The following is a 269,217-nucleotide window of genomic DNA, read 5'->3' as shown; positions in this document are numbered from 1 at the left end:
ATCAGTTAATAATTAAACGAATCAAAAAATCAAATAACTCTCCATCAAGCCCGCTACATATCACACATATGCTCATTTTACGCCCCTCTGTAGTAGTGTTATGTGCCCCCCACAGCTGAGGTGGCAAGCCTTAACGCCCTCTCGGATCTCACACTATAAGACCATCCGTAGTGGCGACTTTTTGGTGGCGTTTTGGTGCCATAATGCCTTGGAACACCACCCCAAGCATTATGAGTGGCGTTTTGAAACTTGCGATGGCCAGCGTTTTAAGGAGATTTGTGTGAGAGATAGAAAGAGTGTAGGAATAAAATAATGATTGCATTAGAGTTATGGTCATTTTTCCACTATACTTGGTTTTTGCAAAATTTAAAATGTGGTCCATTTATAAGTATACAAAGAAAGTACATATTTTAAAAAGCATTTTTTTCCTTTAAAATTGTTTTATCTCTTACCCAATTATTACAAAATTGATTTGAATATATTCATATAAGGGAGGGTTATCCTAAAAATAAGTTGTTTCATAAGAAGACTAGGAATATATCATAGTCATTGGATCATGTTAATCAATGGTTGAGATTTAAAACTACAAATAACCGACATAGTTTCCTAGAATTGTTCTTTTATCATCATTTGTAATGTCAAATGTCAAAATTATGTTGGTTCTTACCATTCTTAGGAAACTCCTTATTTTTATTTGAACTCTTTTCTATTCATATATACATATATATATATATATGATGAGCATCATTACAGAACTGTTAAATTATTTAAGAACTTGAAGAAATCATTAAATACTAACGTTTTTTATAAAATTCTTTATATGTTAATTTTATTTGAGTGTAGTTTTATCATTTTGTATATCTATATTTACGATTGCAATTTTGAAAATTTGTGTTTTATACATATCTATGTTTGATTTTACACATGTAAATTTGTTAGTACATAACTTTTACACATATGTAAACTAGTGATTAAATGTAATAAATATTTTTTATATAAAATATGATAAAACTACTCTTAAATAATGTTAATATATAAAAAAATTTAAAAAATATTTGGTTGTTTGGAGTTCCTAAGAGTTCTTAACTTTTTTAGAGTTCTTAAATGATACCAACACTATATATATATATATATATATATATATATATATATATATATATATATATATATATATATATTAGAGGGTGAGGATCCTAAAAGAACATTTTAAAAATTGAGAACTTTAAGAACCATTTTAGCAAAAAAAAAATATAAAACAAAAAAAACAAAAATTTTTAAAAAGTAAAAAAACCAAAAATATTTATTTTCAGCCCGGTTTCATAACAAAACAAAACACAACTTAATTATAAACATAAGCATATTTTTGTTTAATCTCAATTTACATAATGTACACATATGTAAATTATCATTTATCTTAATAGTGCATATGTGTATAAAGAATAACTTGTATAAAATTAAAAATATTTATTTTATATATATATATATGTATGTATAATTTTGCTAAACCGATATTTATTTTAAAAAAAATTATTTTTTTATGAAATCGGGATGAAAAATAATTTTTTTTTTGGTTTTATTACTTTTTTTATTTTAGCTTTTTTTGTTTTATAATTTTTTAAAAAAAATTTTATAATCCAAAATGATTCTCAAAATTCTCAATTTAAAATAATTCTTACATGATCACATTCATATATATATATATATATATGTGGAAAATGATTTTGAAACCTCAAGTTATCTTGAGAACCTTTGAAATCCAAATGAGTGGTGTAGAAGCTATTCATATATGCAATCTTTTCTTTATTCATAAACATGCCATTAGGGTATTATTGATATTTCAATTATTTGATCCAACTCATCTTACATATGAAGTTATCCTGGCAAGTTACGTTTCTTACATTTATTGTTATTGCAAAACACGTAAAGTATGTAAACATGGATAAAACATGTAAAACAACCAGAATGTAAAGCATGCAAAAGATGTAAACGATGTAACATATATAAAACATGTCTAATTATATAATTTTACCCAGACCCGTTACATTTCTTACATTTATTGGTTGTTGTAAAACATGTAAACATGCGCAAAACATGCAAAACACGTCTTATTATATAAAGGTGGAGAGAGAAAGTAATGCACAAATCACAAAGCTGCGTTTTGCAGTGTTTTGTCCTCTTCCCTCACAATTACATTCCATTATACCCCTTGCAATAAAATAAAACTAAAATGTATCCTCCAATGTTCAAATTCAAAAAAATGATCTCAACCATCCTACCTTAAATCTATGGTTAGAGAGTGGGTTTTAAGAGTTCTCGTGTTAGTGTAGGGTTTCATGTCTTCCTTATATATATTATATATATGGACAAGGTCAAGAGAAAACTCAAAAAAATAGGAAACTCTTCATTTTACATGTAAAAAATAATATGAAGCCGATTTCACATGTAAAAAATTAGGACGGTTGAAATGCCTTTCAATTTTAAATTCTTTTTTTAAAGGTTTTAATTGAGTATAACAGTTTGAGGAAATTGAGTTTTAGATTTAGTTTCGGTATTGTTACGCATTTAATTGACTCCAACTAAAAACGGGAACGCATCGTCCCCGCAACATCCGTGGTATTGTTTATTTAGATTCGGTACCGTTACAAACATAACTAATAACGAAATAATTTTTATGTTTACTTCTGGTACGATAACGAACCTAATCATTACCGACCGAATGTGTGTCGACTCGACAATGCAACGCCCGTGTTTGTTTTGCTTTTTTTTTATATGTCAATTTTTCGAAATTATCTTTCAGGTTTAGTTCCAGTGTTGTGGCGAACCTATAGATACCGACCGAATTTTCGTTACAACATTTGTAATTTGCCGACCGAATAATCGTCTTTTTACTTATACTATTTTTGTATCATACACTATACGTTTACTAATTTATTTTTCTATCAGATACCGACAAAATATGTGTCTCTTTCATTATAAGTTGTACGTGTGCCGACACTATTTTGGGCGTTCACATTACACATATACCTTTTTAATTTAGTGTATGCGGCGTGACGAACATAACTAGTTATACTAAATAACAAAGTAATATACAGAGGAATGAATACCATTCCTTTAAATAAATATTTCGTCGAACCTTTCTTTTGTCGCCTACTCCCATGTCACTTTCACCAAAAAGATCCAATATCCATCTCTCTCGTACACAGCACAAACAAAGGGACCTATATGCACTATACACTGCAGCGATGTATTTCGCTTGTGGTAACCACTAACCATCACATAATTAAGAATCATCAGTTGGAGTACCTAATGCATCATAAAGTTGATGTGATACAAATGAATAGTTTGTGCTTCATCTTGTGGTTGAGAAATTATGATTTGTGTTTTTTTTCTTTTTGGTTAATCCTAATTTGCGTGTCCACCTACTCATGGTCATACGTCTAATTAAGTCCTTACCAAGAATAGTTATAATTGTCACACCTCAAATTAGAACTTAACGTGTGATCAATAGGTGATACATGTTTTGTAAATGAAGAGGTAGGTCCCAGCAGAGCCCAGTTGGACCCGCAAGACTCACCTTGAACAGGGACGTCTGCGCAACGACCAACTGCTCCCGCAGGACCCACCATGCTCAAAGAACCTTACGCGCAGTACGCCGACTGTACCCGCAGGGAAAGCCTCCCAATGGTGAAGTACCCCGCCTGTTCCCGCAGTTGCGGATACAAGCCATCAGGGAAGGCTACCCGCACTAACAGCAAGGCTACACGCACAAGGCACTAGCTACTTCAGTAGTCACATGAAGGAATGAGCAAGGCGGGAATTCTCCCGCCTAAATGAGCCAGTCCGTATGCTTCTGGAAGATCTTTTGTACTATACCTACTAAGGTATGGGCAGAAGACGATTTGACCAGAACAGCCCGTGAACCAATTACAGGGTGACAGCTCACCGACAACAGTACGAGGAGGAGCACCCTCTAGTACTGTTTGTCACTATTAGCCGCTGCCTACTCACCAACCCTTACAATGGGACGTGCGCAGCCTACAGTTGGTGGAACAGTGCGTAGCCAGCAGTAAAGGAACAGTGTACAGCCGACCTTGTTACTGTTGGCCGTAGCCTATCCACCAACTAGCATGGCCTGTGCGTAGTCCACTGTTGGTAGAACAGGAATACTATTCAGCCGGCTGTAACTTCTAGGAAACCTACCTTCGGCTATAAATACTCCAACACCTTGGAATGGTAAGGACATCATCTGATATCTCAATCTTATCTAGCAATCTCTTAATATACACTTATATTCAGAGCAATCTAGTCTGATTCTCACGCCGGAGGGTGGTCACAAGGAGGAACCCCCCCCCCCTTCTCAGTGACGAGCTTACGGTGTCTGTTTTGCAGGTCCCCTGAAGAACAACCTTCTCTGCTGGACCTCATCCTCGTGGGAAACATTACTTAACCCCCAGATTATCTATAATCTGCCCGTGGGTTCACTTAGTGTTTCTTCATTGGCGCCATCCGTGCATAAAAGCTAGAACTAATTTAGTTTTTTCAAAATTTCTGAAGAAATGGTTAACGTTACTCCGGTCCCAAGGCCAGTAACCGACCAAGAAACCCCGGTAACCACAACCCCAGCAACTGGGGGGAACACCGGCGGTTATACAAATCTTACGAACACTACCCCGACTACCCAAGCCGGGGCAAGTGCAGTAAATATTCCACTGGGGTTCACTGATGCCCAGTTGGAAAAACGAACGAGGGTCCCTCGCCAAACACTAGATCAAGTGAAGGCATGGGCCGAAGCACGTCAGAGAGAGTTCCAAGCTGAATTGGATGAACGCTTGAGTTCAGTTCAACAGGCTGACGAATTCGGCAGTACTCGCCAACATCTCAATATGAACAGCGAGTGCGAGTACTCAGACGACGAAAGGGAAGAATCCGATACCGACGCAAACCCTCGCCATAAGGCGAAAGGGAAGCGTAAGGAAACGGACTTCCAGCCGAAAAGGAATTTTGGGGAAGCTTTTAAACCAACGAATGCGGAGAGAAACCCGCGTGACTTCTCCAAAACCTTTAGGCCAACTGCTACAAATGCAGGAAAGTCAAAGTTCGCAAGGGACATTGCGGAAGCAATCGCCCCGAGAAGTGCCAAACAAATGTCCAACATTGGCACTTATGATGGTCTATCCGACCCAGACGACCACTTGAACAGATTCATTGCGGGGGCAACCGTCAGTAACTGGACGGAACCCACGTGGTGTTATATGTTCCAGATGACTCTGGTTGGAGCGGCCAGGGCATGGTTCGATCGTTTACCGGTCCACCACATATATGACTGGGCGGACTTTCAGAACAAGTTCAGCCAGCACTTCAGCCAACAGAGGAAATATACTGAAGAACAGTGGACGATCCTCAACTGCGTTAGAGAGGAGGATGAATCTTTACTAGACTTCATCACCCGCTTCAACTCCAAAAAGCTAAGTCTCGGCAACATAAGTGAAGATCTTGTTCGCGCCGCTTTCATCCAAGGCGCCGAATACCCAGAGCTTATCCGCACATTGACGGGTAAGGATGGCATGCCATCAACATGGGATGCCATCATGACGGCGGCCAAGCGCTTTGCCGAGACGGAGAAGCAACTGGGAAGGGATCTTCCCCAGAGTACACACCTCTACACGCAGAGGACAAGAGAGAACAATGTTCGGATCGCCCGGCAGAACAAAAAGAGGAAGCTAGGTATCTGGCAGTCAAGGGTAAACTTTGACACCTCATCCCGCTCTAACCCTCTTGTTAGCGGAAGAAATCACACACACCCTTCAAGCCAAAAGCACCGGTGGACGTCACTCACCAAAAGCGTCACGGAGATATTTGCCACTGAAAAGCTACCGTGGCCAAAAGCTCCAATGATCCGGCAGCGACCTAATGCGGATCAGAGCAAATCCTGTGACTTCCACGGGACAAAAGGTCATGGTACGGAAGAGTGTACATCCTTGAAGGATATTGTTGAAGCATTCGTCAAGGATGGAAGACTGGCACACCTGGTGGCATCAATCAAGAAGGGAGGACGGAACGACAACCGGTACCGAGGCAACGGACGAAAGCCCGTTGACATCAGCATCAACATGGTTCATGGTAATATCAGAGGAAGAAAAAGGCGAACGATAGAACCATGTGCGTGGAAGGAAGCTGAGGTGCGCTTCCCGCGAGTGCCAGGAGGACCCAGCGAAGAAGGCCCTATCGTCATCAAAAGCCAGCTGGGGCACTACATCACCTCCCGCACTCTTGCTGACAACGGCGCCTCGTCAACGGTGATGTACAGGCAGTTCTTCGACAAGCTAGATGACGAAGACAAGGAACGCCTGGAAACGATCTGCGCCTCGATGGAAGAGTTTGATGGCAGCACAAACACCCCCCTGGGTATCCTATCTTTCCCCGTCACTCTTACGGATGGGAAACACTCCCGCACAGAAGATGTGGACTTTGTCGTGATGAGGAAGCCACACCACACATACGACATTCTCTTCGGGAGAGACGGGATGGCAAGATTCAACGCCGTGGTATCCTCAGTCCACGGCATGATGGGATGGCCAACAGCTGAGGGTGTAGCGATGATCACCGGCATTCCCCAGGTATGCATCGCATCTGTCTCATCTAAACCCAAACCAAAGATGGCTAAACCAACCATCACCGAACCAGAAAGATGGGCCTTCAACGGCAAGTACCCGGACCAGGCCGTCTCCATTGGCCCAACAATTGTTGATCCCACACGCACCTTACTCAAGCGCTTATTACAAAAGAACGCTGGCATCTTCGCGTGGACACCAGCTGACATGACTGGTGTACCCCGAAGTAAGGCAGAGCATAAGCTCAAATGCGATCCGGCTGTTACGCCGATCGTACAAAATGCGCAGAGTAATGGGGCCAGAACAAACTAACGCGTGTAGAACCCAAGTCAAGGAACTCCTTGACGCAGGCATCGTACGCGTTAGTAGATATCAAACTTGGGTTGCAAATCCCGTTATGGTACCGAGGAATAACAAACAATGGCGCATGTGCATAGATTTCAAAGACTTGAACAAAGCATGCCCCAAAGATTGTTATCCGTTACCTGAAATTGATCTTAAGGTGGACTCGTTGGCACCATTCCGCCTTAAATGCTTCCTGGACGCGTATAAGGGGTACCATCAAATCCACATGGTCGTTGATGATCAGGACAAAACCGCTTTTCGGACGCCCGATGGCACATTTTGTTACCAAATGATGCCATTCGGACTTAAGAATGCTGGGTCCACATACCAACGCCTGATGGACAACCAGTTTCATGCCCAAATTGGGAGGAACTTGGAAGTCTACATGGTTGACTTGGTCATCAAAAGCCCTGACCCAGAAGCGATGTTGAAAGACATCGAAGAAACTTTCAACACGCTCAGGAAGATAAACATGAAGCTCAACCCGAGCAAGTGTGCCTTTGGAATGGAAGAAGGGAAGTTCTTGGGGGTCATCGTCACTAAAGATGGCTTCAGAGCGAACCCTGAAAAGGTCGAAGCCATTATCAAAATGGAATCACCTACTACCATCAAACAGGCTCAGACACTGAATGGACGACTAGTGGCACTTAATCGCTTTTTGGCAAACCACGCGGATAAGTCATTTCCCTTCGTGTCAACATTGAGAAACTGTTTAAAGAAAACGCACTTCCGCTGGACACCAGAAGCGGAAGCAGCTTTTCAGGAGATTCGGTCACGCTTGATCGAACTCCCAACGCTGACAGCACCAAAAGCGGGAGAGGAGTTAATCCTATACCTTTCCGCAACTGATAGAGCAACCGGGGTAGTCCTGCTAGTAGAACGAAAAGGCATCCAGATGCCAATCTATTATGTCAGCCGTATCCTAACAGACGTAGAAACCCGGTACTCTACCCTCGAAAAATTAGTCTTAGCACTTATACACGCTTCACGCAGGCTAAGACGATATTTCCAGGGTCACCCAATCACCATTCTCTCCAACTTCAAACTTGCAAACATTCTAGGCAAACCCGAGTTATCGGGACGCCTAGCCAAATGGGCAATTGAGTTGGGGGAATACGCGATAAAGTATAAGCCAAGACCAGCCATAAAAGGCCAGGTTCTGGCCGACTTTATTGCAGAAGTGCCTGTATCGCGGGAAAAAGAGTGCCAGGAAGAGGCTCAACCCTCTCCAGCACAAGACATCAATGATGTCTGGCGACTCTACACTGATGGAGCAGCCAGTAACGAGGGTTCAGGCGCAGGGCTGAAACTAACCAACCCAGCGGGCCAAGAATACACTTACGCTATTCGACTGGATTTTCCAAGTACGAATAACGAAGCCGAGTATGAGGCATTCTTGGCTGGGCTGAGAATTGCGCGTAAGATGGGAGTGAAAAACTTGGAAGCCCACGTGGATTCCATGTTAGTAGCCAATCAAATCAACGGGACGTACACGGCCGTGAACGACACAATGGCCCTGTACCTCGCACAAGAAAAATCCCTTATGCGCGATTTCAACGACTGCAAAGTCATACACGTCAAGCGAAGTGAAAACAAATCTGCGGATGCGTTAAGCAAGCTTGCATCATTAGCCTTCACCCACTTAGGAAAGGATATCCGCATTGAACTCCTCGAGACACCTTCGGTCCCGCACAAGGAAATTTGTGTCATCCAAACCGGCACGGAAACGTGGATGACACCAATAATAAAATACCTTGCGGCAGGTACACTTCCAGAGTCAAAAACACAGGCAAGAAAACTACGCTGTAAAGCACTGAATTATCAACTCATCGATGACATCCTTTACAGACGTAACTTTCTTGGCCCACTCTTAAGATGCGTGGACAACCAAGATGCTGACTACCTTCTGAGGGAAGTACACGAAGGCATCTGTGGAGTACACGCAGGTCCCCGCGCTGTTGTAGCTAAGCTAAACAACGCGGGATACTTTTGGCCGGGGATGCATACGGATGCGCTGGCATACATCAGAAAATGCAGGTCTTGCCAGCTTTACGCACCCAACACGCACCGCCCGAAGAATGAACTTGTTCCAGTCACTTCTTCATGGCCATTTCAGAAGTGGGCCATCGATGTGACAGGCCCATTTCCTACAGCAGCAGGAAATGTTCAGTTCCTAGTGGTAGCCATCGACTACTTCACCAAGTGGATAGAAGCAAAACCTTTAGCCCAAACAACCGCGAAACATATCAAAAAATTTATTTGGGAATTTATTATTTGTCGTTTTGGACTTCCACAAAATTTGGTGAGCGATAACGGCACCAACTTTGCTGACAAGAAGCTACAACAGTGGCTGAAAGAACTTCAAATCACCCACACCTTTACCTCAGTGGCACACCCGCAAGGTAATGGTGAGGTGGAAAGAGCAAATAAGAGCATCTTCGAAGGCATAAAGAAAAGACTCTTGGAACACAGATCCGGCTGGGTGGACGAGCTTCCGCACGTCCTTTGGGCAAACAGAACGCTGAAGAAGGCCAGTACGGGAGAAACCCCGTTCAGTCTCACTTACGGCACTGAAGCCATGGTCCCGGTTGAAATTGGTCTACCCTCACCAAGGGTCTTGATTCAGCCAGAAGACAATGATGCGGAAAGACGGTTGGATCTTATGCTAACCGAGGAACGCAGAGACTTAGCCGCAGTGCGTGAAGAGAACTACAAACGACAAATGCAAAAGTACTACAACACGCGGGTAAAACTCTGCAACTTCAACATAGGAGACTACATACTGCGTAACAACGAGGCTTCAAACCAAGAGCGCCCGGGAAAGCTGGCCCCGGTCTGGGAAGGGCCATACATTATCAAAGAAGTCCTGGGAAAGGGCGCATACCGGCTCGAAAGGCTCGATGGCACTCCCATCCCAAGAACATGGAATGGAGCTCAATTACGCAAATGTTATATGTAGATCAATTCCAAATTTGTAAAGAAAAGGCCTAGAGCCACTTCTAATGGAAATGATTCTCCTTTCACAATGTGTTGATAGCCTTACCTTTATACTTATGAACTTCCCACACTGGTGCCGGTATTCACCGCATAAATGGGGGAAGAAGTAAGTCGTTACGTGTGGAAGGCGGCAAAACCCGCATAAACACAACGCTAAAAATAAGGAAAACCTGCACGCAGGTCAGATGTAAGTAAAGTTTAGCCATCCTTGTAAGTGCAAGTGACGGTCTTACTCGCACAATCACGAGCAAGGAAGCAAAACTTCAACCTATCATCTACCACGTTCAAAGGTTAACTTATTCTGAACACTTAGAAAATTTCAAAGGAAAAGATGAGGAAAACTTCCCCGCAGGTCAGATATAAGTAAAGTTAAGCCATCCTACTAAGTGTAAGTGATGGTCATACCCGCACAATCATGAAAGAGGAAGCGAAACAAACTTATAATTTACCACGTTAAAAAGTTAACTTATCTAAGTACTAAATAAATTACTAAGTTAGATCAAAACATGCGTAAAATAAACAAGGCAAAGAACAAACACAATCTTTATTTCATCAAATTCAAATATTACAAAGATAGCTATACAAAAGCAAAAATCTACGCTAATGGTGGAAAGGGATCTTCAGAATCAAGCTTCAGGACCACTTCCACTTGGACCCGCTCCATCAGTAACGCGTGGTGGTTCAAGGAAGGCTTTAAGAATAGCTAGCCCATCATTAGCAGCAGCGACTTCGTTCACCTTCTCCACCACAGGATGCGGGAAGGCGGCATACTGGTTCACTGCTTGGTCGTAAATAGCTTCAGTATCCACATCGTACAAAGGGAAGTTGGAAGGCGGGATGCCTTTCTCAACGAACCCTAGACCAAGCAGGAAGCCGGCATTTTCCCCATCCTCATGAGAAGCGTTGAGGGCTGCGCTCATAGCATCGTCATAAGACGTCTCTGAAAAGACCCGATGCACAACCTACAAAGAAAAAAAATATATACAAGTATCAGAACCTTTTCTATTTACAAAGGAAAGCGTAAAGACACGAAAAGCTTACCCGAGACAACGCTTCTCGAAGAAGCCATTCCTTGGCTACCAGAGCTTCTTGGAGGGCGGCTTGAGCTTGGGTACAGGCGCGTTCGGCTTCACTTTTATTAAGGTTGGCAAGCAACACTTCCTTTGCAGCAGCCTCTTCGACGCCCTTTAGCTTCCGCTCAGTGTGGTCAAGCACGCCCCTCTGGTCCAGGATCTCTTGGAGCTTCTTCGCGTCCTCCATCGCCAAAGCATCATGAGCCTGCTAGAGAGCCTCTAATTTGGCTTTAAGCACTTCATTCTCCACGCGTAGAGGCTCGGCAACAGCTTCAGCCTTGGTGGCCCTTTCAGTTGCGTTCCTAGCAGTCTCCTTAGCCAGCCGAAGCTGTTCATTAACAGCTTGGGCAGCCTTGGAGCGAGCCTCGAGACGGGCCTGAACCTCAACTTCAAGGGCCTTGAACGCCTTCTCCTTCTCCACAGCCGCGGCGGAGAGCCTCCTATTCTCCTCCCGGACAGCCCGCGCCTGAGCTACTTCCTGAATGCGAGCTGCTTTTAACTTGTCGTTTTCACGACAAAGCAGCTCGACGCGCGGCTGCATCCGGGCCAGGAGAACCCGAAGCTCATTGCTTAGCCTACCCTCCTGGTAGCTAGCCATGGCTTCCCCCAACGCACCACTTGGAGCAGCGTGACGAGCCCACTCCACGCACTCCACAGGGGTGCGAAGGGTTGTTCCTCGGCGAATGTTCCATCGTGGAACATACACTTCATTGGAATCCGACACTGCAAAAAACAAAGAGCAGTTAGGAAAAGATGATTGAAAAATATAAAATAGGCCAAAAGAACCCTACGCACCTGTAGGGTCAATAACAGGCCGATAGCCGCCGAACCCATCACCTGAACCCAAGGGAAATCCATCCAAGAGGTCAGGCAGATGGGAAGGTGGCAGAGGTTGGCGATACGCCCCATGCATACCTGAAGGATCGGCCGTCGTTGCCAATGACGGAGGAGGCATGGTAGCGGCCGCCGCGGTCGCCGCTGCGGAATCCGCAGCAATAGAAACCGCCGGCTCGGTGAAAGATGCTGTAAAAATAGCACTCACAGCCGGCGGTGACGTCATCACATCTGGAACAGTCGGCTCAGAGTGAGCAACTGAACCAGCGGAAGCAGGCGCAGGCGCCTGGGTCGTCGCCTCAGGTAGGCTGACCAAGCCTACCGTCATTGGCGGAGAGGTACCCCTCTGCGCTCCACCCTGGAATGCGTCAACATCCACGCCTGCGTAAAGAAGATAAGTATTAATGATGGAACACTATGAAGTTAAAAGATAAAGGAAGTTTGTACTTACGGGTTTTCTTGAGCCTAAAGGTACGGAGAGGCGGGGACGAACCCGATGGAGCCGGCCTCTTTGCGCCGCTCACCGTCGTCTTCTTGGGCTCTCCGGAGGTGACAGTCGCAGCCTCCGGAGCGGTGGTCTTATCACCACCGGGATTCCCCGCCTCCTCTTCGCTCTCGGTCTCCGAATCAGACCGAGGCGCCGGATCGGCAGTGGAGGCCACCTTCTCCTTCCCCTTCCCGCCGGCAGCCTTCTTCTTCCGCACCAACGGAGGACCATCTACGGATTCCTCATCAGAACATACGATTAAAGGAATTCCAGCAGAGGTTTCAACATTGAAGGGTCGAGGGTCGAATAGCGCCTTACCTGGCCGCCTGGCGCTCAGGATCTCATGGCCTAGCGGGTAGACCTCCACGAACCGATCCGCCGTTTGTTCTAGGATAGGCAACTCGTTCTCGTCTAGAGCGCGAGTACCCATCCGAGGGGGACCGTCAGCCTCCCGTGGGTTCAGGAGCGACTGTAAGTCGTTCCCCTCTGAAATAAACAGGAAAAAAGTTAGAAGAAATTCAGAATCAACAAAAAGAAACAAAGCATACCGTAAGGGACAGAGTTCGAACCGTATTCGAGGACGATCGGAATCTTTCGCGCATCAGCCTCCTTCCACACCCGGCTCATCCCCAGCATCACCATCCCGGACTCCGCAAACCGGTAAACCGGAGATTGGACTCGGGATATCTTCGAAAACCATTCCGCCTCCTCGTAGTTGGAGGCGTGAAGGCTGGGAAGTGCTTGCCCGTTCTTGAATTTCATGGCAATGGGGATGGCGCGAGCGGATATGAAGAAGAACTCCCGCTTCCACGAGCGAAGACTGCGCTCGGTCGCGCAGATCTTTAAACCCTTAATCCGGGTTATCAATGTATACCACCCCTGGATGCACCTCCAAGTGTAGAAGGTCATCAGGCGGTCAACATAAGGCTCAATGCCCAGAATCCGGCACACCCACTCGAAGTGCCGAATCTTGGCAATCGCCATCGGGTGCACCTCGGTCAGGTGCACACCGTGCCTCTCAAGGACACGGTAAACAAACTTTGTCAATGGGAACCTATGATTCCCATAAACAAAGAATGCAGCATAAACCCCGATCTTGCCTCTGGGGGCATCATACACCGTCTGGTGGGGTTCAGGAAACTCAGGCTCGAGAGACTCGAGCATGAACTTCCTGACGATGTACTGATACAGATCGCCAGGCAGAGCACACTGGCACTCGCCAGCAGTACTCTTGTCATCGACTGTAGATTCGAGATCACGAGACATCTTGCAAAAAGAGAGAAGAAAACGATTTCAAGAGAATGCTCGACTGAAAGATGAGTATTCGCCGGAAATCGTTCTTAAGATGAAGAGAAGAAGTGAAAGTGTGAATTACAGAGAACCCTCTCCCCCTTTATATACTAATCGCAATTAATGCGATGAATTTAATGCGGAGGAGAGAGAAATCGAAGGTGCAATGAAACTATGACACGTGGCAAAAAGCAAGCTGGCAACAGCTGTTGAAAGGACGTGTACCATTAATTTCGCGGCCACGCGCCCGAAAACTCGCGCCCACGCGCCTGAAAAAGCGTGTGGAATGACCATGTACTGTCACGTCACCATAACTTCCTGCACGTCCTGACACAGTCAGAAGAAACCGTCGCACGACGTTTCAGAGGTTTGGACTGTTCTTATCCTTTCACCAACTCTTCGAATTTCAAAAAAATTCAAAAAAAGATTCAAAAGTAGGCGGGAAAATACCCCTTACCTTGGTAACCAAGTAACCATAAGACGGGTGCGGATACAGTGTCAAGGCAAAACCCTTCACATACTTAGCACCCGCAGGGAATTGGCACCAGGAATACCTTGGCAACCAAGTAACCATAAGACGGGTGCGGGTACAGTGTCAAGGCAAAACCCTTCACATACTTAGCACCCGCAGGGAATTGATGCCAGGAATACCTTGGAAGTAAAGTAACCATAAGACGAGTGCGGGTACAGTGTCAAGGCAAAACCCTTCACATACTTGGCACTCTGCAGGGAATTCAAACCAAGAAGGATCTTCTGGGCCATGCCTGCGGAAACGGGAATAACATCCCCGCGTAACGGGAACGTCGAGAACTATATTGTTTGAAACTCCAAGATGGAATTGGTAGTTTTAGCATAGTTGATCAGTATGTTGAAAACTACCAAAACCCTATGGAGAATCCACACAAGTGGGACTCAACGCTCCTGACTTGCGAGGAGGTTACAAACCTACCCGCTTCATACCCAAAGATCAAGCAGAAAAGTCGGGAATTTCTGCGTGACATCAGGAAAACCGCGGGAAGAATCACCACGGAAAACCTAAAAACTAAACCCTTTTCAAAACCCCTTGCTAAGTCCAAAAGTTCACCTCACTTATTAATAGTTCATGAGAAAAACATTGGACTGGGGGGACTTGAAGAGGTAGGTCCCAGCAGAGCCCAGTTGGACCCGCAAGACTCACCTTGAACAGGGACGTCTGCGCAACGACCAACTGCTCCCGCAGGATCCACCATGCTCAAAGAACCTTACGCGCAGTACGCCGGCTGTACCCGCAGGGAAAGCCTCCCAATGGTGAAGTACCCCGCCTGTTCCCGCAGTTGCGGATACAAGCCATCAGGGAAGGCTACCCGCACTAACAGCAAGGCTACACGCACAAGGCACTAGCTACTTCAGTAGTCACATGAAGGAATGAGCAAGGCGGGAATTCTCCCGCCTAAATGAGCCAGTCCGTATGCTTCTGGAAGATCTTTTGTACTATACCTACTAAGGTATGGGCAGAAGACGATTTGACCAGAACAGCCCGTGAACCAATTACAGGGTGACAGCTCACCGACAACAGTACGAGGAGGAGCACCCTCTAGTACTGTTTGTCACTATTAGCCGCTGCCTACTCACCAACCCTTACAATGGGACGTGCGCAGCCTACAGTTGGTGGAACAGTGCGTAGCCAGCAGTAAAGGAACAGTGTACAGCCGACCTTGTTACTGTTGGTCGTAGCCTATCCACCAACCAGCATGGCCTGTGCGTAGTCCACTGTTGGTAGAACAGGAATACTATTCAGCCGGCTGTAACTTCTAGGAAACCTACCTTCGGCTATAAATACTCCAACACCTTGGAATGGTAAGGACATCATCTGATATCTCAATCTTATCTAGCAATCTCTTAATATACATTTATATTCAGAGCAATCTAGTCTGATTCTCACGCCGGAGGGTGGTCACAAGGAGGAACCCCCCCCCCTTCTCAGTGACGAGCTTACGGTGTCTGTTTTGCAGGTCCCCTGAAGAACAACCTTCTCTGCTGGACCTCATCCTCGTGGGAAACATTACTTAACCCCCAGATTATCTATAATCTGCACGTGGGTTCACTTAGTGTTTCTTCAGTAAATATATCAGAGTCTAAGGTTGTAAAGTGAAAATTATGATTAAAATATTAATATATTCAAAAAGACGGGAATTAAACACCCGTTAGTTTGATACAAAACGTTTGAACATAGAAACCATAATTTACATTATTTTAGTATCAAAAACCTTCATCTAAGCCATCAGATCGTCTAATGGCTATCCTCCATCCCCAAACGTTTACTCATGATTACCTGTAAAACAGTTATAAAATACGTTAGCAACACCTGTTGATGAACACATTGACACAAAATATTTTATTACTTAATTATCCCCTCAAGAAATAACTTAGGTCTCGGCTCAACGTGGCTTAGGAAATACTCAAGTTCCGATATCTGAATAATAATTACAAACTCCAGCTCAACTCGAAACCGCTCAGCAAACACCGCGAGATTACTTAGCTACTACCAATATACACAAGACAATCCCCACTCGGATGTTACCTAGGTCCGGCCCAACGTGGCGGAGGCATTATCAAGCGTGGTGCGGTGTGCCCACCGTCTAACCACATATGAAAGGATCCAGACAAAAGTATACGATAGACTGAGGGTCTGCGATTACTTTTGTTTATAACGCTTTAGGGATACATAATCCCATGTAAACATTTAAATGACTCGATTTATAAAGTTGTAAAGAGTTTGGACGTATTCACCTTTGTTATAATCAATGTGTCTCACTGATGTGTGCTTCTTCTTGTTACCTCGAACCTATAGTACGAGAATAACCTTTTATAAATACTAGATCAACGATCTAACTTTAGACCTTCAGTCTATTTACAAACCATTGCCTTGATAATCATTTATCTTTTATAAAATACTTGGACATTTTGTCCAAAAGGTTTCATCATTTAAACATTACGTCTCTTCTTCATGAAAAAACGTATACTATAAGTTTCTTCTTTCTTTAGAACATTATAAAATCTTTATAATTATAAAGAAATAATATTTTATCTATACCCTCGTCTTATGAAAACTATGTTTCACTTATTAATTAATCAAGGTATACATTATACTCCTAACTAGGGTATAAGCCATATATAATAAAATAATCATGTACAACCCCTGCCTTATATGACTATAAGAAATGCCTAAGCTTGACGCGGGCAACACTTCTTCTTGTCAGTGGGTAATTGAGGAAACAAACGAACAAAGCTTCAACACTTGCACGTACTTCGAGAAAAGAACTCGTTGGAACGTCGGGATCGTTGCACGTATTTCGAGGTAATGTATGAGAGTAAAGTGTGATGGTATGACTGGAGCCTCAACCCATGGTTGCCTATTTATAAACAGAAAAAGTGTCTCTTCGCGTAGCGCGAAGGACCCCTTAACCGCCATTGAAATCTTTTGCCCTTCGTGTCGTGCGAAGTAAACCTATAGGTCTGATGTGTCAGCTACTAGGCTTACCACGTGTCGTCACCTGGCACAGTTACTTCATGACTACTTTGCATAGCGTGAAGTTGTTCTTGGTGATTCCTTCTCGTCTCGCGAAATGACCAAATTCCAGAATTTTTTATTTTAGTTCCTTGACTTTGATAACTTGTCATTTCTTAGTCTTGCACCCATTTTTTCAAAAATACTAAGGCGGCTCTCAAGTGGCTCAGGGCGATGCGAGCGTGCAAAGTGCGCCACCAAAGCGCCACATTGCGTTCAGAGCTCGTGCGCGTCGAGTGCTTTGCATCATTTGCTAGGACCACTTGGTGCATGCTACGCATATATTTTTCGAGATATTACATAATTGTTGGTCGAGAAAGAAAGAACACCAGGAGGTGAAACCAACTATTATTGATAAACGATTATGCTTAATATATAGTAAGTATACAAGCTTGAGACCGTCTATTATACGATTAATTGATGAAAAACATAATATATTAATTCTTTTTTTGAGATATTACATAATTGTTGGTCGAGAAAGAAAGAACACCAGGAGGTGAAACCAACTATTATTGATAAACGATTATGCTTAATATATAGTAAGTAGACAAGCTTGAGACTGTCTATTACACGATTAATTGATGAAAAACATAATATATTAATTCTTAAACTAATAAACAGAAACAAAATTGTATTTGTATCAAGTGCCACCTTTTTGGCCCATTTTGTGCCCATGTGGCACTAATATTGTTTGATTTTTCAATTCAATCTTATATATACTAACCTCTCTATGTAGTGTCTTTTTCTATGTCGTGTATGTTTTGAACTTTATTATTTTTAACGTATTTTTAGTGGTTTAAATAAATGTTAACTGATTTACCCCTCATCCTTTCCCTAATCCATCGATCAAAAGTTTGCTTCACTAGTTGTCTTCCTAAATGGTATGGATCATCAAACAATTAGGACTGACAATTTAGACACGAATACACGACACGAACCTACATGACTTCAATATGTATCAGGTATGGTCTTAACTGGTTTCGTTTACTAATCAAGTAAACACGAATCGACTTGTTAATTTTCGAGTCTAAACATGTAAAATACTCGTTTACTTGTTAATTACCCGTTATTACCTGATTAGATTTTGTTATAAATAAAAAATATATAATAATATAATATTTTATATACCCTAAATAGTTAACCCTAAACTTTTTTACCAAACAATTGAACACGGCGCACATCATTCCAATCCAACATCAAGCAGACATCTCACAAACCCTTCTCTGATTTCTCTCTCCGAATCACCGGTAGTTCATTGGTTTCCCTCCACATCTCCGGTAGTCTCAACCCTTCAATTCTACGGTCTACCTCTCCACATCTCCGATTCTCCGACAGTTCGGCCTCCTTACAATTACAGCGGTGCTACGGGTATTAACATATTTGTGTCTTATAATGTAGACCTACTATTAACATGATCGTGTTGGGGTTTGGGATGCAGGTACACGATAAGTTTTCCTAGCACGACAAAGGAGCGGGTAGGTTCGTCGCCTAGCGCAACACCGCACATCCTCGATTTCTTATCACTCTCGTCGCGTAGCACGACAGGTTTGATTTTGATTTGTCGCGTTTTATTCAACTGATTCAACCTTGTTCTTGATATTCGGGTCCCGTTCTAATTCCGCGATTGTCCAAACCGAGATGTTAAATTCTTGAAGTTTTAATGATTCGTTAAAGCTGTGGAAATAAAGTTTGAAGATTTTGGAAATAAAGTTTGGAAATAAACGTGTTTGAAGTTCGTCTTTGTAGATTTTGGAGTTTCACGACCAAGTTTAAGACGCATGTTTTAATGTGTTTATGTAGATTTCATGAGCTTTCGGTGAAGAACAACAAGAATAAAAGGTGTTCATATGTGTGTTGAAGCTACAAATAGCCCTACATGGCTTGTTTCAGTTGAGTGTGTAAAAGAGTAGAGACATGTGATGTTAGCTTGTCACAGCCCCCGACCCCAATACCCTGAGAGGGAAGCCGTGAACATTGATTGGTGGTATCGGTGTTTATTAAATTATTTTGTAACGGAATATTTCATCAGAAGCGTAGTTAGGAAAAATGATCAGAGATATAAAAACACCATGATTATTATTATGATAAACCGGGAATTTACTCCTTTTTTAATACAAACATAAGTTTTATAGGGTTAAACCCTAATTTACAAAACACGTTTCTTTATTCTGGTGACAAACCACTTATTTAAGATGAAAGCCCGCAGACATCATTCCTTTGTATCTAACAAATCACCTGAAACATGTTTAAAATATTTGATCAGCAAGAAATACTGGTGAGTACATTCATTTGTAAATAACACATTTTACAGTTACAACATTAAGATGTTTTTACATCTGCCTACTTACAAATTACCGAAAGGTACTTGTCACTCGACGTATCTATGACTGTGGTCATATTACTTATTGGCTAACACTTGTCCAATAAGTAACGTGTAATAGCCTAGTAGGCAAGCATTGTATACAAAACCCCACAATAACAGTAGTAACCATTCCGTAAGTCTACATAGACTTAATCACTGTAATGTATTTAAAATACTTTAAAAATATAATTGAAAATATTTAGAACATTTGCCATGAGTTTTATAGGTTTTGAAATTATCATGACAATGTCGGAAAAATAGTGGTCTCATGCAAATGTGAGTTGTACAAAAACTCGAATGTCTCACCTTGCAAGTTTATAATTAAAGAACGTCTCTTGGTATTAAGCACCTAGGATAAACACAATGTAGTATACCTAGATTAGGATAAAACCAATAATAATAACGATAATCACGAGAGTAGAAACTTTACACGATGGCATAATGTCATACCTTAACTTGCAGAGCTTTCGGATTCGTGTATATTTCTTTTGATCGGATAGGGTATCATTACGACACGGTATTGTACTCTTAATATGTATTAATATATGTGTATGAAATTTCAGAGAGAAAGAAGAAGTTTGAGCAAGGAAATGAAGTCCCGTTGCCAACCTATTTATAGCAGATTTTGGACCTCGTCGCGATACGCGATGGCCATACACAACAGGCATCTCGTATCGCGAAGAATCTCGTAGCTACGCTGAGTCAGCCCTAGTCCTGCTACGTGGCACGCCACGTGGCAGGCGACGTGTCCCGTCTGAGTAACCTCCACGTCGTGATACGCGATGGGTTACCTTAATAGGCCATCGCGTATCGCTACGCCGCAATACTTATCGGATAATTTGCACGTCATCGCGGTGCGCGATGAGGCGATGCAAAGTGCGCCATCAAAGCGCAACATTGCGCCCATCGCACTTCGCCCGTGCTCGTGCCCCTGCCCGTGCGCGTTCTTGTGCTTCGCACCCTCCGCTAGGACCACTGGGTGTGATATGTCTTACAAGAACATTAACATATGAATTTTCTTTCTTATAAAGTGCTCACTAGTTTTGTAATTTAGCGATATGGGACAAGAACTTACAAACCTATTTATACTATGGTGGTACCTTCTCCATTTCTTTCCTTCGCTAATGTGGGATGGAATTTCCTTCACTTATCTCTTTATTCTTTATTTGTGGTTTGTTATATGGCTTTTCGGCGGAGGGTGGTCGGTGACCTTGCTCGAACGGTTGGGAAGGAAAGAAGTTCGGCAACCATCGTACTCTGTGGTCCATGATAGTGTAGGTTGTAAGAGATGGGTGTAGAAAGAATGGTGTGGCGGTGTTGATGTTAAAGAAGGAGAAGGCGGCGACCTTTGGACGTTGATGGAAGGTTCTCGTATTTTTCGGCAAGAAGGTGATGTTATCGGAGCTCTTTTTCCGGTAAACTATTTTCCAACGGGATTCCACAACCTTTAATGTGCCTTCAAGCTTATCTCTTAACGGTTTAAGAACTCGAGCCAGCTCGACAACTTCTAGTGTTGTCTGTTGTTGAAGAATTTTTGGCCAGTGAGAGGTTTCAAGAAAGAAGATGATTTCTTTAATCTACTCCCGTCGCGTAGCTTGAGGGGTTTACTTTTGATTCGTCGCATAGCGCGGCGGATCTTAAACTTCATTTTTTTCATTTTAAGCCTTTTAACTTGTATATTTGCTAGATTTAGCCCGAAACTTTAGGGATGTTACATAACTGAACTTTAAAATAATTTCTCCTTTTCTACACTTAAACGTTAATAGAATTATCATACAACAATTGAAGTTTTATTAGTTTATTTTTTTAACACAAACAAAGATAATTTTTTTTTACTATTAATATGTTTCAATATTTCTTTTTTAAATTCATTTTTGTTTATAACATATTTTTAATTACAGCTAAATTTTAACTCTAGACATGTTTATTTATCCACATTGCTTTCTTATTATAATATCATTTATGTTAAAGCTTACGCACATATTTATTAATCCATCAATATACCGATTAACAATACATCCTCACCATGCGACAAAAGCTTACGACCCCGTCGCGAAGCATGTGCGAGCGCCAATTCTATTACAAATAAACGTACAATGAAAACAAAAATATAAATATGAAATTATATATGCAATAATGGAAGATAGATGATTGGTAAGATCATGATTTTAATAGCATCCTACTTGGGACACTCAGACACCCGCTAATACGTCGCATAAGTATACGGGGCGTATAGGATACAGTCAAACATAGGATTAAAAAAGTCAGTCCTAGGTTGTCAGGTCATATCATATAAGCCTCGTTTAGTGCTATACGGGGCATACTGATCCACTTTGAATTATTGAGCATCGGACTCTTCCTCCATTCTCTTTGTTATATATCTCAAAACATACACACACATCTCACATACACCTGAGAAGCAAAAATAAAAAAATGGATTGGTACAGCCATTTATTTCTAGAATCGAACGAGGAAGAGCCGGGATACGCGCATAATGATCAGCGTAGCACGCCGGGTTACCAGATTTGAACCAGGTTTCGGTGCGTATTTATTTAGTATAAATTCATTAGTTGCTTTTTTAACAAATATATATTACCGTTACGTTTTTCAGGAGTATTTCGGTTACGAGATATTCAGCCTGAACAGTTTTACATTTGTTAGGAGTATTTCAGTTACAATAGCCCGTCATCGTACCAGTTACCAGTTGACGGGTCGTATTATGGAAGTCATTCTTCTTCTTCGTACCACTTACCATTACAAGTACCAAATGACGAAGATAATTATGATTTACGTACGCGATCCACCATATGTGTTGTTTAAGTTTTTATTATTTTTTTTTGAACATGTTTTATAAATGAGCTTATAACTATTTTAGATTTTTGAGTCCCGTAAGGAGTTGGAGGATTGGGCCAATAAGAGAGGACATGAGCATGGGTGTGTTATTGTGGTCCGACGGTCAAGGAAAAACGGTGTGGACCTTGCATGCAATCATGGAGGGGAACCGAAGCTGAAGGCCATTGTCACGCATATCAGTACTATAAAAAAGTGTTGTCCATTTAAACTCCTGGGGAGGCACGACGCAACAAGTAATTTTTGGAGGCTTTAAGTAGTAAACGAGACACACAACCACGATCCCGTTGTTTTTGAGGAGGGGTAGGCGCAGCTCAAGAAAATGACCAACGCTGAACTTGATTTGGTTGCGACGTTAAACAGGAACAGCTAGAGGCCCTGTTAAATTCAAACAGTCGTACGTGAGCAGTTTCCCAGTTGCAAATGTAAAATCAAGAACATATACAAGGCCTTGAGTAATATTAAATCATGAGAAAATTGGCAATACCCCCATGAAGGTAGTTGAAAACATTCCTAGTTTTACTATATAAAACTTGTGTTTATTATATTTATTGAAGTTTTACTAAATCCGATGCATGTACTGGAAAACTTTTTCCATAACAATGGTTTCGTGTTACATACGAGGGAGAATTCTTCAACCGACAAGACGGAGGATATTTTCTTCTGTCGTAATAAGTCGCATAAAATTTGGCATGCATCCCCCAAGGTGTTGTTGATTGACACGACGTAAAACACCAACATGTACAAGTAGTCGTTGGTTCAATTTGTTGGTGTGACGTCGACATCAAAGTCATTATGTGTCGCCCATGCATTTATAATTAGGGAACGAGAGAAGAACTTCACATGGGCCTTGAAGAACTTCACCATCGACTATAATTACCGAAAGATGGAACGTCAATTAAACAACACAACAGACACGATGAGTCTTTCATACGTATACAATTACTAATAGTCTAGATAGGTCATTCTAAGCGGTATCTGCGCATCCGACAGATGACCACGCGTTATAACACGGTCATCTATTGGCAGTTTTTAGACGATTATGCCACCCGGGATCGGACGACCGATTACATCGGTGATGTTATGCTTTGGAGTCGAGGTTTTATTGTTTCCCACATTGCGCACCGTCAGCTCACAGTGGAGGTTGACTCTTTGTTACGTGTCAAGTATCTATAAATGTTTTTATTTAATTATATTGTATAATATTATATTATATAAAATTATATATTAATATATTATATCGTTTAATATTATATTATATTGTTTCATGACGTGCTCGACAGGTACGAAGGAGATCCCGATTATGCGGACAGTCGTAGTGCGGAGATTTCTTTTCGCATATTCGGGCACGATATTCACCTCTCTATGAAAGAGTTCGTCATGGTGCTCGTTCTATACACGGAGGCGGAATTACAACTTCCAATTTGCACTGCGTACACTAGTTACCGGATGCCGACTTGTGGATCTGGTGGAGCACAATTAGTGATCATGCTTTCAGGCCTAGGGCTACTAAAGCGAAGGTCTCCGACATTAGGGACCCGTTGCACACGTACGTGAACATGTGTATATTATATTATATTATATTATATTATATTATATTATATTATATTATATTATATTATATTATATTATATTATATTATATTATACATGTACCTTCATAGGCTGATTGCGACGTCTGTTACGGGGCATGGTTATGGCGAGGAGCACTGCAGCCTCCGTAACCTATTTTTATTGTGGTGTCTGCTGATCGGCACGCCCTGCAACCTCGCTCAGGGGGTTTGCAGATTACTTTGTCGGATACTATCGATGGCAGTCGCAAGGGTCCTTGCTAGGTGGCACGTACATCACCCAAATTGCGATTTCCTTGGGGTACGGAGAACAGGTAGTTGCTTTACGTATCCCGGGGAACCCCCCGTGCCCGCTGGATTGTAGGCGTTGCTCGATCATGCATATTGTTCAGGAATTTGAGGGATCCAACGGGGCGTACGACCGTCTCGTGACTGGGTTTGGGCACACGCTCTTTCGCCTTGGTGCCTTTAGTCCTCCTTCCCCGCTTGTGGCAACAGAGGTGCAGATTTTCTACCATCTAGTCGACGAAGGTGTTACATCGGAGGCGGCGCGGATGATGGTGGGGACGCGACTCCTGATTTGGACGCACATGAGGTACGTTCATCATATTATCGTTTAGGGTTACTTTTATTTCGTCTAATTACTAAACATTTTGTTATTGTTTTGATATTAGCCACCGTCACAGCACGTTCCCCGCACATACCGCACCTTGCTTTTGGATACCAGCACGGACACCTTGTCACAACACATTGAGCAGGAGATGTTACAGATGCAATAGGGGATGCTACATATGCAGCGTCAACAGACCTGCGTCGTTAGTTATTTGGGCACAACACATTGAGCAGGAGATGTTACAGATGCAGTAGGGGATGCTACATATGTAGCGTCAACAGACCTGGGTCGTTAGTTATTTGGGCGCCACTCAGCGTGAGCGTGGTCAGATGTACACAGTACCCCTAGTTTTGGCCACAAGGCCAGGATGTTGGGAGTCAAACGCGGACAAGGTGACGACGTGGACGCCAGTCAGAGATCGGGCGTTAGACGCAGGGGCGACAACTATGGCGATGTTCATGATGCGGAGTTTAGGGGCGACGACACCGAAGATGTTTTGGATGAGGCGTTTAGATAGATTTTTATACTGTGTTTTATTTGTACGAGCTCATTGTTTTGTATAAACTACATGTTTTGGTGTTATACGTGTTTATTGTTTTCAACGAACTCCTAGAAATTGAGTTGATTGTTAATAACTGCTATTTAAGGTATATTAATAATAAACCGAAAACCTAAAACAAAAAAGAAATCTTTTTTTAAAAAGTTATTATATAAAAAAGCAAAAAGATGGAAAGGAAAACAAACCAAATAAAAGAAGAAAAAAACATAATAAGATAAAAAATAAAAGAAAAGAAAAGAAAAATAAGGGTTTTACTTTAAAAAATCATATACGCCATGTAGACGTATATAAAGGTTTTTTTAGCAAAACCTCCTATTTCTTTAGAAAATCCTTTTAATATGACTATTCAAAGATATTTTGAGCAAGACTATTTTTCAAAACCTATTCTCTTCTGTGATAATATTTTATATCAGTACGGTATATATCAATCATAGTAAACATGGATATATTTGGTTTTTTCAATTTTTAGTTAATAACTCTCTTCAATTCCTTCAATTCCTTTATTCAGGAAATTAGGGAGTGGACAATGATAAATCCGCCAAAAAAATATTCAGTGATGAAAGTGTCACCAAACAAAGTAAATAGGTGGTTGTTTGATGGTATGGTGTTTACCCTTTTAAAATAGAGATTGGTGGATTAAAATCATTCCAAAAGTAAGGTTAGACAATTTTAGATAGAAAAAATTTTGATATTCAAAAAAAGTGAAGTACATAGCTCGAAAATGTAATGAAAAAAAAACAGTTATATATACACATGTATTATAAATATTTACTTTATTATACAATTTTCATTAGTATAACTTTTTTTAACGGCAAAAAATCCCACATGTAAACCTATTCTTTTGGGGTCATGTTCAAGGTAAATTCCTCGAACGCCGTGAGATTGTACCCCTTGATGCTCAAGAATCGGATGAAATTCATAAATCGTTGCCTATGCCGGGTTTGAATATGGGATTAAAGCTATGATTCATCCTACCCATATATCTTTTGAACCAGCCCAAGTGAGAATCAAATCTTTGACTTCACTTAAGAAGGGCCGACCTTTACCACTAGACCAAATTCTCATGATCATTTTCATTATCAATAAATATTAGGTTTATATAAAACTTCGATTATATATTAGGTTTATATATTATTATTTTTTATTATAAGTAAAATTTTAGGAGAAAATTCTCAAAAATGCCCTTTTGAAGAGAGAGAGAAAAAAGGCCTAAAAATTCTCAACTTTTTTAAATTGACTCAAGTACTTTGAACTGAGGAGATACATTGAAAATATAACCAACGAAATTGATGAACCATTTAAAAGTTGACACGTGGCAAGAATCTGACAAGTCCGACCGTATTTTTGAAAATATTGAGGGTGCCGTCCAAATTTTTTCTTTAAATCTTTTTGGTAAAAAACAGTCTCTCCAGATGATTTTGTTATGTTACTAGCATGATCCGTTTAAATTCTATTTTTTTTTTTGAGAAAATAGTTTTTTAAATTTCGTTTGACGTACAAGACGCATTTTATATGAATTTGATCCCCTAGATGAGAGTTTACATGCATTGTTTAAATAGAAAGTTACAAAAGTATTTAAAAATGTGGATAAACCTTACATTATTTAATTACTACCATGCATGTATATTTTACTCGTGTATCACCTTTTCTAGACTCACGGTTTTAAAAGGCATATAAGCAATAGATCTGATAAATACGCGAAAAAAAATCTACATTTGTAGAAGAGTGAATTATTTGCAAACACTAAATAAAATGCGAATCATCTTTTTAGTACTATAGCGTTAACAAAAAAACAAATCAACAATAAATGATACACAAATCAAATTCTATATGCAGAAGAGTGAATTGTTTGCCCCTTAAATAATATTATATATTATTTTTAAATTTCACACTTTTTCTAACTTAACTCCTAGATCAGATTCATATCTATAATATTTTGATAACTCGATCATATAAAATTGTTTTAGTTCAAACACAAAAATATGAAAAAAAAAATGAACGCTAGACAACTTGAAATACCAAATTACCACAATTAACATTTTACAACAACCCGTTTATTTTTCTAACTTAACTCCTAGATCAGATTCGTATTTTTGAAAATTTGTTCTAAGGAGATCAAATTCATTTAAAATGCGTCTTGGCAGACGAAAATTAAAAAGCTCTTTTATCAAGAAAAATAGAATTTGAACGGACCAGGTAAGAAACATAAAAAACCCGTCTGGAGAGACTGCTTTTTACCTAAAAGATTTAAAGAAATAATTTGGACGACACCCCAAAATTTTCAAAAATACGGTTGGACTTGTCAGATTTTTACCACGTGTCAGCTTTTAAATGGTTCATCAATCTCGTCGGTTATATTTACAATGTGTCACCTCAGTATAAATTACTTAGGTTATTTTGGAAAAGTTAGGAATTTTTGAGCTTTTTTTATTTTCTCTCTTCAAAAAAGCCTTTTTGAGAATTTTCCCCAAATTTTAATGATAAAACTTCTTAATGATAAAATTATCTTATGCGTCAAGTGTGTACTCACCTCTTAGTTCGTACATGTATACAAGTTCACCTCTTATAAGTCTCTTAATTATCTAGAAATTAAATCTGGATGAGTATCCCATCGCAGACCCAAATTTCTTTTTTTTTTATTTTTGATGTTCAGATTTCTATAATTCGACTTGATAATTTTGGGTTTGGGTTGGCCGCGTCACTAAGTTTTGATGTAAAGTTGTAAACCTCCAAATCCCCAAATTAGCACCTTCTAATATCAAGTAGTTTTCTAGTGAAAGAAAAGTAATATTAATTGACCATTATATATTTTAATTTTGATCATTTCAGTTTTTTTTTCACATAAAAATTGACCTTAATTTGTGTCCAATTCCAACAATATAATCTTTGTCTAAGAAAAATAACAAGTTATTGGACTTGAAAATCTTATTTTTAATAATCTTATAATCCAGAGCATACGTTAGCAAATCCTAATTAAATTTGGGGAAAAGTTAGCGTACAAATGAAATTAACTTGTTAATTGTGATAATCAAGTAGAGTAATTGTGTAATTACTCTATGATGTGATTACATAATTAATGTACTTGTATATATAATTACTCTACTTTATTCTCACAATTAGCACGTTAATTTTTATTTGTATTTGATAAAAACTTTTTATTAATTTTTTTAATTATGTCCAAATACAAGGTATTTGATGGATTGAAACTTCCAAGCAAGAAAAGACCAAAAGTTACAAACCCTAAAAGTCACACACACATAAATAAGTATTGACAAGTTATATCAAACAAATGACACTTGAAGGTGACTATTGGTATCATCACAAGGTCACTTTAAGTTGTTGCTAAAGATGGAAAGTAATTCATCCCCTAGTATATATGCTCCAATAATCAAATCATACCTAAGTTCAGATGAATCTTTTGTGTGCAAGAGTACTAACTAGGTAGTGGAAATTGAAGTGACCAAAAAAGTACTACTGAATATATAATTACTGAGTTACAACTTAGATGATGTTTGCAAGAATCAAATTCTTTTGGCACTACAGTACAAATCAATTCATCTAAAGCAAAAACTGAAATGAAAGCACTTATTAGTTAGGGTTTATGATCAATGGTGTGATTGTGATCCACAATGTCATAGTACACATACATAAGGGCCTCCAATATATATAGTCATACTTATCTCTATGTTTGAAAGCAACCCTAGAAACAATCCCATGTGGTCCTTCCTGTAAGTGGTCATAATGCCAGTCTAAAAGAAAATGACAGCGTGAGTTAGGGCTTTCTACTCTACAGATAGAGATAGAGAGAGAATGAATGGTAGTGTACATTTATAGGTTTAGGCGGCATGTAAATATGGAAAGTAAATAGTAGTGTTTCACATGACTTTGAACGTTTTGGTCCTTTACAAATTTCAAAATATTTGTACCAGTATATATAAAATAATAGTAATACACAACAACTTAATTAGGGTTCCAAATTAAAATTTGATCAAATGGTAATGCATGATTAATTTCATGTGTTTTCATTTCATGATGACCGATAATTATTGTATGTATTTTAACTTTTAAGTCAGATTAAAATGAAATATAAAGAAAAAGGGAAAAGCAATAGAATGTATTGTAAAGAAATTTGTTTCATTAATATAATTATAATATATGATTTCCTGTGATGGATATTTGTCCTTTTTTCTGGGCTTGAAAACACTAACTCATCCAACCGGTTTTGGTTATTATAAACCTAACCTAAAAATTACTTGTTTTTTTAAATAATAAAAACAAAGAAAAAACAAAACAATTTTAATTACTAAAATGTATAAAGCAGATATTGAAAAATATTTTATTTGTAGATGTATAATTATCGTGCTATTCATTGTTGTTGCGTCGTCGATCATCGTATTTATATGCCGGCTCTGGAGCCTTCGTCTCCAGTTTTTGGTTTCACCACTTGCAATGTTTTGACAGATGAGCTCCCAAGGTGGAGTTGACGTGGCTTTACGGAACATTATATATACAAATTTTGCAACAAGTATATTGTTACCTTTGAAAAGAGAGACAAATTAAACTTTGTGAATATTTTGGGGTTTCTTGGTTTCGAGTTGAGTATCAAAACATTGTTTCCGTTTGTCATTGGATTTGCAAAAGGCAGATAAGTGATGTAATCAAACCTAAACATTCGATACCTATTTATATACTAAAATGATAAAAAGGGGTAAAATCTAATTTTAACGTTACTGGTTAATTGGTTAGTAACCTGTTAAAAATAACCGGTTAGTAATCGGTTAAAGCTCAAAAATGTATAACCGGTTCCTAACCATCGGTTTAATTAAATCGTTTACTAACCGATTTCTTCAATACTAGTTATTAACCCACTAATCGGTTTCGGTTTCAGATTGGTTTCGTTTAACCGGTTAGGAATTGCACCTCTACTTACGTTACAACCACATATGATCCAATCATAAGACCCGCTATAAACATTACAGCCAAATATTATTCACGTTACAACCAATTATGACCCCATAACTAAGACCCGACATTTAACTGTTTCCTATCTACTACTACTTATAAGAAAAGTCATCACTAACTAAAAATTTTTGTGTAAGTCTGTAAACTTTAAGTAATATATGTAAAATATATATAATGTTTTGGGTTAATCGAGTTGTGTCCGTGTTAACCCGTGAATACATGAGCTACATGTTCAACATGAAATGCAACTTTTAATATATGTCTCAGTCCAGTTTGACCTGTAAATACGAATTGTTTAGCACTCTTAGTACTGTCCATCAACCATTTTGAACTCTATTTGAAAAAGAGAAATTTGTATATATGTAGGTTAATTAAAATGTTCTAGGTTTGTGATCTTTGTGTATCCTGCCAATTAAGTAGCGTGCCTTCAGAATTAGCATGCAATCAGATTATATATATGCTGACGAACTATAGTGACATTCTGCTTGACCTTGTACCTTTGTTCTATAAGTCTATTTCTCATATAGGTAATGAATGTACTTTCTTGACCCGGCCAGTAATTTGATGTATTTATTTTGTCTTCTTTGATACGAAAAAGAAAATATTATGGGTGGCTAAAGGCCACAAACTATTCAACAACAGAAAAACAGTATGTAGGCAACCGTTTTTGTTTGGGCTTTTTTTTTCAACTAATAACCATGTGATTTACATTAAACTATTTAAATTACATTGAAATTGGAGGCACACAAGCAACAAGTTGTGCCGCTAATCTCCTTTTGGATTGCAAAACCAAGTCTTTTATAAACTACATTAGTTGATCTTAGAATCTTAAGTCATGACATTGCTATGCATAATGCGTTGAACTCGGTTAAGTAGTTCCACAACCTCAAACGCGTGGAACCCATAAGTATCAAATGCAAAAAGAATAAACATGTGTTGGTTGTCGATACATATTTTCTCGTGTTTGATCACTTTGCATGAAATGGCTTATAAGACAGCCTAGCCCACCATGTACACACTACTCTCCAAACCTATAAGATAAAAAACTCCTTTTGTAAATACAATAACTTAACGTCAATAAAATATCATTTTCTATTTAAAAAAATATAGATAATCAATAAACACTAGTAGAAAAAGGATTCTTAAAACAGATGCTATTTCTTTTTTGATGCGGTTCACCCCTAAAACCGCGTCTAAAAAGGTTTCTTAACATCTACAAAAATCTATTACGCAAAAGACCCGCGTCTAAAGCTATAAAACCGCGTCAAATAATATGGAATCTTTTTTTAGCCATGGTTTTTATACAAACCGCGTCAAAAACTCTCCTTTATAATTGTCAATAAGTACACTACAACAATGACAACACATATTTTATATAGAACTTAACTAAATTATATTTACTAACATATTTTCTAATTTAAAGTTGCTTAAGATTTTTCGTTTTTAAAATTCATAGTTATGTATATACTTTAATGATTTTTAATGCATAAATTTTGGATTATACATTCCAAATCTAATAAAAGTCAGAAATCTTAAAATTTTTGGTTTATTATGTAGAAAGAAATATATATTTCATAAAACAAATAATATAAATCCTATGTGAAATAAAGAGGCGGTAAACAATCGATTGGTACATAAGTAGGTCAAAACTATCAGTCCCAGTTATTCGAATAGGACCGGTTCCCAGGTCATATATAAGAATATCATTAAATGGGTACAGTTTGGGTCATGTCTCGTGAGTGTGATCCATTTGCTCTTTATATGAACATGATTAAGAATAGGGCCGGTTCCAGGTCATAAGAATATCATTAAGACCCGAACCTATAAAACCCGGTTATTTATAAAAGGGTTGGTTTGCCTTATAACACACGAAACGAGCCCATATAGGTAAATATTACAGAAAAAGTTCGGATATAATTTTATAACTTCAAATGTTGTATTTAAATAGGTTTTTAAATATTTATTAATTGTAAAATTTTGTTTATCATTATTTATATATTATGAATTCATAAGGTATATTATTATGTATATTATTAAATTCCACAATCTCGCTAGTGACATGACCCAACTAAGTGTGATCAATCCCATAGTTTGAGGGGTGCTACTCCATTCACCAATCATTTTTTTGTGTTTTTCTTTTCTTTTAATCTAACGCTTTTAGTATTATTCAAATAAAGTTTTCTATAGACCGTGTATTACATATAGGGGTAAGCAAACTGGCAGACCTACGAGACTTGATCCGAACCCGTTTAGTTGTATCCTTAGAATCCGAAAACCAGCCTTATTATAAATAATTGGGCCTGATCAGATTGGCTCTCACGGGTTTCATGAGTCTTACTCGGTTTTTGCTCACCCCTAATCACACAAGTTTCTACTAATATATTTTATAATATAAACTTCCTTTAACTTTAAATGATTATGTTATGGATAAAATTTAGATTATAGTTGTTTCATAGATTGACCGTCTATATTATAAAGTTATTGATTTAATGCATTTTGGTGTAGCTGAAAATTGTCTTTTGTAAAATTCTGGATTTAGTGCATTTTGGTTAATTGTGTTATCTTTTATGGATTAATTTGATTGTTAAAAATGAGCGGTTTAGATAGATTTGGGAGGCTAAATTCAGGATTTGGCGTCATAATTGCAAATCATATATGCTCATTTGACGCGGTTTGAGAGCGCGGCTAAAAATATTTTTTAGAAAGGTGAGGTTCTCATTTGCCACGGGTAAGGGGTATTTGACGCGGTTTAAAAGCGTAGCTAAAAATGATTTTCTAGAAAATTAGAGTGGAGCATTTGACGGGGTTTTTGAAGCATTTGACGGGGTTTCCAAAACCGCGTCTAAAAATAAATTAGCTTTTGAGGCCCTATATTTTGACGCGGTTAAAAACCGCGTCTAAAGCTATTTTTCACCGCATCTAAAGCTATTTTTTGTACTAGTGAAAGTCTTGCTAATATATATTTTTTACTGAATCATTTAATTGTGGTTTAGTGATAGGAGGCCTGAGTTTTAATTGAAACTCAAGTTTGATTCTCACTTGTGTTATTTTTATGGATATTGACGGTGAAGGATTTGAATTAGATCTTGTGCAAAGGTTATAAATTTCACCCGGGTTTAAGTCTCACCGTGTGTCACTGTTAAGTGGCAACCTAAGGTATGGTTTCATAGGGAAATGCCCAAGCCAAAATCTAAAACCAGCATGAGTCTGGTTAAGACAACATAGTATGGCAGAGTGTGTTAACAGAGTTCTCCAAATTTAAAGAACACAATAGCCTGAGCACAAAAAAAAGTCGTTCAAAAAAATAAAAATTCTACTGGGTCGGTTTTTCTTGCTCAGCCATCTTTCAACTTAAAGTCAGATCTTTAGAGTTGGGTCGAGTTACAATATTACATAATAAAATTGATACGAACCCAGTGGGTCATGTTGGGTCAAAGCAAGCCCAATTGGAGCTGAATGGAGGGAAATTAAATGGAGGAAAATGTTTGAAGTTGTAAGAGATGGAGGTTAACCCACGATGTTAGGAGTGGTGGTTTCATGTCATAAGTGTTCCCACCTCAGTTTAGTTTAAGTTATTGTTTTTCTGCACTTTGTTTGTATGTCGATGTTTATGTTTATCAGATTTGGGTTCTTGAAGAAACACTAAATGACCCCGGCAGATTAAGGATAATCTGGGGGTTAAGTAAATGTTTCCCACGAGGGTTAGGTCCAGCAAAGATGGTTATTCTTCTCGACCTGCAAAACAGACACCTTGAGCTCGTCACTGAGAAGGGGGGTTCCTCCTTGTGACCACCCTCCGGCGTGAGAATCAGACTAGATTGCTCTGAATATAAGTGTATATAGAGAGAAATAGCTAGAGAAGATAAGATGATCATACCGTTCTAAGGTGTTGGAGTATTTATAGCCGAATGTAGGTTTCCAAGCAGGTATGGCCAGCTGTATATAATATTCATTTTCCACCAACCACGGGCTACGTTCGTGCCACGATGGGAGTTGGTGGGTAGGCAGCGGCTGATAGTGACATTTTGTACTGGAGCGTGCTCCTCCTCGTACTATTGTCGGTGAGCTGTCACCCTGTGATTGGTTCATGGGCTGCTTTTGTCAGATCTTGTTTATTTGTCCATACCTTGGTAGGTATAGTACAAAAGATCTTCTAGAAGCGTACGGACTGGCTCTTTTGGGCGGGAATATTCCCGCCCTGCTCATTCCTTCAGGTGACATTGCTGAAGTATAGTTAGTGCGGGTAGCCTTCCTTCTTGGCTTGTACCCACAGCTACGGGAACAGGCAGGGTACTGTACCAAGGGAGGCTTTCCTGCGGGAACAGCTGGCTTACTGCGTGTAAGGTCTTCATCTCTGAGCATGGTGGGTCATGCGGATCAAGTTGGTCTTTGCGCAGACGTACCTCTTCAAGGTGTGTCTTGCGGGTCCAACTAGTCTTTGCAGGGACCTACCTCTTCAGTTCTAAACCTTTGTTATTTGGAGATCACCCATTCTCGAAATTGGGTACTATCTGTACTTGTTTCAGTTTAATCAAAGAATCTAATTTTGAAGTTCTATCAAAAATATTATATCATGAATCATGATATACATAGGAAGACCAAGACAAAATGAGAATTTTTGGCAATTCTTAGGGAAATGCCATCTTTTTTTAAGACAAAATGATCTTTTAATTTATCAAAATATCTTTAAAATTCATTTGAAGAAAACTAGCTCACCGTCCTCCTCATTCTCATTTTTATATTTACACAAAAATCACTATATCTTTCTTTTTTGATCAATTAAATTAAATTATATTTTGTTTGTAATGTTATCACTATTTTTTCTTTCTATCCTATATTCACAAGCACTTTTAAAATTATTAAACATTTAATGGGAATGAATAGTGTTTTTCCAAATATTCAAATAAGCATGCAGACCCACTCACTCATGTATATATTGGGAGGCTACTATGAATTCTCTAATGAAATATGAAAAGGGGGAAAAAAATGGACAATGCCTAGAAAAATGAATTGAAAAAGAAGATTTGGTGACGTTGGCATTAGCTATTCAGACATTCTTTTTGCTACTTAGACTCCCTTTTTTACACATTTTCTCTCTTGCACACACCTCTTTAACTGTTAAACCAGTTTTAAATCGAAGCGAACCAACTTTGACCAGCTCTATCTGCCAAATTCCTAAACTGGTTTCTAAACATAACCGATTTGAGTCAAACCAGTTTGAACCATGGTTTAACCAAACCAATTTGGTTTCAACAACGGTTCGGTTTAGGGAAAAAATCGATTTTGTACACCTCTACTCGGTACCGGCCGGTAACGATAACAAAAATATCAATCCCGATTTTCCCAAAAACTTAGTACCAGTATCGAAAGTATCGGTTCAGCACGCTTAAACGGTTGGATACTTCAATTACTTAAACAACATCCTCGAAAGTGAAAGCGAGACCTCGTGCTTGTAAACCAAGCCTATCTATGGTGAAAATTTTTAAAGGAAGCCTTATATCCCCTAAAAGGAAAAGTCTTGTCTACGATCCTCTACAGACAAAGGGATCAAAATTATAAAACGCAAGTCGAACATAAGATTTGAACTTCCAAAACAACCAAATAAAGTTTTAAAAACAAAAGTTTCTAAATGGAATACTTCCCAAGATCCAAAATGCATACAATACATCAAGAAGATAATATCTAATTCAACCTCTGAGCAGCTTCCTTGGCCAAAACTCTCTCTTTGGCCTTCGTCTTCGCCTGAGATTTGGAACCCATTATCCCACCGCCCCACTTCTTTCTATACTCCTCATACTTGTCATTAAAGTTGGCCTAAAATACCAAGAAAAGATGTTAAACTCGACAATCAAACAAGAAATTGTTTTTAAAAAAAATATAAAAACATTGGATAAAACAAAAAATCAAACCTTGATAGCATCCAAGATTCTGCTAAACTCCATTTTGTCTTCGTTTTTAACTGTGGTCAAGCACAGAGCTGATGCTGTTTTCTGATGAACAATCTGATACATGCAAAGAAAATGCCAAAACATAATAATGAAAGTCATATACCATATACTGTTTTCAGAAAATAATAAAATGCGTAAATAGCCTTGTAAACAAAAGAGCATGTTTGTGGTCATTTGCTCAACTTAACCAAACACACAATTGAACAAAGATGGTAGAACAAACGGAGTTTTCTTGTATGCGTTAGTTCGCTAAAAAAATGATAGTGTATGTCTGTTCACATTCATTCATTATGAGTAAAAAAGAAAAATTATCGAATAACTAAATAATTAAACACAAATAAATAAACATAACAGAACTTAAAAACAAATAAAAGTGTGAACTACAATGTTCATTTAACTCTAATAAAAAACCATCAGTTAAACAAACAAAGTTTTCATGTTCGCGTCCATTTTTTAAGAAAATAAATGTGTTCGTGTTTGTTTGTCTTCGTTCATTAATTGTAATACTTAATGAACACAAACAAACATGCCATAGTAAAAACATTTAAAAAAAGACTTAAAATCACCATATAAGGCCTAAAAATGTGAGTAGAAAAATGTTTTAAATAAACAATTGATCACGTTAAAACAACTAAACCACCAAAATTAAATTTTGACTAGTTTTAAATCAAGAAACTTACAGCTCCAAGACGAGATTTTCCCTTAACAATGCAGTATGGGATTTCCATCTTTCTGCACAATGCAAGAAGCCAGACAACCAACTCAATGGGATCAACATCATGAGCAATAATAACCAATTGTGCCTTGTTCTGAATGGAAGTAAATAAAACTTAAAAAAATTGCCAACAACACAGTATACAGTATGTTTTAACTTAGTTTATCAAAAAGTATGATAGTTAACCTGCTCAATGAGATATGTGACATGATTAAGACCATACCTCACAACAATAGGCTTCTTTGTTTCTACAGTCTTTCCTTCAGATTCAGCCTTGGCCTTGTTCACGAGGCGCTCCTTCTTAGCAGCCTTATCCTCAGGCCTGTACTTAAGCAGCATCTTGAACAAGTTGGTTGCTACATATTCAAAAACAGATATATCACATAGCAATTCAATAACTAGCCACTTGTAAATATAAACTAAGGGTGTGTTTGGGATTCCTTATTTGTTGTGAAAAGGCCTTTTTGTAATAAGTTAAAAAGGTCTTATGACTTTTTAACAAGGAGTTTCCAAAAAAGTATTTGGATTAACAAGGAGTTTACATCTACAATATTGTAGCCCACAAACACTAACTACTTGATGTAAATCAAAAAATAAGTTTGAATGTGTTTGTAACATGTTATTATATTGTAACTTGTAATCGAAAGAAACTAACTCTTATAGATATCATGTTGCATATTCCAAAAAGCAGTTTTACAAAGCAAGAAATACACCTAGCTTGTTGCTAATAAACAACTTTCAAACATTTTCAAGCATCTAATGTCTCTGAAGACAAGTTAAACCAGTGTTGTAAATTTCAAGACTGATCGGCAATTATTTGCAAATCGGAACTTGACAACAAAATTAAATCTGGCCATATTCCAGCAACTTGCAGCAGTTTCTAGCCAATTTTAGGTTATTCAATATATATAGATATAAATGTGTATATAAATAAAAACTACATATAAAAATGTTTATGTATACATATACAATGTTACATAGATAATTGTATATATATATTTAAAAATAACAAGTATAGTAAAAATCCAATCAAACTAAATCACTAGTCAAACTCTAATTCACTACTACCTACATAAGCTCATTTTACAAATTTGAATCCATGTATCATGTTTAAATATAAAGCTATAAATCACTTACTAACCACCATAAAACTATCAAAGTGTAATAATAATAATAATTAGAACAAATACCTAGATTCTTATCAAGGTCTTAGTGAACTGGTTCAAAGCCGGTGGAACCTTCAACCTCTGCTTCAAAATCCTCCTCTTCCTCTGAATCCGGACAACTTGCGGCCATCGGACGAACCTGTGGACGTCCTTCTTTGGCGGCAATGCTCCACCGATTCCAAACTGCTTCGGCCTCTTCTCGAACAACGGGTTCACTACCTTCTCCTAATTTAATCAATCAAATTTAATAAATCATAAACATATTCTAAACATAAAGTTTAATAATAATAATAATAATAATAATAATAATAATAATAATAATTGTACCGTCTTCTTCTTTGTTGCCACTGCCTTTCCTCCCTTCTTTGGAGCCTTCAGTTATGATAAAATTATATGAGCAATTGGAATTTTGTTTATAAATTTATTATGAAATTGAGAGATTGAATTTGGACTCACCATTTCTGCAGCTGAAGATCTAGAGAGACGACGGCGGTGATGAAAATGGTTTTGTGTTTATAAAAAGGAAGAGGCTAGGTTCATAAGTTTTAGGGGGTGTTCGGTACATAGGATTGGGGGGCGAGAAATGGAAATGAAAACAATTCTCTTGTTTGTTTACGAAAGAAAGAGGTGAGAAATGGAAATAAACCATTTCCATTTCCCTGATTTCTTTTCTCTAAAAAAAGCGGAGAAATCATTTCTCTAGGGTTTCATTTCTCACTTCCGTTCTCTTCCTTTTCACTTCTATCACCAGCTTCCTCCTTCAGAGCACCGCAACCCAAAACAAGGTATGGTTCAAATTTCCGATTAACAGATCCATAAGCATTCAATCTATATATATCAGCTTCCTTTTCACTTTATTATTATTAATCGTACGAACTGGGTTTTGAGATGTTGAGTTCTGTGTAGTTTGTCTGTGCTTGCTGTATCAAGTAGGTTTTTCTTCCATCTGTGTGTACCCACCGCTTTCCCACAAAACCTTAATCATAATCAGAAATGCTCTTTTTCTCTCCCTCTATGTGCGATGTGATGGTCGTTTGTCGCCCCCGTTTGCCTACTGTTGTCGGGTTCAATTTCTGAACCCTAGGTGACGGTGGTGTGGTGGCCTGGTTAGGGTTTCTGATGTAAAGCCCCGTGACTGACGGTTGTGGGTCTTGTTTGCTGTTTGTTAAACCCTCATGGTGGCTAGCGGCCATGTTCAACAATTCAGAGGGTTGGTTAATTATTTAGGGGATTCGTTGAAGAAAGAAACTGGGGTTGATTTGAAAGATGCAAGTTCTAAGGTTTATGGGTTTATGGGTGAGTTTCAAGATTCTGTATTGAAGTCTCAAGCTGAATTCAAGAATTGGAATGAATGGGAGCGTTGGAAGGTAGTTGTAATCCTAAATTGTGCTTAAACAGTGTTGTAGAAATCGCTAGGCGCTAGTCGGGCGGTGGGATAGGGACTAGTGATTAATCAGGATTAATAGATATTAGTCAAGATTGATCGGATTGGAATATATATTTAAATTTGTGTAAAATTTTCAATTTTGACCGATTTTGGACAAATGGGGATTAATCGGCGCCTAGTCGGGGTATTTATAACATTGTGCTTAAATGAGTTTATTGGTGTTCGGGGTTACCCACATTTGGGAAATATGTTGTCTTTTTGCAGGATGTTAATAATTGGGATCCCACAGATTAGTTGAAATTAGGTCATGTTTACATTTTAAAGTTTGATTGGATAATTTCAGGAAGTTAAAGATAAGATAAGCGGATTATCCCCACAGATGTTTGAAGATTTCGTTAAGCCCTTCCAAATAAATCCAGATGACGTACGTGTTATATATTTTTAAGTTAAAATATTAATAATATCAATTCAGTAGTTTGTGAAATGTAGTTGACGGGTTTGGTTTGTTTGTTTTTACAGGAAGGACCGATACCTCACAATGAACGTTTGAGATACCAACCACTCGATGTTTACCCTGCACCTCTTCATAGATGTTGACCAACAAAAAGTCAAATTTGTATCACCAAAGGAACATGCTTTTCTATTTTTTGTTTTCTTATATTTATTGTATTTTTGACCGATAAACAGCTAGAATGATCACAAATGTTTTCAAGAAAATTACATCAATACCAAAAGTTGTTATCACCAAATATGCATATTAATCAGATTTCTGGTAGGCTAGAGTTTGCTAGAAGGTACCCCGGTGGGTGCAGCTCGAGAACGTTTTTCCACAATTCTAGAAAGCGTTTTCACTTCCTCTTTTCGCCCTGGTCTCGGCTTTTATTTCATCTGACCCGAGTTTTCTCATGCCAGCAATGTCATTTATCGGCCCAGGCGCAATCCCGTTGACTCGTATGTCATAATCAGTACCCCATTCCAATGCCAGATTCCTTGTAATAGCATCTACTGCAGCCTATAATATTACACATTAAAGAAACATACATACATGAATGTATATAAACATAATGTTTACTTAAATTTAGAATCTTTTTGTATAACCTTAGCAGCAGCTACATGAATTTGGTACCAACCAGCTGTGTAATGCAGAGTAGCACTGATATTCAATATTATTCCACCACTCTCATCTGAGCTTCTTCCAGGTCCTCCTTTCTTCAGATACTTGACTGCTTCATGGCACATAGTAAACGTACCTATTGTTCAAGTAATGTCACCACCACTCTCATCTGACTGTTTTTTATTTTTTAATAAATATTTGTTATGAAAAAAATACTTGTGCTAATGATAAAGTTGATATAATTCTCTGTTTATTTTCTATGTACCAAACAAGAGAAATGATTCTCAACTATATTTCTCTACTGAAATCTCTGTACTACCAAACAGAACAGTCAATTCTCATTCTCCAGACCAATTCCCTTTCTCTGCAATTCCATTTCTCTATTCCATTTCTCTATAATTCCATTCTCTGTACCAAACACCCCCTTAGGGTTTCGAGTTCTGGGCCGGGTGTTAAGAGGGTTTGCAGTTTTCTTGGGCCCAGAAAGCCCGTTTAAAGTTAAGATGATTATGTTTGTTTGGGTGGCATGAACTAAAATATTATATTGTATCAACAGTTTTAACACCATTGCGTAGGCTTGTTTAGATTTTAGATACTCTAGTTCGGTAGTTCACGCTTGAGCTTAGCTCGTTTTCAAGCTTAAGTTGGACTCGTAAAGAGCGTTGGGGATTTGAGTTTTGTGAGGGTTGAATAATCTGAGGGTCGTGGAATATTTTCGTATCGAAATAATTTGGTATTTTCAAGAACTTTCAGTCGGATTAAACTCATACCTCTGACAAGAACGAGTTCATGTATTCATGTGAGTTTCATATACCAAAGCGACAAACCACGAGCATCTAGAGACGACCAGATAACCCTTAACTTTATGTATATTGTTGGCGACTTTTGCATGTTACCTTCCTATTGCCATTGTCTTTCTATGATTATGATTTTATTGGAAGTTTACAAACGTTATATGTTACTACTACTTTTCATGCTGCATCATTTTGGTTGTTTATATTCATGCTATATAGTTGCACTCTATGTTACTGATACCATTTTCATGTTCACATGGTTTCTTTAAAAGCAACCTCTCTATCCCATGTGATAATGGTCAGCCTACATCCAACCATCTTCAAACCTTACCAATTGCTTTGCTAAATATGGAATTTTACTGTGTGTGATTGTTGTTGTAACCACCCTTGGTAGTTATAAAACCTCCATAGCTACTATTAGTAGTTATCAAAAAGCCGTAAATACCGGTAGTAGTAGCAGTAGTAGAACCTCTATAACTACTACTGATGGTGTTGCATCATGCCTGCACTACCAGAAATTGAAACAATCATGATCAGATGTGCAATATGCATCTCTTACCTTGTATCACTGTATATTCTAATTTCTCATTTGGTCTTAAGTGAATCCCTAGTTGCCCAAAATAGCTTCATGGCACTAAAATCACCAACATTCATCCCTCATTTTAGTGTAATCCTTGTTCACTTAAATAGACATGTACAAAAAATATACTTATGCATAAATGAAATATCATGACAACTAAATTTCATCATATTATATTACACATTCCACGTATTCAAATATGAAGGTGTCACTATGGATTGAACCTTTGTTATTCGAAGTGAATACATGAAGATAGTATACACAAAAGTTTACATACTTATATATTCTTTCTTGACACTATCTTTTACTAACCTTGTGTCCCTTTCTTTCCAATGAGTACATAGAAGCCGAGTCGCAAGCTTCATTGAAGCGGCTAAATTTTATACATATAGGTAGTTCTTTTACTCTTACACAGGCATATGCAATTTTCAAAAGAACTATTGAGAGGTTAAACTTCAACCTTCTCAACTTAAAGGTCTAATTGTCCAAACTTGTGCCTTGGAATGATGTTAATAATGTGTTCCGATATTTAGATGTTCAGTTTTTCATAGTTAATTCAACACCTGATTTCATATTAGTTGGGAATTGAATCTCTTAACATGAACAATTTTAGGGGAACAATGACCTTATCCTTATAGCCGACTTGTGCATAAGTTACTACCTAACGATTTGGTGAGATGATCGGTTAAGTTATGTTGAGTTTGTTGGATATATGTGCCCAAGGCACAACATACAATGACATTGTTAATGACATATGATCCCGAAGGGTCACACACTAAGCATCATTATCAAGAATATGTGTAGATTAAATTTATAAATTACAACCTCGCTTAAAGTATATGACGAAATCATTGTAAATATAAATGATGTAGATATGTATTATGTTCATTATTTATATATTAACTATTAACATATCAATTTGGATTCATATTTGGCTTTACCGAGCTAAAAATATATATAGGGTGACATGTTATTAGGAATAAGCATATTTCATTATCACATATTGCTACTAATATATATCTGGTTCACAATAAACCAAATAAGTTACAAAACAAAATGATAACACACTAAACATATACTAGAAGATAGTACAAGAAATGAATCATTAAACAGCACCATATCTCACCTTTTATGCATTCTTATCCGTGAATGAGATGGTGATGCAGATTTTTTGCTGCCAAAATATTGACTTTACACCACATGTAGTCAAGTAATAAGTATGTCCAAAGATAAATAGGTATGGATATAATATCCCTGTAGTTAAATGTTAGATAAGGTAAAAGTATCTAGATCATTGTACACTTTTAGCCAAGGCAACTTCACTATCACATCTGAGAGATATAGGTGATATCGGTTTAGGCCACAATGGAATTTCATAAATAAGATTTCTTAACCACTCGGCTTTTTTACCAGTTGCTACTAATGCCACAAACTTGGATTTCATTGTTGAATCAGTAATGCAAGTTTGTTTCTTTTATGCCCAAGATATAACACCTCCCCAAAAATGAATATGCATCCACTTGTGGAAGTGTGATCTTTGGTAGTTCCATAACTTGATGTCGGTACGCGTGTAACCAATGCTAGACGTGTAAACCCGCGTTGGTAGTGTGGTGGTACACATGTAACCGGACACCGGATACGCCGGGCACATAATGCAGCAGCACCGGAACCATACCAATATTCTTCAATAAAACGTATCAGAGTTGGATCACAACGGTGTTGGAGCACAAGTGTCAGAAGGTAACGGTGCCAGACCAACCAAATTCATTAAGAATGAGATTAAAGTTATAATTCCAACAAATTTTGTACATCAAACACATCTTGGTGTAAAGTTCAAATTCCAATTTCATTCTATTATGCGAACCACTCGCACCATAAGTGTTAACGAAAATACTTGATGAGGTGTTGGCATAATACACGGAAATATCATATAATCTACTCATTAGCTTCCTATCAACACAAACACTATACTTATCATACTCTCAAAGCCTGAAAAAGGATGTGAGAAGACTAATCACACCAATGGTATCATATTTTATTGTCCGAATGACATTGAACTATTAGAAGCATACATAACAAACATATTAAAAAATGTTATATTCCAGTAGGCAACAAATAAAGACTATCCTACTAACTTGTCAACCATACAAGCTCACTTATCAAGGTTACGAAAATTGCGTGTTTGAATATGTAAGGAATGTGACATGCATCTAAAAAATAAGTAACCACGAGCCATTACACAAGCCACTAAAAGAAAAGATCGAGCCATTTTAACCACAGGCTGGACCCGGGCCTTTCGACCCTCCATATCATACATTCCACAAACGTTTTCAAAATAACCGTTCAGCGACACAAAACAAGATTCGTCCACAATAATTAGCCCACTCTAGTACTCGAATCAAAATACAAAGTTAGTGAACTTGCTACAACTACAATCCATGGTCAACTCACGCCTTCTTTGGTCTTCCTCTTCCTTTCTTAGCCGGTGCAGCACCACCACCATTCTTGCTGGCGGCAGGTTGGCAGCCCCGCCCACCGCCTCTGCCTGAAGCCTTCCCGCCCCTTTTACTCGTCTTTTCAGCAACACCGTTAGCTTCCGAATCACTATCATCATTATTATCTTCTTGACTTTCCACTTCATCTTCTGAATCAGAAGGTTCTTTGGTTTTCTTTCGCTTGCTGGGTGTTTTTGCAGCAGCCGCCTTTTTGTTGGTTTTTTTGGCAGATGGCGGTTTAGTGCTAGGTTGTTCAACCGCTTCTCCAGTAGCTTTTGCATCATAAATTTCAAGCTGTAAACAGCCAAGGATCAATGGCTTAGATATTATCATATACAAATACGATTACAAAATAAATTAAATAATTATCTTTCTTATATTACACGGTTGAAGTAACTCTCTTATTTTACCCAAGGGTGTTAAATGTGTCATGTTCATCGAATATGTTCACGACATGCAACTAAAATTTTATTTTATTCTACCTTTGCATATTTATTCTCTAATAATACAAATTTACCAACCAAAAATGTGACTGAATATAAAATAGTTACAATCAAAACATTAAACATGCTTTTAAATAGTAAACTGGTCAAGGGGTTACCTGATCAAGCTGATCACCAACATTTGTCCGATCAATTACCACCAACGAATGTGCAAAACCACACGCCACACTACAAAACAACACAATAAATAAAATCACATAATAAAAAAACAATACGCGTTTTTTACACACGTTCTGAAAATGATCATGTGATCCTAACAAACCTTATAACATGCATGCCTTCAAGCGAATCTACCTTCTTCGGTATTGAAGAAGATCTACAGCACAAAAAGCAATATTAACCAACTAGAAGACAAAAAAACACACACAATGAAACCTTAAAACAATGTAACATACTTCTGTTGGTTGGGCCCGTATCCAAGTTCACCCGATTGAGCAGGCCCCCAACTTATACACGAGCTATCTGCACCAACAAAATGGTGCATACTGCCTGAATCCATGCACCGTATATTCCAACCGCTAAAACACAAAAAACAATAATAATCTTAAAGTTGTCATGTCATCAAAACAGTTTAAGAGATGCATTAAACTCAAACCTGAGATCCATGAGCGGTTTGGGGTACATCCAGTCATCACCGGAGTTCTTAATCTTGCCCCACATGTACATCTGTCCTGCACCTGAAATTACAAATTTGCCCCTCACAAGTCACAATCCAAATATTTTGTTCCTGATATTATCTGTTTAATATTTATATTGAGAAGGCATTTGTTTCTTACCAGCAGTAATAGAAGAACTGACAGAACCAGCAGAAACAACTGCACTGGGAGGTACAAGGTTATGTTTTGTGAAAACATCAAGACGACGAGGGCTAAATTCGTCTTTTTGCTCTCTATGTCCAAGCCTGTTATTAAGATAAGAAAAAATAACTTTACTTCAAATTAGGGGTGTGCATGGGGGTGTTTTTGGGCTCAAGTCCACAAGAAACAAAAATCCAGTTTTTGAGATTTTAAAAACCATGCAGTTCAGTTTTTTTGGTTTCGGTTTTTCCAGGTTTACCATTTGGGCTTGAAATTTTTGGACTGAGAAAAATGACTCAAAACAAGGAACATGGGCTTAATATTTTGGGCCGATCTATTTTTGTTAAATAATAAACAATTGTATTATACATTTGGGCTAAAATATTTGGGTAACACTAATTATTAAATTATTATAATTATCAATTGCTTATAAATCAAGATGTAAATATTGAAATTCATAATTTTCCAGGTTGGTTTAACTACATGCAAAAACAAAACCGAGCCGGAAGTCTATTCTGTTCGGCAACAGATTGGTTTTCGGTTTCAGGCACACCCCTACTAAAAATACTACCCAAACAGACTTAAGATAAATGTAAAACGGAACAGGGCCCGTTCAACCAGTTTATCTAAACGAGTCAAACAGGTTGGTGGTTTGTAAATTTGTTGTAATCGAACTGTAAATGAGTTAGTCGACTTGTTTAAGTAAACAGGTTGCCAAGTTAACCGGTCAACCAAACCACGAACCGTTTAAGTGTATGTAAGCACTAAATATATACTTTGGACAGCTTTCAACCTGATTAGCCAGTTTCCTTATATCTAACTTATTTTAATTACGACTCATTTGACTCATTAAAAACAAACCATGACTCGAATCGACCTGTTGACAGTTAGAAAGTACCAACCTTCCGTATCCACCAAAGCCCCACCTACAACAATTCATAAAGCAAATGTTTAATATAAAGATCCACATAAATTATCTAAAACTTATTTTGTCAACATATGACAGCAATTGTGCAAGATAACTTACGTGTACACGTAGCCCTTCGAGTCCACAGCAACTAAACACAACCATATTAGATACAAAAGAATCATAATATAAATTATTATAAAAATATAAACAAGATTCATAGAGATAAATATAAACCAGTATGATTTGATCCGCAAGCCACTTTTACTATAGTTTCATTAGCAAAAGAAGCTATGGCTTTGGGCTGAGGTTGCGCTTCGTAAGCAAGCTTCACGGAGCCCTCTTTTGTATTATACTGAAAATTAAAAAAAATAATATACATCATAAATTTATGATGTCAATATATCATAATTAATATAGTATACAATGTAAAATAAATAATGCCACAGAGATAGCTTTTATAAACAAACGAACACGAACATGCTCTGTTCGTGTTCGTTCGGTTCGTTTACAAGCCTACTAAGTATACCTCATTGTCAGTTCCATGTCCAAGTTGACCGTACTGTGGAAGTCCAGCAGTTCTACAAATTAACATACCACAAAATGACAAACTAAATTATATTGTAAAAGAAAATGTGTTAACTATAGTGTTGACCATACAGTATCGAAGCGCCTTCAACAGAAGTCAACCAAACGGTAAAATCAGCTCCACATGCAACATTTGTGACTTCAGCTACTAAACAGCATACTGGGTTTGCCTCAACTTCTGCAAAAGAGAAATTGATTGTGTTTTTAATCGTCAAAACTATTTAAGCACTCAACAATTAAAATAATTAGTGAACTCACCATTTTTTACTGAGCCTGTACCGAGTTGACCGTGTTTATTCCAACCAAAAGATAAAGAGAGACCATCTTCGGTTGCTACAACCGTATGGGATTTCCCACTCCCGGCTTTTACAATTTTGTACCTGAAATTTTGTACCCAAAATACCAAATTAAATATAATGGGTTTAATGAGATGCTACATGCAATCTTGATGATAATCAAGACCATTTAGTGGTCAAGTGATTGGTTTTTGGATGGTGAATTAAGCACTATCTAATACAACCCATTGTTTTTTCTGATTTCGATTATTCAATATTACACAAATCAGTTTTTAAAAAGTGAATAAAAACTCACGAAGCAAGTGCTGAGACTACAGTTGGCTCATCACGCCTCATTCGATCTCCATGTCCAAGCTGACCCTTCTGCAAACACACAATAATATTCGCTTGATTTCTATAGAATGCAGTTTAGTAGTAGTTCAGAATTAATAAAAACTGAATCTTGATACAGCAATTTAACTTACATCATTGCGACCCCAAGTATAGCAACGTCCATCAACACCCAATGCCACGCAATGACAAGACGCTACACCAAAACATTTCAAAAACATTAAACCGAGGCCCGCTATACAAACACAGCTAATGTGCTATAAGGCACCATTTTGTTATATGGGTCATATGGCAGTGCGAAAAGTGGTCAAACGGCTTGTGTTGATGGTCACAGGGCCCGAATGATGGGACTAAAAAATTCATATGAAGTCCAAATCATAGGATGTGTATAACTTTTTGACTAATAACGAAATTACTCATATAACCACCAATAAGTCGCATTTATGACCTTTTCGCCTAATCATTATGCCCGTATGACATCACCCAAGCCCATATAACTTCATACTTGCCGCGTGTGATGTCAAACAGTTCCACGTCGTCACTTCAAACAAGCCCGTGTCACTCCCTTAAGTAAGTCACACAGCTGTATGACCTCTTTTTGCCTAATCGTTATGGCCATGTGACATCATCCAGGCCCGTGTGACATCGTCCAAGCCCATATATCTTCATATGGGCCACGTGACGTCAAATGAGCCCATGTGGTGTCAAATTGGCCCGTGTGACTTCAACAGGCCCACGTGACGTCAAATCGGCTCGTGGGACTTCAAACAGGCCCACATGACGTCAAATGGGCCCGTGTTACTTCAAATGGGCCCACGTGACATCAAATGTGCTCGCTTGACGTCAGGCAGGCCCGTGTCACTTCATTAAGTCACACGGACAAACAGCCTCAGTTTCGCCTAACCACACAGCCCGTATGACACAATGGCTAAAAAAACTCATCTTAGTCAGCAAACATATAGCATACCCACATCACATAACCCTCAAAAACACTCAAACAGAATCACTCATGAAGGTGCAAAACAACTACTTATTAATGAGCAAGAAGACTGACTGACTGACTGACTAACCAGAACCAGCAGCCACATAACGAATATCAACTCCGACGAGTGGCCGGAGCCTTGTGGGAGAAACCAAGCTCCATTCCGATAACCCCTTCTGCCGGCCAACGGCATCCCACGCCGTCGTACCACAAAACAACAACTCTCCACCTTTCGCCTCCTCCTTGTCTTTCTTCTCAGCAGCCGCCGCAGTTGTCATCTCCGATTAAACTGATAATAATGTTACTGAAACCCTAATTTTTTATAAAGAAAATGGGGTGTGTGTGACTGGTATTAATAAGGAAGGGTATGTTGGTTTTCCAATGCCATTTTCATTTTGTTTTATTATCTTTTTTTTGTTGTGTGCAGGATTTCCCTCCTTTTTTTAAATAAGGTTTTGGATTATTATGCTTCCTCAGGTTATTTCTTGTTTTGCATTTGGGTTGCTATGGCCCACTATTTTCCCTCTTTGAATATATCTTCTTTTCAACTCTTTTTGAGTTTTTGTATACATTTGAAGAAATAAAATAGGTTACTTGATTTTATATCTTGTGTTTTCTTTCAACTAAGAATATAGTATAGTTCATTTAAGCTCATGGAAGGGGCCTACGGGCTGCGAGACTGAGAATGATAGAAAAGAAACACTATGCGCACTCTCCCTTAGTCACGCATGACGGGTGGTAGTGAGAGTGGTCGTGTGGTCTTTTGATCTCTCAACCAATCATTTTTTACTTTTGTTAATTTCCTTTTGTTATTAAATAAAATTAAATGATGGAGAATGAGGTATAGTATGGGTTGAATGACAGAGAAAAAGTTAAGATAGCATTGACATGGTAAATGATGAAGAATGAGATGAATAAACCATGACATGTGGTTTAATGTCTAAATCATGTTTGTGTTGGCAGATTGTCTATAAAAGCAGACCAAACTTATTTTATTGTGTTAACACTTTTTGTCACAGCCCCCGACCCCTATACCCTGGGAGGAAAGCCGTGAACATTGATTGGTGGTATCGGTGTTTATTAAATTATTTTGCAGCGTAAAGTTTCATCAGAACTGTAGTTAGGAAAATGATCAGAGTTATAAAAACATCATGATCATTATTATGATAAACCGGGAATTTAATCCCTTTTGATACAAACATAAGTTTTATAGAGTTAAACCCTTATTGGGTTAAACCCAATAATCATAACGATAATCACGAGAGTAGAAACTTTACACGATGGCACAATGTCTTACCTTAACAGGCAGAGCTTTCGGATTCGTGTATATTTCTTTCGATCGGATAGGATATCGTTACGATACTCGAGCATTATACTATTAATATATAATTATATGTGTGTGTGAGAATTTAGAGAGAACAAAGCTTTTGGTGCAAAGAATGAACGTCCCATTCTCAACCTATTTATAGCTGATTTCGGACCTCATCGCGGTACGCGATGGCCATACACAACGGCCGTCGCGTATCGCGAAGAATCTCGTAGCTATGTCGAGCACGTGGCAGGCTACGTGTCATATGCGTAACCTCCACGTCGCGGTACGCGATGGGTAGTCTAAACCCGTCGCGTATCGCGATTGAAGGATTTTTATTTTTTTATTTTTTTAAAAATCTTAATTCCCAACAAAAACACTAAGGCGGCCCTTAATGCGAAATGCGAAGTGCAAAGTGCGCCATCAAAGCGCTACATTGCGCCCATCGCACTTCGCCCGAGCCTGTGTGCGTTCGGGGTGCGAACCGCTAGGACCACTGGGTGTGATATGTCTTATAAGAACATTAACATGGAAATTTTCTTTCTTATAAAGTGTTCACTAGTTTTATAATCCAGCGATGTGGGACAACGAACTTACAAACCTATTTATACTATGGTGGTTCCTTCTCCATTTCTTTCCTCCACCAATGTGGGATGGAATTTCCTTCACTTATCTCTTTATTCTTTATGTGTGTTATAAATATATATTATGGTGGTTATCAATACCTAATATAGATTAGGCTTATTGTCCAAGTTATCTTCTCTTTTTATACATCTTATTATACCTCATTGTAATATACATCTTATTAATATCTTATTAATGAAATCTCTCTCTTTCTCTCTACATCTCTTTCTCATCTTATTTAGCTATTAGGCTAGTTTTACAACACGAATTGTTTATGGAGTTGGATTGCACATCATAAGGTAAGTCGATATTGTTTTTTTAATATATTATCTTTATTATTCCAATACAATTATGAATTATACATAGCTCAATAAATCAAATTATTTACATTAACTATTTGAATATAAATAAATAAATATCGCATGACGGCAATCGGTTTTGTGGGTAATCTCTAATGGTCGACTTTCATTGTTGGCTCTATTTTGTTATTCTCCAGATCCTAACCAAATAGTGGAAACTTATATATTTGAATATCATGATAACTACTAAGGAAAATTATAATAATCTCAGTTTATGATGTTCCTATTTTTTGTTTGAATTCATAAAAGAATGATTATAACTGTAAATAAATATTATTTGATGTTTTCTAATACTATCTTATATATTTTTAAATGAATTATATATGGACATGATATCTCAAATAATGTTATATTTCAAATGCATTACGTAGGGCTAAATCCCTGATATGTAGAAGATGACCCTGTGGTTTAGAAGGCTTTATTCCAATATTTTTATAAAACTACTAATATATTTAGTTTATTTACAATATAATTTTATATTAACTTACTTCCAGCCAATATTGGGTAGTGGTGTAAATTATATTGGAACTAATTAATGAAGTTATGTATATTGTCGAATTGAAAGTTTGTATTGAATTTTCAAACAAGTGAACATCATTGGAAATAATTATGAATAACAATTGATCTACAGTCTTACATTGATTTCATTGAAAATCATACCTGTTATTATAGTTGTGTAGTGTGGATGTATTATATGATATTCACTTTGTATATAATCATATATTAAGAATGATGATATTACGTAAATATATTATTTGAGAACACTGTTAGTAAGTATTTGTCAAATAACGTAATCCTTTAATTTAACACTATCACATATAGTATAATAGAATGTATAATACATGGAGATTTAGTCTATGTTTATTCATGCATATATATATATAATTAACTGGAAAGGTTATTATTGTTATACTTATCACTTATGGGAAAAAATATTCTAATATATATACTTAATCGCTAATGTGTTTAAAGAACTCGTGTGCAAAATTTATTATTGAATTTTCTTTTACTATGAATGACACATTTTATTAGTATATCTGTTTAAACATCACTCGAATAGCATTTTGTTTATTTCAATAGTGGAATATTGGGTTTGAATAGTGGAATATTGGGTTTACCTTCGTTATGAAATTTATTCAAGATTTGGGATTTTATAAATCATTACTACAGAGAAGGAATTTATTTGATTACATGTTGAAACATTATCCTATTTGACGAAGATATATGATTTTGTTTAATAGTAGAGTAAATTGTTATAAGATATATTATGATTGATGATTGATATAATGCTAAATGTTTATGTTTCTCATGTATATTTTATTTAATATTTTAATAGTTTTTATTAGTTTTTAGTCGAGATTTGTATACTACTAACGTTTCTATGTTTCGTAGGTTCCGGGATTTGATCGTGATTAAAAACGGCGAAAAACGAGCCGAAACGGAGATCCGGAACGCGTCAGGAAGAACCAGAACAGAGAACCGGTCGGACCGGGCCGGTCAGACCGGCCCCCATGGAGAAGCACGCCGCGCCGCGCGAAGGGGGAAGGCCAAATGCCCTCCGCGCGGCGCCTAGGCAACACTGGGCTTAATTAATTTCGTTTTCGCTTAATGTCGGGCCTTGTTTTGGTTATTTAAACACATTTAACTTAAACCTGACAGAACCTGAAAGCCACCAGCCGATTTTGGGAGTTCTTGGAGCATATTTTCGAGTCTCGTGGTGATTTTGAAGGCAAGATGACAGCCGGTGAAGAGCTACACATTTACGTTTGAAGTTTTACGGGTTTTATCGCCTTTAATCATTCGTTCTTTAGATTTTCACCATGTTTTCGTTATTATTCGTTTTGTTTGATTTAGACTTTATGATGCTAGGCTAAACTTATAAACTACCTAGGTCGTGATGAACCTTAGTTCGGTTTGATTTTATTTGGATTTTTGTTTCGTTATGGATTTTATGTTCTAAGTAAACGGTTGAGTTTGATTTAATTGATGCGTTTGATTGCTTGGTTTTGTTTACTTGGATTTATTGTTTCACATTGCCCTTGTTGATTGTTTCATAAGATGGGGTTTTGTTAGGTCATTTACTGTGTGTTCTTGACTAGTTTGTGATTAATATCGATTAAAATCATAGAAACAATAAAATCAAGTAAATAGATAAAAGTGAGCTGTCAGCCTAGAAAGTTGTAAGGTGATAGGTTGTTGATAGATCTTTGCTTGTCGGGATTGCTAGATTTAGTTCTTCGTAAGGAGTCCGTCTAGGTTTGATTGTCAGCTTAGTCTATTAAGTTAATCGAGTCTGTTTTGCTATCTTTTGAATTCCGCGCTGTAAGGTAGGTTTTCGTCATAAAAGATACTTAGACATAAGCGATTAAATAACCGTAAGAAAGTTTAATATAAAACTGGCGAGTCTTAAAACTTGTTAGAAATTCATAGGCGTCTTCTTGAAGCTCAAGGGTCATGTTCGGGTTTTCTATCAAGGGTCTATTTTATGATCCTAGTTCCATAACTTGAGTTTTCCATTTAATTAATAACCGTAACTTTGGGGATTCTGGCCTGGGTAGTTATCTTTGTCATCTGAATTAATCCAAGTTTTCTTAATCGTTTATTAGTTAAATTAATTAGATTAAGGTTTATTAATTAATTAATAAGTAATGATTATGTTTTATTATTATTATAATAATTAGGGTTATGTTTTAGTATTTTATTATTTGTTTTATTATTAGTTAACTAAAGTAATCATAAGTTAATTATTATTAAGTCTTAATTATTAGTATTAAATTCCCTCTCAAATATTATTAATAAATAGTCGTGTCTTGTAGTTGAGCTAATTTGCTAATTTCGTAATTTAATGAGTCTCGTGGGTTCGATATTCGGACTTACTTAGCTGTACTAGAGTCGACCGGTTCACTTGCCGGTTAGTAGTTTAAGTTAAGCTTAAGGGTCTAGAGTATTACTTAGTGTTTAGATTAGTATAATTTTAGTTAATAATTATTTGACTACTTTTAGCACATCAATGATACCCTAATATGTTGATACACAAGTTATATATTCTTGTTTATAAATGATGAAAAATGCTATTTCATAAAGGTTTATTAACTTTGTTTTATATGATGACATGCATGTCATATCGCTATGTTTTTATGTATACTTGTATGTGATTATTAATTTTTGTAGATGGTATCCAAAAACAACTTAATTAAAATTGTGTATTATTATACAACTCTCATAAAAGAGTATAGGTATGTATTGATATAACACTCAAAGTGTCATACCTCATTATCTATTGAAGGTTATAACATTTAGAACTAATGAATTATAAATGAATTGGTCATTATCTACTTCTGAATTATTATGTAAAAAGAAGCTTAAGTATGGTGTATAGACGGAGAAAGATTTCAATTTGACATGCCTAAAATATACTCCTGAAGTTGCAATATTATTAAAAGAGTAAGCGAGGTTTGAGGAAAATTTATATACGCATGTCTAACAAAAGAATAAAAACCATGAAATTTTTCTGGTTTACTTTATTCTCTAAAGTGAATGTGATTATATAATGAACATCGTATATATCATGATCAAGAACATGATTGAGAAAAATCTCTTTTATGATGCTTATGAGATCCGCCATAGGAATTTGTAAACATAGTCATGCTAATAATGAGATCGACCACCATAAGTGGCAAATGGATTGATCATATATGAGAACAAAATGTGGAGATACAAAAGTGAAACCGCATGATCGCTTGAAACGATAATAAAAGGTTCTCTTACATTTTATGTATTGTATTAAAGAAGCATATAATACATATACGATCATAAACGTGAAGTTTGTGACAATCGTCAATTTCAGGTTAACTCCGTTAACCCAACTCCGTCAATTCAAACTTAAGATCATTGAATCTATAACGCACACTTCATTACATTTAAACTAGGGTTTAAATGACGCTTAACACTTACTACATGTGTAGTCTTTCGGGATTTGCACCGAAACGCAAACGAGTTGACGCAAACGATTGATGAATAAACGAAAAACGTCAAAACAGTAATTATGTGATAATTATGTGTTAGACTTATGTGTTATGTGATAACATGGTTATAAACGTTAACTCAAGATGTAAACTAGTTATTTAAGTTAGAAAAACAACAATTGATAGTGGAGGGACTTGAGTGTAACTTATTATTATTATAAATATATCCTTAATAACTAAACCCTAACCTATTCTCTTTTCCCCACAAGTCCCGATCGGAACCCAAGCACCCCTCCCCTTGGCTGCCGTCGCCTTCACACACACATACAACCCTCAATCCAAGCTTTTGATTGAAGAATTATGTGCTAGGAAGGTATAATTGATTATCCTATGCATCCTTTATACTTGATTTTGATGTTTGTTGGGTTAATCACAAACCCTAGCTGCCGATTTCATGAGTGTACGTAGTTAATAGGATTGTTGTTGATTAACTGATGATTTGATAACTAGATTGAATGTTGTTACATGTTAATTGTTATGTCTTTGATTTGAGTTCAAACGAAAACCCTAATCATGTATGTAATGTGTAATTGATGTGCATGGATGGTGTTTATGGAGTCTAGAGTGTTATATGAATGCATGATAGTTCATAGATTGTTAATATGTTGAGTTTGGATGCAAACAGTTTCTGGACAGAATGTGTTAGTGATGTTAAAGTGACTGTAACGAGGTGTAAAGGTAAAAATTGGTTGAGATTATTGGTACTACAGTAAACTAGGTTGAGTCTAGTTTCTATAGAGTATAAATTTGTAATTTTTGGACAAGTAAAGGTTAACTTTTATGATTTTACAAAAACGTTGTGCAAAGCTGAGCTGTTAGACCTGCTGTTAGGTTGTTTTGTAAATGTTATATCTCATGAACTACGAGACCAATTGGGTTGGTTCCTCTTCTGGAAGTTGACTTATTGAGTTAGGAACCTAACCCAAGTGGTCTTGCATTTATTGAATTTTTCGTTTAACGGGAATTGCAAATAACATTCGGTTGCGCATGAATTTGATTGTTATGAGTTTGCTGTAATGATTTGATGATTGTGAGAAAACTATGTGGAATAAAAATATAATAAAATATGTTCTGGAAACCTAAGACATATATGCTTCTGTGATGATTTTTGGTAAATTAATTTAGATGCTATGATCGGTGGAATAGTACAATCTTTTAAGTAGAATTTATGTCTCGGTGAAACTAGCTGCTGAGTTTTGTGAAAATGCATGAAACATGATACTTGCCACATAATTGCTATGTTTTGACCAAAATACCCTTGCGGGGAATAATTGCTAATTGATTGTCATAATTTGACCAAATTGCCCTTATGGGGAATAATGGCTAGTTAATTGTCATGATTTGACCAAAATGCCCTTACGGGGAGTAATTGCTAGTGATGTACTTTATGAATACATGACATGTATATGATTGCTTGCACATGTAATGTGTCACAAATACACTTGTTAAAGTCACACACGATTCACAAACGAAACACGAAACATGTTATGTGCATAGGTATTATGTGCCGGGTCTAGAGACTCGATAATATTCCGACACTTAGAAAAATCTCTTTGTTGTTTTAGAACGCTAGAGAGAGTTTTTCTGTGACGCGCATCTTGGTGATTTAATTTGGGAATTTCTTTGCAAACAGTGAGTTTCACTTACCCCTTTTAAATTGTTTTAAACGCTTTTCACTTGGGGGAGATAACATACTCCGATAAACGCATTTAAGATTTCGTTAGTAAATTATATATCACTTGTGAAGGCTAAGTGGCAACCGAACCAATTGAAGTCCTACACATCGAACCGGTTAATATTTGGAATAGCGAGTCACTGTTGAGTAGTACTACTGGGTTTGACAAACCCCACCCAACGCTAAATTCGACTGGAGGTCGAGCGGGTGTAATTTTGGCTAACACGTACCATGGTCTGGATGACCTGGTGACAAGGCACTTGATAAACAGTCAGCTTCGGTGTCGAACACTTAGTAATACTTGCTTTATAGGCTAGCTACCTATATATATATAATTGACATAACACTATCTGGTAACGCAAAACGCTGTAACGCAAAACGCTGTAACGCAAAACGCTGTAACGCAAAACACTGTAATGCAAAACGCTTAACGCAAAACGCTGAACGCAAACGCTAAACGCTTTATTTTTATATAAACTTGTGAACTCACCAACCTTGTGTTGACACTTTTAGTATGTTATTCTCAGGTAGCCGAGGCGGGCGCGCGGTTTAGGAACATGCATTGCTTGAAACGTTTTTAATTATGCAAAACTTATTTTAAACTATTATCATTGGGTTTTAAGTCGTCCTGCGTGACGTAACATTGTTTGCTATGGTTTTACGCTTCCGCATTTAATTACTCGTAAACGTTTTCATGGTTTTTGAAACTTTATTTTATGGTTTGATTATAACTGATGATTCTGATCCTGTTAGTTCACACCCTCTGATTGTAAAACTCCGTTAGTGGATTTTGAGGGTGTGACAAAGTTTATGGATCATGATTATATAATGGCATGGCCGGTTAGATCACACCGAGTCAATGATGTGAAATTTGTTGAGGAACTAAAAGATTCTTCCTAATAAACATGTAATATTGCTCTCAAGGGAAATCATTTAGTTACCAACTGAAGGAGGGTGTGAATCCCTAGATGTTATAGAATTTAGAAAAGCATACACATATCCTAACATGATACCATTTAGTGTTTTGAAAATCGATGCATCGTCTAAATGGTTACCAAGATCGCAACTTCATGTTTGCATGATATATGGCTTAGCTATAAGATAGCAAACATATTATTCCATATTGGTATATTTACATTCCGTTATAATAATGAATTTGATTCCCAAGTTAATAATGATCATTGGAATAAGTGTTAAACTTCATAACAGATTATGTTCTTACATAAATTATTTTGATAAAGACGATTACTCTACGTCTGTAATTGGTTGCAAAGGCAATTATCACGAGAGCAAATGTTCATATTTGTATTTGAGTGCATATGATTTTACATGTCTTTAAACTAATTCACATCAAGCCAATAAGTTATAATAATTACTTCCCATTTAAGTTGGTTTTTGGTCAGGAAACAATTATTTATCATCTAATATTTGGTGTGTGTTATATATTGAAATTAATCCACCACAACACACAAAGATGAGACCACACATGAAGTTGGGAATTTATGTCGGGTATTAAATTTTATCTATGATTAAATACTTAGAGCCATTAGTGAGATATTTGTTTATGGCTCATCGGTTTTCACTTTAGTGAATCAACATTCCCAACAATAAGGGGAGATATAAAGCAGTTGGAAAACAAATTTAGTTGGAATGAATTATCACTGATCCTCAAACTAAATTATATGAACTAAAAGTTCAAAGGATAATTCATGTATAAAGATTAACGAATCATCTACCAGACGATTCACTGACCAAAAGAGAGTGTCCAACTAAGACACCTATACGAACTGCTAATGCTCCAATTAATAAATGTCCCAAAAGGACAAACACGTATTGATAATAAGTCTAATGCACGCTTGTAGCGTGGCAGATTGATCCGTTCCAAAGGTAAAAATTCCTCGAAAATTGGAGCAAGTAATAAAGATGGTCAAGTCGAGGTGCAGTAAAAGGTCTCTTGAATGAGATTAGACATGATGGTTCTTAAAGAACTTTAGGTACCTGAAAACAAAGAACTCTCAATAAATTATTGTATCATGTCTATAAATATATATGGAATCGAAATAAAGTCGACGTCGTTATACTTTCATTTATATATATAATTAGCGCTTGAAATGATGATGAGGATCAAGATTCTAAATCTGCATATGAAAAATGATTGGCCAAAGCGAAAAGACGCAAGCAGGGCATAGTTGAATTCTCTAAATAACGAAAAGTTTTGGACTGGCAGTCCGTACAACTAAAGTTGTAAAATATGTTAGATACAAACGGGTATTGTATATAAATTATGAAAATTCATCAAGTGATATAAGGCAAAATCGATGCAAGACCCATGATTAATTACGAGGAGACACATTCTCTAATGGTGGAAGCAATGACTTTCCGATAACTAAACAGTCTGGTAATATAAAGAGAGAATTGATATGCGTCCAATAAATATTGTTATTCAGTTGACGCTGAAAGTTTACAAGAAAATCTATGAAGGATTTGAGTTATCAAATCATGTAAAGTAAGTTCTCGAGAACATAATAATTGTTGTGTATAGAGTCGTATTTGAATACTTTACGATTATTGAATATGTTGAACATAAATGGAACTCCTGAAGAGTTTCCTAAGGCAGTTGTATACTTGAAAGGTTGATTGATACATCTTAATGATGGAATTCTTGTGCATCAATAAGCATACACATAGAAGAGAATGCACATGATGAGTACAATATCTCAATAAATAAAGAAATTGTACAATATGGAATTTTGATATGTGACATAAAATTATGTGTTAATGAGCAAGTTTATGCAACAAAAATTATGAAAAAGTGAATGCGTATGCATAAATTGTCAAGTTGACAAGAATGATGGATTCGTGAATGTATGGATTTATGCTTATTACGTATGGACTAAATTATTCGAATTGACTTTTGCACAAATCAAGAGATATTTTGATAAATAGGGAGATAAGTTGGATATAATTAGTCATACTTTTATCAAAATTTAACTCTTAAAATGTCATTATAATCACAATTTACAATGATGTACATATCACCAAGAGAAACTTATGAGCTTTTAAAGAGAAAATTCTTTTTGAAAGAACTTGACACAGTGTGATTATTGTTCGACTTATAGTTTGAGTATATGTGTAATTATATGCTTATATATCCATCAAATTGCATCTAGAAAATGTTGAGACATTTTACCATGGACAAATTTAATCCTTTTAGCATGTTAAAGGATGTCTAACAATGACTCTATATCATTGTCTATCTGAATATGAATATTATTGGTTCGGAAATACCATAATTAAATACATATGTGCATTATGTTGTTAGCTATATTATTATTTTCTTTATTTATATTTATCAGCATGGGTCCTGCTATGAGACATCAGAATGGGTTAAAACATATATTTTAGGTATGAAAATATGTGTTTATATTTTACTAACCCATCAAAACAAGTTTGGTTAGTCTTGTTGATGCAGAGAAACACAATAGGATCATAGTGTTTACCTGATGAAGCAATAGAAGTTTTTACGTGTAGATCATACAACATCATTCAGCTTAAGGATTCAAATGTCAACGAACGAAGACGCAAATGATTGACTACAAAGTTTTGAGCAACTTTCATAGAAGATCGATATTTACCAATTTGACATATTTATAAATCAGGGGGAGACAATACTCGCTGCACTCTTTTTCCCTTAGCTATGGTTTTCTCCCACTGGGTTTTCCTAGTAAGGTTTTTAACGAGGCAACATCAACATGCGTATTAAGTTGATAACCAAGGGGGAGTGTTATAAATATATATTATTGTGGTTATCAATACTTAATATAGATTAGGCTTATTGTCCAAGTTATCTTCTCTTTGTATACATCTTATTATACCTCATTGTAATATACACCTTATTAATGAAATCTCTCCCTTTTTCCCTACATCTCTTTCTCATCTTATTTAGCTATTAGGCTAGTTTTACAACAATTTGTGGTTTGTTATACTTTTGTTTCATTTGTGCCACGGAGATTTGTATCCACCTTTGTTTTTGTTTTTACCCTTTTCACCTTGGAGGTTTCTTTATGTTCTCTTTTATACACGTCTAATGGCACGTGTTTGACATTTGGGTATTTGTAGGGGTTTTACTATTTTCCATCGTTCGTTTTTATTCTTTTCCGTCACCCCCTCACATTGTTATGATGCTTGTTAATCTTGGTACATTTATTTGCTCTGCATATGATTAGGGGTTGAATTTAATATTTTCACCGCGTTTTTACAATATTTGAAGTTAGGGTGATTCCTTAACCCCCTGGTGGTACACGCTAAATCCAAATCTTGATTCCTTGATTCATCGTAAGCATAATCTACCTCTTCAATATCATCTTCCTCGTAAAGTGGCAATTTTCACCTTTGTGGCCCAACTCTTCAGTCCTCACAATCTTCACATACATCAAATTTAACTCCCGCCTTACCTACATCGTTTTTCCCTTTCTTGTTTATTAGCATCAATAACTCCCATTCCATTGATGTTAACATTTAATTGGTCTCATGCTCAGTTGTTGACTTTGAAATCGAATGTTTTGTTCTTCTTTAAGCTAATGCTTTTAGTTTGGAACTCTGACTCAATTGTTCCAATAAATCCCAATTTTCTTTGATTTTTAATTTGGTTTTAATGAGCTAATGACTTTGTTAAACTCTTTTCGCAACTTATAAAAGTAAATGCAAATAGGCAACGAGTTTAAGGATACAGACGACCCGGTTGATTTATAAAGGTTCAAATGAACGTTAACTAATAAACTCTATGCCCTCTCCCCAATCCCCTTATTGAAAGTTTTCTTCGTTATTCGTCTCCCTAAACGTTAAGCATCGCTAATACAGTTGTCTCACTTTTCAAATGAAGTGATCTCCTTATTCATTAAACACACCAAGTGCTTAGATTTATAATTATCCTAATTTCCCACTATGCCAAGATAGTGAATTTTCTTTTAATCTCTAATCAATCTACATCAAGATAGAGTTCCTAACCCAATAAAAAATAACACTATATCAAGATAATGTGTTCCCTTCTCAAATCATCAATAAAAATGATGATTCCTCATTTGTCAAATCACTAGAGCAACCTATAGTCATGACCTCTCAAAATACAAGTGTACACAGTAATGTTAAACTTATCAAAGGACTGATGGCCATAAACCAAACAACTAATTGTTCAAACATTTTTTGTTCTCTCCATTATGGTTAACACGAACTTGTAACATCCCGAAATTTCCTATAATAATATGTAATGCATTATTTAATTATGGCGTGATAGTTTACTCGGATTAATAGAGAAATAATAAAGAATTAATAAAATAATAAAGATAGAATCTTAAGTAGGTAATTTAATGGAATAAGTCACTACAACAAAACGGGCTTTTTAGGACCTTTTGTGTGGAACGCTTGTAAATAGGGTCCTAAAATCTATTTAATAGGACAAATGAACATTTAGGGTTCTTTTACAATGTACGCCACATAACCGGTGTCATAAAAATTTATTTAATAGGATGAATAATTCTTTGGGGTCGTATTATCATATAACTTAACAAGACACTTAAAATCTATATCCTAATAAAGTAACCTATAAGACATGTAGTTGTTGGTGTCTCATTATATAGTAATGTAATAGGACACTTGATCACTGGAGGTCTTATTATAACATAAGTTAATTGGACATTTGTAGTTAAGTCATAAATGTTCGGTGTTATAGGACCCTTTATAGTCGATGTCATATAAGAACATAACTTAATAGGACATTTTACACTATGGTCTTATCACTTTAACCTTTATAAGACGCTTAATTATTGTGGTGTTATTATAATACACCTTAATAGGACATTTGATATTTGAGTCATAAAACATCATGTATATACATATTGTGTTTCTTAAATATATATATATATATATATGTGTGTATATTTTAAAAAAATCCGGGCCTATCGGGGTGTCGGGCCGGGGTCCGTCGACCACCCGCCCCTATGTGTTATCATATATCCAAACAAAACTTTTTTTTATCAAACATTTACAAATATATATAAATCTTACAAATAAATCGGGATCGACATAAACAGGAGCACAACATATTCTCATTTACAATTTTCAGTGTGTATTCCTATAATACTATTGTTTGACAGAAAAAAAAACAAATAACAAAAATTGTAATATTATATATTATATGGCCAGAGAAGAATGAGGGAGATTATAACTGTTTTTTCCTTACATCTCATCCTTAGAAAATCACTGAAACAAAATCAAACGCTCCTAGCCATAGATGATCACTTAAATGGCAGCTAATTGAGCAGTTTAGGTGGTTCCACTAGTGACATTCTTGTAGGTTCCCAGCCGGGTCTACATAGGCATATCTCGTAACACGAGGGTGCGAAATCCCCACGTAATACGATACGAGTGTAAGATAAGCAATACGTTAAATGAGTATGTAAACACACGAGATAATACTTGAGAACTAGATGTATTTCTATTGCCAACACGTGATGCACAAGATCACCAAAACACGTTCTGTCAAAAAACTTTTTCAAACAAGCCGAAGTTGAGGTTTAAATAGATCTCGACAACTTCGCCTAACATTATAAGTTCGCCTACATCCTAAGCGAACATGTAATACAATATTCAACACTAAACAAACTAAAACGATTACAGACACAGACAAAACACAAGATACTGAACTACTGACATCATGCACCAACAGACTCCCCCTTGGCAGTAGCTTCATATCTCTATCTTCTTTCTCGTGTCTTTTAATCCAAAAATCTCGTACCCATCGTCTTCAAGCATGAATGCCCTGTCTCACACAGACAGAGACCACCCTCTGGTACTTCTTTGCTTCATCCTTCCACGCAGGAATATAGAAAATATTCTTATCATTAAGTACTTGCAAATTAGCTTGAGACAAATTAACCAAGTGCATGGGATCATACACTCTCAGAATCTCTTGTTCATCTTCATATTTCATGACAGCTTCAGCAGTCTGGCAGTCAACGTACCACCACTTGAGATCCTTTAACACATTCTTGGGCATCATCTTCATCGGAACCTCTTTCAAGCAACGAATTGGCTTATACTTCATTACCATCCAGAGCTTACCAACAACCCTCATACCTCGATCCTTGTCATCGACTAGCTGAAGCTTTAGTAACTCAAACTTTTTCCTCTTTGATACTCTCATTCCACTAACTTACTTTCAATCTCTATCTGATCCCGGATTTTCTCGATCTCACTAACCGTCATCACATCATCAACTAACTCATCCTCATCATTTCCCAACTCATCCTCTTCATCTACAACCACTGACTCATCACCTGCACCGCCTGACGGACCAGCACACTCCCCCTGGGATGTGGAGGCTCCAAGAGTTTGTTCAGTTCTTGACCAGCTCACCACCTACATCTTTCGATACATTGGGATCATTGTCTCTGTCTTGTCTTATCTTTGTTCTCAGCTCATCACGTTTGCAGCTACTCTCCCCCTGAGATGCCAAGTACTTATCCATTACTGCTCGGCAACAAAACGTTCCAGAGCCAGATTTGAACAAAGATGATTCTTAGATAAATTTCGCCGGGGGTTCTAAGAGTGAAAGTTTGACCGATTTTGACTCTTGTCTTCCTTTTATACTTTATGAAAAACCCAATACTTTATTTTATACACAACTAAGATAAACAAATAAAATAGTATAAAATAGAAAGACGTAAAATAACATTGACGGGATCAAACTTCAGTCTTGACGAAATCCTGCATGTTTTTGAAAAGATTCGAACAGGAATCATACTGATTAAGCGGCTGTCACTCAGATTCATGTTCAGCGGTATTATGACATAAAGAGGCAGGTTGTAGGCAGGTATAAAACTTAGTATAGTTTTCATCGCTTCAGTGATACTTATTAGGTTCAATTAAGCTCAAAATTTAGATGGACATCACATGAGAGATTGTGATGCCTCCTATCTATTCTCAAAGCGTATTTGGCTTTCCCCAAGTCACCCCGAGTTGACTTCGACCCGTAGTGTCTGATTAATCTATGAGCACACGTCTATCATCGGAGCCTTCTTCCCGTTTTTTCTTATACTTAGAAAATATTCTTTCTTGCCTCTTTCTTGATATTTATAACGAGACTAGCTTCAAATGCTCAACTATAATAATTTTTTATTTTTTTTTGAGTTAAAGACCGTAATATACCTGCAAGTCCCGAATCTGGATCACATAATACTATCTTCTTGGGAATCAGACCACTCACGGGCCCGTGTATGACTGGGTAATCACTTTTCTGCCTATTATTCGAAAAGATGTATATGGAGACATACACAACTCAGAATGATTCTCCACATTAAATCGACAAGATTTAGTTTGTATCACTTCTACTTTTACGCACCATAGAAAGCTACCATTACATACAATGACTGTTCGAGAGTCTTTTAGGCCTAATTACTTCACCAGTTAAGCACACAAAATCAGTTTATCTATCACTTTCCAAGGTTGGATCAATTTTCTTTTAAACACCGTATTGAAACTTCTTACGAAGTTATAGACTTGAAAAATTATAATCTCCCCCAAAAAAAATTTAAAAATTCTAGCGCCCCGATCAAGTCAAAGTCTTTAGGTAAACGGCTATCCTGAAGATCCAATGGATCAGCCGGACCGACCACATACAAGTATGTGTCCTTCTAACTAAGTATGAACGACTAATTTTAAGCGAAAGAATAAAAACCCATCATAAACCGCCCCAGTCGCTTTCAGTCATCTGGTTAATGGCTATCCTTATAATCTACACGTAGAAGTAAGGACCAAACATATCCTTGGATATGTCCTTCAAACTTGAGCAACCGACATAATTTTAAGCGATAATGATGTTGTTTTTTTGTTTTTTTTAATAATAATAAAAATAGAGAAAACACGGTTACTCGGGATTGATCATCCCATTAAGCTCAACAAGATTTTGAAAACGGGATCGGTCAAACGCTTTAGTAAAAAGATCGGCAAAATTATCAAAAGATTCAACCTTCTTAAGCACAAATAATTTCTTCTCAGCACAATCCACGATTTGTCTTTTATCTTCACCCTTTGAGTTATGCGTGAAACCTTCTTCTTCGTCAATCAACATCTGAGTATCCATCCTTTCTTCCATATCAATGCCTGTAAACCTCCCTCCTCTCCCTCCTTCAAAACTTATTCTTTTTCCTTGAACAACTTTCCAATCACGTAACAATTTCTTGTTACCAGACATGTGCCGGGAATAGCCACTGTCAACAACCCACATATTGTTTACAGCCCTGTTTGACTGTTCCTGCACAATTAAAGAGATAGATTAAAATCTGGGGACCCAAGACCTTCTGGTCTTGGGTTGAGTAAACCTGTTATCCGGTATCCAGTACCTTGATTGCCCAAAGTCAGTTTGAGGATAGTTTCTGTAAGTTCTGAATGGAAAACTTCTAGAGGACTGGCTATGAGGCCATCCAAACCTTCGTGAATTAACTGAATTATAATTGTTGGTTTGGTAGTTTACTGGGAAAAAACGAGACTGATTTCTTTGAAACCTTGGATTAGTCCAATGATTGAAATTTGGTGTGTTCACATTCTTACCAGCATCATAATTAGTATTCGTCTTATTCTCAGTTTTCGGAGGCCTCATACTTCTAAATTTTCTCTGTTTCAGAGGACAATCAGCGACAATGTGTCCTACTTTGTTGCATCTGGAACAACTTATGTTTTGAACTTTCGTCTCAACAGTTGTTGCAGATGTCGAGGTTGCGTTACTGCCCGTTTGTCTAACATATGGTGAGACAAACGGATTTAGGGAAGATTTCTTTTCATTAGGCTTATATTCCTCCCTACATTTTAGTAACACAACCTTTTCTTCTATCTCATCAGATTCAGAAGGCTTGTCTGAATTTGATGAGACGGAACTAGAGACAGATCCAGTGACATTAGAAGTTGTCTTACTTGTTTCACTTTCATCAACTTCGGTTTCTTTAGCAGAAACTTTTATTGGAACTGTCTGACTAATTTCAACATTCTCAGATTGCTGATTACTAGGATTAAATGTATAATTATTGTTGTACGGTGGTGGAACTTCAGAGTAACCAATTCCCCCTTTGATAATCGGGGAACGTTGAACACTTACGATGTGATCTAACATCGCAGAAGAATTTCTAAATTGTTCAATTTTTCTGTTCAGTTCCACAACTTTTACCTGGTAATCAGCTATATGTTTATCTTTTTTCGGCAATTAGTTTGGTCTTTTCTTCTAACACTTCATAACTAAGATCAATCACTTGTATTTTTTCAGTTAGAGCGGCTTTAAGACTTCTGATATCCTTTTCACTAGCTTTTATTTTTACCGAGTAACTGTTTTCTTTAGTTTTAGAATAGTGATGATCTTCTTTTAAGTTTTTAAATTGAGTATCCAAACTAACAAACTGATCAGTTAAAGTTTTCAATTGATCAGACAGGTTTTCACATTGTTCACAATGAAGTTCAGAACTTACCTCAGAGAGCTGATCGTTCACTTCTGTCATGTACGCTTGATCTTCTCCCATTTCTTTGTCACCTCCTCCAGTTTCGATGTTTACCAGATTTGCCTGTTTGAACACCTCCTCTACTTGTATATTCCAGTTGTATCCACCGTTTTGTTGAGATACCATAGCCTTGTTTTCACTTCCACCCCCATTGTGTTGAGTAGGTCTGTTTTGGCTTCGTTCGACTCTCTCATTTGTACACTCTTTAGCAAAGTGACCATTTTGTTGACAGTTATAACAACGAACTTTTGACTTATCTAACCCCGGTCTTTCTCCAACGAACTTTCTACTAGTTTCTTCATAAATCTCTTTACCCTTCTTACTATCATAGCCATCTGCCACTGCAGATCCATTTATTCAAGATCATCAGCATCGATCTGATCATAGTCTTCATCCAAAGTTGCAGGGTCGACTATTTTTCCTTTGATGTAGTTCTCATAAGATGCAATGAAGGAGGCATAAAGAGCAAACTGTTGTTCAGCTGATTTCACACTCATAGGCATCTGTGAGTAGTTCTTGCTAGAAGCATTGGTTGAGAAATTACCAGATGTGGTTTGAGGTTTTGAGGAACTACTACATCCTGCTACAAAACATACGTCACTATCCATATTGAGAATCACATGACCATCTGGAGTGGAGTTTGGTTCCCCCTTTGAGTAGTAGGCATTGGATTCTGTTTTTGAACTTGAGTTTGAAGTGACCTTAGCACCATACATTCCTGAATCATGAACCTGATCAGTAGATGTCTCTTTTCGAGCAATGTTAAGTTCAAAATTCCGTAACTTATTTACCACTGTCTCCATATCAATCTTCTCAAAGTCCTTATCTTCTCTCATCAGAAATGTGTACATCTCCCATTTTGGTGGGAGAGCATCAAGAAGCTTTTCCACTATCTCTTCTTCCTTGTATTCAATGGAGTAGTTATTTAGCTCGGTCATCAGATGATAATATCGTGTGATTATGTCATAAAGTGATTCGTTTTTCAGATACTTGAATACGGAGAATTGAGTTTTCAGCAGCTTTGTCTTGGAGGTACGTATCCCAACATTTCCTTCATATCTATTCTCTAGTTGTTCCCATAGTTCTCTAGCAGTTTTGTATTTTTTGAAAGTATGGAGAATCTCTTGTGGAAGTGCCATTGTTATAGCTGCATGCGCTTTACTTTCTGCCTCATACATTTTCTTTTCATTATCTTCCATCTTACTGTACTTCTTAATCTGTTCACGACCCTCAAACAAGGACGTTGGAGGAATGTACTTGTCTTGAATGCAAACCCACATCTTTGCGTCTTGATACTTCACATACTGTTCAAATCTATCTTTCCACGCAACGAAATCGGTACCCTTAAGCAGTTTCGGAGCTTTAGTTGCTGAACCGGCTTCAACCTCCATCTTTACCAGCTCTGTGATGTTTATTGAAGTCATAGTTGAAAGAATGGTGATTCAAGAGTCAAAAACAGAATTATGTGAACAGCAATGGCGGAGTTATGACAACTTCGCTTGTCCCCTAACTTCGCTTGGACCTTAACTTCGCTTAAACCCTACGTTCTGTGACGGCAAGTTCGCCCAAAGAACAAAGGTTTTTTTTGCAGGTTTGGTTAGGTTGATTGCGAGGGACGCGAGGGTGATTTGGGGGTTTATTTGATGAGGGAAGAGGGGCAAAAGACAAAAACGAGGTATATCAACGTAGACTCGTTCCACGAATAGTCAAACGGAACGATCTTAACACCCGTGTGATAATCCCGAACCACACAATCACGAGCAAAATGCTCTGATACCAATTGTAGGTTCCCAGCCGGATCTACACAGGAGTATTTCGTAACACGAGGGTGCGGAATTCCCACGTAATACGATACGAGTGTAAGATAAGCAATACGTTAAATGAGTATGTAAACACACGAGATAATACTTGAGAACTGGATGTATTTCTATTGCCAACACGTGATGCACAAGACCACTAAAACACGTTCTGTCAAAAAACTTTTCAAACAAGCCGGAGTTGAGGTTTAAATAGACCTCGACAACTTCGCCTAACATGCTAGGCGAAGTTGTCATAACTTCGCTACATCCATAAGTTCGCCTATATCCTAAGCGAACATGTAAAACAATATTCAACACTAAACAAACTAAAATGATTACAGACACAGACAAAACACAAGATACTGAACTACTGACATCATGAACCAACAATTCTCTTTCATACGCTCCCGCCTTTCTCTCATCCATCCTATTTATACTTCTTCTCTGAACTCTAATCATATACGCTCCCCACATCGATCTGTGTTTTCAAGAGAACAAGAGAGAAAGCTTTCCTCTCATTCAAATGGTTTCTGTTCAGCGATTCCATCTTCGTCACCGTCATTTATGTTATCGTTGTCCCTAGAACAACATCGTAGCTTGCATAAATATTCAAGGTAGCAGGGCCGGCCCATAGGGGTGGCGGGGTGGTCGATGACCACAAGCCCGACACCCCGTTAGGCAAATTTTTTTTTTAAATTATATTTATATTTATTAAAAACAATATGTATATTTAATGTTTAAACTTAATTACATGACCACTAGATTGGTCTAGTGGAAAAACGGTATTACTCTCAACCAAAAGGTTATGAGTTCAAATCTCATTTCAGACATGTTTAATCATATTTTTATACAAAAAACTTTTACACAACCCAAATTATAACCAAGTAAACCTCTATAAAAATTTAATTGTTTAAACCAACAAAATACTCCATCTAAATCTAGGCCTAAAAAAATTTCGCCTTTCACCCAAATTTTTTTTTCTCGGAGCCAGGCCTGCAACGTAACCAGCGCTTGCTTCATCTTGGTCCATGTTTTCTTCGATGTGTTGAAACGGGTGTTTACATATATAATTGTTGTTAATCGATTTGACCCTAATTACCATGTGAAGGTTCGATTGTTGGCGGTATCTTTTTTGGCTGGTCTAATTAATTTCCAGTTGAAAGTTCGATTATTTTTACGGTGAAGCAATCTGAGGATGTGAAAGAATTGCAAGTAAGTTCCAGTTTGTCAAAGATTAAAAGGTTCCTTTGTATGCTTATTATATATGCTAATTAAATTAACCGGTATACACTTCTATTAAATTTATATTAAATGGTGAATTAAGCAATTTGAGGAGACGTGTTAAACACAAGTATGTTCAAATTCCTCTAAATTATATGTTTCCTTTGTTTGATTATATATATTCTAGACTAAACTTATATTTTTTCTTTCAACAACCATTTAATATCAGGAACTTGAAGAAGCATTGGAGTTGAGCCTAGCTTCTAAATATATGTCTAAAAGTACACAATTAATTTTGAGGAAACATTGAAATTGCAGGTAAGTTCACTTTTGTTAATAATCATCTGAATACTAATTCATTGTCTGTACTAAATTTCATATTACTTTCATAATTTAAGAAAATCGAAGATGCACCTGGTTCCAAGTTGGCGATTCAATAATGCAATTTTATGAGACACGTCTCTTGTAGAACTTGATATAAGTTTTATAATGTTATTAATTGATTTAATATGTACCCTTTTATTCCATTATTGGTATGGATTGAACGAGATCCAAAGCCAGTAATAGCAATGGTAATTTACTAATTTTAGTTGTTTGTGCTTCTCAATATTACTAATATGTTCACTTTCATGTCATTTGGATTAAACACACTACTCAATTTTAGTTGTTTGTGCTTCTCAATCTTAATAATTAGATTCGCAGTTGAGTTTTATTCATAGCTTGAGTCATAAAAGTAGAGTTGTTGAGTTTTAGTCATAATTTATAGTATTTTCTAACTCAAAAGACTAATTCATCATTCGTGTATTTTTAGTTTTTATGTTAATTACAACGTGCCAGTCGGGTTCATATTTAGTTGAAATAAGAATGATCATTATTCATAAGTTTATCAATAACACTTATCTATTCTATAGATTCCTGCACATTAAGCATAGAAAACATAGGATGATCAACATTTAACACCATCCGTTAAGATGATTACTTACACAACTTAACTTTAGTATAGCAGAATCCAAAATGTAAAATATATATTTTTTTTTGCAGGTCAAGTTTTGAGAAAGAAATTTTGAGCTAATAAAGTTAAAAAGGGTAATTTGGTCAAATTGCAATAGTTAATTAAAGGGAAGTTTTTGGTTTGGTTCAAAAATTGATTACCGAACATTTACAGGTTTGGTTAATTTTGCCTAACATATTCAGTTGTTGATTTGGATTAAATCAAAGTATGTGTTTCCATTGAAAGTTCAAATTCGTAACTTTCAAAGCAGATTACTTTTTAAGTGATAAGGGCAGTTTTGGGGATTAATTCTAATTTAAAGTTGTAAGTGCTACACTTTAACTTAATATAACTGTCGTGGAACTACAGTTTCGTTTTTAATACACAACGGGCATTCTTGGTATTTGCACAAGTCACAACCTATTACGGGCTCAATTTGCTGAGGCGTTTCGATTGAGGGGCTGCATGTCTACCAGATTACGAGTTGATGCTCAAAACGAGACAATTTATACGACCAGGGGTAGTTTCGGTATTATTAAAAGTTTGGTGTCATAATTTGAATGACAGACAACTAACATGTTAATGAGATTGTTTCGGTCATAGGCTTTGCTAACATTTCCGTTTCGGGATACTTTTGTACGGGCTAATAGAAGTTTTTTGAGGATTAAACGTTTGGTATGAATTTTTTTGGTAATTATATATACTAGACTGTTAGGTTGATATGACTTTTATTTCCTTATTTTAAAATTTTGGGTTAAGCTCTATACTGTCTGCACTCTTTAATATTTGGTGTTTTTGTTTTGCAGGGTTTTTTTAAGGGGCACTATGCTGATTGCAGGTTCAAGTAATTGATTTTAAGGTTGCAGTGGAGATTAATACGTACGACAGAAGCTCATAATAAGGTTAGTTGTTTATGCATTTGTTTCATAACTTTCATCGTCTTATTATAAGGTCAGGGTCTAGGTTTAAGTGTATGTTTCCTTTAGTACGTTGCTGTGGTTTAATAATTGTTATGGAAAATAATAATCACTATAGTATCACCATAGTATAACTAAATAGTAGCTCGATGTTATAAGGGTGTTGTTTTTGTTTACATAAAATTAATTAATGTAATTGCATATTCAAGTCCCTCATTTTGTTGTATTTGTTAAACTTGTGATACAAATAATTTTAATAACATGGAATAATGCTTATACATGGATGACTTATTTGTAGGTAGTCCGTGAGGATTGAGGACGTACGCATGATGACTCGGGATTTTATGGTGCTGGTTTCTTTTTTATTGCTTTTATTTTTTTTGTTGAATGTTACAATAGTTTTTGTTGGATAATGCTATAACTTATTTATGTTTTGTTTTTTTGTTATAATGAAGTTTTATTTCTTTCAATATTTAGATGTCCATAACCGTATAGTAAAATTGTGTGTGCGGTCATTTAAAAAAATAGTTGTATAATATGATTTGTTAGGACTTCTAATTTTTATCCTAAAAGTTAGAACGTTGTAAATGTGTCACATATGTTTTTTTAGGACGTTTAAGTTGTTCATAGATATATTATGTGACCAAAAAATTAAAATAATAAGTGATATATTTGAAACTGAAGCTTCTGATTTAGTTTCATAATCTTGTTTGGGATATTATGACCCTTTTCTTGGTACTATAATGTTTCATCATCAGGGTCATATAAATTAATTTTTAAGGACGCTTGTATGTGTATCAAAAGTTTACAATTAGGTAAGAACATGTCAAAACATAGTAAAGTGTCCTAATATGTTTTTATTGGGACGTTTTTTGGGTTGTTAATAGATATATTATGCGACCATAAAATTGGTTTCATAATCTTATTTAGGATATCAGGACGCTTTTTGAGTTCCGAGACTTATTACGACCCCTTTACATTAAACGTTTTTCTCGTTGGTCCTATTAAATTAAAGGTCCTATAAAATAGCATTTTATGACGCTTTTGTGCGTACTAAAAAACCCTTCTTGTTGTAGTGAGTATGGACCAAAAAGGAAAGATGGTATTAGGTCCATGGGCTTAAGGGAGTATAAATACCCTTTAAACCCTAATCATTTCCATTTTTATCCATCTCTGAACCATAGCCTCCCTACACACTCAAAACACACACACAAACCTCCATACACGGCCACAATCGATAAAGAAGATCCAAGACCGAGACCAAGCTATATCTTGTTAGATCCTTGATATACTAGCGATATACAAGATTATTGTCCATAACCGAAGCTAATCGTAGCCTATAAACATCAAAAAGGTATGTCCTTTACATATAAAGGTTACATTTTTATGAACGGTTTGTTATGAAACTTAAACATAGAGTAGATCGGGTCTAGATAAATCATAAAGTTGCAAACTTTATGATTAAAATGGACTTAACGAACCTATGGTTACGAACGGCTCATAAGAAACCCTGGATCTAGTTTTGAACGTTTTACCATAAATGTTCAAGCTTTATGGTTACACGGGTCAAGTTTTGGCCGAAAATTGTGACATCTGCCCCGATCCGACCCGACCCAGGTACCCGTTTCTCTGACCCGATCTCTTTCTTTTATGATCTAGTATTTATTTATACTTATATTTTACTTTTAATAATAATAATATATTTTCCTTCCCGCCTCTTTCTCTCTCTTTCTTTCCGCCGTCCCGTCCCTCTTCCTTCTCTCTTTCCGCCTTCTTTTCCCTCTTGTCGCCATCCCGCCCTTACGCCTTGTTTCCCTCTTTTTCTTCTAACTCTTTGCTTGTCCTTTGTTCCTTCCCGCTTAAGGTTGTCTGCGCAGCTCCACGCGCCAGACCCCTTACAAGGAATCCTGCGTGAAGACCACCTGTTTCAGCGTTACGCGAGACGAACTCTTCTCGCAGCGCGCTAAGAATTGTAATTCTTCTCGCAGCGCGCTAAGAACGGTAGTTCTTCCCGCGACGCGCTAAGGATTGTAGTTCTTCTCGCAGCGCGCTAAGAATCGTAGTTCATCCCTCGACGATCGAAGAATTATAGTTCTTCCCGCGGCGCGCTAGGAATTTTAGTTTCTCTCGCGGCGCGCTAAGAAATGTGATTCTTCCCGCGGCGCGCTTAGAAATGTAGTTCTTTCCGCGACGCGTTAAGGTTGGTTCTGTCTGCCTTCGCGCTCGCGCTCTCTTGACCTTCTGTGTCTGCCTTCGCGCTCGAGCCTTCTCGCGCTAAACCCTTTGAGTTTTCTTCTGTTTAAATCTAGCCGTTTGCTTTTGTGTTGTCTTATCTTTTGAGCCGTTGACCTAATCTGCTTTATGTCTGAAAAGTTACTTTCGGCGCAGCATGCGCACCAACCCCATTGGTTGGCAGAAAAAGTGACTGACATTATCTTTTGAGATCTGCTTTTTCCATGCTTGACCAGTACCTTTAACTGACCTGCCCATGCCTTTTTACTGTTCCCTGTCAGCTTTTTCTCTTTTTCCCTGCTGCCATATCTTTTGATATCTTTTGCTTTTGGAATCTTTTACTTTTTGAGATCTTTTCCCCTTTTTCTAGGGATTGTGTTCCCTAGGGTTTCTCTATAAATAATAGTATTATTTTTCCTAACACTACACACACAAACACTTAATTTAACCTCCTCCTTGCTCTCTCTGCCGCCTCCCTCTCTGCCTCCGTCTTCCTTTCTATTCTGCCCTGCTTTCCGGTAATATATATATTATATATAATAATTTACTTATGCAAACTTATAATCAAGACTTAAAACAGATCATTAAAACAATAATCTTATTTATAGGTTAACTTGTGCTTGTTTAAAGTTGGTTCTTGCTTTATCTTACACCGCATCGTTTATCAAGTGAGTAATCTCGTACCTAATCCCTTTTTGCTTTTAATGTTTTGGGATGTTCATGTGTTCATACAAACTTAGAGTCTTAAACTGTTTATGAACTTTAGTCGCGCAGTATCCCATGTGTTGAGGACGTAGACTTGGCTGTTTATTTGTATGTGTGGATCATTAACCGTCTTGTCGGTCTATTCCGCAGTTCTCATGGTACCATTAGATGAACACGGGAGAACTATCGTTTATGATTTTCTCTTTTGTTTACACATGCACAGTTTGTCTTGTTTGTGAGCTCAATTGTGAGCACTGGCAGTCTTATGAATCTTAGAGTTGGTCCCGATCAGATTACACCCTTGTTGAAAACCAGACATACACATGTTGCGCGCAGATTTATTGTTATCTATGTATTGTATTAAACTTGATTTCTCACCAACACGCAAGTGTTTGACGTTTATTTTAACACATGTTCAGGTTTGCAGTAGCTGTTTTGGAGTCCGAGGACACGTAGAACGTTTTTACTTTTGGACCTAGATTAAAATGTATCAAAACAAGTTTTTGCTGTTCGAATATTATGATTTATAATATATTGATTTATGATGATTTATGTTATCTTGTTTACTTTGCGCGTGCGCGAATGAATGTATTTATTAAATATTGACACCCAATAGTGTCACGAGTAATGAAACAATATGTGGCGCCCCGATGTATAATCCGCCTTTGGTCGGGGTGTTACAAAAATGGTTAAGGAAATGTGTATGGGTTAATACCGAACCATAATAAAGTGTTAAGGTCATGAAATATGATAAAAACGGTGGTAAATGGACCTAAACTGCCCAACTCATTCGGTTACAAATGGCTTAATCGATTACACTGGCCACATTCGATTACAATGGTTTGGTTTGCATACAAGAAGCCAGTCGATTACAATGATGTGACTCGATTACAATGACCAGTAGATTACAATGATGTTACTAGATTACAATGTATCATTAGCTTACAATCTATCATTAGATTATAATCAATGCATTAGATTACAATCTATCATTAGTTTACAGTTCATGAATTAGATTACAATGTGATCAGAATACAAATGTATTATAATCATATACCATTCGAATACAAAGGTATTCTAATACAAGTGGAATGCAAATACAAATGTATTCTAATCACATGCCATTAGAATACAAATGTATGCTAACAAAAATGTATTCTAATACCATTCGAATACAAGGTATTCAAATACAATGCTATTATAATAGACCAGACTTAACCATTTATGGTGAAACATAAATAATATGATTAGAACGAGTATTGATACATGTGATTAATATACAGTTAGCAGAGCTCAGTTAAATAAAAGAATAACACTGAACGGAGAACGTAACAGGATCCAAGTGAGTTTCTAGCTCCATTTCCTTGTTATGTTTTCGGGGCTGTGTGCATACTCAATGTGAAATGTTAATACACTTACCTTAAGTGGTAAGTGTATGCCATATATGTTTATGTGCTATATACTATACTGAGATTATGGATGAATGTTTGTCGATGCGTGAATGATCTTCGGATGTTGTACGTATCGCCAGGAAGGTGATTATAATTGTATGTATGGTATATGGAAGCAAGTCTATGAATGGGATGCGGGCCCCATGTCTGATAGAGTAAGTTAGGATGGCAAATTCCTCTAACTTCTATTGGACATTGACGTGAGGTCGAAGACTCACTCAAAAATAAACCGATTACAACTATTAGATAGTGATAAGCGGGTATCGAACACAGGGAGTTTGTGGAAAATGCGTTACTAAGTAGCAATAAAATTTAACTATATTAAACTAAGTGCAGAAAATAAATTCAATGATTTGGTTGATTGATTTGATTCACGAAAATAACTAAAACAATTAAACGAGTTTTCAAACAATAAGAGAAACAATGCTCTCTCCCGATTTCAGGTTTCCAATGTTGATTAAGTTAACGCTTATTTGTGGAATGAACTACACGAATATAGTTTTGTGAAAATGCAATTGATTGTGATAAAAGAGGACTAAGTACTTGGATTACAAAAACGCAAGGTTGTCACACAAAAATCAGTTTAGTATTATTAACCCTAATTCTCTTCTACTAAATCTCGATTGCCTATGGCACCAAGAACGGATAGTCAAGAACACGAGTTTAAATCATACTAACAATTACAATACAAACTCACAATCACCATAGCAATATATTCATAAGATCAAAAGATTATCCCACAAATAACATAAGCAACAAGTAATCCAAATGAAAACCTTACAATTCGGGAGAGAACATAAAGATGATTAGCCACACGTAGTTTGATTCAACATCACATCAATTAGGGTAATCATTCACATCACAAACCCAAACTAATGATAAGAATTACCAAAGTATTGTTCTTGCTCTCAAAAAGTCGCCCCTAGCTTGTTTGGAATGAAAGATATCTCAAAAGACAGCCCAAACACGAGTAATAAACAAAGAAAATTCGGCAGTTACGACCCGCACCGTGGCCCACGGTCTACACCGTGGGTCACAGTGGATTTCTGGAAAAACTGAACCGTGGCCCACGGTTGGACCGTGAGCCACGGTGAGCTCCACGGCCACCGTACCAGCCACGGTACGGTGGCTTTTGTTTCATTATGTGTTTTGGACCGTGGCCCACGATATAAACCGTGGGCCACGGTGGACTTCCACCGCGCCTTCTCGTTTTCACTTCTTTCGCGTCTCCGGTTCCTTAGGCTTATTCGTTATACACCATAATCGCTCCGGAACCTCCTTTGTACCTACAATTCATCAATAATACCATAGTCATCTAATTCCACCAAATAAACCAATACAAAACATGATAATTACGGCTTTAAATCAATTAAGGGTTGTCCCATGGACCACCCGTCACATTACCACACTTAATCATTGCTTGCCCTCAAGCAACATCTCGACACAAAACTTTCTTTTCCATTCAACTTGTATCCACCAATCTTACCACAAAACTGGTTCAGTTAAGGTCCCAAGTCATACCTTATTTCCTTATTTTTATCGGGTGCACTAGTTCACTTGATAACCCACCAAATAACTTGATGTTACAATTTAAAACTATGGAACCGTCCAAACGAGTGTACTTTGTTTCCGGTTAGGGCACATGACGTGTGTGAATATATATATATAAAAATTTAAGTAAAAGTTCCACACAAATCGGGTTTTAAAATAGGTTTTCACCTACAACTAAACCACACACGAAAGACAAGTGTACCTATCGTTTGTAATAAATGTCGGTAAGAACCGAGTATCAATCCATGGACACGACAACTTTCTAGTACTAAATCTCTGTAAATGACCAACCGAACAAATAAATCTTGATTTGAATATTTAACTAATTAAACTAGCATACAATGAAAATAAGCAAGTAAAAACACAAGAATATAATCCAACAAACTACCTAGACATGAATCCACTCTACTAATATGATAAAATAGCAATAATATGGTAAAATATCATGAATCTAAACATACATACTAGATTACAATAAAGCAACCTAATACTAGCAAATAATCATCATGATGGGTTTTCAATCAAGAGATAAACATAGACTAACTTGTTTGTCAAAACAACAAAGTTTCATAATCAAAGGAAAGCTAGCATGAACAACATTCTAACCACCTAAGATTACACTAAAGTAGCCAAATTCATGAAATTAATATAAACTTATGAAACTTTAACTAGCAAGTCATCACCAAGTCAAGAATCATAACAACACTCATCAATTTTCCAATACTAAGTGTAGGGTTTCATATTCATCAATAATTATATAACCAAGTTAATTTTTACTAGTCATTCCTAACTTAGTAATGTAAACAAAGATTTCATGAACATTCAAAGTTTATAAACAAACATCTAGAACATAGTTTTCCAACATGAATGCCTAAACATTTGCAAAACTAACAAGGTTATGTAACATAACAAGCATGAACTCAATCAATATCAACTTATAAATTCAACCATATTCTTGAAAGAAAACCACTTTACCAAAATAATGCATAGATAATATATCACATTAATAAGAGTTTCAACATTGTATAGATAGCAAAAGTAATTAGCCCATAAGGCGTAATACAACTACAATCAAACTAGAAATAAGCTTACAAAACATGTTCAAGAACAATAGGAAGTAAACTAAGATCAAAGAAGGATTAAAGAATGGAATGATGGATCTTGAGGATGGTGGAAGCCTTCAAACTCTTAAGGAACACAAAACATAATTTTTAAGAGTTGAGAGAGAATCACCAAGGCTCCACACCCTCAAATGAAGTGAAAACAAGTGTTTATAAGCTTCTGGTCAAAGTGCATGGTCATGCACAAAAAGTGCATGGTTGTGCACTATTTTGGGTAAGTCAAAGTTTCACTTTCGGCGGCTCAGAGTTGCAGGTTCCAAAAAAGTGCACCGTCATGCACTAAAAGTGCATGGTCGTGCATTACCGGCACTAGCTAGTGCACTTTCAAAGTTGATGTGTCTTGTTCTCGGCATCGGATAGTGCACGGGCTCGTGCACTCGGAAGAGCATGATGGTGCACAAAAGTGCATGATGGTGCAGTTTCACTTTTGGCACGACAGTAGATTAAGTTGCACTTCTCCGGTGGTCGGTGGTTGTATAATTAAGTTGCACTTCGGATAAAGGAATATGTCATCGCTAGAAATTGAAATCGAAATCTAAGGAAGTTTGTAATCGATAAATTAAATAGCACCGACGAATTAAATTTAGGTTTAATTACAAATTTGCCATCGTGTGAAATTGAAATTCGAAATTGTTAACTTAGAAATATCACGTATATAATATACAATAAACCATTATTATACCATAATCAAAACATACATACATAGGCATAAAACCACGTATTTCTTAAATTAATCTACATCGACTACAATAAGTAACATTATCTTTGGTCCCTTAATAATTTCATTCATATCAAACAAACACGATTTCCGAGCCGACTCATCAATCCGAGTCACAACACACAAAAGAAACACAAATCCACCGAGTCAAAACAAACACAAAACCATCAATCGAGTCTACTCCATCTAACCAATCACAACCGTCCATTTTACCTCCAACCAATCAAAACCAACCTCACGGATCACCAATTCCACTTTCACCGAAGTCGTTGAGAACACAAAATCCACGTCTTCCCGTGTATATATATACCCACTCATTATTATTCTACTTTTGCGAAATCCGAAACCCTAATCCCCAATTTTTCTGTAAGTTCATCGTGTCTGTTCTTTAATCAATCGTTCGTTAATCGGTATCTACAAATCTGTTGATTTTACCTTCTAATCGTTATTATTTTGATTTAGTTACAGTTTTGTTGATTTGAATCGCAATGGCTCGTACCAAGCAGACTGCTCGTAAGTCCACCGGTGGAAAGGCTCCTAGGAAGCAGCTTGCCACCAAGGCTGCCCGGAAATCAGCTCCGACCACCGGAGGAGTCAAGAAGCCCCATCGTTACCGTCCTGGAACTGTTGCTCTCCGGTGAGTTTTTTAATTTGCCCTAATTTGATTATAGTTTCGTTATTTAACGTCAATTTTAATTCTATTTTAGTTTATTTATCAATTTACGTTTGATTATTTCAATACTAGTTCCTAATCGGTTAACTTGTTTACAACATGAACTTAAACTCTTTGAAATTTATTATTTAATATTTAATTATCGTTTGATTATAAAAATATTCTGAAGAAAACATCTACACTGACAAATCAACATTAATAATTTTAAAGAAAACGGGTTTTAAATTTAAATAAACTAATAAATAATACTTACTATTTTATAGGGGAAATTTAATGTACAAATTGTGCGAATCAAGGAGCTTAATTATGCTACACTATATTGTTTATATAGTTAAAACTATGTTGTATATGTTATTACGCTAATAGATTCACACGGTTAGCCAGTTAATTTAGTTTGTATTTGATCTAAAGCTTCATTTTATAAATATTTATAAAGAGATCTATTATTAATTTTATGTTTTGAACATATGAATGAATGGGTCTTTTAAATATTATTTGGATGTTTTGGGTTTAGTTTAATGTAATTTGGGTTTCCGTTTAGGATCTTTTCACAAACACATAGCTAATTTGAAATTGGTAGTTGTGTTTATTAAAACATAAACTTTAAGCTCTAGTTTTGTTGATAATCTGTTTTTAAAAACAAAATTGTTTGAAAATGCAGTGAGATCCGTAAGTACCAGAAGAGTACCGAATTGCTGATCCGCAAGTTGCCGTTCCAGAGGCTTGTTCGTGAAATTGCTCAAGACTTCAAGGTTTCTATTCAACTTATTGAATTGAAATTATCGATTTATTGTCAGTTTATAATGTTTTTTAAAGCTAATTTTCTTATTGTTTTGGTGTAGACTGATCTGAGGTTCCAGAGTCACGCTGTGCTGGCTCTTCAGGAGGCTGCAGAGGCTTACTTGGTTGGTTTGTTTGAGGATACCAACTTGTGTGCTATTCATGCCAAGCGGGTTACCATCATGCCCAAGGACATCCAGTTGGCAAGGCGTATCCGTGGGGAGCGTGCTTAGTTTGTTGTTAGGATCACATGTTTTAGTATTCGTATTGTGGACTTGTTTTGTTCTTTTGATGTTTGGGGATGAAACTGTAATGTGAACCCTTTTGTTTTGGGACGTGGTTTGTAAATTTGCTACAGTTTAAATGTGGTATGCAGTGATTTAGCTTTCGTATTCATGGTCTTTGTTAATTTTGTTGATTGTTTTACTAATTGTTTTTCTGTAAACATTTTGATCAAAAGAGAATGCTACTTGTTCTTAACCACTCGATACCTAAACCCTCTTTTGATTTTGAAGCGACAACTGTTTTCTCACCACTGATAGGCCCCGAAGTTAATAGGAACTTTTTACGGTTAGATAATCAGGCTTCGAAGATGTCAACCATGTCTTGTCTTGCGTATTTGAAGGGGGTTGCTACCTGAAGCAATGGATTATGCCCAACTAAATTTCTATTTTGGTTGGATTGCATTCCAAGTCCAAAGAGAGAATCTTAGACTGGAGGCTGAATGGAAATTTCCGTAGCAATCTTGCACAGATATTTGAAACCGGCCATGACCATTCATGATTAGTATCGTCGTTGGCATAGAATCACTTGTATTTCCACAATCCGTTTGTCATCACAAGAACAGGAAAAAGGATCCCCTTGGCGCACCCTTCTTTTGAGATTAAATTCTTGAGTCATAGGGCTTTCACTAGAATAGACGGCCCTGGAGGAAGAAAGGTTCCCTTGAATCCAATTTTGCGATTTATATGGGAAGTTCGCGTGAGAGATTGGAATAGAAGAATTTAAACAGTCAAAAAGTTTTTTCAAAATCAACCTTTAATTTTGTGCAATAAGAACAAGAGAAATATATTAAAACCCAAAGAGAACGCCACCAACAGGAAGCTAGAAAACAGTTGTAAACAACCACAAAAGAAGAAAAAGTAAAAAGGACAATAAAAGGAACTGTCTCTCAAGCCACAATACATGAAAACGGGGAGTTAACCCAAACCGACCAAGAAGTTTATCATTGAGCTCGTAATTCCTTTCGAGTTCTTCAACCATGAAGTCGGTGGAGAGAGACCGAGTTATAAAAATCATCTTGTTCCTTTTCTTCCAAATAAACCCTTTGCCTTCCAAATAAGCCACAATGAAATCAACTTAGGGGGTGTTTGGCTAAGCTTATTTTTTTTTTGCTTATTGCTTTTTAGAGGGGCAAAATGTCCAAAATGCCCCTTTAAAAAGCAAAAAAACTTTAATTTGGTGCTTTTAGTTGCTTTTGGAGAGGTATTTTGAACATTTTACCCATCCAAAACACAATAAGCAAAAAAAATAAGTTCAGCCAAACACCCTCTTAACACCATATTATCATTGCCCTCAATCTAACAAGGACAAAACACTAAGGCTAAGAGTAATGAGGCTTGGTTGAGCCCTAAGTGAGCCATGCAAAACCCGACACGTAGGCGTTGACACGTGGCACAGGATCAAGCCCCTCAACCATGCCCCAGAGGGTGTAGTGGTCCAGGTGATCAGGGCTTGATCCAGTTATTTATTTATTTATTTTAAATATTAATTTTAATATTAATATTCTTCTTCTTCACCCTCAGCGAAACATACACACAGATCACACCACCACCGATCACCGGACCACCACCACCTATCACCGGACCACCAGACCACCACCACCAGCACAGATCACACCACCACCACCACATATCACACTCCTCTCTCTCTCTAAAAACATACACACACTCCTCTCTCTTGCACCCCGCGGTTCTAGCTACGGGGGCCAACCGCGCCTTGGCTCACCTGAGGGGTGTAGCGGTGTTCGCGAACCACGTAGGCGGCCGCGCCCCCCGTTCAGCCTCCACTACCCTCAGTCTAACCAGACTTCCTTTTGATAAAATAGGTATTATTCAGGATTAAAATAATAAAACTCATATGGTCGTTTCCTGTTGGATAAAACTAATAAATAAAAAAAAAAAAAGAAAATCTCATATGGTTGTCAGACAACACGTTTTTTTAGATAAATAATACAAATAAAAGAATAAAAAGAAAAAGATCTGGCATCTTGTTGGCAGGAAAGACAATTGATTAAGCTGGTATTGTCTGTCTAGGGAGATCAGATTGACATCTCAATAACAAAACCTCACATCCATTCAATTCAATTGAAAACCCTAAATCAATCAATCAATCAATCAACCAACAATGTCTTCAACGTTCTCCGGCGACGAAACTGCTCCATTCTTCGGCTTCCTCGGCGCCGCTGCCGCCCTAGTCTTCTCCTGTAACTCAAATCCCCATATTATTATTATTATTATTATTATTATTCCATCTGATTATTAAAATCTACTACATGTAACTAGGTATGGGTGCTGCTTACGGTACGGCCAAAAGTGGCGTTGGAGTGGCGTCCATGGGAGTCATGCGGCCGGAGCTGGTCATGAAGTCGATTGTGCCCGTGGTTATGGCCGGAGTGTTGGGGATTTACGGTCTCATTATTGCTGTGATCATTAGTACTGGAATTAACCCTAAGGCCAAGTCTTATTATCTGTTTGATGGATATGCTCATCTGTCTTCGGGTCTTGCTTGCGGTTTAGCTGGTCTTTCGGCTGGTATGGCCATTGGAATCGTTGGTGATGCTGGTGTTAGGTATGGTTATATTGTGACAATAAGCTTAAACGTTATCGGTTATTGTTTGTGGGTTCGGTTTGATTTTACCGGAATTTGAGTTGTTTGATCAGTGAAAGAAAGATTAATATGTTTAGTTGTTTACGCTGATTGATAGATTAGAGTCTAAAAAAACTATATTTGCAAAACCGAAGGGAGCTAGCTAGCTTGGTGTTAGCTAACTAAGTTACATGTACTGCTTTAAGTTCTCTTAGGCGTTGCTAATCTTGTATAATACCTTAATTATTTGGGATCATATATGCTTAGAGACCATAGTAGTCAAAGACACAAGACGCAACAAAGCACACACCCGAGTCAAAAGGACACAATGATAGACAAGAAGATAGATGTTGCATAAAAGGCATAGAAATTGTAGAAAGATATGCAAAGGTTATCTTAATTGCATACCGCTATTACTACTCTTTGATTCTAGATAAATACATAGAACTTAAGTACTAAACTTTATGCATAAAATGGTGCATAACTGCAACATAAATGTAAGAAGAACACCTTATAATAGATTAATAGCTTCATAGTTCACTTGATATTGATTGAAGCAAACCCTGTGATTCAGAGCTGAAAACATGTATGTCCAATTGTTTGGTAAATCCCAACACACTAGTCACTTTAAGCTGCAAGAAAAACAGAAGATAAGTGACAGTTTAGAACTATAACACTAAAAAGGTGGGAAATTTAACAGTTTTGATCTTCCAGTTACATTTGTATGTTGTACTTACTAAATAATCATATCACTAAATTTAATATTGAATTTTTGTTGAACTAGGTCTCATTTTTCTTTCTTTTTTTTTTTTTAATTGGGAACCTGCAAAGTATGATCTTCATTCTCTCCCATAAAAATGCCCTACAATGTACCAATCTTGAATTGAGTTTAAGATTTGGATGCACAAATGTTCCTTAGCATTAGAAATTTAGCCCAACATATTATACATGCAATAAAGCCTAAAGTGTTTCAAGACTGAAACTCTGAAAGAGAAGTAAGGTGATATTCTATATTTGTATCATTGGTGATAAAAGACAGACGTTAGCATGTTGCATCTTTTATTGTTTTGCTCTTGAATTGACATGATGAGTGAGTCATGGGGTTGGGCAACAGGTCAAAACAGTGGTGTGGGATTGAAACATGTAGTTTTCTTGTACAAGTTGAAACAGGTCTGGTCGGATTCGGTTGGCCTGCTAACACTTCTCTATCAATTCAAAAAAATATTATAAATACCTAATGCATGTTATGAGCATATAAACAATATTATAGTATCAATAATCTAAATCTTTGAATAAAACAATTTAGGAGGTTTTATGCATTAAAGACGGACTTTGGATTCAGCCTGATTGATCTTTCTCTTTACCTACCATTTTTTATCTGACATATTTGAGTCGTGATAAAACACAACCCAAATCTGGTCATTCATGAGCAGATGGATTGAACTTGTCATCTCTAATTATATATTTCATGAGATTTATTGTTTCTTTTCTTGCTAAACATGGGAGTCTGATTAATCTGAATGTAATTGTGTTGTAAATACAGGGCCAATGCACAACAACCAAAACTTTTTGTTGGAATGATTTTGATTCTCATTTTTGCTGAAGCTTTGGCTCTCTACGGTCTTATTGTTGGCATTATTCTTTCTTCTCGAGCTGGTCAATCCAGAGCGGATTAGAAGAATCGATTGTGGGTCCTACGAGTGCGTTAAAGTAATCACTATTTATCTCCTCTGGTTAAGAGGCATGGTTTGTTCTACCTTTCTTTTGTGTAGGTGGTAGACTAGATTCTAGTATCTCTTCAATAAAATTCTGTTTTATGCTATTATTATTTGCAAATATGGTTTGTGTCATTTCAAGATATGGAAATCACGGGTTGTGATTTATTTATTCTGTATAACTTAACAATAACAGATCTTCCGAGTGGTTAAGTTTTGATTGTTATGTTTATGGATATTGTTGGTGTGTAATCCTTTTTTGTCGAGTTTGGTTGGGGTATGAGTTTATTACATGACACGAAATTAACACAAAATTTTCAGGTTTTGGTTAACTGATCAAGTGTAAATGGGTATTCTAGTATCTCAGGTTGACCCATTTAGCTTCTTATTTTCTTTATATTTTTAAAAATGTCATTTTTTACAGTATTTATGTTAAAAATATAAGTATTAAAAAAGAAATAGACAATTAGTTTTATAATTTAAGAGTAGTTTTATATGCATTTGCTTTTTTTTTTTGTTTTGTTTTGAAATTTTAGAGTACTAACATGCAGAAGCTAAATAATAATATGTATTCGTGTGAAATGGGTTGCGTTTGTGTCAGGGAGTGAAATTTGTGTCGAGTTTAGGTTCACATGTCTGATATATGATATGATTAAGTTGACTTATATGCACCGACTAGTATTGAAAACTATTTGAGATATAAGATAGTAAGTTGATGCCTGGAGAGAGAACACCAAATAAACGTAAGACCATGGGGTATGGTTCACGCATGTTCATGTTCATTAGGGGTGCTGGGGTGGCACACATGACACCATTGGAAAATCATGTCGCTGCCTCCTTGGTCGCTAGTGACCGGATGCACACAAGGGCCATCATGGAGCTCATTCCTATATTTCTCATTTTGTGACCCCACCACCCACAATCTCACCCAATCATATATTTTTTTCTTTCCTTATTTTTATATATTTTTTGTATTTAATTGATATAAATAAATCAATTGGTGCTGAATGATGGAGAATGACTCATAACATTGGTTGAGTGGTGGAGTTGAATTAGGGATGGAACATTTTCAGTACCGGTACCGTCCCTGTACCGTTACAGATTCCGTACCGATTTGGTACTGTCGGTACCGAATCAGTACCAAGTTTTTTAGTTTTCCGTACCGATATTTCCTGAATTTTTCAAGAAATGCCGGTACCGGTACCGAATATTTTGAATTTCGGGTGCGGCTTACGATACGGCCAAGAGTGGCGTTGGAGTGGCATCCATGGGAGTCACGAGGCCAGAGCTGGTCATGAAGTCGATTGTGCCGGTGGTTATGGCCGAAGTCTTGGGGATTTACGGTCTCATTATTGCTGTCATTATTAGTACTGGGATTAACCCTAAGGCCAAGTCTTATTACCTGTTTGATGGGTATGCTCACCTGTCTTTGGGTCTTGCTTGCGGTTTAGCTGGTCTTTCGGCCGGTATGGCGATTGGGATCGTGGGCGATGCTGGTGTTAGGTATGGCTATATTGTTTCAAATGGTTAAAGATTAGGTTCTGCATAATTGCTTGGTTTAGAATATTTAAGCTGATAAGCTATTGTTTTGTGGATCGGTTTGCTTTACCGAGCATTTTAGTTAGTTTGATCGGTGCAACACAACAACCATCTTTGCAAAACAGAAGGCAGCTAACTTGGATGTACTACTTTAAGTTCTCTTAGGCATTGTTTATCTTGTATGATACCTTAAATTTTAGGGACCCTATATGCATAGAGGCCATATTAGTCGAAGTCACAAGATGCTAAAAAGCACACACCCAAGGGCCGAGACAAAAGAACACAATGTTAGCAAAGAAAATACAAGTTGTATAAGAGCCAAGATGCATACAGTTTTTTAAAAGATATGGCAAGGTTATCTTAATTTCATAGCACTACCCTTAAATCCTGGATAAATACATAGAACTGAAGTACTTAACTTTATGCCTAAAACGATACATAACTCATAACTGCAACATGAATGCAAGAGAACCCTTTATGATAGCTTCATAGTGCACTTGATATTGATTGAAGCAATTCTTTGATCCATAGCTGAAAAACGTGCATGTTTGGTAAATCCCCAACACAATGGTCACTTTAACATTTAAGCAAAACAAAAGATAAGTGACAATTTAGAACCATAACACTAAAAAGGAGTGAAATTTAACAGTTTCAATCTTTCAGTTACATTTGTATGTTTTACTTATTAAATAATTATAACACTAAATCTAATATTGAACTTTTGTTTTTTGGCCTCTCTGATGAACTATGGTACCATGTAACCAAAAGACATTTGTTTATTGTTATATATTCTGAAGGAATGCACCCCCTAAATATTTTATCTAATATCTGAGCAAGAAGCCTCCACTTTTATTTGTTTGAAAATGCACCATTTTTTGAACTTAACTTTTGTAGGTTATATCAAAGTTTTTTCTAACGACAAAATATAACATCATTCCACCAAAAAACTAGAAAGCAGCTACAAACACAACAAAATACACCAACAAAGCCAATCAAAGATCAAAAGAAAAAACTCCGATTAATAAAACACCGAGCACACTAAGCAAAAAAAAATATATAGTTGGAAACGAACAGGCCCTCAAAATAGAACCGAGTTGATTATCCAGCTTTGGCTGGATGGTAAAGACTCTTGCCTTTGAGAGTGAAGAATATGGTTCAAACTTTGGCATAAGAGTAGATTTTTTTGGAGTGGTTTAATAGCAGAAGTATGAATAGATGTGTGTGTGCGTCGTCGTTAAAAAAGAACTTGTTTACAAAATGGTCGTTTGGTCATTTTATATGAATCTAAAATGATTCGCTATTTTTGAAAAACCACATAGACCAACTGTGTCATCATCATCATCATCGTACTCAGTATATCCCACCAATAGCAATGTTATGGTAGGGTCTGAGGAGGGTAAGATGTAGACAACCTTACGTCTACCCCATAGGGATAGAGAGGCTGCTTCCGATGAGACCCCCGGCTCGATAGTAGTTTTGCATCAAGCCTTGGACATAAGGCACATAGCACTCAATCATCGGGACACCGGCTGATTGGTGCATGTGCCCTTGTCTTTCGGCTATCAACGCCACCACATGATGCCTGATTAACCTTCCCCCACTTTTAACGTTATTTTCACGAGATTAGTAAAATAACGTCAAAATTAGTGCAATTTTACTTTTGCCCACCCGAAAGTTCACATATATATACATTATATGCGTGCACCACCAGCAGGGCATACATAGACCAACTGTGTAATTAACTCAAACTTTAGGTGATGGAAAGAAATGTAAAAAACAAACAGTTTAAAGTCTATAATAATAATAAGTAGTTTTAGGGATGAGTTTTGGTACGACGGCATTCCTTTCCTTGTCTGCTGCGCTCAGGGCTTTGCTGTTGCAAGGTATTGATTGTTTTAAAATTTTAATAAAAATCGGACTATCAGAGAGAGATCGATTCTCCTAAAATGCCTACTAACTGTTAATTTATTGTTTGTTCATACAAGTTTACGATTTTTTTTTCTTTTCACGCTTGATTGTGTTCAAGTTCTTAGCTTTATGGGTCTTTTTATCCTTTTTAATTAATTGGCAGGTTGTATGATTATTTAGACCATGTGTAGTGGTAAAGCTCCATATGCGCCACGTGGCGCCCAGTCAGAGTTATGGTTTTGTACAAAAAAAACAAGTGTAGTCATAACTTGGAGGGGGGCGGTGTTTCCAGAGTTATAAAGCCTCCATAACTTGGAGGGGGGCGGTGTTTCCAGAGTTATAAGACCATGTGTAGTGGTGGCTTTGCCACCTGCGTTTTGAGCCATAACGCGGGGGGTACACCGCCCCCCCCCCTGCGTTATGTTGAAGCCAAATTTCCAAGCGTTTTATATACAACGCTGAAAACACAAGGAAAACACAAGGGTATAACTCTGGAAACACCGCCCCCCTCCAAGTTATGCCAACTTTATGACTACACTTGTTTTTTATACAAAACCATAACTCTGACTGGGCGTCACGTGGCGCATAACCCCTGGATGTGGAGCTTTACGACTACACATGGTCTAAAGCCTTGAAGACCGCGTTGTATCTAAAACGCACAAAAAACAAACTTCAACATAACGCAGGGGGGGGGGGGCGGTGTACCCCCCGCGTTATAGGCCATAACGTCTGGCACAACGTGCCACTACACCTGGTCTTAGGATGAAAAAAAATCGAGTTGGGTAAAAAAAATATGGTAAGGGAACTAATTATTGAGATTCAACACCCATTTGAACATAAAAGCATCAAGCTTTGTTTTTTAGTTTACTGATAAGCTTAGTTGTTTTTATTTTCAGATGGAGCAGAAGCATGTTTGTGCTTCCATATGTGATCAATTACCAACCTATCTGCAAACCATCCTTGGTTGGCAGATCACAACTTCGAAGACAAAGACGACAACAGAAACCATATTGTCTACACCACACGTGACCCACCATTTGAATCCAGGTGTCGAATTCCTTCGAATCTAGGGAGGCGTATCCGGGGGTGTTTCTATGGGTGGGTGATTCTCTCCAACCATCCACATAATGACATGTGGTCTCTTTGGAACCCCATGACTTCTAAGATCATACGTCTCCCCCGCTTAATTACGGATAAGAATCGAGGTTCGGATATTATCCAAGAGTTCTGTTTGTCGTCCCCTCTGGCTAATCCAGGATCAATTCTCATGGTAACTGCTGAAAAACACACCATTATTTTTTGTCGGCTGGACTGTAAAAGAAAGAGGTCAAAATGGGTGGAGATGTCGTATGCTAAACATGTGAGGAGCATAATGGGTTGCGATGGTTTCTTATTCAGCCTAACTTGTTACAACGACAAAGTATATGCATTGAGTAAAGGGTCTGGTCATGTTTGGGTCATACACATTGATATTGTGGTCGTGGATGGAGAAATTGTGATAAGTCTATTGCCGTATATAAAGGTCCCGTCTTCTTACGTGTATGGTTGTCTGACAGGCACTCCTTTTCTGATAGGATGTTGTACAGAATTGTTCTACGTTGTTTTTCGTAATAATAGGGTGGGCAATGTGGAAAAGACAACAATTGCTGGTGTGCTTGTGTTTAAACTGGACATGGATAATTTAAGATGGGAGAAAATGGAAGATCTCAAAGATGTTGCATTCTTTCTAGATTTTGCTCATGATTACTCTGCGTTTTACAGCCCCTCAGGGTTGGGGGGTTATGTACACTTTCTTGACGAATATGGCAAAGTAATACACTCATACGACTTCAAGAATAAAACCATAGCCTTATCTTCCATGTCCGAACACAGGTATTGCTTTTAATTCAAGAAAAGTGGGAAGTGCTATGTTTTTTTATAGATAGATCGATCATTTGTTGTGTAGGTTACATGGAGAAATTAAGTCTCAACAAGAGGATGGTGGAGGAAATGAGGTGGCAAGGGTTGATAAAGAGATTATGGAGTCACGCCTTCTCAACGTTCCGTTCGATGTTTTGAAGACGATTATGGAGTTTTGTGTTGGCGTCGAATACCTCAACTTCCGTGCTACATGCAAACAATGCCAATTAGCAGCACCTATGATCCAATGGAGTAAGGGAGGGAGATTGCAGACATACTCATTACTTTCACCATGGTTGATGGTGTTACACAAAGATAGAGGTGAAATCTCTTTTACTGAATCGTTTGGTGTCAGGTACTTTATAAACACACCTCGAGAATTGATTGGTGATGTGGTAATATATTCTTCCGTGTGTGGTTGGTTGCTTATACGTAGACGTGAAGGACCCCTGATGTTCTTTAACCCCTTCACAAATTGTATCCGTGAGCTTTCCACCCGTGCCCTGTCTAAACAACTATTGTTTATCGGCACCACCTACTTCTTCCGATTGTATGGTTATTGGATTTACAACACGTGGCAAATGGCCTGTTTACGTCCACTTTGTAGCTCGAGAACCATCTTGGCGTAGATTCCAACTAAACTATAGTGGTGATGACACTCACTCCTTTCATTTTGCAACACACTATACCGGAAATCTGTATGCTTTATATTACAATGGAGGACTAGGTTTCATAGATACGGACAACCAAGACTACACTTGGCATAAATGCCCAAGTAGTTACGAATCTCCCAAACAATATTTTTTAATAAAATGTGATCAACGACTTCTACTAGTCACGATGGGTGAGTTTGGAGAATGTGTTGAGATATTCGAGATGAACGATTCGAGACATTGGAAGAAAACAGAGAGTTTAGGAAGGCATGCGATTTATATTTGTGGTAAGGCATGCCTTTGCATCGAAGCCAAAACGGCAGAAATGGCAAACAAGATTTACTTTCCACGCATACATTCAAAGAACAGGAAGATAGTGTTTTATTCTCTTGAAATAAGAAGGTATCACACTTCTAGTATGGAAGAAAGTTTTGGGGATTTCATGGGAACAGAACATCATCTCGACCCGCATGTGTGGATCGGACCAAGTTGGTCCTAAGTCACCATGTTTTTTTTAATTATTTAATAACATCTTAAGTAAATTTATTTGTAAGGTCTTACTATTTGATTTTAGTCACAAATAAGAAAACTGCTGCTCGGAGATGGAAATGCAATAAGTAGTAGTTAAGTGTTTGAATTTTAGAATGTTGTATATTATATGCATAGTGCACTAATATCTATTAAATACCAGCTTAAGTAAATATATTTGTCAACCCTAACCCAACCCCTTTTCAACTTACCCGTTGGCCTAAGTGATATCATGCTTGATATTCAAGAAATGGTGAAGCCACGGATGATGAAAAAGATGATGGGCTTTCATACCCTTTAAGCTATGAGGTGCTGAACAAAGGTATTTCTAACATTTATTTATTATTACCTTTTTTATAGTTTGTGTTTTATATATTTATTTTTGGGCATAGCTTGGCTTAAATAAGAAGCTAAATTTACCCGGTGAAATTGCAACCTTTTTGACCTGTTCTCATTTTATCTAATATGTTTTTTGACACGACCGGTTTCAAATAACTGGCCCAGTTCACTTTCGAGTTGATTTTGGCTTTTGTATAGATTTCAATACTAACAATTTTTACCCTCAACAAAATTCACAATTGACGCAACCCGGCCCACTTTACCCAGCCCACTATATTTAATTTGATGATTTTGGGATTGGTTGAATGGTTCTAATTTCGTGAAAATAACGTTAAAAGTAGAGATGTGCGCATATAATGTATATAATTGGTTTTAATTAAAAATATAAGTTATGGCTTCTTGCAGGTTTTGTTGATGTCCTTAGGCTGGTGGAGTTGGCTTGAATTTGACTGCAGCTTCTAATGTATCTTTTATGGTATGTAACCATGTTGACTTTTTAAGTTTGACTTTCTTTGTTTCTTGATTTTTGAGTGTATTTTACTGTAGTAGAAGAGTAATAAATTTAATCTATTCATAATTAGTGTAAAAGTGTTTAAATTTTTATTGCAGGCTGCACGATATGCAGGGGCCCTTAGAGAAGCTAAAGAACAAGCTGGAGAAGTGTGTTGAAGAGTTAAAGAGCATTTGTTATACTGGTACAAAAGTACCACACTGATGGAGGTTGCCAAAGTTTGTAGGCTGGGTTTTTTCAGTTTAATTGCACACAAGTGTCTTTTTTATTCTAACTTAAAGCAATAATTGGTTATTCTGCCTTTTGTACACTTTTGGGTTATATGTAGTTCTTGGGCAATTTGGGATTCTATAGCAAGGTTCGACAGGGTTGTTAATTTTGGTAATCGAAATTTGTCGACTATTTTTGATGTTTTTGGTCAAAATTAGCATTTTTAGAAAAGGCTAAGTTTTTGGTCATTTTGACTTTTTCGTTACATATGAACAAAAACTCATTAGTCAGGTCAACGGTAGAAATTCTAAATAACCTTAAGTCATATATAATGGTAATGGTTTATTGGAGTTGGTCATTTTTTTTACTCATAAGTTAAACAAGCTGTAGTTTCATCTTAAGCATTTTTTTTAAAGGAAAATCAAAAGGTTCGTTCATACTGGGCATGCAAAATTAGCATGTAACAAACAGTTAACGTAATATTAGACTTAACTGCATGGTTGGTCCTTGTGGTTTGCAGATATTGCAAGCTTGATCCCTAAAATAACTAATTACAAACTTGATCCCAAAAGATGTGTTCAAGAGAATCGCGAATCCATCTGATTCGAATTTGATTGTTATGGTAATGCTAGGATTGTGCGCAACAAGAGTATTTGAGATTTTGAGTGATTCCCAGTGGTTCCCACTCTCCATTATCAGTCACTCCACTTCCAACCCACAAAGACTCATTTTCCTCATCAAAATTTGTCAACTCCAACCGTTTAATTCCTGCCTAATTATGATATTTTACGCCTCAAAACACCCACAAAAAATCCTAACTATGACAAACCATTATCATCAAATTACAGATTCTCAACTCACACCACAGTTTCATCTCATCCGCAGTTTCCTCCGGCCAATGCCGTCTCTAGGGACTTCGAAGTTTGAAATGAAGCTAGGGACCACTTTCTAAAGCTTCCGATTTTAAAAACAAAATTAATAATTATACATTTCTAATATGAGATTTGGATTAATGTGTGTGGTTTGAACGACGTTTAAACTGAACTAGGTTTGAGAAGATGTGAGAAACTGCATTACTTGTGTATTTGCAAAAAAAAATGACAGATTTATTTGTAGTGTAATGAAGATTACTTTTTTACAAGACCTCATTTTTAAAAATCATTTTAGGCTACCAAAGAGGTTGAGTCGACCTTACTTCCGGTCTTCTCGTACTCGCAGATTCCGGCCTAGTGGGTGTTATGTTGGGGTCCATCTACTACCCTGACCTCCTTGAGAGTCGGCCCTAGCTTACAGACAAATAAAATGATTGTATAAAATATGAAATATGTGAAATGATGGACATAAAAGCTAGATAAATGTTAAAATATAAATTTTTGGTTCGGTAAATTTCGGTTAGCCGAGGGTACAAAAATAAACGACAATCGATTTTGGTTTAGTTTCTTCAGTTTTCGATTTACTTTTGGTTAACAGTTCATGCATTACTCATCCCAATAACAACTGATGATCTTTTATTTTCTTTTATGAGTTAGTTTGCGAGAACACATTTTATTTTTTATTTTTATGTATTTAAATGGAAAATAGAAATTAGTTTCTTTCATAACGACGTAAACCACAAGGCTCATTCATAAATCATAACTTACTTGTTTAATCTATATTAATTATCAACATCATATCAACACAAGGATCATTCATAATACTTATTTAGTCTATATTAATTATCAACATCATATCACTCAACAATTTAACAGTGTACTTTGTGGGGCTTTTGCCTTTTTTAAATTTCTTATTTTACCTTCTTTAACATTTTCCATAAGTTAATCACATACAATATCAAACATTTTTAATTTTTTCAAAAGTTAATAAATAATCCCAAACACCCTTTTGTTTAGACTATCCCCATTCACAAACCAACCAAACCCAATCTTTATTATAAAACTAATATATCTTTGTTTAACCCAACCCAACCAAACTTTACACACTCATTAGCAACCCAATCTTAACTATTTTTTTAAATAAAGATAATTTATAATTGTTTTTTTATTAAAAGTGATTAGAAATATAAAAAATAATTTCTTTATTTAAAAAATAAACTATATATTTAATTTAAAAATATTTTAAAAAAATTTTATAAACCAATAGAAAGTTGACAAGTATTGGATAATATAAACCATAGTGATTAATATTAATTATATGTAATATTATATATTTTTTTAAACTTTGTTTTAATAAAATTTATACCCATATGTTCACAAGAAAAAACTTAACGATGCTATTTTTTTAGATTATTTTACAAACTTAATTATTAAAAGTTATTAGAGAAAAACAATATTAGTGTTAAAAACTAATTAATTGAAAGAAAAAAGAAAAATAAGTTTTAAAAGAAAACCATTCATGTCTTGACATTTGGCATTGGAAAAGATGGAGAATAGTTTGCAATCTGGTTTGCTAGCACGAACGGTTTAGATTATTCCCATCAACAATCTCACAATCTCAATCTCACATTATAAAATTAATTTCTCTTTCTTCAATCTACACACCCAACCCTACTCAATTTTTAACACACATTCACAACCCATCCCAACTTAAAAAAAGTTTTTTTTAACGAAGTCTGTTTTTAATAAAATTTATGTTGGAATGTTCATAATTTTTTTTAAGAAATACCGTATATTTAATTATTTTTTTAGTTCGAATATTAAAAGTTAATTGAATAATTAAGTTATTGGGGGTTAGTTTGGATTGCAATCTGGGTTTGCTCCACCAACCCAGATTGACAATCTAGATTGCTTTATTTTCTTTTTTAATTTTGGGCCCACCAATCTCATTATAAAATTACCAATGGGAGCTGTCTTAGTCAAACTCCTTGCATTTTTTATTTTTTTTATTGTCCAAATAGTGAAACAACTCACCTAAGGTTCATCAATCACCAATGGGAGTGATCTTACAAATTTATCTGCATGATAAACTAGTTACTGCATTATTTCTAGACGGTTAGTTTTTTTTTTGAATAACTAATTATTGAAAATCAAAGACTAATAAGAAGCTAGCTAACCAAATAATAAAACACCGGTTAATAATACACCCAAGAAAAGTTATGAAGAGAGATAATAAAAATAAAAATATAATTAAAGAAAAGTGGAGGTGAAAGGAAGATTACACAGAAAAGTTCTATATAGGCAAGAAGAAATATAGGGGTAATATAACCTTCATATCATGTCACATAGTAAATCAAAACACACGTGGTACTACGTCAAGTCAAACAAAGCAGATAAAATGTACTAAAACAACAATTATTCAAAAACTAATGAGTCCCCATCCCAAACCAATCCCAACCACTATTTCTTCTTCTTCTTCTTACCTTTGCTGCTTGAGGTACCAGCTACAGCTTCCACTTTGACATCTGTCACCACCCCAACAGCTACCACTGCTTGGTGACTGTTTAACAGCATATATCTTCCAAGGCTAGCACAGTCACTCACTTTCTCAACACAAACTGGTTTCCGGAGATTAAACTCCACTCGTCCACCATCCCCAGCAACTAACATCTCGGGATCTTTTTTTAGTGCTGCGCCCGGTGTTATGATCAACCCGATTTAATATTTTGGATACCACAACCTCCACATCAGCATTAATGGATACAAGTCTATACACAGCCTGGTTTTTGAATTCAATAGTCCCGTCACTGATGACAAGCAAGAGAGAGGTAAACGACGATGTTTGTTTGGCGGGTTTGTCCTTAACAATAGGATCGGACCCGTATGCTTTCAAAGAAAAGTCAATAACTTAGACCAAAAGTTGCCTCTTAACACTTGTTCTTTTCCAAAAAATATATGCTTGACCTTTGACCAGCCACCAGGGCACAACTGTATGCTTGAATTAGTATGCAGAGTTCCAGGAAGCACACGGCCCGTCACAAAAGTTTGTACTTCAGACATGTAAGGCTTACGGGTGACCTTGTGGATGGGCAAGCGCAAAGAGTCAAGGAATACCGAGGGTGCAGGTAAACAATCGAGCGCATGCATCAACCAAGGTTGGACCAGTGTACCAATGCAAATTGGGTGACCTCTGTGTGAAATTCTCCCCATTCAAAGCAGAGATTGGGACAAACATTGTGTTTCTGGTGTGGTATCCCACTCGGTTGAGGTGGGTCAACACCTCTCCCTTAAGTTCAATATACCTGTCTTCAGAGTATTCTGGGGACGTTGCATCCATCTGTTAAAAAAATTAACGGTTAGGGCAATTGGGAAAACAAATAGTTGAACTAGAACTACTGATCACAAAGCAGAGGTATTTGGCACCTTGTTAAAGCAGCATATAATGCGATTCACACCAAGGGCATAAGCTAACAAACAATGGTCATCCAGTTGATTTTTTGAAGTGTTGAACTCAGTGGTAGCATCGATGACAAGCAAAGCAGTGTTGGCCAAAAAGATGCCCGTTAGGACATTCTTTATGCTGTCGAGACGCCCAGGAGGGTCAATGACTGTGAAATTGGTGAGGTTGCTCTTAAAATTCCAAAGAAAATTCGCAGACGAGTTAATATCCTGCTTGAATTCATCAAGTACACCAATCTCTCCACCACCAAGCTCCTCAATCAAGCAACATGTGATGATAGACTTCCCACAGCCCGATTGACCTAGAACAACAAGTGCAGAAGAATACTCTGTATTTCAAAAAAAACAAAGGAAGAAAATTAGAGCATGAAAACATATATTGGTTTCTAAATAGTAGTGGCATCCTCAAAATATAAAAGGGAAAGAAGATTGTTGTCTATTAAAAATTTGTTTCTTTCTACTTTTTTGCATGTATATTAATACTAAAAATATAATATGATGTTTATATTTCTGATTTCTTTTGTCTTTATGATTAAAAAAAATATTAAAGTCAAATTGACCCAAAATCACAGAATTTGGAGAATTGATTAGCCAAAAATGATTTATGATGACCAAATCAACTTTCATTGAAAATAATAACCATGGGAAGTGATTTGAGTCGACTAGCACTTCAAAATCAAAGTTCGGTTTGGGTTTTAAGTTTGACTGATTAACTTTGATTGAATTGCTCATTAATGTTAGTTATATCCAGCTTACAGCCGCAATTGGTATGCAATGTTATTAGTAAAACCATAATGGGTCGAGTTGACTTTCTATTACTAGTTAACTTACTTTTAGGAAGACCATGTCCAGGACCAGGCGCAGCTGCAGCTGCAACACAGCGATTTGCTTCTGCTTGATCCGCTGTTATTCTAAGTCGCTCGGCTAACATATCTACAAGTTGTTGCGTAGCTGGCACAGTAATGGACTAGACAAAAAAACAAGAAAACGATGCGTATAGAATTAGAACTAAAAAGTAAAATCACAATTGGATCAATGGAAAACAGGAAACTTAACAGTAGGATCTACTCCTGCAGTTCTCACAGCCACTTCACATCCATCAAACATAGATTGTACCAACTCCGTTACAGCATCCTGCTTGGACTATTAAAAACAAATATCGGTCATAACACGATTCAACCTTTTATTTAAAGTAAAAAAGAAATCTAACGGACAAATGCCTTCATGGGCAACAAGCTCTTCTGAAGAAGAAAATTCCTCATGACAGAATCGGCAGAACTTAGGTTCACCATCCAAAATATCTTTGCGACGTCCACCTTCCATCTGAAGTTTAGAAAAACAAAAAAACAAGTTCCTATGAATCAAACCTGTGAAACAAAACCCTAGCTACCAGAATTCAACCTTAGTCACACTCACGCATATAAGAAAGAGTAAATCAATACTTAATTCGAAACTTATGTGTCATTTGCCTTCAAATTGAAAACCAAATCGAGTAAGTAAACTGTAGTTACCAGCAATTAACTCTAATCACGCTCGATCTTCAAATTGAAAACCAAATCATGTAACTAAATCCTATAAACCAGCACTCAACTCTAATCACAAAGATTAACTCTAAACTTAATTGCAATTTACCTTCAAATTGAAAACGGAAACATGCAATTAAACCCCAGGTACAGGCACACAGTCATTTATTCGAAATTGATAACAAAACTACGTAACTAAACCCTGGAAACAGCAATAACTCTAATTACGCAGATTAACGATGTGATTTACATTTACATTTACTTCACATTGAGAACCAGCTCGTGTAACTAAACCCTAGGTCACGCGTATTCAATGATTAAATCGAAATTGAAAACAAATCGTCTAGCAGTAAACGGTAACTTGACATGTTCAATGATTCATTCGAAATCGTTTACCTGAAATGGAGCGAGAGAGCGAACTCAGCGAACAACACAACGAACTCAGCGAAGAACACAGAGAACCAGCAACCGATTGAGGATTAGAGCAGAATTGAGTATAGCGATTTACTTATGGCTGGTGATATATATATATATATATATATATAGCCTTGAAATTGAAATGGAGTGAGTACAGAGCGATCAAAACAGAATTCATCAGGCACATGCAAATAACTGAATTGTTTACATTATAGTCCCTATGCAATTGCCTAACGGTATTTTAGCCCCTCTATTATATTACTATGCAGCAGTATTATTTAGAGTTAAGCACAATTATGTTGAAAACCTGTTTTGAAAATTTGACTTTTGTCCTTTCTTTTTTTCTCCACTTTGCATCCGACCCTCTAACCACATTTCTTTTTTCGTTAATAACAAACTGAAAATACCATAATGCCCTTGTCTTTCTCTCTCTAAAACCCACATAATCTTTTGAGTGTTACCGAAAGTTTGGGTCACCTGAATCTGTGAGTATGAGGTGACCAAAGGAAATTGTGGATGAAACGGTTTGTGTGGTGCGTGAGTTGAGAAATTGTAATTCGATGATAATGGATTATTCGAATTAGGATTTTGTGTTGGTGTTTGAAGCGTAAAATCCATGAAGTAGGCATGAATCGGGTGATCAAGGCTCTTAAGGGACACATGTAAATAATATTTGACACTTAAAAAAGAAAGACCATCCCCAGTGCAATGATATGGCACAAATCCTTGGGGATTTTTCAACAAAAGATGATGAGTTAGATAAGAGAGATGATAAATTCGTAGTGAAGTGCACTCAAATAATGAGAGATAAAGTTGATTATGAGTGTATAATGGAAAGACAATGTTAGTGGAAAGAGGAAAGAGAGTACGAATGAGGTCCGTGTGACAGATACACTTGCATGAAATTTTCTTCTTCACCCGGTTTTACCGGCTCCTCGTTGTTGTGCCGTTTGGCGGGCGTGTGGGTCGGGTTTTATCCGGGGAATCCCTCAATAGGTGGACCGCCAGGGCTCCGTCCGTCCGGACTCGTGGTCGGCTCGGGTTACCTTTAGCCAATGAGCGCCGCATACAGAGTACCCGACGTTACTTAGTTAGTCGTTCAAAATAAATAAATAAATAAATAAATAAATAAATAAATAAACAGTATCAAACGGTTAAAAAAAAACCCCGCATTTTCTAACTGGCTTGTTATTGTAAACAACTCCATTAGCCATTCCTAGCCTTCGTGAACACCATAGTGTGAAATGCCTTGGCCTTTTTTACTTATCATACAACTCCGTAACAGTAACAAGTAACAACGAGGTTCCCTTTTTGAGTTTTTGGTGCTTGTAATATTCTGACGTTCAAAAAAATAAAAAAAATCTGCGCGTCAATCAAATCAGTTTTGGTTTTCCGATGGAATCTCTCGGCCACCTGAGACTCACCGGCTGCATACCCTTAACCACCACAACCACCACTAACAAACAATTCAAGTTAAAACCTAACGCCGTGAGCAACGGACCTGTTTCCAGCAACTTCTCAGCCAGCAAATGGACCAACCGACTCTTATCCGACTTCCACTTCCTTCCTACCACAACAACGGACCCACCAGACCTAACAACCACTACTCTCACTCCGCCGTACCCGCCAGCCACCACCACCGACCGCTACGTTCCAATTCCAATTGATTTCTACCGCGTGCTCGGTGCCGAGCCGCATTTCCTTGGTGATGGAATTAAGAGGTGCTATGAGGCTAGGGTTTTGAAACCGCCTCAGTACGGTTATAGTGATGATGCGTTGATTAGCCGCAGGCAGATTCTTCAAGCCGCGTGTGAAACCCTAGCGGACCTTAGCTCCAGACGGGAGTATAATTTAGGGCTTGCGGATGATGAGTTTGACACGATTGTTACGGATGTGCCGTTCGATAATGTAATTGATTCTCTGTGATTGATTTATAGCTTACTGTAATTTAGCTTGCTAGGGCTGAAATTAGGATTTAGCAAATAACCGAATTAACTGAACTGAACAATTAACCGATGTTCGGTTAAGCTGTAGCTTATTAACCAAATATTATGTTTCGGTTTTGGTGTGGCATAATTGAATTAACTGAACTGATTATAAACAGAACTATTTAAGATATGTGATGTTTTTTAGACATAATTGCTTAGGATTTAGCAAATAACCGAATTAACCGAACTAAACAATTAACTGAGGGTTCGGTTTTGGTTTTGGTGTGTGGCATGACTGAATTAACTGAACTGATTATAAATATACGTATTCGAAATATGTAATGTTTTTTAGACCTAAAGGGTTGAAATTAGGATTGAGCAAATAGCTGAATTAACCGAACTAAACAATTAACCGATGGTTCGGTTAAGACATAACCTATTAACCAAAATTTATGGTTCGGTTTTGGTTTTGGTGTGTGGCATAACCGAATTAACTGAACTAACTGAACTGATTATAAATGTAAGTAGTCGAAATATATGTGCTCTTCATGGCTTCAAAGTTTGATGTGGTTACCTGCTGTTCAAAATACACGGACACCAGCACCGTAAGGAAATTTTAAACTGAATATGAAACTACGTGTGTTATAACACCAATTGTGAGGTAACCTGACAGCACAAAAAGAAAAGAAGCCCTGCTGATTATTGTTACTAAATATTTGAAGGTTCCTGGAGCCTTGTGTGTATTGCAAGAAGCTGGAGAGGATGAACTGGTGCTTCAAATTGGTGAGAGTTTACTGAAAGAAAGACTACCAAAGTCATTCAAGCAGGATGTTATGTTGGCAATGGCATTATCCTATATTGAAATCTCACGTGATACAATGGCAATGTCTCCACCTGATTATATCAAAGGTTGTGAATTACTTGAAAGGGCACTTAAATTATTGCAGGTAAAATTTTTAACAAAATCTTGAATGTTTGATTTCAGTATCAAATTAATAAAAATATAGAAAGGTTGTCTGAATTCTTGAAATGATCTGTTCAGGAAGAAGGTGCCAGCAGCCTTGCACCAGATTTGCAGGCACAAATTGATGAAACTTTAGAAGAGATAAACCCTAGATATGTGCTTGAGCTTTTGGCTTTACCTCTCGATGATGAGTATAAGTCACGAAGGACCGAGGGCCTTCAAGGCGTGCCCAATATTTTGTGGGCTGTTGGGGGCGGTGGTGCCGCCGCGATTGCTGGTGGCTTTACACGTGAAGATTTCATGAATGAGGCGTTTTTACGAATGACAGCAGCGGAGCAGGTAAACATTTCCCTTTTTTTTAATGAGGCACGTGCAGTTTCAACGATGCTATCCAAATTATTACACCAAATTATAGGGTTATATTTATATGAAATGGGTTAGTTTGCGACTCAAAACCGAATCAAAAACCTAAATTCGGTTTTTGAGTTTCTGAAAACTGTTAGGTTTCGGTTTTTTGTTTGAGGTTTGGGTTTGGTTCGATTTCGGTTTTACTAATTGGGCTTGAAATTTTTGGGCAGAAAAAAGATTGGCCCAAAAATAATGAATTTGAGCCTAAACCTTTTTGTTAATTGATTATAATACACTTGGGACTAAAATACTTGGGTTGAACCGTTTTTTTAAATTCTCATAAGTTACTTAACTTTCAAAATTAAAAATGAAAATTCATAAATTCGGTTTGTTTGTTTTTTTTTAAAGTTTGGCTTTGGCTTCGATTTTTTCAGTTTTTACCATTTTGGCTTATAAGTTTTTGGGCCAGAAAAAGATTGCCCCAAAAATAATGAATTTGGCCCTAAACTTTTTTTTGATTTATAATTAATTGATTATTATACAGTTGGGACTAAGGTATTTGGGTTGCGCTATATATCAAATTCTTATAAATTACATCACATTAAAAATTCAAAATAAAAAATGAAAATCCATAAATTTGGTTCGGTTCGGTTTTAATTACACGCAAAACCGAAACCGAATTGAAAATTTGGTTCTTACTAGAACATAAAACCAAACCGTCAGTTTTTGTTTGGGTTTGGTTATTTCGGTTAGGTTTTTTAATTTTTATAGGTCATGGATCGGTTTTGTCGGTTTCATGCACACCCTTACATAAAACTTTCACAATCATTTACCAAAAAGTAAATTATTATTACATATCTGATTCTCCAGTTATTTATAAATCTGTTTCTGATTTTGTTTTCAATCTTTATATTTATAAGGTTGAACTCTTTACTGCCACACCGTATAACATACCAGCAGAAAGTTTTGAAGTTTATGGAGTCGCTTTAGCATTTATAGCTCAAGCATTCATGGGTAAAAAGCCCCGTTTAGTTAAAGAAGCCGACAGTTTGTTTCAACAACTTCAACAAATCAAAGTAACCGCTTTAAGCAATTCAAACGTGAGAGAGAATCGTGAAGCTGACTTTGCATTAGAACGTGGTCTCTGTTCACTTCTTGTAGGCGAGGTTGACGAGTGCCGTTCATGGTTAGGTTTAAACGATGAAAACTCACCGTACCAAGAACCATCTATTGTTACTTTCGTTATGGAACATTCTAGAAACGATCCTGACAACGATCTCCTTCCGGGTCTTTGCAAGTTGTTGGAAACTTGGCTCGATGAGGTTGTGTTTCCTAGGTTTCGTGAGACAGCCGATGCCCAGTTTAAGCTTGGTGATTATTATGACGACCCGATCGTGTTGAGGTATTTAGAACGGTTAGAACGAGTTGGCGGTTCACCATTGGCTGCCGCTGCTGCGATTGCAAAAATCGGTGCTGAGGCGACAGCGGTTCTTGATAGTGTTAAGGTAGGGGCAATTCAGGCATTACAGAAAGTTTTTCCTCTAGGTCAGGAGGTAGAAAGTGTTAAGCGTTATAATAATAACAATGACGATGCGGTTGAGGAATCATTTGCGGTTGAGACAGATGAGTTAGTTTCTGAGGAAAATAAGTTAAACGGGAATCAAGAACGGGAAATGATCACTTATCGGATTAAAGATGCGTCTGTGAAGATTGCGTGTGCGGGCTTGGTGGTTGGATTGTTGACTTTGACTGGATTGAAGTTTGCACCGTTCAGAAAAGGCCCTCGTAAAGAAGTTAGTTCGGTTTTGGCTTCAGATGCCATCAGTGTAGGTATGATCTAATATGACACGTGATAGCGTAATCTAGACATATATGATTAATAATTTTTAATAAATTTGTTTTATTTTTTGCTTTTTGGTGGATATATAAAATTAACTCAAAGAGTTGGCAAGATAGGCAGGTTGTGGTTGGGTTAACAGGTCAAAACAGGTTCAAGTAAAAACATTTCATTTTTAGTACCGGCTGGTAGGCCTGTAAACGAACTGAATGAACACGAAGGGTGTATGTTCATGTTCGTTCGTTAGTTTTAACTGAACAAAAGATCGAACACGAACGGTTATATGAGTATGATTTTCTTGTTCGTGTTTGTTCATCTCTGTTTGTTAACAATATAGACGAACAGTTCATGAACGTATACAGACGAACATAGCTGAACATAAATGAACGGACATAAACGAGGAAAAGCCATTTTAAAAAGAAAAGTGAACAATTTGTTGGGTCTAAAAAGTTACTAAACTAGACTATATTGTAACGTGCCTAAAAATTTATGAATTTATTAACGAACATAAACGAAAATACTTAAAACAAACGTAAACTAGCGAACATATATGAGATCCCCGGTTTGTTGACAGGTCTACAATCCGAAATCAGGGGTCATGTCATGCCGGTCGCTATTTTTTTGGCCATTATTAAAAAAGTTTGTAAATACTTAATGTGTTAATTATTTAGTTATCAAGGTCTTTATTAAAAAATAAATCCCAGTGGTATTATGGCGGTGTTTGGGATTCCTTATTTTACCTCCTTATAACTTTTCCCATGAGTTAATAAGTTACAACTCCGTAACTTATTAACTTATCCTCTCACAATAACACACAATACCTTTTTCAAACGTTAGTCATAAGTTGCTTAAAATAAGCAATCCCAAACACCCCCTATGTATGCATTAATAATAACTTTGTAAGTAGGTTGCAACTTGATTTGGCACCTGTGATAAAAAGAATTGGAACATTAAGCTTCATATCAAACAATTTGTTAAAACGTTTCATTCTTCATTGCAGGGGAATCTATGGTTGAAGATTCTCTAGAGATTCCTAGAATGGATGCAAGAGTGGCTGAAGATCTAGTTCGCAAGTGGCAGAGTGTTAAATCCCAAGCCGTTGGACCCGATCATTGCCTCTCAAAATTATCAGAGGTAGAGTCTTGCATCCAAGTAGTTGACCAGTTTATAAGTCAAAGGGTCAAAATTCACACATCTAACTGATACTTAGAAATATGGCAGGTGTTAGATGGTGAAATGCTTAATATCTGGCTTAAACGGGCAACTGAAATTGCTCAACATGGTTGGTTCTGGGAATACACTCTTTTAAACATTACTATTGACAGTGTTACTATTTCACTCGATGGCCGTTTAGCTGTTGTGGAAGCAACCCTTGAAGAGTCTGCTAAGTTGACCGATTTGACCCACCCGGAAAATAATGACTCCTACAATTTAACCTACACAACACGTTATGAGATGTCGTGTGCCAACTCAGCATGGAAAATCACAAAGGGGGCTGTCCTAAAATCATAATAGATGTAATTCTCTCTCTTTTTCTGCTATTTTTGGGATAAATATGTATACTTTTATTATGTAATCATTAAGGGGTCATATATTTTCCGATGAATTCCAAACAACAAACGCTAGACTTGTAAATGAACCAAGCAAACAAGAAAGAAGCATGATCGTGTTTGTTAGTTTAACTATAAATTAAAGTCTATAACCGAACAAACGATCAAATACGAACAACTAAACGAAAGGAGTTTTCTTGTTTGTGTTTGCTTGTTAACAGCATAAACGAACGAACATAACCTAGCTAGACCAAGGTGTAGGGGCCAAAATATTTTAAATGAATATATTATAGAACGTAAATGAATGAACTTAAACAAAAGCAAATTAACGAACATTAACGAATTTAAATGAACGAACATAAACAAAAGTTCACAAACGTAAATGAGCAAACGGTACAGCTGCTCACTGAACGATCAGAACGTTCTGTTTGTTTACATGCAAAACAAAAGCATATGATATGATTATTCGGTATTAGAAAATCACTTTTAAAACGCAAATCCGAACGTACTCATAATTCTGGAGCCCGGATAATTAACACGATGAAAGTACAATTTTTATTGCATTGAGAACAAACATGACGTTAGGCAAGGGATAAAAGCTTTACTTAAAAGATATAAACTAATTTGGTAATGCTCATACTTCAATATGATTACATAACATGTAACAAAATCTATACATGTGAAATATAGCTAGATGCCAGTTTAATACCTTAGCAACGAGAGGCTGCTTTTCCAGGTGGATATAAGGCTTTGTGATTCTTGTTGTTTGGTAGCAACGGTTAGTCCAAACAACTCTTTTGGTGTTTTGTCTGGATCGATGAGCCCAACAAGCTTTGCAACAATCTTTGCACTGTCCCTAATATGCTCGATGTCGTCTGTTTTTGTCCACAATAATTGAGACAATTGCAATCTCCTGTTTCGGGATTCCAAATCTATGCCCCACTTCGCAAACAGAGTCTGTCTTTCGGCTGAAGTGAATTTATTCAAAAGCTTACGGCATAACATCGCCCGCTCAAGAGTTAGTGCTCGTGCGCTGTTAATCATTAAGAAGCGAGATGGTTAACCTTTTTGAAGCAAAATGGATGTAAAAGTTAGGTCTTTTTTGCAATGTTTGTTCATGGTTAGGGGCTCGTTTAATTTTAAAGAGTACGAGCTTTCAAGGAGCCGGTCTCAAGTAGCTTACGAGCGGCTCGGCTTGTTTACACCCCTAGTCATGGTATATTTAAAGGTGTAAACGAGCCGAGCTTGACTAGGCTCGATCCCGGCTCCTTTAACTTACGAGAGCGAGAGCTCGAGCTCGGTTTGTGAGTAGTCTTTCAAGCTCTATCGACTCAGGCTCAACTCGTTTATTATTTATTAATTAATTTATATACATTTTTAGAACTCTTTATATATTTTATTATAGTTTTATATATGATATACATATATTTTTAGTTATTTTTATCATAGTTTTTACATATGATAATAATTATTATATAAATATATTTTTGTTATATTAATTAGTTTATATAAATAATAGGCTTGTTTAGGCTTGCGGGCTAGCTTGAGCTCGATAAGTGAAGCCCGAGCTTGACTATTATATATTAATTAATTTATATTTTATTTTTAAACTTTTTATGTATTTAAATTATAATTTTTATATATTAGTTATTTTATTTTACATACCATACTAATTATTATATGAAAATATACTTATTATACTAATACAAACTATATAAGTAAATAAGTAATAAGCTCATTTAGGTTCATGAGCCAGCTCGAGCACGATAAGTAAAGCTCATGCTTGGTTATTAAACACATTTTTAGGCTCGGGCTCGTTTAAGTTCGGCTCAGTTCGAGCTTTTAGTGAGCCGATCTCGAGTAGTTTCGCAGTTCGGCTCACCTCGTTTACATCTCTGTTCATGGAATAAAAGAAACGAACTACCACCTTGCAATTTGATCTAGTGTTTGCTTGAGGAATGCTAGACGTCTAAGCTCGACTTCAATGTACACGGAATCTGATGGATCACCTTTGATAAGCAAGAAAAAGTAGGCTCTGTGAAGCAACGGTATGTTGCATTCATTCCAGAGTTCAATTATCTTGTTTCTTTGCTCCTCAAACACCAAACACCACTCTTTCTTAGATTCAAAACCTTCATCCACTTCATCTCTTGATTCAATGGTTTCAGGTGTCGCCTTCACCTGACATGCAAAACCGATACCAAATCAGAAACTGTGTTTGAGAAAACATAAAACCAAATGACGGTTTTGGTTTGGTTTTGGTTACATTGATAATTTCGGTTACGCGTCGGTTATTTCGGTTTCATACACATTGTACACCCCTAATACTTACCATGACATTTTCGTGTTTTGTCTTTGATAAAGGAGACAAGACGATAATATCCTCTTCTCCATGCTGCATTTCTTTCTCGTCCACACGTGTGGCCGAACGCTGAGAATCTTGCCTACATAATTTCTTAATATCCGACTCTGATCTTGATTCAACCACCACATTCTTTTCACATATCGGAGGCGATGTTGACGTTGATACATCGCCTTCTATAACAGCCGAGCAGCTCGTGCTTCTTGTTAAACTTGTAGTTTTTGTTTCAGACACATCTTCAAGAGCTGGTTGATCATGTGCATTATCAATATCATTTGTTTCATTTTTCTCAATACTTACTTCTACTTCTTTACAACTATCTACTAAATCTGTCATTTCTTTTCGGGAAGTCTTATCCAAATCTTGGGTCAGGTCAGGCCCGGAATACTGGTTCATGAACTCGAGTGGAGTGATATTGTCAAAAACATAGTGGTCTTCGTTTGGATTATGTAGTTTATGATTCTTCGGAAAACTGTATGTGTTGACTGCAGCAGTTGGGGGAAGAGGAGCGTTGACTTTGACTTTGATGTTGGCTGCCATGTCAGATGCATCTGATGTGGAATGTCCGTCCCATGAACTGCTACGGAAGTGCCCAGATGGAGAACCTCTGTCTGGTGAACTAGAATTGGCCTGCATGATAATAACATACCTGTTGTATTATTATCGACCGACCTTTTTACCACCCTAAAAATGTGGTTATCATCTTAATAAGAAAGATAATAACATACCCATTGTACTGAGTTTTGGTTGACTCCAGCTGCTTTCAATATTTCATCAAGCCGAGTTCGAGCAAGATCCCGTTCTTGAGTCAAATCTGTAATTTCTTGTTCCATCTGTGATACAACAATAATCAACTCAAGTGTTTCAGGTCAACCCTGCTCAACCGACCCAACAAGAAACGTTTACTGACCTTTTGTATTTGAAGCTCCTTTTCTTTGATTATTGCTTCGGACTCACTTGTTGTGCCCGTCATGTTTTTTAACTCGTTTTCGAGTCGGGCCATTTCTCGATGCAATTGTTGGACCAATGCCTTCTCTGACACGACTACATTTACCTGTGCACTTGTTCTGACCTCCTTGGCACAAACCGCAAACAAAAGTGTGTTTCTTGTTTGCTCGAGATGAGTGTGTGCAGGGCTGAGTGTGCATACTATGGCTGTTTTTGCATTTCCTCCCAATGAGTTTTGTAGGATTCTTGTTAGCTTTGAGTCTCGGTATGGTATATGACCGTTTGGCTCTTTGCTACATCAGATAATATAATAAGTTCGTTTCAATTACAGAAACGGTATTTGTTTCAATCTTGGTTTTAAAAAAGAACGAGGCAATTAATGCGATGAATTTAATGCGGAGGAGAGAGAAATTGAAGGTGCAATGAAACCGTGACATGTGGCACCAGGCAAGCTGGCAACAGCTGTTGAAAGGACGAGTGAATTTAATTTAGCGGCCACGCGCCCGAAAAATCGCGCCCACGCGCCGTAAAAAGCGTATGGAATGACCATATAATGTCACGTCGCCATAACTTCCAGCACGTCCTGACACAGTCAGAAGAAACCGTCGCACGACCACTGTTCTTATCCTTTCACCAATTCAAATTTCAAAGATTCAAAAAGATTCGAAAAGTAAGCGGGAAAAACCCCTTACCCCGGCTATCGAGTTGACCGTAAGTCGGCTGCGGGTACAGTGTTAAGGCAAAACCCTTCACATACCTAGCACCCGCAGGGAACAGAAGCCAAGAATACCCAACTATGAAGTCGGGTGCGGGTACAGTGTTAAGGCAAAACCCTTCACATACCTAGCACCCGCAGGGACCGGAAACCGGAAAAACCCAATTATGAAGCCGGGTGCGGGTACAGTGTTAAGGCAAAACCCTTCACATACCTAGCACCCGCAGGGCACGGAAACCGGAAAAACCCAATTATGAAGCCGGGTGCGGGTACAGTGTTAAGGCAAAACCCTTCACATACCTAGCACCCGCAGGGCACGGAAACCGGAAAAACCCCAATTATGAAGCCGGGTGCGGGTACAGTGTTAAGGCAAAACCCTTCACATACCTAGCACCCGCAGGGCACGGAAACCGGAAAAACCCAATTATGAAGCCGGGTGCGGGTACAGTGTTAAGGCAAAACCCTTCACATACCTAGCACCCACAGGGAAGTGAAGCCGAGAAAATCTTGGCATTCCACCCAACTACAAAACGGGCACAGGTACAGTGTTAAGGCAAAACCCTCCACATACCTAACACCCGTAAAAAGTCATACCTCGGCACCCAATTGTAAGTCGGGCGCGGGTACAGTGTTAAGGCAAAACCCTTCACATACCTAGCGCCCGCAGGGGATTAAACGCCAGGAACACCTCGGCAACCATAAGTCAGGTGCGGGTACAGTGTTAAGGCAAAACCCTTCACGCACCTAGCCCTGCAGGGATTTAACGCCAGGGATACCTTGGGAGTAAAGTAACTAATAAGACGAAGTGCGGGTACAGCGTCAAGGCAAAACCCTTCGCATACCGAGCACTCCATGGGAATTGAAACCAAGAAGGATCTTCTGGGCCATGCTTGCAGAAACGGGATTAACATCCCCGCATAGCGGGAACGTCAAGAACTAGATTGTTTGAAACTTCAGGATGGAATTGGTGGTTATAACATGATTGATCACTATGTTCAAAACCACCAAGACCTCATGGAGAATCTACACAAAAGGTTCTAAACGCTCCTGACTTGCGGGGAGGTTACAGACCTATCCGCATCATCCCAGAGATCAAGCAGAACATTGGGAAATTCTGCGTGACATTGGGAAACCCGTGGGTAAGACTTCCCGCGGAAAACCCATAAAACTAAACCCTTTTCAAAAACCCCTTGCTTAAGTCCAAAAGTTCACCTCACTTTATTAAACATTCATGAGAAGAACATTGGACTGGGGGGACTTGAAGAGGTAGGTCCCAGCAGAGGTGGTTAGGACCCGCAAGACTCCCTTAAAAGGAGACGTCTGCGCAGTTGAACACGCAAGACTCCTTAAACGGACGACTGCGCAGTTGAACCCGCAGACTTCACCATAGGGACGTCTGCGCCGCGACCTACCAAACCCGCAGGACCCACCACGCTCAGAGTTGTGACGACCTCACATGCGGTACGCAAGCTGGTCTCGCAGGAAATGCCTCCCTATGGTTTCCAAGTATCCGCCTATTCCCGCAGGTGCGGATACCTGCCATTAGGGACTGGCCACCCGCGCAGCATGGCTACACGCATAAGGCTCAGACTCGTAATAATTCAGTAGTCACCTGAAGAAGGAATGAGCAAAGCCGGGAACATTCCCGCATAAAGGCGGGAGGGGGAAAACTCCCGCCTAAATGAGCCAGTCCGTATAATAATGGAGGATCTTTTGTGTGATACCTGACGAGGTATGGACAAAAGATCTGACCAACGATACGACAGCTCACTGACAGCAGCATGGCAGACAACACGCCACAGCACTGTGACCAATAGCCGCCGCCTGCTCACCAACTCCTGCCATACCACGTGCCTAGCCTGTAGTTGGTGGAAAAGGAAAAGTGAACAGCACGCCTGGTCACTGTCAGCCGCTACCTATCCACCAAATACCAGCAGAGCACGTGCGTAGGCCACAGTTGGCAGAGTAATAGGCCGGCTAAACCTCCTTGGAAACCCACCTTTGGCTATAAAAGACATCAAATGGTAATATCATTTGATCATCTAATATCTTGTATAATTTACCTGATAACTGCTCTAGTATTCTAAATATACTTTTATATTCAAAGAGTAATATAGACTGATTCTCACGCCGGAGGGTGGTCACAAGGAGGAACCCCTCCCTTTCTTAGTGACGAGCTCACGGTGTCTGTTTTGCAGGTTATCGGAAGAACCATCTTGCCGGAATTAACCCCTCGTGGGAAACGTCTATCTAACCCCGACAGATTACGAGTAACCTGAGGGTTAGATAGACGTTTCCCACGAGGGGTTAATTCCGGCAAGATGGTTCTTCCGATAACCTGCAAAACAGACACCGTGAGCTCGTCACTAAGAAAGGGGGGGGGGGTTCCTCCTTGTGACCACCCTCCGGCGTGAGAATCAGTCTATATTACTCTTTGAATATAAAAGTATATTTAGAATACTAGAGCAGTTATCAGGTAAATTATACAAGATATTAGATGATCATATGATATTACCATTTGATGTCTTTTATAGCCGAAGGTGGGTTTCCAAGGAGGTTTAGCCGGCCTATTACTCTGCCAACTGTGGCCTACGCACGTGCTCTGCTGGTATTTGGTGGATAGGTAGCGGCTGACAGTGACCAGGCGTGCTGTTCACTTTTCCTTTTCCACCAACTACAGGCTAGGCACGTGGTATGGCAGGAGTTGGTGAGCAGGCGGCGGCTATTGGTCACAGTGCTGTGGCGTGTTGTCTGCCATGCTGCTGTCAGTGAGCTGTCGTATCGTTGGTCAGATCTTTTGTCCATACCTCGTCAGGTATCACACAAAAGATCCTCCATTATTATACGGACTGGCTCATTTAGGCGGGAGTTTTCCCCCTCCCGCCTTTATGCGGGAATGTTCCCGGCTTTGCTCATTCCTTCTTCAGGTGACTACTGAATTATTACGAGTCTGAGCCTTATGCGTGTAGCCATGCTGCGCGGGTGGCCAGTCCCTAATGGCGGGTATCCGCACCTGCGGGAATAGGCGAATACTTGGAAACCATAGGGAGGCATTTCCTGCGAGACCAGCTTGCGTACCGCATGTGAGGTCGTCACAACTCTGAGCGTGGTGGGTCCTGCGGGTTTGGTAGGTCGCGGCGCAGACGTCCCTATGGTGAAGTCTGCGGGTTCAACTGCGCAGTCGTCCGTTTAAGGAGTCTTGCGTGTTCAACTGCGCAGACGTCTCCTTTTAAGGGAGTCTTGCGGGTCCTAACCACCTCTGCTGGGACCTACCTCTTCATTAAGTGATGCGCATGCATCACATACATTGGTTATAATGCATTGAGTGTTTGGCAGATTGTAATTTGAGAACATGAAAATAAAGCAATAGAAAGAAATACAAACCTTAATTTGCGGATAACTGTTCCTAACGTTAGTAAACTGCGATTTATGTGGCCGCCTTCTTTCAAACGTTTACCAGCTGATAACGTTTGAGAAGCACGTTCACTTCCTGCTAGATCGATAAAATTCTACAAAAAAAAAAACATTTCTTTGAACTTATTCATTTTAACATAAAAATTTGATGTAGTAAGCATCCGCACCACAGTAGCTGTAAGAATGTTTGCACTGTTAGTCCTTGAGAATTCACCGGGAGAACTTTCAATTGTCTGATAAAAAACGTAACAATGAATCATGATGATCTAAGAATCTCTAAGTTTGTTCATGCTGATAAGTGTTTAGATTATGAAAAGTGTACCAGTCGAATGATCTGATGAGATCTCGAGCTCATTTCGTTCATTGATGTTTCCCCAATTTTTCTTTGAGCTACACAGGTATTTCCAGTTTCCAAATGATTTAACAATCTACATGCTCGACTCGTTATGGGTAAACATGCGGGGCTATTATGGGTAAGCGGGTCGGTGGGTGTGACTTATATATTGACTCAAATGGGTCAAACCGAACCAAATTTATTCAGTTTTGATTGTTTAAGGTTTTCGGGTTTGGTTTGGTTTGGTTTTTTCTGTTTTACCATTTGGGCTTTAAAGTTTTGGGCCGAAAAATATTGGCTCAAAATAATAAAGTTGACTTGAATCTTTTTGTCGATTGAAGATTATTTAACTTTTTTACATATTTGGGTCTAAAATAATTCGGTTACACTCTTAACTAACTTGTACTTAACATTCAATATTAAAATGAGAAATTATAAATTATAAATTTGGTTCCGGTTCGATTTCTTTCTTTTTTTTTTTATTATGGTCGCAGATAGTTTCTTTCGGTTTTATGGACACCCCCTTAGTCAAATATTATAGAAACTTGCCACTGGCAAACATCATAGCTCATAAGTTGTACAAAAGGCATTCAAAACATTAAACTTAAGTAAAACTAAACAAGAGAGATTTTGTGAGGTAGCCTAACCGGGCCCCGCCTCGGCCTGACCCGACTCGAAAACATTTTTACCTTCACATACGGCAAGGAGCTCCATTAGATGGGTCCAGTCCTCTAAATGGATTTCTGTGAGTTTATCTACAATCGTCCCTTTCTGATGACATAAAAAACCACTCTATAAATGTTTGTTTAATTAATGGGCCATTTGTGTGTGTTTAATAAGATGATAATATTCACCACTGGATCATCAAGGAGTCTAAGTGGAGTAGCATCTGCACTAAGAAGGTCTCTAACGCATTCATTGTATATTTCAATCGCCGAAAATTTCAATATAAATTCTCTATCATCTTGCTGAAACACAAAACATATCATTAAGTAGCCATGTTTAATGGGTCGTGCTTTCGACTCACCAACCCGAACATGACCAGTTTAACTTGATTTTTTTTGCATATGTACAATAAAAAATGTGTGTTTAAAGTTTAAACTATAAAACTCGTGTATTGTTTCTCATTTATCTTTAAATTTGAACATAAAATAACCAAGGTTGTAAAAGTCGCTAGGCGGACCCTAGGCGGTCGACTGGGAAGTTGGGTGTACTCGGACATAGTAAGTATAAGAAAAATTAATTTTTGGATATTGCATATATGTCAAAAGGTGAAGGTTAACATACAAATGAAATTAACGTGTTAAAACGTGAGAATCAAGTAGACTAATTATATATACAAGTAGATTATTTATGTAATTGCATCATAAAGTAATTACATTATTACTCTATCATGTAATTACATAATTACTTCACTTGTAATATAATTACTCTACTTGATTCTCATGTTTAGCACATTAATTTCATTTGTATTTGATCCAAACCTATGTCAAAAATCATAAGTTTTATAATATTTATAACAAAATAAGTGAATATCAATATAGATAAGAAAATACATTTTTAAATAATAAATTATTTTAAAAATTGTTGATCATTAATTAAAAAAATTGATATTTGTTCTTTAATATTATAGATTTACGAATTATTGTTTATTTTTTTAAGTCAAAATTTTCCCAAGTTCACCAACTAGATGTAATTATGGCTGAGGTTAACCACCTTTGCTCGATTCTTAATAACTAAACGGAGTTAAGGAAACTCGCATCGGCGACATATCTTGTAGCGAGTACTCGGCATTGTAAACATACTTTTACAACATTGAAAATAATCAATCAGTTTAAATTATATATGACATAAAATACACTAAGAAAAAAAACATTCTAACGCAAACATGATTTGTTTAGCTAAACGTGTTTGTGGTTTCGACCAACAGTGTTCCCCATTTTTACTTAAGTTTGTGTCATGTGATTTTTCTTAATGGTTTTCACGGTCATAAAAGAAAAATAGTTACCAAGTTATAAAAACAATGACCCGAGAAAAACATCCTTTTTATATAATTAGAGTACCTTGTTTACGTGATCAAATATGTCTGAAATTGCATATTGAGTGATGCCAGTCATGGTGTACGTTTTCCCACTGCTTGTCTGCCCATATGCGAATACACTAGCTGAAGAAATAGTTTAATTTGCAACATGACACATGATATTGTTTATATCACAACCCAAAACTATAATAATTGATACTCACAGTTGAAACCGTAGATCGTTGAAAGCGCGATTCTTTTGACCCCCTCCTCGTAAACTTGTCTTGTTGTACTGTCACACCCGTATACTCGGTCTGGTGGAGAACATTGATACTGGTTAATATGCACTCAACGTTCGACGGGATGTTGTATAGATACCAAAGTATGGTTTCAACTTTATGAGGTTTAAATAACCGCGTTTTTTCTTTAAATGGTTATTTTGTGTTAAAAAATTTTAAAATGATAAAGATGGTTCATGAATATAATTCGTATATATAATTGCATATTCCACAAGCAAAATAAATAAGGTCAAACGGTCAACCATTGACCAAACTATTAACCAGTCAAAACCGAACTATATAATGTCAAGCTAGTTGAACCAATTGACTTGTTTCGATTTGGACGGTTCATTCAACGAGATGTGTATTGCTTACCAAATGTGTAGGCATTTGGGTACGCTGATCGGTCCGTTAAGGCCTTAACGTTCTTGTATATGATGGTGTCATTGCTCACACATTCCCAATCCGAAGTATCATGCTTGGCGATTTCCTTCGCGTTTAAAGGCCTCACCCTCACCGTCACAAAAATTTTCTCTTGTTGCCCGTCCCCGGGATACATCTCGTTTCCACTCATCGTATTTCCTTATCGAGGCACATGGACTCGATAAGGATATAGAGGGGAAGAAAACTTAAAAGCCTTGATTTTATGATTTTATCTATATCTGCAAAAAAAACATAAATAATCCATGTTTAACCTGTTTAATAAACATGTTCTGTTTAGGTTAACATGTTTATTAAACGGGTTGTGTTTAATACAAGTATATATTTTGTATTGTCAATTCGTTAATCCATTTAACTCAGTTATTATAACCATCAATCTATTTGACTCGTTTAGATAAATGAGTTACACAGGAAAACGTATTTTTGGTTCCATGATTTTAAGTTAGTTAGCGTTAGTGTTTATATCTTTTGACACAAACATATATATCCCATCAAGCAAGTAACCGGGAAACAACCAGCAATCCGATAAACAAACGTTAATTATTGATCGTGAATTCAAATATAGATTTCGTTTAGGTACCCGAATAATATGAGATTAGTTACCTCTAGGATTGAACGATGGGTTGGACCTAAATAAGCTAAAAAGATGATGTAAAATTGTTAAATAATAATAAGAGAGAAATGTAGTCAATTGACATGATTCTAGAGAGAGAATTGCAAGTTTAGAAGATATTAATTTGTGGTTGTCAAATGAAACAACGAAACCAACGGAGAACCAACAAAGAATTTCACAAAAATATATCTTTACATTAATCTATCTACCTATCTAATCAAATAAACAGGTGGTGGATTCTAATCACTTTTCACCACAAGTCTTTGTTTGTACACGTGGAGTTTTCTAATTAATTCATTTTATTATTTAAAAAACCCAGATTTGACTCCTCATTCTTCTACCACAATACAATAGCTTCAATCAAAAAAATTTACAGTTTCCGTTCAACAGAGTCAACAATATCCATCATCATCTTCTGGTTTAAAGTGTCGTTATTTCCAACTATACTGCATCAGTAAGTACCTTTTAATTACTGCCAACAAATTTGTTTTGAAGCATTTATACTAATTCATTCTTTGCTTTTGAAGTAATATATTCTTAAAGATTTGTTTTTCTTCTGTATTGGAGTTTAAAACCTATGCGTATGCATGAAGCTTAACAATGAAAGTGTTTGCAAGGTGATTTTTTTTATGTTATAGTGTTAAAAATATAAATCTGGTTCAACGCAGTTTGAGAACATATATAAATCACTTTTTTGCAACCAATATGACTAATATTTATTATGCATTAGAGTATGTATAGCTCGAGGTATGATTTTTAATAAATTTTGATATTCTATTTTGTTATTTAGGTATTCTGTTAAAAAATTTATAGCTTAATTGTCAAAGTTTTCATTTATTATGAACTATGAAGACTACTAAATATGTCGCTAGAGCTACTGAGGTCACTGATTTGTTTCACGAACTATTTATTGTTGTGTTATTTTTTGCTAATTTAATATGAATTGTCAAAAGTTTTCATTTTTCTGTAATTTGGGTTATAATATAAGGCCATTAAAAAAATTAAGTTTAGGGAATGAGTACCTAAATATATCTATAACTTTGTTCTGTAACTTTCAAAATATTGCCATGATAAAATATAATGCTTTATATTTCAATTTATATTACAGGTGAACGAACACGTTTAAACAGTCTGCATCAGATTCTAAAAGGCGCGCTTCTTTTGATAAAGTAAATATCAACTTACAAGTTCACCGAGTAACAATACCAATGGTAATATTCTATACATTTCTCATAATATTTTACATAATACACAAATTTATGAGATTCATATCCTTTACTATTTTTATAGGTTCCTAATTCAGCTCGTATGATTTGTAGTTATTTACAATAAGGACAATGTACCAGCAACCACAACACATGTGGGGACTTTCGTGGTAAACTTTCTGTTTCATGAAATCACTCTTTTATAATGTCAACAGTCTCATTGTTTTCTAATGATATATTATATCAAGTCAAGTTTCAGTTTTGCATCTTTTGAATGCTATATTATCTGAAGTCAACTTTGACTATTTTCGAGTCAAAATTGGTGTTGGATCATATTTGAATATTGGGAAAGTCAAAATAGAAAGTATAACATTAAGGGTATATTGGTCAATTATATTCAAGCGCGTTTCTCATTAACTTCAAAATTTATACTAAAAGAGGTGATTGGATGTGCGATTAATAAAAAAAGAGGGTGTTTGATAAAATTGTATTGTGATAAATGATTATCTGTCATTCATGGCAGCTTCTTTTTCAACATGGCCCCTGTCGACAGGCGAGCATGTTGTTTCAGTTAGCTAGCTTCATGCCAATCTACAAGGTATACTCACCACTTTAACTCTTTAATGTTGTTTGTTTTTACATATATGCGCCATTATGAAAAAGGGTTATGCATGGTATGTAGAAGGCGATATTTGACATTATTTATATTAAAGTTAAAGATTCTTATTATATGTGATGATTTGCAGGTGCTAGATGCATACTGGTTCATGCCTACTGAAAAGAGAAAATTATGATCTCTGATTTAAGTTTTAACATATCATGTTTTTTATACTTATTATATCTAATTATTTTCACCCTTCCTTTTTTACCTTTTTGTTTCAACAGTTTGCCTACATTTATGGTTGTGCTCTTTTCTTTGATGGTTTATCCATCACTTTGCTGCAATTTGAACAACTTATCTTGAATAAGGGTTGGTTAGACAACAATGTTGCTAAGGAAAGTCACTAAAGGAAAAGAAACTTAAATGATGTATCTAAGAATCATATGAAAACAAAAAGAAGTGAGACTGGATTGATCATCATGTATGATGCTTCTTTGGAAATAATCTGTGTGGAAGATATATTTGCAAAACAGAAAAGTTAGCCTAAAGGAACGAAGTGGTAACGGGAGACATCAATACCCATACGGATTTCAAAATGCCATTTTAGAAACTTTTAGAGACATCAATACCCATACGGATTTCAAAATGCCATTTTAGAAACTTTTAGAGATTTATGATAACTTTATCATGTAATTTTTTTTCCTGCAATTTATAATTTATTTGACTTTATAATACATCTTTAGATTAATTCGTTAGAATCAAATTTTTAATTTTTTAGCCCGTGTGTCACACGGGTTACTAACCTAGTAACACTATATATGCATTCTTTATAGAACTAATAAAGGTCATAATCACATAACATCTTAAAAAAAGAATAATCACATAATACATTTGACTTGTAACAAAAAATGGTTATATGGTTTTTTTAGTTGACGGCTCTGTTTTGAATTGTCTGAATTCTGTCTGATTCAATTTTTGATTTCTACCCAAAAAATAAATAAATAAATAAATAAGCCCTAAAACGAACTCAGCAAACCATAAACTAAACCGATGAACACCCCAAATACAACATAAAGAAATAAAACTAGATATTTCTAGTGGTTGTTTGATAGTCTCTTGATGATTCTGTTAAGCTGCTACCTCTGAGTCGGTTACCCGGTTAGCATTAAAGTGTATTTGATTCATCGATGGTAAGTCTCTGAATTAGTCATGGAGCCTCTGAATCAGTCAGATTTATAAATATATTGAATGGAACCTCTAAATCAGTAAGTCCTCTTAATGACTTAGGTGGTGTGTTCCAAACATCCCTTTAATAAGTTGGATTAGTTATGAATAGAGGGTTAGGATGGGCGCTTATTTGTACTTTTAGGATAACATTCTTATATATGGTGAACTTGTATTCTCCTCGCTATACCCTCTACAATTATGAATATTTTTGAATAACTTAACTTGTCTTGTATATCTGCCATGTTCTACTGTCTTGTTACATTAATAATACCAGTTAACTATGTAAAAAAAACTATCTTATAGTTACTATTAAATGCATAAATTTATTAATTAATAAAGTTGAATTTCATTATTTCATTTGGCCTAATATTTATTTGTTGAAAGTAAAACATATATTAAATAAGTTCTGTTTATCTCATAATAAGCTAATCATTATTAACATAAACAAGCTTAGACCTAAAGTTTCTAAATTCATTGTTTTGAATATTTATTTCCGCTCAAAAATTTCAAGCTCAGATGACAATGAAAAAAATCAAAACCTAACAGCTTCCAAAAACCTAAAATCAAATGCTCGGTTTATTACTTTTAGTAGATGGAGATGAGGAAAGCGCGGAATAGACCTACGTGTCGGCCAGTGCCGGGGCTCAGTTTTGAGTCTAAAACAGACTCATACACAACTCTACCACATCCCAACAGAATTCAATATAGAATATCTTGCAAGCCAGATCAAATAAACCTAGAAACAAAATGTCACAATGATCGAAAAACCTTTGTAAAAACACGTCCAAGTCCTGATATATTATCGTAAAAACGACTACATACAACCGCCACTCACAACCAACACCTCTTTGTGAATGCCACGTCACGTCTTGTATTAAAACAACACTCAATTTTAACAGATTCCAATAAAACAAAAATATTCAAACTCATCAGCTACTAGGCAAAATTCCTCTGCTCTACTATGGAATCCAAACATGCTTAAACTGTAAAAAAAAGTCAAATCACAAATCACGGTCAATCGTATAATCATAAACTGTAAAATGTTAGATATTTTCAATATAGTGCCAAGATATTTCGAGTTTTGTTTTATCTCAAACCAGTCAAACGAGCAGAATAAAAATACCTAAAAGGGAATAACCCAACCTGAGTATCCGACTATTGGAAGTTAATCCTAATCCGCGCGTCTAGAGTTTGAAGATGAGTTTTGAGTCCATAATTTTTTTAAGAGTTTATTTATTTTATTTTTGGTTATATTTAATACAGTTATATTGAATATATTATACTTTCATAATGAAAATATTATGGGAACCATAAAACTTACTTTTAAGCAAATTAATATGCTGATAATAATTTTTTTTAAATCCAGCAAGAGAAAGAAGATTACCTATAGAACTGAGACCGGCAAGATTATAAAGGAAACTTATACGATTCATCTGATCTGAGCTGGTGAACACAGTAAGCCCGAAGCATCTGATCCCACGACCGCAATGTTACAAACAGTACAAAGCTGACCTTCCTGGGAAACCACAAAGTGTGAGTTACAGTACGGGCATAGCACATCCTTCTGTCCCCTGTATATAGGCACATAAGTCGCCCCACAGACAACAAACGGGTTCCTAAAGTCATAATTCAACTCTGTAGAATCCTTCATGTTCCTCTCAGCAGCCTGCATAACCGATCGCGTGGTTTTCATCTGGTTTTCAGCAGTCGGGTTTGTTTCCAACAACCTCCTTGCAAAATTTGATGCGGTTATTAAATTACCTGCTTTGTAACAAACTGTCATAGCATTCATTAATGCAAGCCTTAAATGTGGTAGTTGAAGATTGCAGTGAGTGAAATAAGCTGCTAGTTCTTGCTGACGAACGGGTTCATTTTTTAACTCACGCCTTTTGAGTTCCATTTGTAAGCCCACAACGTATTCTTTCACGATAATAATCAGTTCTTTAACTTCATCGACCTCGCGTCTTGACTCGACAACAATAAGCGGAATGGTGTGGAGAATCGTTAAAAAGACGCGTAACGCTTCGGTAAACTTCCCGGTTGTGGTTGCTTTATAACCCGCTTTAAGTTTGTCTTCTAGTTGGGAGAAAGTGAATACGAGTGCAGGTGGGGCCCGAACGTTAGGACTTGCTGACTCGCTCCACCCGCGTTCGATCGCTAATGAAATTATAGGAGCTGATGCGAAGGCCCGTAAATAGGAATGACTTCCGGTGTGGAGATCGATAAACAACGACTTTAACGGTTCAAAATTTTTAATGCCAAGCTGTCGGGTTAATAAACGCATGGCAGTGTCGAAGTTACCAGCGGCTGCATGTTCAGCAGCCAGAGACGATTTCTGCACCCAGATCTGGCTCACGGGCATACCCGCAGTCGGAGCCACAAAAACCGATGAGCGGGTCGTGGTGGTTTTTGGTGTCTCGACATCAGGTGGAAGTTCAAGATCTTCAAGATCCCAACCACCCTCCTCGTTATCTTCGGGTGCCTCGTCATCATCCGGAACCATGCTGACATCACCATTTTGAATATTATCCACATCCACAATATCCAACTCCTCACCCCAGTCAGCATCAGCAGCATCCTCATATTCCTCATTTCCGCCTTTTCCATTATTATCAAGACCGCCTTCAAATATCCCTTTCATGGTCCTCAACAACGGCCAATCTCCACCACATGTAACAGGTGTGGGTGGGATCAAAAGCGAACCTGACTGACCCAGGGGCAAATTAGGAACATTACCGTTAAGTTTATCAGCTAATTCTTCAGCAATATCATTCAACCCGTGAGTTTTAGCTGTCGCGTATGCTAACGGCAGATGGCCTGCATTGACCAAAATCTTGACCAGTTCTTGAACATCACCCAAATACAAAGCATTATGAAACTGCCCCATGACATCATTCTTCACCTCAGCAATCTTCATCATTTTAGACAACTTATCCAAATTTCCCGTTATCAGATACAAAAACGATAACCTCTCGAAATTCTTCGTCCGTTGATATGCGTACTCAACAATACCAGAATTACCCTGACGAAGCGCCTCGACACCTAATCTATACCAGTGATCTTTCTCATCGATCTCTTTAGCAGAAGCAACCGCTATCTGAATATTCCCACTTTCGAGTGCTAAATTGAAACGCGTTCGTTCGTCTTTCACAAAATGTAACGCAACTTCCGGGAAACCCTTTTGTTGTAAGTATGCAATCATTGCTTGCCCACAAAGCTCTGAGTTTCTGATCATACTCATCACATGATCATATCTTTTCTTTAATAAAGATAGCTTGAATATGTATTCGGTTGAATCGATAACAATCGGGCGGTTTTTCCCATCACGGTCCAAACAAAAGAGTGTGTTTCCAAATATTTTGGTGATGTAAACCGGGACATCAAGGGTTTTAATGATTCCACTGTCTCCATTAGGCAAACAGTATTTAATATGGGTTAAAGTTGTATAGATAAACACACCATTATCATCCCATGAACCGCTTTTCACTCGGATGGTCTCGTGAAGCGTGCACCGGTGAACCAGTTTCTTATCAGCTATGACTATTGAATGTTTGCTAAGCAAAGCAACACTTTCCATATCATTTGACCAAACAACATACCTTACAAAAGACGTTTGAAGGTCACCAAGAACCAATCGTTGTTGAAGGTCAAAGATATATACTCTATCTTCCGCCCTGCATAATAAGTTACCTGTACCCGCATAAAATATAGCATCAGCGGGAACCGGAAGCACACTCTTTTTCACAATCTCGTTTTTCAAGTTTTTAACCAACACTAGGTTAGTGCTCTTTTCAAGGACTGCAAATCTGTTACGCGCAACAAAAACTGCAGACCCACCGACCCCACGTTTAGCTTCTTGAATCGTATCACTTCGATTGACACTATCTTTAGGGATGATGTACAGTTCATAAGACCCACCATCAACATCTGAACATATTAAAACCGCATTTTCGGTTGGGCTGTACGAGAGGGTTCGTGGGCCCTGGTTCAAACTGACTGAACCGGGCCTGCGAATGGGTAATATTTGGGTGTCTTTTTGAGAAGTGTACTCGTAAAACCGTAGAAAACGGTCTTTTACAAAGTACAATGAGTCACCACTAACAGAGAATGCAGGGCGTTCACGTTCTAACTTGAAAACAATCATACCACTGTCGTGGCCAGCTGCCAGCAGGTTCATCTCGGGATGACACCCGAGAATCCAGAACCGGTCATGCTCGCGGCGGAACGTTTGAAGAGCGGTTCGTTTTGTTGCGTCCCAAACGCGTATGCTTTTATCCTCTGAGTTTGATACTATAATGTCTTGTCTTGCATGGAAAAGAACAGATGATACGTTATTCATATGACCTCTCAATGTGTCTACTTCCCATGCTTTTGTATCTGAAAGACAAAAGTAAGTAAATTAAATTCAGCGATAAAATCCAACCATTCATTTCATCAACATCTTTAAAGATACACAAATTTCAAAATTTTCAACAATAATCTGTGACCAAAAATAACAACCTGTACTAGCATGCCCTGTCAGTAGATGTATCTTACTAGGGGTGTTATTTATTCGAATAGGATTCAAAAAACCTGAATTTCGATTCAAACCAAATTCTGGTTTCGAATATTCAAATCAGGTTCTTACCGTGCAACCTAACTAAAAGCTGTTCAACACATCAACCTCACTGTATCAATCGGGAATACTAGCTGTTCAATCTTGTTCACGAAAGTTTTTTACATATTGTTAATATTATAAGTTTATAGAAATCACAATTGTTAAGTTTTTTACTCAGAAATCAGAACTGTGAAAAGTAATATGTTCTTAGATTGTATTAGAAAACAATCTGTTAACATATAACTTTAATGATTCCAATTTCTGAGTAAAAAACTTAAAAGAACTAACAAGAACTTAAAAAACTTAACAATTATGGTCTCTATAAGCACATAAGCTTAACAAAATGGAAAAAACTTCCATAAACAAGATAGAGCTGTTAGTGTTCCCAAGTGATGCAGTGATGTTACGGTGTCGAACAATTTCAAATTACTTAACCTTCTTTTTAACACTACCCTAATAAGATACATTTACTAGCTGAACACTACAACATTCTAGAAAAAAACACACATTGCAGATTACTTAACCTTCTATTTAATCTTCAATGTGACGGGGTTTATAATAATAAAAAACATACCATTCATTCGCCAAATCTTCACTTGGCGATCATCAGCTCCTGAAACAATAAGAGGAAGGGTAGGATGAAACGATGCCCAATTGACCCCTCGATCATGACCCTCCAATACATACTTCACAACAGCATCAACACCTCCAAAGAAATCCGTATTCATCTGACTCAACCGAAGGATATCATCAGCAGGTGAAGCAGTTTTCTTCTTCAGGGCACCAATATCCCAAACTCTAACAGTCTGATCCAATGACGCTGACACCACAAGGTCCTCCTTCGGATGGAACAAAGCACACATCACATAATGGTTGTGTCCAGTCAGCACAGATATACACGTACGCGACTGCCAGTTCCATATCCGGATGGTTTGATCATCACTAGCACTAACAATCCACGGATTCTCATGGTGAAACTGAACCGTGCGAATGTAATCAAGGTGGCCAAGAAGCGTAAACAAACACCTGTGCAGCTTGTAGTTCCATACTTTGATCTTGTAATCATCTCCTGCATGTACAGCTCATATGTAAGGGCTTTGATTTAACCATTAAGAAGAAGATACAAGGATAATAACTGTTTATATGTATATAAAAAACAAAACAAAACAAAACAAATCCAAAATATTCACATGTTTTTAAAATTTTAAACATTGCAGAAAAATGATATGTGTGGCACACACTTAAACCCTAAATTCTAAGAATCAGGTAAGTCAAGTGAAGACAGAAGACATCAAATTCTCTAAATCAAGATAACGAGCTTCGAATCTCATCATCATCAATATACATGATGCATATGTAAAGGCTTTGATCTAACCGATACAAAGAAGACACAAGGAAAACTGTTTATATGTATAGATCAAACAGAAGAAAACGATTCACATGTTTTGCAGATATTAAACATTATAATATCACAAACTTAAAACCCTAACCAGTAATAACTCAATGCACATAACAGACCATCTAACCATAACAAAAACCTAAAAGATAATTGAATGGAATTGAAAAGTAATAATAATAATAATAATAAACCTCCGGAGACGAAAAGCGGCTGCGATTGATGGAAGTGGACGCCGCGAACGGGGCCGTCGTGTTCGTCGAAGCGATCAATGAGAGTGCCCATGCGGTAATCCCATAGCTGGATGACACCACTGTGAAGACTAGCGAGGATCCAAGGGCGCTTGCTGTGGAAACTGAGGCCTTTGACTCTGTTACTCTTCGTCTCAAACTTCGTCAACATCTTCTTCTTCCGTAAGTGACCTAATTAATTGATCAATTAATCAGATCATGTAATAAGTTGCAATTGAATTGAATCGTGAATTGGGGATAAACATAAACCTAGAGGCGGTTAGTTGTTTGCTGTTATTCCCTTATTAGATCTGATCGGGTGGATGGAGATGCAGATTTGTAACGGTTGTGTTAGATCTGAGGAAGATGAGTTGTGAGTGTAAATAGTAAATACTCAATTTTGACGAACGAAGAATGAAAATTACTAATTATGAGTCAGTCAGTCAGTCAGTCAACTTCATAGGAAGCATGTTACGTACCTGGTTTTATTGTATAGTTTATTAATTTACAAACAAAACAATATGAAAAAAATATGTTTCTGGTCATGAGATATGAGAATTAGGTTGTATGTTTACGTTTACGGTATGTCAGTGTATTTGCATATTGAACTTGATTCCTACTACATGCGTGGACGTGATATCCTATGAAGCAAGTTATAGCTTGGCAAGACTAGTGATACAAGTTGAGTCGTGTTTCACTGCTAGTGGCCCGACAAGACGACGATCACAGGATTCTGGTGTAAAAGAGGAATGAGTTGAGTCAAGCTACGTTCGGTGATTAGCATGACACATAAGTCATTTAAAAGGTGGAATCACTTGTTTTTTGTGTTACCCGAGTCGATAGGATTTGTTTTGAGTGAAAAATGCAAAGACCCAATGGCACAAACCAACATCCAGTAATCACCCATCAAGTATATAACCATAGATCACTATCTCGGACTTCTTCCCCAAGTTATGATTGTTTGAGTGAAAAATGCTTTCGAGTCCGAATATCTTTCGGATGCACCATCACTTCTAGAGTCTTGGTTTCATTTGATGACCATGATGCCAAGTTATACGTCTTACTGTCTTTTATAACATAAAAATTCTTTGAAGTCTAGGAGTAATCGACATGCAAGTCAAATAGTGGATTAGGTTGTTTACATTTAACTTGTAACGCTGTTCACGACGCACACGAAAATAGGACAACTCATAATCATCCTTATAAAATAACATGTAGTAGTTTTTGCAAAGATGAATGTTTTGTTTTGCTAGCCAATTTCTTTTACAAATTGATTCGTGTCATAAGAGTTATCAAGGAGTCTCTCGCCCTTGGATATCGTATCTTTGATAATGAGAAGTATTTGACTCTAGCTAGCTCATTTGCATTATATCATGCTTTCCAATTCAACAATCTAGTTACAACTTACAACTGAATTTGACACTCATCCCACAACGGCTCCTAAGCATCTTGTAACGTGTGACAATATCTCCTAAGACAGTGGTGTTCTATTTGCCCGGTGGTTGGGTTTAAACTTTAACCCAAATTCTAAAAGGAGGTTTGACGGAAATTAAGTCCAACAATCACCTCCCTAATTTCCGACTTGAAATAGGTGGTCTTTGACTTTGAAGCATGTCAAAGAAGACAAGTTCAAAGTCAAAGACCACCTATTTCAAGTCGGAAATTAGGGGGGTGATTGTTAGACTTAATTTCCGTCCTCGAGTCAATGAGGCGGGTTGGGAGGACTCATCGAGCCTATGATGAGTTGGTGTCTTGTTTATCAAGTTGAGCACGTGACTTGGTTTACATGGAATAAATTACTTGGTGAACAAGTCGAGCCAATGACTTGGACAACAAGGAATTTATTAATTATTATTTAGATTTGTTTTTACCAATTAGTATTTGAATATGATTATGGTATTTGTATTCTAGTCTAGTTGGGTTTTGAAATCTAAATTAGTATATATACCCGAGCTTGTGGGTTATATCGATAGAAGTTTAAGTAAGATTTTATGCATTGTAATTTTCGAGCTAATGAGAATTACAAGATCTAGCTTATGATCTAAAACTTTGTTTTTGTGTTTATCGATTCTGGTCACCAAACTTCACAACTTAGGTTCATCTTCTGCACGTGCCTTAGCATGCACCATGTTATCCATCAGCGTCTGAGTACATATGTCAGCATATCTTTTATCATGTTAAAAGCTAGAATCAAATAATTAGTCATACGGGCCCGCCTTAGCCAAGTGCAAGATGGGATGATCGCACAACGTCATAACGACCGGTATAAAATTAGAATTTTTAATGTATTATATGTGTAAATAGTTTAAGAAAGATTTAACCAACAACTTTGTTTAAGAAAGATTTAATGGATTGACAATAATAACTATTATTATTGATAATGATATATGAGAGAGTATAGATCATGAAGACTTAACCAACAACTTTGTTTTCAAGAATGTTAGAAGAGCCCCATGGGGCACACGAACTTTATCAAATAGATCATTTCGATATAATTTTTTGTTTATTGTTATAAAATGTATCATTGTATTCTATAAAAAAAGCATATATAAGGTGTCAATTTTTAGTACTCACACATGGCAACCGAACTCTTAACCATAAGAGATGGGACTAGCTACATCACGTTGTATAATTAGGCATGAAACCACATCTATACTAGCGAAACGCCAAATATGTGCTCTCATGCACTTTGCATTTATACATTTGGAACAGGTACTCTTAACAGTAGAATGTGTTCCTCTAAGTAGTTTTCTTTTTCTTTCAACTTATCTTCATCTTTCACCGGAAGATATCATTTCAAGAAAACTTTCACTCAATCACTAAATTTGTCGATAAGAGATATGTGTATAAGGGGCGAAGGTTAGTGACCCCCGCCCGGTTTTTTTGCGTAATAGTGTAAATTTACCTGTATTCGTCCGAAATTTTTTATACGTAGTGTAAATTTAGCCGTTTTTGCCCGAAAATTTGAGCCCAACCCCCTCCGTCTTTGAAATTCGTTATACATTTTGAGTCCCCACAGTGTCTTAGTCTAAGTTTCGCCACTGATGTGTATACCATACTTTTTATACACCCACTCTATTTGTAAATGTAGGCATAACCAATTTCTACAACATAAGTCATACATATAAATCTACACATGCAATTTAGACATTCATATTAATAATGCATACACATGCCCACATATACACAAGCATACATACACACGTACAAATACGTAAATATACACATAAAGAGGGAAAAAGGAAGACAAAAAAAGGGAGAAAAAAGAAAACACATGTGGTGGTTGTGACGGTCAGGGTGGTTAGTGTTGTCGACTGTCGAGCAGCAACGAATTTGACGGTGGTCGGGCAATGGTTTTACCTATATTTACCCTTTCAGACTACTACTACCACTTTCAAAACCTCCATACTAGTCCGCTACTACTCCAATAACTATGTGTGTTCATAAGTGATTGTTCCTATGTTACCGTTGCTGAACTTTCATGTTTCAAACTTCTTATTTGTTACTTCTATATTAGTTGTTGATTGCTCTTTCAAAACTGATTAAATGACCTTTTTTGTTCAACTATTGTTTATCATTGGGTGAAATACCAACTACCAAAGTTCAAGATGCAACCTCATCAATGATGTTCTAGTTGAGGAGGAGTCGTGGTCATGTGTCAGATAACAAATGAAAACATGTTATAACATCCCGACCTTCCTAATTTTAGAAACTTAAACTCGGGAAGACATTATTTGTCTATCTTGTTAGTTATCTTGTCCTATGATTAATAATATCGTGTATTATTATAAACTAAGTCTGAAAGACCCAATATTACAACTTTCTAATTGATGAAACTTTGTTACGACTCATGTCACAATATGCAACCATAACCTCAAATAAAAAACCTTAACCTACTTAGGTCACGTGCACATTTTATATGACACATATTGCTTTTTATGACACGTTATATGGATTCAGGGATGTCTATAATTTGGAGTCGTTCCGGCGTAGCATACAATATTTCTTTAGTATTTTTGTCTTCATGACGCGTAAACCTAGGTGAGTTCATGTGCTCCCTTTTTCTTAAAATTAGTGGTGTATTATTAATCAAGACCGATTTAGCTTCCATGAATAATCCTCGAAAATGTAGCGCAATCATTAACTCCGTTAGGAACCACATGATGTATGGGTAGTACTATCTGAGGAAGATCCCCTCACACAGTGTCACTTACACCCACCCACTGAATGACAAAAAGATTATCTTGTGACATATGTCTGCGCCGTTTGTATCTTATGTTGGCAGGCATAAGTAAAATTGACCAATAGCAATAACATGTTTTCATACATATGTTTTGTAATTTAACTCGTTAACTCACCAACTTTTTAGTTGGCCCTTTATTTTTAAGCATGTGTCTAGGTACCTCTTTTCAAGATGTGAAAATATAGAGAATCAGATATGAGCTTGTTTGAAGATAGAAGACCGGCCATTTAGAAGACTTATGTCGAACCATAGAGCTTAACCTTAAGAAGTTACCTGTGTTGTGTACTCAAAATAACACAACTAATTATACTCAAAGTAAGAAGTAATTAGCTATGATTATATTGATTAAACGAATAATTACAATTGAGATATTAAGGAAGAGAAGGGGATGGGATATCAAACGTTACAGAAAGAGATGGGAAGAAGAAGCATAACACACATAATCATCATATTCATTATTCTAATCTTTGCCTCTTGTCGCTTATATCATCAGAGCGTTCTTTTGACCATTTCACCTTGTTGGGCCATTGAATTGGATTGGGCTGTTTGGATATGATTTGGGCTAGATCCGGTTTCATAACATTACTCTCCCCTTTCAAATACACCTTGTCCTCAAGGTGTAGGTTAGTGAAAGTATGGAGCAAACTCGCAATACCTTCCCATCTAATCACCTGCTTGGACCGTAGCCGGTTGTGGACTAGTAGCAAAATGCTTGTAAAAAGAGAGAACATAACCATTTGAAGAGACTTAGCCAAACATGTAATAGTACTCTTCCAAGCACACAATAGCAATCATCAGCATGACTCATACACATTTCATAATCCATCCTCTGCTGACTTTGTCTAATTTGACCGTGAGTGTTGAAAACTTTTTGGTAAGTGCTCACCAACAAAATTAACCCAATCCACACATCGATTTTTATCCACAAAAAGTCAACTTTGGTAAAAAAATTCAGCCGATGCTACATAAGCCGCTTTTTGCATATTTTTAAGAATGACCAAAATACCCTCTAAAGTATATAATTGCATTGCCCATAATACCTTAATTTCGTTTTGTGTTTTCGGATAACCAAAATGCCCTTTCCTTGACTACTGCTGTTTTGAGTTTTGTTTTTGTTGCTTTGATTTTTACATAGGCAATAACCCACAACAAGCAACACGACTTCAATTCCTTTAACCTTTATTAACGTTCTGGCCCGATCAGCAGCGTTAAAGAACAAGAAAATTCTGATGCTACTCAGATTCATTGTTGACCCATACCAAGTCAACCATGACCCAAAAAACCATATTATCCATGTTTTTTCCATATTTCCAGATTTCTCAAAAGATAAAAATTCAAAGTGGTCTACAAAAAGTTGTTCGGATTCGTTAGGAATAAGGTCCAATAGGAGTGGAAACTTAGGGTGTATATCATCTGAAGAAACGATATCAGGAAGCCTACAAAATGCAGCTAAGATAGGAACAAGTAGCTGTAAAAAACATTCTGGTAAGCGTGACGATTCCCAGTGGTGAGTTGTTTCCCCCGTTCGAGTCGAAGAAGACCAACCAAGTATGGGTTGTCGGTGGCACTGTAAACATATGCCAAGTATACCAAGCATCATATGTGTAAGATTTGTTCCTCCCTTCCAACAAAGGCGTTTATCTCCGACCTGAAACAAATGAACCCAATAAACAAGTATAGTCTTAACAACTCCCTTAGCAGCCAGTACAAACGTGTACGACTTACGAGATACATGAACAGCATCAAGAAGCGTAGCCCAAAACATCCCCATAGGTTGATCAAAATGGTGCACAACCTTAGTAATAACCAGCATAAGCCCGAAAACCGAATGATCAAACACAAACATGACATCATGGATAGAGCCATCGATGAATTTCTTTCTTGATATCTTCACAGCAATCTGTTGTATAGATTCACTGTTCATATAAATGAACAGCAAGAACCAATTTTTTATCACCTAGGACCTTGTGGTGTGCCAAAGTACGAAAGGTCGCGCGGTATCTCTTGGTACTTTATATTATTAAAACGAAGACTGGACCCCAAAGCATGAAGAGCTGAAACCGTAGGTCTCAACCTATCGCACACGAGTGGAAATAAACCCCCAGTATCAATCCATTCACTAGTAGCCTTATTATCATTTACCAATGTGTGCAAGCCAAAAGTTGAAATTGTTGACAACGCAACATTTCGTCTCTTGAGATACCGAACAACTTCATCACTAGAACAACAAAGACCTTCTGCCACTTTAATTAAATTTGCCGCAACAGCTAGAAAATCTGATTTATCAGAAGGTCCTGTATCACATAAGTGTACAAAACTCATTATGCTATGCTCGATGATTCTGTCTAGTCGTTTGTTTGGTGACGATGCATAATGGGGAATTGTAATCAAACTCGCAGACCGATATAACTCGGTGGTAAGTGTTTCCACAGCTTTTCTAATGGGAGAATTCAGCACGATCCGATCTTTGTGAAACTTTCTAAGGGCGCTACGAAACTTACGTGTAGATTGAGATATTGCAGAACAAGATAACGAAGCGTTTGCTTCTGAATTCAGTAGGTGCGTTTGGAACAGAAACATTATTATATTATTAATACCATGTTGAATAGAGGACAAAATAAGGGTTCTATATGATGCGAGAGGATCCGAATTATTATCCAAAATCAACAACTTAAGAGTAGAGAGTGCAAAATTCACCATGGTTGGAGCAATTAAAGTCGGCACAGGGTCTAAAAATGAATTACAAGACTTGTGCAAAGCAGGGACACTATTGTTAAACACGCTAGTAATGCGAGCAAAATAAGTTGTGTTAACAAAAAGTGGGCCGGGATCAAAAATAACAATATCCGAACTACCAACCTGAAATGTGAGTGTACTGACATCGGGAAGAGCGAATTTCATAGGAGATACCAGAACATGACTCGCAAGCAAACCCGGATTCCATACAAAGGAGTTTGTAATTAGGGAATCAACAACATATAGACAAGGTATAGCACGCCCAATCACAACAATATAATCTGATATATCAATGGTTTGATTGTCTTCACAGGCAATTTCAGTTGCAATATTATCTGGCATTTCATCAAACACCTGGAGGGCAGTAGTAACAGAGTTAGTTGGACTAGATGTAAACGAATGAGCGATAATGAAAGTGGCATCATCAATCATATCTGGTTCCAGAAGTGGATCAACTACAGCTTGAGTGTGGTAAATCGAACATGCCTCAATGGCAATTGGATCGATGGAATTAGCATGAAACTGAGTAATCATTGCAGTAGTGAAATCATTCCAGGTAATGAAATCTGAGCTTCGATGCCAACCATTGAACCACCAGAATGGTTCATCTTCAAATGAATAACTTACGGAAAGCTCATCATCGTAGATGGCGTAAAAGAGAAAATATCGTTTAGCTTGAGAGATCCATAGGTCGGGATTAGATCCAGTGAAACGAGGTAACCGTGGATGTTCCTGTAGGAGTTCTTCCAAAGCCATCTATGCTAAGGATCAATGAAAGCACCAATGTTGTGTACTTAAAATAACACAACTAATTATACTCAAAGTAAGAAGTAATTAGCTATGATTATGTTGATTAAACGAAGAATTACAATTGAGATATCAAAGAAGAGAAGGGGATGGGATATCTGACGTTACAGAAAGAGATGGGAAGAAGAAGCAGAACACACATAATCATCATATTCGTTATTCTAATCTTTGCCTCTTGTTCGCTTATATCATCAGAGCGTTCTTTTGACCATTTCACCTTGTTGGGCCATTGAATTGGATTGGGCTGTTTGGATATGATTTGGGATAGATCCGGTTTCATAACAATCTAATTAGAATGTAGTTGAATTTCTAGCTTTGTAGTTGTATGTGACATTTGATCGTAACCTTAACCTAGTGTCTAAACATACATTTGGTACGTTATTATATCCGTTGTGTTTTTAGTATTCAAACGTCACGTCCAACCCCTCAGTATGGGTGTGAGACTAAGAATTCTTATTCAACCCATTCTACTCAAATTTGTTCATGGCTTCACACATATGCCAATAACTTAAGTATTATAACATAATAATGGTATTGTGTATCTAAATATCCAACAAGGCCAAACCTTTTCATCTTCTTCAAACTCGTTTGCTATTGCTGTTGGAGGGTACCCTCTTCAAACTCATAGCCGGACACATGCTATTTGCAACTCTTTACCATAAAATTGTCTTACGTTTAGTTGGTGTTGATAAAAAAACTTCATTCGATCGGAACATATGCTATGGAAAATATGAAAATGCAAGACCTAGAAGTTAAATATGAACTGCATACAAGAAATTGTCGATTCTTAATGGGTTTGTGTCCCCATGGTGTTCTATATGCTGCTACTATAGCTTTTCACTTTTTTTTATGCTATTAGTAGCTTATTAATATTATACTTTTAGTACTTGTGCTGTTAATTTGCTGATGTTTAGATCTCATTAAAAGCACTTTGTGTCTCTGCTATACTTTGAAAGTTGTGATTTGATTTTGCAGTTGCAAGTTTCATTGAAAGCAATCTCTCTATTAAGTATAGGATCAAAAATTATTTTTCTCCAATAGAGTTACTCTTTTTAGATGCTACAATTTTATATAACGAAACAAAAAGAATATCCGGGTCAGTTGATCACATAATAAAAATACGATACAATAATAAGAAAAACACCGCCATTAGAATTAAAAAAACACATAACATATAGTTTTACCAAATAACAATAAAAGTACATGTAGTTGTTTCCTATGAGTTTCATCTTTTGAAAACGTTGTATCCACCACCTATCATATTGTGCAAATTCACCTTCACATGAGAAATTTTTTTTGTCATCACTTCTAGTCACAACCGATAAAACTAGTGGTGACTTTATTAAACAATAGACCAATGAATAGCCAATGTGTGTTTTTGTTTCCACCATCCTTTTGGCAAGATCGCATACCATGTTCATGTTGGCCAACCGTGTATCTTCTTTACACCATCAATGTAGTTACTGCGTTTGTACTTAAGTTCGTCTTTTTCTTCAAAACCATATAGATACATCTTGCCTAGCTCTAGCAAGCTTGTATATTAAAGGCACTAAGTAACTCAATGGTTCCCACGGTAACACTTAAAAGTCGATACCTTAGTAATTCTTACTTTCGTTAATTTAACCAACCCAACTACAATTTTAATTTTTTTATTGGAAAGCTTGACACAATATTTTAGGTATAGGTACCGAAGCCATACCCATCAAAGTCCTGCCGAATGTTAGGGCTACATGTATTTTTTTTGTATTTCACATAGATAGAAAAACTGAACCGATACCGATCGAATTCCTGTTAGGATATATGTGGTCACGTTTTGATCCAAGGAAGTTGACACACACTCGGATTTTATATTTTATATCATTGATCTGTCAAAATAGCGTCTTCACACAACCCTCTTCACAATCAGATCTAACACTGTTTTTCACACACACACTGGATCCACTCCATTTCGTCCACCGAATAATAATCACTTCTCCAATTCACCTCTCAGATCTAATAATAAGGTAACAATAACAACTGCCTCTATCTAGGTTTTTATTAATATCCTCAATTCACGATTCAATTCAATTGCAACTTATTACATGATCTGATTAATTGATCAATTAATTAGGTCACTTACGGAAGAAGAAGATGTTGACGAAGTTTGAGACGAAGAGTAACAGAGTCAAAGGCCTCAGTTTCCACAGCAAGCGCCCTTGGATCCTCGCTAGTCTTCACAGTGGTGTCATCCAGCTATGGGATTACCGCATGGGCACTCTCATTGATCGCTTCGACGAACACGACGGCCCCGTTCGCGGCGTCCACTTCCATCAATCGCAGCCGCTTTTCGTCTCCGGAGGTTTATTATTATTATTATTACTTTTCAATTCCATTCAATTATCTTTTAGGTTTTTGTTATGGTTAGATGGTCTGTTATGTGCATTGAGTTATTACTGGTTAGGGTTTTAAGTTTGTGATATCTATACGTATAAACAGTTATCCTTGTATCTTCTTCATAATGGTTAAATCAAACCCCTTACATATGAGCTGTACACGCAGGAGACGATTACAAGATCAAGGTATGGAACTACAAGCTGCACAGGTGTTTGTTTACGCTTCTTGGCCACCTTGATTACATTCGCACGGTTCAGTTTCACCATGAGAATCCGTGGATCGTTAGTGCCAGTGATGATCAAACTATCCGGATATGGAACTGGCAGTCGCGTACGTGTATATCTGTTCTGACTGGACACAACCATTATGTGATGTGTGCTTTGTTCCATCCGAAGGAGGACCTTGTGGTGTCAGCGTCATTGGATCAGACTGTTAGAGTTTGGGATATTGGTGCCCTGAAGAAGAAAACTGCTTCACCTGCTGATGATATTCTTCGGTTGAGTCAGATGAATACAGATTTCTTTGGAGGCGTTGATGCTGTTGTGAAGTATGTTTTAGAGGGTCATGATCGAGGGGTCAATTGGGCATCGTTTCATCCTACCCTTCCTCTTATTGTTTCAGGAGCTGATGATCGCCAAGTGAAGATCTGGCGAATGAATGGTATGTCTTTATCTTGTCGTTTGTTGGTCATGCAATCTTGGTTTTATTTAAATTGCACGTTGCGCTCAAATGCGTTTTGATCCAAAAAGCTGATGTGTGATGCGCAATACGCATGCATCACATATGCAAGGCGTTTGTTATTAAAATTATACTGAAATTTTTTTATAGATAATATGTCAATTTATTAGCTTTTAAACACTAAAAAAACAAGAGATTAAATTTAATAAATAAATAAATAAGCTATAGTACGGTTAGTACCACCAACGAAATTTTATGTATAAACCAGAATATGTCTTTTAACTCTATGTGTACAAGTAGTCTGCATAAGGTTCTGGTAATCTATGCAGGAACTCACTTTAACTAGGAATTACGCGCATCAACCAGATCATACACATCACGCATTATGTGATTTAGAGTTAATCATCCATTCATCAGTGCAATATGCGCTCCTGATTCGCATATTTTAAAACAAAGCATGCAATATGTTCTTTATGATAAACCTTGCCACCTTGGCTGTTAAAAAGAAGTTTTAAGTAATTTGCAATGTGTGCTTTTTGTAGAATGTTGTTGTGTTCAGTTAGTTAGTAATCGTATCTTACTAAGCTAGTGACTAGAAGGGTGCTCACTATTTGAATTGGATTCAACCCTAAATTCGATCCGAATTTCAAATATTTAAATTAAGTTCTTATCATGTGATGTCATTTCTGAGTGCCGACTTCACTGAAATTGCTTGAGATTTTGACCTCATCGCGTCAACCAGTAACACCATCCACTCGATCTGTTCACAAATGTGTTTTTACAGATTCTTAAGGTTATGCGTTTATAGAGATCATAATTGTTAAGTTGTTAGTTCAAGTTTTTTACTCAGAATTGCTGAGGTTATATGTTAGTAGATTGTTTTCTAAGCAATCTATGAACATGCAACTCTTACGATTCTGTGGAAACTCTTACTGTGTGTTGGGGGGGGGGGGGATAGACGTGGGATGAACGGGTTAGACAGGTTTTGTTTTACTTGCGCCTCTCCGAGTACATGATCAGTGATAGGTGGTATTCTGGGAGACGTCAGATTTGGGTTAGGGACACTTTTGTGTGTGTGTGTGTGTTTTTTGGCGGGGGGGGGGGGGTACATAGATGTGTTAAAACCTTTTGTATGACTTAGTCTCTATGATTACAACCTCCAATCATTATATTAATATTTGTTAGTGTTTCTGATTTAATATGGTTGTTTGTCCTGATGGTCTTAGACTCTTAGTTACATTATATGTTATATGCGTGGATATATTCCACACTTGAAAAAGATAAAAAGAAATGATACTAATTTTAGAATATTAATAATAATAGAAGGTTTCTGGAGCGGAGGGTCTTAGCAGGAACAACCTCTTTATCTCTTAGGATAGTGGTAAGGTTTGTCTCCATCACACCCTCCCCAGACCCTACTAATAGCTTATGGTTATGTTTGTTTGTTTATGTACAAAACTTGAAGAACTAAGAACTTAAAAGGCTTAACAATTCTGATATCTATAAACACATAATCGTAACAATCGGTAAAAAAAATTCTGTACAAGATGGTGCGGTTGGAATTCTCAATTGACGCGGTGAGTTCGAACTGTCAGCATTTTCTGTAAGGCCGCACTTGGAGTCCAGGTTGCATTATAACCGTTCGAAACCCGAATTCGATTTCTGTTTGAATTGAATTTCGGGTTTTTTGAATCCGATTCGCCATACTAGTTACCATCTCATATACATTGTTTTGAATTTTCTTGAACCAAATTGAAAATTACTACACTAATTTTCTTCATGAACAATTTGATGTTATCACCAAAATGCCACAGGATTTTATTGTTGAATCTAATTTACTTACTTTTGTCTTTCAGACACAAAAGCTTGGGAAGTAGACACATTAAGAGGTCACATGAACAATGTATCATGTGTTCTTTTCCATGCAAGACAAGACATCATAGTATCAAACTCAGAGGACAAAAGCATACGCGTTTGGGATGCTACAAAACGAACTGGTCTTCAAACTTTCCGCCGCGAGCACGATCGATTCTGGATCCTCGGGTGTCATCCTGAGATGAACCTGTTAGCAGCTGGTCACGACAGTGGCATGATCGTTTTCAAGTTAGAACGCGAACGCCCCGCATTCTCAGTCAGTGGCGACTCTTTATATTTTGTAAAAGACCGTTTTCTTCGGTATTACGAGTACACATCTCAAAAAGACACTCAAATATTACCCATTCGCAGGCCTGGTTCAGTTAGTCTAAACCAGGGCCCACGAACCCTCTCGTACAGCCCGACTGAAAACGCGGTTCTAATATGTTCGGATGTCGATGGTGGATCGTATGAACTGTACATCATACCTAAAGATAGTATCACTCGAGGAGACACGGTTCAAGAAGCTAAACGTGGGGTTGGTGGTTCTGCGGTTTTTGTTGCGCGTAACAGATTTGCAGTCCTTGAAAAAAGCACCAATCAAGTGTTGGTTAAAAATTTGAAAAACGAGATTGTGAAAAAGAGTGCGCTTCCGGTTCCCGCTGATGCTATATTTTATGCGGGTACGGGTAACTTGTTATGCAGGGCGGAAGATAGAGTATACATCTTTGACCTTCAACAACGGCTGGTTCTTGGTGACCTACAAACGTCTTTTGTAAGGTATGTTGTTTGGTCAAATGATATGGAAAGTGTTGCTTTGCTTAGTAAACATTCAATAGTCATAGCTGATAAGAAACTGGTTCACCGGTGCACGCTTCACGAGACCATCCGAGTGAAAAGCGGTTCATGGGATGATAATGGTGTGTTTATCTATACAACTTTAACCCATATTAAATACTGTTTGCCTAATGGAGACAGTGGAATCATTAAAACCCTTGATGTCCCGGTTTACATCACCAAAATATTTGGAAACACACTCTTTTGTTTGGACCGTGATGGGAAAAACCGCCCGATTGTTATCGATTCAACCGAATACATATTCAAGCTATCTTTATTAAAGAAAAGATATGATCATGTGATGAGTATGATCAGAAACTCAGAGCTTTGTGGGCAAGCAATGATTGCATATTTACAACAAAAGGGTTTCCCTGAAGTTGCGTTACATTTTGTGAAAGACGAACGAACGCGTTTCAATTTAGCACTTGAAAGTGGGAATATTCAGATAGCGGTTGCGTCTGCTAAAGAGATCGATGAGAAAGATCACTGGTATAGATTAGGTGTCGAGGCGCTTCGTCAGGGTAATTCTGGTATTGTTGAGTACGCGTATCAAAGGACGAAGAATTTCGAGAGGTTATCGTTTTTGTATCTGATAACAGGAAATTTGGATAAGTTGTCTAAAATGATGAAGATTGCTGAGGTGAAGAATGATGTGATGGGGCAGTTTCATAATGCTTTGTATTTGGGTGATGTTCAAGAACGGGTCAAGATTTTGGTCAATGCGGGTCATCTAGCGTTAGCATACGCGACAGCAAAAACTCACGGGTTGAATGATATTGCTGAAGCATTAGCTGATAAACTTAACGGTAATATTCCTAATTTGCCTTTTGGTCGGTCAGGTTCGCTTTTGATCCCACCCACACCTGTCACGTGTGGTGGAGATTGGCCTTTGTTGAGGACCATGAAAGGGATATTTGAAGGCGGTCTTGACAATAATGGAAAAGGCGGAAACGAGGAGTATGAGGATGCTGACGAGGCTGACTGGGGCGAAGAGTTGGATATTGTCGATGCGGATAATGTTAATAATATTCAAAATGGTGATGTCAGCATGGTGCTGGATGATGAGGAGGCACACGAAGATAACGACGAGGGTGGTTGGGATCTTGAAGATCTTGAACTTCCGCCTGATGTAGAAACACCAAAAACCGCGACCCGTTCGTCGGTTTTCGTGGCCCCCACCGCGGGTATGCCCGTTAGCCAAATCTGGGTGCAGAAATCATCTCTGGCGGCAGAACACGCTGCCGCTGGTAACTTTGACACCGCCATGCGCTTATTATCGCGCCAGCTTGGTATTAAAAATTTCGAACCGTTAAAGTCGTTTTTCATTGATCTCCACATGGGAAGTCATTCTTATTTACGGGCTTTCGCTTCTGCTTCTTTAATCTCGTTAGCGATCGAACGCGGTTGGAGTGACTCAGCAAGTCCAAATGTCCGGGCCCCACCCGCACTCGTTTTCACTTTCTCCCAACTAGAAGACAAACTCAAAGCGGGTTACAAAGCGACCACAACCGGGAAGTTTACCGAAGCGTTACGCGTCTTTTTAACGATTCTGCACACCATCCCGCTTATTGTAGTTGAGACAAGACGTGAGGTCGATGAAGTCAAAGAACTGATTATTATTGTGAAAGAATACGTTTTGGGCTTACAAATGGAACTCAAAAGGCGTGAGTTAAAAAATGAACCCGTTCGTCAGCAAGAACTAGCAGCTTATTTCACTCACTGCAATCTTCAACTACCACATTTAAGGCTTGCATTAATGAATGCTATGACTGTTTGTTACAAAGCAGGTAATTTAATAACCGCATCAAATTTTGCAAGGAGGTTGTTGGAAACAAACCCGACTGCTGAAAACCAGATGAAAACTGCGCGGTCGGTTATGCAGGCTGCTGAGAGGAACATGAAGGATTCTACAGAGTTGAATTATGATTTTAGGAACCCGTTTGTTGTCTGTGGGGCGACTTATGTGCCGATATATAGGGGGCAGAAGGATGTGTTGTGCCCGTACTGTAATTCTCACTTTGTGGTTTCCCAGGAAGGTCAGCTTTGTACTGTTTGTAACCTTGCGGTGGTGGGATCAGATGCTTCGGGCTTACTGTGTTCTCCAGCTCAGATCAGATAAGTTGGATAAGTTTTCTTCATAATCTTGCCAGCCTCAGTTCTTTAGGTAATCAATCTTCTTTCTTTTGCTGGATATTGTTAAAAAATATTATCAACGTATTAATTTGCTTAAAATCTCATTTTATGGTTGATTAGATTAGGGTTGTAAACGAGCCGAGCTGATCCAGGTTGGGTTTGGGTTCGGGCTCAAGCTCGAAGTTAAACGAGCCAGCTCAAACAAGCGAGCCAACAAGGCAGTTAAAGAGCGAGCCTCTGGCTCAACTCGTTTACAGATATGCTTTTTTCGAGTGAGCTACGTCAAGCTTTGGTGGGCTCAGGCTCGACTCGTTTATTTCAACAAGCTGAAATGTTGGTCTCAGGCTTGGTTCATCCAAAGCTCGTGGCTCGTCAAGCTGGCTTGTTTTTTTTAATTTAAGTTTACACAATTTTGTATTTTTTACACTTATTAATATATAAATACTAAAATTAATTTGGGGTTATAATTTATTTATTCATATATATTTAAGTTTGGTCTTAAATGAGACAAACTACAATTTAAAATTTTAAGCAATTTTCAATGTTTTTTTAATACAAACTACAAAATTCATAATTTGTATATTAATTTGGGTTATAGTATTTCAAATGTGCCAAACTATATTTTGTTTTAAACGATCCAATGAGCCAGCTAACGATCAAGCCACAAGCCAAGCTTGGTTTGTTTACCAAGGAGCTGATTTCCAGTGAGTTTTTACGAGCGATTTTCAAGCAAACCACAAAGCATTTGAACAGCCCTAGACCTGTTTGAGATAAAACACCTGTTAGAGATAAACACAACCCCGAATTTCTTTATGTGGATTTTGTATCTTTTGACAGGATACACATTTGTAGACGACTTTGTTGTTTTTGGTTGACCGTGATTTTTGGTTTGACTTTTTACAGTTTAAACGTGTCTGGAATCCCAAGTAGAGCAGAAGATTTTTGGCTCGTAGCTGATGTTTTATGCTGCTATATTAGGGAGGCCATCACATTAAACTGTAGATTAGATTTGGGTTATGGATTTAGTTTCTGGAGGTCTGATATTCAGATATTTGAATTGCTTTTGTTTTCTTGGAATATGTTGGAACTGGGTGTTGTTAAAAGATGAGACGTTGCATTCACAACGCGTGTCGGTTTGTGAGTGGTGGTTGTATGTAGTCCTTTTTGCAATAATATTTCAGGACTTGGATGCTTTTTACAAAGGTGTTTAATCATTGTGACATTTTGTTTCTAGGCTATTGGCTTGTAAAGTTGGGGTCATGCGATATCAGTATCCTGCTAGGACTCTAGTCAGGTTAAATCTTATAAACAAGCTGAGTGAGTTTGGCTAGCTCAGCTTGTTTAACTTAAAAGAGCTCGAGTAGCTCGGCTCACTTACACTCCTTGTTAGAACCGGTCATAGGACGAATTAGATCGGTTTAAGCTCAGTCGGTCTATATGGAATAGGTTAATTTGATAAGATTTTATTTTTAAATTGGGTCCATATGGATTGTTTTAAAGTTATTCCTGAATTCTCAATAATAAGGGGTTTGACGAAGATTCAGAGAACAAAACTATATATAGGGTTGATCAAAGAACCATAAATACATACACATCTTAACCCTCTAATCTATTTAATTTTGGTACTTTAACTAATCCAACTTACTAAGATTACAATGACAATTATCTAGTTTTATTTGTTTAATGTTGCACTTAATGGGGTTCATCGGTTCCGTTTTGGTTTGCTCGGTTCGGTTTGAAGATTACTTTGGCTGGAACCAAAAGGTAACTGAATTGAGTTTAGGTAGTTCAAAACAGAACAAAAACCTAATTCAGTTCGGTTTCAAGTTTTGACTAAAAAAATCGAATAACTCATTATTTGTTATTAAATTGCGTTGAGCTAGGCTAAAAGTTGTAATTTGATTGAGCTAAATGAAAAAAAACTAAAACAACAATTATATGTTATTCGGTATATTCGGTTGAACCAAATTTGCATTTTGGGAACCGAACGGTATTATAAAATTACTACATTTTTCATCCTTAATTAAAATTTAAAATATATTATAAAACTGAGGATGTTAACGCTAATTTTTTTCATTCTGCATCGTTTTCAGATGTCACTTTATCTTTTTGGTAATGTCTTGTAAAGTTTCATTGATACCCAATTGTAACTAGATGTGCACAAAAAAGTCGGGTCCGGACCCGACCCGGTATACCCATCTGGAACCGGTTCCTACCCGTACCCTACTCGCGAGTAGGACCAGGTATAGGATTTCTCCCCGAAACCATACCCGAAACCGGTGGAACCGGAACCAGAAATACCCAAAAAAACCGGTCAAAACCGGTCAAATACCCTACTATACTCGGAACAGGTTCCTACCCGAACCCGGGTTAACTTTTGTTGACCATACCCGAAACCGGTTCCTACCCGGTTCCGGGTTTAAAAAATACCCGATTTGTGCACGTCTAATTGTAACTATCAAGTATAATAATAAAATGCTGTTAATTGTGTGATTCATTCTCCCTTAACCTTGCTTGCTCTCTTGGCATTGCTAGGACGCAAATAGAAGTATAGAACAATTGTCAAACAAACATAAACAAAATCAACAAAGCGTAAATAAACAAGCATAAACGAAGACAATAAAACTAGACCAAACGGTTTGCTTTGTTTGTTCACGTCTTTTAACTCTTATTATTTCATTTTAATGCGTGAGACTAATTCATCTTCAAATATAAAAGATTTAAGTTTTTAATTAACTATCTTTTCTTCTATGATGATTTTAATGAAAGTATAAAAATCTAAAAAAAATGGTGTCACAAACATATTTATTAGATCGAATTACATACGACATTTGGCTCAATAGTATCTGGTGGTGTAAACCGTGTAATAATTGTTTTCTCTCTTTAAATATCAATGGCTCAAATCCTATAATAGACGGCTTAGATGAATTTAAGCGTAGAATGTTTGGTGGAAAAAAATTAAACTACATACTTTTTAAATTTCCAAATGCTCAATATACATATGATAAAAACAATTAATTTGCTTTAGCGGTTTTATTTACATTAAAATCGTGATGGCAATGGAGGGGAAATGAAGATATGGGTCGGAGGCTGGTAGGTCTTAAGTTCAAATCCGATCTCAATCAGGTTTTACCGCAATGAGCCTTCGGTCGGCGGATTTTCCCCAGAAATGATGATGGTGGACTTGGGCTACCTAATACTGTCTGCGATCGCGGACGTATGAGGTTGACTTTTGTCATTGCTCACACCGAGAAGCCGAGCTTTTATTAGTTGGCAATTAAAAAAATTTAAAATCGAGGTGTCTTATAGAAGCTTCCGAATAGGCTTTTGTTTTAAGTGTAGGTCGTATGGTAGAGTTGTGAAAAGTGGATGGTAGGCACGTGTTTAAGAGCATCATGTGACACTTTTATTAACACATCAATAATTGATATGTCCAAAAGTGTATAAACAATTAAATCACTATGCATATGAATCTACATTTTAAGTTGGTATTGAATAAAATGATTAAAATAGACCATGCGCAATCTTGAGGGCCCACTTGCGAAATCATAAGAACGTACAATTACTACGGTTGGTTATGGACGGTTGTGGTTTGTTCAAAGATATATTATAAACTAGTGGCAGACTTATAAATTTTCCTTACGAGGATTATTGTCAAAACTTTATAAGTCAGTTATAATTTTAACATATATACACTTCTATTTTTTTTTCTTCACAGCGTACGACCGTCCCCTACATCCATAATTGTAAGTCCATCCCTGTTTTAGGCTCATTCACTTACAATAAGTTTTGTTAAATATATTTTATTGATATAATATAATATAATATAATATAACAAATAGATTATTTTGTTATATTTGACCAAAGCGTATAGTCCAAAACAAACAACGGGCTAAAGTCATATTATATAAAGTAGAGGGACTTGACGTGTGAAAATCAGAAATAAAAACAGTAAATTAGAAACACGAATTGTTTTTAGATACTATTACTTTGTATAGACAAAATGTAGTGTATTTGTACGTATAATTATTCGTGTATTGAGAAGTTGACCTAGTGGTAAGAGGTCTGTAAATTCTTAGTGGATATGCATATTATATTCCCACTTTGGCCTTTTTTGAAAGACATCTGGGTGAATGGACGAATCTGAGCTTTAGTCTTGGGTTCGAACACTACAGTAGGCGAGGGTTTCCGGATTCATCTAGTTCCCACGCATTAGGGGGTGCGGTCTCACGGTGGTCGAGGAGATAACCCCGAAAGAATATTTTTACACATGAGATTCTTTGCCGTTCAAAAAAATGTATAATCATTTGTATTTTTTTAAACTGAGTACCACTTTTACACGAACTATTTTATAAATTTAAGATTTTAAACTGGTTAATAGATCAATGAATAACCATGGATGCATAAATCATGAAAAACATTCATAGACGAGTGATATGGCTCATATCATGTTCGTCCTTTAGTATATTTTGTACTTCGAATAAGTTTTAAAAGCTTGAAGCAAGAAGAAGGAAGCCGAGGAAGAATACAAAGGTATCATGGTCTTGTTTTCTTATGATTTCGTATGATATGAATTATGAAACCAATTGCTTACGTATTTGCTTCGGTCTTACGGTTTGAAACAGAAAAGTTTTATACCCCCATAAAAAGTTTATGAACTATGATACTTGTTTTATTTGAAGCATAACTGTTTTAATATGATTTATGCAAAAAAGATGATACTAACAAAGAAGATAAGGAGTTAAGAATCTGTTAATTTGGTTTAGTTTTGATGGAAACTATATCCGATCGATGCTGATTGTTTCTTTGCGTATTGGGCCAATTTTCATTCTAAATGGTTATTGGGTCAAAGACAGGCATGGCCAGTTGGTGTAGTGTGGGCCGGTGAAGATCTTTGCATATATTGTAAAAAAAATGAAAAGAAAGAAATCTGAGAGAAAATTGTTCAAATGGTCCATGAGGTTTGATCATATTGCAAGTTTGATCTTCATATTTTGAAATGTACAATCTTAGGGGGTGTTTGGGATTGCTTATTTATATCAACTTATAACTTATTAACTTTTTAAAAAGTAATAGGGTGTTTGGGATTGCTTATATTGTGAGAGAAAAAATTTTATAAGTTACAATGTTGTAACTTATTAACTTAATAAAAAGTTATAAGTAGGTAAAATAAGGAATCCCGAACACCCCTTTAGTTCAAACATTTGTGAGAGTTTGCACATTCAGTCCCCATCGTTAATCGAAGTTAGTTTAAACATAAAAGTGATATCATGTGTCATTCATGTTAGGGCGATTTTGTTTTTCTTCAAATTTGGAACCTTAGAACAATACACTTTCAAATTCCCGAACTCATAACGCAGACTTTATCACCTTCAATTGGTGCTTAATCGAAGGCGACAATGTCACATGACAATGTGAACCCATTGCCACTTCAACATCAAAAGGCCCAAACAACACTACATAAGGGACGTTTTGGGACACATGCTTCTGAGAGGAAAGAAATATCATGACTCATGAGGTAGTGGTGAGTTTGATTATTTAATTCTGTTCCCCAGTAAAATATAAATACATCAACCCATTTTGCAAAAGTTTTTTTTTTCTTTATCTAATTTTAAATTTTACGCACTACACCTACGTGACAAGACGTTTTTCACTACAATAAAAACGCTCTTACGAATTACGAGATATGACTTTGAAAGCGATACCTCGTCACTTTAACTTTATATACTATCCACCTTTTTCATTTTATTTATTTAAACTAGGAGACATGATCAGTTATTGAATGTTCAATTTTATTTGAACGACAAACTAGCTACTCATACTCTTGAATTTGTACCTTCCATTTTAAGGACTTATCCGTTATCCAGTTATAATTATTTGCTTATCTTTTAAATTTATAGATGTGCTAAGCTCACAGTCGTTGAGGTTGTGATCCGTTGAAACTTGAAAAGCAAAGCAGCACCGGCCGTGTGGTTGAATCAAATGAATGAGTGATTGGATGGTGATTAGGTATGGTCTTGATCAAACAGTGTGTTACCACTTTTAGGGGGTGTTTGGTATAGGGAATTGAGGGGGAGAAATGGAATTTGAAAGAATTCTCTTGTTTGTTTATGAAAGAAAGAGGTGAGAAATAAAAATAAACCATTTCCATTTCTCTGATTTTGTTTCTCTAAAAAAAGCGGAGAATTGGATTTCTAGGGTTTCATTTCTCAGCCTCACTCTCTCACGCCTCTCCCTGCTGTTCGATCTACAGCAGCAAACTCACGCCTCTCCCTGCTGTTCGATCGACTTGCAGCCTCTAATCACCCACAAATCATCCCCAATCCAAGAACCCAGTTCGTATTCGCGATCCTTGCTTCGATTCCAACGATCCTAGGTATGAAACTTTCATTTTTTCGACTTTCTTATGCTCGACCAGACCTAAACCTCGATCCAAACTCAGCTGCTGATGTCGATTGTTATCGTGGGATGTTTGTATGTTGTTGGTAATCGATTTAGATATGTTAGATTTCAATGGTTTATGTTTAATTCGACTCTTGATGAAATCTTTGATGTCTAGGTTGGGAATTGAACATTATATGGTATGAAATTGATGAGTTTGAATCATGAATTTTATGTTAGAATGATATTTAGATGCTAGGTTGAATGTTGGAACCGATAAATTGAATGTTTACATGAGTTGCTTGAATGCTGTTGCTGATGAAATCTGTAATGCTGTTTTGTTCAAACAATATTTTGATCATAACAGATGCAAATTGATCGTTTCTTGAGTCTAACATTAAGTTCAAAGAGTCTAGTTTCAAACCCCGCTGGTTTCGTAATTTTTAGAGAAGTTTTGATTACCCAAACGTGAAAAATAAAACCAAAGGTCAAATCTGTTTTTGACTGACAGATTTTAAGTCCACTTCTAAAGAGCATAACTCTCTTATTTTTGAAGTTTTAGACTTCATTCCTCTTTCTAATGAACATTTTAAGTGTCTAGAATATTTCCCAATTGGCCTTGTATGCAAATCCTGAGTAGTCAATTTTTGAGAAATTTTGACATTTACAAACTCTGAACAGTAAGTTTTAGATACCTTTGATAATTAGCATTTTAGTTGAAAACCTTATGCATACTTTAAAAATTTGAGAAAAATATATAAACACCTAGAGATGTTGAAGTTTCTGTGAAAGTGTTTTCATAATTTATTTCAATTGTTTTGTTGATAAATAAATCTATATTTACAAACTCAAATCTGACCAAAAACCTCAGATTTCTACATATCAACAAATCATCACTTTTTACACCATTTTTATCTAGAAATTGACTTGTAACTCATATGGAAACCTTAGGGATCTTGTATAACATTGACTTGTAACTCGCATGGAAACTTGGATGTTCAATTTCATCCAAAATAACATATATATTGATGTAAACATTGGCAATTAAACAACATTCAGCAAGTCAGTGAATAAAGTAGCCTGTAATCATTTTTCTTGCTTTCATGATCACTTTGTTGCTAATATTTGGATTATATTTTGGAGTTATTTGCTTTTCTTGAATTTTCTTATATTTTTATGTGCAGATGGCAATATCACCTTCCAGACAAAGAATAGTTGCCATAGGTGCATTTTATGTCATTTATGTTACGATTCGTTGGTGGATGTTGTGTACTTATCATTTGCGTCGGTCGATTGAGTCAATGACTTTACGTACAAAATATTTAATGAGTTACCATAATAGGCATGAAAACATGGTGAGGATGGTTTATGAAAGTGATGTTACGAGTGTTGTTAACATAAGAATGAATATACATGCATTTACAACACTTTGTGATATGCTATAAACTAGAGGGGGACTAAAGAATAGTAAAAACATGCTAGTCGATGAGTAAGTTGCTATATTTTTACATACCCTTGCTCATAATGCAAAGAATAGGATACTAGTCAACAGATTTCATCGGTCCGGGGAAATTGTAAGTCGGTATTTCAAGTTAGTCTTAAATGCTATATGTCGATTACACAAAAAACTCTACAAGTCACTCGTGCCAGTGCCAGATAATGAAACTGATGAAAGATGGAAATGGTTTAAGGTTAGTCAAACACATTTTTTATTAAAGATATTTTTTGCTAACATAAATTAGTAAGTAATGTTTTCTTTTAACTCAGGGTTGCTTAGGAGCATTAGATGAAACATACATTAAAGTTAAAGTCCCTGCTATTGATAGAAAACCTTATAGGACAAGAAAAGGGCAGATTTGTACTAACGTACTCGGAGTATGTACGAGAGACCTTTTATTTACGTATGTCTTAGCGGGATGGGAGGGTTCTGCAGCTGATAGTAGAGTTTTGCGTGATGCAATCAGTAAACCCAATGGTCTTAAAATAACTCCGGGTATGTGATAGACAATTTTCAAAGAATATACATAGATTTAAGTATGATAATTAACATAGAGTTTATGGTTAAATGTAGGAACATACTACCTTTGTGATGCCGGTTATACAAATGGTGAAGGATTTTTAACTCCATATCGAGGTCAACGTTATCATCTTAACGATTGGTCTCGTCCTCCTACGAATGCTAAGGAGTTCTTTAATATGAGACATTCATCGGCCAGGAATGTTATAGAAAGATGTTTCGGAATGATTAAAGATAGATGGGCTATTTTACGTGATAACTCATATCATCCCATAGAGTCCATGCCACGTATCATCATTACTTGTTGTTTATTGCACAATTTCATACGAACAACAATGAGTGAAGACCCTCTTGATAACGAAATCCCAGTAAATCACACACAACCTGCAAATGACAATGACAATGTTATTTCTATGATCGAGCCCTCACAAGAATGGACCGATCGTAGAGACCTTCTTGCTAATGAAATGTTTAATAGTTGGACTGCGATGCGTGCGCAGCGTGCCAACAATGTTTCTTAATTATGTTTGACAATTATGTATTTTTTATTTGTAGAACCAAGGATGTTTCTTATTAATGTTTATTTATGCACTTTATTTGTTTCTTATTAATGTTTCTTGTTATATTTATATTTGTAGTTACATGAATTATGATTTTTAATTGTATAATTATGCATTTGTACGTAGACATAGCAGATTTAAATATAGTGAGAGGAGTTACTCGGAGCAAGCATACCTGGACAAATGATGAAGATGTAAAGCTAATTAATGCATTAATGGAGATACATGCATCCGGAAAGTATGCTGGTGCTGACAATGGATTCAAACCAGGTTATTTAAATGGTGTTCAACAATTGCTAGATGTAAGTCTTCCTAACTCTGGCCTCAAAGCAGAACCACATATAAAGTCTAGGATGAAGACATGGAAGACACACTTTAGCATTGTATATGATATGGTGCATACAAGTGGGTTTGGTTGGGATGAACAAAAATGTTGTATTATTGCCGATGATAGTGTTTGGAATGAATACGTGAAGGTATATTCTAAAAAATATATTTTTTAGATTTTAAAATTTTAGTCTAATTTATTTGTAATTGTCTTGTAGTCTCACAAAGGTGCTGTGAATTTTCGTGACAAGTCATTTCCTTTCTATGACAAATTGTGTACCATATTCGGTAAGGATAGAGCTACTGCTAGTAAAGCAGTTGACCTTAGAGAAGAAGATGTTGTTCAAGAGACGCAAAAAAGCTCATCTGTTGATATTGAAGACTTTGATTTTGTTGATGAAGCCGTTCCAAATGTTGATAGATCTGAAGGACAAACAGGAAGTGTAACAAGCAAGCGCAAAAGAGGTAGAAGCACGGATGCAGATGAGATATATCGAGAGTCTTGCAAAGATATCAAGGAAGTTTTGCTTCGATTTGGGAAGATGGTGGGTGAACAACTTAGCAAAGAAGGTATGGAGGCTCGTGAAATATATGAAAATGTTAGTGATGAGTTGAAAGCTTTACCAGGTATCACTACGAAAAAACGGTTCAAAGTAGCTCATTTGATTGGTAAAGATGTGGATCTAGGACATTCTTTTCTTGCGTTGACAATAGAAGAGAAAATTGAGATGGTCGAGTTGTATACCGATGGTTCAATGGGATAGTTGTGTATGGTTGAAGTATGTTTTGTATGTGAATTGGTTTTAACTATGGTTGATGTTTTTTGCTTAAAAACTATGTTTTGTATGTGAATTGGTTTGATCAATGCATATTTTGGTTGGAATTTATGCATCTTTTTATATGTTTTTTATTTTTTAATAAATATTTGTTATGAAAAAAAATACTTGTGCTAATGATAAAGTTGATATAATTCTCTGTTTATTTCCTATGTACCAAACAAAAGAAATGATTCTCAGCTATATTTCTCTACTGAAATCTCTGTACTACCAAACAGAACAGTCAATTCTCTTTCTCCAGACCAATTCCCTTTCTCTGCAATTCCATTTCTCTATTCCATTTTCTCTGTACCAAACACCCCCTTAGTTGATAGATTTGCTTGCATGGGTTTTCAGTGGACAAACGAGTCAGCCCCTTGATGGGATTATTAATTTCTATTATATTTATTCAACTTAATACGGAAATCACCAATAAATGTGAGCCAAACAAAAATTACCTACAAAATTTTAGTGATAGAACAAAATTACATAATTTCATTCTTCACGTTTGTCACTGTTTTCATGTTGCATTCATAACATTTAAAAATGATATTAGACATTCTTTACATTTTATTTATTTTATTTCAATTTTTATTATTTACCACTAACTCTGTAAGTATTTTAGGTTAACTTATGACATGAACAAAACACATGAGAGTGTTATTGTCTTTTATATCAACTCCCTATAATATATAAAATAATGCAATTAGTTTTATCCTAACACTAGTCTTTTATCCTCCTAATTTAGAGATTTTGGAATACGCCTAGGTCTTTTTTTTCTTTGTCCTCAAAAGTTTTTCGAAACTATACTTTGCCCTAATTCCTATGTCTCACGTTAAATCAAGTTCCTTGATCACACAAACTTTCTAGTTTTGTATATTTGTGCATGTAATACGATGATTCCTTGTCAAACTTTATAATGTGGCTTCAGATTTTTATTTTATAGAGAAATGAAAAATAACTATAAAACGTCTGAAACCTTTTCTTTTTGTACTGTGTTTATGAGTCACATTTAACAAGAGAAAGAAAAAGAAAAAAGAGGAAAATATGAAAAAACAATGAATGCTATAAAATTTGAGCATATTATCGTCTTTTAAAATTGGAGAAATTAGAAAAGAAAATATTTGTGTTTGATTATAACTTTTATCAATTTCTAAATTACCTTTATATCTAACTCAATGTAATAATTTACTTAAAGGGTATAATTGAAAAATTGTATATTTCTTTTCTTTTTCTCTTAACTCGGGACGCCTAAAATTTTTAATTTTCTTTTTATTCATTTCTTTTTCATTAAACTTAGGAACACTAAATAAAATCATATATTTTTATTCCCCATAACTTTCTTTCTTGTCATAATTCTCCTTAATTCCTCTCCTCTCGTTAAACGAGACTCGGAAACAAATCTATAAATCATCTAATCTGAATATAAAGAAGAAAAAAATTAATATAAAGTTCCAACAACAAATCACTATGAATAACGCAAGCACAACATATATTTTTATTCCCCCTAACTTTCTTTCTTGTCATAATTCTCCTTAATTTCTCTTCGCTCGTTAAACGAGACTCGAAAACAAATCTATAAATCATCTAATCTGGATATAAAGAAGAAAAAAATTAATATAAAGTTCCAACAACAAATCACTATTAATAACGCAAGCACAACAAAATATAATAATGATATTTATTATTTAACAATTATATTCCACCGTAATCCTACATCATATGATAATTGTTTAATTGCAATTTATAATTATAGCAGTAACATTATAATTCAATTTATAATAGTAGCACCCAATTTTTTAATTGCCATCTAAATCCTACAGAGTTAATTAGTAATTTTATTCGGGCTAAACTAACTTACTATTTAATTTATTCATTTATTTATTAGGGTATAGATAAAATCTTGCGATCCGATTTCCTCAACCAAGACACAAGTTTGTTCACAACTAGTGGCCCGTCAAAATATTCCATTTAGCCAAGTACGCCAATTATACAATCGAATCACCGAATCAATCATCCTATTTAAGGTTATCGGTAATGAGGCATTATAGAGACGAATAAAACCACTACTGAAGAGGTAGGTCCCAGCAGAGCCCAGTTGGACCCGCAGTACTCACCTTGAAGAGAGACGTCTGCGCAGAAACCAACTGGATCCCTCATGACCCACCATGCTCAGAGACGTGACGTCCTTACGCGCAGTACGCAAGCTGTTCCCGCAGGAAATGCCTCCCAATGGCGAAGTACTCCGCCTGTTCCCGCAGCTGCGGATACAAGCCATCAGGGAAGGCCACCCGCGCAGCAAGGCTACACGCACAAGGCACTTAGCTCTCAAAATAATTCAGTAGTCACCTGAAGGAATGAGCAAAGCCGGGAACAATCCCGCACAAAGGCGGGAGGGGGAATACTCCCGCCCAAATGAGCCAGTCCGTACGATACTAGAGGATCTTTTGTACTGTACCTGACGAGGTATGGGCAAAAGATCTGACCAGAGATACGACAGCTCATTGACAACAGTATGGCGAGCAGCATGCTCTTGTACTGTATGTCACTATTAGCCGCTGCCTACTCACCAACTCCTGTCATACCACGTGCATAGCCTGCAGTTGGTGGAAAAGGAATAGTACACAGCAGGCCTGGTCACTGTCAGCCGCTGCCTACCCACCAACTACCAGCATGGCACGTGCGTAGGCCACAGTTGGTAGAACAGGAATACTATTCAGCCGGCTATACCCTCTTGGAAACCTACCTTCGGCTATAAATACCCCAAATGGTATGATCATCTCATCTTATCTTGTATCTTATATCTTATACCTGAAATCTGCTCTAGCAATCTCTTAATATACACTTATATTCAATAGCAATCTAGTCTGATTCTCACGCCGGAGGGTGGTCACAAGGAGGTACCCCCCCTTCTCAGTGACGAGCTCACGGTGTCTGTTTTGCAGGTTATCAGAAGAACCATCTTTGCCGGATCTAACCCCTCGTGGGAAACATCTATTTAACCCCCAGATTATCCGTAATCTGCCCGGGGTCGATTAGTGTTTCTTCATTGGCGCCATCCGTGCATAAAAGCTAGAACTTCATTTCTTTTCAGTTTTTTCAAACTTCTGGAAAGATGGTTAAAGAAACTCCGGTAACCACAACCACAGCTACTGGGGGGAATACCGGCGACTACACAGTTTTTACGAACACTACCCCGGTTACCCAAGCCGGGGCAAGTGCAGTAAATTTTACGAACACTACCCCGGTTACCCAAGCTGGGGCAAGTGCAGTAAATAATCGCTCACTGGATTCACCGATACCCAGTTAGAGAGACAACGAACGAGGCTCCCCCGCCAAACACTCGATGAAGTTAAAGCGTGGGCGGAAGCACGTCAAAAAGAATTCCAAGCTGAGTTGGATGAACGCTTACGTTTACTCCAACAGGCTGATGAATTCGTAGAGTACTTTGACGATGATTCGGAGGAATCCGATAGTGACGCAAACCCTCGTCATAGGGCGAAAGGGAAGCGTAAAGAAACGGACTCCCAACCGAGAAGGCATTTTGGAGAAACCTTCAAACCAAAAAACGCGGGTGGAAACCCACGTGACTTCTCCAAAGCATTTAGACCAACTGCGGCAAATGCGGGAACGTCCAAATTTGCAAGGGACATTGCGGAAGCAATCGCCCCGAAAAGTGCCAAACAGATGTCCAACATCGGCACTTACGATGGTATATCTGATCCAGACGATCATTTAAACAGATTCATAGCGGGGGCAACCGTCAGTAATTGGACGGAACCTACGTGGTGTTACATGTTCCAAATGACGCTTGTTGGGCCAGCTAGAGCGTGGTTCGATCGTCTACCGGTCAACCACATCTACGACTGGGCAGACTTCCAACAGAAGTTTAGCCAACACTTCAGCCAACAAAGAAAGTATACCGAAGAGCAATGGACAATCCTCAATTGCATTCGAGAGGAAGATGAATATTTGCCAGACTTCATCACTCGCTTCAACTCAAAGAAGCTAAGTCTGGGTAATATTAGCGAAGATCTTGTTCGCGCTGCTTTCATCCAGGGCGCGAACGACCCAGAGCTCATCCGCACCTTAACGGGTAGAGATGGCATGCCATCCACATGGGATGCCATCATGACAGTAGCTAAACGCTTTGCGGAAACGGAGAAGCAACTGGGTAGAGATCTCCCCCAGAGCACAAACCTCTACACCCAGAAAACAAGAGAAGACAACGTCCTTACCGCCCGACTAAACAAAAAGCGGAAGCTAGGCATTTGGCAGTCAAGGGTAAACTTTGACACCTAATCCGGCTTGCAACATCGGTTAGGCGGAAGGGATAACGTACAGTCGACCAGAACTCCAGATGGACGCCACTCACCAAAAGCGTCACCGAGATATTCGCCACTGAGGAGCTCCCATGGCCAAAGGCTCCAATAATCCGACATCGTCACAATGCTGATCGGAGCAAATACTGTGACTTTCACAGGACAAAAGGCCACAACACTGAAGAATGCACAGACGTAAAGGACATTGTCGAAGCATTTGTCAGAGATGGGACGCTCGCGCACCTCGTGGCGTAACGAACGCTGAGCAGGCTGACGCGTGTAGAACCCCAGTTGGGGAAAACACGAATAAAATTGCAGCTTCAATGTTGGAGACTACATACTGCGTAAACAACGAGATCCCGAACCAGGTGCATATCGGCTCGATGGCACTCCCATCCCAACAACATGGAAGGGAGCTCAATTACACAGTTTGCATGTAGATAAATTCCAAATTTGTAAAGAAAAGGCCCAGAGCCACTTCTAATGGAAATGATTCTCCTTAGAACATCGATGCTGATGATCTTAAATTTATACTTATGAACTTTCCACACGGATATGCCGGTCTTCACCGCATACATAAGTGTGAAAGACAGGTGCGAGTACAGTGTTAAGGCAAAACCCTTCACATACTTAGCACCTGCAGGGAATTGAAGCCAAGAATACCTCGGCGACCAAGTAACTATAAGACGGGTGCGGGTACAGTGTTAAGGCAAAACCCTTCACATACTTAGCACCCGCAGGAAATTGACGCCAGGAATACCTTGGAAGTAAAGTAACCGTAAGACGAGTGCGGGTACAGTGTCAAGGCAAAACCCTTCACATACCTAGCGCTCCGCAGGGAATTGAAACCAAGATGGATCTTCTGGGCCATGCTTGCGGAAACGGGAATAACATCCCCGCATAGCGGGAACGTCGAGAACTATATTGTTTGAAACTCCAAGATGGAATTGGTGGTTTTAACATAATTGATCACTATGTTCAAAACTACCAAAACCTCATGGAGAATCCACACAAGTGGGACTCAACGCTCCTGACTTGCGAGGAGGTTACAGACCTACCCGCATCATACCCAAAGATCAAGCAGGAAAGTCGGGAATTTCTGCAAGTGACATTAGGACTTCCGCGGGAAGAATCCCCATGGCAAACCTTAAAACTAAACCCTTTTCAAAAACCCTTTGCTTAAGTCCAAAAGCTCACCTCACTTATTAAACATTCATGAGAAGAACATTGGAGTGGGGGGACTTGAAGAGGTAGGTCCCAGCAGAGCCCAGTTGGACCCGCATGACTCACCTTGAAGAGAGACGTCTGCGCAGAAACCAACTGGATCCGCAGGACCCACCATGCTCAGAGACGTGACGTCCTTACGCGCAGTACGCAAGCTGTTCCCGCAGGAAATGCCTCCCAATGGCGAAGTACTCCGCCTGTTCCCGCAGCTGCGGATACAAGCCATCAGGGAAGGTCACCCGCGCAGCAAGGCTACACGCACAAGGCACTTAGCTCTCAAAATAATTCAGTAGTCACCTGAAGGAATGAGCAAAGCCGGGAACAATCCCGCACAAAGGCGGGAGGGGGAATACTCCCGCCCAAATGAGACAGTCCGTACGATACTAGAGGATCTTTTGTACTGTACCTGACGAGGTATGGGCAAAAGATCTGACCAGAGATACGACAGCTCATTGACAACAGTATGGCGAGCAGCATGCTCTTGTACTGTATGTCACTATTAGCCGCTGCCTACTCACCAACTCCTGTCATACCACGTGCATAGCCTGCAGTTGGTGGAAAAGGAATAGTACACAGCAGGCCTGGTCACTGTCAGCCGCTGCCTACCCACCAACTACCAGCATGGCACGTGCGTAGGCCACAGTTGGTAGAACAGGAATACTATTCAGCCGGCTATACCCTCTTGGAAACCTACCTTCGGCTATAAATACCCCAAATGGTATGATCATCTCATCTTATCTTGTATCTTATATCTTATACCTGAAATCTGCTCTAGCAATCTCTTAATATACACTTATATTCAATAGCAATCTAGTCTGATTCTCACGCCGGAGGGTGGTCACAAGGAGGTACCCCCCCTTCTCAGTGACGAGCTCACGGTGTCTGTTTTGCAGGTTATCAGAAGAACCATCTTTGCCGGATCTAACCCCTCGTGGGAAACATCTATTTAACCCCCAGATTATCCGTAATCTGCCCGGGGTCGATTAGTGTTTCTTCAACTACACATCCCATATGTGCATTATGAGGCGTTATAAGAGCATAGACGTTTCTACAATAAAGCCCTATGTGGCTTAAAGCGATAGTAATAGATGGGGCACTAAAAGGCATTAACCAATAACCATATAGAATACAAATATTTTTTACTAAAAAAAGTTATGATGTGATGAAAAATGCCCTTAAGAAACATTGATATTACGTATAGCCTAAACGATATATTCATCGTAGCTTGGTTGTTGATATAGTTACCCTTAAAAGTTTTGAAGCATCTTAGTTGGTATTGAACTTCATGTTAGATTAGCATAGCTCAGTGGTTACAAATTTATTTAAGAATACAGTTGACATGTTAAATCCTAAGAAGATATGTTTCAACTCACATCATAGGCAAACACTTGTTCACCATAAGCCCACAGTGAACTTGATAGTAGTCTAGTAATACTTTTGCCATTCTCTGTTCAAACACCCTTTTTACTATTTGTACACCCTTTTTACATATAATTTCTCTTTTACACACATCCTCTCTAAAACTATGGTGGGTGTATGAATACCAACTCCCATACTTTTTTTTCTCGACGACCATATTTTTGGCCTAAGCGGACATCCTAGCCAGGCCGTGGATCCACTATAGGCATACAATGCCCATGCGGAAGTAATTGGATAAAAAAATATTTTTTTTAATAATTTTAAGAAATAAAACATATTTACTCGACTAACATCATATGCAAACAAACGTGTTAACATTATTTGCAAACAAACTTGTTTTCATATTAATATATTAACTTGAGACCCGTATACTACACATCTACTTAATGAAAACAAATAATATTTATAGTTAAGCGAAAAACAATTGTTAAGAGACAACTTTTTTTAACGACAAATGGATCTTCTAAATAAGCTACTAGTTAAATTCACCACATCGGGATACATTTGTCTTTCGATCAGTGAAAAACCCTCACCTAAGACCAACGCCCGTGAACACTCGCCATAAGGCACGACAGTACGGTGAGAAAAAACATGTACAATTTGATGATCCAACTAGTGAAAACCACGGATTCGTCTATACTCCCAGCATCACCCTAGTGCATCTGAAACGAAATGTTGTGGGCATGAATCGAACCTGGATCACATGGAACACTAAGTCTCTTCCTTAGCACTCCACAACAGTTCATCGGCAAGAGATAGCCTTTATAGTTTGTACATTAATGTACGTTTAAAACATCGTCATCATCATCATCGTACTCAGTATATCCCACCAATAGCAAAGCAATGGTAGGGTCTGAGGAGGGTAAGATGTAGACAACCTTACCTCTACCCCATAAGGATAGAGAGGTTGCTTCCGGTGAGACCCCCGGCTCGATAGTAGTTTTGCATCAAGCCTTGGACAATTTATGTATTTGTCTAGTGTTTTTTTTCCTACTTCAAAGTAGTATTTAATAGTTATCAGTTTAAAAAGTGGTAACAAATGATTTTAGGAATTTAATTGTCATAAATTGTGAAAAATAATATGAGAGTAACAAATAACAAACAATCATTGTAGTTTTCAATTTTACTAAAAAGAATAGATATAGTCCTATAGATATACCACATACGTGACACGTAACTTTGAGTTTGGTATCCACTATTGTTAACTCGTTCCTAAACAGCATAGCCAACTCTAGCCATCTACGATTACTAAAATATATAATTTTTCATTAAATTTAGAACAAATTGCTATTCATAATAGCTAGGTTTAACAAAATAATAAAAGCCAAATCCATGATTAGAAAGAAAACAAAACTTGCACATGATCATCCGTAATTTATTTAAAGCATTGAAAACTTCTCTCACAAAAGTAACAATAATAAAAAAATAATCACAAAAGGAGAAAAGCAGGGCGTGTTTTCCGGTGCAAGGGCAAATAACTAAAAGCTGATCGACTTGCCACGTGTACACCCTCACCACCGTTGGATCAAAACACAACGGATGAGATCAAAGCAGACTTTAATTTCAAACTGCCAGACAACTGTAGACGAAATATTGGGAGATTCATTACACAGATTTTGTGAAGCTGGTTTCTAGAGAGAGAAACAAGCGAGAGAGTACGGTGGTGTTGTATTAAATTGAGGGTGCAGTAGCTATGGCGGCGTTGCAGGGGCGTGATTTTAATGCAAACAAATAACAAAAAGACAAAAACATAATAATCATTTTGTTCCTTAAAAACCCTTTTAGTTTTTTTTTTTACCTATGGAAACTTGTTTAACAACATGTCTAGTTTCTTCTCACTAGGTGGGTTGGCATTTGGAGTGACAAAAGATGAGCAAATTCAAGATCAAGATGATGATGGTGTGATCACTCCTAATAGTTTACATTTGTTCCGGAACGAAGAGATCCGCAACAAAGAGTTTGAGATATGGCAGCAGTATTACCAGCTACATCAGCAGCATAATAATACTGCTGTCTGTAATAGTAACAGTAATAGTAATAATAATAATAATAATAATAATATTCCTACTGCGGTGCCTTGTTGGAAAATGATGAGGCAAGGTGGGTATGGGATTGCTGGAGGAGAATACGTTGGCAGCGGTAGCGGTAGTGGTAGTGGCGGTAGTGGGATTAATTGTCAAGATTGTGGTAATCAAGCTAAGAAAGATTGTCAACACATGAGGTGTAGGACTTGTTGTAGAAGCCGAGGGTTTCCGTGTCAAACCCACGTGAAAAGCACGTGGGTTCCCGCCACTAAACGGCGTGAACGCCACCAACAACAACTAGGTTTAGTGATGAGAAGCGGTGGTAGCGGTAGTGGTGATGATCAGAATACAAAGAGGCTCCGGGAAGATCATCATTTTATTACCACCGGTGGTGGTGGTGGTGGTGTGAATGTGGCTTCAGCACATCATCAAAACATTTCTTCAGGTAAAAATTTGTTTCTTTGTTTTTTGTATGTTATTATTTTTCTAGGAACAAACAAAACCCTTGAATTATTATTCTTCTTTATAATTATTGGGTTTGGAGAAAAAGCACACGGTTTTTCTTTACCAAGATTCATTCATCATTTGATTGATTGGATATATTTCATATGCATAGATTAGCTTCACATTTCAAGACTTGTAGGCTTTGACACAAGGTATTATTATGTCTAACATAAAGAACTTATTTGGATTAGTACATGATTCAAGAATTTGTTAAGCAGTTTTAGGTATTCTCTTAAAGTTACTAGGGTAATATGTCTATTTATGTATTATTCACATATAATGTAACAAATGTTTTACATTAGTAAGATGCTATTGTATTTCTTGGTGCACTTTTCGCTATACCTGCAAATGAACTCATGAAATTAGTTGTGATAATATCTTTTAGATTTTACTAGTATGTTTGTTTGGGTGACGAACTAACTCCATAGAATTTTTCATTAAATTCTATGGAGTTTTCTTGTCACCCAATCGAACTTGACGAGTTCTATTGCTGGAGTTGCAAAATATTTAGAATTGCAAGAATTTTGTAAACACAACTAATAAAATAGCTTGTTGAATTCTAAACTATTACTAAAAAAATGTTTTCATGATAAACCCTAAATCTATGGTATATAAGTATTTAGGGTTCCTAACCCAAAAAGAGTTTAATAATTTATATTTATACATTATATATGTCCTTAACGTTTGTTTAAATTTAGGGCTAGAAACTGGCCATTTCCCAGCAGAAGTGAGTTCTCCAGCGGTATTCCGGTGCGTTAGAGTGAGTGCAATGAATGTGGCAGAGGAGCAGCTGGCTTACCAAACAACGGTTAGCATCGGCGGGCATGTATTCAAGGGCATTCTCTATGACCATGGTCCTAGTGGTGGGGACAGTTCCTCAACCGCAGGCGACGGTGGCAGCAGTTCTCAACATCAACAACTTAACCTCATCACCTCTGGCACCATGGGGGCTGCCACGACCACCGCGAATCCAAATGCTACTTCGGTTGATCCGTCGTCGATGTTACCTACTCCTCTTAATGCTTTCATGGTTGGTACTCAATTCTTCCCACCACCAAGATCTTGAAAGATGGTATAAAGCAAAATCCAAATATGCTAGCTATTGTTGCCACTTAGTTTCTTTTGTTTATTACGAGACCTGTTATTGGAAAACTCACAAACGACATGATCAAAGACTAGCTAGAGTGGCGGTTTTAAAAAGTTATGGTTAGAAACCAGTAGAAGCAAGATTAGAATCCGAGAACTCTCCTAACATATTTGATTATGTAGGTGCTAGTAGTCAATTAGAATTGTTATCAAAGAAAGAATTTGAGTTCAATATTTGACATATTTGTAATGAAGATTATGACTATTACTAGAACATTGTTAATTGATTTATCTGGTTTATTTAAACTTCAAATTATAGTTTCAAGTTTCTTCAAAGGGTATATTTGATCTTTTGATGATTCATATGAGATTTAAACATTTAAACATTCGTCCCAACAAAAAGTTTGTACATAAAATATTGTTTTGATGACATAAAAATGGTATTTTGGGAGAAAGTGAAATGTGCTAGTTTAGGTTATTATGTATAGTACTGTCATACATATAGATTTGTGCGAAGAGAATAAGATGTCATCAAGAAAGAGCATTGGGGAATGTTATTATTTTGCTTGAAAAGTTATTGAATTATTTCGATAACTTTTTTTAGTATATTATATAAACTGTAATTACTTTCTGTTTGGTTTTTGAACTCGAGGTAGCCTTTTGCACCGTTTACCCATTTATATGATAGGCTATAGTAAACAGAAAGGCAGTGTTTTATGGCGGGTTGTGTACCCGTTACACGTCGGTCTGACCAGTAAACCAATAAGACATTCATAAACGTTCCGGTTAAGAAAACATTAAAAGAACATCTAAAATTGTCTTCTATACTCCTTCCAACTACATAACATTATAGTTTTTGGAATACATTTGTGCAAATAAATATAATCATTTAAACATGTGAAATTACTTCTTTTTTTCGTATTTTTTTGGTTTTAACAAGGCATATAATTCATGCATACAAATAACTATTTATATAATTTTATTTGAAGATGAATATATTTGATAATAAATATAGATTGCAAAAAGTACAATGCATAGTTAGTAAAAGCTGAGTCCCAAGAAGGAAGAATAAAAAGGTGATTCTGATACAATATTATGGTTTTATAAATGCAGCTTCAGGCCAGTGAATGTATTTGATAATGAGTTAATGTATCTGCAAACATAATATGTTTCATGAATGTATGCCTAAGGCTGCATGCGTAATTAATCCTTCACATATACATACATATTTCTGTCTCTATATTTGTTCACTGAGACAAACCCAACTCACGGCTTCCCTAGGTGAGGGATACCACCCGTGAATCCGTGATGCCCTAATTTGTGTAGGACTTATAAAAGTAAAGTATTTTTGTTATTCACCTAATGTTCTTTTTTGTATTTTAGTTAGAGGTGTACAAACCGGATCGGTTTAATTAAAACCGGTTCAGATTCTAAGGTAAAATGGCTTGGATTAAAACCGGTTTTTTGAGATGTACTTCAATCCGATAGGAAATAGTTCGGATCAAATTGAGACATGAAAAAAAAAGATCTTTAAACGGGATTTTATGAGAGATAGATTTTTTTGAGCTGTGTGATTAAACTAACACATACAATCCAATTATAACTACATTGCTAAGATTGTTCGTTGCGGTATGGCAAAGCAAACGCCATCTAGCCACCTCACCAGCATTCTGGCGCCATACCACAACACCCCAAATAATATTCCGGCACCAAACAATCCCCCCCCCCCCCCCCCTTCTTCAACACTATCACATTAACATCACTATCACAATAAAGATGAGGTCCACCTCCACTAACAAGCAATCCATTTTTCTTTTTTAAACCTAGTTAAACCATAAAGCTTAATTAACATATGACTAGTTCTTGCTCAACTACCTACAAGACAGTGATGTGACGCGATAACCAACTCTTGCTAGTTATCTCACAAGTCGCAATACTCAGCAATATAACAAATGTGTGATAAAAAGGTCATTTTTGGAAAACATGTTTCTTTTAAAAAGAATTATAAAATACCTGCTAGTTTTTCAAATTTGTTCCAAACCTGTTTCAACGTCTGTAATCTCAAACTAGTATAAGCTAACAGTTTAGATTAGTTTGCGGACCGATTCCACCAAAACCGGTTAAGCTTGGAATTGGTTTCAAACTAGTTTGGATCACGAACCAGATTGTTCATGTACCTCTATTTTCAATGCACATGCACCAAAGTTTACTATGTTTACATAAATGCTAAAACGTCTTCATGCATACCCAAGTGTATACTATGCATAAGAACTTGTACATTTACTTATTGAATTAAGTATAGCATAGTGTATGGGCTACAAGGGTAGGGAGTCCTAGATTTGGAGGGTATGTGTAAGAAAGAGTAATGGTTAAATAAGGTTTACTTGAGTTGATGAAAGTTCTGATCCAAAACAAGTACCTCTTTGATCAAGACCTTACACTCTTTTAGGTTGACATACTTTCTGACCATCAACCCATTTTTAGTAACTCTAGTATGTTTTCTTTTATAATATATATATATATTTCTTTCATTTTATACATTAGTTATTATGGGCATGCATGCCGGATCCTTCTATTTGGATGCATATGTGTTTCTTTGTGATTTTAAGATGTGTGTATCATTGTTAGGATTTTTGAGTTTTAAGGTTTCAAGTATTGGATTTTTTCTAATATTCTTTTTGTGAAAGTGTACAGAAAATTCAATAATACTTGCGTTTGCAATTGAAAATGGTTATAAATTTAGTGACATTAACGTCAGGAATTACAATGGTCGTAAAATTAGTGGTTGCAGTAGCTCCGGATTTAAAAGATCAATAGTTTCATTTCATTTTAGACATGCTTGATTTCTTCTTCACGTATATTGTAATGTAAACGTTTTTGTAATACCCACCAAATTTACAATAGATGATTAAAAAACTATAAGATTTTAATATGTTATAGTTAAACTTATGGTGCTTTAAAATAAGTTTATTTAAATTCTTGATTACAAATACAGAACATTATGTTTAGTTAAAAAGTAAGGGACCCTTTAGTGATCTGGTGAGTCTGTGACCCGTCAGTGATCCAAATAGCTGTTAAAAAAAGTCAAAAGGAATGTACCAAATAAAACAAGTCAACGGCTAAAATCAAATAGAAGGGAAATTGAGTATATTTTATAAAGTGAATTAAAACAATAATTTTTTGAATGACAACGAATGACGATATTTCAATAAGAAATGACGGGATTAACAACTAGCAAGTAGCTAGTACCAACGACACCTTATGACATTAGTTTATAGTAAAAATTAAAATTAAATTAAATTTGGCCATGCCATTCCATGGCTTTTCTCCCTATTCTTGATCCATAGGAGGACAATATCTTGATGTTCTCAAAAATGTGGAAAGGACAATTCTCCTTGCTTTGAAACGTCTTTCGGTTCTAAGATCTCCGAATACCCCAAAGTGTAACAAGTAAGGTGTTGTTTGTTTTTTCTGAAAAATGTATGCGCATGCTCTTCTGTCGGCGTCACGTAGATATTGATATCTGCAGACTGTTTGTTTTCTCGAAGACATTTCACTAAAAAAAACGTATGCGCAAGCTCTTCTTGGTGCACACTTGGTCCATCTACTTCTGAGATCTTCTAAGGTCTGTAGATGGTTAAAGCATCTCAACATGCGTGTATAAATGGTCTAGTAATAGTTGTATTCTTATATATGATAGAGCAAAAATCAAATAAAAGTTAAACATACGTAAACTAACAAACATGAACGCACGTAACAAAAACAAACACAAACAAACGAATGTAAACAAACGTCACGAACATAAATGAACAATTGAGACATGTGTTTATGTCCTTTTGTTAAAAAAAACCATACATGTTCATCCATTTATGAGATGCGAGCATTAGCCAACGGCCTCTTGGCCAAGTGACATCAGGTTTTTATTCAAAGTGATATGGGTTCAACTCCTACAACATGGGTATTAGGTGGGTTTTAGTAGTAGATTTTAGGATTATAGGTGTTTGTCATTTAGAAAAGAATATACAAAGTTACAAACATGCATAAACGAACTTTCAACCAAGCGGTTAACGAACATAATAGTTCCTTCACTAGTTCACTTGTAAAAGTTTATTTTCTATTAAATAGAAAATAAAGTTTCGTTTCTAAATCTATATTCAATTGACCACTTGACATGTTTATTGGATCCATACATCTATGATCTACCCACTCAATATATATCCAGGTTTCCATAGTTTACCAACTCCTTGACTGTCGCCACTTTCGCATCAATGGTTTCTACACTGATCATGATCAAATAAACATATAAATAAAATCATCCGTTTATTTACCTGCCGTGACCCGGTCACATCAGCACAGTCCCACATTTATTTATGTTTTCAGCCCCATGTTTATTTCCCTCCGGTTATCATAATTATCAATTCCTTTTAAATATTAGCCCATGCTCCCATGTTTTATTTATGTTATGTGTTTAATTGCTTGCATGTTTACGTTTTAAATTCCTAGTGAAGTTCCGCCCACGAGTTAAGACACCTAAAACTTTATTAAAAAAATGGATATTGGGATTTAACTTTTAAGTCTCATCTATAACAAAAAAATAATAGGGGTTTAAAATAAGAAGTTTTTCTCACATATGGTTGGTTTTTTCATGAGTGTGTAATGAAAATGATCAGGTGAGTCAATGGTCCACTAGTCCGTCAGTGATTCAAATAGTTTTTAAAAAAGGTTAAGTTCCACCGGTAAGTATAGAGGCCATGGGTTAGTGGGAAAATTTATTTTATTTTATTTTATTTTGCAGAAAGTGATATTACGGGAAATGTGATTTGTAACATTTCTTGTTGGGAGGTGACTGTAGACCAGCTGATCTTCTAACAGTAGTGCCTATACTTAAGGCTTGATATTGCAGCCTCTAGTACTTCTACTGGACAGGAACGAGACTATTCATATGCACAAAGATCACCATTGAAAACAAGTTTTCCTATAGATAATCAAATAACTTATAATAATTATATGTACACATGACAATCAAACCAGATTCATATTTAGCCTAACCACAGCTAGTAGTAGCAGAATTCGATATTTTTAACTAAAATGTTTAGTGAATTGAGTATCCAGATGCTTAGATTCTGGCCTTGACTTGGTAAATAAACTAAATGAAGAAAACTATTTGTTATCTAAGAATGGTTCACCTCCTTTTAATGAAATGAAGGTCCATATTTGGGACAAAATCACACAAGAAATTACCAACAAGCTATAGAAAAAATCATTTCATGAAAGTAACCAAACTAATAGGATTATTTGATGGATACCCTTTTGTTGTTTGCTCCTAATTCGAACGAAGAAGATCGTTACTTTATAAAAAGTTCACGGTTTAGTTGAAATGGATCAATTTGGCTAGCTAGTGAATTACGAGGTTTGTAAGACGATAAGTGATTTCTCGTCGATGCATGTTTGTTTAAATCGTATGACAACATTACACACAGGAAAGGCTGATGCACGTGTTTCACCCTTAAATCTCCAAAATCATTATTTCATCTTATTCTTCTCCACCAATGATAATAATAATTATTACCTTAAGTCTAAAAAGAAAAATATCAAACTACATGGTATCAATTTGTGAATAATAGCACTAAGTATTAGCATACAATTATAGATACCTGATTTAGACTTATAAAATGAGCTATGTAAGTTTGTATAACCAAGTATTAAATTCGTATCTTTACATTATGATTTATAAATGTGAGTATGTAACATTAATGAAATTTATTTTGCGTATAAATTGTATTTAACTAATATGTTTTTTTCTAAAGACATGAAAGGATGAAAATAAGGCCTAGTACTAAACTGTTAATCATGATTTAGTGAATTTAGCCTTTCAAAAAAAACTAAACTGCTAATCAGGAATTGTACAGGGCCCAAATTAAATAATACTCCGTAACAAATTGTTAATAGGGCAGCCCATATACCTATTTGCCTTTAGCCCTTTATGGCTTAGACTTGGGCTATAGACAAGGAACAAAGGCCCAATTCATTCATCAACTTATTTCAAAACTCTTGTTGAAGGTGGGCATAAACCCTGGGCATAAACCCTGACCCGCGCATACAAGTTGGGTTTCAGTTTCTTCCCGGAATCGTCGTAACTGGTTCCATCTCTACCCGTTCAAAATCCGGATCCGACCGGACCAAAACCTGACAAAATCGGTCAAAAGCATGACCATACCCGGAAATGGTTCATACCTAACCCCGTTCTTGACTTTTATTGACCAAACGGGAACCGGTTCCAACCTGATTTCGGAGGGTAAAAAATCCTGGATTACCCACCTCAAAGGCTAACTTATAAGCTACTCAAACTCAAGTAAAGCATTAATGTATGTTGTTTAATCAAATATCAGTTAACATGTTTCTATCATTTATGCTTCTTTTTTTTATGTAATTATCGTTGTGAATACTACTTTGAAGCTAAGTAAACGATTATGAAAAAGCTATAATACAAGCTATTGGTTTTCTTCATATTCAAAATCAGACAATTCAATATCATCCAAAATAATAACCAAATTATTATTTTCTAAAACACGTTAAAACCAAAATTCATTCCGTGTCAACTTTGACCTTATTCATGTACTTGCATAATGGCACATTTAACACCACTCCATCACCCTCTTTACAAGTTTACATAATGGCACATTTAACACCACTCCATGTCCCGTGTTGAATTCAGTCAAATTCCTTTTTATTTTTTGACAATACAAATTTTCAACGTTTTCTCATACTTTAGTAATATATTCATGTTACTTTGCATGACTGTAAAAATCCCGATTAGACTTCAATTAATCATTAATTAATCCCCAATTAATCACTAGTTTCCACCTCAACAGCCAACTAGCAACTCGCAAATCGCAATTACTACAACACTGGTTCTTTGTCGATCTTGATCAACTTTCAACTTTTTCTCGTACTTTATTGATCTGAGGGTGGTCCTTTGCATTAATCCTAACTCTCAAGTTGTGTGACCTAACTACCTCCAAACAAATCAAAGTTTGATACGATCTCCTATGTAACCTTTAACGGCTATATGAAAATAACCGGTACCACTAGTCAAACACCAAATTTATTTAAATATGCATTTTAAGTTCGTAACATTGAGTTTTACTTGTGAAAATGCTATTTTCTAAATTGTGTAACGGGTTTATGTTCCACTTAAAGTATTTCGCATACAAATGAAGTAGAATTTGATATTCTTTTGCGTGAGAATTCAAAATAATTCAATGTTTAAAAGCCCAAATGTTTTTCCCTTTTGTTGAAGGTTGTTCCTACTACTTTGCGGTTTTCATTCGTTTCAGTAGGAACACTATTAGCTGTAACTCTGTTGCAACCGAACTATGTTACTACCGAAATTAAGTAAAGTTGTTGCTAGCAATCTTCACCAACTCTGTTGCTATTTTATTAGTAACAACTTGCTAGTAATTTTAAGTCACTTTTGTTGATCATTTTAAAAATAAAAACTTTTTGAAGTAGTCTAATCGTTACACTTTGCAAGAACTTGATGCTCTTTGTGTGGAAATTTGTATCAATTCAATTCGATGCGTAGGGGTGTGGTGTGTGGGTGGGAGGTGTTTGTTTAAGTAATCCAAAATTCACATTTGAAATTTTTATTCGATATTATTGTAAGATCCATTGCACTTTCTTTTATTTGCCTCAAATACATCATCTAACTTACTATTTGATAAATATGAATTTCATATCATCAAAATAGTGTAGTGATACCATCTTTAGGTCCAATCTTTTGTTTCATTTAACTAATCTAACTATTTTAAATATTATACTCGTGCAAGATTATTTGATAACATATTTAATGACGTATTTAAAAAAAAGTTTTTTTTTAAATGGTTTACTTCGGATTTGATTAAAGCAATGATATGATATTTGAAATAGACCTCAATAGCTCACTTTCAGCTTATCAATTCGAATACGTGTTTCTTTATTTTCGATAAGATCTTATTAGGATCATATGTTTACCTCATATTCAATTGCTGTAATCATTGATGTAGGGGTATGGTACTAAACCCGGTTTTACGACCCTAAATTTATTATGTTTGGCTTATTTTATTATATAGACTAATACAATGTTATTGGGCTGAGGGGGTTTTGTGGATGTAACCCTAACTGGGCTAGGCCCATTAGGGTACCATGATGGTGGCCATGAGGCTCCCTATATAAGGAGGTCTCCACCTCCTTATTAGGGGTGGGTCATTCTCAATAAGGGTCGCCACCATATTTTTGTGTCTGTGAACAAGAGATCCTGGAGATTTCTTAGCGGTCACCTCCACACCCCCAAAAAGTCATTGCAGATCCCAACCAGCCTTTGAAGAAGATCAAGACGTGGTTCGTTCATCTCGAAATCCGTAGAAACATCATCATGGATCAGGTCAGATTCATCTCGTGCTTCGACATTGGCGCCATCCGTGGGACGGCAATGAACCACGCTTCGCTTCTCGTCTCGGCCCTCCGATCTGTTCATCAATATCTCGGGTCTACGGTTTCTTCTTTCAGATATGTTCTATGGAAATCCAAAAATCCGTAGATCTAAAAAATACTTCCAGATCTGGAAATACACAGGAAGAAATACCACCGAACTTTTGGGGAAAACCCTTAGATCTGTGTTTTTTCTAAGTGAAATATATCAAATCTAGTTATTGTGACATCTGCCCCGATCCGACCCGACCCAGGTACCCGTTTTCTGATCCGATTCTTTTTATGATTTAAAATTTAATTATTTTCTTTTAAAACTTGACATTTAAAATATATATATTACTAATAATATTTTCCTTTCCGCATTCTTTTCTCTCTTGTCGCCGTCCCGCCCTTAAGCCTTGAACCCCCCCTTCTCTCTGTCCTTTGTTCCTTCCCGCCTAAGGATGTCTGCGCAGCTCCACGCGCCAGACTCCTTACAAGGAAGCCTGCGTGAAGACCACCTGTTACTGCGATACGCGAGACGAACTGTCCCCGCAGCGCGCTAAGGATTTTAGTTCTTCCCGCGGCGCGCTATGGATACCGTTCTTCCCGCGACGCGCTAAGGAATATAGTTCTTCTCGCGACGCGCTTAGAATTGAAGTTCTTCCCGCGGCGCGCTTAGAAATGTAGTTCTTCCCGCGACGCGTTAAGGTTGGTTCTGTCTGCCTTCGCGCTCGCGCACTCTTGACCTTCTGTGTCTGCCTTCGCGCTCAAGCTTTCTCGCGCTATGTCTTGAGTTTTTTTTCTTCTGTTTAATCTAGCCGTTTACTTTTGTGATGTCTTATCTTCTGTGCTGTTGACCTGACCTATCTTATGTCTGAAAAGTTACTTTCGGCGCAGCATGCGCACCAACCCCATTGGTTGACAGAAAAAGTGACTGACATTATCTTTTGAGATCTGCTTTTCCATGCTTGACCAGTACCTTTATCTGACCCTCCCATGCCTGTTTACTGTTACCTGTCAGCTTTTCCTTTGTCCCCTGCAGCTGCCATATCTTTTGATATCTTTTGCTTTTGGAATCTTTTACTTTTTGGAGATCTTTTCCCCTTTTCTAGGGATTGTGTTCCCTAGGGTTTCCCTATAAATAATAATGTTAATTTCCTAACACTGCACACACAAATACTTATTATCTTTCTCTTCCTTTGCTCTCTGCCGTTGTCCTCTGCCGTCTCCTCTCTCTGCCTTCGTCCTCTCTCCTGTTCTGCCCTGCTTTTCCGGTAATATATGTATTATATATAATAATTTGATTAAAGTTACTTATTAATTATGCTAACTTATAATCAAGACTTAAAACCAATCGTTAAAACAATAATCTTTAATTATAGGTTAACTTGTGCTTGTTTAAAGTTGGTTCTTGCTTTATCTTTCACCGCACCGTTTATCAAGTGAGTAATCTCGTACCTAATCCCTTTTTATTTTTAATGTTTTGGGATGTTCATGTGTTCATACAAACTTAGAGTCTTAAACTTGTTTATGAACTTTAGTCGCGCAGTATCCCATGTGTTGAGGACGTTTACTTGGCTGTTTATTTGTATGTGTGTATCATTAACCGCTTTGTTCGGCCTATTCCGAAGTTTTCATGGATCCATTAGATGAACACGGGAGACCTATCGTTTACGGTTTTCTTTGTTTTACACTTGCACAGATGTTTTCTTGTTTTTGTGCTCATTTGGGAGCACGGATTGAACTATGAACTATGATCTATTTAGGCTTGATCACAATCTGATTACACCCTTGTTAAACACCAGACATACACGTGTTGCGCGCAGTGCTTATTGTTATCTATTATCTATTAAACTTGATTTCTCACCAACACGCAAGTGTTTGACGTTTTATTTTAACACATGTTCAGGTTTGCTGTAGCTACATTTGGAGCTTGTGGACACGTAGGACGTTTTTACTTTTGGACCTAGATTAAAATGTAACAAGACAAGTTATTGTTGTTCGAATATTTTGCCTTATAATATATTGATTTATGCTGATTTATGTTATCTTGTGTTTACGTTGCGCGTGCGTGAATGAATATATTTATTAAATATTGACACCCAATAGTGTCACGAGTAATGAAACAATATGTGGCGCCCCGATGTATAATCCGCCTTTGGTCGGGGTGTTACAGATTGGTATCAGAGCTCGTTGACTTTAGGATAGGTGGTTAGACGTAACGGCCTAGAATACCTAAGAGTCCCTTCTCGCGCGTGAGAGAAATCTCATGTTTGCGCGCTTATTGTTAATTACTTGTTATTTATAAATATGCTTGCGCAGACGCAGCGTATGGTTTTATGTTTTATTTCGCGATATTTCGATTTTTGCTGAATTTCGATTTTTATTGGTTTTACTTACATATTCGTTTGTTGGGATTGAAAATCCGAAAAGTCATGGTGATACATGAATAATTGATTTTCAAATTCCATTTACGATTATGTTCTGAGGTTGAGGATTGAAAAGTCATGGTGATACATGAATTGTCAACCTCCAATACTCATTTTCTTGTATATTTTATATTGAGGATTGAAAAGTCATGGTGATACATGAATCGTCAATCTCCAATACTCGTTTACTCGTCATTTTAAATTGAGAATTCGGAAAGTCATGGTGATACATGAATTGTCGATTCTCGATTCGAATTTGTTATCTGTATTAAGTTTGCATTCAAATTCATGTTTTACTTTAACTGTTGATGGTATCTAACCCCGCGAAACCAAGCTTTATAAGATTATACTTTGCGCTAAGATATTAACAAAACTAAAACTTTTATAGAATGCCTCCGCTATCTCGCCGTCATCAGAGGAGAGAAGCCTCGCGCAGGCGTAGACAGCAACGTTCCCAGGAAATTGCCGCCGCAATAGCCCAAGCTTTGAGCGAAAACAATACCTCCGGTTACAACATTAAGTCCTTTAATGCGGGTAACCCTCCGAAATTCACAGGGCTTGAAGGAGCCACCGTGATGCTCCAGTGGCTCGAGAAGATTGAAAACACTTTCCTCCATACCCAATGCCCTCCTGACAAACGAACCCTATATGCTTCCAGTGTCCTGGAATCTAGAGCGCTTATATGGTGGAATGGAGTAGCTCATGGGCGTGGCGCAGAAGCTGCTTCTAGCATGACATGGGAGGAATTCAAGGAAATTCTGACGCGAGAATTCTGCCCTCCCAACGAAGTTAAGCGCCTGGAGGAGGAATTTTGGAATCTTAAGCAATACAGTGGCGAAGCGCGCGAGTACGCGACGCGCTTCCATGAACTAAGCCTGCTTGTCCCTCACCTTGTTACCCCTTCCCGCCGAGCCATAGAGAAATTCCTTGGGGGTCTCCCCATGGAAATTCAAGATTCTGTATGGGCCAGAAACCCAGCAACCCTCTCTGACGCCATTGAGTTGGCCGCTGTGCTCAGCGACAACCATGTCAGAGCAGGAACCCTGTTCCTGCGGGAAGCTGAGAAGACCAAACCCACCAAGACTGCCCCTGAACCAACAGAAACCAAGCCAGAACCCTCAAACCGTAACAACCTCAAGCGCAGGCGCAAAGCCTATGCGCTTACCAGCCCGCCCATTGTCCAGCAACCCGCCTACCAACCTCCAGTACACGCGCCTAACCCACTGTCGACCTACCCAACACCCCCTGTAGTCCACAACTATGCCTTAACCAATCCCGCACTCCCTGCCCGCCAACTAAGAAACCTTACACAGGAACCCAACCCTTCTGCCCAACCTGTAGATTTCACCACCCACCTCAAGTCCCATGTCGACAATGTAACCGATGTGGCCGCGTTGGTCACTCTTCCGAGTTCTGTAGAGTCCCTTCCGCCAACCCAACACCACCAGCCTACCTGCAAAACCCTCAACCAACATACCCTAATCCACGACCCAGGTCGTGCTTTAACTGCGGTGATCCCAGTCATTTCCGGAACGCGTGCCCGAGGCTACAAGTTCAGATTACGCAAGCGAATCCGGTGAACCAAATCTCGAACCAAGTGACACGCGGACGAGCTTTTAACATAACCGCGCACCAAGCGCAAGCGAATAATGACGTAGTTAATGGTACATTTTTGCTTAACGGATTTTATGCTTCTGTACTTTTTGATACTGGCGCCGATAGAAGTTTTATTTCCCGCGCGTTTGAGCAGAAGCTTGCGCGACCGCGCGATAACTTAAAAGAAAATTTTTCAGTTGAATTGGCTAATGGCGAAACTGTTTTAATTAACTCAGTGATTAAAAATTGCACGCCTAACCTTAACGAAAACGATTTTCTGATCGACCTCATCCCCATGCCTCTTGGAAGCTTTGATGTTATCATTGGTATGGACTGGCTCTCGAATAATCGCGCCGAAGTTATTTGCGCCAAGAAGTTGATTCGCATTCCTCGAGAAAACGGTGATCTTCACATCTATGGCGAGAAACCCTCCAGTGGTCTTAAGCTTATGTCTTGCGCCGAAGCCCAAAGACTCATGCGGAAGAAGTGTATTGCATTTTTAGCCCATGTGGTTAAACCCGATGAAGGAAAGAAGAAGCTTCGCGATATCCCTGTTGTGCGTGATTTCCCTGAAGTTTTTCCTGATGATCTTCCTGGTATCCCTCCCGCTCGTGAAGTCGAGTTCCGTATTGATCTTGTCCCTGGTGCTTCCCCCGTAGCTAAATCTCCTTACCGTCTTGCGCCCGCTGAGATGCAAGAATTGGCAAGCCAACTTCAAGAGTTGACCGCTAAAGGATTCATTCGCCCTAGCTCTTCGCCCTGGGGTGCTCCGGTGTTGTTCGTTAAAAAGAAAGATGGTACGTTTCGCATGTGTATCGATTACCGCGAGTTGAACAAACTCACCATTAAAAACCGGTATCCCTTACCGCGTATTGACGACCTCTTTGATCAACTCCAAGGTGCCTCTTGTTTCTCCAAGATCGATCTCCGCTCTGGCTATCACCAGTTGCGCATCCGCGATGAAGATGTTCCGAAGACTGCTTTTCGAACTCGTTATGGCCATTTTGAATTCTTGGTCATGTCCTTCGGTTTAACCAACGCACCCGCCGTTTTCATGGATCTAATGAATCGGGTGTGTAGGCCTTTCTTGGATAAATTCGTGATTGTGTTTATCGATGATGTTCTGGTGTATTCTAAGACCAAGGCCGAGCATGAGCAACATCTTCGATTGGTATTGCAAAAGCTTCGAACCGAGCAGCTCTTTGCCAAGCTCTCCAAGTGTGAATTCTGGTCTGATGAAGTACAGTTTCTTGGCCATGTTGTGAACAAGATGGGTATTCATGTCGACCCATCCAAGATTGAAGCAATCAAGAACTGGATTACGCCATCCACTCCTACCGAGATCCGTTCCTTTCTGGGCTTAGCTGGTTATTACCGGCGCTTCATTTCGAACTTCTCGAAGATCGCTTTGCCTTTAACAGCTCTAACGCACAAAGGTAAACCGTATATTTGGGGCTCGAAGCAAGAAGAAGCCTTTCTGACGCTCAAGCGTTTGTTGTGTGAAGCTCCTGTTCTAGCGTTACCTGAGGGTAATGATGATTTTGCCGTGTATTGCGATGCATCCAACCAAGGTCTCGGTTGTGTTCTTATGCAACGAGGCAAGGTTATCGCTTACGCATCAAGGCAACTCAAGGTTCACGAGAAGAATTATACAACTCACGACCTCGAACTAGGCGCAGTTGTTTTTGCCTTGAAGATCTGGAGACACTACCTTTATGGTACCAAGTGTATCCTCTACACTGACCATAAAAGCCTTTAGCATATCTTTGATCAAAAGGAACTCAACATGAGGCAACGCCGATGGAACGAACTCATCAGCGATTACGATTGTGAGATCCGGTATCATCCTGGTAAGGCTAATGTGGTAGCCGATGCGCTCAGCCGTAAACCCAGCCAGCTTAACTGTATCTTGCCGCGCACGCGGCTTCACTTTGCGCCGATTCAGAGCAATCTTGAATCACGCATTCGCGACGCGCAGCGCGCATCCATCAGTAATGGTAACCTTCGCGCCGAGTTAGCGTGTGGCGCGGAAGCGCACTTTGTCCCTAATCTGAGTGGAATTCTCTGCTATCTCAATCGCATCTGGATTCCCTTTGATGAGAATCTTCGCGCTGATATCCTGAGTGAGGCGCATAAATCTCGGTATTCTATTCATCCCGGCGCTGATAAGATGTACAAGGATTTGCGCATTACTTATTGGTGGCCCGGTATGAAAAAGGGTATTGTTGTGTTCGTAGCTAAATGCCTGACTTGTTCTAAGGTAAAAGCTGAACATCAACGCCCATCTGGTTTGCTCGAACAACCAGAAATTCCTACGTGGAAATGGGAAGGTATAGCGATGGACTTTATTACCAAGTTACCTTTGACAGCAAGCAAACATGATAGCATTTGGGTAATAGTGGATCGATTGACTAAGTCTGCTCACTTTCTGCCCATTCGTGAAAACTACCGTGTTGAGCAACTTGCGCAGCTTTATGTCAAGGAGATTGTCTGCCGTCATGGTACTCCTTTGAGCATCATATCCGATCGCGATGGCCGTTTTATATCCCGCTTTTGGAAATCTCTCCAATCTGCGTTAGGAACTCGCTTGGACATGAATACTGCATATCATCCTCAGACTGACGGACAGTCTGAGCGAACCATTCAAACTCTTGAGGATATGCTCCGATCTAGTGTTCTTGATTTTGGAGGTAATTGGGATTCGCACCTGCCTTTGATCGAGTTCTCTTATAATAACAGCTATCATTCCAGTATTGGTATGGCCCCATTTGAAGCACTTTACGGTCGTAAGTGCCGCTCCCCGATTTGTTGGAGCGAAGTGGGTGAAGCTCAAATCACAGGACCCGAACTTGTTCAAGAGACAACCGATAAAATCGCCAAGATCCGTGATCATCTGCTGACTGCCAGAAGCCGACAGAAGAGTTACGCAGATCGTAGGCGAAAGCCTCTCGAATTTCAAGTTGGTGATCTTGTTCTCCTCAAAGTGTCGCCCTGGAAGGGTGTTGTCCGCTTTGGGAAGAATGGTAAGCTTGCTCCTCGTTATGTTGGTCCATTCAAGATTCTCGCGCGTGTGGGAAAAGTTGCCTACAGACTTGACCTGCCGCCCGCGCTCAGTAATGTGCATCCAACGTTCCATGTTTTCAATCTCAAGAAGTGTTTAGCCGACGAGAACCTTCACATTCCACTTGATGAAGTTCAAGTTGATGAATCCATGCATTTCGTTGAGAAGCCTGTTGAGATTATGGATCGCGAGGTTAAGCAAACCAAGCGCAGTCGCATCCCTATCGTGAAAGTTCGCTGGGAGTCCAAGCGCGGAGCCGAGTTTACATGGGAAAGGGAAGATCAAATGAAGATCAAGTACCCGCACCTGTTCTCTGCGCAACCTACTTCGAGATAAATTTCGGGACGAAATTTCTTAAAGTAGGGGAGACTGTGACATCTGCCCCGATCCGACCCGACCCAGGTACCCGTTTTCTGATCCGATTCTTTTTATGATTTAAAATTTAATTATTTTCTTTTAAAACTTGACATTTAAAATATATATATTACTAATAATATTTTCCTTTCCGCCTTCTTTTCTCTCTTGTCGCCGTCCCGCCCTTAAGCCTTGAACCCCCCCTTCTCTCTGTCCTTTGTTCCTTCCCGCCTAAGGATGTCTGCGCAGCTCCACGCGCCAGACTCCTTACAAGGAAGCCTGCGTGAAGACCACCTGTTACTGCGATACGCGAGACGAACTGTCCCCGCAGCGCGCTAAGGATTTATTTCTTCCCGCGGCGCGCTATGGATACCGTTCTTCCCGCGACGCGCTAAGGAATATAGTTCTTCTCGCGACGCGCTTAGAATTGAAGTTCTTCCCGCGGCGCGCTTAGAAATGTAGTTCTTCCCGCGACGCGTTAAGGTTGGTTCTGTCTGCCTTCGCGCTCGCGCACTCTTGACCTTCTGTGTCTGCCTTCGCGCTCAAGCTTTCTCGCGCTATGTCTTGAGTTTTTTTTCTTCTGTTTAATCTAGCCGTTTACTTTTGTGATGTCTTATCTTCTGTGCTGTTGACCTGACCTATCTTATGTCTGAAAAGTTACTTTCGGCGCAGCATGCGCACCAACCCCATTGGTTGACAGAAAAAGTGACTGACATTATCTTTTGAGATCTGCTTTTCCATGCTTGACCAGTACCTTTATCTGACCCTCCCATGCCTGTTTACTGTTACCTGTCAGCTTTTCCTTTGTCCCCTGCAGCTGCCATATCTTTTGATATCTTTTGCTTTTGGAATCTTTTACTTTTTGGAGATCTTTTCCCCTTTTCTAGGGATTGTGTTCCCTAGGGTTTCCCTATAAATAATAATGTTAATTTCCTAACACTGCACACACAAATACTTATTATCTTTCTCTTCCTTTGCTCTCTGCAGTTGTCCTCTGCCGTCTCCTCTCTCTGCCTTCGTCCTCTCTCCTGTTCTGCCCTGCTTTTCCGGTAATATATGTATTATATATAATAATTTGTTTAAAGTTACTTATTAATTATGCTAACTTATAATCAAGACTTAAAACCAATCGTTAAAACAATAATCTTTAATTATAGGTTAACTTGTGCTTGTTTAAAGTTGGTTCTTGCTTTATCTTTCACCGCACCGTTTATCAAGTGAGTAATCTCGTACCTAATCCCTTTTTATTTTTAATGTTTTGGGATGTTCATGTGTTCATACAAACTTAGAGTCTTAAACTTGTTTATGAACTTTAGTCGCGCAGTATCCCATGTGTTGAGGACGTTTACTTGGCTGTTTATTTGTATGTGTGTATCATTAACCGCTTTGTTCGGCCTATTCCGAAGTTTTCATGGATCCATTAGATGAACACGGGAGACCTATCGTTTACGGTTTTCTTTGTTTTACACTTGCACAGATGTTTTCTTGTTTTTGTGCTCATTTGGGAGCACGGATTGAACTATGAACTATGATCTATTTAGGCTTGATCACAATCTGATTACACCCTTGTTAAACACCAGACATACACGTGTTGCGCGCAGTGCTTATTGTTATCTATTATCTATTAAACTTGATTTCTCACCAACACGCAAGTGTTTGACGTTTTATTTTAACACATGTTCAGGTTTGCTGTAGCTACATTTGGAGCTTGTGGACACGTAGGACGTTTTTACTTTTGGACCTAGCTTAAAATGTAACAAGACAAGTTATTGTTGTTCGAATATTTTGCCTTATAATATATTGATTTATGCTGATTTATGTTATCTTGTGTTTACGTTGCGCGTGCGTGAATGAATATATTTATTAAATATTGACACCCAATAGTGTCACGAGTAATGAAACAATATGTGGCGCCCCGATGTATAATCCGCCTTTGGTCGGGGTGTTACAGTTATGATTTTTTCAGATCTGGGTTCGTGTGAGCAACAGTCACACTTCATATTCATAGATCTATAAATCCTATTAGATCTGTTGGTTTTACATAAAACCTACCTGATGTGGATATTCAAAATCTCTAGATCGTGCGCGCCACCGCGGATCAAAATCGCTCCCTGTGGATCAACTTCGGATTCCGCATGCGCGCTCCCGGCGATCACTCTACTCCACAGCGAGTCGCACGAGCGCTCCCGGCGATCACTCTACGCCACAGCGGGTCGCATGTGCGCCCCCGGTGATCACTCTACGCCACAGCGAATTGCATGCGCGCTCCCGGCGATCACTCTATGTCACAGCGGGTCGCATGCGCGCTCCCGGCGATCACTCTACGCCACAGCGGGTCGCATGCGCGCTCCCGGCGATCACTCTACGCCACAGCGGGTCGCATGCGCGCTCCCGGCGATCACTCTACGCCACAGCGGGTCGCATGCGCGCTCCCGGCGATCACTCTACGCCACAGCGGGTCGCATGCGCGCTCCCAGCGATTACTCTACGCCACAGCTCACGCATATCACATGCTCATGAAGACAGCCAAAACCTATGCTCGTGGCGCATATCACATGCTCACGCATCACGCATGCTCACGCGTATCACGTATGCTCACGCATACCACATATGCTCACGCATCACGTATGCTCACGCATCACGTATGCTCACGCATATCACATGCTCACACATCTCATATGCTCACACATCACATATGTTATTGGGCTTCACGTATGCTCATGCATATTAGATGCTCACGCATCATGCACGCTCACGCACCACATCTGCGCGTGAGAATAAAGGAGACATTGCGCAGGCCGCGCGTAAGCGACGTAACAAATGAACAGTCTAATCCAAATCAGGATAAGAACAACCATGATTGTACTCACATGGCTACGCGCCATACTTAAAGGTTGGGAATCCTCATAATATCCCATATGGCTACGCGCCATACTTAAAGGTTGGGAATCCTCATAATATCCTATATGGCTACGCGCCATACTTAAAGGTTGGGAATCCTCATAATATCCCATATGGCTACGCGCCATACTTAAAGGTTGGGAATCCTCATAATATCCCATATGGCTACGCGCCATACTTAAAGGTTGGGAATCCTCATAATATCCCATATGGCTACGCGCCATACTTAAAGGTTGGGAATCCTCATAATATCCCATATGGCTACGCGCCAAACTTAAAGGTTGGGAATCCTCATAAACCCATAGGCCACGCGACAAGCTTAAAGGTTGGGCACACCTCATAATTTGCCCGAGGATGGGAACCATGCAATACATCCACTTTTAGTTGACATGTTTTTGCAGGTTCGGCTACGAGCCGCACAAACACCTATGACATCATTATTATTATCTGGCCATTTGTGTCTCCATTATTATTTTGAAAACAGGCCGGGATATTCATCCTGCGCGGAGGAGGCCCTTGTGGGCCAGTCATTATCATCATTTTATAGCTCGTAAGTCGCCTCGCGCGCAAGCTTTTATTATTCTTATAGCTCGTAAGACGCCTCGCGCGCAAGCTTTTATTATTCTTATAGCTCGTAAGACGCCACGCGCGCAGGCTTCATTATTCTCATAGATCCGTAAGTCGCCTCGCGCGCAGGCTTCATTATTTTTACAGCTCGTAAGTCGCCTCACGCGCGCAAGCTTTATTATTCATATAGCTCGTAAGACGCCTCGCGCGCAAGCTTTTATTATTCTTATAGCTCGTAAGACGCCTCGCTCGCAAGCTTTTATTATTCTTATAGCTCGTAAGACGCCACGCGCGCAGGCTTCATTATTCTCATAGATCCGTAAGTCGCCTCGCGCGCAGGCTTCATTATTTTTACAGCTCGTAAGACGCCTCACGCGCGCAAGCTTTTATTATTCTTATAGCTCGTAAGACGCCTCGCGCGCAAGCTTTTATTATTCTTATAGCTCGTAAGACGCCACGCGCGCAGGCTTCATTATTCTCATAGATCCGTAAGTCGCCTCGCGCGCAGGCTTCATTATTTTTACAGCTCGTAAGTCGCCTCGCGCGCAGGCTTCATTATTTTTACAGCTCGTAAGTCGCCTCGCGCGCACGCTTTATTATTCTTAAAGCTCGTAAGTCGCCTCGCGCGCAAACTTTTATTATTCTCATAGCTCATAAGTCGCCTCGCGCGCAGGCTTTTATTATTCGGCGTGCTATATCTTATTCATGCTAGTGCACCATCATTATCATAAAAACCACAACACGTCACCATCATGAAGAAAACCTCCCAAAACTCAAAGACAATAAAGATAAGGTCGAAGAAAAGGGAAAAAACCGCCTCACGCCCTAACACACCTCATAAAGTCCAGCGCTCCACCTAAACGCTTGCGCGCCCAGGAGCAACGCTGGACTTGGGGGGCTTGTAGGGGTATGGTACTAAACCCGGTTTTACGACCCTAAATTTATTATGTTTGGCTTATTTTATTATATGGACTAATACAATGTTATTGGGCTGAGGGGGTTTTGTGGAGGTAACCCTAACTGGGCTAGGCCCATTAGGGTACCATGATGGTGGCCATGAGGCTCCCTATATAAGGAGGTCTCCACCTCCTTATTAGGGGTGAGTCATTCTCAATAAGGGCCGCCACCATATTTTTGTGTCTGTGAACAAGAGATCCTGTAGATTTCTTAGCGGTCACCTCCACACCCCCAAAAAGTCATTGCAGATCCCAACCAGCCGGAGAAGAAGATCAAGACGTGGTTCGTTCATCTCGAAATCCGTGGAAACATCGTCATGGATCAGGTCAGATTCATCTCGTGCTTCGACAATTGACATAAGTCCGGAGCGTCGGTCAAATTTTGTATCAGTAGGAGTGTTTATTATTTTTGGTTTCACACTGATGAAACTGTGAAGCAGTCTAAAATCGACAAAAATTTAAATACAAGTACCAGTTTGTTTTTGATCGAAACAGAATTTGGTTTTGGTTTTTGGTTTCAAAAACTTATTTAAGTTTTGTCATTTATCACACGTTAGTCACAATTTAGCCTGGCTTTCGGACATCCCACTTCATAACAAATAATGGTATAAAAATATTTTTTATAAAAAAAATTGATATAAAGTATTCAGTTTATTCGGTCGAAAACCGAAAACATAAAAAAATTAAAATTTGATTATGTATAATTATATATTGTTTCGAACTTCATGAATTTGGTGCAATTTGGTTTCGATCGAGCAAACGAAATTGAACCGGCGAATAGTCATGCATTTCTTTTATAGTTTGACCCCTTCAGTTCGACCGGATAGAGAATCAAATTCGAATTCTCACATGTATGGTTTCAAACTTCTTGGATTCGGTTTGGTATTCATTTCGACCAAGTAAACGAAACACTTTTGTATTTTTATAGACAGTTTGACCCCTTTAATTATCGTTAGTAAAATAGTTATATCAAATATAAAAATGTGTATATTATAACTCTCCTGTTTGTATATACTATGTAGAGCATTTTTGTTAGAAATATAATTTAATGTTATTAAGAGTTTTTCTTCCCCTCAAAAATAAAACCCAGCTTATAATTAATTATTGATAACTTATAAATAAGTTTAGTTAATTTAAAAATTCACCTGAGATAAAATCTGAGAGTGTGAGGAGTAGAAGTAGATCAAGGTTATTTATGGTGCATGTTGACTATGGAGAAAGAACAAGTTATGTGATGGTTTGTTGTAGTTGATTAAGAAGACAGTGGCAGTAGGGTGGTCAGAAAGGCATATCAAAATGGGAAAAACCCACATCATACATGGGAGAGAAAAAGCAACCTCTCTTCACAAGCAAACTCACACTCACATCACTCTTCCTTCAAACAATGGCAAAACAGTAATTTTATTTATTATCTTTAATAATAACTTTATCTATTGTTTTATAAAAAAGATAATAAATACAAATAACAAAAATACTTTCACCTCAAAATAAAGAAATTTATCATAACAAAAAAAAGTTAATGCGGCTATGGTCGTGATCAAGAGGAAGCGAGGGGTGGCGGCGATCAAAGCGGTGGTCCTAGTAGTGGCAATGGTCAGGTGGTGGCGTTGTTCAGTTGGCAACGGTGACGATGGAGCGTTGGTGGTCAGGTGGTGGTAGTAGTACGTGGTGGTCAAGTGATGGTGTCTTGATAATAGACGAAAGAGGGGATGAAATAAAAAAATATTAACAAAAAATAACAAACAGAGGAGAGGAGTGCGAATAAATGATTTTTATAGAATATGATTCCTCGTTTAATCGTTGATTTCATTAAATTGACTAACCAGACACGCATTTCTTCATTCCTTCACAATGAATGGAGAATTCAGGGAAAACCCTCATCTAAGGCCAATTCAGTGAGTCAAAACCCGTTCAATTCAAGCATCCAATTAGTGAATGTCATCAACTCGTCTGGTATCTCATAATCACATGGTAGCCCAGGAACTAAATGATGGTGGCAAAAACCAAACCTGGGTCACATGAAACACCAAGTTTCATCCTTAGCACTCTGACACCAACTCATTGGCCTAAACGCTACCTTAATGATTATACCAAATTGAATATGACCATAAAAATCTCTATCAAGAATAAAGAAATACATGCCCTTAGAACAAGGGTATTATGTGGGGTGGTTGTACGAGTGTGGTGGTAAATCACGCTTACCCTTAGGTGTGCCTAACTAGTGAAATAACTACTTGAGGATTTAATGTGTGTATAGTATAGCTTGTGTATTTTAATTGTCACCAGGTGTAACACATAACATGAAGCAACCTCTTTATATGTGATTCAAGAATTGTGATGTGGGTAAGTACTTTTAGTTATTGTAATGATACAGCTATGTACATATCATTACATGCATACTTGATGTAGAGTAATATGTAAAACTACTTTTTTACAAATAATAGTTTGCATCAAAATTGAAAATAATATATTATTTAAAAACTAAAGGTACTATTTAAAACTAGAAATAACAAAATTCATATTTGTAGCCTGTAGGTAAACATTGATAATAAACTCCACACCTGTGATCCTGATTTCTGTGTCACATTGAACCAATCAACCGAAAACCAAAACCACACGTATTATAAATGGGATTTGTGGGGTTAAATAGTAAATTCAGATTCGGTAAAAGGTAATAATAAAAAACCTGAATCTATGGGGGAGAAAGAGAAAGAGAGAAGTGGATGAAACTGAAAAAGTTATGGTTGTTGTAGTTGATTTACTAGACAGTGGCAGTGGAATGGTCAGGCATATCAAAATAGGAAAAACCCACCATCATACATGGGGGAGAAAAAGCAACCTTCTCTTCTCTTCACAAGTAAACCATTCAAACACAATTGTCAAAATACTAATTTATATATAATAAAAATGGAATTTAGGGGGTGTTTACCCAACGTATGAGTCATTAAGAAGGTTGATCATAAGTTGGTTGTGGCTCAATGATTGAGTACTCACTTTACAAGTGAGAGGTATGGGGATCAAATCTCACTAGCACCAACTTATATGGGAGATATGAGGGATGATCATGGCTTGCCAGGGTTCGAGTCCTGATCTCACCTGGTTTTACCGGCTCCTCGCTGTCGTGCCGTTTGGCGGGCGTTGGGGTCGGGTTTTATCCGGTGAATCCCTCAACAGGTGGACCGCCAGGGGCTCCGTCCGTCCGGACTAGTGGCCGGCTAGGGCTACCTTTAGCCAATAGGGGCTGCGTACGGGGTACCCGGCTTTACTTAGTTGGCCGTTCAAAAAAAATTAAGAAAGTTATTCACAAGAATCCATGTGTCCCAGTCTTGCAGGAAAATATATGTCACTTGAATCTTAACGTATTATATAATTTAAATAATTTTTTTAAACGACGATTAAAGTTATGATAATAAGGGGACTCGAGGTGGTGCGTGATTGGAAACAATCACGCGTGATGACATCACAAACACCGTCGCCACCCCTCTCATCACGCGTGATGAGAGGGTTTACGTGATGGCCATCACGCACACGAATCCCCACACAAAACCCATCACACACACACAAAAACCTATATATATATATATATATATATTAAAATTCAAAACTATCACATTATCACCACCCCACTAAATTCCATCACTAGTAGAGGTGTTCATGGTTCGGTTTCAAACCGCGAAACCGTTCATTGGTTTGGTTTCGCGGTTGGTTTTTTTCCGTTACTTTCGGCCGGTCGGTTTCAAAAGTTTTAAACCGTGGCGAACGGTTTGGTTTACGGTTTATACAAAAAACCGGCCGTATGAAACCGGACCGGACCGTGAGGTTTAATTACCATTTAAATTTTTAAATATATCATTTATATGCATATATAACTATTTAAATTCGCTTACTTAAAATTTTAAGTGAACACTATGCTAATTTATGAAATTTTAAGTGAAATATTTTTACTTTGCAAACCGTTCGGTGTGAATTGGCCCTTAACTATTTTGTTATTCCCGTTCACACTTACAAGTCTTCATTTTTATTTATGTCGAAATGGATTTTAAAACATATGAACTACTAATTAATGTTTGATCGATTAAAAAAATCACATCGTGTGATAAATTTTCAATGTTTATTGGAAACCAATAAGTCAGCTATCAATTTAAAAAAAAACGAATTATAATTTTCAAACCGTGAACCAAACCGGAACCAAACCGTTTATAACGGTTCGGTTTTAAATTTCAACGGTTTGGTTTTGGGTTTTCGAAAATCAATAACCGTTGACAACGGTTTGGTTACGGTTTGACCCATAAACCGTCAAAACCGGACCGTGAACACTCCTAATCACTAGTGTCAAAATACTAATGGAATTTAGTGAGGGTGGTGATAATGTGATAGTTTTGAATTTTGATATACATACGTGTGTATATATATATAGGTTTTTGTGTGTGTGATGGGTTTTGTGTGGGGATTCGTGTGCGTGATGGCCATCACGTAAACCCTCTCGTCACGCGTGATGAGAGGGGTGGCGGCAGTGTTTGTGATGTCATCACGCGTGATGGTTTCCAATCACGCACCACCTCGAGTCCCCTTATTATCATAACTTTAATCGTCGTTTAAAAAAATTATTTAAATTATATAATACGTTAAGATTCAAGTGACATATTTTCCTGCACGACCGGGACACATGTGATGGAATTTAGTGGGGGTGGTGATAATGTGATAGTTTTGAATTTTGATATACATACATACATATATATATAGGTTTTTGTGTGTGTGTGATGGGTTTTGTGTGGGGATTCGTGTGCGTGATGGCCATCACGTAAACCCTCTCATCACTAGTGATGGAATGTGGTGGGGTGAAGTGGCACACCACCATTGGGTATAGTGGGTGATAGATTTGGAACCACCCTGTCCCTCCTACACACAATAATTAACAAAATAATGGTATTAGAATGAGTTTATGACATACTGAATACGCTAATAGCTAACCGATGATTTGTGGAGCTTTCATATCATTCTTTATTACAATTTGGTGAATCAACTCTTCCCATTTTATGCTCTATAATATTCCGTTCTCGATAGCTATCATCACCAACCCGCTAAGTCTTTTTAGGGTATTGTGGATCGTAAATAAGATTTCAATAACTACAATTTCAAAAAACTCCTTTTTGCAGATGCTATTTTGATTGATGGTGTTCGAAATCGATGTTCTTGTTATCTCGTCCATTCATTTCATTTTTTATTTAAATTTTATTGATTAATTTTTAATGGACATATAAATAAGTGGACCACGTTTGCATACCTCTGTATGAAAAGAGGTGGACCAAATGTCTGCAGTCGATAATAAGAAGGTTGTTTGTTTTTTTACCTTTTGCAAACTGCTAAAATAAATTGCCATTAGGTTATCAGTCTATATCGTTGTGAGCAAATATGTTAAAAATGGGACTGTCAGCAGCAAACTCGTTAGTTAGGGCCGTTAATTGCCAATAGTCAATAGCTAAAATTATTTATATCCAATTTTCCTTTAATAAATATAACATCAAAAAGTATTCTTAGAAATATTTTGAATTTATATCTTTTTTTTCGTGTAAAACATTGCACTAAATTTTAACTAAGTTATGTATTTCTAGCTTTATCCCCAATATTATGGGTTTTTTTTATATTTATCGTTTATAATATTGTAAATATATTATTTTGAATTTTAATTTAATTTATTGTAAAGAAGTTTGTTATATATTTAAATTTATTTTGATCCATTGATGTTGGGATGTGTTAATTTTTGGATGAAACATTCAATTAATAATCTATTTAATGTTTATATTTGTTTGTTTACGTTTATTTAAGTGTGTTTACTTATATTCCTTTATGCTTGTTTGTGTTCGTTTATGTTTGTTCATATATGTTAATTTATGTTAGTTTTCATTTGTTTAATTATGTTCACTTACGCTCGTTTATGTTCATGTATTGTTCATAATGACTATTAAGGAGAAATCAAACAAAGAAAAGGTTGTTGATGTAGGTAACATTGGTGGTTGATGCATGAGAGGGTGGTTGACGATGGTGGGTGATAATTAGAAGTTAACCGGTGATGGAGAAGATAGACCGACGACGAAGAATATGTAGAGTATAGAACTTAAATTAGAGTTTGATGATGAAAGAGTTTCACAAATAAATGAGATGTTATATCTCGTTTAAAGGTTATCCGGGTTAGGTGAGACCCGTGATCCGCTTCTTGTTCTTTTTTTTTTAACTCAAATGAGATGTTATAACCCGTTTAAGGGATATTCGGGTTTGGTGAGACTCGTGACCTGCTTATTATTATTAATATTATTATTAACTTAAACGAGTCTTAACCAGGTTAAATGAATTAGAGTTCACTATTTAGAAATCAAACGATCTGGTGGGTAGGGGGGGGGGGGGGGCAAAGCACGACACATATTAAACTTTTCATATATAAATGAGTTAGACATATGCAAAGTGTATTTGAATAATTACATTTTTTTTGTTTGAAGAACAAATGTCCGAACACTCAGATCACCCTTGCAAATAGATCAACCTTCCACCTAAAGAATAGAACGTGATGACCCGGTCCACCCACCCAAGAAGATACCTACAACTGATTAAACCTCACCTGAAGCAAATTAATCACGACCTCTGATAAGAAAAGTCATGAGAGTTAAACCCGTGTATATGAATAATTACATTTTCTAACTCATCTTAGTATCATAGTTATTTTAACAAAATGCTTTTTATAATAATATCTACTATATTAATTATAATTAATATATACAAACAACATTTAGTAGTTTTAACACCTACATTGTTATATTTCTTCAGTGTATAAAAAAGAAAGTAAAGATTGGAAATGATATGAAGCATGAAATTTTACCCATCCGGAGACAAAACTTACCTTCATGATATATATATCACTTAAAGTTGAGTAACATGATGACTCCTGTCCAACACGTAAACCTAACATGCATCTCTTTACTCATTGTTATGTCATCTCTTGCCTTTTATTTTTTTATCCCAATTCTCCAAAACTAAAGATATGTCACCTCCCGTTTGTCATCATATTAAATATAGTTTACTTTTTTATTATTATATGGCCTTTTTTTTAAATCAATATAGAAACAGTGGCAGACCATGAAATGCCTAATAGAATCTAAAAGAATAAAATAAAATTAATTTTTTAAATACATAAAAAAACTACGTGACTCGTTACTAGAAATGCATAATAGTATGGTGTTTATAAATGCATAATAGTATGCAATAATCAACGGTTGCTCTTCATGGATTCAGAATTCGAGAATACGATACTCTAGAGTTGCTCATTAATCAGATAATCAATAGCAATTAATCAAATAACCAAGAAAAAGTTTTTTAAAATAATACATAAGTTGAGAACTTACAAAATACAAACGGTTAAAATTTGGATTCAAAACTCGGGATAGCGGAGTCGTGACTGATGATAGTAGCCTATAGATCCAATCACCCTTGTTTTTTAGTTTGAAAAGTAGATGTTGAAGGCGATTAACAAATGTCATTCTTTGAATTTTTTTATTAGGTTCACTTTTTTTAATTGTTAGAATAAGTCGGTTATTGGGTTTATCAGTTACGGTTTGGATCAAATACAAATGAAATTAACGTGCTAATTGTGATAATCAAGTAGAGTAATTATGTAATTACATTCTATCAAGTAGAGTAATTATGTAATTACATTCTATGATGTAATTACATAATTACTCTACTTGATTCTCACAATTAACACGTTAATTTCATTTGTACGCTAACTACTCCTTATCCCTAAAGCCCAACATGTTGTGGCGAGTGTCTTATTTAGTGGAATCGTCCAAAGTTTAGAAGTGAAGTTTGATTTATTCCCTCGTCAAAAGGCAGTGTTTGAATGTCTTTGGGCTCCTCGGGCTCAGGATTTTCTAACGGCCATTCCCATTGAAGGATTGGGCCAACATATGTCGTTTTTTGATTGTCGGGATATCCTTAAGTACCGGTTAATGATCCCTATGTTCCCGACTGATGAGCCTTGCCCAATTTGTCACAAGGTCTGTTTGAATTCTTTTGGAGACTATGCGGTGCATTGCAAATAATTGCATGGCTTTAAATACAAACATGATTTGGTTAAGGATGTTGCGTGTGATGTTCTTAAACATGCAGGGATATCTGCTAAAAAAGGAGGCTCCTATTAATTTTCTCACGGACCAACTGACATTCTTGTGTTCGGGTGGGCAAGGGGAAACCCGCCTGTGTGGATCTTACAGGAGTGTCTTCTGTTATTCAGGGACCGTGAATTTGTTGTGGGTCAGGCTGCGTTGAAGGCTGAATCGGGCAAAGTTGTTATACATGAGAAAGCTTGTTTAGAGAATCAACATGTCTTTCTCCAATTTGCTTTTGATACATTTGGTTTTCTGGCCCCCGAGGCTGTGAATTTTTTGAGTAGGGTTCGGCGTGTCGTACACGAAACCTCTTCGGCTCTTAGATCACAAAGTTTTGTTTTTAGTAGGATTGGCTTTGCTATTCAAAAAAGGGTTGCGAGCAGCTTGTTGCCCGTTTATATGCCACTTTATTATAATCGTTTTGTAGTAACCAATTACTAACGAACAATTAATTTAAGTATTTAATGAATATGCAAGCATATTTCTTTAAATGCTTAATGGTTATTGGGTTTAATTTGAAATGGGCTTATTTGTTTAATGGTATACAATTGTCTTAGCTAGTTATAATCATATTTGTTAATTAGTTTATAACAAGTTTATGTAATTATATTTGCATAACTTCAAAATCTTAAATAACTTTTTTCGTTGGTGTCAAAGTTTCATGAGGTGATTAAAATTTCATGGGGCCAATGTCACAGTTTCTTGAAGTTCTTTCAAGATTAAATAATTGACTAATTATAGCCAATCTCCAGGTGCGTTAAATAACGAGTTTCTTCGTGGACTGAGAAAGAAATACGGGGTCGATGGAGGGCCTTGGGTTGAAACTTGGAATAAGGAAAGGCCTTAATAAACCAAGTGCGATTATATACTGCTTTAACTAAGACACCAAGTGAGATTCTGACAACTGAAAACAACAAATTCCCTACTCCATCAAAACAAATACTAAGTTTGCCAATATCAACCGATATTGCGCGTAACACAAAGATAAGGATCATAATACGGTTGAGTTTGGGTGTTACGATTATGAAGTCATGAAAGTTATCCCATTTAGAAAGTGGATACAAGGAAAAACCTTAAGAAAGTGCAATAAATCATATAGATAAGGCGATGATATGAAGGCAAGATTAGGATTAAGGGGTAAAAAGATTGTAACCACATGGAAGATTGTATGAACGAGCAAATAAGTTGCAAGAATACTTCAAAGAGAAGGACAAGTTAACCCAATGATTATTTTCGCAACATTAACAAGCCTTAAAGTTCGAAGGATACATAAGGATAGTGAAGCTTTAGAAATCATGTATTACCATTGTTTTCAACAGTTAAATTCAGAGAGATGGAGCAAATTATTAGAAGTTAAAGCGTTACCGATCAATTACATTAAAATCTCTATATTTTTTCTCTCTCTATTTCAATTAAATAATAGTTTTTGTATATTTATTATTATTTTTTTTCTTTCTTACATTCACAACTACTTTTAAAAAATATTAAAAATTTGATAAGATGAAACATAAACTTTCAAATATAAAAAAAAATCATTATATTTTCTATGTATTTCATTTAAAACATCATAAATCACTTTACATTATATAAAAATTTCACTATGTGAATGCTTTTACAAAGTCATAATATTATTAATTTATTATACATCTATAAAGGCAAATAGTGTTATATACTTATATATGTGGTGATGTACAATTAAATGAGTTTATCATTAATCTAAAGTTTAAAACCACACACAAATTAAGCCACAAAGTGAGGTAATTAATTAGCCATGAAAGTGAAATTTGAGAAGTAATGATTAATATTAATATTTATATAAATATCAAAAGACATATGACATGATTGCTTCTCTGAAGGAGGTAAGGAAGGGATAGGATGGTGTCTTTAAAGAATGTCCACTCCAAGACTCAATCTTTTTATTTCAGTTTTTCTCTACACTCTTTCAGGAGATCACACTCCTTCACCTTGTATATATATAACCCACACCCTCCATCTTTGTTTTCATATACTCTAATCTAATATACATATACACATATCTTCTTCTATATATTATTATTATTATTATTATTATCAGCTGCATTACCATGGGACAGAAGGTGGTGTTGGAGAAGCAGGGTACGTGCAGGCCTAGCTCATGTTAATGTTCATGTTCATGGCTAATTTCTTGCACGTGCTCCCCTTCTCCAACCTCCCCTCTCTTTCTCTCTCTTTGCATATCCTGCAGGTGCCTTCTTCTCCAACCTATATATACATATAATATATATATATATCTTCTGTGTGTGTGCAGAAATAACAAGGACAGGTAGGTGAAACTATTCTTTTTGATGAAGGTGTGTGTTTGGATTGGAGGGTGCAACTTTAACTACTGTTATTCTTCAAAACTACTACTTGCAGAGATTTATTATTATTATTATGGTTTTTTATTTAATTATATATTTACTTAATTATACATGTGATAAAACTTTTATGGTTTGGTTAACAGTATTAATCGTTTGCCTTTTATTATTATTACTTTTGTTTATTTTAAGTTTTTTTAACGGTGACAATATTATAAAACAAGAATAGGCGGGGGCTACCAAGACCTGAGCAAAATCAATGAAAGTTTATATTAATCAAAATAAGGAAAGGGGACTTGTTTAGTGCTCGGCCAAGGATTACTCGTTGAATATTCGACGTCTAGTGCGATTTTTACTGCAATAAGACTATCTGGTTTTATTCTTTTTATATGTGATTTTGTTCAACTAAAATCACCAAGTCCAAGTTTAAGGTCACATATTCAAAGTGAGCATACTATTTCCTTAAGAAATTAAGTTTGATAACGACGTACAAAATTAAAGTTCTTATCTCTTTATTGTTGATTCAGCAGATGATCTTAATTTGGAAATTAGATAATGTTATCTTTTCTTCGTATTATTTTAGAAAATTATTTCATGCAAACTAATCTAAATCAAATTTATTATTATTTAATTAAGAATAATGTTCCAATCTTCATTACTTGTAGAGACACACACATACCTACGTACGTACTACGTACAAGATTGTTGAAGAGGTATGTACCCGCCTTAACATCGAGCGGGGCGGGTCAACCCACAAGATATAGACAAGAGGCTTGAAATCAAGATATCATGAAGGCACAAAGCCAAAATCTATGCGCATGGCGCATATCACATATGCTCACGCACCATATATGCTCACGCATATCACATCTGCGCGTGGCGCATCTCACATGCTCACGCATATCACATCTGCGCGTGACGCATCTGCGCGTGGCGCATATTACATATGCTGGCGCATATCACATCTGCGCATGAAACATCTGCGCGTGAGAATAAAGAGAAGACCTCGCGCATCCTCAGGATAGGCGCATATCACACGTGCACATAATCAACCTCGTCCTTATCCAAATCAGGATAAGGACAACCTTGATTGTGCTCGTCAGACAACCTTCCAGAAGGTATCCTTTAAGGAATAAGAATATGCTGATGTTGACAGCTGCCAATGAAAGGTGGACAACTCAGCAAAACCCATGTGCTACCACGTGATTGCACATGGGTCAGGTGAAATACCTGGGTCAGAGAATAATCAATGAAAAAGTACCAGGTGTCCTAAGGACACGTGGCGCAAAGTAACAGGAGGAGGCCAAAAAGGCTCTAATGGGATCTGAGCCCAATCATTGGAAACCCTAACACTATAAATACCACACCACCTCCACAATGGGAGGTAAGCAAGAAAATACATTCCAATTCCTTACTCACTCTCAGATTATTATTATCTTCTCCTACAATCTCTTATTCTCACACTGGAGGGTTACCCCAAAGAGCACCCCTCTGTCCCTTTCTGAGGGGTAAGTTCACGGTGCTGCTCGTTTTGTAGGTGGAAGAACTCATACTCCGGAGAACCATCGGTGAAATAGCATACTCATACCCGAGGAAAGTTGATCGTCTACCAGTGAGCCGATCCACGTTTCTTCATTGGCGCCATCCCCTGTTACAACGGCAACAAAATCTCATCAGTTCTCTCTGAAAAACTTCACCATGGTTTCTGGTGTTCGAAACAGCGATCAAGTTCTGGAGGATATTGAGCGTGAGGATGTTAATGAGGGACAGCAGTTTCTGAGGGTGCCGCGTGATTCTGCGCGCACCACCAGTAACCATCCCTTCATCACAACTCCTCATAGCCAGACTGAAACTCCTCCAGACGATCTCACGTTCCAAAATTTGACCGGCGCGAAACAAAAAGGACCAATGGGTCCAGAAGATGAAACAAATGACCCTAAAGAATGGCTCATAAACGAACAACGGCGTTTAATGGACAAATACAATGAGCTGGTCAAACACAAAAAGTTAGCCGACCTAACACAAAGGCTCGCGTTTGATAAGCAAACCATTCAATGAACAACAAAAAGGGCGTGCGCGCCGGAAGATGGTCACTCTGTTCACACTGAACACGCTGATTTTAGTGATGAAGAAGTGCACAGCATGAGGAAGACGCGAGATACTCATGCAGGAGGCTCACAGCTCCGCGCGCACATGAACATGGCGCCTGGAGCCAAAGCCGATCTGGATCTGTACACACCGTACAACCCACCAGCGAGAGGGCAAGTGGACGTAACCACACCGTACATGCCAGCCATCTTGTTGAAGCATTCAAAATTCACTGAGCGCATCGCGAAGGCTCCCATTCAACACAAAACCAAGATGCCAAGTGGGTTGGGCAAGTACGATGGCACAACAGATCCAGACGATTTCTTACAAGGTTTTTATAACACTGGAAACCTAGAAAGCTGGACGATGCCAACATGGTGTCACATGTTTGCTCGCTGCCTCACGGGCGCGGCGCGTGTCTGGTTCGAAAGCTTGCCGACTGGGCAAATCGATGGGTTCGAAGAGCTATTGGAGAAGTTCCAAGCTCACTTCGTACAACAGCGCAGACACACGCGCGACCCTGATGACATCATGCACTGCGTGCGCAGGAATGATGAAACGATTGAAGACTACATAACTCGTTTCAATCAGGAATCTCTTGCAATTGGAGGTATCACTGAGCAACTCTTGCGCGTGGCCTTTATACAATGTGCGCGCAGTGATCAACTCCGCAGAGCTCTCGTGAGCAGAGATGACATGCCAACCACTTGGGCCAAGCTAATGGAAGCATCGCGAGTCTTCGCGCGAAATGAAAAACAAATTGCCCAAGATAGAGCAAGAGAAAGAGGGCACCAAGCAGAAGCACCGCGCAACAACGAAAGGAGGGGCAAACAAAACTCTGTATGGTCCAGGTTGCAACAAACCAGTTTTTCTCCCGCAGAAAAGCAGGCGCAACCAAGCTCACCCCAGCCCCAAAAAGACAGTCGTAATCGCGGAGAGGGAGACAAGAGGGAGGGGGCAGAGAGCCTAACAGACCTCTACCAAGAATATGGACTCCCCTCACTAAAACGCCTTCACAAGTGTTAAGCACAGAGAATGTCCAGTTTAAAAGCCCCAAGCCACTACACTATAAGGGACCACCAAACAGTGGCAAGTATTGTGAGTTTCACAAGTCCACAGGGCACAACACCGATGCATGCCACCATTTGAAGGATGCGATTGAAAGAGATGTGAAATCAGGCAAGTTGGCTCACCTGGTGAAAAACCCAAGACCAGAGAATGAACAACCAGATGGAGCCTCAGCCAGCAAAAAGTTCAAAAGAATCTGTGTAGCCGAGGGAGGAAGGCAAGGGCAAAGATCGAGAAAGAGAAGCGCGCAAGTCCAAGGAGATTGGCGCGAGCAACAAGTAGTCTTCCCAAGAATCAGGGGAGGCCCTTCTATCAGCAGTCATCTAGTCATCACTACACACATTGCTCATTATGAAGTGTCAAAAGTCCTGGTGGACACTGGCAGTGAATCAGACATCATGTATGAACAATGTTTCAGGAAGTTGGATCCAGCAGACCAAGCAAGGCTCGAAATTGTGAATGCACCAATCTCGGGTGTTTCAAATGAAATCATTCACCCCTTAGGTCAGATACAATTTGAACTAACTATGGGGGATGAGAAACACAAGCGAGCTGAAATTGTCAACTTCTTGGTCTTGCCCACCACTTCATGCCACAATATGATCTTGGGTAGAGGAACGATTGCCCAATTCAACGCCATACCGTCGCCAGCGCACGGCGCGTTGGGGTTCCCAACACCAACAGGTGTAACATTTGTATACCGAGATCATTTGTGCGCAGTGACAAGTATTCCGCGGGAAGGGAGAATGAAACTTCCAATGGCAAACAACGCGCCAGAGGAATGGATTCTCAACCCAAAATTCCCAGAGCAAACAATCACAATTGGAGCTACGATATCAGACGACACAAGGTTGAGAATGAAAAGATTGCTCACAACGTATATGTCGGTCTTCGCGTGGCAACATTCTGATATGACTGGGGTTCCGCGAGACCTGGCGCAACATTCTCTCAACACGTTCAAGTCCGTAGAGCCAATTGCTCAAAAGAAGAGAATCATGGGGGATGAGAAGGCAAAGGCCATGAATGAGCAAGTAGAGGATCTACTGCGCGCAAACATCATCCGCCCAATACGATACCAGACATGGGTAGCCAATCCTGTGATGGTAAAGAAGAGCAACGGGTCATGGAGGATGTGCATTGACTTCAAAGACCTCAACAAAGCATGTCCAAAAGATTGTTACCCCCCTCCCAAACATTGACGCGAAGGTGGACTTCGTGGCGCCATTTAAGCTCAAATGTTTTCTGGATGCCTATAAGGGCTATCACCAAATTCAAATGGCACCACAAGACGAGGACAAGACTGCCTTCAGAACCGATAAGGGTGTTTTTTGTTACACAAAAATGCCCTTTGGTTTGAAGAATGCGGGAGCCACCTACCAAAGACTCATGGACGCGGTTTTCAACGAGCAAATTGGAAGAAACCTAGAAGTCTACGTGGATGATTTGGTGATCAAAAGCAGGGAGGAAAAACAAATGCTCAAAGACATCGAAGAAACCCTTTGGCGCCTAAAGGAAGTAAACATGAAGCTCAACCCGAGCAAATGCACATTTGGCGTAGAAGAAGGGAAATTTATCGGTGTAATGGTCACCAAGGATGGTTTCAAGGTGAACCCAGAGAATGTGGAGGCTATCCTTGACATGCCCTCACCATCCACCATGAAAGAAGTTCAAAAGTTGAATGGTAGATTGGTATCAATCAACAGGTTCCTAGCGAACCATGCAAGCAAATCTACCCAATTCGTTAACACATTGAGAAATTGCCTAAAGAAAAGCCAATTCAAGTGGACGCCTGAGGCCGAGCAAGCTTTCAGTGAGATAAAAGAATGTCTGATAAATCTGCCTGCGCTCACAGCTCCACTTCCTGGCGAAACTCTAACATTGTACCTGTCAGCAGGAGAGCGCGCCATCGGCGCAGTGTTGTTGGTGGATCGCAAGGGAATCCAAACACCAATCTATTATGTGAGTCGGGTGCTGACAGATCCTGAGACGCGCTACTCCATCATGGAAAAGTTAGTTTTGTCACTAACACACGCGTCGCGCAAGCTTCATAGATATTTCAATGGTCATCCTATTGAAGTTCTGACTGGTTACAACATCCAGCAAGTCTTGCGGCGTCCCGCGCTCTCAGGAAGGCTGACAAAATGGGCGCTGGAATTAGGAGAGCACACGATCGCCTATAAGCCCCGTCCAGCAATAAAGGGACAAGTCTTAGCTGATTTCATCGCAGAAATCCCTGAAGGAAAAATTGAAGAGGCTCAGCGCGAGGTAGACCCTCCGCGAGCCAATAATGAAGAAAATGTTTGGAGATTATTCACTGATGGAGCTTCAAACAATGAAGGGTCCGGCGCAGGCCTCAAGCTGGTGGATCCAGAAAGTCATGAGTATACTTACGCAATCAGGTTGGATTTCAAGAGCACCAACAATGAAGCTGAGTATGAAGCCCTGCTGGCTGGTCTGCGCATCACGCACAAGTTCGGAGTTAAAAAGCTAGAGGCCCATGTTGATTCATACTTGGTAGCAGCACAGGTCAATGGCCTTTATGATGCCAAGGAGAACACCATGCCTCTGTATCTAGAGCAGGCGAAAAAGCTCATCGAGCAATTTGACTTCTTCAGAATCATACATATTCTGCGCAGTGAAAACAAGTCTGCTGACGCGCTGAGTAAGATGGCATCAACCAGCTTCGATCACTTTGGCAAAGATGTCAGGGTAGAAGTAATGAGCAACCCGTCGGTGGGAGCGAAGTCTGTCCTTGTAATTCATACAACCCCTTCATCATGGATAACTCCAATAATGGAATTCTTGAAGGAGGGAAAGGTACCGGACGATCGCGCACAGGCGAGGAAGATAAGACACAAGTCGCAGAACTATGAACTGCTTGATGGTACATTATATCGACGCTCTTATCTTGGACCGCTCATGAAATGCCTAGATGCTGAGGAAGCAAGCTATGTGATCAGAGAGATACACGAAGGAATCTGTGGAATACATGCTGGCCCGCGCATGGTGGTTGCCAAGGCAATGAGCGCAGGTTACTATTGGCCAGGCATGTACTTGGACGCGTTAAAAGAGATCCAAAAATGCAAAGCGTGTCAGAGCTATGCGCCAAACACCATGCGGCCAAAGAACAACTTGATTCCGGTGACCTCCGCATGGCCTTTCCACAAATGGGCAATCGATATTGTGGGTCCCCTACCGCAAGCGCAAGGGCGAGTAAAATTTTTGGTAGTGGCAGTAGACTATTTCACAAAATGGGTTGAAGCCAAGCCACTAGCAAAAATCACAGCCGAGGCGATGAAGCAATTTATCTGGAGCCACATCATATGCCGTTTTGGCCTGCCCATGGAAATTGTGAGCGACAATGGCAAACAATTCACCGACAGGAAGATATCCAGCTGGCTCAAGGAATTGCGCATCAACCAAATCTTCACTTCAGTATACCACCCTCAGGGGAATGGCCAAGTGGAGCGCGCGAACCAAAGCTTGCTAAATGGGCTGAAGAAAAGGTTGGAAGGAGAATCCCTTTCATGGGTCGAGGAGCTACCTAATGTCCTGTGGGCGCACAGGACATTAAGCAAAACTAGCACTGGCGAATCCCCGTTCAGCCTAACCTATGGAACGGAGGCTATGATTCCAGCAGAAATTGGATGCCCATCCCATAGAGTGCTCATGATGAGTAAGATTGATAACGAGCGCGAAAGAAGGTTGGATCTCAACTTACTTGAAGGGCGCAGAGTAGCGGCTATCATCAGTGAAGCCAAATACAAGAAAAAACTAGAAAAGTATTACAATCAGCGCGTGAAAGAATGCCACTTCAAGAAGAATGATTTTGTCCTTCGAAACAATGAAGCTAGCCGCGCGATACCCCCGGGAAAGATGTCCCCCAATTGGGAGGGACCTTATCAAGTCTCGGAAGAATTGGGAAAAGGCGCATATGCTTTAAAATATTTGAATGGAAAGAAGATCCCGCGCGCATGGAACGCAGCACAGCTTAGAAAATGTTTCATGTAAAAATTTTCAAGTTTGTAATCAAGGCTTTTTAAGCCATTATGAATAATGATACGCGCTATCTTCTCTTAATGTGTGTTCTATTACCTTTTGCATACATGTTTCACACTTCCCTTTATTAATTTTGAGCAATATGACAACATTGTATTGACATCAAAACAAAAATAAAACGAAGTAAAACATACATGCGCGAGCTTCAAGCTCAAACGCGTTAACGAGTTTTAACTCTAAAACGTCAGGGCCTTAGCCCAATAATAGGAGCCTTAGCTCAGGGCCTTAGCCCAATAATACGAGCCTTAGCTCAAATCACTCACAAGATCCATCCTACATGCTGCGCAGCTAGACCATAAAAATACCTAAGCACAACTAAGGCAAAGCACATGCCAAAACATAGTTGTTAAGGTCTCAGGTCGAGGTCGCGCATGGAATTGTAATGGATATCAGAGTAACACATACTGACACGTAAAGGCTAAAAAACTCATAATTCCCTATAATAAATGCGCGATAACGTCGCGCAAAAGAGGAATAATGAAACGCCAAGGCACGTGTCAGCATAGTCAGGATATTGCAAAATCACTTAAAATATGACAAGGATTAAGTAAAATAATTTCCTTACAACCTTGTTCTTATTTCAACGTGCAAGCATATCTTATATTCAACAAGCAAACATGCAATATAAAGAGATGAATGGGGAATGCGCAAGATGCGAATAAGGGAAAAACAAAATTTCATTACAAAACATAGAAGGTTACAAATTTACAAAATGATGATATACAAACTGCAAATAAAAAAAAAAAAAAACATGAAGGGCTTCTCAAGTCTCTATGTCGACGTCAGCCTCTTCATCGCCCTCATCATTACCTCCCTCAGCCGCTCCTCGTCATCTCCAAACTTGCCATAGTCAAGCTGTTCGTCTTGAATGGAGTCGTCTTCTATCACAATAGTGTCAGGAGCGGGTCCTTTGGCCACGCCAGAGCCGCTAGCAGAGGCAGCATTGCCCGCGCCATCATCGCCGCCACCAGCCCCTTCACACTCGTCAAGTAATTTCTTTAGAGCGCCGAGATCGGGCTGATCAGCAAGCAAGGCTATCTGCAAAGCATAAGGAAAAGTGTGAGTACAAAAAGACTAGGAAAATAACTCAAGGTAAACTCATTAAGGTTAAAATACCTGCTCAAGGATGGGAATGGGAGTATTCAAATACTTCTCCCCCACATCGGCCATGTCCGCGCAGACAACGTCGAGCTGATAAGGGTAGTCGGATAGGTTCTTCTTCAGCATGCTATATTCACAGCCATCCTTAAACCCTTCAGCTCGACCCACCAAGCGCGAGGCAGCGTTGCAATCCATCACAAGGGTCTGAAACTCGTCTGAGTATTTCATCGCATAAGCGCAACGAGTCATACCCTGTGAGACTAGCCATTGGCGATCCTGCGCGAGGGAAGAAACAGACGTCTCAAGAGCAGGAATCTGAGAGTTTAACAACTCAACAGTTTCATTGGTCTGTTTCAGCTCCTCTCTGTCGGACGCTGCTGCCGCCAAGGCCTCTTTCCTTTTCGCTCGCGCAGCATCGAGCGCTTCTTGGCTAGACGCTGCCGTCGCCAGGGCTTCATCCTTCTCTGCCCGCGCGGCCTCAAGCTCCTTCTTCAGGCGCGCAACCTCACTCTCTAATGAAGATTTGTCAGTGATAGACTGCACAAGCGCTTGGTCACGCGCCTCTGCATCCAGCTCCAAGTCGCGCACTCGCCGCGCATACTTGGCCGCGTCCGCCTCTGCTGCCTGCAGCTTCTGCCGCGCAGCCTGCAGCTCAAGCCCGCGCTTCACGAAGGCAGCGTTGGCACTTGCTCGGTTCTCGCTGAGTTCTGCTTGGAGTTTCTCAGCTCTCTCTCGAGCGTCAGAAAGATTCCAAGCAGATACCTTAGCCTCTTGCTTGGCCTCCGCAAGAGCATCACGCACCTTCACATAATCGTAGCGAAGCTCTTGGGAGGCAGCAAAGAACGCTGACCCAGCGAAAAGATGGTCGTTGAGCAAGTCCACGCGGGCGCGCTCCTCCTGAAACCTCCTTTCAGCTGGAGGCACGGAGTGAGCCCAGAAGTCTTCACACACCCCCATGGACTGAAATGAGCTATCCTCAGTAATATTCCATCTCGGGCGGTATATGTGATCGGCTTCCTGCAAACACAAAGCAACGTTCTAGTCATCTAAACACTAATATGGAAGTCTGCGCAGCGGAGCAAAACGAACTTATACCTGCGGGGAGCAAGCAGAAAAGTCAGCGCCAGCCCCATGAGAAGACTGCGCCACGAAATCTCGTGGCGCTACAGGGCTTGCGCGGCCGCCATCGGAGTCTTCAAAATGGACCTCCTCATCTTCCTCTGTAACAGGCCTTTTCTCCTGCGACCTGGAAAAATCAAAACCAGTCTCGCGAGGAGGGCTACGCGCAGGAGGAGGTGAGGGAGGTCTCGACGCCGCGAGATCAGCGCGTAAAACAGCCTCCTGCTCCTTAGCAATCCCAATGAGGGGAGATTCAGTGCTTGCAGGAGCAGGAGCAGAACCAACGGCGCTGGCGCCGGCGCCAGCAGTGCCGCCAGCAGCTTGTGTGCCAGCTATAATGCATATGAAAAAACCAACAAAGAGAAATGATTCAGGACTTGATCTAAAAAGGAAAAAGTCAGAAAATAAAAGCGCAATATATACCTTGGCGCACCGCCGTTCGCGAGTTAAACATCGCCATGAAGTCCATTTTCCCCCTTTTTGAGGGCAAAACAGGGGACTTCAAAGCAACCTTCGGCGCAGCCTCGGTACCTTGTTGCGCCTGAGGTTGATCCACCAAGGTCGCCGGCTCTACAAACATTTGAGTGAGCAAAGATTCATTAATAACTCTATCGGAATCACGCTCATAAAACCATAAAGTATAAACAAAGTATACCTGTTGAAGAGGAAACAGCAGGCGCAGCGCCGCTTCCCTTTTCTGCCGCGCGAAGAGAGGAGGTGGCGGCACCATACCTCGTGTGGACAGGAGGACTGCCCACACCTTGAGGCAAAGAAGACAAAGAAACCTTGGAGGTAAACCCCTTGGTTTTCTTAAGTCCCTTCGCCTGAGTAGGAGGATCCTGAGCAACAGGGGCATCATTTTTCTTCTGTTTTTTACTGGCCCCTGCGCCAGTTTTCCCTTTAGCTTTACGCTTGAGTTGTGGCACCTCAGCTTCCTCCTCCACCTCTTCTTCCGCGAGCTCCAGCTCATAGTTCTCGAGCGCATCTACAATACGTGCAACAGAAATGTTAACCAAATTTGGTATTCTAAAGGCATAAGCATAAGTACAAAGGCCTACCAGGCGCATCGCTGTCAAAGCAAAATCCCAAATCAATAGGGATGAACATATCAGCGAAGCGATCGGGGAAGCCAACTTCCCCAGCGCCCAGCGCGACAGAGCCACCCTCCATATGCTCATCATAGGCGGCGTGGACGTACTCCTTGCTTACTGCATAAAACAAGACAAATGATATCAGCAAAACGAATTATATTCGCGCAGAAATAATGCAATGAGCTAATAACTCACATAATCCATCAACTTGGATAACAGGCTCAGTCGCGCTGTCGGCCCACCTCCTGCTCATGCCAACCCCCACCAGCGCCTCCTCGCAAATATTCTTGGCGGGGGATGGTTCAGCAGTCAACTTATTAACCCATGCGCCAGTTGGGTTCTTAAGAACATTCACATCCGCGGGCGCATAAGTGATCGCGCGCATGGTCATGCGGATGGGAATCACACCAGCCTTAATATAGAAAAATTTCTCAGACCAGTCATGAAGGCTCTTGAAGGAAACAGTGCAGCACTTGACCTTCTGACTGCGATGAACGAATGAGAACCAAGAATCTTGGATTTTTGGCTTATAAAAAAATTGAAAGCGCCGAGGGGTTGGCTCTTCGCGCTGAGCTTTGCACATGAACTCAAAATGAGTCATGCGCACAAGTCCAAAAGGATGGACTTGGGATATGTGAATCCCATGAAATTTAAGCAGCGCACCCATAAACCTTGTCATCGGGAGACGAAGGTTGCAGTGAGTGAAAAAATGGCAGTATAAGGAGATATAGCCGGTGGGCGGATCTGCCGCCGTTTGCCCGGCCGCCGGGAGCATACAGCCGTACTCAGGGAGAAAACCCTGAGAGGCGATGAGACTGTCGAAATCAGACTGTCTCAACTTGCAGGGAATCTCATCCCACCTCTTCACTGTCTTGCCCTTCCCCACCTCCTCCGACGAGGCCTCAGCAGCCCGTTTTCCCTTGCCGGTCTTCTTCAAAGTGGACATGACTAATGATTTTACACGGCGTCTGCTGGGGTAGATTGTGGCGTCTGGGTTATCAGACATACAACTGTGAATCAAACAGAGGTTACTTCAAGAACGGAAATCTGGAAGCAAAAGACAAGCTCTTAATCGGAATAAAAATGGAAGGAAAGAAAAAGCTCTGAAATAACAATGAAGATGAAGAATAATAACTCAAAAGGCTTGCTTTTATAGGCCCAGGAGAGAGAGAAACAGGTACTGATCAGAGTTCACGCGCCCCCACTCGCAGGTGCAGGCCAACGCGAGCGCGACACGTGTTCCTGACTCTGTGTGAGGGGACATAAAAGGGAACAAAACAGGTACTGATCAGAGTTCACGCGCCCCCACTCGCAGGTGCAGGCCAACGCGAGCGCGACACGTGTTCCTGACACTGTGTGAGGGGACATGAAAGGCAACTGTAGCACCTCGAGCACACGAAAAGTCTGACACATGTCTCCATCTCTGACGCATGTCAGCACCAACCAACCACGTACATGGACGATTCATTTTAACCAAAAGGATAGAATTTCGCGCAACGATGAGAAATAAAAAAGGAAAAGACAAACCCTATTAAAAGAGAACTATTAAGTCTAATATCTATCTTACCTCGCTCGCGCGAGACAAGACACACATTAGACTGGGGGGGCTTGAAGAGGTATGTACCCGCCTTAACATCGAGCGGGGCGGGTCAACCCACAAGATATAGACAAGAGGCTTGAAATCAAGATATCATGAAGGCACAAAGCCAAAACCTATGCGCATGGCGCATATCACATATGCTCACGCACCATATATGCTCACGCATATCACATCTGCGCGTGGCGCATATCACATGCTCACGCATATCACATCTGCGCGTGACACATCTGCGCGTGGCGCATATTACATATGCTGGCGCATATCACATATGCGCATGAAACATCTGCGCGTGAGAATAAAGAGAAGACCTCGCGCATCCTCAGGATAGGCGCATATCACACGTGCACATAATCAACCTCGTCCTTATCCAAATCAGGATAAGGACAACCTTGATTGTGCTCGTCAGACAACCTTCCAGAAGGTATCCTTTAAGGAATAAGAATATGCTGATGTTGACAGCTGCCAATGAAAGGTGGACAACTCAGCAAAACCCATGTGCTACCACGTGATTGCACATGGGTCAGGTGAAATACCTGGGTCAGAGAATAATCAATGAAAAAGTACCAGGTGTCCTAAGGACACGTGGCGCAAAGCAACAGGAGGAGGCCAAAAAGGCCCTAATGGGATCTGAGCCCAATCATTGGAAACCCTAACATTATAAATACCACACCACCTCCACAAGGGGAGGTAAGCAAGAAAATACATTCCAATTCCTTACTTACTCTCAGATTATTATTATCTTATCCTACAATCTCTTATTCTCACACCGGAGGGTTACCCCAAAGAGGACCCCTCTGTCCCTTTCTGAGGGGTAAGTTCACGGTGCTGCTCGTTTTGTAGGTGGAAGAACTCATACTCCGGAGAACCATCGGTGAAATAGCATACTCATACCCGAGGAAAGTTGATCGTCTACCAGTGAGCCGATCCACGTTTCTTCAATTGTGACCGACCAACATTTAATGAAATCAAAGTTTGACTTCCTGACCACACCTAACCCTATTTAAGTTATTGATAAGTTTATTAAATATACGTAGATAAGGTATTTAAACGTGTAGCTTATTTTATTTTCTTATAATGTATTCATGCCAAATGCTCATTTAGAATTTGAAATGATTTTCAAACATCAATATTTTTTAAAACATGGGGTCAAGTTTGAAGATTTGTGTCCATAGTTTGACTTAAGGAGATGGTGATTTGACGGAGGGTCAATTAATCAAACAACGTGCTAGAAAGTATTTGAAGTTAAGAGTTGATGAATATGCATTTGAATTTTTAATGAATAATAAGTTATAACAAATAAGGATTTGACACTAATGTCATGATTCAAAGTTTTAGAATATGTTATAATTAAAGAACATGAAGATCAACCTTGGAAGACAAAAGAGTTTTGAGTCGAAGACATATTGGATTAAACTTCATGATAGAGACTAAACAAGAAAGTCAGGAGATTTGGTGTTGTTTGTTTTTTAAGAGCTAAAATGTCTGTAGTCTGTAGATCACATCTGCAGACATTTGTAGCAGAAGAGGTGGACCAAATCTCTGCAGTCTGCAAGAAGAAGACTGTTTGTTTTTAACGTATGCAAACTGCTAAAATTATCCAACAACAATTAAAAATACATAAATATAATATTTATACAAAATAATACAAATTGTCCATAATTAAAAATAACATCAAAATACATCATCCAAGTTTAACATGTATGAGAATCGTTAGGCTCTTACAAACAATCTATAAAAAAAGTTCCGACATTAATCTCGTAATCAAACTGTCAAGTCCCATAAGTGTAGCCGTTGTCGAGTCTTGTCAAATCTATATAAATAAACAAATAAATACATGTTAGAATAACCCGAACAACCTAAAATAACACGTACTAACACAAACAAAAACCAAACAACATGACGCAAACTAACCCAATCACGACTCAAACTATCCCAAACCCGATAATAAGAATAAACCAAACATTTTTTTAATTAATTCATGTAAGCCCGAAACCTTATAACCCGAACACGTTTTTTAATTATTATATATGAACGCAAGAACCGAACTACTTGAACACTTTTTTTTCCATTATAACTAAACCCGAAAACCATATATTCGAACCCAAGCCCGAACAACAAACCCAACTTGATAGTTCAAACATATAATGTATCTAAAGACATAGAACAATCAATTAACAACTCAATTAAGAATTAACAATCAATTAACAAGAATTAAATTAACAAAAACCCAATACCCTAATTGAACAAATCAATTAACAAAAACCTAAAAAAAAACTAATCAATTAACATATCTAATTAACAGTTACTAAACCTAGAGAAGGCGTCGGAGCAGGCGGGATGGTGACAGGGTGGTGTGCAGCAGGGTTGGTGGTTGGCGACGTGGTGTGCAGCGGCGACTGTGGAGGAGTGAAGGCGGCGCGGTGGAGGAGTGGAGGCGGCAGTGGAAGAGTGGATGCGGCAGCGGTGGAGTGGTGGAGGAGGAGTGGAGGAGGAGAAGTTATTTGAGAGTCTCTGATGAATGAAGAAGAAGAACTATGGAATAAAATAGGGTAGAAGAGGTGAGAAGTAACAATACCAACACTTCTAGGAGAAGAGGGTGCGCAGACATTTTTTAATGAAACGTCTTCGAGAAAACAAACACACTGCAGAGCCCAACGTCTGCACGCCCTCTTCTCAGTGCAGACAAAAGAGGTGGAGAAGTGCTTTTGAGGAAAAACAAACAACACCTTAATCATGCAAAAGAGCTTTTCTTGCTAAAGAGTTTGAAGTTTACACTTTATTTCTTGTAACATTGAGATATTTATTATCTTTTTAAAGTTTATGGCTGTAAATGTGCCTCATATTTCATTATATTGCTTAGTTTTACGTTATTAAATTTTTCTTTGTTTTCACTCTGAAAGACGAAAGAAACCTCTTGATTTGATTCTTTTAGAGGGAGGGTACGATGAAAATTTGGAGAAGATGGTACGCATGTTTAAGTTTATTACAACAATGAATTTTGATGTTGGTATCACACATCATTCCTATGTTTCATGTTCAGTATAATTTGATTCAGTTTTCCTCTAAACCAAAAGGATAAGTTATCATAATTTATATTAAAAAAACATATTTATATACTTTTTTTGTGTTGTGAGGGGATAATTTGTCTTCTAAGTTGATTATGTGAAGGTGATTAGATAACACGTCAACTCATTCCGGGTTAGGCCGTTACTTATCTTTCATCTCTTTAACACTCGTCTTCACTAGCTTCGGCGCATTGACTCTTGACTAGTGAGTCACATATCAATCACACGCATCCCCGACTTATCGGTTCCACTCATGTAAGTTTTATAAACTCTCTAGCTTATACATAACAACTTAGTGTCCATCCCCTCTTTATCGAACTCAATTCACACTAGAATATCATATTTGCCAATTTCCTAACCCTTTTATAGCACATTAATAGCTCACTTATTCAATATGAGCTCATAATCTCTAAATGTATCAAGATTCTTTTGTCTCACTTCTTTCTATAAGAATCTCAGTCAACTGTCTAATTATGGTTTTTGATGTCATATCCCTGGTGTGCGATGAACAATCTCTAAAAACTTTGTATTTCCCAAAAGCACATTCTCTCATAATTAGTAACTTAAAAAAAGAAAAAAAAATGTTGAATTTGTGTTGATGTTATTTCGAACGAAGTTATGTCAAAATTTAGTCTATATATACCAATCTTAGTTTGTTTCTATAACCGCAAACAAAATCATCACAAATCTGAAACATATACATGAAAAATTCTTGAAATTCAAAACACGGTAGATCATTATTTAGGCGTGGAATGTACATAATCTCCTGAGTGCACGTTAGCGAGCGAATGTTGAAGATTATTGTTAGCGAGTTGGTTGGAAGTGGTGGTCTCATAATTTTAATAGTTTGTCACTTGTGCATTATCTCACGATGCGATGTCATGTTGGGCTAGAACCGTTGGCCTCAGAATGTGGAGCCATGCACTATCTATCAAGCCATCATAGTTCTTGGGCGCATAACATGAAGGTTACAAGAAGGCACTGGCAAGACACCCCCACCTAACCATTAGCACTCACATGCATGCGTAATTTTGATGACATTCTTCCCATGAATCACACCCTCGCTTATTCACATTACCCTTTCTCTCTCTTCCAAATCCGTTTAAAAATAACTTATTGGTAAAGCTCTGATAACTTAACCAGTAACACTTATAACTTTTATTTTCTTTGTCAAATACAATCTCATTCGCACAAATACCATGAATTTGTAAATTTACATTTTATTTCGATCACAAGGACTTGCATTTCTCCATTCTGTTCACAATTATCATGTGAGCAAAATCCTATAAAAATCAAGTATAAATCTAATAGCTGTATTTATGCAATTAAGATTTCTTTGGCGAAGATTTAATGTTTTAAAACCGGTTTTTCAAATCATACCGGGACGGGCTAAAACTGAGTTGAATAGTTAATCATTTGACTTCATAAAAATAAAACTTCAACGCAAAAATATATGATTCAATAATAAATAATAACCCATATTCTACAAAACATAAAACACTTTTAAGAGATATCACCATATATAATCAAGTGCACTATTAAGATAACAAAGCCATATACAGTTCAAGAACTTGAAACAAATAACTCACCACCAAACTCGGTTGAGAAGCTTTGATGTCAGATTGGCATGAAGAAGTGAGTTAATCAGAGAATGACAAAAAGTTTGGTTGTGAGTTCGATAGTATACGTGTATAGGAACGGATAACTAGTTTGCACTAGGTTAAAAAGTACAAATCATAGGTTAAAATATTCAATAAGCCGCTATTTAAACAAAAAGGTTTGCGCTAATATCAGTTTAATTTAATGATAAATATATGGTATGAAGAACAAGACGCCAACCCAAACCGAGATACAGTATATCGTACCGGTTCATTACCCGAAATCCGGTATAACTTGCTGAAGAAACGTGGATCTACTCACTGGTAGCAGATCTACTTTCCTCGGGTATGATTAAACTGTTTCACCGATGGTTCCTTTGAATCCGTGTTCTTCCACCTACAAAATGAACAGCGCCGTTACTTACCCCTCAGAAAGGGACAGAGGGGTCCTCTTTGGGGTAACCCTCCGGCGTGAGAATCAGTATCTTTGTGGAGAAGATAATAAAGTGTGAGTCAGTGAAATCTCAAGAGTATTGCTGAATCGCTGAATACTCTTGATTGTGTGACTGTGTGTTTTTCTGTAACTGACTGTGAGTGAATATAATTCAATATGATTGAATGTGATATCACTGCTTGTAACTGTCAATGATTGAGTGTGAATGAATGTGTCATCAAAGTGGAGTTGATGCTGTATTTATAGTGCTAGGGTTTCCACTGGCTGGGCTCAGCCTCGTTGGCCTCCTCCAATCGCACTGCGCCACGTGTCCTCTGGGACACCTGGCGCTTTCTCGTTGGTTGAAATCATGTGGTAGCACATGTGTCATGCTGAGTTGTCGACCTTTCATTTGGCAGCTGTCAACATCAGCATATTCTTACTCCTTAAAAAGATGCCTTCTAGAAGAGTGTCTGACGTGCACAATCAAGGTTGCCCTGATCCTGATTTGGATAAGGACGAGGTTGATTATGTGTACGTGTGATATGCGCCCATCCTGAGAATGCGCGAAGTCTTCTTTTTATTCTCACGCGCAGATATTTCATGCGCAGGTGTGATATGCACGAGCGTGTGATATGCGCCGCGCGCTGGTGCGCCACGCGCATATGTGACGCGCGAGCATATGTGATGTGCAAGAGCATGCGATATGCGCCGCGCGCGTATGTGATGCGCGAGCATATGATGCCTGAGCATGTTTTGTATGCGCGATGCGCCTGGGTTTTGGCTTTGTGCCTTCATAATGTCTTTATCTTGTGGGTTGACCCGCCTTGCTTGGTGTTGAGGCGGGTACATACCTCTTCAAGCCCCCCCAGTCTAATGTGTGTCTTATCTTGCGCGAGCGTGGTAAGATAGATATTAGACTCACTGAATTGTCCTTTTATAGGGGGTTTTGTCGTTTTCTTGGTTGTTTCCATCGTCGCGCGAAGTTCTATCCATTTGGTTGAAAACGAAAGGTCCAAACACGTGGTTGGTTGGTGATGACGTGCGCCGTAAACGTGTCAGACGTTTCGTGTGCTCGAGGTGCTACAGTTGCCTTTCACGTCCCCTCACACAGCTGTGTTGAACACGTGTCGCACTCGCATTGGTTAGTACCTGCGAGTGGGGGCGCGTCTCTGTTCCGTGGCAGGTCGGTTACATCTTTTTGTCCCCTCACACAGCTGTTAGGGACACGTGTCGCGCCTTCGTTGGGTTGCCCCTGCGAGTGGGGGCGCGTGACACCCGATCAGCTGCCTCATTTCTCTCTCCTGGGCCTATAAAAGCAGGCCCTTAGGAAATTTTTATCTTCATCTTCATTGTTGCTAAAATTCAAATTTCTGCTTTCACATTCTGATTTGAGTGTTTACATCGATTCGAATCCTCGATTATCGGCTATTACAGTTGTATGTCTGATAGTTCATACTCGTCTAGCCCTTCAATCACCTCCGTTGCCTCTCGAAGACGCCGTGTGAAATCTGTGGTGATGTCGACATTGAAGCAAAAGGGGAAGGGGAAGAAGGTTGTTGAGACCACATCGGAGGAAGTAGGGAGGACCAAGGCCACCAAAAGGTGGAATGAAATCCCCTGCAAATTGAAGCAGGCAGATCTCGACAACCTGATCACCTCTCAGGGCTTTCCCACCCTGTTTGGCTGCATGTTGCCTAGGTCCGGGCAAACGGCGGCGGACCCGCCTGCCGGCTATATATCCCTATATAGCCACTTTTTCTCCCACTGCAACCTTCGTCTCCCGATGACAAGGTTTGTGGGTGCACTGTTGAAGTTCTATGGGATTCACATATCCCAAGTCCATCCGTTTGGACTCGTGCGCGTGACTCACTTTGAGTTCATGTGCAAATCCCAGCGCGAGGAACCCACTCCTCGGCGCTTTCAATATTTTTATAAGGCCAAGATCCAAGACAATTGGATCTCTTTTATTCCTCGCAGTCAGAAAGTGAAGTGCTCCACTGTTTCATTCAAGAGCCTTCATGACTGGTCTGAGAGGTTTTTTTACATTAAGGCCGGTGTGATCCCCATCCGTATGACCATGCGCTCTATCACTTCTGCGCCTGCGGATGAGGGTGTCCTCAAGAACCCAACTGGCGCATGGGTTAAGAAACTGACCGCCGAACCATCCCCCGCGAAGAAAATTTGCGAGGAGGCGCTGGTTGGGGTCGGCATGAGCAGGCTCTGGGCCGACAGCGCGCTTGAGCCCGTTATCCCAGTCGACGGGTTGTGTAAGTTTTTTTTTTTTTTTTTTTTTTGTTTTTATATTTGCGCGAGCATCGTTCTTTTGCTGATATCATTTAACTTGGCTTTGCGCAGTCACCAAGGATTACATCCTTGCCGCTTATGATGAACATGTGGAGGGCGGCTCCGTCGAACTTGGCGCTGGGGAGGTTGGTTTCCCGGATCGCTTCGATGACCTGTTCATCCCAGTAGATCTGGATTTTGACTTTGACGGTGACGCGCCTGGTAAGTCTTCGCACTGCTGCTCATTCCTTTAGAATACCCAAGTTTATTAACATTTCTGTCGCTTGTTTTTGTAGATGCGCTTGAAAACTACGAGCTAGAGCTCGCGGAAGAGGAGGAGGAGGAAGAGGAGGCGCCTCTACTAAAGCGCAAAGCTAAGGGGAAATCTGGCGCAGGGGCCAGTAAGAAACAGAAGAAAGAGGACACCCCTGTCGCTCATCCCCATGCTCAAACGAAGGGACCTAAGGAAACCCAGGTGTTTACCACAAAGGTTTCTTTAGCTTCTCTGCCTGTGAGAGTGGGCAGACCTCCTGTCCACTTGAGGTATGGTGGCGTCGCCTCCTCCTTTCGCGCGGCTGAAGAGAGAAGCAGTGCCGCGCCTGCAACAGGTATACTTTATTTATCTTCATCTGGCTGAATTGTTATTAAACCTTTGCTCCTTTAAATGTTTGCAGAGGCAGCGACGGTAACAGATCAGCCGCAGGCGCCACAAGGTGCCACGGCTGCGCCGGGGACTCCATCGAAGTCCCCTGTTCTACCCTCTGAAAAGGGTAGAATGGATTTTATGGCGATGTTCGATGCGCGAACAGAATTGCGCCAAGGTAAGTTTTGCACATATGTCTTCTAAATTTTTCCCTTTGGAGTCAGTCATAAACAATTTTTCCTTGTTTATTTGTTCATAGGAGTTGTAGCTGGCGCAACAGTTGCTGGTGATACTCCCGGCGGCACTTCCGGCGCCGCTGGTTCTGGTCCTGCTCCTGCTAGTGCTGAATCTCCCCTTATTGGGATTACCAAGGAGCAGGAAACCGTATTGCGCGCCGAACTGGCGGCGTCGAGACCTCCCTCGCCTCCTCCTGCACGCAGCCCTCCCCGCGAGGCTGGTTTGGAGCCTTCCAGGTCGCAGGAGAAGAGGCCTGTTGAAGAAGACGAGGAGGACGAGGGGGTTCAAGTTGAAGACTCCTTGGGAGACCGCGCCAGCCCTGCGATGCCGCAAGTGTTCGCAGCGCAGACCTCTGGTGGGGCTGGCGCTGACTTTCCTGCTTCATCCCCGCAGGTATGTATTGATTTGTTGGTCCGCTGCGCGTATCTCCATATAAGTATGTTTTATGACTTAGAACTTTTCTTGTGTTTTGCAGGAAGGTGTCCCCGTTTACCGCCCGAGATGGAATATTAATGAAGAGAGTTCCTTTCAATCCATGGGCGTATGCGAGGACTTCTGGGCTCATGCCGTGCCTCCTACTGAAATGAGGTATCAGGAGGAGCGCACCCGCGCGGACTTGGTGAACGACCATGTTTTCGCTGGGTCGGCTTTCTTCGCTGCTTCCCAAGAGCTTCGTCGTGATTATGTTAAAGTACGCGACGCTCTTGTGGAAGCCCAGCGAGAGGCTAAGGTGGCCGCCTGGAACCTGTCTGATGCTCGCGCGCGAGCTGAGAAACTCCAGGCGGAGCTCAGTGAAAACAGAGCAAGTGCCAACACCGCATACATCAAGCGCGGGCATGAGCTCCAAGCTGCGCGGGAGAAGCAACAGTTGGCGGAGGCCGAAGTTGCCAAGTACGCGCGCAGAGTGCGTGTCTTGGAACAGCAGGCCGAGGCGCGTGACCAAGCTATCGTCCAGAGTATCACTGAGAAATCATCACTGGAGAGCGAGGTTGCGCGCCTGAAAAGGGATTTGGCGGCCGCGCAGGCCGATAGAGATGAGGCCTTAGCGACGGCGGCGTCTAGCCAGGAAGCACTTGGTGCTGCGCAGGCGGAGAAAGAAAAAATTTTGGCGGCAGCAGCGTCTGATAAGGAGGAACTAAAAAAGACTAAGGAAACTGTTGAGTTATTAAACTCTCAGGTTCCTGCCCTCGAGACGTCTGTTGCTGGCCTCGCGCAGGATCGCCAATGGCTGGTGTCACAGGGCATGGCTCGCTGCGCTTTGGCGATGAAATATTCCGCCGAGTTTCAAGCCCTTGTGATGGACTGCAATGCCGCCGCGCGTTTGGTGGGCCGAGCTGAAGGGTTTACGGATGGGTATGAATATGGCATGTTGAGGAAGAACCCATCCGAGTACCCTTACAAGAGCGATGCGGCCTGCGCGGACATGGCCGCGGTGGGGGAAAAGTATATGAATACTCCCATCCCCATCCTTATGGAGGTACCTTGATCATAATGAGTTTTTCTTGACTAAGTTTTCTAAGTGTTTTGTACTCATTACTTTTCTAATGATTTACAGATAGCTGCGCTTGCTGACCAGCCCGACCTCGGCGCGCTAAAGAAGTTGCTTGATGATTGCGAGAGGGCTGGTGGCGATGATGGTGGCGCTGGGGATGTTGCCCCTGCCAGCGGCTCTGGCGCGGCGAAAGAATCTGCTCGTGACACCGTTGTGATCGAAGACTCCAATGAGGAGGAAGAACTTGACTATGGTCAGTTCGGGGATGAGGAGCAGACCGCGCCAGATGCTGCGGGGGATGATGAGGGTGATGAAGCGGCTGACGTCGACGTGGAGACTTGAGAAGCCCTTCATCAAATTTTGTATAATTATTTTTTATACTTGTAATTTGTAACTCATCATACTTGTAAATTTCGATCCAATGGAATGAAACTTGTTCTCTCGTTTTCATATCTTGCGCATTTCCATTCATCTCTTCATGTTTGGTTGTGTAGATATAAGATATGCTTGCACGTTAAAATAAGAACAAGGTTGTATGGAAATTATTCACTTAACCTCTGTTCTATTTTGTTTGTGGTTCTCGCAGTATCTTGGTCATGCTGACATGCGCGCTAACCCTTCGTTATTTTCTTTTTCGCGCGTCGTTGTCGCGCGGTATGGAAGTATGAGTTTAGCCATTACATGTCAGCTTGTGTTACTCAGATATCCACTATGATTCCGCGCGCGGCCTCGACCTGAGACCTTAACATGATATGGCATGTACTTTGCCTTAGTTGTGTTTAAGGATTTTTATGATCAGGCTGCGCGGGATGTAAGATGGATGTTTGTGAATGTTTTGAGCTAAGGCTCTTTGTTTTGGGCTAAGGCCCTGACGTTTTCAGAGTTAAGACTCATTAACGTGTTTGAGCTAAGGCTCGTAAGTTTGGGCTAAGGCCCTGACGTTTTAGAGTTAAGACTCGTTAACGCGTTTGAGCTAAGGCTCGCGCATGTATGTTTTACTTCGCTTTATTTTGTTTTGAAGTCAATATAGTGTTATCATATTGTTCCAATTTAATAAAGGAAGTGTGAAACATGTATGCAAAGGTAATAGAACAAATATTGAAAGATAGCGCGACTCATCATTCATGATGGCTTAAAAGCCTTGATTACAAATTTGAACTTTTACATGAAGCATTTTCTAAGTTGTGCCGCGTTCCACGAGCGCGGTATCTTTTTTCCATCCAAATCTTTTAAAGCGTACGCGCCTTTCCCCAAATCTTCTGAAATTTGATAAGGTCCCTCCCAATTGGGGGACATTTTTCCTGGGGGTATTGCGCGACTAGCTTCATTGTTTCGAAGGACAAAATCATTTTTCTTGAAGTGGCATTCTTTAACGCGCTGATTATAATATTTTTCCAGCTTTTTCTTGTATCTGGCTTCATTAATGATAGCCGCTTCTCTGCGCCCTTCAAGCAAGTTAAGGTCCAATCTTCTTTCGCGCTCGTTATCAGTTTTGCTCATCATGAGTACCCTATGGGATGGGCATCCAATTTCTGCTGGGATCATAGCCTCTGTCCCATAGGTTAGGCTGAACGGGGATTCGCCATTGCTAGTTTTGCTTAATGTCCTGTGCGCCCACAGGACATTAGGTAACTCTTCGACCCAAGAATGGGATTCTCCCTCCAACCTTTTCTTCAGCCCATTTAGCAAACTTTGATTCGCGCGCTCCACTTGACCATTCCCCTGAGGGTGGTAGACGGATGTGAAGATTTGGTTGATGTGCAATTCTCTGAGCCAGCTTGATATCTTCCTGTCAGTGAATTGTTTGCCATTGTCGCTCACAATTTCCATGGGAAGGCCAAAACGGCAAATGATGTGGCTCCAGATAAATTGCTTCATCGCCTCAGCTGTGATTTTTGCTAGTGGCTTGGCCTCAACCCATTTTGTGAAATAGTCTATCGCCACTACCAAAAATTTCACTCGCCCTTGCGCTTGCGGCAGGGGCCCTACAATATCAATGGCCCATTTGTGGAAAGGCCATGCGGAGGTGACTGGAATCAAGTTGTTCTTTGGACGCATGGTGTTTGGCGCGTAGCTCTGACATGCCTTGCATTTTTGGATTTCTTTTAGCGCATCCAAGTACATGCCTGGCCAATAGTAGCCTGAGCTCATCGCCTTGGCAACCACCATGCGCGGGCCAGCGTGAATTCCACAGATTCCTTCATGAATCTCCCTAATCACATAGGTTGCTTCTTCAGCATCCAGGCACTTCATGAGCGGTCCAAGATAAGAGCGCCGATATAATGTACCATCAAGTAATTCATAGTTCTGTGCCTTGTGTCTTATCTTTCTCGCCTGTGCGCGATCGTCCGGTAACTTCCCCTTCATCAGGAATTCTGTTATTGGAGTTATCCAGGATGAAGGGGTTGTATGAATTACAAGGACCGATTGCGTTTGCACTGACGGGCTGCTCATTACCTCCACCCTGACATCTTTGCCAAAGTGATCAAAATTAGTTGATGCCATTTTACTCAACGCGTCAGCGGACTTGTTTTCGCTGCGCGAGATGTGTATTATTCTGAAGAAGTCAAACTGCTCAACGAGCTTTTTTGCCTGCTCTAGATACAGAGGCATTGTGTTCTCCTTGGCGTCATATAGGCCGTTGACCTGAGCAGCTACCAAGTAAGAATCAACATGCGCCTCTAGTCTTTTAACCCCAAACTTGCGCGCGATGCGCAGACCAGCCAGCAGGGCTTCATACTCAGCCTCATTGTTGGTACTCTTGAAGTCCAACCTGATAGCATAAGTATATTCACGATTATCAGGGTCCATCAGTTTGAGGCCTGCGCCGGACCCTTCGCTGTTGGAGGCTCCATCAGTGAATAGCCTCCAAACATCTTCTTCATCATTTGCTCGCGGAGGATCTACCTCGCGCTGAGCTTCTTCAATCTTTCCGTCTGGGATTTCCGTGATGAAATCCGCCAAAACTTGACCCTTTATCGCTGGACGGGGCTTATAAGTGATCGTGTGTTCACCTAATTCCAGCGCCCACTTTGTCAGCCTTCCGGAGAGCGCGGGGCGTCGCAAAACTTGCTGGATGTTGTAACCAGTCAGAACTTCAATAGGATGACCATTGAAGTATCTATGGAGCTTGCGCGACGCGTGTGTTAGTGACAAAACTAACTTTTCCATTATGGAATAGCGCGTCTCAGGGTCTGTGAGCACCCGACTCACATAGTATATCGGCGTTTGTATCCCCTTGCGATCCACCAATAATACTGCGCCGATCGCGCGGTCTCCAGCTGACAGGTACAATGTAAGGGTCTCGCCAGGAAGTGGAGCTGTGAGCGCTGGCAATTTAATGAGACATTCTTTTATCTCAGTGAAAGCTTGCTCAGCCTCAGGCGTCCACTTGAATTGGCTCTTCTTCAAACAGTTCCTCAAGGTGTTAACGAATGGAGTAGATTTGCTGGCGTGGTTCGCTAGGAACCTGTTGATTGACACCAATCTACCATTCAGCTTCTGAACCTCTTTCATGGTGGATGGTGAAGGCATGTCAAGGATGGCTTCCACCTTTTCAGGGTTCACCTTGAAACCATCCTTAGTGACCATTACACCAAGAAATTTCCCCTCTTCTGCGCCGAAAGTACATTTGCTCGGGTTGAGCTTCATGTTAACCTCCGTTAGGCGCTGAAGGGTTTCCTCGATGTCTTTGAGCATTTGTCTCTCCTCCCTGCTCTTGATCACCAAATCATCGACGTAGACTTCTAGATTTCTTCCGATTTGTTCACTGAAAACCGAATCCATAAGTCTCTGATAGGTTGCGCCCGCATTTTTTAAACCAAAGGGCATTTTTGTGTAACAAAAAACACCCTTGTCGGTTCTGAAGGCCGTCTTGTCTTCATCCTGTGGTGCCATTTGAATCTGGTGATAGCCTTTATAGGCATCCAGGAAACATTTGAGCTTGAATGGCGCCACGGAGTCCACCTTTGCGTCGATGTTTGGGAGGGGGTAACAATCTTTCGGACATGCTTTGTTGAGGTCCTTGAAGTCAATACACATTCTCCATGACCCGTTGCTTTTCTTTACCATCACAGGATTGGCTACCCATGTCTGGTATCGAATTGGGCGGATGATGTTTGCGCGCAACAGGTCCTCCACTTGCTCATTCATGGCCTTCGCCTTTTCATCCCCCATGATTCTCTTTTTCTGTGCAATTGGCTCCACCGACTTAAACGTGTTAAGAGAATGTTGCGCCAAGTCTCGCGGGACCCCCGTCATATCGGAGTGTTGCCACGCGAAAACCGACGTGTATTTTGTAAGCAACTTTTTCATTCTCAATCTCGTTTCGTCTGAAATGGTAGCACCAATTGTGACCGTTTGCTCTGGGAATTTTGGGTTTAAAATCCACTTCTCTGGCGCATTGTCAGCCATTGTAAGTTTCATTCTCCCTTCCCGCGGCGTGCTTGTCACTGCGCACAAATGATCGCGGTAAACAAATGCTACGCCTGTTGGTGTAGGGATCCCCAATGCGCCGTGCGCTGGCGACGGTACAGCATTAAATTGGGCAATCGTTCCCCTACCCAGGATCATATTGTGGCATGACGTGGTGGGCAAGACCAAGAAGTTGACAACTTCGGCTCGCTTGTGCTCATCATCCCCCATAGTTAGTTCAAACTGAATCTGGCCTAGGGGATGTATGATTTCATTTGAGACACCACAGATCGGTGCGTTCACAATTTCGAGCCGCGCTTGGTCTGCCGGGTCTAACTTTCTGAAACACTGCTCATACATAATGTCAGATTCGCTTCCAGTGTCCACCAGGACCTTTGACACTTCGTAATGAGCAATGTGTGTGGTAATGACTAGAGGACTGCTTATTGAAGGGCCTCCCCTGATTCTTGGGAAGATGACTTGCTGCTCGCGCCAATCTCCGTGAATTTGCGCGCTTCTCTTTCTTGACGTCTGCCCTTGTCGTCCCCCCTCAGCCACACAGATTCTTTTGTACTTCTTGCTGGCAGAGGCTCCCTCCGGTTGCTCATCTTCTATTCTTTGGTTTTTTACCAAGTGAGCCAGCCTGCCCGACTTTACATCCTTCTCGATCGCATCCTTTAAATGATGGCATGCGTCGGTGTTGTGGCCCGGGGACCTGTGAAATTCACAATATTTGCCACTGTTTTGCGGTCCCTTGTAGTGTAGTTGTTTGGGAGGCTTGAATTGGACATTCTCAGTACTTAACACCTGTGAAGGTGTTTTAGTGAGGGGAGTCCATATTCTTGGCAGAGGTCTGCTGGGATCTCTGCCGCCCTCCCTCTTGTCACCCTCCCCGTGTTTACGAGCATCCTTTTGGGGCTGGGGTGAGCTTGATTGCGCTTGTTTTTCCGCGGAAGAAAAACTTGTTGGCTGCAACCTGGACCATACAGAGTTCTGTTTGGCCCTCTTCTCTTTGCTGCGCGGTGATTCAGCCTGATGCGCTCTTTCTCTTGCCCTATCTTGGGCAATCTGTTTCTCATTTCTCGCGAAAACTCGCGATGCCTCCATTAACTTGGCCCACGTGGTGGGCATACCATCTTTGCTTACGAGAGCTCGTCGTAACTGATCACTGCGCGCGCCTTGTATAAAGGCCACGCGCAGGAGCTGCTCAGTTATGCCCCCGATTGCCAGGGACTCCTGATTGAAACGAGTGATGTAATCTTCAATCGTTTCATCATTCCTGCGTATGCAGTGCATGATGTCATCAGGATCGCGCGTGTGCCTGCGCTGCTGTACGAAGTGGGCTTGGAACTTTTCTAATAGTTCCTCGAACCCATCAATTTGCCCTGTCGGCAAGCTTTCGAACCATACCCGCGCAGCGCCCGTGAGGCAGCGAGCAAACATATGACACCATGTTGGCATCGTCCAGCTCTCTAGGTTTCCCGTGTTATAGAAACCCTGCAAAAAGTCATCTGGATCTGTTGTGCCATCATATTTGCCCAGACCACTTGGCATCTTGGTCTTGTGCTGGATGGGAGCCTGCGCGATGCGCGCAGTAAACTTTGAGTGTTTTACCAGGATGGCTGGTCTGTAGGGTGTGGTTACGTCAACTTGCCCTCTGACCGGTGGGCTGTATGGCATGTGCAGATCCAGATCTGCTCTGGCCCCAGGCGCCATGTTCACAGGCGCGCGGAGCTGCGAGCCTCCTGCATGAGTATCCCTTGTCTTCCTCATGCTATGCACTTCTTCATCACTGAACTCAGTGTGTGCAGTGTGAACAGAATGCCCTTCTTCCGGCGCGCGCGGCCTTTTTGTAGGCTGCTTATCAATCGCTTGCCTTTGTGTTTGGTCGGCTAGCTTCTTCTGTTTGATCATTTCAGTGTACTTTTCCATCAGACGCCGCTGCTCATTTATGAGCCATTCATTCGGATCGTTTGCTTCATCTTCTGGACCCATTGGTCCTTTCAGCTTCGCGCCGGCCATATTTTGTAACGTGTGATCGTCTGGAGGAGTTTCAGTCTGGCCGTGAGGGGTTGTGACGAAGGGACGGTTGCTGGTGGTACGCGTAGAATCACGCGGAACCCTCAGAACCTGCTGTCCGTCGTTAACACCCTCACGTTCAATATCCTCCAGAGCTTGATCAACGTTACGAACTCCAGAAACCATGGTGATTGATTTTTTTTTTTCGTAGATCTGGATGAGATCTGATTGCCGTTTGTAACAGTGGATGGCGCCAATGAAGAAACGTGGATCTACTCACTGGTAGCAGATCTACTTTCCTCGGGTATGATTAAACTGTTTCACCGATGGTTCCTTTGAATCCGTGTTCTTCCACCTACAAAATGAACAGCGCCGTTACTTACCCCTCAGAAAGGGACAGAGGGGTCCTCTTTGGGGTAACCCTCCGGCGTGAGAATCAGTATCTTTGTGGAGAAGATAATAAAGTGTGAGTCAGTGAAATCTCAAGAGTATTGCTGAATCGCTGAATACTCTTGATTGTGTGACTGTGTGTTTTTCTGTAACTGACTGTGAGTGAATATAATTCAATATGATTGAATGTGATATCACTGCTTGTAACTGTCAATGATTGAGTGTGAATGAATGTGTCATCAAAGTGGAGTTGATGCTGTATTTATAGTGCTAGGGTTTCCACTGGCTGGGCTCAGCCTCGTTGGCCTCCTCCAATCGCACTGCGCCACGTGTCCTCTGGGACACCTGGCGCTTTCTCGTTGGTTGAAATCATGTGGTAGCACATGTGTCATGCTGAGTTGTCGACCTTTCATTTGGCAGCTGTCAACATCAGCATATTCTTACTCCTTAAAAAGATGCCTTCTAGAAGAGTGTCTGACGTGCACAATCAAGGTTGCCCTGATCCTGATTTGGATAAGGACGAGGTTGATTATGTGTACGTGTGATATGCGCCCATCCTGAGAATGCGCGAAGTCTTCTTTTTATTCTCACGCGCAGATATTTCATGCGCAGGTGTGATATGCACGAGCGTGTGATATGCGCCGCGCGCTGGTGCGCCACGCGAATATGTGACGCGCGAGCATATGTGATGTGCAAGAGCATGCGATATGCGCCGCGCGCGTATGTGATGCGCGAGCATATGATGCCTGAGCATGTTTTGTATGCGCGATGCGCCTGGGTTTTGGCTTTGTGCCTTCATAATGTCTTTATCTTGTGGGTTGACCCGCCTTGCTTGGTGTTGAGGCGGGTACATACCTCTTCACTTGCCGGTATTTACCGATTTTTAAAAGATTCATTGCTTAAATTGTGAAAAATGAAAATTCAATTGGATTTCAGCCTAAATTTATGGTATTTTAAATAAAGAATGTAATTTAATTTAGTCAACGTCGAAGGAAAACAATGAGAAAGAATTCAACTCGGTCTCAAAACGCCGTCGTTTAGCAGAGCAGGAAGGAAGAAGGTTCATATTATGTTGCGTAAAAGCAGCCATTGTTGATGACATTGTTAATGACCAAATAAGAAACCTCACCAAATCCTCCGTGTCGGTGGATCAAATTATTATCACCGCCGGAGGCTAAAACCACATACATTCATAATAATAATAATAATATTATTATTATTATTATTAATATTATTCGCTCAGCTTCTGACGGTTAATAATTATGATGGAAATGCTGGAAAACCTTCCGACGATGGATCTGATGCGATCAGAGCCAATGCAGTTAGCTCGGATCATTATCCCTATCGAATCGGCTCATCGAACCGTTTCGTATCTCGGTGACCTAGGCCTTTTTCAGTTTAAAGATGTATGTATTATGCTTATGCCTTTGTTTCTTCATTTACTTAATTATCAGTAATAGGAGTTAAGAACTGATTGAATAGGATATGAATTTGATTGAACATAATTATGTTATGTGCTGATTGAATCATATTGAACAGGTAGTTATAAGTTATAACTTATAGCTGATGCATTATCTATTATCTCCAATTGAAGTTATGAGCATTTAAATTTTGTTTGGTTACGACTCGTGTCTGCATCTACCAATTGATCGTCTTATTGTTATTTGAGATAAAGAGATAGATCTGATAATCTGATATGATTTGCTATTAGTTTCTTAAACACATTATTTTTAGTTTTGAGCTTTGGAGATTTTTAAAAATCGAGAATATGTTACTATTTCTTTCACATAGAGTTTTCGTATGATGTTACATTAAGAAAAATCTTGTGCATTTGGATATTAGATGTATTTGCCTAGATAGGTTTAGAGTGGATGTATTTGGAGACCGTATTTACTAATGATCATCCCTCTGTTTAGAAGTTATGCAGCATTTAGCTAAAATGCTTTAGATTTAGCCAATGAAACTGATAAGAAGATGCTGTTTGTGACTTGTTTCTATATGCACGTGTAGGGTCCTTAGTACACTATGGTTTATAACACAAGTAGTTTTCATTATATATTTGTGATCACGAACATATTGTTTCTGACTGTTTCGTTTTTTTTGTTTTTTCTTATTGTCTGGATAGCTCAACTCAGACAAGAGCCCATTTCAGAGGACCTTCGCTACTCAGGTATGTTCATTGTTTGACATCTGGATTGTCAACAAGTTATTCCTGTAATACCTGTATGATATGATTTTTGTGGTTATGTCCTACTTTAATGTTTCTCTATGTGGACACCGTACATTTTGACTTATTAGGATTGAGACTACTGTTGTGCTGTCTTTTCTGATTTTCTTTCAAAAAAGGATCTTGGAATTGGATTATACGATCACATGTCTAGCTTACATGGGTACCCTGTTAGGTGTTTAACGCTGGTAAATTTTACTTAACATCTTAGAGACAGTAGTTAAATTCTATTTCTATGTGTTCCACCTTCCGATAGAGAAGTAGGAACATCCGAGCATAGGTTAACTGTAGTAGCATGAAGACTTAAAAAGTGCAATAAATAAAATGAACAGATTATTGTATCTAAAGATGCAGTCATTTCTTAACTCTTAAATACATAAGTTGGTTTAATATGATTTATCAAGCTTGCCGGTAGGTATTAATTAAAGCACAGTTTAGCCCTATGATTGAATTGCAGTCGTTGAATTCCCTTCAGTTTAACCTCTGCTAGACTGAATTCTTGTTTTGATACATGACTGTGGACAATTCTTTGATTTTATCTGCTACCAATTGTTGGCCCAGAAACAAAATAACCGAATTGAAAAGTCAGATTTGATCGAAACCAATGACCGAAACATTTATTAAAACCAAGAAAGTAGATTTTTAAAAACTTTATTACAATTGTCAACCATAACTTGGTTTATATTGTAGTCAAATGGGTTAGAGTTATTAGCCTATATAAACCGAGTTATGGTTGACAATTGTAATCAAATTTTTTTGGGAGATATATTTTCTTGGATATGATTAACATGTGGGAGTTATCCATAATTGTTTTGTGAATCTTTGATATCGATTGACCACTTTAGCCCTGCTAACAAATTATGCGATGAATATATGCCATACAACAAATCTTCTCTCTCTCTCATTCTTTTGAATATGTAAACTTTCCTGATATAGATTAAAAGATGCGGGGAAATGGCACGCAAGCTACGTTTTTTCAAGGATCAAATGACGAAGGCTGGTCTTTTATCCTCAACAAGGTCTGCATATGGCTCAGAAATTAGTCTAGATGAACTGGAGGTAAGTAAAATGCGCAATAAGCATTCGATACCAACATGCTACAACTGTATTGTAACATATATTATTATGATTGCTAGGTAAAACTCGGAGAACTTGAATCTGAGCTGATAGAGATGAATGCAAACACTGAAAAGTTACAGCGTGCCTATAATGAACTTTTGGAATATAAGCTTGTCTTGCAGAAGGTGATTAGACTAATTGATAGCCTCATCTATTTGTTCTTTGGTTCATGCTTTAAGATTGATGAATCTTGATTTCTTTTTACAGGCTGGTGACTTTTTCCATCATGCTCAAAACAGTGCTACAGCTCAACAGAGAGAATTTGAAGAACATCGCCTTGTTGAAGGATCAATGGATAGTCCTCTGTTATTAGAACAAGTACTCATTTTTTAATATAGTGGTCTATGTTAGTATGTGTTAGTTAATCTATATATTCTAATGCGGTGTGTATTAACATGTTTGTAGGAAATGACAACCGAGATTACAAAGCATGTTAAGCTGGGATATGTAAGCGGTCTTGTCCCAAGAGATAAATCAATGGCTTTTGAAAGAATCCTGTTTCGTACAACCAGGGGTAATGTTTTCTTGAAGCAAAATGTTGTGGAAGAACCTGTCATTGATCCCGTGCAAGGAGAGAAGGTTTTTTTTATTAATTTATTTAAACATCATTGTAAATTTTCTGGGCTACATCTATTAGTTTGGTATGTTTCTTTCAGCTTATGAGAAGTTGACATGCACTGATTTACAGGTGGGGAAAAATGTTTTCATCATCTTTTATTCTGGAGAAAGGGCAAAGAACAAGGTTTTAAAGATATGTGATGCTTTTGGAGCAAATCGATATCCCTTTACAGATGACATAGGAAAACGATACCAAATAATTACAGAGGTATGCTGCTAATATGAAAATAAATGAAAAGCTCATTTCTTTCGAATTTGTTAACTCTACGTAGTTGAAAGAAAACATTGATAAAAACCAATATTGCATCACCTACTAATGCAAATTAGGCCGATGATGTTTTATTTAACTCTATATTATGTTTACTTATCATATGGATAGGATGAAGGGTTTGATTAGGATGGTAAATTATGTTATAATCATTGAGAATCTATAAAATTCTATAAGAGTATGTCTGTCACATGTATTCGCTTTGATAATTCTCTTGATTTAACATGCAATAGGTATCATTCTTATAGATTGTTAATCTGAAAATACTTTATTATAAGTCTGATTCAGGAGTAGTAAATCTTGATTCTCTTGATTGGGAAACATCACATACCGAAATGCATTATACATTTTAAAGAAAATAAACCTGTAGTCACTTTAGAAATTTCAACTTTTAGGTATCTGGAAAAATTTCTGAACTAAAAACTACAATTGAAGTTGGAACATTGCACTGGAGCACTGTGGTACAGGCTATAGCTAATCAATTTGAACAGTGGAATAATTTGGTAAGTTCACTATTTTATTGGTTCATGCACTTTCTTAACCTTTTCTTCGAGGATTTCTTCTGAACTTGTACTTTAACTGATGAAGGTAAAGAAAGAAAAATCAATTTACCACACTTTAAATGCTCTCAGTTTTGATGTGACGAAAAAATGCCTGGTGGCAGAAGGATGGCATCCTATTTTTGCTACAATTCAGGTATGTTACACTATTTCTATAAATGATGTTTCAACTTAGGATAGATAGACCTTTGACAGACTGTTATATGATATTGGGTTGCAGATCCAGAAGGCTTTGCAGAGGGCAACAACTGACAGTAACTCACAGGTTGGGGCCATATTTGAGGTTCTGCATGCTAAGGAATCACCACCTACATATTTCCGTACCAACAAATTTACTTCTGCTTTTCAAGAGATTGTAGATGCTTATGGGTGAGTATCTTTGATTTATGTTATCTGATGGAGTTATTACTGTGGCCCTTATGTTAATAGTAGATGTGATAAAATGGGCAAGGTAGGTAACAGGTTAAATAGGGTGTGCATGGATCAGTTTCGGGCTTAAACTGAACCAAAAGGTTTAAAAAATCTTTCGGTTTCTTTTTCCTTTTTTTTTGGTTTTCAGCTTTCAGTTTTCACAATGGGTTCGGTTTGGTTCTAGTTTTTTTCAGTTTTTCCATCTGGTTTAGAAATATTTAGGTCGAATAAAGTGACCCAAAATAATGAATTTGGGCACGGAACTTTGTGGCTAATTTGTTGTTAGTTAATTATTAATTGACTATTACACATGTGGGCCTAAAATTTTTGGGCTACACCATCCATAAATTCAATAACAAAAGTCATTTTTACTTTTTGATCCGGTTTTTTTGGTACATGCAAAACCAAAACCGAACCGAAAATTTGGCTTTGAGAAAATATAACCAAACCGTCGGTTTCATGTTGGGTTAGGTAATTTCGGTTATGGATCGGTTTTTTGCTTCATGCACACCGTCAAAATGACATTTTTTTACAGGTCAAACCACTTTCTGTCCAAAAGTTTTTACAGGTCAACACTTTCCATCTAAATATAATAATTTGTTCTATAAATAAATTTCATATCTGATTACATTGTTTTATTTCAATAAGAACATAACTTTTGGATTCATTGGTTTAACTTTAAAGGCAGTTTTTTGCATTAGATATACAATTTTGGATTGCTTCAACTTCTTTGTTGTGCTTCCTTTGAAGCTAGTTTTTTATTTTACCTGCTGGAGATAAAACATAAAGTGATAAGTAATTAGTTAAAATTGCCACATCTAGCTACAAATTTACACTGATTTATGTTTATTGTGTAATTTAAGGAGAGTTGTATTGTGTTTCAATGCCATTTATTATGTGGAAAGAAAGAAATAAATAAGTATTTTTATTACTTTTTTTTTATTTCATTAGTAACCAATATCTAAAGGCAAAATTGATTTAAAGAGTAGGGTTAACAAGTCTTTTTTTTTCCCACTTTACAGGGTAGCAAAGTATCAAGAAGCAAATCCTGGTCTATACACAGTTGTTACTTTTCCTTTCCTATTTGCAGTCATGTTTGGAGACTGGGGCCATGGTATATGCTTGCTTCTCGCCACACTATTTCTTATTCTGAGGGAAAAGAAATATTCTAGTCAGGTAATTTCTGCAGCATTTTAATGTAAAAACTATATTTTGGTTGAATATTGAGAAGCGACATTTTTTTTTTGGTAACTTGCAGAAGCTAGGAGACATAATGGAAATGGCATTTGGTGGTCGTTATGTAATCTTCATGATGGCAATTTTTTCAATTTATACAGGATTCATATACAACGAATTCTTTTCTGTCCCGTTTGAAATCTTTGGGCGATCTGCCTATGATTGCCGTGATTCTTCCTGCAGGTATGGAGTGTTATTGATTGCATAATTGTGAAACCTATAAAAAAACCCAATACTTCTAAAAGAAAATCAATTTAAAGTAATCTGCACAGATTACTTGGTCAAAGTGGTGATATGGGAAACGATGTGCTATTGTTAAAATGACCTAAAATAGATATTGTCATTGTTAAAATTACCTTCTTATGCAAGTAGCCCATATGAAATGTGGATAAATCATATTATTATATTATCTTTCTTTTATGTACTGTATTTTAACATTTGATTTCTCTATAGTGATGCTACAACTATTGGAATGATCAAGGTGCGGGACACTTACCCGTTTGGTGTGGATCCTACGTGGCACGGATCACGTAGCGAGTTACCATTTCTTAACTCGTTGAAGATGAAAATGTCCATTTTATTGGGAGTTGCACAAATGAACCTTGGAATCATTTTGAGTTACTTCAATGCAAAGTTTTTCAAGAATGACTTGAACATCCGGTATGATAAATTCTTATTGCACATAAATTGTTTATCAGCTATATTTTGTATTAAATAGGTCATTTTAAATAAATATACCTAAAGGGAAACAGGTCATATGACTTAAAATCAATTATATTTTTATCTCAGGTACCAATTTATTCCCCAGATGATATTCTTGAACAGTTTGTTCGGTTACCTTTCTCTGCTCATTATTGTGAAATGGTGCACCGGTTCTCAAGCTGATCTGTACCATGTAATGATATACATGTTTCTCAGTCCCACTGATGATTTAGGAGATAATCAGCTTTTTTGGGGCCAGAAATATTTTCAGGTCTCAATACTTATGTGGTTTTTATTTCACATAAATGAAATTGTACTAAATTGTGTTAATCATGCGTGCTGCCAGATACTACTACTATTGGCGGCACTTGTTGCTGTACCATGGATGCTGATACCGAAGCCACTTCTTTTAAAGAAGCAACATGAGGAAGTATGCCCGTGTCTATTTTTTGGATTTCTTTTATTCTTTTGTTTTTTATTTTTCGAGTAAGTAATTAATAGTCTTTGTGGTTTTTTTTTGTCAGAGACACCAAGGTTTAGCTTATGCACCGCTTCACAGCCTTGATGAGAATATTGAATCGGATTTCAGTGACAAACCGCATGGCGAGCATGAGGAATTTGAGTTCAGTGAAGTTTTGGTACATCAGTTAATACATACTATAGAGTTTGTTCTTAGTTCGGTTTCTAATACGGCTTCTTACCTACGACTGTGGGCTCTAAGGTGAGTCAGCAAATTGAATTATTTAAGAAGCACTTTTAAAATTAGAACCACATTTAGACCGTCTGATCTGCTTGATGAAATCTTTTAAAGCGGTGGCATATTCGTAAGTAATGTATAAACATGTTGTATTCATTGGTGAATGCACTATATGTGAGTATTTAGTGCATTCATCAGTGAATACAAATAAATATTAGTGAATACACTATTAGAAACGATAATGTGTTCACTATTTGCATAAATGTAGTGTATTCTGTAATGTGTTTTGACGTTAATATTGAAAATGCCACTACATATATAAGTTTTACCAAGCAAATCTCATGGTCCAAAAGTGGTTCTCAAATATTTAGTGGTTCTTATTTGAACCTTCCGCAATATGTGTGTATGTGCGTGTACACATACATATATTTATGCTTTTACTATAAAAATTACAAAAAGACGTGTATGCTTCATAAAATGTTTTTTTTTTTCACTTCATATTTTTGCTTTTAAATTGTGGTATGAGTTAAGACAGTATATCTCATCTTGAATTGCTTTTATATTTTCTTACCAGTCTAGCACATTCAGAGCTTTCGAGTGTATTTTATGAGAAGGTCCTGCTTCTCGCATGGGGGTAAGTTATTTCCGTTGTAATTTTGACACAATCAATTTCATGGGTCATTTTGGGTTATGTTTTGTCTCAAACAAGGCAAATTTAAAATTCGACCAAAGTCAATTCGTGTTATTCAAAAATGTGGATTATTACTGATATTTTTAATTGATGATTAAACATCTTTATTTACAATTAGGGGTGTCTATGAAATTAAAAGAATCAATCTATAACCAAAGAAACCGAACCCAAACAAAAACCTACAATCGCTTTGGTTTTTGTTTTGCGTTTAACTAATACCGAGAAAACTGAACTGAACCGAATTTATGGATTTTAAGTAATTTATAAGAGTTTAATAAATAGTGTTACGCTGTTACCCATATTTTTTTAGGCTCAAATACATTAGTTTTGGTGATTTTTTTTCAGCCCAAAAATTTCAAGCTCAAATGGTAAAACCAAAAAAACCGAACGGAACCCAGACCTAAAACCGAATGGTTTTCAAAAACTCAAAACCGAATTTTAGGTTTGAGCCCAAAACTGACTCAAACCAACCCATTCACACCCTTATTTAAAACGATCAAAACTTTGCTGACTAGACGCCACATGGCACCAAACGCCGCTACACATAGCCTAACCAAGTAACTGTCTTGTGACTGCAGATTCAACAACGTGATTGTACTCATAATCGGCATAATCGTATTCATGTTTGCCACTGTGGGTGTGCTACTTGTGATGGAAACCTTGAGTGCTTTCCTGCACGCGCTGAGGCTACACTGGGTGGAATTCCAGAACAAATTTTACGAGGGAGACGGTTACATATTCGTCCCATTTTCGTTTGTTTCAATCGGTGAAGAAAACGATAACTGATGTGCCATTTTTAACAGATTTTTTTGCTTGATATACCTCAATATATACAGTTGTAACTGATTAATTGATTGTTGTATACTGTAACATTTAAAAGAACAACTTATAGTCATTTTATTCATTATTAATTTTTTTCTAATTATTGGGAGTGTTAGAACCCGAAGCTCTCGCATGCAGTTGATGGTTATAAATTGAACCGCTAATCAGATTAAAATGGTAACAAGGTGTGTTAATTGATTATAAACTTTTACCCTAGATAGGGCCGGTTCCGAAAAGACGAAAAAATTTTTGGGTCAAAGGCGAACTTTTTTTTAAGCCTTAAGTAAAATAAGCATTTTGTTGGGTTTAAACAATTTAATTATAAATGAGCTTATTTGATTATGATTTAAGTTGTGTAAAAAACTTTTGTATAAAAATAAGCTTAAAATTGTCTCAAACAAGACTATAACCCACAACCTTTTGGTTAAATGTCATACCCCTTTACCATTAGATCAAGCTAGTGGTTATGTAATTGTGTTGAAACATTGATTATACACATGTTTTTGATAAAAATACATATAAATTTAAAAAAAAAAAAAATTCGGACCTAGCGGGGTGTCGGGCCTGTGGCCGTCGACTACCCTGCCATGCCTCAAAGACGGCCCTGATCCCTAGATCCTTAAGAGTTGGTTTTGAAGGTATGATCTTTGAAAGATATACAATATTTTATAGTATTATTATATTTTGCACAAGCTATGTGTTGAGGCTTCCTTTTAATAAATCAAACACACTTTGGTGTTAACCGATTTCAAGGTAATCTTTTAACGAAATCATTAATATGAAACTATTAAACTTGATATTCGTTTTATTTATGTTAGAAATGCACATACAATTCAAAGTGCCAATAAACATTTCCTTCAAATAATTAAAAATATAAACAATTCATAAACCTTTCTAGGGCTTAAAATTAACAGAACCAACTACTACAAATATACCATACATAAACATAAGTTTCTAGACATTAAAACTTGTTTCGTGTTAATATATACGGCTCATCCTTGATGTCGACTCGTGTACCTACGAGCGACCCACACATACACAAACAAATTAACCAAACTTATCGCAGCCAAGATCGAGTAATAATAATAAAGTTTACTCTCATTAAGATCATCTCTTAACCACCCATTCTCACCCGTCCCCGTGGCCCGCTCAACAATCTTAACAAGTGCACTATTTACCCAACTCCCGATCCCGATCTCACTCAAAAACAACGCCCCACAAACACTTTTCATACCATCGGTCGCTTCGTCATAAAAGAACTCCAGTTGTCCCACATAGGTGAAAGACTCAGCCCCACCCAATATAAAAAACTGTGGAACCAGCCAAAAAACGCTCAAACTCTGTGGGTTTGGGTGGGTCCTACGCATGTGTTCAACTGCTGCAGCCGAGGCAAGGGCAAAAATGGAAATAAACAAACCGAGACCCATGCGTTGTAAGGATGTGAAACCACGGTGATGGTTTGTTTTCCGTTTTATAACGGGTACGACAAACCTTTCGTATATGGGGACGGTTATGAAAGCGTTTACGACTGCAAACACTTGCATGGAGCCCGGGGGGATGACGAAGTTTGGGCCGAGGTGTCTGTCCAGGGTTTTGGATTGGGCCAAGAAGAAGGTGGACTGTTGGGCTAAGGAGAGGGAAAGGGCTATGGTGGAGGCCCAAACCGGGAACACTCGTAAAAATGTCTTTAGTTCTTCGACTTGTGTCACGGTGCATAGCTTCCATCGGTTGTTGATGTCAGTTATCTCGGGATCTTCCATCATTGCTGCTTTGTCCAAGAATCTAAAAACCAAATTGTTGATTGTTTATATTCACACGTTAACTATGATTACAAAAACAATATAGTTACAGTCAGGAATTTTCAATACAGAACCGTGATAACCACATAATACACTTGTATCTAGAGGTGTGTATAAAATCGAAATAACTGAACCCAATCGAAAATCGATGGTTTAGTTTTCTACGTAAAAAACAGAGTTTCTGTTTGGTTTCTGTTTTTGCATCTTATTAAAACCGAAAAACATGAACAAAACTGAGTGTGATCTTCATTTTTTATTTTGAATGTTTAACAAATTTATAAGAATTTGAAAAATAGTGTAACAAAACAATTCTAGCCCAAATATATAGTAATCAAACAATTAACAAAAAGATTTAGATCCAAATTCATAATTCTGGACTAAATTTTTTTCGGCCGAAAAATTTTAGGCCAAATTGTTAAAACAAAAAAAATGAAACCGAATTTCGTGTTTTTTGTTCGGTTTGAGCCCACAACCGACCCATGCACACTGTGATATATCTTTTAGAGTTGTGAATAAGTCGATGTTGGGCTCAAACCGAAAACTTGGTTTTTTGGGTTTTCGAAAACCGTCCAGTTTCGGTATGGGTTCAGTTTGGTTTCAGTTTTGCCATTTTGAATTTGCCTAAAATTTTAGTTAACCAATGCTAACTTGATTATTGACATAAAATATTTGGGCTACACAATTTATTAATTTCTTAAAGTTACTTGTAATCAGCTTTTTTCGTTTCAGTTTTCATCATTTGATGCTCACAATATCATCTACTTTATAATAGTTCTGTATTGAACGCGTCTGTTACGATAATAACATAAATTATTTATAAACCATACTAACCTATACTGAGGAGTATGAGACAGCTTCCTTGCACCCACAATATCCGAATCTTCAGTAGCAACTTCATAAAGCTTAACATCAGGACTCACTTTCACACCTTTAAAATGATTCCTAACAGAAACCACAACCACCTGAACAAACCGGGTAAAAACGCTCCCCATCGGTTTCTTATACCGATACCTTGGAAACCCAGCTGCCAAAATCACAACCGATGCAAACATGATCCCGGTCGGGAGCCCAAACCCCCATGCATACCCTTTCTCCTGTTCTATATACACCATCACGGTTAATCCTAACATTGCCCCGACTTTAATTGATAGGAAAAAGAAGTTGAAAAACGTGTATTTGTACGAGAGTTCAGTCTCGTCGTTTTCATCGTGTTGGTCGGCACCGAATGATGGGACGTTAGGTTTGACCCCACCCGTGCCCAGGGCTACTAGAGCTAAGGCACAGTATAGAAAGGCTGATTGGCCCGGGGTGGCTGACGGGCAGGTTGATTGTTCAGTGCATGGTGGCGGGCGTAAGGAGCTGACCGAAGCTGAAACGGTCAGCAGGATCATTCCCTGATCATAGCAAATAACAAAAACTTATTATTTGACCATTAACCAGACGTAGAAAGAGACGCAGTTATACAGTTCTCAACTTAAAATTGGTTATGCATTAGTCAGCCATCGTTAAACCTTTGGTCTGGTTTGGTGACTTGGTTTTAAAAAGTGATGGTTGTTCATAAACCGCTGAAACCGACTGAACCATTGACACCGAAGATTGGTTGGTTTTAACAGTTTACAGTTCGGTTTACGGTTTGAAACTAGGAACCAGCTGCATAAACCGAATCTGATGTTTTAACATTTATTATTAATATTATTTTTTAAATACAAAGTTTTGTATATATATATTATGTTTATGAACAATCTTTGTCTTTGTCGTTCCCTAAAAAGGATTAATTTCATATATACCCGACCAAAACTAAATAATATAATATCCATCCATCTAACTTTAATGAACTTTTACTCGATGACCATTTTACCCCTTTCGATAATATTTTTACGAACAATTGCGAAAACTAAAAACAAGAAGGCACTTACTGCGAGGTAGACGGCCGAGGAAAGAACAACAGTGAGATACCGGCCCAAATAAGCGTCAGCAATAAACGCCCCGAGAAGCATAAGCAGATACGTAGCACCCACCCAATCACTGACATGAGTTGCAGCATCCGGCAACGACTCCTTCATCTCCTTGGTCAAATACAACACCAAACTCGCAGACACCGTGAACGCCGACAGCCTCTCCGCCGCCTCATTAGCTATATAAATCAACTTAACAAACTTTTACCAAATAACAAACAAACTCCATAACTAACTAACTAACTAATTCTGTTACAAACAACTAATAATTTTTTACCAAATAACAAACATAACAAACTCTATAACTAACTAGTAACTAGCTAACTAATTCTGTTACAAACAACAACGTACCGATAATAAACGGAGTGGCTTTCAATCCACCGGTTTTTCGTTTATTAGCAACTCTGCCTCTGAAATCAACGCTTCCGTTGGTTACCAAATCCATTGATGACGTGGCTGTGGCTGTGTTTGGATCAGTGTGAAGCAACTGGTGGCTCATGGAAATTAAAGACATTATTATTATTATTTGGAAACGGACTGAACGATTTTAATGCGGGAATTAATTCGTGATTTCGTCACGATTCGAATATATGTGTCCGGATACAGTGAATTGAGATTATAAGTTAGTGATTTAGATTTAAATTAAAATTATTATTATTGATAATAATGAAATCTAATCATGACATAAAAGTCGGGTGATTTGAGTTTATGTTTGAAGTTGGATAGTTAGTTTTTCGGTGCTTATCAAGAAAAAATATCCAATAGGTGGATAACTGTACAAAGATATTTCTCTAAAATAATTAAACAAGAAAAAATATAAAATTGTCAAAATGGATTTATTATTTTTCTCTTTTAAACAACTTGTGCTAGTTTTCGACTTAGCGTATAACATTGTTTTGTGTTGTATGATAGGAATCAAGGGCTCATGCGGGAAAACGAAAAAAGAGTAGAGAAAAGAGTGTCGGTAACAATAACTGACGATATAAATTGTACGTTTAGCTAGCGGTGATTATAGTTGAAGATAATGACAGATTGATACCGAGATAATAAATTGTGGTAATAGAGGTGCGGAGTAGTTCAGACATATCAAACAGTACATGTTTACACATGATCATTGTAATTATTTATCATATTTAATTGAATAAACAAACTACTAGAAAGTGATTTTAAGTTTTTAACAAACCCGTGGAATTCTAGAAAGGTAGTTACTAGTTAAGATGGTATTATTTTGGTTCAATCGCTATGATTTTGACTTTATATAAATTGTGAAAATAGGTTTTTAAATTTTATTTTTCGAATGAGTTGTGTTAATTAGCAACTTGGCGTATAGCATTGTTGTGTGTGGTATGACAATAATCAAGAGCTCGTGCAGCTGCAGCAGAGAAAAAAAGAGAATATCGGTAGCAATAACCGACGATAGAAAAACGTACGTGTAGCGATGATTAGAGATGAAAATAATGACAGACCCATACATAGAATGAATTGTGGAAATAGAGATGTGGAGTAGTTTAGGCCTATCAAACTAATACATGTACGCTCATGATACTCGTAATTATCTATTAGATTTAAATCAACAAACAACAACTAGTATGAAGTTCTTTTAACAAACCAGTAGAATTCTAGAAATGTGTGGCTGCCCAGTTAAGATGGTGTCATTTTGGTTCATTATGGTTTCGGTACGATTTTGACTTTCGTTTTTAAGATCTCAAAAGAGTAAGTTGTTATGGACGTCTTGCTATTAAATAAACAATTAGCTAGCAAAAACAATTTTTTTTGTAAATAACATTTCTTATAATCATCAATAAAGAATCAAATATATGCACAAATGTGTAGGTGGCAATATGTAAATTCTTCAAGGAGATAATATTGAATATTAATATGAAAATACTTCGTGAATAATTGCAAGTTTGCAACCATCTAAAATCTAATAATTAATTAGGTTATAGCAATAAATTATAAATAATTTATTAATGATCGTACTTCAGTTTTTTAGCATGAAATTATAGTTGTATTTGAAAGTTCATTTTACGTAAAATGATAGACCATCAAAAGTTTCACCTTCTAAATACGTAAAATTCTATAAAAATATAGAATAGTAACTAAGTTTCAAGGTTACGCCGTAACAATGTATTTGAGTTATATTTAAAAAGTAGCTTATCTTGAATTAATGGTTCAGCTTACTCAACGAATATCGAACCAGGGTGAAGATTTAGCTCCGTTTGAACTGTTAAATGTAGACCGGTTTAATCTGGTTTTGAAAATCTCAATATGAAAAACTGTGGCCAAAAGCCCAAAATACTGAAATAGACTTCAAAACCAAAGATGGCAACAAGTCAACATTCAACAACAGAACGACACACGTGTCTTTACTTCCAGACCCGGTTGTTTGACCCGACTCTTCGCCAAATTATCAACTATGTCAACTCAAGCTCTATTCTTGCTCACAATTCACGTTTGTATTTGATAGATTTTCAAAATAATCAACATGCACGACTATCACAAGACAGTTGACACCAACCAAACCAAAAATTTAGTTAAAACTTAAACATGGGTTTTAGTAACTTTACCTAAAATTGGTGATGAAACTCGAACCAAGCCCACTCGACCAACTTCGACCTCTACTTGGATTAATTAGTTAACTCAGGATGACCTGAAGAGTGACATTCATGACCACCGACAAAAATGGAGTTTGACTTTTGCGATGTTACTCGACTTTCAAAGTTTTTTTTTTTATTTAATTAATTTTTTTTTTACTGAAGCTGTTTTTTTTGGAACACAAATAGTATTTACTATGGGACTTTTATAACTAGATCACATTAATGAACAACCACCATAAATGCAAATATATCAATGTTTGTAAGGATTTTGTATTGTTTTGTGATTGTACATAACTCCATATAAGTTTTCAAGTTTTACATTTAGATACCAAGTTTGTATTATTTTCGTTCCAAGAAAATTTTAACACTCAATTTGACATGTTATACAAATAATCAAAGTTGAATTTTAATAATCCAAAATATTAATCACCGGCTTATAATAATCGCAGCTAACAATGTGACCGGTAACGGTTCTAACTTTTAATGTCGTTATAAAAACACTCATAGTGTAATAGAACATTAACTCCGTTAGTTATTTCATTTAAGTTAATTAGGGGTGTTTGGGATTATGGATGAGCAAATTCGGTACCGGTACCGAAATCTGTACCAAAATTCTGAGTTTCGGATCTTTACGGTACCGGTATTTTCCGAATTTTATCTTCAATACCGGTACCGAACCGAATATTCGGTACCGGCATCAAGAATTTGTGATTTTTGGGATCGGTATTTTCGGTACCGGTACGGTACCATGCTCATCCCTATTTGGGATTCCTTATTTTTACCTCCTTGTGACTTATTCATAAGTCATAAGTTACAACCTTGTGACTTATAGAACTTTCCCACGCACACATTAAGCAATTCCAAACACTTTTTTAACTTTTTAATAAGTTATAAAGAATCCCAAACACCCTTTACCATGAAACAACCAGAATGCCATCACTAACAATTAAAATATACACATATTACCAAAATACTCTTAATAAATTAATAAGTTGTATTCTGGCTACACCTTTTATAGATATTAAACAACCCACAGGCAACACCACAGCACCATTGGCTGGATCGGAAGTACGAGATGGGTGCGATTTCTAGCCACAAAACCGAGATGGGTATGGTGGCGTTAAAATTTGTGGGGTTACACCGACCCATCAAGATTGAAGCCGGAAAGAGCGAATTAAAAGAAAAAAAAAAGAGGCATGTTCCTGACTTTTTTTGTTCGAAGTAAATAATAAAAAAATTGTTTCAAAGATTCATTAAAGAAAAGAAATTAAAGGAAAGAAAAATGTTTGAAGAGTAAAATGAAAAGAAAATGTTTCTTTTCAGATTGGAAGGAAAGAAAAAGAAAAGAGTAGAATGTAAAGGAGATATTTTTCTTTCCTTTCATTTCCAATCTTTCGTTAAGTAAATTTGGGAACACATTGGAGAAGAAGGAAATTGATGGAAAGAAAAATGTTGTCGTGTTTTCAAGAACTAACAGTTTTTTTTATTATTATTAGTTTCTTTCTTATTTTTAAAAGAGGAAAGGAAATATACTTGAAGTTGTATTATGAGTTTCATTAAAAGGAATGAAAGAAAGAAAGTAAAGGAAAGAGAAGGGAAATGACGAGTAAATATGAAGGGATTGATTTCCTTTCAACTTGAACACTGTGTTTTCGAGTTTCATTTAAGGAGAGAAAAGAAAAGGAGGAGAAATAAAAGAGAAAAGAAGGAGAGGGGGAGGAAAATGTCACTTTATTTCGTGTTCCCGAGTTTAATGAAAATGGAAGGAAAGAGAAAGAAAATGTAGGAGTTAATAGGTTATGATACAAACACATTTTCTCTCCTAATCTCTCCAATTTGGAAAGATGATTATACACTTAAATTTTCTAGTCTTTTCTCTCCCTTCCCCTCCCCTTCTTAAAAAATCTTTGGAACATAATTCCTTCACATTTTCTTCTCCTTTCCTTCACCTCCTCTCTTTAAATAAGACTCGGGAATATAGTGGAAAGGAAATTATAAGGAAAGGAAGGAAAGAAAAGAGAGGAGAAAAGTAGAGAAGAAAAAACATTTCTTTCAATTCTTCTCTCTCTCTTTTGAAATAAAGTTGAGAATACATCGTAGGGACCTAGCTAGTAGCGACGTTACTAGGCATGTCATTTTAGATTAAGAAACATGTTAAATGCTAATATAATCGCTCTGGTTGCCGTAAGAATTTATAAAATGGTTATTTGAGCTAGATATATAATTATATTATGCTAATTTAAAAGGATATAAAATAACTATCCATCCAAATTCCAAGGTCCAAACTCCAAACTCCAATGGACAATATCTTTTAGGCCCAGGTGGTTTACAATAAGGATGTTGGGCCGAATTGTATACTTTAAACTTGAATAGTCGTATACTTGTATTATTTACGTGAGCCCAATTAGATGGAGGTGTTCTAGACCTCTAGTTACCGTGTTCATACTTCATATGATGAGTCAAATCAGACATAAACCTGAAAACATTTACATGTTCACAAGTTTAAAAGATACGATCATTTAAACAAAATATTCTATTTTTACATAATACGACTCTAGAAAACTAGAACTATAAAGTTTTAGGTAGATGTAATATAAAGGTTAACTTTTCAAATAAAATAACTTTTATCAATTTACGAAAAGATAAACTCATAAGGTGTTAAATATTATTCAGACAAAAATGAAGAATAATTCTTTGCATTTATACTTATTTGTAGTTTCTGTCCCTTATGTTTAAAAAAACTCTCTATTAGTCATTTATGTTCCATATTTTTTGCACGTTACATCCTTTAGCCAAACCATATTTATTTTTGTTGTTAACTCATCTCACATGCAAATCATGTGGGGCAAAAAGAAATTAAAGCCCTCACATAAATGTATGCATGCAATTAATTATTATATAGTCAGTAAAGTACTAATAATTAGTTTAATGTTTTAAAAGAAAAACTAGTAGTAAAGACATAAATTTCAACCAAATTGGCGAAGGTACACAAAGTAAAACACGGATGGGAAGCTTAGGTATTGTGGACGTACAGTTACGAAACACTCGTTGCCTACACCGTATGATTAATCCACACGACTCCCTAGTTAGCCAAACTTTGCAAAATAAGGTTTTAAATTTATGGTTGTTTTGGGCTAATATATAGCAACACCATCATCAATTGCTCTTTTGCAAGTAAATAAGCATTTTCTTTTGTTTATGTTGAAGATGGACTTGAACATGTGTTAGCGACGAAATTAAAGATGTGTACGAAAAAGTTGAAGATTTGTAAGAAAAATATAAAAATGTGTGAGAAAATTAAAAAGGCGTACATTTTTTTTTGAAAATGTATAGGAAGAAATTGAATATGTGTGAAAGAAAAAAGGGATGACGAACCAACTTTATGCCCGTTTATTTGCCTCTCTATTGTATTTTGATCATTTCCTACATATAAAGCTACATGTTAATATCAATATATTCAGTTTTAGTACCCCAAAAAAAAAATTAAAAAAAAATAACTGAAGATACGTAGAAAAAATTTGAGGAGTAGGGAAGAAATTATAACTGTGTGTGGGGAAATCAAGAGAGAGGAGAAAAACATGTTAAACATGAATTTATTGTTTTTTTTCTATTTGTCTTTTAAATGAATTTATTGATTTTTTAAAATCTTTTACTTATTGTGATTTTGGTAAAGGTAGATGTAACCTAAAAAAGAACACAGTTCAAGCCTCATGAGAGACAAAAAAAGGGTGTAAAAAATTAGTTTCAAAATAAAAATAAATAAATATTAGTTAAAAAGGTAATTATTATATTGGTGACTAATATTATCCGAAGAGAGAAAATATTTTATGTTACTTTAATACCTATTCATTTATTTTTAAATATTAAAATTTAAAATTAAATATTTGTGTTACTTTATTACCGATTCATTTATTTTTAAATATTTAAAATTAAAAATTAAACGGTTCACTTGATTTCTTGTAATTCTTACTAGATAATATGACATGACTTATACAAAAGATTTCTCGTATGAACCCACCCCTTATCATTATACGAAACATATAACAAATGAAAGCTCTTGAGTTCTAAACTGTAACCAACCAATTGGTTTGAAAGTATATTTAGGATATTATAACTTTACCATTAAAGTAAATATTATAAAGCATGCATTGCATCTATATAAAGTGAACAACCAACTATATAATAGGCGTAACAAGCGAGACTAATTTATTACACATGTAAATATGATGGAAGAAACCGAAGATATGTTGAAATAATTTGAGTAGGGAAGAAATTATAATTGTGTGATTAAATCTGAGAAAAACATCTTAAACATAAATTTATTTTTTTCTCCTTTTGTTTTTACAATGGATTTATTGATTTTTTTATCTTTAAGTTATTTTGATTTATGTAAAGGTATCGATATAATTTAACAAAGACTAGGGTTCAAGCCTCATAAATGACAAATAAGGGTAAAGAATAAAAATTAAATTTAAAAATACATAAAAAGAAAATATTAGTTAAAAGTGGTCATTATTATAGTTTAGTGATTAATATTAATCGAAGAGAGAATATAACTTTATGTCTTTATGTACGTTATTTTAATACCTATCGATTTATTATTTAAATTTTTAAATCTCAAAATTATATATTTATGTTACTTTAATATCGATTCATTAATTTTTAAATATTTAAAAATTAAAAATTAAACGGTTCACTTGATTTTTTGCAATTCTCACTATGGCTTATACGAGAAGTAGTTTTATGCAATTCTCACTATGGCTTATACGAGAAGTCCTTTTTTGTAATTCTCACTATGGCTTATAGTGAGAAGTCGTTTTTTTTTTGCAATTCTCACTATCGTATGATTTCTCTCCTTAGTATTATATAAAACATGTAACAAATGAAATCTATTGAGTTCTATACTGTAACCAACCAAAGTATGAACGTATATTTAGGATATTATAACTTTACCACTAAAGCAAAAATTATAAAGCATGTATCATATCTATATATAGCGAACGGCCAACTGTATAGTAGGCGTAACAAGCAAGACTAATTTATTACACACATGTAAATATAAACATCCTATTATTTATATATTAAAATAGGCACCACAACTATACCATTCCCTATTATATGACATATCACATGATCATCTTGCACTATATATTTGATGATCACCTCTATATAGATATATACTATACTACTATATATATATATATTAATTTATATTAAGTATATATATATATGTTTTGTGACATAAGCCATGACCAACTTGAAACCAATCTTTCCCAATGACCACCGATTAAACCATTAATGGATGATTCATCTCAATGCCAATTGTATCATTGAATGTAGACGCACCGATCCCAGGGTCCATCGCTTGGGACTCATAGTCCATGGTTGATGCCGCCTCGGTCCACAAACCCGAATCGTCGAATTCAGGTAAATTAGCCTTCAAGTTCCCATTTGATGATTGACCACATTTCTGGTCAACATAATTTTCTCCATTAAACTCATGGTAGTTCCCGAAGGCATACCGATTATTAATATCGGGGACATCGGGTACCATTGTGGTCTCCACTTTGATGTTTCGTTGTTGCTGTTGTTGTTGCTGGTGCATGTAAATTTGCACCTGGCGTTGAAACTCCTGTTGCTTCTTAAATTGCTCAACCGCACGGCGATACCTCGCCTCATTCGCCGCCTCCATGACAGCTGGAGGCGGTGGAGGGGCGTTGGCGGCCTCCTCAGGGAGATTAATATGGGCGTTTGGCCCATAAAGCCTCCTGGCAGCCGCGTCATAGGCTATAGCCGCTTCACGGGCGGAACTAAATGTTCCAAGCCAGACGCGGCTGCCACGGTTGGGCTCGCGGATCTCGGACACCCATTTGCCCCAAGTCCGCTGGCGGACGCCTTTGTAGGTGCAAGCTGCGTTCTCCGGACCACCTTTGCCTCTCATGCATCCTTTTCTTGAACTCGGTTGAGTCGACTTCGGGTCTTGTTTTCTCCGGCTGCTGGAACCACCATTGTTTCCGGCGTTGGTTGTAGAGTTCAACATGCTGTTAATGTTGTGAGAAATGAGAAGGAAAGCAGGTGAATTTATAGGGGCAAAAGTGGAGTGCTGGATACGTGTTTGTGTGTGTGAACGTGTCTTTGTGGTACGACTGTGACATGGCAAATTTTGGCAATGACACGTGTGCTTAGGGTTTTGACATGTTTTTGATGATTGCTACTTTCTATATCCGGAGGAAAGAGAAAGCAACTTACATGCAATGTTAGAAAATATGATAAGTAATAATTTTTTTGTATATAAATTTTTCAATATTATACATCATTATCATTACTCTCATTAAAAATGTTTATATTTTATTTTTTGTTTGTCCTACTACAAATAACCACTTTCAAAATTTATTAGACAATTTCTAGGTTTTCTCTTAAACACACACCACTAACATTAATAAACAATATTAATAGACCTAATTTTTAATAACATTATTATCATTTGTTAATTAACAAAAAATATAATCATTCAATCTATTTTAAACTTTATGTTTTTCAAACCACGGAGGGGGTTTGATTTAAACGTACACTATGTTGTCATCATGTTAGATCGAATACTGATAATTTAATAATTTTTAACGTAAGAAACATACAAATTACTAAATAATTTATGTTAAAAACTTTAAACTACTCAATAGTTTTCTATAGAGTAATTATTCTTTATTTTATTGTAACATCTCGAAATTTCTAAGTAATATTTAATATATTATTTTGTCGGGTGAAATAAACGAGTTAGTGGAACAGCATAATATGAAGACTTAGTAGGATAATTAGATGGGTTTGGATATGGACCAAAAGGAAATATGGACCTTCGGTCCATGGGCTTGAGGGAGTATAAATACCCCCTTAAACCCCAATCCTTTCCATTCCATCCATTTATCCATATCTCTACACACACCCAAAACACACACACCACATACACCGCCGGCGGCCGAGGAGATGAACGAACAAGATCCGAGAGAGGGTGAGCGATTAGTTGTGATTAAACAAGTTAAACGAGATCCAAACAAGCTCAAAAAGGTATGATTCTTGATCTTTGAAGTTTAAAGATCCAAGCTTTATAGTGTATAAACGACCGAAAACGGTTGGGGAACGTAGTGGGTGATGTTGAACCATAACAAGGGTGTTAAAATCGCCAAAATGCTTGATAGAAACCAAACAGCGGCTGGACTGGGCAACTTCGCTGCGAACTGGGCAACTTCGCCTTCAAAGCGATAACTTCGCCTTCAAAGCGATAACTTCGCCTGAGGCCAAGTTCGCCTAATTGATAACTTCACTTACGGCCAAGTTCGCCTAACTGATAACTTCGCCTAAAGCTAAGTTCGCCTGATGGCAACTTCGCCTAAAGCTAAGTTCGCCTGATGGCAACTTCGCCTAAAGCTAAGTTCGCCTGATGACAACTTCGCCTAAGGTTTAACTTCGCCTAAAGTCAAGTTCGATTAGAAAATAGATTAAAAACGATAAGTAAAAGTAAGCTAATACTAGGCCACCAGATTAAATCAGGAGAGTATTGATACGTGTAACTTATACAGTCAGCCGAGCTCAGTTAAAGAAGGGATTTACAACTATCGGAGGAAGAAGCAGAGTTCAGGTGAGTTTCTAGCCCCATTCCTTGTTATGTTTTCGGGGCTGTGTGCATACTCGATGTGAAGTGTGAATACACTTACCTTAAGTGGTAAGTGTATGCTATAGATGTTATACGAGGTATATGTTTTATAATGCTTGTCGGTACGTGAACGATATTCGGATATTGCACGTATCGCCAAGGATAGTAAATTCCAAGTGGTTGATAGCGTGTATGAATGTTATGATGTGACTTGTTCATTACGTAAATACTGAACTGATATGAAGTGTGATATAGGTAGAGTGTGTTAGAAGTGGCAAGAGTCTAAGGGTGTTAGTGGCATAACGTGAGCGCGTGATAGGGAAAGCCTGTACGTGCCATCGTTATTACGTGGGTATGAATGCTATGATGTGACTTGCTTATTATGTAAATGATATGAAGCATGTTGTAGATAAGTAGAGGTAGAGCGTGTTAGAAGTGGCAAGAGTGTAGTAAGAGTGTTAGTGGCATGACGATAGTACGTGGTAGGGTAAGCCTATACGTGACTACGTCATTAAAGTGGCAAAGTGGCATAACGTTATACATTATTAAAGTGGCAAAGTGGCATAACGTTTTACGTTATTAAAGTGGCAAAGTGGCATAACGTTTTACGTTATTAAAGTAGCAAAGTGGCATAACGTTATACGTTATTAAAGTGGCAAAGTGGCATAACATTATACGTTATTAAAGTGGCAAAGTGGCATAACGTTTTACGTTATTAAAGTGGCATAACGTTATACGTTATTAAAGTGGCAAAGTGGCATAACGTTATACGTTATTAAAGTGGCAAAGTGGCAAGGTGGTAGGGGTAAATAAGAGGCTAAGTGGTAAGATAAGCAGGTTAGATGTGAAAGTGTGAATACACTTACCTTAAGTGGTAAGTGTATAGATGTTATACAAGTAGCTATTATGTAATGCTTGTCGGTACGTGAACGATCTTCGGATATTGCACGTATCTCCAAGGATAGTGATTGTCAAGTGGTTGTTATGTAAGGCCCCGAACCCGGTGACCCTACTTTAGCGTCGGATTTACTCATAAACACAGTTCTTCAAATCAGAGTTTATTAAAACTTTTCGCGGAATATAAAACATCAATCATTTGTTACAAAACATTAAATCTTTTCTTTGATACCATAACACAAAACTTTATATTTAAAACATCTTTACTTCTTTCTTCAGATGCCAGCCGTTCAATCCATGCCGTGTGTCATCCTCATGCTAACTCTATAATCAGCTCACCTGCGTGCATACTAAAAGTCAGCTACGCTGAGTGAGTTCTAGTTAATCGAACGCCATACAATACATACACATACATACATATCCGTAGATACATATCCATACTTCACTAGTTACCCTTCTGTTCTACATACATACTTGCTACCATACATACATACATATCTACAATCACTAACCTCAGTCTACCGAGAGTACGTTCATAGTTCACCGTCTATACCTGTACTCAAGGTCGTGAACACGTACAAGGTTCGCAGTCCTTACCTATGTTCACCATTTATGGTACGTACAAGGATCGCGGTCCTTCCCTATACCATAGTACATCCACAACACGTACAAGGTTCGCAGTCCTTCCCTATGTTGCAACCTAATTCATAGCACGTACGAGGTTCGCAGTCCTCCCCTATGCTACAAAATCAGCACGTATAAGGTTCACAGTCCTTTCCTATGCTGAAATACATCCACAACACGTACAAGGTTCGCAGTCCTTCCCTATGTTGCAACCTAATTCATAGCACGTACGAGGTTCGCAGTCCTCCCCTATGCTACAAAATCAGCACGTATAAGGTTCACAGTCCTTTCCTATGCTGACGCCTATCTACATTACGTATAAGGTTCGCAGTCCTTATCTACGTTTACATATATCATCTACTTCACGTATAAGGCTCGCAGTCCTTAACTACGCCATTACCAGCCGAGTCTATGTCCGACAGAAGCTAGAGGGATTTGCCATCCTAACTTACTATGTCGAACGTAGAACTCACATGCCATTCGTGTACCTATATACACATACTTACATTATAACATAAGAACACTTTAGGCATTCTTTACCTCATTCATTTAACAACCATAACCCTTGTCGTTACGTGCAATATCCGAAGATCGTTCACGCCCCGACAAGTATTCATTTGAAATATTCATACATCTTCGATATATAATATTCGTACCTTTATTTTTTAACCTGACAGTACGCGCAATATCCGAAGATCGTTCGCGTACCGACAAACAATCATTCACATCTATCACACATATCACATATGACATACACTTATCACTTAGGATAAATGTATTAACAACACATCGAGTATGCACACAGCCCCGAAAACATAACAAGGAATGGGGCTAGAAACTCACCTGAACACGGTTACGTTCACCGTTAATCGTAATCCCTTTCTTCAGCTGTGCACGGCTGACTGTATAACAAGTACACGTATCAAACAACTATCACTACTCATATCATCTTTCCAGTCTTAACTACTACCCAAAACGAACGGGGGTCCGGGGGCAGCGCCCCTGGCAGCGGGGTCTAGGGGCGGCAGCCCCAAGCAGGGTCCAAGGGGCAGAGCCCCTGGCTGGGGTCGAGCTGCCAAGTCAGCTTGGAAAAATTTTATTTACATTAACTGTCTTAACACATTTTCCATTAGGTTTTTAATTTATTTTCTAAGCGAACTTAACTTTAGGCGAAGTTAAACCTTAGGCGAACTTAGCTTTAGCGAAGTTAAACCTTAGGCGAACTTAGCTTTAGGCGAAGTTAAACCATAGGCGAACTTAGCTTTAGGCGAAGTTAAACCTTAGGCGAACTTATCTTTAGGCGAAGTTAAACCTTAGGCGAACTTAGCTTTAGGCGAAGTTAAACCTTAGGCGAACTTAGCTTTAGGCGAAGTTAAACCTTAGGCGAACTTAGCTTTAGGCGAAGTTCATCAGGCGAACTTATCTTGCAGGCGAAGTTCATTAGGCGAACTTAGCTTGCAGGCGAAGTTGTCGTCTGCAGGTTCTGTTCGCTCTTAAATCCTTCGTTCCTTAACCAAATAACTCGATTTAGGTACTCATGGAATCGTCTGACCAGCGCCTACAAACCCCAACTATCAAATCGACCTAACATCGATGTTTAGAGGGTGCGATTTAGGCATATAGGTTACGGGTCCTTTTTATCAATCGATTAACCCATCAAATCATAACCATTTTCAGTAAGTTTAGCTTTGTTGGATTCGTTTTTACCATACAAACTCAGATCTACCATTTCTCAAATCAAACCGAACCTATACGAACGATTTCTAACCATAAACGTACCTTGAACGAGTCAAACTTACGAACACGAGCTGGTCTTGTTGCTTTGGTTCGTCACGACGATCCAGCACCAACTAACGTTTACTCTCTCTCGAATCCTGCTCGTTTATGGTGTGTGTGTTTTTGAATGTGTAGAGATTAGAATGGAAAGAGATGAGGTTTAGGTTTTATGGTGGTTTAGGGGATATTTATATCCCTTAAAGCCCATGGACCTAAGGCCCATTCTCATTTAACCCATCTCAATTAATCTAACACTAGCCCGACTCATACCAACTCCTACTCAATTATTTATTTCCCGAACCCGAGTCAACTTTCCCTCTATTATTAAGTAATATAATTAATATCATTTTGGAAATTCGGGATGTTACATGTTAGTGTGTATGTATTCTATGATGTGACTTGCTTATTATGTAAATATTGTATTGATATAAAGTGTGCTGTAGACAAGTAGGGGTAGATTGTGATAGAAGTGGCAGAGTCTAGTAAGAGTGTGGTTGACACCACTCACCACCGCAGCCCCACCACCACCAGCACCACCACCACAGCCCCACCACCACAGCCCCACACCACAGCCCTTTCTTCAACCACAGCCCACCACCACCGGCTGCCGCCACCAAATCCCCTTCTTCAACCACAGTACACAAGAAATTAAAAAGATTCAAATTTTTGAAACATAAGATATAGAAAAAGGAGGCTCAGATCTGTCATCACTGCCTCTTTGGAGATTTTGTGGTGGTGGTTGTGGTGGCGATGATGATGATAATCAGAAGCCACCTGCGACCACCGCCGATTTCCACCACCACTGTCACCCACCTGCGACCACAATCACCCGACCATCTGAAAACCCTAACCTACCACGAACCACCACTTGAAACCCTAATCTCCGTTCACCCGTACCACCTGCAACCTACAACCGGTTACCATCTCTGTGTTCACCACTGCGAACGGCGGAGACGGGGTGGTGGTTGCAGACTTGGAGACGAGGTGGCGGTTGCAGACTTGGAGACGAGGTGGCGGCCGGAGACGATGTGGTGGCCGGAGACGAGGTGGTGACATGCTATGAGGAGGCTGCTGAGAAATGGTTTTCTCTTTGTTTTAAAGAGAAATTGAATTTTCTAGTTTTAGAGAAATAGAAAGAGAAATAGAAATGAAAAGTGGAAAACAAACAAAAGAAATATTTCTAATTCCATTTCTCCCCAATCAAATCCCTCTACCAAACACCCCCTTATAACTTTACCATTAAAGTAAATATTATAAAGCATGCATTGCATCTATATAAAGTGAACAACCAACTATATAATAGGCGTAACAAGCGAGACTAATTTATTACACATGTAAATATGATGGAAGAAACCGAAGATATGTTGAAATAATTTGAGTAGGGAAGAAATTATAATTGTGTGATTAAATCTGAGAAAAACATCTTAAACATAAATTTATTTTTTTCTCCTTTTGTTTTTACAGTGGATTTATTGATTTTTTTATCTTTAAGTTATTTTGATTTATGTAAAGGTATCGATATAATTTAACAAAGACTAGGGTTCAAGCCTCATAAATGACAAATAAGGGTAAAGAATAAAAATTAAATTTAAAAATACATAAAAAGAAAATATTAGTTAAAAGTGGTCATTATTATAGTTTAGTGATTAATATTAATCGAAGAGAGAATATAACTTTATGTCTTTATGTACGTTATTTTAATACCTATCGATTTATTATTTAAATTTTTAAATCTCAAAATTATATATTTATGTTACTTTAATATCGATTCATTTTTTTTTAAATATTTAAAAATTAAAAATTAAACGGTTCACTTGATTTTTTTGCAATTCTCACTATGGCTTATACGAGAATTAGTTTTATGCAATTCTCACTATGGCTTATACGAGAAGTCCTTTTTTGTAATTCTCACTATGGCTTATAGTGAGAAGTCGTTTTTTTTTTGCAATTCTCACTATCGTATGATTTCTCTCCTTAGTATCATATAAAACATGTAACAAATGAAATCTATTGAGTTCTATACTGTAACCAACCAAAGTATGAACGTATATTTAGGATATTATAACTTTACCACTAAAGCAAAAATTATAAAGCATGTATCATATCTATATATAGCGAACGGCCAACTGTATAGTAGGCGTAACAAGCAAGACTAATTTATTACACACATGTAAATATAAACATCCTATTATTTATATATTAAAATAGGCACCACAACTATACCATTCCCTATTATATGACATATCACATGATCATCTTGCACCATATATTTGATGATCACCTCTATATAGATATATACTATATATATATATATATATATATATATATTAATTTATATTAAGTATATATATATATATGTTTTGTGACATAAGCCATGACCAACTTGAAACCAATCTTTCCCAATGACCACCGATTAAACCATTAATGGATGATTCATCTCAATGCCAATTGTATCATTGAATGTAGACGCACCGATCCCAGGGTCCATCGCTTGGGACTCATAGTCCATGGTTGATGCCGCCTCGGTCCACAAACCCGAATCGTCGAATTCAGGTAAATTAGCCTTCAAGTTCCCATTTGATGATTGACCACATTTCTGGTCAACATAATTTTCTCCATTAAACTCATGGTAGTTCCCGAAGGCATACCGATTATTAATATCGGGGACATCGGGTACCATTGTGGTCTCCACTTTGATGTTTCGTTGTTGCTGTTGTTGTTGCTGGTGCATGTAAATTTGCACCTGGCGTTGAAACTCCTGTTGCTTCTTAAATTGCTCAACCGCACGGCGATACCTCGCCTCATTCGCCGCCTCCATGACAGCTGGAGGCGGTGGAGGGGCGTTGGCGGCCTCCTCAGGGAGATTAATATGGGCGTTTGGCCCATAAAGCCTCCTGGCAGCCGCGTCATAGGCTATAGCCGCTTCACGGGCGGAACTAAATGTTCCAAGCCAGACGCGGCTGCCACGGTTGGGCTCGCGGATCTCGGACACCCATTTGCCCCAAGTCCGCTGGCGGACGCCTTTGTAGGTGCAAGCTGCGTTCTCCGGACCACCTTTGCCTCTCATGCATCCTTTTCTTGAACTCGGTTGAGTCGACTTCGGGTCTTGTTTTCTCCGGCTGCTGGAACCACCATTGTTTCCGGCGTTGGTTGTAGAGTTCAACATGCTGTTAATGTTGTGAGAAATGAGAAGGAAAGCAGGTGAATTTATAGGGGCAAAAGTGGAGTGCTGGATACGTGTTTGTGTGTGTGAACGTGTCTTTGTGGTACGACTGTGACATGGCAAATTTTGGCAATGACACGTGTGCTTAGGGTTTTGACATGTTTTTGATGATTGCTACTTTCTATATCCGGAGGAAAGAGAAAGCAACTTACATGCAATGTTAGAAAATATGATAAGTAATAATTTTTTTGTATATAAATTTTTCAATATTATACATCATTATCATTACTCTCATTAAAAATGTTTATATTTTATTTTTTGTTTGTCCTACTACAAATAACCACTTTCAAAATTTATTAGACAATTTCTAGGTTTTCTCTTAAACACACACCACTAACATTAATAAACAATATTAATAGACCTAATTTTTAATAACATTATTATCATTTGTTAATTAACAAAAAATATAATCATTCAATCTATTTTAAACTTTATGTTTTTCAAACCACGGAGGGGGTTTGATTTAAACGTACACTATGTTGTCATCATGTTAGATCGAATACTGATAATTTAATAATTTTTAACGTAAGAAACATACAAATTACTAAATAATTTATGTTAAAAACTTTAAACTACTCAATAGTTTTCTATAGAGTAATTATTCTTTATTTTATTGTAACATCTCGAAATTTCTAAGTAATATTTAATATATTATTTTGTCGGGTGAAATAAACGAGTTAGTGGAACAGCATAATATGAAGACTTAGTAGGATAATTAGATGGGTTTGGATATGGACCAAAAGGAAATATGGACCTTCGGTCCATGGGCTTGAGGGAGTATAAATACCCCCTTAAACCCCAATCCTTTCCATTCCATCCATTTATCCATATCTCTACACACACCCAAAACACACACACCACATACACCGCCGGCGGCCGAGGAGATGAACGAACAAGATCCGAGAGAGGGTGAGCGATTAGTTGTGATTAAACAAGTTAAACGAGATCCAAACAAGCTCAAAAAGGTATGATTCTTGATCTTTGAAGTTTAAAGATCCAAGCTTTATAGTGTATAAACGACCGAAAACGGTTGGGGAACGTAGTGGGTGATGTTGAACCATAACAAGGGTGTTAAAATCGCCAAAATGCTTGATAGAAACCAAACAGCGGCTGGACTGGGCAACTTCGCTGCGAACTGGGCAACTTCGCCTTCAAAGCGATAACTTCGCCTTCAAAGCGATAACTTCGCCTGAGGCCAAGTTCGCCTAACTGATAACTTCACTTACGGCCAAGTTCGCCTAACTGATAACTTCGCCTAAAGCTAAGTTCGCCTGATGGCAACTTCGCCTAAAGCTAAGTTCGCCTGATGGCAACTTCGCCTAAAGCTAAGTTCGCCTGATGACAACTTCGCCTAAGGTTTAACTTCGCCTAAAGTCAAGTTCGATTAGAAAATAGATTAAAAACGATAAGTAAAAGTAAGCTAATACTAGGCCACCAGATTAAATCAGGAGAGTATTGATACGTGTAACTTATACAGTCAGCCGAGCTCAGTTAAAGAAGGGATTTACAACTATCGGAGGAAGAAGCAGAGTTCAGGTGAGTTTCTAGCCCCATTCCTTGTTATGTTTTCGGGGCTGTGTGCATACTCGATGTGAAGTGTGAATACACTTACCTTAAGTGGTAAGTGTATGCTATAGATGTTATACGAGGTATATGTTTTATAATGCTTGTCGGTACGTGAACGATATTCGGATATTGCACGTATCGCCAAGGATAGTAAATTCCAAGTGGTTGATAGCGTGTATGAATGTTATGATGTGACTTGTTCATTACGTAAATACTGAACTGATATGAAGTGTGATATAGGTAGAGTGTGTTAGAAGTGGCAAGAGTCTAAGGGTGTTAGTGGCATAACGTGAGCGCGTGATAGGGAAAGCCTGTACGTGCCATCGTTATTACGTGGGTATGAATGCTATGATGTGACTTGCTTATTATGTAAATGATATGAAGCATGTTGTAGATAAGTAGAGGTAGAGCGTGTTAGAAGTGGCAAGAGTGTAGTAAGAGTGTTAGTGGCATGACGATAGTACGTGGTAGGGTAAGCCTATACGTGACTACGTCATTAAAGTGGCAAAGTGGCATAACGTTATACATTATTAAAGTGGCAAAGTGGCATAACGTTTTACGTTATTAAAGTGGCAAAGTGGCATAACGTTTTACGTTATTAAAGTAGCAAAGTGGCATAACGTTATACGTTATTAAAGTGGCAAAGTGGCATAACATTATACGTTATTAAAGTGGCAAAGTGGCATAACGTTTTACGTTATTAAAGTGGCATAACGTTATACGTTATTAAAGTGGCAAAGTGGCATAACGTTATACGTTATTAAAGTGGCAAAGTGGCAAGGTGGTAGGGGTAAATAAGAGGCTAAGTGGTAAGATAAGCAGGTTAGATGTGAAAGTGTGAATACACTTACCTTAAGTGGTAAGTGTATAGATGTTATACAAGTAGCTATTATGTAATGCTTGTCGGTACGTGAACGATCTTCGGATATTGCACGTATCTCCAAGGATAGTGATTGTCAAGTGGTTGTTATGTAAGGCCCCGAACCCGGTGACCCTACTTTAGCGTCGGATTTACTCATAAACACAGTTCTTCAAATCAGAGTTTATTAAAACTTTTCGCGGAATATAAAACATCAATCATTTGTTACAAAACATTAAATCTTTTCTTTGATACCATAACACAAAACTTTATATTTAAAACATCTTTACTTCTTTCTTCAGATGCCAGCCGTTCAATCCATGCCGTGTGTCATCCTCATGCTAACTCTATAATCAGCTCACCTGCGTGCATACTAAAAGTCAGCTACGCTGAGTGAGTTCTAGTTAATCGAACGCCATACAATACATACACATACATACATATCCGTAGATACATATCCATACTTCACTAGTTACCCTTCTGTTCTACATACATACTTGCTACCATACATACATACATATCTACAATCACTAACCTCAGTCTACCGAGAGTACGTTCATAGTTCACCGTCTATACCTGTACTCAAGGTCGTGAACACGTACAAGGTTCGCAGTCCTTACCTATGTTCACCATTTATGGTACGTACAAGGATCGCGGTCCTTCCCTATACCATAGTACATCCACAACACGTACAAGGTTCGCAGTCCTTCCCTATGTTGCAACCTAATTCATAGCACGTACGAGGTTCGCAGTCCTCCCCTATGCTACAAAATCAGCACGTATAAGGTTCACAGTCCTTTCCTATGCTGAAATACATCCACAACACGTACAAGGTTCGCAGTCCTTCCCTATGTTGCAACCTAATTCATAGCACGTACGAGGTTCGCAGTCCTCCCCTATGCTACAAAATCAGCACGTATAAGGTTCACAGTCCTTTCCTATGCTGACGCCTATCTACATTACGTATAAGGTTCGCAGTCCTTATCTACGTTTACATATATCATCTACTTCACGTATAAGGCTCGCAGTCCTTAACTACGCCATTACCAGCCGAGTCTATGTCCGACAGAAGCTAGAGGGATTTGCCATCCTAACTTACTATGTCGAACGTAGAACTCACATGCCATTCGTGTACCTATATACACATACTTACATTATAACATAAGAACACTTTAGGCATTCTTTACCTCATTCATTTAACAACCATAACCCTTGTCGTTACGTGCAATATCCGAAGATCGTTCACGCCCCGACAAGTATTCATTTGAAATATTCATACATCTTCGATATATAATATTCGTACCTTTATTTTTTAACCTGACAGTACGCGCAATATCCGAAGATCGTTCGCGTACCGACAAACAATCATTCACATCTATCACACATATCACATATGACATACACTTATCACTTAGGATAAATGTATTAACAACACATCGAGTATGCACACAGCCCCGAAAACATAACAAGGAATGGGGCTAGAAACTCACCTGAACACGGTTACGTTCACCGTTAATCGTAATCCCTTTCTTCAGCTGTGCACGGCTGACTGTATAACAAGTACACGTATCAAACAACTATCACTACTCATATCATCTTTCCAGTCTTAACTACTACCCAAAACGAACGGGGGTCCGGGGGCAGCGCCCCTGGCAGCGGGGTCTAGGGGCGGCAGCCCCAAGCAGGGTCCAAGGGGCAGAGCCCCTGGCTGGGGTCGAGCTGCCAAGTCAGCTTGGAAAAATTTTATTTACATTAACTGTCTTAACACATTTTCCATTAGGTTTTTAATTTATTTTCTAAGCGAACTTAACTTTAGGCGAAGTTAAACCTTAGGCGAACTTAGCTTTAGCGAAGTTAAACCTTAGGCGAACTTAGCTTTAGGCGAAGTTAAACCATAGGCGAACTTAGCTTTAGGCGAAGTTAAACCTTAGGCGAACTTATCTTTAGGCGAAGTTAAACCTTAGGCGAACTTAGCTTTAGGCGAAGTTAAACCTTAGGCGAACTTAGCTTTAGGCGAAGTTAAACCTTAGGCGAACTTAGCTTTAGGCGAAGTTCATCAGGCGAACTTATCTTGCAGGCGAAGTTCATTAGGCGAACTTAGCTTGCAGGCGAAGTTGTCGTCTGCAGGTTCTGTTCGCTCTTAAATCCTTCGTTCCTTAACCAAATAACTCGATTTAGGTACTCATGGAATCGTCTGACCAGCGCCTACAAACCCCAACTATCAAATCGACCTAACATCGATGTTTAGAGGGTGCGATTTAGGCATATAGGTTACGGGTCCTTTTTATCAATCGATTAACCCATCAAATCATAACCATTTTCAGTAAGTTTAGCTTTGTTGGATTCGTTTTTACCATACAAACTCAGATCTACCATTTCTCAAATCAAACCGAACCTATACGAACGATTTCTAACCATAAACGTACCTTGAACGAGTCAAACTTACGAACACGAGCTGGTCTTGTTGCTTTGGTTCGTCACGACGATCCAGCACCAACTAACGTTTACTCTCTCTCGAATCCTGCTCGTTTATGGTGTGTGTGTTTTTGAATGTGTAGAGATTAGAATGGAAAGAGATGAGGTTTAGGTTTTATGGTGGTTTAGGGGATATTTATATCCCTTAAAGCCCATGGACCTAAGGCCCATTCTCATTTAACCCATCTCAATTAATCTAACACTAGCCCGACTCATACCAACTCCTACTCAATTATTTATTTCCCGAACCCGAGTCAACTTTCCCTCTATTATTAAGTAATATAATTAATATCATTTTGGAAATTCGGGATGTTACATGTTAGTGTGTATGTATTCTATGATGTGACTTGCTTATTATGTAAATATTGTATTGATATAAAGTGTGCTGTAGACAAGTAGGGGTAGATTGTGATAGAAGTGGCAGAGTCTAGTAAGAGTGTGGTTGACACCACTCACCACCGCAGCCCCACCACCACCAGCACCACCACCACAGCCCCACCACCACAGCCCCACACCACAGCCCTTTCTTCAACCACAGCCCACCACCACCGGCTGCCGCCACCAAATCCCCTTCTTCAACCACAGTACACAAGAAATTAAAAAGATTCAAATTTTTGAAACATAAGATATAGAAAAAGGAGGCTCAGATCTGTCATCACTGCCTCTTTGGAGATTTTGTGGTGGTGGTTGTGGTGGCGATGATGATGATAATCAGAAGCCACCTGCGACCACCGCCGATTTCCACCACCACTGTCACCCACCTGCGACCACAATCACCCGACCATCTGAAAACCCTAACCTACCACGAACCACCACTTGAAACCCTAATCTCCGTTCACCCGTACCACCTGCAACCTACAACCGGTTACCATCTCTGTGTTCACCACTGCGAACGGCGGAGACGGGGTGGTGGTTGCAGACTTGGAGACGAGGTGGCGGTTGCAGACTTGGAGACGAGGTGGCGGCCGGAGACGATGTGGTGGCCGGAGACGAGGTGGTGACATGCTATGAGGAGGCTGCTGAGAAATGGTTTTCTCTTTGTTTTAAAGAGAAATTGAATTTTCTAGTTTTAGAGAAATAGAAAGAGAAATAGAAATGAAAAGTGGAAAACAAACAAAAGAAATATTTCTAATTCCATTTCTCCCCAATCAAATCCCTCTACCAAACACCCCCTTATAACTTTACCATTAAAGTAAATATTATAAAGCATGCATTGCATCTATATAAAGTGAACAACCAACTATATAATAGGCGTAACAAGCGAGACTAATTTATTACACATGTAAATATGATGGAAGAAACCGAAGATATGTTGAAATAATTTGAGTAGGGAAGAAATTATAATTGTGTGATTAAATCTGAGAAAAACATCTTAAACATAAATTTATTTTTTTCTCCTTTTGTTTTTACAGTGGATTTATTGATTTTTTTATCTTTAAGTTATTTTGATTTATGTAAAGGTATCGATATAATTTAACAAAGACTAGGGTTCAAGCCTCATAAATGACAAATAAGGGTAAAGAATAAAAATTAAATTTAAAAATACATAAAAAGAAAATATTAGTTAAAAGTGGTCATTATTATAGTTTAGTGATTAATATTAATCGAAGAGAGAATATAACTTTATGTCTTTATGTACGTTATTTTAATACCTATCGATTTATTATTTAAATTTTTAAATCTCAAAATTATATATTTATGTTACTTTAATATCGATTCATTTTTTTTTAAATATTTAAAAATTAAAAATTAAACGGTTCACTTGATTTTTTTGCAATTCTCACTATGGCTTATACGAGAATTAGTTTTATGCAATTCTCACTATGGCTTATACGAGAAGTCCTTTTTTGTAATTCTCACTATGGCTTATAGTGAGAAGTCGTTTTTTTTTTGCAATTCTCACTATCGTATGATTTCTCTCCTTAGTATCATATAAAACATGTAACAAATGAAATCTATTGAGTTCTATACTGTAACCAACCAAAGTATGAACGTATATTTAGGATATTATAACTTTACCACTAAAGCAAAAATTATAAAGCATGTATCATATCTATATATAGCGAACGGCCAACTGTATAGTAGGCGTAACAAGCAAGACTAATTTATTACACACATGTAAATATAAACATCCTATTATTTATATATTAAAATAGGCACCACAACTATACCATTCCCTATTATATGACATATCACATGATCATCTTGCACCATATATTTGATGATCACCTCTATATAGATATATACTATATATATATATATATATATATATATTAATTTATATTAAGTATATATATATATATGTTTTGTGACATAAGCCATGACCAACTTGAAACCAATCTTTCCCAATGACCACCGATTAAACCATTAATGGATGATTCATCTCAATGCCAATTGTATCATTGAATGTAGACGCACCGATCCCAGGGTCCATCGCTTGGGACTCATAGTCCATGGTTGATGCCGCCTCGGTCCACAAACCCGAATCGTCGAATTCAGGTAAATTAGCCTTCAAGTTCCCATTTGATGATTGACCACATTTCTGGTCAACATAATTTTCTCCATTAAACTCATGGTAGTTCCCGAAGGCATACCGATTATTAATATCGGGGACATCGGGTACCATTGTGGTCTCCACTTTGATGTTTCGTTGTTGCTGTTGTTGTTGCTGGTGCATGTAAATTTGCACCTGGCGTTGAAACTCCTGTTGCTTCTTAAATTGCTCAACCGCACGGCGATACCTCGCCTCATTCGCCGCCTCCGTGACAGCTGGAGGCGGTGGAGGGGCGTTGGCGGCCTCCTCAGGGAGATTAATATGGGCGTTTGGCCCATAAAGCCTCCTGGCAGCCGCGTCATAGGCTATAGCCGCTTCACGGGCGGAACTAAATGTTCCAAGCCAGACGCGGCTGCCACAGTTGGGCTCGCGGATCTCGGACACCCATTTGCCCCAAGTCCGCTGGCGGACGCCTTTGTAGGTGCAAGCTGCGTTCTCCGGACCACCTTTGCCTCTCATGCATCCTTTTCTTGAACTCGGTTGAGTCGACTTCGGGTCTTGTTTTCTCCGGCTGCTGGAACCACCATTGTTTCCGGCGTTGGTTGTAGAGTTCAACATGCTGTTAATGTTGTGAGAAATGAGAAGGAAAGCAGGTGAATTTATAGGGGCAAAAGTGGAGTGCTGGATACGTGTTTGTGTGTGTGAACGTGTCTTTGTGGTAAGACTGTGACATGGCAAATTTTGGCAATGACACGTGTGCTTAGGGTTTTGGACATGTTTTTGATGATTGCTGCTTTCTATATCGGGAGGAAAGAGAAAGCAACTTACATGCAATGTTAGAAAATATGATAAGTAATATTTTTTTTGTATATAAATTTTTCAATATTATACATCATTATCATTAGTCTCATTAAAAATGTTTATATTTTATTTTTTGTTTGTTCTACTACAAATAACCACTTTCAAAATTTATTAGACAATTTCTAGGTTTTCTCTTAAACACACACCACTGACATTAATAAACAATATTAATAGACCTAATTTTTAATAACATTATTATCATTTGTTAATTAACAAAAAATGTAATCATTCAATCTATTTTAAACTTTATGTTTTTCAAACCACGGAGGGGGTTTGATTTAAACGTACACTATGTTGTCATCATGTTAGATCGAATACTGATAATTTAATAATTTTTAACGTAAGAAACATACAAATTACTAAAGAATTTATGTTAAAAACTTTAAACTACTCAATAGTTTTCTATAGAGTAATTATTCTTTATTTTATTGTAACATCTCGAAATTTCTAAGTAATATTTAATATATTATTTTGTCGGGTGAAATAAACGAGTTAGTGGAACAGCATAATATGAAGACTTAGTAGGATAATTAGATGGGTTTGGATATGGACCAAAAGGAAATATGGACCTTCGGTCCATGGGCTTGAGGGAGTATAAATACCCCCTTAAACCCCAATCCTTTCCATTCCATCCATTTATCCATATCTCTACACACACCCAAAACACACACACCACATACACCGCCGGCGGCCGAGGAGATGAACGAACAAGATCCGAGAGAGGGTGAGCGATTAGTTGTGATTAAACAAGTTAAACGAGATCCAAACAAGCTCAAAAAGGTATGATTCTTGATCTTTGAAGTTTAAAGATCCAAGCTTTATAGTGTATAAACGACCGAAAACGGTTGGGGAACGTAGTGGGTGATGTTGAACCATAACAAGGGTGTTAAAATCGCCAAAATGCTTGATAGAAACCAAACAGCGGCTGGACTGGGCAATTTCGCTGCGAACTGGGCAACTTCGCCTTCAAAGCGATAACTTCGCCTTCAAAGCGATAACTTCGACTGAGGCCAAGTTCGCCTAATTGATAACTTCACTTGCGGCCAAGTTCGCCTAACTGATAACTTCGCCTAAAGCTAAGTTCGCCTGATGGCAACTTCGCCTAAAGCTAAGTTCGCCTGATGGCAACTTCGCCTAAAGCTAAGTTCGCCTGATGACAACTTCGCCAAAGGTTTAACTTCGCCTAAAGTCAAGTTCGATTAGAAAATAGATTAAAAACGATAAGTAAAAGTAAGCTAATACTAGGCCACCAGATTAAATCAGGAGAGTATTGATACGTGTAACTTATACAGTCAGCCGAGCTCAGTTAAAGAAGGGATTTACAACTATCGGAGGAAGAAGCAGAGTTCAGGTGAGTTTCTAGCCCCATTCCTTGTTATGTTTTCGGGGCTGTGTGCATACTCGATGTGAAGTGTGAATACACTTACCTTAAGTGGTAAGTGTATGCTATAGATGTTATACGAGGTATATGTTTTATAATGCTTGTCGGTACGTGAACGATCTTCGGATATTGCACGTATCGCCAAGGATAGTAAATTCCAAGTGGTTGATAGCGTGTATGAATGTTATGATGTGACTTGTTCATTACGTAAATACTGAACTGATATGAAGTGTGATATAGGTAGGTAGAGGTAGAGTGTGTTAGAAGTGGCAAGAGTCTAAGGGTGTTAGTGGCATAACGTGAGCGCGTGATAGGGAAAGCCTGTACGTGCCATCGTTATTACGTGGGTATGAATGCTATGATGTGACTTGCTTATTATGTAAATGATATGAAGCATGTTGTAGATAAGTAGAGGTAGAGCGTGTTAGAAGTGGCAAGAGTGTAGTAAGAGTGTTAGTGGCATGACGATAGTACGTGGTAGGGTAAGCCTATACGTGACTACGTCATTAAAGTGGCAAAGTGGCATAACGTTATACATTATTAAAGTGGCAAAGTGGCATAACGTTTTACGTTATTAAAGTGGCAAAGTGGCATAACGTTTTACGTTATTAAAGTAGCAAAGTGGCATAACGTTATACGTTATTAAAGTGGCAAAGTGGCATAACATTATACGTTATTAAAGTGGCAAAGTGGCATAACGTTTTACGTTATTAAAGTGGCATAACGTTATACGTTATTAAAGTGGCAAAGTGGCATAACGTTATACGTTATTAAAGTGGCAAAGTGGCAAGGTGGTAGGGGTAAATAAGAGGCTAAGTGGTAAGATAAGCAGGTTAGATGTGAAAGTGTGTGACAATCGTCAATTTCAGGTTAACCTCGTTAACTCAACTCCGTAAATTCGAACTTTAAGATCGTTGAATCTATAACGCACACTTCATTACATTTAAACTAGGGTTTAAATGACGCTTAACACTTACTACATGGGTAGTCTTTCGGGATTTGCACCGAAACGCAAACGAGTTGACGCAAACGATTGATAAATAAACGACAAACGTAAAAACAATAATTATATGATTATTATGTGTTAGGATTATGTGCTATGTGATAATACTATGGTCATGTTAACTTATTGTCCAAGTATGATGGAATGTTCTAGAAAAACAACACTTGGAAAGAAGAGGGACTAGAATGTAACTTGATTATTTATAAATATAACTTAAACACTAAACCCTAACTATTTTCCCTAACCCTACAACTTCCGATCGGAAGTCTCTTGTTCCCTCTCCACGGCTGCCGTCCACAAAGATCACACACACACACATCAATCAAGAGATTAATCCAAGAACTAGGTGCTAGGAAGGTATACTTGATCATCCCTTACCTCCTTGTTGTGTAATTTTGATGTTTAATGGGTTGTATGTAAACCCTAAGTAGGCCGATTATATGTATGTATGTGATCAATATGATTCTCGTTAGTTGCATAATAGATTGATAACTAGATTGATGTTGTTGCATGATTCATTGTTGTCTTTGATTTGGATTAGATCACAAACCCTAATCTTGTATGTATGGTGTGATTGATATGCATGGATAGTAGTTATAGTGTCTAGAGGGTTATATGGATGCATGATAGTTCATAGGTTGTGATTATGTTGAGTTTTGATGTGAACAGATTCTGGACAGAATGTATATACGATGTTTAACTGACTGTAACGAAGTGTAAACGTGAAAATTGATTGAGATTGTGGGTACTGCAGTAAACTAGGTTGAGTCTAGTTTCTATGAAGTATAAATTCGTAATTTTTGGATAAGTGGAAGTATACTTTTATGATTTTACAAAAACGTGATGCAAAGCTGAGCTGTTAGACCTGCTGTTAGGTTATGTTGTAAATGTTATATCTCATGAACCACGAGACCAATTGGGTTGGTTCCACTTCTGGAAGTTGACTCACTGAGTTAGGAACCAAACCCAAGTGGTCTTGCATTTATTGGATTTTTCGTTTAACGGGAATTGCAAATAACATTCTGATGTGCATGAATCTGACTGATACAAGTTAGCTGTAATGTTTTGATCATTATGAACAATCTATATGGAATAAAAATAAGATAAAAGATGTTCTGGAAACCTAAGATATGTATGCTCCTGTGGTAATTTTTGGTGAATTAATTGAGACGTTATAATGGGTAAACTAGTGCAATCTTTCAAGTAGAAATTCTGTCATAACGAAACTAGCTGCTGAGTTGTATAGGAATGCATGAAATATGATAGTTTTTATATAATTGTTGTATTTTGACCAAAATACCCTTGCGGGGAATAGTTGCTAGTTGATTGCCATGAATTGACCAAATTGCCCTTATGGGGAATAATGGTTAGTTAGTCTTTGTTTGTTGACCAAAATGCCCTTACGGGAATAATTGCTAATAAGTATGTTATTAATACGTGACACGAAAGTAATTGCTCACTCATGTATCGTATCACAATTGTACTTGTTCAAGTCACACACGATTCACAAACGAAACACGAAACATGTTACGTGCGTAGGTATTATGTGCCGAGTCTAGAGACTCGTTAAATGTTCCGCTGCTTAGAAAATTTCCTTGTTATTTTAGAACGCTAGAGAGTTTTCTACGACGCGCATCACTTGGTGATCTAGATCGGATATTCTTCGCAAACAGTGAGTTCACTTACCCCACTCTTAAACTGTTTTCAAACGTTTTTCACTTGGGGGAGATAACATACTCCGATAAACATATTTTCTGAGATAAACGCATATGAAAGATTTTGTTATAAATTATATATCACTTGTAAAGGCTAAGCGGCATACATAACATTTGAAGTCCCACACATCGGACCGGTTAATATTTGGAATAGCGAGTCACTTTTGGGTAGTACTACTGGGTTTGACAAACCCCACCCGACGCTAAGCTCAACTGGAGGTTGAGTGGGTGTAAATTTTGGCTAACACTTACCATGGTCTGGAGGACCTGGTGACGGGCACTTGATAAACAGTCAGCTTCGGTCGCGAACCACTTAGCGATACTTGTTGTATAGATTAGCTACCTATCGATATATAATTTGACATAACACTATCTGGTAATGCAAAACACTTAAACGCTGTAACGTGGTTACACACTTAAACGCTGTAACGTGGTTACACACTCAAACGCTGTAACGTGGTTACACACTCAAACGTCGTAACAGGGGTTACGCAACATTTAAACGTCGTAACGAGGTTACGCAAAACGCTAAACGATTTATCTTATTTTACTTGTGAACTCACCAACCTTGTGTTGACACTTTTAGTATGTTATTCTCAGGTAGCCGAGGCGGGCGCGCGGTTTAGGAGCATGCATTAATTGAAAACATCTTTACTCTGCAAACTTAATTTTAACATTTACATTTGGTTTTAAGTCGTCCTGCGTGACGCAACTTTTGAATTAAGGTTTTACGCTTCCGCACTTACTTTCATTTAAACGTTTTTCTTTGGTTTGGTTATAACTAATGATTCCGATCCTGCCAGTTCACACCCTCTGACGGTAAAACTCCGTTAGTGGATTTTGAGGGTGTGACAGATTGGTATCAGAGCCATTGTTTATAGCGAACTAGAAAGCTGCATGCATACTAGACTATAACCGCGACGACCCATTAGTTATAATGATACGCACTGCATAGGTTTGTGTAGTCTTGAAATCTTATTTCTTTACCTCCTTTACTCATACGCGCGCATATACACGGCCTACCTGTAGAAATGTCGACGCCACCCTCATCATCATCCGATTCGATGACGCATGCTCACGGGAAGGAACCGCAGTTACCTACTGCCTCGCCACCCCGTGTAGTCCCAGAACTCGAAGCTCCTACACCGAAGAGGTACCGCCTATCCGGAGGCTAGTATGACAACGACGTTAGCTGGGAGTGGTACCCCAACATGATCAGACGTATGGTCTACCGTGAACAAGTTCCCCCATTGCCTCACCCGAACCACCCTGCTTACCCTAACACCCTACCACTTATAACCGAACCTGTAGAGCGAGTTCTCGCAGCTATCGTTTCTTGTTTGGAGCGTGATGTGGGTTACATGCGCTACACGAGAGAAAATGTTTCCAGACTGTTTAAAGACGGAACCGAGACTCAGGAGGAGATTGCCCGCATGGCAGCGGCAATGAAAGATATGCAAGGGGCTAGTGATCAACAAATGAAGGTTATGATGAAGAAGATCCCGAAGAGGAACCGGAGGAAGAACCGGCTGAGCCAGAGGCACACTCGGATGTGTCCTCAGGCGACGACATCTCGGGATGATAATACCTAGATGGCTGGAAGAAACGCTGGACACGGACGTGGTAACATCAGCATGACTGCAGCTGAACTCCAAACTCTGCTGAATGACCATGTGGCGGCCGCTTTAGCCGCACACGTTCAGAATCAAACTGGGGGTCCAAATGGAACATGTACCTTCAAGAACTACTTAGACTGCAAGCCCAGTACGTTTAAGGGCACTGAGGGAGCTATAGGCTTCCTGCGTTGGGCTGAGAAGGCCGAGTCAGCCTTTGAGATGTGTAACTGTCCCCCTGCCAGTAGGGTCAAGTTTGCTGCTGGGACACTTGAGGATTCCGCCCTCACTTGGTGGAATTCGAACGTCCAGATTCTTGGATTAGAACTGGCTAACGCGATGAACTGGGAGGAGTTCAAAAACATGATGCGAGAGGAGTACTGTCCGAGGGAAGAAATTTCGAAGTTAGAGTCGGAGTTTTGGTCGTTGAAAATGGTGGGTTCAGAGATTGAAGCCTACACTACTCGTTCGCACGAGTTGGCAGTGATGTGTCCGCGGATGGTGGATCCGCCGAGCAAGAGAATAGAGATGTACATTGATGGGTTAGCACCACAGATTCAGGGTATGGTGACGTCTTCCAGACCAGCCACGATCCAACAAGCGATCCGTTTGGCTCACAAACTGACGGATCAGGCTGTGACCCAGGGTGCGTTACCACCGAGGGGTTCGACTGTTAAAGCCCGTGACAACCCGAGTAATGACCACGTCAGCAACAGTAACAACAACAGCAACCCGAACAGCGGGAAGAGAAAGTTTGACAACACCAGATCTTCATCCTCAAACCTCCCACCGCAACACCACTACCGTAAGCCCGAATTTACTCGGAGTTTCAACACTCAGAATCACAACAACAACAACAACAACAACAACAACGGTAGCGGGCAGGTTTCGAGCGGATATGCTGGGAAATATCCAAAGTGCAACAGGTGCAACTTTCATCATGTTGGTCAGTGTGACCGTGTCAAGTGTCAAAGATGCGGAAAGATAGGTCACCAAGCGAAGGAATGTAGAGAAGACCTTGCGGCGAAGGGTGCTCCTAAGCCACCGATGACGACTAAGGGATGTTTTGAATGTGGACAGGAAGGTCATTTCCGGAAGGATTGCCCCAAGCTGAAACATAATGACAACAATGGGGGCAATGGAAGTGGCAGTAACGGTGGAGGAAATGGCAAAGGAAGAGCGTTTGTGATTGGATCGGGTCAAGCCCGCAGAGATCCGCATGTGGTGTCTGGTAAGTTCCCCGTAAACGATTGTTTTGCTTCTGTTTTGTTTGACACTGGAGCTGATAGGAGTTTTGTGTCAAAGGCCTTTAGCCAACTTTTAAACCTTACTCCAACCCCGTTAGACGCTAAGTTTCCTGTTGAATTAGCTAACGGTAAAACTATAATAACAACTCATATATTTGCGGGATGTAAGTTGAAACTGTCAGGTCATGTCTTTGACATCGACCTTATTCCTTTTACGCTTAGTAGTTTCGATGTCGTTGTCGGCATGGACTGGTTATCTGAGAACCAAGCGGAGATTATATGCCATGATAAGATAGTCCATATTACCACCCCTTCTGGCGAGATCATTTCGGTCCGAGGCGAGAGAGGCGGCATGACCACCAGCGTCATTACCCTTATGAAGACACAGAAGTATTTACGAAAGGGTCATCCGGCAATTTTGGCGCAGATTGTTGAGAAACCCGCGGAGGAGAAACGAATTGAAGACATACCGGTTGTGCGAGACTTCCCGGAAGTTTTCCCGGAGGATTTGCCTGGACTCCCTCCTATTCGTCAAGTCGAATTCCAAATCGAGTTGACACCCGGTGCAGCACCCATAGCACGAGCCCCGTATCGGCTAGCACCGGCGGAACTTCAGGAGTTGTCCACCCAGTTGCAAGATTTGTTGGATAAAGGTTTTATCCGACCTAGCTCATCGCCATGGGGAGCCCCTGTCTTGTTTGTCCGAAAGAAAGACGGGACTTTCCGAATGTGCATCGACTACCGGGAGTTGAACAAGGTGACGGTCAAGAACCGTTATCCTTTACCCCGAATTGATGATTTGTTTGACCAGCTTCAGGGATCGAGTTACTACTCGAAGATCGATCTACGATCCGGTTATCACCAGCTGAGAGTGCGCGAAGAAGATATTTCAAAGACGGCTTTCAGAACACGGTATGGTCACTACGAGTTTTCGGTTATGCCTTTTGGCCTAACCAACGCACCAGCCGTATTTATGGATCTCATGAATCGAGTATGCAAGGCGTACCTCGACAAGTTTGTGATTGTTTTCATTGATGATATTCTCGTCTACTCCAAGAACGAGACTGACCACGAAGAGCACTTAAGGATAATTCTGGAACTGCTGAAGAAGGAACAACTGTATGCTAAACTCTCGAAATGTGAATTTTGGCTTCGCGAGGTTCACTTTTTAGGACATGTGATCAACGAGAATGGTATCCATGTCGATCCCGGTAAGGTAGAGGCCATCAAAAACTGGGAAGCACCTAAGACTCCGACTGAGGTGCGACAATTCCTAGGACTGGCCGGCTACTATCGGCGTTTCATCGAGGGATTTTCAAAGATTGCTCAACCCCTCACCGCTTTGACTCACAAGGGCACTAAGTACAACTGGGGTGACGCGCAGGAATCCGCTTTTCAACTGTTGAAAACCAAGCTTTGTAGCGCCCCTATTTTAGCCCTC

General features: G+C 38.2%; 17 protein-coding genes and 1 pseudogene across 20 annotated transcripts; 8 read left to right on the top strand and 10 right to left on the bottom strand.

Annotated features, from left to right (window-relative positions):
- Positions 1 to 35,640: 35,640 nt before the first annotated feature.
- Positions 35,641 to 38,458, bottom strand: LOC143552742 (large ribosomal subunit protein eL8y-like; annotated as a pseudogene). The gene is made up of 7 exons (XR_013138703.1): positions 38,386 to 38,458; positions 38,257 to 38,301; positions 37,954 to 38,154; positions 36,950 to 37,119; positions 36,729 to 36,857; positions 36,010 to 36,102; positions 35,641 to 35,914 (listed from the first exon to the last, which is right to left on the bottom strand). The product of XR_013138703.1 is annotated as a large ribosomal subunit protein eL8y-like (transcript).
- Positions 38,459 to 40,093: 1,635 nt separating this feature from the next.
- On the bottom strand, positions 40,094 to 43,248 carry LOC143555833 (peroxisomal 2,4-dienoyl-CoA reductase [(3E)-enoyl-CoA-producing]-like). The gene is made up of 4 exons (XM_077045315.1): positions 43,134 to 43,248; positions 40,415 to 40,566; positions 40,226 to 40,328; positions 40,094 to 40,182 (listed from the first exon to the last, which is right to left on the bottom strand). The coding sequence occupies exons 1-4, from the start codon at positions 43,246 to 43,248 to the stop codon at positions 40,094 to 40,096; spliced, it is 459 nt and encodes a 152-aa protein (XP_076901430.1).
- Positions 43,249 to 44,058: 810 nt separating this feature from the next.
- Positions 44,059 to 49,089, bottom strand: LOC143552731 (uncharacterized). Its single transcript, XM_077042880.1, has 15 exons — positions 48,791 to 49,089; positions 47,855 to 47,916; positions 47,686 to 47,753; positions 47,353 to 47,474; positions 47,167 to 47,272; positions 47,036 to 47,087; positions 46,744 to 46,861; positions 46,627 to 46,657; positions 46,502 to 46,525; positions 45,579 to 45,703; positions 45,398 to 45,479; positions 45,198 to 45,320; positions 45,065 to 45,118; positions 44,901 to 44,970; positions 44,059 to 44,593 (listed from the first exon to the last, which is right to left on the bottom strand). The coding sequence occupies exons 1-15, from the start codon at positions 48,978 to 48,980 to the stop codon at positions 44,252 to 44,254; spliced, it is 1,569 nt and encodes a 522-aa protein (XP_076898995.1). The 5' UTR covers positions 48,981 to 49,089; the 3' UTR covers positions 44,059 to 44,251.
- Positions 49,090 to 80,254: 31,165 nt separating this feature from the next.
- LOC143552721 (histone H3.3) lies at positions 80,255 to 81,784 on the top strand. The gene is made up of 4 exons (XM_077042869.1): positions 80,255 to 80,307; positions 80,410 to 80,578; positions 81,276 to 81,366; positions 81,457 to 81,784. Exons 2-4 carry the CDS (start codon positions 80,430 to 80,432, stop codon positions 81,625 to 81,627), a joined length of 411 nt encoding a protein of 136 aa, XP_076898984.1. The 5' UTR covers positions 80,255 to 80,307; positions 80,410 to 80,429; the 3' UTR covers positions 81,628 to 81,784.
- A 1,902-nt stretch (positions 81,785 to 83,686) lies between these two features.
- LOC143552711 (V-type proton ATPase 16 kDa proteolipid subunit) lies at positions 83,687 to 86,209 on the top strand. The gene is made up of 3 exons (XM_077042862.1): positions 83,687 to 83,879; positions 83,959 to 84,244; positions 85,806 to 86,209. The coding sequence occupies exons 1-3, from the start codon at positions 83,801 to 83,803 to the stop codon at positions 85,936 to 85,938; spliced, it is 498 nt and encodes a 165-aa protein (XP_076898977.1). The 5' UTR covers positions 83,687 to 83,800; the 3' UTR covers positions 85,939 to 86,209.
- Positions 86,210 to 90,251: 4,042 nt separating this feature from the next.
- Positions 90,252 to 92,823, top strand: LOC143552701 (uncharacterized). Its single transcript, XM_077042854.1, has 2 exons — positions 90,252 to 91,296; positions 91,370 to 92,823. The coding sequence occupies exons 1-2, from the start codon at positions 90,557 to 90,559 to the stop codon at positions 91,950 to 91,952; spliced, it is 1,323 nt and encodes a 440-aa protein (XP_076898969.1). The 5' UTR covers positions 90,252 to 90,556; the 3' UTR covers positions 91,953 to 92,823.
- A 4,485-nt stretch (positions 92,824 to 97,308) lies between these two features.
- On the bottom strand, positions 97,309 to 99,033 carry LOC143552690 (elongation factor 1-alpha-like). Its single transcript, XM_077042842.1, has 3 exons — positions 98,727 to 99,033; positions 97,860 to 98,224; positions 97,309 to 97,773 (listed from the first exon to the last, which is right to left on the bottom strand). The coding sequence occupies exons 1-3, from the start codon at positions 98,824 to 98,826 to the stop codon at positions 97,540 to 97,542; spliced, it is 699 nt and encodes a 232-aa protein (XP_076898957.1). The 5' UTR covers positions 98,827 to 99,033; the 3' UTR covers positions 97,309 to 97,539.
- Positions 99,034 to 101,162: 2,129 nt separating this feature from the next.
- LOC143554158 (protein ACCUMULATION AND REPLICATION OF CHLOROPLASTS 6, chloroplastic-like) lies at positions 101,163 to 106,518 on the top strand. The gene is made up of 6 exons (XM_077044000.1): positions 101,163 to 101,743; positions 102,486 to 102,710; positions 102,806 to 103,066; positions 103,996 to 104,905; positions 105,913 to 106,046; positions 106,134 to 106,518. The coding sequence occupies exons 1-6, from the start codon at positions 101,231 to 101,233 to the stop codon at positions 106,422 to 106,424; spliced, it is 2,334 nt and encodes a 777-aa protein (XP_076900115.1). The 5' UTR covers positions 101,163 to 101,230; the 3' UTR covers positions 106,425 to 106,518.
- A 388-nt stretch (positions 106,519 to 106,906) lies between these two features.
- LOC143555731 (kinesin-like protein KIN-7F) lies at positions 106,907 to 117,107 on the bottom strand. Its single transcript, XM_077045240.1, has 12 exons — positions 116,909 to 117,107; positions 116,299 to 116,399; positions 115,090 to 115,203; positions 114,925 to 115,006; positions 114,224 to 114,396; positions 114,069 to 114,134; positions 113,872 to 113,996; positions 109,735 to 110,065; positions 109,532 to 109,657; positions 108,771 to 109,454; positions 108,390 to 108,643; positions 106,907 to 107,495 (listed from the first exon to the last, which is right to left on the bottom strand). Exons 1-12 carry the CDS (start codon positions 117,105 to 117,107, stop codon positions 107,165 to 107,167), a joined length of 2,586 nt encoding a protein of 861 aa, XP_076901355.1. The 3' UTR covers positions 106,907 to 107,164.
- Positions 117,108 to 121,368: 4,261 nt separating this feature from the next.
- LOC143554147 (coatomer subunit alpha-1-like) lies at positions 121,369 to 127,091 on the bottom strand. The gene is made up of 4 exons (XM_077043997.1): positions 126,808 to 127,091; positions 125,792 to 126,286; positions 122,005 to 124,997; positions 121,369 to 121,603 (listed from the first exon to the last, which is right to left on the bottom strand). The coding sequence occupies exons 1-3, from the start codon at positions 127,013 to 127,015 to the stop codon at positions 122,050 to 122,052; spliced, it is 3,651 nt and encodes a 1,216-aa protein (XP_076900112.1). The 5' UTR covers positions 127,016 to 127,091; the 3' UTR covers positions 121,369 to 121,603; positions 122,005 to 122,049.
- Positions 127,092 to 135,276: 8,185 nt separating this feature from the next.
- LOC143554130 (V-type proton ATPase subunit a3-like) lies at positions 135,277 to 232,127 on the top strand. 2 transcript variants are annotated; one of them, XM_077043987.1, is made up of 18 exons: positions 223,752 to 224,098; positions 224,818 to 224,862; positions 225,856 to 225,978; positions 226,056 to 226,163; positions 226,246 to 226,356; positions 226,444 to 226,617; positions 226,727 to 226,864; positions 227,320 to 227,427; positions 227,513 to 227,620; positions 227,705 to 227,853; positions 228,918 to 229,071; positions 229,154 to 229,314; positions 229,585 to 229,791; positions 229,921 to 230,104; positions 230,180 to 230,263; positions 230,358 to 230,554; positions 231,105 to 231,164; positions 231,800 to 232,127. In XM_077043987.1, exons 1-18 carry the CDS (start codon positions 223,955 to 223,957, stop codon positions 232,005 to 232,007), a joined length of 2,463 nt encoding a protein of 820 aa, XP_076900102.1. In that variant the 5' UTR covers positions 223,752 to 223,954; the 3' UTR covers positions 232,008 to 232,127. The 2 variants fall into 2 exon arrangements, with proteins under 2 accessions (XP_076900104.1, XP_076900102.1); XM_077043989.1 differs by lacking the exons at positions 223,752 to 224,098; positions 224,818 to 224,862 and adding an exon at positions 135,277 to 135,281 and having other exon boundaries at positions 225,854 to 225,978; positions 231,800 to 232,124.
- LOC143554117 (coatomer subunit alpha-1-like) lies at positions 136,520 to 143,706 on the top strand. Of its 2 annotated transcripts, none has more exons than XM_077043972.1 (5): positions 136,520 to 136,632; positions 136,740 to 136,967; positions 137,168 to 137,662; positions 139,537 to 142,535; positions 143,408 to 143,706. In XM_077043972.1, exons 2-4 carry the CDS (start codon positions 136,760 to 136,762, stop codon positions 142,488 to 142,490), a joined length of 3,657 nt encoding a protein of 1,218 aa, XP_076900087.1. In that variant the 5' UTR covers positions 136,520 to 136,632; positions 136,740 to 136,759; the 3' UTR covers positions 142,491 to 142,535; positions 143,408 to 143,706. The 2 variants fall into 2 exon arrangements, with proteins under 2 accessions (XP_076900087.1, XP_076900092.1); XM_077043977.1 differs by having other exon boundaries at positions 143,342 to 143,706.
- On the top strand, positions 151,573 to 152,826 carry LOC143554091 (uncharacterized). The gene is made up of 2 exons (XM_077043949.1): positions 151,573 to 151,938; positions 152,008 to 152,826. Exons 1-2 carry the CDS (start codon positions 151,573 to 151,575, stop codon positions 152,551 to 152,553), a joined length of 912 nt encoding a protein of 303 aa, XP_076900064.1. The 3' UTR covers positions 152,554 to 152,826.
- On the top strand, positions 161,010 to 163,234 carry LOC143552681 (protein SHI RELATED SEQUENCE 7-like). The gene is made up of 2 exons (XM_077042838.1): positions 161,010 to 162,038; positions 162,802 to 163,234. The coding sequence occupies exons 1-2, from the start codon at positions 161,390 to 161,392 to the stop codon at positions 163,161 to 163,163; spliced, it is 1,011 nt and encodes a 336-aa protein (XP_076898953.1). The 5' UTR covers positions 161,010 to 161,389; the 3' UTR covers positions 163,164 to 163,234.
- Positions 232,128 to 232,831: 704 nt separating the features above from the next.
- LOC143554109 (protein NRT1/ PTR FAMILY 8.3-like) lies at positions 232,832 to 236,506 on the bottom strand. The gene is made up of 4 exons (XM_077043965.1): positions 236,149 to 236,506; positions 235,759 to 235,976; positions 234,674 to 235,236; positions 232,832 to 233,825 (listed from the first exon to the last, which is right to left on the bottom strand). Exons 1-4 carry the CDS (start codon positions 236,309 to 236,311, stop codon positions 233,036 to 233,038), a joined length of 1,734 nt encoding a protein of 577 aa, XP_076900080.1. The 5' UTR covers positions 236,312 to 236,506; the 3' UTR covers positions 232,832 to 233,035.
- Positions 236,507 to 243,637: 7,131 nt separating this feature from the next.
- Positions 243,638 to 244,667, bottom strand: LOC143552672 (uncharacterized). The gene has a single exon (XM_077042831.1). It carries the CDS (start codon positions 244,432 to 244,434, stop codon positions 243,682 to 243,684), a length of 753 nt encoding a protein of 250 aa, XP_076898946.1. The 5' UTR covers positions 244,435 to 244,667; the 3' UTR covers positions 243,638 to 243,681.
- Positions 244,668 to 251,708: 7,041 nt separating this feature from the next.
- On the bottom strand, positions 251,709 to 252,738 carry LOC143552664 (uncharacterized). Its single transcript, XM_077042824.1, has one exon. The coding sequence runs from the start codon at positions 252,503 to 252,505 to the stop codon at positions 251,753 to 251,755; it is 753 nt and encodes a 250-aa protein (XP_076898939.1). The 5' UTR covers positions 252,506 to 252,738; the 3' UTR covers positions 251,709 to 251,752.
- A 7,038-nt stretch (positions 252,739 to 259,776) lies between these two features.
- LOC143552654 (uncharacterized) lies at positions 259,777 to 260,709 on the bottom strand. The gene has a single exon (XM_077042815.1). It carries the CDS (start codon positions 260,572 to 260,574, stop codon positions 259,822 to 259,824), a length of 753 nt encoding a protein of 250 aa, XP_076898930.1. The 5' UTR covers positions 260,575 to 260,709; the 3' UTR covers positions 259,777 to 259,821.
- Between the last annotated feature and the right edge of the window lie 8,508 nt (positions 260,710 to 269,217).

Source organism: Bidens hawaiensis, unplaced genomic scaffold, assembly GCF_021521415.1.
Source record: "Bidens hawaiensis isolate Kalapana, Puna unplaced genomic scaffold, B.hawaiensis_p1.1 tig00001032_1, whole genome shotgun sequence".
NCBI classification, from domain to species: domain Eukaryota; kingdom Viridiplantae; phylum Streptophyta; class Magnoliopsida; order Asterales; family Asteraceae; genus Bidens; species Bidens hawaiensis.
This window is presented reverse-complemented; position numbering and strand designations above follow the sequence as displayed.

Excerpts from the sequence above, each read along its gene's own strand:
- LOC143555833 (XM_077045315.1), bottom strand. The coding sequence starts at position 43,248 with ATGAAATCCAAGTTTGTGGCATTAGTAGCAACTGGTAAAAAAGCCGAG. Across the intron at positions 40,567-43,133 it reads ATCACCTATATCTCTCAGAT|GTACGTTTACTATGTGCCAT; the intron begins GTGATAGTGAAG and ends CTTGAACAATAG. Across the intron at positions 40,183-40,225 it reads GCCGATAAATGACATTGCTG|GGCGAAAAGAGGAAGTGAAA; the intron begins GCATGAGAAAAC and ends AGCCGAGACCAG.
- LOC143552731 (XM_077042880.1), bottom strand. The coding sequence starts at position 48,980 with ATGACAACTGCGGCGGCTGCTGAGAAGAAAGACAAGGAGGAGGCGAAA. Across the intron at positions 47,917-48,790 it reads TTATGTGGCTGCTGGTTCTG|CGTCTTGTCATTGCGTGGCA; the intron begins GTTAGTCAGTCA and ends GTTTTGGTGTAG. Across the intron at positions 46,658-46,743 it reads TTGCGGATCAAATCATACTG|TTGCTGTGGACTCGAAGGGC; the intron begins GTTTATATTTAT and ends GGTTGTGTTTAG.
- LOC143552721 (XM_077042869.1), top strand. The coding sequence starts at position 80,430 with ATGGCTCGTACCAAGCAGACTGCTCGTAAGTCCACCGGTGGAAAGGCT. Across the intron at positions 80,579-81,275 it reads CCTGGAACTGTTGCTCTCCG|TGAGATCCGTAAGTACCAGA; the intron begins GTGAGTTTTTTA and ends TTGAAAATGCAG. Across the intron at positions 81,367-81,456 it reads AAATTGCTCAAGACTTCAAG|ACTGATCTGAGGTTCCAGAG; the intron begins GTTTCTATTCAA and ends GTTTTGGTGTAG.
- LOC143552711 (XM_077042862.1), top strand. The coding sequence starts at position 83,801 with ATGTCTTCAACGTTCTCCGGCGACGAAACTGCTCCATTCTTCGGCTTC. Across the intron at positions 83,880-83,958 it reads TGCCGCCCTAGTCTTCTCCT|GTATGGGTGCTGCTTACGGT; the intron begins GTAACTCAAATC and ends ACATGTAACTAG. Across the intron at positions 84,245-85,805 it reads GTTGGTGATGCTGGTGTTAG|GGCCAATGCACAACAACCAA; the intron begins GTATGGTTATAT and ends TTGTAAATACAG.
- LOC143552701 (XM_077042854.1), top strand. The coding sequence starts at position 90,557 with ATGTGGTCTCTTTGGAACCCCATGACTTCTAAGATCATACGTCTCCCC. Across the intron at positions 91,297-91,369 it reads TCTTCCATGTCCGAACACAG|GTTACATGGAGAAATTAAGT; the intron begins GTATTGCTTTTA and ends TTTGTTGTGTAG.
- LOC143552690 (XM_077042842.1), bottom strand. The coding sequence starts at position 98,826 with ATGTTAGCCGAGCGACTTAGAATAACAGCGGATCAAGCAGAAGCAAAT. Across the intron at positions 98,225-98,726 it reads TGGACATGGTCTTCCTAAAA|AGTATTCTTCTGCACTTGTT; the intron begins GTAAGTTAACTA and ends TTTGAAATACAG. Across the intron at positions 97,774-97,859 it reads TTATATGCTGCTTTAACAAG|ATGGATGCAACGTCCCCAGA; the intron begins GTGCCAAATACC and ends TTTTTTTAACAG.
- LOC143554158 (XM_077044000.1), top strand. The coding sequence starts at position 101,231 with ATGGAATCTCTCGGCCACCTGAGACTCACCGGCTGCATACCCTTAACC. Across the intron at positions 102,711-102,805 it reads GGGCACTTAAATTATTGCAG|GAAGAAGGTGCCAGCAGCCT; the intron begins GTAAAATTTTTA and ends TGATCTGTTCAG. Across the intron at positions 106,047-106,133 it reads GCCTCTCAAAATTATCAGAG|GTGTTAGATGGTGAAATGCT; the intron begins GTAGAGTCTTGC and ends GAAATATGGCAG.
- LOC143555731 (XM_077045240.1), bottom strand. The coding sequence starts at position 117,107 with ATGAGTGGAAACGAGATGTATCCCGGGGACGGGCAACAAGAGAAAATT. Across the intron at positions 115,007-115,089 it reads GACTCCTTGATGATCCAGTG|AAAGGGACGATTGTAGATAA; the intron begins GTGAATATTATC and ends TTATGTCATCAG. Across the intron at positions 114,397-114,924 it reads GCTCCTTGCCGTATGTGAAG|TCACACCCACCGACCCGCTT; the intron begins GTAAAAATGTTT and ends TCAATATATAAG.
- LOC143554147 (XM_077043997.1), bottom strand. The coding sequence starts at position 127,015 with ATGTTGACGAAGTTTGAGACGAAGAGTAACAGAGTCAAAGGCCTCAGT. Across the intron at positions 126,287-126,807 it reads GCCGCTTTTCGTCTCCGGAG|GAGATGATTACAAGATCAAA; the intron begins GTTTATTATTAT and ends CTGTACATGCAG. Across the intron at positions 124,998-125,791 it reads GAAGATTTGGCGAATGAATG|ATACAAAAGCATGGGAAGTA; the intron begins GTATGTTTTTTA and ends TTTGTCTTTCAG.
- LOC143554117 (XM_077043972.1), top strand. The coding sequence starts at position 136,760 with ATGTTGACGAAGTTTGAGACGAAGAGTAACAGAGTCAAAGGCCTCAGT. Across the intron at positions 136,968-137,167 it reads GCCGCTTTTCGTCTCCGGAG|GAGACGATTACAAGATCAAG; the intron begins GTTTATTATTAT and ends CTGTACACGCAG. Across the intron at positions 137,663-139,536 it reads GAAGATCTGGCGAATGAATG|ACACAAAAGCTTGGGAAGTA; the intron begins GTATGTCTTTAT and ends TTTGTCTTTCAG.
- LOC143554091 (XM_077043949.1), top strand. The coding sequence starts at position 151,573 with ATGCATTTGTACGTAGACATAGCAGATTTAAATATAGTGAGAGGAGTT. Across the intron at positions 151,939-152,007 it reads TTTGGAATGAATACGTGAAG|TCTCACAAAGGTGCTGTGAA; the intron begins GTATATTCTAAA and ends ATTGTCTTGTAG.
- LOC143552681 (XM_077042838.1), top strand. The coding sequence starts at position 161,390 with ATGTCTAGTTTCTTCTCACTAGGTGGGTTGGCATTTGGAGTGACAAAA. Across the intron at positions 162,039-162,801 it reads TCATCAAAACATTTCTTCAG|AAACTGGCCATTTCCCAGCA; the intron begins GTAAAAATTTGT and ends ATTTAGGGCTAG.
- LOC143554130 (XM_077043987.1), top strand. The coding sequence starts at position 223,955 with ATGATGGAAATGCTGGAAAACCTTCCGACGATGGATCTGATGCGATCA. Across the intron at positions 227,854-228,917 it reads GAGATTGTAGATGCTTATGG|GGTAGCAAAGTATCAAGAAG; the intron begins GTGAGTATCTTT and ends CCCACTTTACAG. Across the intron at positions 231,165-231,799 it reads GTCCTGCTTCTCGCATGGGG|ATTCAACAACGTGATTGTAC; the intron begins GTAAGTTATTTC and ends TTGTGACTGCAG.
- LOC143554109 (XM_077043965.1), bottom strand. The coding sequence starts at position 236,311 with ATGTCTTTAATTTCCATGAGCCACCAGTTGCTTCACACTGATCCAAAC. Across the intron at positions 235,977-236,148 it reads AGCCACTCCGTTTATTATCG|CTAATGAGGCGGCGGAGAGG; the intron begins GTACGTTGTTGT and ends TGATTTATATAG. Across the intron at positions 235,237-235,758 it reads CCTCGGCCGTCTACCTCGCA|GGAATGATCCTGCTGACCGT; the intron begins GTAAGTGCCTTC and ends TGCTATGATCAG.
- LOC143552672 (XM_077042831.1), bottom strand. The coding sequence starts at position 244,434 with ATGTTGAACTCTACAACCAACGCCGGAAACAATGGTGGTTCCAGCAGC.
- LOC143552664 (XM_077042824.1), bottom strand. The coding sequence starts at position 252,505 with ATGTTGAACTCTACAACCAACGCCGGAAACAATGGTGGTTCCAGCAGC.
- LOC143552654 (XM_077042815.1), bottom strand. The coding sequence starts at position 260,574 with ATGTTGAACTCTACAACCAACGCCGGAAACAATGGTGGTTCCAGCAGC.